This window comes from Pelecanus crispus, chromosome 1 (genome assembly GCF_030463565.1).
Source record: "Pelecanus crispus isolate bPelCri1 chromosome 1, bPelCri1.pri, whole genome shotgun sequence".
In the NCBI taxonomy this organism is placed as follows: Eukaryota; Metazoa; Chordata; class Aves; order Pelecaniformes; family Pelecanidae; genus Pelecanus; species Pelecanus crispus.
Window position 1 is genome coordinate 61,379,026 of NC_134643.1, and position 276,371 is coordinate 61,655,396.

General features: G+C 43.8%; 6 protein-coding genes across 10 annotated transcripts; 4 read left to right on the forward strand and 2 right to left on the reverse strand.

The window, feature by feature from the left end:
* The first annotated feature begins 6,597 nt into the window (after window positions 1-6,597).
* Window positions 6,598-186,677, forward strand: SYN3 (synapsin III). Of its 2 annotated transcripts, XM_075709943.1 has the most exons (14): window positions 6,601-6,917; window positions 20,061-20,118; window positions 32,158-32,249; window positions 35,707-35,709; window positions 43,861-44,017; window positions 50,441-50,530; window positions 153,207-153,269; window positions 162,833-162,975; window positions 167,812-167,886; window positions 171,290-171,392; window positions 176,964-177,098; window positions 182,994-183,078; window positions 184,562-184,859; window positions 186,405-186,677. In XM_075709943.1, exons 1-14 carry the CDS (start codon window positions 6,601-6,603, stop codon window positions 186,535-186,537), a joined length of 1,752 nt encoding a protein of 583 aa, XP_075566058.1. In that variant the 3' UTR covers window positions 186,538-186,677. The 2 variants fall into 2 exon arrangements, with proteins under 2 accessions (XP_075566068.1, XP_075566058.1); XM_075709953.1 differs by lacking the exon at window positions 35,707-35,709 and having other exon boundaries at window positions 6,598-6,917.
* TIMP3 (TIMP metallopeptidase inhibitor 3) lies at window positions 53,558-95,226 on the reverse strand. Its single transcript, XM_075709476.1, has 5 exons — window positions 95,026-95,226; window positions 66,153-66,235; window positions 59,592-59,703; window positions 58,772-58,893; window positions 53,558-58,129 (listed from the first exon to the last, which is right to left on the reverse strand). Exons 1-5 carry the CDS (start codon window positions 95,147-95,149, stop codon window positions 57,932-57,934), a joined length of 639 nt encoding a protein of 212 aa, XP_075565591.1. The 5' UTR covers window positions 95,150-95,226; the 3' UTR covers window positions 53,558-57,931.
* A 5,583-nt stretch (window positions 186,678-192,260) lies between the features above and the next one.
* FBXO7 (F-box protein 7) lies at window positions 192,261-203,195 on the reverse strand. 4 transcript variants are annotated; one of them, XM_075721739.1, is made up of 9 exons: window positions 203,074-203,195; window positions 201,178-201,475; window positions 199,344-199,571; window positions 197,821-197,962; window positions 196,499-196,582; window positions 195,328-195,420; window positions 194,202-194,378; window positions 193,476-193,513; window positions 192,261-193,097 (listed from the first exon to the last, which is right to left on the reverse strand). In XM_075721739.1, the coding sequence occupies exons 1-9, from the start codon at window positions 203,193-203,195 to the stop codon at window positions 192,693-192,695; spliced, it is 1,587 nt and encodes a 528-aa protein (XP_075577854.1). In that variant the 3' UTR covers window positions 192,261-192,692. The 4 variants fall into 4 exon arrangements, with proteins under 4 accessions (XP_075577854.1, XP_075577879.1, XP_075577861.1 ...); XM_075721764.1 differs by lacking the exon at window positions 199,344-199,571; XM_075721746.1 differs by lacking the exon at window positions 196,499-196,582.
* A 5,502-nt stretch (window positions 203,196-208,697) lies between these two features.
* Window positions 208,698-231,318, forward strand: LOC142592950 (BPI fold-containing family C protein-like). The gene is made up of 16 exons (XM_075705744.1): window positions 208,698-208,716; window positions 210,321-210,446; window positions 212,754-212,865; window positions 214,996-215,124; window positions 218,077-218,235; window positions 218,964-219,027; window positions 219,115-219,175; window positions 220,733-220,824; window positions 222,430-222,603; window positions 223,574-223,627; window positions 224,612-224,782; window positions 225,417-225,484; window positions 226,866-226,908; window positions 227,942-228,008; window positions 230,055-230,131; window positions 231,241-231,318. Exons 1-16 carry the CDS (start codon window positions 208,698-208,700, stop codon window positions 231,316-231,318), a joined length of 1,494 nt encoding a protein of 497 aa, XP_075561859.1.
* Window positions 231,319-238,933: 7,615 nt separating this feature from the next.
* LOC104026492 (BPI fold-containing family C protein) lies at window positions 238,934-253,433 on the forward strand. Its single transcript, XM_009481512.1, has 15 exons — window positions 238,934-239,039; window positions 239,428-239,539; window positions 239,666-239,794; window positions 241,225-241,380; window positions 242,179-242,242; window positions 243,052-243,112; window positions 244,046-244,137; window positions 246,031-246,204; window positions 246,929-246,982; window positions 248,292-248,462; window positions 249,014-249,081; window positions 250,402-250,444; window positions 251,282-251,345; window positions 252,129-252,205; window positions 253,392-253,433. Exons 1-15 carry the CDS (start codon window positions 238,934-238,936, stop codon window positions 253,431-253,433), a joined length of 1,413 nt encoding a protein of 470 aa, XP_009479787.1.
* Window positions 253,434-255,344: 1,911 nt separating this feature from the next.
* Window positions 255,345-266,166, forward strand: RTCB (RNA 2',3'-cyclic phosphate and 5'-OH ligase). The gene is made up of 12 exons (XM_075714872.1): window positions 255,345-255,462; window positions 255,591-255,669; window positions 256,388-256,455; window positions 257,824-257,923; window positions 259,195-259,351; window positions 259,971-260,127; window positions 261,241-261,400; window positions 261,720-261,895; window positions 263,070-263,258; window positions 263,744-263,854; window positions 264,537-264,656; window positions 265,706-266,166. The coding sequence occupies exons 1-12, from the start codon at window positions 255,370-255,372 to the stop codon at window positions 265,811-265,813; spliced, it is 1,518 nt and encodes a 505-aa protein (XP_075570987.1). The 5' UTR covers window positions 255,345-255,369; the 3' UTR covers window positions 265,814-266,166.
* The last annotated feature ends 10,205 nt before the right edge of the window (window positions 266,167-276,371 follow it).

Here is a 276,371-nt window from a genome sequence, read left to right on the forward strand (position 1 = left end):
AGGGGAAACAGACTAACTAATTTTCTGTGCTGAGTGTGGATCCTGGGAAATGGCCACATTTGCACTCAGTTTGGTATGCACACACCCATTATCTTCAGGACCAGATAAGGCAAACCCCCTATGGTGAAACCGCTATATAGAAAGCACTGACAGCTTTGCAAACTGAAAAAATAAACAAGATTTGTGGAGCCTAGACTTTTCCAGTTAGATAGCCACCCAAGAAAGTAGAGAGGATTTTTTTAAGGTCTACAAGAATGCAGCAATAAGAGTTGTTGCACCTTTATATCAGTGGCTTAATGAAGCATGTTGAACATTGTGAAGTGATCCATTTCTGACAAAGAGGCCTCCTAGCATCTCTGAGGATCTCTCTAAAAAGAGAAATTGGATGCACAAGACATTGGCTTCTTGCAAAAATCCTTAAAGATCACATTTCCAAAGGAAATCATTGCTGCTCTGAAAGGTAATACAGAATTCGGGAAGCAAGTGAAATTCTGGCGAGCAGCTGTCTAACACACAACAGAGAACTCAGACTCTGGGTAGCATCATTGTCCCGGCAGCGTGCTGTCTCCATTCCCCTGCCCCGCCACCCCCTCCAGCTGCAGGGTCCTGACTTCTTGCAGCTGCCTCAAAGAGACAACACAGCTCTGCTGGTGTCAGTCATAGCAGATACACAATTTCCAGAAGTGTCTCTGGGACCAGGATGCGCAAACCCCTCTGATTTTAAGTGGAATTTGTGCTGTAGTCTTTATATGCTTTGGAAAATTTCCACCAGTGTCTACATTAGAGCTGTATTGTGTTGGTGTTGCTTGGAAAAGCTCTCTGCAAGCTGAACACCAGCATGGCAACTCTGCTTTCCTCTGTTCTTTGGGGTGACATACAGCCTTTGCAATACTTATGCTTTTTGTACATGCTTCAGGTTTACAAAATGGGGGGGGGGGGGGGGGGGGCAGGTGTTGGGGGATCCTTTTCCTTTTCTTTCTCCAACCCCTATTGTTTTAATTTCCTGATTTATGGAATATCAGCTTGCACTGAAAAATACCAGCAAATGTTTGAACACGTGAGCCCCTTGAGTCCAAAACCGTGGCAAGAGAGGTAAAAACACAACAAAAGTTCTAATTAATTTCAAACTAATTGTTTTATTCTGCTTTCAGTTCTTCCCAAGGAATGCCAAGCTATGCCAAGCCTGCAAATGTTGAAGCCATTCAGGGTGAAACACTGAAAGCTTGACAATAATAAACAATCTCTTGCTTTCCTCTTTTTGAAAATATATGTGGAAAGCCGCCCAGCTTGATTTGGAGCTTCCTAACATGGCTGTCCCTCCACAGAAGTTCACTCCCACATTGTGTCAATATGCCTGAAGGCAGAAAAGGACCCATGGGAATATCTTAAAATTTGAAGGTATGCTGAAGGCTATTCACAAAATGGATGTGAGGGGTATCAGTGAGTGGCTGTTGCCAGGTGAGGAGCATCCCCTCATCTTTCCATCCACCATGGGGCAGAAGTAAGTGTGCAGTCCCTTATGGCAAGGTGGGAGGATAACCTCTCCACATTGGTTTTCTGTCTTTCCCCCCCAGCATTGCTCCATTGAGGCTGTCAAGGGCAGGAATCAGATGCAGGCTGGCGTGGTCATGTCAGTTCATTATCTGACGGCATAGATAACAAGCTCAGTGGAAATCTAAGCATGGTTAACAAATATCAGCCAATTGAGTTTGGTTCCCTCTGGATGCTACCACACATATAGAAAGTAACCTGACAAGAAATTTAAGTGAACGTTTTGTTCTTGTTTTCTAACACATGTCAACAGGTTTTCTGAGATAACTTGCATCTCTGCAGAGTATATCCTTGAGAAAAAGCAGGTAGGTGCCTGGCTGCTGTCAATGTGCTGAGGGAGCAGATTGCTTACCCTCCCTTGCCCTTCCGAAAATATCAGCCAGGAAATTTAACTGCATGTTAGCAAGGGGCTGACAGTGCCAGCCTCTTTGCTGTTGTTTTCAAGGTCAGCTCTAATTGACCTTCCTCTCGCTTCATTTAGTTGCTCACATAGTTTCCTTTTGATTCCCTGACTGTGCTCTCATTGTTGAGATTTCGGCGTGTTCCTGTGTTGTCGTTTGGTTAAGCCTATTCCTGCTTACTTCCTCCCTTTCTGCTTGTGCTTCTTTCTCCTCCCTCTATCCCCCTGTCTCCTGCCTGCTCTCTTTCCTCAGGACTCACTCGTTCTCCTGTGCCTCATTTACTATTTCCCCATCCTGAAATATAGCCCAGATCCCCAACCTGCAGCTCCACAGCCCAGATGCCCACTGTTTTCCCAGCTAGCTTTCAGGAGCAGCTGTTTCACACAGCAGCAGATTACTCCTGCGTGGTGAGAGGCAGCAGCTTGAGGAACTCAACAGGAGCTGCTGCCTCTCCTGGAAGCAGCCTGTGGGCTGTATCTCAGCTGTGCATGGGGCTACAGGCCTTCCTATGGGCAGGTTCATGTCTGGTACAGCATTAAGTAGGTGACTTGTCTCCGTGTAAGCCACAGGAAGACACTGGTGTACGCAGAGGTACAGTACAACTTGATGGCATAGAGCTGGCAGCTCTCCTAGCTGTGGCTCTGGAGTGACAAAATACCACTTAGCAGATTTGTCTTGCTTCTGTAGGAGGTGTTGGCTCCTGGCTTTGTTGAAGTTACAGCCCCACTTGCCTGCTAGGGTAGGATCTGTACATTCACTGGGTGGATGTCATGCTGCATGAGAGCTGCATGCCATGAGAGCTGCACAGAGCCAGATTTGGCCTGATGTGCTGAGCCCTCAGGATGTCCATGGGGAGTTTCAAGCAGTAGGAAAATGAGGTCCTAACATACTCGGCCTGAGCCTGTATGAAAACACCTACTGTTGAACGTTAAATAACAGCAAGTGTACATGATGGAGAAGCAGACCATGAGGTTTTCTAGTAAGCAAAGGAATCTGCTGTCAGTTTACACTGCTCCCATTGCAGAGAAGATCTCCTCTGTGGTGGCACTAATGGCAATCGATAAATTGATACAGCGAAACCACCAATAACTTCATTTTAAAAAGAAGAGAAAGTCTATTTTAATTACATCCCAGCTCATTAGAAAAATGTATGTAATGAGAGGAGGATAGTCTGTGCCATTGCTTTGACAGACCGAAAGTCAAAGTTCCTGGCAGGTTTGCCATCCCCCATCCCAGAGTGGAGCCCAGGCGTTACTCTCTGCTGCAGCAGTGTCATCCTGTTTGAATTTAGCCTCCGCGTGCTTTGCTGGAGGGAGATTTCCCCGTGACATCAGTTGCTTAGGTTTTCTCTCCTTCCTTCCTGAGCCAACGGCACGTAGCCTAGTCTTTGCAGCAAGTGGAGGCAGTGCCAGCCAGCAGAGGGGAAAGGCCAGCCTCAGTGCAGCATCCCAAACTCTGTGGACAAGTGAGTTCTGCCAGCTCCCAGTGTCTCCTGGGCAACATCTTCCAGTACCAAAATCCCTGGTGGAAAAAATGATGGGTCACTGTAAATATTGTTGTGTAAAAGGGTCCAGGAGGTGAGTGGTCACAGCCTTGCAATAAGTATGATAAATTGTTTATCGTAAACAGTTCACTGAAGGGTACAATTTGGGAAGCCCTGTTGTGGAGGAAACCTGCATGCCTTCCAGGTGCATCATGGGGTACTCTGGCCCTTCCCAGACTTGGGACACCCTACACCATGCGCTTCTGTGCCCTTCTTCCACAGTGCAGGGCAGAGCAGAATTTACCCATTGCTTTACTTGCTGATGCTTTGCAAGGAGCCTATGTTCTTTTGGAGAGTACAGATATCACAGAGGAGGAAGCAGCCATGCTTTCAAGAGCATGCAAGTCCTGCTGGACCCTGTCCCAAGGACACTGGTTTGTGAAAAGAGCCTTGTCCAGCCTGTATGGCTGGAGCCAGGTTCCCTCCCGTGGCTGAGAGCTGCCACAGCAGGAACTGGCAGCTCTGCGATGCTGAGCAAAGTATGCAAGGGGCAGGCATCTCGTGCTCAAACAGTTTGTCCTGAGACTGGTATTGAAATTACGCCCTACCTCTTGCCAGTTAACGCCAAGGTCCTCCAACAGAACACGCCTAATTGCTGTACACAGTAATGGGATAGTCACTTGGAGCCCTTCTGATAGCAGACAGATCTCTGGGATGCTCCTCTTAACCAGGACTGGACCTACTTGAGTGGACTGTCATTAAAGTGAGGGGATTTTTCTTATTTGTGTTATGCAAGGTACAAAACACAGGTTCCTGAGCAGAAGACAGTGCAGTGCATTTTTACCCAGCCTGTAGTATATAAATCCTCCAAAGCCTTTGTAGGCTCTACCACTCTGGTCATCCTGGACAGGTAACAGTGGATGGCTCTGTGCTGGCACTCACAGTTACTGCGGTAGGACACGAGTAGGCCAAGTGTTGTGTGGCTGTATATATGAGGTGAGTAGCTAGCTCATAATTCATGGATACTATATGTATCCATATATATACCTGCTTTTTGGAACAATTGCTGCATAAACAGTTGGTGCTACCGTTGCGCTTACGGGTGCGTGCCTCTGCTGATGCTGTGCAGTCACTGGGCGTGCCATGACCAGGCAGGAAGTCAGCACAATGCCTCAAGATACATTATCGACTGTAAATGTGGCAGGAAGTCATTAAAGATTTCCTGAGCTATTCCCTGGGAAAAGACTATCTCCAGCCTCTGGCAAAGTCGGAGGACTTGTACTGCCAGGGCTGAGAAATCAAAAGAAAAATTGCTCTAATAAGCTGATGTCAGCAGCTTCAGCAGGGAGCCCTCTGCTCCAGATGGAGCCTGTACCCACGGGGTTGGGGTGGTGATGGATGATGAGATTTGGGGGACATGTGCCAAGGGGGTCTTTGTCACTTGCTTACTCCAGCCAGGCTCATCCAAGCCTCCCTAAGACTCTGGGGGCTAAGGGAGGTACAGACATAGACAGGTCTAAACCCTTTGTCTCTAAAGCTTTGTAAATCCCTATAGGTGAAAATAAATGGCATCTTATTTTAAGAAAGCTGTTTGGTTGCTCCATGAGCTCTCAGCTACAGCTCCAGGAGGGAAATGCACAGATGCTGAGCTCTCTTGGACCAGCTGGGCAAAGACAATTTCCTGCCATCAGGAGGCAATCGGAGACTGGGACAAGAGCGTGAGCAGTGAGGGAGGCCAAACCAGGCAGGTCAGGGTAAGGAGCCCCAGTGTTTGTAGGGGGCTCATTCAAAAAACTTGAAGGGGGTTGGGGCATGATTTAATGATGACACCAGGAATTCATGTGACTCATCTCACTTGATGTATGGGATAACTCTCACTTTTGTTGCTTCAGTTATGTCTGTCTTGAAAAATATTTATGTTTTACGAGCAATATGTTTCTATCTTTTTTCCCCTATCCTAAATCTCATCAATCAACCTCTGGTCAAGGCTCAAAGGCTGTCTCAGCAGATAAAAGGTCTTGGGGAATTACTGTGGAAATCTCATTTCTGGGTTGTGCCTACAGGTGCAAAATTTTTTAAAAAGTAACTACTAACTCCATGAGATTATTTAACTGCTGAAAAACTTAGTGTTCTGGGTAAAAACAAAGTCGTCATACTATGGTCAAAGGAAAAGAGCCAGATAGTTATATTTTAGTGTTCATTTTCTCACTGGAAAAGATGAGCAGAGTAAGAGACCTTTCTTCTAAAACAAAACAAAACAAAAAACCTGAGAACAGAAAAAAAAAAAAGTATGCAAGGATTAGGCAGCTAAACTTCCAGTTTTGAGTACCTGCAAAAATCCTACAAGTGAACTTGTAAAATCAGGTAGTCTGCTATGTCTAGCAACCACCAGTATGCACCTGGCTCAAAGTCTAATTTGAGTGCCGAGAGCAGTAGGGACAGGAACGAGTGGTTTGAAGCTGCCACTGCCGCTGAACTTGAGCAAGATGTGTATGGGGATTTTTCCACTACTTATTTTCTACATGCTATTTCAGTTTATGACACTTGTTCCTTAAATGCAGATCCTTGCTTACAAGCCTGTCAAAGGTGATACAACTTTTTATCCTGTTGGGTCATTTGCTGGTTATTCTGTAACAAGCATGTGTTATTTCTAACACATGTAATATCAGAAATAAGCTGTCTCTTTTAAAAATTAACATTTAAGGTCAGAATAATTTTTCTTTCCCCTAAGCTTTTTGTTAGCCCCTAAGCTAGTGTAAGCTGGTCTGCCCCAACTTGAAAATGTTTTGGGATGAGAGAGCGCCATGAAATGTACTTTGTCCTAGCTGTTTGGCTGTACCAGTGTAGCATACTGCATAGAAGCCAGTAGTCCTTTTTCCTCTCATTGCTGATTAAGGTACCCATTTAAGTGGCCAAAAGAGTTTTTCTTATCTCAGACTCACAGTATGTATCTCACATATATGTCTTCGATTCTCTTCCCACAGGAGAGAAAGAAAACCTAACTGAAAAACAAAGGCACATTTTTCTAGCAGGATTTTAAGGGGGAAACCTGCCTGCTGGGACTGCAAGGAGGTTCCCTACACACACACGAGCATTCCCCAGGACTGGTGACACCACTGTTCAGCCTTGCTCTTGCCGAGAAGGTTTCCACACAACGCTTCAACAATGAATTTCCTCCGGAGGCGTCTCTCAGACAGTAGTTTCGTGGCGAATTTGCCCAATGGCTATATGATGGACTTGCAGCGCCCCGACAACTCCACAAGCTCCCCGGTTTCTCCTGCCATGGAAAGAAAGCACCCGCAGCCACCACAGCCCTCTCACTCTTCCTCTACTGGCACCAGCATCTTCAGCTCCATCTCCAGTGCCATGAAGCAAACCACGCAAGCAGCTGCAGGACTAATCGACCACTCGGCCAGCCCCACACCACCTGTGGCCCAGAAACCCAAGATCCTCCTGGTGATCGATGATGCGCACACAGACTGGTAAGTCATCACAGCCCTCCCTGCTGAATTCAGCTCCACAAAATTTGGGGGAAGAGAGGGATCTGGGAAGCATGGGGCATCTGCAGGGGGGTACACAGATACTTTCACATCTAGGTCACCAACTCTGGCCCCAGGTCAGTGTCTGCCCGGTGACTTGTGTAAATGGCAGAGTAGGCTTTTCTCATATCTTTCTTGAAAAAAATGTTCATTTGATACTCATTGGCAAACTCCTTCATAACCTCAGTGTATGAGCACACAGGGCATTCTTGGCTCAGCAGGCTTAGCTGAGCTGTCAGATCTAGCAATGGTCCCAAGAGGTCACAGCTGAAGGTGTGTTAGTGATGTGGTTCAGGACCTTTGCCTACTGTTTGTGCTGACTCTGAAAATGAAAAGGGACTCAATATCTCCAGCTCTCAATCTCTCTTGAGCTTTTCTCCATATGCAAATTTGTACATAAATTATGAAAAGGTAACCCAAGCTTACTACTACCAATAGTAATGACTGGAGTTCATTTGCTGGTCAAGGGCCCTTCACCTGCTAAGCATAGCAGCTGTTGGGAAAAGGCTCTCAGGCTCAGCTAAGCCTCAAATTTGTCTTGTTCATGCAGGTCTCTGTTTATGAACAAAAGTTTGGAAGTTTGTTTACTGTGATATTGGGCAGCAGAGGACATTTCCAAAGGGTAGGACAACTGAAGTTTTCTGAAATGTTAGAGAAACAACTTACTGCTTGCTTTGTGCTCCCTTCCAAAATCGACTGGTTTAGAAAGCTTTAGGCAAGCTGGCCAAGGGACTTATTTTGCGGGAAAATTGAGAGCATGTGATGAGGAGATGCTCTTCTTTCATCTGCCAGCTTGTCACAACACAGAAAAAGAGGAAAGAGTGGTACAAGCAAGGGGATCCTATTGAAGATGTCAACATGAAAGAAGTTGGGTTACCAGGTCTTGGCCAAGGGAGATTATTTTATTGTTCTTTTCATCCCACGCCACTCTTCAGTAGTTGTCACTTTTGGTCTTCTCTGCTTTCCCAGGAGAGTGGGGACAAGGTGGGATATGCCTCCCTGGGTATATCATCACAAAGCAAGAGCTTAGTTCTTAGCTTAAAAGGGACAATGACTGAGTACAACTAGATCAGGCTTCTTCAGCCAACTTGAAGTAAGAAAGGGAGAACTGTGGGATTTTTCTCAAAGGAAAAACAACTTTTTAACTGAGTTGGAAAGTCCCTGATAAGGTGGTTGTCATATCTAATGTTTCACTGACCTAGTGTCTTTTATCATAGCAGCAGCCTCTTAAAGCCAGATAGTTCAGTCGACAACACCAGTCTGACTCAACCCTGATCTCTCCTTCCTGGGTGCGCTTGCAAGTCTCGCAGAAGACTAAATGCTCACCAGCCTCAGTCTCTGCTTAGGGTTTTTGCAGTTCCTTGAAGATGCTGCCAGGTGGCAGTCCCTTAACATAGCATTCTCCAGCTGGGGATGGGAGTGCCTCTAATGCACAGCTTTAGCATCTGGGGCTTAGCCAGCACTGTTTAGTCCAAACACTGTAATCAGAGAGGAAAGCCCTAGCTCAAAGGCCAGTCTAACTTTTCCTTGAGATTAATGGTGCTGAAGGTAGTCTGGGCAGGGGAAAGGACGAGGAGGGGTTGGACTGTGTTGCAGTGTTTTCATGTTTTAAAATACACACTGCATTCAAATTCTTGCCTTTAAATCTCCCAGCTGCTGTTCTGTCATGCAGACTTCATGGTCTGTGAGCTGAGCTTGCCCAAGGAGCAGCAGCTGGGAGATATAAAGAGGAGGTATGGCTACCCGTGCTGTCTTCACTCCTCCACTCATGTGTAAGCACTCTGTGCATCCTGCTGTCTTGGCTATCCCTCTGCTGTCTATAACTTAGGAGTTCCTACACGTGATGGGGGACCCCTTTCATTCCTCCCAGCTCTCTGCTGCTATCCACAGGCTTGCAGATATCAAATAATGCTGCTTGCAAAGGCTCCCTGCCTTCACTGACTCTAAGGTTGTAGGGGCACTGAGATTAGTGTACTCATTCATGACCATGTCCTGACATATGTATGACATGAAAAGCAAGGAAACAACATTACTAACCCTTGCCTGCCACAAATTTCCACAGCTCTTTGTAGCATGGAGAAACACATAGCTAGAAACTTCCCCAGCCTAAAAGTGGTGTGGTCCTTTCTGAGAGAGCGTAGCAGTGCAAACACTCCAGCAGGCCAGGAGTGCTACTTGGCAGTTGATTTTTGTGTCTCCAGAAAACTCAGTGAGCCCTTGAGAGCAGCACTAGAGAGCAGTGGCTCCGTGGGTGTTTATTCTTGGTAAGGTACTTCTGAGCAATGCCAGTCATCTTCTTGGTCTCAGCCAGGATGTTATGTGAGCTCAAGTTGACCAGCCCAAGGCAGCAGCATTTGCCTTGTGAGAGCACAGCTAAAGAAGCTGGTTATCCAGGGATTCTGGCTGTTCACTCTGCACCACGTACAGACTTTGGATGGTGAACAACAACCTGTTGTTACTTTTGCGCTGGTGATTTTGCATTTGGAAGAAGCATCGTGTTTGCGATGTATTTCATCTCTGCCTGCTCTGGTTCTTGCTACTTGTGAAACCTTTGTACTTGGTTTTCGAGAAACCTTTCCTCTCCTTTTGAAATACTTTACTAGAAAAAATCCCCAAGAAATAACTACTGAAGTGCTACCTTTATTTTGGGGGGGGGGGGGGGGGGGGGGGGGCTTCCACAATGCCTCCTCCCCCATAGCAAGTTATATGGGGTTTACAACAAGGACTAGCTTGTTCACAGGCAGGAAGGGTGAGAGATGGTGGAATCTGCCATTTGATTTCTCTTTTCTAAATGAAAACATTTTCTCATAATTGGAGACTGTAGCAATATTGCCAAGCCAGACATTCATTTATCATCACTGTTTGTATTACAGCAGAGGCAAAGAACTGCAATTGTGGATTAGGACAAGGTGTTGCACAAGTGCACGACAAAATGCTCTAACAACCCAAATAGGCAAGTGCATGTTGAATGCGTTTTAAAGTGACAAACAGCAATCCTTTCTATTTTTAAGGAGCTACTATGTGTCTGATTGTACAGTATAGCACTCAACTTCTCTCAGAGGTCTGGAGGAAGCAAAGGGCATCCATGGGAACACATAGGCTGTCTTCCTCCATAAAATCCTTACCACTCTTGACATGCAATATGCTCTAGTTTATTCCAAAGACAAAGTACCTTAAAAATAATGCGAGCCCCACAGAATATGATCAGCTGCTTTCTGCATTAGCAGCAGTAAAAGAAAGGTACATTCTATTAAAAGCAAGGGAACTCACCCAGCTTTCTGTTAAAGTGGCAACGTTTTGACCAATTTTCCATCCTTCTCCAAGACCCTGCTCTAGCTCATTGCAGGGAAGCACACAGTGAATCTGCCACGTGCAGGATGTGCATGAGAGGAAAACACTATCTGTACTGCTCCCTCATGCAATTGGCTTTGACACCAGCCCTCAGAGGCACCCACAGAAGTGAATGTGTCTGTGCATCGGCACGCTAGGGAAAAACTCTGCTTCTTTTCAGTCATTAATGATAGGTATCTCAGCCAGGTAGCCTCCACCTGGAAAATGAGGCACCTTCTTCTGGGCTGGGAGTATCTGTGCCTTGGGAGACTTCCAAAAATGCATCCACAACTCACCTACAGCAGCTGCCAGAAAAAAAGGAGCTCAGACATGAATACGCACATGCACGCACGTGCAAGCGCACACAGCAAAAGGGAGCAGGACCATGAGGAAGGAGGATGGCAGGACTCCATGTAATGGCAGATGGGCCAGCTCCAGCAGCCCAACCTCAGCTGGGCGGAAAACATCCCACCTCTGGCAACTTCCTCGCCCAATGTGCTATTAAGTAAAATCATGCTCTTGCTAGATTGAATTTCTCAGCAGATCAAACAGGATTTAGTACTGTTAACCCTCATCCTCTGTGAAAGTGCTCAGCTTTCTAGCCTAATGCTTCGTGTTTCAACAGCTTATTTGGGAAGTGATCAAGCACAGTTAAGGCTCCTATTAACCACATATGCTAAAAGCATTGCTTTTTGGACCAGACAGCATAACAAAATTGTTCTTATTGCATTTGTTAGACATCTAGGTTGCATTTGTGAGATATCTCATGTCACTTTTCAAAGTCACTGGTGTGTTTTGTCCAAATTCCAGGCCATTTCCAGTGTTACATGCTGTCTTGCACAAAATACATGTGCCCTATGTGCAGCAGTTCTACACGTGAGGATCGTGCCATGTTTCACAGAAAAAAAAGCCACAGAGGATATTTTAGGAGATGCAAAATTGCATTGCTGTTTTCCCATTTACTTTACAGCCAAATCTGCCTGAACATACTGTCTCCAAAACTTTAAAGATGAAGGAAGAGAAAAACTGTGATTAATACTGAATGAAATCCTCTTAATACATCTGAAATTGTTCTTTGTATAACAGTAATATCATGATTCAGGTCTAGTTATGGACTGACCTGACAGATTACTGTTTTATACTGTTCAGAGGAAATTATCAACCCTTTTTTATTAAAATAAAACTGGTTTTACTTCTGATAGTACATGACAATATTGAGCCTTAAATGTGTCATTTGTCCAAAATTATAATTGGTCAAATAATAACAGTCTAATACTGAGTTTTAGTAACATGGGGCTTCCTAAATCATAATTTTTTTTCAAGGAATTCCTTTTCAAAAATATTCAGTGAATGTCATGAGTCACTTCATGCTTTCAGTAGGCTGAAGATGATATACTAAGGCTCACATTCAGAGGAATATTTCTGGATGCAACTGAAGTAAATAAAATGGGAAGTTTCAGACTAGCTTTTGGCTTTGGACTTCATTATCATTTATCTTTATTATTGTTATTCAGCATTGATACTTCAAGTTTGACCTTAGGAACTTGCAGGTTAAATTGCAGAGTTTTGTCTATATATCCTGATAAGAAGCCCAAAATCATCTAAGATGGTGGTAACTGACAATAAATGATTATTAATTAGCTTTTATTATACAGGGGTGACCTTTTAAGTTTTCACAAGTTCTGTGCAACTATGCAGCTATAATTTGAAAAAACGTACAAGTAAAATTCATGTTTTCACAAATCTGGCTAAAAAACTTACATTTTCATGATTTAGCCATGTCTATCCAGGACTGAATACTTCTGTTCCTATAATTCATGCCAAGTGTGACTTGAGGGCAAAAGGAATTTTAGGGAAAGAGGAGGCAAGTTTGTGTTAAATGTGTGTGTGTATGTGTGCGGGTGCTTGGAAGCAGCATGAAGAGTTTCTGTATTCCCTAGCATACAAGCATAGGGGTGAAAAGGAGGTAAGGCTGTCAAAGATATTCAATAAATTGCATTTATCACATCACTTTCCAATCTGTTTTAGGTATATCACCATCATGTCTGCCTGTATTTTTGTCCTGCATATATAAAGCAACTTGGGATCTAGTCCTCCTGAATGAAAGGTGATACAGAAATGTAAAGGATTAGTATCATTACAAAAATAGACACAAGGAATATGGAAAACATTCCCCACCAGGTTATAAATATGCTAATGCAAGTCAAATCTGGGACCTTAATTGCTTTACCAGAGTTCCTATAAATGCATAGAATTTAACCTCAGAATGTCCTGCCTAGTCCCGAACATATTAAAAAAAAAATCCCTCAGATGTATTTCTCAAGGCTTGTGAGCCAGATTTCTGCTTGAAAGCCAGCAGCCCTGCCTCAGCATTGGTTTGAGTTAGCCTGGTTCCCCTGCTCCTCAGGTTGAGGGAGGGCAGAAGTAGGCTGAAATAAAATATTGCACAATCCTCAACAAAATGATACCCCTCGCAAACAGCTCCAGGCCATACCATCTAGATTTAGCAATGTAGAAATGTTCCAGCAATGTACTATTTTGATAATACGCATAATAAAATTGCTGCCTCCTGTTGTACTTAAAGAACCCCCCCACCTCAACCATCCCCCCCGGCTTTTTGTGGCCAGGAGGAATGTGACTGCAATATAGCCTGGGTGGGGGATCAGACCTACAGCAAAGTGTCCTTCCTATCCTGACAGCTTGGAGAAACACAAAAAGCTGTGCCCAAAAGCAATAATGCTACACTAACTAGTGCTTCTTCTCTTGGCGGGGGATGGCTTTGATTACACCCATTTCATGAGCAGGAGGTGGCACAGGAAGATGCTGGGAGGCCGGTATTGTGTGGGACTCCGTAGTTCCTTGAATAGAAAGAGCAGCCTGAATGGTTGTGTCTGCGATTGTTAAAGTGCTGGTGGCTTGCCAACCCAGGTCTGCCCCAAAACCAGGCCTTCGGTTCCCTGAGAGAATGGGAGGACTCACAAAAGAAGATTTAAGAAACCCTTCTCTCTTCTTCCTGCCCCAAAGCCTCCCTTTCCCTTTCAAACCAAGAAAATCCTTTCAGCCCTACAGGGTGGGACCTCGGACTTCATCAAGGACCTCACCATGAGGATTTGCTTTATCCAGAAAAACCCAAAACCATACCAGCATCACAACCCAATACAAACCTCTTCAGGGGAGACATTTCTTTCCTTGGTGTGATCCCATAACTAATAATGCCTCGGGGGCTCTTTTATGGTAACCAGAGCAGGCTGGGTCTTGTGGTTCTTCCCAGAAGGCAACAAAGGCGGTCTATTCCCATGGCCAACAGAGGACCTACCTGCAGCACAGCTGAGCTGGCTCTCCATTCAGTGACTCCAGCAAGCCAGGTGGTGACAGCACCTTTTGCACCCCAGGGCTGGAGCTGAAACTTCTGTGGAGTTCCTGGCAAAGTATCAGTGTATTCAGGGCTACCTTTTGACCCAACCCAAAACCTAGATTTACCTCTTGGTCCCTCCCTGTCTCTCTATACAGCATGGGTACCCTTTCCTTCTTTCTGCACTTGCCTCTGGTCCATTTAATCTGTAATTCAGACCTTGTCTTCCAAGGTGTCAAAGCACACATCCATCATGCTTATCCGCCATCTTCAGCATCCTGACACCCCTTACCCCTGGCCCCAGGTACTCTTACAGAATAAATATTAACTACCAGCCAATCCATCCCACAGCTGAACAGTGCATAAATGTCTCTGGGCCAAAGCAGATGTGGACAAAAGCTCCAGTAGGTTGCAGACCTCAGCATTTGTGGAGTGATTTTTCTTTTCCCTGTGCCCTGGGCAGTCAGGAGTTGACCATCTCAAAAGTCCTTGCTATTTGCAGCTGGGAATTGCTAAGCTGGGGAGAAGTGATGAAGGGGTTGAAGGGCCCCTGAAAGGAAAACCTTCCTTGTTTTCACCCCTGAAGAAAAAAGGGCACAAATGCATCTCTCCTCCCCTCTCCCCTCCCCACTGCCTTTATAGTGTGTAGGGGCTGGGGGGGTCGAGGCATTCCAGCAGCTGCTGGCCAGTATCCTGGAAACTGCCTCCTTTTTCCCAGTCCCAGCCCCTTTTATGACGGAGACAATGCGGACATACAGTGAGTGCCTTGTGCATCACTTGGGCCCCCAGGCCCTTTGACATGGGGATTTCGTACAGTGGCTAGCCCCCTCCCTCCCTGAGGTCCCCCCCCCACCCAATCCAGGGGGCTTCAGACTTGTCTTTTCCAGGATGATCCAGAAAGAAATTAAATGCCTTATTTTCCCAAGGGGCTTGAGAGAAATATGTGTAATGTGATTCCAGGGAAATAATTCAGATAATTCCAGAATTTACCGGTGGATCCCTTTTGGTTTATTTACCCATGTCTCTTCTTTACCATTTGTCTCCCTCTTTCTTCTACCCACTCCCTTGCCCACCTCTCCCCAAGAGACCTGCACATTTCCCCTCTCCTCAGCATGTTTTGCTTTGGCCCCTCCACAGGGTGGGAAAGGCTCCTTCCTGCTGCAGATGAGAAGTGGTCTCCATCCAAAGTGTGGCTCGGCTTGCTTTGCTTGTTGTGTCTTGCTCCAGAGGCACACGCTCAGTCAGAGGATTTGGAGTAATTTGCTATTACAATATCACAGTGCCCCTCTTTGGCATGCTCTCAGTGATACTGAGCCATTTCTGGGGTGAAGGTACAAGCCTGCTCCTGAGTTTGTAGCTCAAGGCCTCTGTCAAACAGTGATGCCCCACAAAGTGCCTGGCTTCATTCACATCACAGGGGAATTGGGTTCAAGCTTATTTGTTTGTCTGAAGGATGGCTTCCCAGTTACTCCAAGACATACTATCAGCCATTGCAATGATATTTGCTACATCACCTCCACTGAGGTCTCTCACAGGAAGATTCGAGATATATTTCTTTGATCTCTTCCTCTTAGTAAATTGCTTCATACATGAGCCATTTTACAGGATACCCTGAAGATGTTCCATGAATTTAATACAAAATACGAGCCTGTGTTCAAAGCTGCATAATGTGTCATAACCTCTGCTTCACTCAGCTAATGGACCTGCAGGAACAGCTTTAAGCTTTGAATCACTGCACTCTACCAGTCCATCACAATCTTCTTCAGATCTCTTGTCCCTCCTGACTACTCCCTTCCCGATGCTGAAGCTGGTGTTCTGCATCTTTTCTTGCACGGGCTGCTGTCTAGTGGCACTGTATCTGGGGAAGAACTCTTTGGGCACTTTCTCTAGCTGATGCCTGATACCTGGGCATCTTTTCCTATTCCTCACCTGTGCAGAGCATTTCCCAGTCTGGCAGAAGTTGTGCAGTCTCCTGCTGCATCCCCAATGTCTCCACTTCCCACAGATCCAGAGGAAAACACTGAAGCAGTCCTCTGAAGCAGGTTGGACATGCTTCTTTGCACCAAGGGAAAAAAAGCAGAGCAAAAAGAGAAGAAAACTACAGGAGAGACAGTACAAGCTCTGCACAAACAGCTTCTCCTGAATGCCTGTGCTAAGCGTGTGTACTGGCTGATGGGTTGCACACTCATTGCACCTACTTTTGTTTTAAAGCAGAAAGAGGATAAGGCAGTTGTAACCAGTTATTTATTGTACAGAAAGACATTGCAGGATGATCTGTGCTCTCCTAACAGAAGTAGCTTGTGAGTTTTGGCCCTTTGCTACTGATCCTGGAAGCCCCTACTCCATGTGTGGGAGTTACTTCTCTTGTGCTGTGTTTCCCCATGATGCAGGAGCAGCACAGCCCCAGCTCCCATACCTGTAGCTCACTGGCCCAGCTCTACCTCCCCTGGACCTGGTGACACGCAAGGCTTTGATGGGAGACATGGCACCCCGTGAGGTCTGAATCCTTGTGTATGCAGTCTATGGGCATTAGTACAAAGGTGCAGGGGAGCACACCAATTTGGGCAGCTCTTGCATAGGTGCAGTACAAGCTGTCCCAGCTGTTGGTGGCACCACAGGGATAAACTCTGGTATTCGAGTGTCTTACAGGTGTGTTTGCAGTCTTGGATCAGTGCTGGCACCCCTTGCTCAGACAGATGCTTTGCAAACACCTAAGGGTACTAATGTGGTACATGGACTTTCTGTGAATTAGCTCTTACGTAGGTAATCAGGGGTGAATTGTTCATTTATTTTTCCCTGCTGCTATTAAGGCTACACTCCGTATCTGACAAAATTTTGTATATGCTTCCTCCAGCCACAGTCGCTGCGGCAGACTGGGACTGTTTCATGGCAGCTCTGGAAAATAAGCTTTTATTCTTTCCAAATTACTTCATAAGAAGAGGCATCAGGTTTCTTGTGGCCCTGTAATCATGTCAGGGCTGAGGCAAAAAGCAGAAGTTATGTTTGTCTGATGCCCCTGCACCCAGAAAATATGTCCTTTTCCAGAGCATGCAGCTTCTTCATCTCAAATAGAGAGGGGTTCAGGGCAAGCTTTCTCCCTGGAAGCCAGGGCAGACCTTTGGCTGGGTTTTCTGGTGCTTCCTCCCACCCAGCTGGTGCAGCCACATTTAAATGCATTGCCTAGCACTGTAAATCCCACCCAGGAACTGCTCTTGAGCATGGTCCTGCAGTTTTCTTCAGTCAAAACATGTTTACATGCTGATTTACTGAGATCACAGCAACCGCACTACCCCATCTGCACCCTGCCTAGCCAAATTATAATGCTGTGTTCTGGCGGGTTAAACATCTGATGTGTTTTAAAATAAAGGGATGGCCAGCCAAGCAGTGGTCAGTGCAGAAAGCTGCCTGGGACAGGGGGTGGGTTTGCATGGCCAGTGCCTTGCCTGGTGTCCCAAGCTAGGGCATGCCAAACAGCCCCCCTCCTGGGGCAATGAGCTGCTCCTCTGGTCACTGGCAGTTGGCTGTGCTGGAGGTGAATGGGGACAATTCTGAGGCTCCCCAGAAAGGCTTTTGACTGGTGTTCTGTGTGCCACTCCCCTGCTTCACTACAGGCTGTCTGGATAACCCTGCAGCATGTTGCTTCCTGGGCAGAAATCTGGAAGAGCCTTGCTCAGGTGGTTTTGGGGCAGAGAGCATCCACAAATGTCTTGCACAGTCTCACCTGCCAGAAACATCCATTGTTATTTCTCCTGCATCCCCACCAGAGCAGCGTGGTCTTCCTTTCATCCATCCCACATCCACTGTAGGGACCAGAAGCCTTTTCATACATTGCACAATACTGACCAAAAGACTCTCCCTCTTGCAGCAGAGGCATCATGATGTTTCTGCAGCATCAGCAATGATTCCAGCTAGCTCCAGGGTGAAGCTAAAGCCATTTTTCATTTTGACAAGATAGCCTCTACTGCCCAGGGGCTCCAAAACTCCAGGTGTGCATTCAAAACATCACTCTATCCACTTCAGTGATGTCTCAGTAAGAAGTGTTTCATTCTTACCCTGGGCTGTGTCAAAATGATGGGCTGACCAAAAGTTTTGGCTGCAAATTTCTTAGCACCTGTAGTCTTCACAGACACTCAGAGCAGCTTAACCCTCCTGGGAGGCTGTCCTTGAAAGAAAGTGATATATCGTGCTGTTAAAAGAAAGTTATCTGAGACACGGGATAAGACAACCTGTGTGAAAAGAGGGGTAAGAAAGAGAGGCCACCCCATGTCTAAGCCAAGGTCCTTTGCTCTACTCCAACGACTCCTCACGCTGGATGTGCCCTCTGTGGGACTATACATGAGCAGAGCCAGTATTGTAGAGATGGGAGAGAGGATTTTTTAACCATGTGAAGGCTTATTTCCTGGACTAGGCAGTAGAAGCTTCTTTGCTCCATCTGTACCGAGCTGAAGACTGTGGTTAATCACACTTCATTACAAGCTGAAGCAAAGCAGCACCAAACAGTTTGCAAGCAGCTGGTCGGCAAAGAGGAGAGGCCATAGAGGGAGGAAGTGTGTTTCATAAATGTGGGTAAGGACTATACATTATAAGCATGCTGGGAATAAAAACAAGCTTGTACCAGTGAATAGTGCGCCTCAAATTTCAGACCAGTTCCTGTGGGCCCACTTAAAGCTTATTCCAGTTTTTGAGAAGTCACTGGTTCCAGCAATATCCCCAATGTTTAGGAGCGAGGAATGTTTCCAGACCCTTTAGAGCCATGCCTCCAGAAATACAATGGAATTATTAAGTGCATTTAGCGTTCCTATTTATCGTTAAAGGCATGATGTCTCAGCTTGTCTGTTGAGTTGCTTTTTCTTGTGCAACACTCATAAATTCAAAAAAGGGAGAGAAAAAATGGCCAGAGCACTGCTTTTTATACTTAACAGGGGTTGTTCGAGCCACTTGGTCTTGGGCACACCTGGCTGCTACACTGTCCCTTACTGACATCTATGCAGAGGTCTTATTAGCACCATGCTGATGGATGGGCTGTCTGCGAAGGGAAGCATGATACAGCCTACAGATATCCTTGTTAGAACAAAGCAGAAAACTTTTGACATTGTTTATGTCTTTTTCTAATAAAATGAAAACATTTTACTTGTTTTTGAGCCAGAATGACAAAACAAAACAACTTTTTTATTTACATTTCATATTTCTAGGGGAGGGGAGCATTCAGCTGAAAACCGGTGTGTTTCAGCCATGGGGAAAATTGCCTTCCTACCGTCTCTCCTTTTTTTATTGGAACAAATAGACACATAGGAAAAATGTGAGCCAACTTCTTTTTTTGCTAATACTATAAAATAGGGAGCAAAGCCCGCTTCCCCTCATTTTCCTTTACTTCTTTATTCTGTCCTCTCTTTGCCAATTGGAAACAGAACGCAGAGAGTTACTTTGTCTCTGGAAACAGCTCTTGCAGGGCTTAACTGTGTTTTCAATGCTTTCCAAATAGAAGAGCTTTTTGGAACCTACATGGTCTTCCTGAAGGTTTAGGGGGGAGGTCTGAGAAAATAAATTCGTATCTTCTTCTGTCAAGCTTGTTTGGCGAGGGGAAGAATTGGGTCTCCCCAATATTCACAGGGGAAATTATATTGGCAATTTCCCTGCTGACTAATCAATATAATATGAATAAAAAAAGCTAAAACTGCCTGCCCTTCTCCTGTGTTTTCTTCTCCAACACTACTGTCAGCCTTCCTCTCTCATGAACAACCAATCCTTCTGAGAGTTTTTTGTTGTCTGCATAGCATAGGCAGCTAGGTGCAGAGGTGGTGGAAGGTGTATGTCCTTCTCATGACACTGTTAAACTCCAAAGCAAACAGAGTTTCTCAATTCAGGAGAAGACATCCTTCATTAGTGACACTGTAGATGCAGATATTGTTTCTCTAAATCAGTAGCAGAAAGACAAACAGAATTGAAAAGCAGGTCTGTAGCGAGAGAGCAAGAGAATAGGCTTCACGAGTACTTCAGCTGTAATGATAAAGATCCTTGCTCAACATCAGAAGAAATTTCCAATGCCATGCCATATGTTGCTCTCCTTCTTTTACAGAATAAAGATTGAGTATTAAATGAGATATAGCAAGGAATAATTGATTAGAGTTGTTGCTCTGGAAAAGATTAGGAGAGCATTTGGTTTTCAGTTTGAAAATAAAATTAAAAAGTCATAAGCCTTGAAGGAACTTTCCAATGTGGTTTTCATCTGGCTTGGCAGGTTTCTTCTGGAGAACAGAAAGCTGAAAGAAGATAGGAATTAGGAAAACATGCTGCGACCCGGATAGAAATTCTTCAGCAAAAAGGGAAATGCAGAAGAAAAACAATATGTAATGAAAGCCAAAAATATTCTTTAAACATGTCTGTCTGTCTCATTTCTTCTGCAGGGCCAAATATTTCCAGGGGAAGAAGGTGAATGGAGAATTTGATATCCGAGTGGAACAGGTCAGTGACAAATGAATTTAGCTCTAAGAAATGTGTGTGGACAGGGCTGAGGTTTTAATGACAGATAATATGTGGATATTTCTTCTTTTGTAGAAAGGAACTAATGAGGAGTTTTAAGACATGTCCATTTTATAGAATTGTGGAAGCTATAAACGAAAATGCCTTATTGGGCCATCCTTTCGTCCTCCCTACCTTTGCAGAATCAGTTGCTATTTCACCTTAAAATGAAATTTTCTGTTCTGGTGATGGGCTTACAATTTCTTCCATTGGAACACTAGATCACAGCTCTGTATATATGCCTGAAAAGGTGCAAAGCCCTTATGCCACAGTACATGTTGGTGATGTTATGTTCGACATGCGAGCCATACAAGTCTTCTGACTTACCCTGATTTAAGCCTAAAACCTTTGGTTTAAGTACGCAAAATAACTACATATGGCAAAATATTTTTATCTGTTGAAAGCCCATAGGAACAGTAAGGAGGTTCATGGCCTGTTTTCTGATCTGCTCTGCCAGGTATTGGACAATTTATCTGTTTCTCTGTTAGCCTTGGCACCAGCCATTCATTTCAGTTGAAAACTCTTCATGGTGGGGTCTGTCCCCTGCTCTCTGTGTTGGTGCAGTGCCTGTCAAACTGAAGTCCCAGTATTGATTGAGACTTTGAATGCAGTTGTCAAAGTAGAAATGATTATTAGTAATCATCTGCAGGCACCTAACCTGAAAGCAGGCGTAAGAAGAGAGAGATGTAGAAACGAGATGGTGATCCTGAAGAAAATGTTTTGCACTCACTAGGGCTATAAAACTGCTTGGATGGATAAAGCAAGCTGGTGAATGTTGTTTGAATGACCTGATATTTTCCGTCTTTATAAAGCTGTTGATTCTACATCGTGTGCACGTTTGCACACATATGTGTTTGTGTATAGAAATATTAACATAGTGGTTTTGAAGACTTTCTCAGGACCCCTTGCCCTTGATAAGGTGTTCCTTCTCTTTTAAAAGGGGTGCTGTCCAGTTGCCTAGGATTACACATGAACACACATGTTCTGATCAAAGGCTGTGCCTGGGACAGACAAGTTAGCACGTCATTTTTTGGCAACTATGATACTATGAATATTTCATTTTCCTCTTTTTACTAGTATTGCACTTGTCAGTACTGGGTGGTATTAGCAAGAACAATTGTCACTTACACTTCCTTATCAAAGTCTTTATTTTGCTGGCTGCCTCAGTAAATGTCCTAAAAGAGAATAGGAAAAAAAAATTTAAAATCACACTTCTCACATAGAAGCAAGAAATCAAATAATAATTCAGATTTTACATTCAAACCTCTGATCCAACCTGCTCTGCTGCTCAAAGCAGGGTCAGCTTCAAAGCTAGACCTGGTACTCTTCAAAATGACCTCTTAATTCTTTCCTAAAACTCCACCCTCTGCCTTTCCCCTCATAATCCTTCTCCTCAAATGTTACTGCACTTGAGATCCTTACAAAGGAACTATCTTCAAATGGTTGGTGAGTGGAGGAGGGCAGAAGTGGACTCTTGATCCCTGATGGGTTAAACCTGGTAACGACCCTCGTCATCATCCCTGGATAGCTTATCGCATTTCCCCAAGGACTCTTTCAGGGAGACTTTCCCAGTCTGTCTCTTGAAATCCTTCACATAGGCTGAATGTCCATGTTTGAGACGAGGCACCAAATTGCTCCAAGCAAAGACTGTAAGGCTGGTGTGACTCTGCTGGAGAGGACAACTGCCAGGCCCCTTGCAGCCTTCTTTAAATACCCAGCACAGTGACTGCAGCGTTGCCCAAGGGAACGAAGCATGCAGTGGGTAGGAGAGTTGAGGAACAATGAACAAGGGCCCCGGCTGCTTCCCCTCACCCCCTCCCTGCCCCTCAGATCAGGCAGCCAAGCCTCCACTTAGCGGGCAGGGAACTGCTCTTGACTCTCTCAGACCTCGGAAGCAAAAGGCATGATCACTTTCCCCAGCTGGATCACTGTCTGTCAAGGGTAACACAAGCTGCATTGTCACAGGCAGTCCCCGAATCTGACCTCAGGCCCCTCTGCATATCGTTGAGGCCAAGAGAGGGGCACTTCTTTCTTCAAACTCTGGCTTTTTGTCCCCTTCTTTTTTTGCCCATCCATCCTTGCTCAGTATTTTTTTATATTTAATTTTCATTCATTGCTCCTACCCTGATTATCTGGAGCCTTCCTCTTTTCTTCACCCTATTCCTCAAGCACAATCCAGGAGCTGAAACTGTTATGAAACAGGTCCCTTGAGGCTGAACGCAGTCCCTCTCAACCAGAAAAACAAATTTTCTTCCACAGTCTCCTTATGGGAGAAAAAAACACAGGGAATAACTGTGTTTACCAGCCTGGTCCACACCTTTCTCTTTTGAGTTCCCAGCTCACCAGTCTTCACTACTATAACTGTCCCATGAAAGGCACACAGACTGTGCCATGGTGCACAAGCCCTAACCTGGCTGTTCAGTTCTGAATAAACTCTGCATCAGATCATGGTTTGACTCTCGGGCACCTCTTGAGCCACTTCGTCTGCTCAGTAAGTTCATTTACTTTTTCAGTTTTCCATTTGATCCTGCTTCAGATAACCACACATTATTGACTCAGCCAGAAATACAGTTTGCCATAGGAAATTTTTTTATATTTTATAGGAAAAACACTTTTGATCTCAAAAGCTAAATAACAAAAAAGTTTGAATGGCAGAAAGCAGTGAAAGGAAATATCCAAATGTTAAATACTCTTGAAAAACCACATTGGGAAAAAGCAACTGCCCTATTTTTTTCTGACAGAGCTAATTTTTTTGCCATTCTTCCAGGATGCTCTGTAGTTGGTTTAAACTGAAGGATTTGCTTTTTCTCTTCCTTTTTCATCTCCATCTCCATTACATCTTAATTCTTTCTTGAAAGCCATTTCAGCAATCTGGGGGAAGCAGAGCAGGATAGTAGGTGATATTTTTTTTAAAGTCATGACATCACTTATTTGTAATGGAGCACGAGTGCTGAAAGCAGCACTGTCTCTCCCTCTCTCAGCAGCGGGAAGTCAGTTATCTAATCTGGTTATACACCCCTACCAGCTCTCTGAGCTGCCTCTCCCCCTTGGCTGTTGTCCGAGGAATGCAAGACGTATGTGATCATGCTGTCTCACTCCGTCTATGCCCCACACCCAACACTGTGGAAGGCATCGCCTGATTTCAGCTGAATTGGAGAAACAGGCAGAAGTTTCAAGATACTAAGTCTCTACAAGAGGTGAATTCAGTTTGTATTAGACACTGGATAATCTGCAGGGAAGGGACTGTTAAATGCCATCCTGCTGCTCAGGGAGCTGCTTCTGTAAGTCTCAGCTTATATGAAAATAGGCTTTATAGACTCTCAAAGAAGGTTTTCTGCTTCTTTAGCACAGAAATTATTTGCATGACCTCGATACCACCCCCAGGCCCTTGTTCTTCGTCTAGGTCCAATACAACTAGCAAGAGACAAGATGCTGTGGGCACATCCTGGTGCCAGTGAATAGGAGAGAGTTGTCAGGGACACTGCGGTGGGTACACCCTCTCCAGCCTCCGCTGTCTCCTGTCATTCACTAAAATGAACATGAGGCCTGACTTTGTTTCCACCTTTGTTTCTTCTCTTCAGCTTAACACCCAAAACATATCTCTTAATGTGCTTTAGAGGCTGTGGGATTTATTATCGCCCACCCTTGACTGAAATCCAGGCACACAGCACCATTGCCTTCTCCCTGCTGGCTGCAGGGGGAGAGGCACGGGGCTGAGTGAGGGCTGGGATGGTAGGAAGCAAGTGCAACTGCTCTCCTGAATCTGGGCCCCTTTTTCTCTGGAGGCAGTTTGGATTACATTTTGATTATTCCACTACAAGTCCTTCTGTGGCAATGATAGTCATTCATAAAACTGAATGAAACACTGATCAAAAAGTGAAAATCTGTTTGACCTATTCCCTTCAAAACCCTGATGGTTTAAGTTTTACTCAGTGTGGATAAACCCCTAAGCTTTAAGGAGCACCTGAGTCTAAAAATACTATCACTATTTTGTGCTAAAAATGTTCTTAGGTTTTGATCCATGTTGTTGCTTTTACTTGCCTTGTGATTTCTAGCTTTGAGAACTGCAGTGTATACGTCTCCAAGTCTTTTCTCTAGAAATACAAATGCCAGAGAAATTGTTTTAGAAATGAAAAGTATAAATTTGATTAAATGGCTCTAAGGCTAAGTTGAGCTTAAAGAAGAATCTTAAAGTGCCACAGGAGTTGACCACATTGCTTTTAGTCTCTCCCAAAATTGTGCTTTTATCTTCTCAGTCCTCCACTGACCAGAAGACAACAGGCATTAGGAAACACAGTATATTCAGGAAAAGGAGGAATGATACCATAGGCCTTATGCTCTGTCAAATATTTTCCATCACTGGAGGAAACTGGTAGTAATTCAGCACCTCCTTCCCCACCATCTCTGCCCTGTCCCAGAGAAAACTAAGCCTTGCATGCTCTAAGGATTTCATATGACTCTGGGGTTTCACATATGGATCATAACATACCCCAGATGGGGGTCTCCTTGGCTGTTAGGCATGCCCAATGTACAAGGGGGATGACACATGGCTGTGCATCCCCAGCACACCCAGGTACAAGCAGAAGAGGGCAGGAGACCCAGGGCTGAGGCACGGACAACCACAGACTCATTGGACAGACCGTGGCACCGTGGGCAGTGGCTAGCTGAGTGGGACACTTGCCACCTGTCTGGGAGAGAGATGCCCACAAAGCAGGAGGTGTGCAGAGTGGGGTCACTGGGATGACCATGGAGACCTGATTTATGAGAGGAGGCTGAAAGAGCTGAGTTTGTTTATCCTGCCAAAACAGAGGCTAAAGGAGACACGGCTGCTTTTCATAAATACACTGGTTTAAGAAAGGGGTTTGTGACATGGTACCTGCAGTAGCAAGAGGTTAGACCCTATGGCTCTGCTGGGCTTTTCCAGTCCTGTGCCCTGTGTTGACCGATGAGAGCCCAGGAGGGAGAGAGGAGAGCACAGACCTAGCAGGCAAGAGCAAGCAGCACTTCTTAGAGAGAGTCTGCCACTTTTAGGGTACCTTTCCTTCGGGTTAGCTCAGTTGGTTAGAGCATGGTGCTAATAATGGCAAGTTCACAGGTTCAATCCCTGCTTACTGCAGGGGGGTTGGGCTCGATGATCTCTCAAGGTCCCTTCCAACCCAAAGCATTCTATGATTCTATATTTCCCAAAGGCGTTTTAATATATTCAGAAACATCTTTCCTGGCATTGCCTAATTGATGGTAGAGGGGCGTGAAAAGGGTGAAGGGGAGTGATGAAGCCAAAAGGTTCATCTAAATTTTTATTCCTGTTGTTTGTCCACCCATCTCCTTCCCACCATTTCCTGCTGTGACGAGGTGGGTCCGTCTGTCCGTCTGACACACATTCCTCTCGCACAGCTCATTCACTTGTTCCCGCTGCCTGGTTTATTTTCAGGGGATGATTATTCAGTGGACTCCTATGTACACGCTTCTGGAAAAGTCTTGTGGTATAGATTATGAACTCCATTGGCAGCATTGTCAGGAAAAAAGTTGTACTTGGCACTCACAGAAGATAATTGTAATACAAATCATGAATTCCAGCTCCATTGTACTTCCCATCCTAAAGAGATATTTTCATGTGCAGCATAAAGTGGTCCTTTCAAAAGGTAGAGTCTGATAGGCCCATGTGTGATGAGAGGAAAATTATCCTCTCATCAAATAACTGTATAATTTTTATTCATTATATGCTTAGGGTTTTTTTTTTTTCTAACTGAAAGCCAGAAAGCAGTTCAAGAACAGCGACAGCAGTTCTCATAGCTTTGCCACATACAAGCATTCAGAAACCATGAATAAAGGGAATTGGAGAAATAGCAAGAATGACTCAAAAATCATGAATTTCTTAAATAAATAGTATCTTCAATTTTTTTGTTGTTTTGTTTTCCATTGGCTTTTGGAGGCTTGCAGAGTTCATGTTTGAGCTATTTCCTGGGATCAAAAGGTTTAGAAATGTGCTTTTGCTAGAGGTCCAATTTTTGGGCAGTCACACAACTTCTGAAAAGAAAATTTAAGAGACAATTACAAATGCCATCAGACCTGATGCACCAAAAGACACTCACACAGGTCAAGGCATGTGGACCTTCAGCATCAGTGTTGACTGTAGGCTAGGAGCATGCATCCTAGCTTCAGAACTTGTGAAGAGCAGTTGTGGAAGCTCCCTTGGAGCTGCACAGCAGCACAGCCCTCCGAGCTGGACCCTCTCCATCCTTTTTTCCCAGAGAGCAATCCCAGTACTGGAGGAAGGTGGGGAGCAGGGTGCCTCCCCAGGAGAAAATGTCTCAGGAAAGAGACATGGAGAATCAGGGTGTGTAATCTGTAATTCTGCATGTATGTGCACACCAAGCATGCACAGCCCCAGCCCTCCCCCTGTCACATCCATATGGTCTGTTCACCCTTCTGCCTGTGCAGGATTTAGGGAGTGCTTACTTCCCCCCCCAAAATGCTTGTAATGGTTTTAGTGAAATGTGCTGTTACAGGAATGCAGTCTGGTGTCTGCCAAAGTCTTTCTTTCCTTGGACATATTGGAAGATCCACCATAAACTAAAGCATAAAATCCACTGAGGAATGTATGTGATTTGATTAGACAGCAGTAATTCCTCATCCCAAGTGCCTAAACCATGACATGGACCAGCCTGTTATTCTGACTGCATTTTGTGTCGCGGGGCAGGGGGAGAAAACCAGACATGTAGTGATAATTGGTGAGGAGTTTCAGGAGCAAGACTGGAAAAGTTGAGAGTCTTGGTCAGAGCACAGTCAGTGGGTAGGGGAGAGCCAAAGGAGACATGGAGACTGGGGAGCTCCAGCCACACGAGAGACCCAGTGCCCTGCAAGCCACCTGTGGCTTCAGTGCCACAAGTCAACCCACCTTCCCCCATGCCCATGTGGGTGAGAGGGGCTGGTCACAGTAACTGCCAAACTCATGCTTAGGCTCCTGGTGTGAGTACTCTGCATCGCCTTATGGAAAGCTGCATACTGTAGTGGTAGCTCAGTGCTGTGATTTATGTGATGGAATACCCCCCCCCAGAATTCCAGTGCTTGTATTACAGTGCATGGTGCATTGCACTGAGAAAAGTGTAGATGTTCCCTGGCAGTGCTAAAACTCCCTCTGCTATATATGTGTATGTGTGGCATATATGCAAATGGGCGTATGTATGCAAATATTCACACAAAATGCTAATATAACTTTGTGTCTCCTTTTTAAGCAGTAGTCAACCCGAGTAGCTTTTAATTAGGTTATGTACAGATGAGGGCTTAGAAAGTTCAGTAGCTCAGAAAAACCCAATGTGCTTGTCACTGCATGGACATGCTAAGCCTGCTTGCTTTAAAAAAAAAAAAACAACCTGTCTTTCATCCCTATTCCTGCATTACAATGAAGATGAACTGACCCTCAGCATCTGCTCAAGGAGAAAACTGGGATGCTTTCCTGGGGTTCCCCCTTGACATGCAGGGAGAAGTTTAGTAAGGACATCTGCAGATACCAAACTTATCACAGGACAGTTGAGGCTGGAAGGCACATCTGGATATCTCATAGTCCAATAACCTGCTCTAAGCAAGTTCACCTAGAGCAGGATTCCCAAGACCATGGCCAGTAAAGGGTTTAGTATCACCAGGGATGGAAACTCCACAGGCTCTCTGGACAACCTGTTCCAGTGTTTGACCGTCATTACAACAAAAAGGGTGGGGTTTTGTGTTTACATGGAATTTAGTGTATTTCATTTTGTGCCCATTGCCCCCTGTCCTTTCCCTGGGCACCACTGAGAAGAGTATGGCCGCATCTTTTTTACTACTTCCCATCAGGTTTTTATAGATACTGACAAAGCTCCCCCTTATGTATTAATCATCAATGGCAGATGCACAAGACAGGGAACTGAAGACAAGTCAGTAGCCTGGACAAAGCAGTGCAAGGATTACAGTGGATCTCAACCAGAATATGAGTTAAAAAATAGTCATGTTGCTGCACATATGACAAATCCATACTAGAACATATGGACAGCAGTATTATATGTAAGGCAAGTGGCCTTACATCTTACGCAACAATGGTCAGGTCTCTGCTGAAGGATCGTGGTGAGTTTGGGCCATTACAACTCAAGAAAGTTGCGTCCCTGTCAGAGACAATCCCAGTGACAGCAACAATGTTGATCGCTGTGCTGAAAAGCATCACCTACAAGAAAATCTTACAAGAATAGGGTTGGTTTTGTCTAGGGAAAAAAGGAAGAAGGAGGGGTAAGTCTTCAAGTAGTAAGTCTTCAGGTTCTGCAGGAGGAAGTAATGGACAAAAAAATTACAGTCTTAAAAAGTAAGGTGAGAGATTTAGGTTGCACATTGGGAAAACTTTCCGAGGCTGTTAAGGCACAGATTGCCTGAGGAGGTTCCTCATCTGTGGAAGATACAAGAAGGTTATGTAGTATCTGCACACAATGGCAGAGGTAGAGCTGATCCTGCCTTAGGAAAAAGACAGACTATGTGATGTCTTGAAGCCCTTCCAACCCAGCTTTCTGTTGTTCTATGAAAAATGCTTAAAATCTACCTTGAACATGTGCCTCCCATGAAGCGTTAAAAGGTATGGCTACCAAGCCAGGCATTTCTACTTTTGCATGATTTGAAATGACAAAATCCTCCTTGTTTTATTATCAGCAAACAGAAACAGAAACTCTAAAGTATCTCACCAAAAAGATCTCCAGCATCTAGAGAACACTAATGGGAGAAACTGAGTAGCTTAAGATTTAGTCCAAGTGATCTGGAGACATTTCTGAATCTGAATACTTGAAATAGGCATTTTTAACATAACTATCCTCAAACTATTTGTGGGCATCTTCCCAAATCCGGGCCTCACAGAGGTACAAAATATTTCTACTCCCACAGTCTGTATTACGTTATTCTTCAAGATGGATTGTGTCACATTTGTCACACATGGTTCACTCTTGCCCTAAATGTTTTTGCAGCCACTGGCACCATTGCAAAGCAAGTATAAAACACCATCAGTCTAATGTATTGCCGCCTTTTATTCGATAAGTCCTAATGTAAATGACTCCGCAAGGCCACGGGGAGCTGGGCTCTCCTGTTTTATGCATAGTTACCTGTCACTCTATCTGCATGGGCTGCTTTCAAAGACCTCTTTGTCTGCAAGGTAAACTCAGGCTGGAGATGATCTCAGACTTTAAATCCCAGCCAAGGGAAGTCATCAGGCTACAAAACCCACAAAGTTAAAAATACAGGGAGCCCTGGAAAATCAACAGGAAACAATTTCTGCTGACTGAAGTTTTCAGCCTTCTTCCAAACGCCAGCTAGCAGCGGCCTGTCAGATGGGACAAAGCAGCTACATGAAAGCAGCAGAGGTCCTTAACTTAGTCCATTAAGGCAGGAGCAAATGCCAGGAAGCGATTAGGATTGTCCCTCAGCTGTGATTGTATATCTGGATGTTTTGGGGACGAGGTAGCTGAGTTCTGCAGACCCTCTTTCCACTCCTCCTTCCTTGCCAGGGTGCCCTAGACAATGGTTGCCAAAGGGGATTTCTCCCTTTCTTCTGGCTCTTGACATTAGCAGGCCTGAAATTGGTCCTGGCAGTTTGGTATGAAGTACTTACCAGCTTGGGGGATTCCCAGGCCTGTTTGGATGTCAGGTGTCTGAACGCAGCTTTGTTTGGTCTGCCTGTCTCAGGGCAATGCCTGTCAGACTGACTTAGTTAGATTGTAAGTGCCACCCATCAAATGAAGATTGTCCATTTTCACCCCCAGCAAAAAGTGTTAAGCTCTTTTGTACAAAACCATTATGGAAAAATTTACGGAAGAAAACATAAAAAACGTGAAAACACAGACCTAAAGCTTTCCTCTCTTGCTCTGGTATTCACATCAGATGATGCATCCCTCAGCTGCAGAAGCTGAAGGTCCAGCTCAGTAACATTCTGCTTTCAGAGTGGGACATCTCTGAGGCATATCCAGACACAGAGGTGGGAAAACCATCCTTTCATCTCCCCAGTCCATAGAACCTCTCACACCCACATGTAAGCTAACAAGCTTGCTTTGACCCACTGGGGAACTCACTGATGGTACCCAGAGCATCTGCCCTTGCTGAATTTGTTTAAGGCGGACTCCCCCATCCCTACATCTATTGAGATTTTTTTTAAATGTATAAAATGCAGGTGCCTTTTAGAGGTATATATTTTCTCATCTCTGATCCAACATGATCACTGAAGAAGCATGGCTGTGGCCAAGGCAGCACTGTGCAATCTCATAAGAAAAGCCCAGCCAGTTACCTGAACCACTGCCATTCCCTCTGTGTGTGTGCGTGCGTGCGTATGTTTTTGAAGTAGGATTTATTTCTTGGCAGCAGAAATTTTCCCCCTCCTTTCATTGTAATTGGGAGTTACAATGATGTAAGATCATGTAAAGGTGTTGCTTTAAAAAGTTTACACAGGGCCGCAGACATGAAATCTTATTACATCATTGGGTCACTAGTCCACAGTCATTGCTTTAAAATTATGTGGATTTTAAAAAAAGAAAGTTGGAAGTGATTTTTTCATTTGTCGTCTGGCCTCTGAGCCTTTACAGGTGCACTAGTTCTCCATTGACAAGTTTTTTCCATGTGTTCATGAGGACAAAACATGCTTTTTTTCATTTTGGGTTTGTTTTGGGTTTTTTTTTTTGTATAATAGTTGTTCCTGGCACTATCTTTTGGTTCCAGCTAGTAGAAGTATCAGAAAAACGTTAAATACTACAAGAATATCAATAAAATTACAAGCATTAGCAACAGCATCTGAGTGCTCTGATATTAGGTAGCCACTGGTTAAGAGATGATTTTATTGCTGCCCAGTCTCCATCATACTAAGTCTGAAAGAAATGCATTAGCAGGAAGGGGGAAAAAAAGATGTTCAAAGGGAGAAGACTAAATTTTCTGTCTCAAAAACTGACACCTGATTATTTATATACACAGGCACTAATTTAACATAGGATTCTGAATCCATACAGGTATGTTTGCAAAGTGCTGGAAAGGGAGGACTGGCGTGGCACAAGAGTAGGCTATTCTAGTCTGGGGTCTACTCATTTGCTTGTAAAGGAAAGAGTTATGATCTGGAGCCCAAGTTGAGCGCTGATCAGCTAATCCTGCCATCCTCCTCCTACTGAGAGTGGCCTGACACCACCGAGTCTCGCTGGCACTTCTATCTGAGGGGCAGCAGAGCCAGCGGCCCTCAGGAGGATTATCACACCTCTCTCCCAGTTAATTGCTCTGATTTGTGTCTTAACCTTCACTGACACTCACTGCAGTCGTAATCGCCCCTGTGCACATTGCCTTTTGCTCCCCATAGCTTAAATATTCTGTGCCAACCTTTCCAGCCTTGTAAGTCACACCTCTTTTAAAATATAAAGTGTTTTAATAATTGAACAGTACTGTTAATAGCCTACCCAGCTTTGCTAACCCTTTAATAGTTAAAATCTTAATAAGTAAACCACATCAGCTGGGTTTTTCTGCTTATCACCTTCCTGCAGCATAATGAGGCTTTTCAGCTATTTAGGGAGGTTTAAATCTTTTGTATTAGGTTTATAGCTGGCCAGTGGCACGACAGCCAACTCAGACATAATTTTAAATGGATGTTTCCAAGTGGAAACTTGGAATTTGAATTCAAATTACTTTAGCTCTTTTTATTATTATTATTCTTTCCTGTATGCGTTTTTTAGCTTGCTCATTCTTAATTCCTTCAGTACTTATTACTGCAATAAGCCTAATCTTGTATACTTGTACAACCCAAGTGTGGGAGCCGTAAATACTTCTGCAGTCTCTCCAGGGCAGATCAGCTGTAATTGGATCTCCCATTGCCTCATGGGAAAAAAGAAAAAAAAAAAAAAGAAGAAAAAGGAAAGGCACATTCCAGCCAAAGACAATTCTGTGTTTGTGTCCATGTGTTTGTGTCTCTGCTGCCCTTGAGTAACACTCTGTCCTTTTGCTCCGCTCCAGGCTGAGTTCTCCGAGCTGAACCTGGCTGCTTACGTCACGGGCGGTTGCATGGTGGACATGCAGGTCATGAGGAATGGCACCAAGGTGGTAAGGTGAGGAGCACCAGCTTGCCTTGAAAACTGGGCTTTCTGGAGCAATGTTGGGGCACGCAGGATGACCTCAGGGTCTGACCAGTATCTGAACAGCACAGTCCTGATGACTTCAAGGTTTCCTGGAAGCGGTGGAAAGACTGACCTGACTCTGGTGGTTTTGTATCAGGTCTCAATTGCACATTATGCCTTTCAGTCATTGTTTCCAGTCTAGACCCTTCAGGCAACCACAAATTCCTCCTTTTCAGGTTCTTTTTAGCCTCAGGCCTCCCAATAAAAGGGACAATGGATCTTCCTTTCCCTTGATTTTTCTCTCTTTCTTTGTAAACTAACCATTGCAAACAGTGGCTTGCATTCATTAGCCTACCTGTGTTGTTGGGTCCTGATCCTTGTGGACTACCCTCGCAATAGCCACAAAACCTTTCCATGATCCTGATCCTCACAGCCTGATTTGCTCCTGAAATAATCACCTTCTTTGCCAGAGATTCCCAATGCTCCAGCCTTGCCCTGTGGTATATCTCAGTTTGATGGGGTTTTCTGTCCCTACTAGCATCACTTCGTAATTGCAGTCATTGTAAGCAGACTCGTTTCCTGAGCAGTGCTTCCCCAATCATGCACCAAATTCACTTTCCAAAAGCATTGCTCCTCTTCTTTCTGACATCAGAGTGCCTGCAATTTGGAGTTAATGTTAGATGCATTCTTACTGGTGCTATACAAAGATCAGTGTAAGTTGTCACATCCGTGTATGATGGTAAAATGCCTCTGTTTACACAGCGCTGATTACACTTTTCACCCTTTTATTCCCAAGCCTACATCTTTATGAGTTTCTGTCATTACATCTTCTAACCCTAGATTTCATCTTTGATACAGTAGCTTTTCTTTGTTCATGCAGAAATCTCATTGCTATTCCCAATCCATTTTTCTAGCCTCTCTACTTCTTTTTATACAGTTCTTTTGCACTTTTTGGTGTATACAGCATCTCCAAGTTTAATGTTGTTCACACATTTAATCAACACTTTTGTCTGTTTGCTTCTAGCTCAGGAATAGAGACACATAATATAGCATGCAGAGATATTTTTGAAAGGGATTATTAGAACAGCTGAAAAACAGTGATTCTGAGCATGCTGGCCTCAATTTAATTTCTCAAGATGTCATTTCCAGTCCAAACAGTGCAAAGCAACACTTGTCACCGTCAATTAGCTATCACTGTGGTCCATCAATTCATTTCAGGACTTGACAGCTCTTAGTGCATCCACAAGTCTCCATTCGTTCTTTGGTACGATTTCACGAGCCTCTGCTAAAAACTTTTAAGGTTGAGTCTGTTACATCCATTTGCTTCCTCTCATCCCACAAACGTCTGTTTCTCAGTGAAACAAAGCGTATGACCCATGAACCAGCTGCTGGAGCATCCATCAGACAGTGTGCCGTGCTAATGCGTTCTTGTGTTTGCTTGCTCACGACGCTGGAAGGTTTCCCAAGAACCATTTCCTAGGTTGATCACATCTTCATTTTCCTTCCCATGCCTTTCCTCCCAAAGCCATTCATACATCTGGCAGAAAGATCTTGAGCTATTAAACTGAAACTGAAGACAAAATTTATTTCACAAGAGTGTCTGGGGCATGGTGTTCACGTTTCTGCTCGCAGTAAATACACAGGTATCACAGCTAGCCTTTTTGCGTGGATATTTATATATGAAAATGAATGTTTTTATGAATGGCATTAGTTCAGTTTTTTTGTTTTCATCTATGTGTGTTTAAGGACATATGCATTTGTGCGGTGGGAAGTGGATTTGGCAAATACATACTTGTCTGGATACCCAATTTATATGGCATGTGTTGTCCATGGTTTATTATAGTCCTTACAAGGACTAGCCATTTGTTTACAGCCTGTGATGATGTGCCCCTGTCCTGCCCAGCTCAGTAATTTTAAGAGCTCAGGCCAGCCAACTTCCACAGCCACATCTACCAACACTTTGAAGTTACAGAAGTAAAAACTCTTCTTCACTTTAGAAGGTGAATTATGGAGCATACTGCTACTGAGCTGTGTGGAGGCCCCTCAGCCCATCCACATGGGTGCAGCTTGCTTCCCACTCCCTCCAAGTCCCTCCATCCCACCCACAGGCACGTCCTGCCTGGCCAGACACCCCTCAGGGTGCCCAGCCACAGCGAGACGCCACGCGGGACACCTTTGATTCACATGTGCGCACCATCCTCCTTTCCAGTGCATTCACAACTTCCTTTTGCACAGGTCCACACACACACAGAGTGAACTGTCTGGAGTCTTATTTACCTTAAAAAGCTCTTGGGCTGTGTCACCTCTACTGGGCTTAGATGTAAGGAATGGGATTTTCATTTTCACTTGTCTTCATTTCTCTGAAGGATCCTTCATACCAATGTTTCCACAGTGCAAAGAGGCTGTCAGTGCTGGCTCTGCACCCACTCTGAGGTGCATTTATGCTTTCAGGATATTATAAAAGTGTCTTAGTGCAAATGAGAATTTGGGCTGTCTCTACTTCTGACAACATTTAGACTCCCAAACTATGATCTCAGCCTCTGCATTGGATTAAATGCATTCCTGTGTTTGTCTTTTGGGTTTTACAAGGCTTCAGCTATTAATTCCAGTAGATGTGGGAATAAGGCAGGGATATGTTGAAAATCTGGACAGCTTTCTTACATGGGGAATACTAATGTCTTTGGGAGCATTTCAGACTTTTAAGGATATAAATTAATCATGCACCAGACTGCTCTCATCTCCTGTCTCCCTGTGGAGCTGGCTCTTTTGCCATTGGGGCTGATCATCCAGGGGAGAAAGCACATTTTTGTATGTCTGCATGGGACCTACCACAGTGGTGGCCATACCACTTAGAGTGCGATGTGCACACTCACTGTAGTACCACAGCACAGAAAACAGCTGATGGACCAGAAGATGCCCAGGGTCTGAAATGGGGAGGACCCTGAGTGGAGTAATGGCGCTGGCAAGTGGGGGCAGGTGACAAAACTGACCACAAAGCAAAGAGGAGCTGAGCACCATGGTCAAAGCCATGCTGGGGGGAAGGATCTCTGCTGTGGAGTGGTGTTTAGTCCTACAGGCCTTGCCTGAATTTGGCTGGTCTGTCTAAGAAGGTGCACGTCTCACCTTGCTTGCCCTGGATGATACGCACCTGTCACTTGCAACTGTGGTGGGGTCAGTGAATGTTCTGATTCCTCCATACAAGCCCATTCATTCCTTTAATTAACACTGATTTTTCCACTGGTTGCAGCTGATTCAGTGCTTCTACTGTGTTCTGCGCTCTGATAACAGGACAGCAGCCTGTTGGATCACCATCCCATATAGACCAGGACCTGAAAGTGCTTTTTTCCCAAAGCATATTTTTGCACTGTAAGCTGCAGTGCAATCACAGCATGAGGAAGCAAATCCTTTTACATGGGAGGAACGGGGAAGAAACTGGCCAGCCCAGCAGCAGGTGTTTTCTCGCTATTCAGAGCTTGCAGACCCCAGGAGACATGTACTCTGGCTAAAAAATATGTGTCTGCTCCAGGATGCAAGACTCTTTAAAGTCCAGTGAGGACATTGTCCTCTGCCCACTGCACCTTTTCGAGTCCCAGTACGTTCACCCACCCCACAGGGCCATTGACAAGCTGCTCCCTGAAAGAGGCATATGGGTTTTCTAACCTACAGAGGCCATGCTTTCTCACCACACAGTAGCTGCACATTGCTAGAAGATGGATATTTTCTTGTCTCTCAAGGACAATTCATTCACAAGAGTTGGTGGTTTCCTGCAGTTCTACAGCGATAATATCCAGGGAGGTCATGGGAATAGCTACTATCCCTGGACACTGATGTAGGACATATTGGTAGGCATTAAGTCACTTTCCAGCTTCTCATGTTCTAGGAAGCTTTTGTCAAAGCGGAACCCTAGGCTCTGTCTAGTCCCTGTCTTTTTTAATTTAAGTCTTGATCTAATTGGAGTCTTTTTTAGAATGTCTTTTTCTGGGTTTTTTGTTGCTTCTAAAGCAAAATTCTGAAAATTTCTGCAAAGATGCAGATGGGAGAAAAAAATGGGAGAAACTGATTGGGAGAGTTTAGGTTTCAAGAAGCCAGATGGAAAAATATGTTAAGTGCGCGGTTTTCCCAAGATTCACAGAATGTGCCACATGGTATAGTACAATATGTGCTATATATTTAACACTGAGCAACATTTGGGCAATATTTTTGTATTGATGGCATGGCAATCTGTAAATGTAATGGAGAACTGTGTGTAACAGTGTGTAAGCTTTTGAAAGTGCACTTTAGGCAAAATATCAACGTGCCAAACGACCATTTCCCTTACCAAAATACCCTGCAGAGACAATGGGCTAGGACAAGGTGTCAAATAGGGTAGACCCTGCCAAGCAGCAGTTACACATGAAGCAATTTAACACCTCCAGTAAACATTTATAAACCAAGAAATTATTTCCACATGGGGGATGATTTACCATCATCTTTCACTAAATATCTCCCCCCTCTTCACCTGCCTGAGCAGGAGCTAAAAAAAAAGGAGAGATGTTGGGGTGTGCTTATTTATGTATTTATTCTCATTTACTTCCACCTTAGCTCCTGCTGCTAAACAGCTGCTTGGAGGCCTGCTTCTCCCTTTGGGGTTTACTGATCTCCCAGATGAAAAATGTCCCCCTTCACCTCCCCAGCAGCTGGCGCCCAGCCGACGTGCAGGCAGGATGCTGACAGTTATTGGGAAAACATTTGGCGTGCAGGCAGCTGCCAGAAAGCAAAAATCACTCTGAGCAGACTAGGGTGGGGAGCATCTCAGAGACTAAACTACTCCCTGGCCCTTTTCACATTTACAGTAATTCTTTCCAATGAGAAATGTGCTGCCAAGGCCTAGAGTACTCATTAATTAGTTAATCCTGGACTGAATGCAAGAATGATTAAAGACTGTTGTAGATTGTCTTGATTGGCTATTTTTTTTTTTTTTCCCCAATCCTGTCTTAATTTATCTCCTTTCTACATGGGTTTTTATTAAGGCTTCTTCCAGGAGACGGCAAACAGAGAAGTGAAGAGCCAAGTCCTGCTGCACCTGCCCTATACTGGTCAAGGTGGATCTTCATTAACGACCTGATATTGGGACAGAGTGCAGCCTCAACAAGCTCATGGGTGGCAACAAATTGGAGGGTGGGGAGTGATAGATATGCCAGAGAGCAGAGCTGCCATTCAGAGGGACCTCAACACCTGGGGAAATGGCCAACAGGAACCTCATGGAGTTCAATAAGGGCAATCGCAGTCTTGCGGTGAGGGAGGAATAACCCCAGTACTGCTGGGAGGCAGCTGGAGATAAAACAGCTCTGCACAAAAGGACCTGCAGGTCCTGTGTGCCCTTGTGGGAAAGTAGCCCTATGGCTCACTGGGCAGTATTAGCAAGCATGTAGCTAACAAGACACTATTCACATCTGGAGTACTGTGTCCAGCTGTGAGCTCCCCAGTACAAAAAAGACGTGGACAAGCTGGAACGAGTTGAGTGAAAGGCCACCAAGCTCATTGAACTGGACTAAAGACACCCAAGGAGAGACTGAGAGATGGCTTTGTTCAGGCTGTAAGAGGAGGCTGAGGGGGATCCACCTACAGCCATCAGGCAACTAAGAGGAAGCCAGACTCAGGCAACTAAATGAAGCCAGACTCTTGTTGAAGGTGTGCAGTGAAAGGAAAAGAAAAAAACAGACACAAGTTGCAGCAGGTAAAATTCTAATTAGATATAAAATTTTTAAAAATTTCCCCAGTGAGGGTAGTCAAATACTGGAAGAAGTGCCCAGAGAGGCTAGAGCATCTTCATCCTTGGGAATATTCAAGCTTTGGCTGGACAAGACCCTGATCAACTTAATGTCACTTTAAAGTTAGCCCTGCAATGAGCAGGGTGTTGGGCCAAATGATTTCCAAAGATCCTCTCTGACCTAAATTACTCTGTGACTTTATTCTGTGATGTTGGAATGTATTTGGATGACCTTCTGTAAAAGCTTTGGGTCACAAGCATTTGAAGACAAGCTGCTGTTGGCAGGCATGTTTGTGACTACTTTGAGGCATCTTCCACGTCCACATGTTTTTCCTTGTCAAGGTTGATCAGTTTACAAGTAAAATATATGGCAGACTTAGGAGACGGCCACAGTACAGTTCAGAGAGTGTGTGACGTGATTTTATGGCTCATTGACCACTGGTCTGTGGCTGAGAAGCAAATCAGAGCATCTTCCAGGGTGTCCTCATCTGCATATAGCAGTAGTGGTCCTACTGCAATCATGATTCCTGGTTCCTGCTGCTTTTGCTATACTGATCTCACCCACACCCCATGGTTTTTCCCCAGCCATTCTCCATTACAGTGTTGCAAAAGACCCCCTGCTCCTCTCCTCCAGCCTGGTAAAGAGAGGTCATTCTTTATTCTGTGTTGCTTTCTTGTTTCTCTAAAACCAGCTCTGTGTTACCGTATTCATATAAGTAATCACATTCATTCTTTCTTTGAATAACTTCAGCAGGTTTTGCTTCTTTCTGTGGAAAATATGACATGAGGTTTTGACTGAAATGGGATCTTTTTCTTAGTGAATTTCCCATTTTACTATGACAACCAAGTTAACATTGTCTAACATCATGATAGGTGAAAATGTCATAGATTTCATATTACTTTTCAGTAATGTAATAAGAATACTATTAACACCCAAGTAAAGCACAAAAAGAACTTGTTCCTATTTGTAAATGCCATTTTCTATTAGCTCTCAGACACCTGAGGCACTGCATAGCTGGAGGGATTATTGCACTTCTCAGGTAGTTGCAGCCATTTATGGCTTGGACTTGTGCCTCAGAAGCTTGCCTGAAGGCTCCATTAATTGCCAGTAATGCAAAGCTTGTTGTATCACATTGCTTAATTATGCATTTTTTTCCATCTCCATGTCATGCCAGATACCAAAGGCTTTGGAAGAGAACTTAGTCCAAATGTGTTGATCACAGGAAAGGGTCAGAAAATTGAATTAAGCCTCCTTGAATAATGGAGGGTAGACAGAACCCGAAGTGAGGATGTGCATCTTCATTGTCCAGGGAAGATCTTTTTCTATCGACATGAAGGGCAAAGTTCTCGAAAGACCACCACTCTTTAAGAAAAGGAGCAGGAGAGCCCATCCTTCTCCCATAGCATGGGCAAAAAGCTCTCTAAACCCATCATGGTGCTAAAGTATAAAGCAGGTCTACCCTTTGGCTGGAGGTGATTATTCACAGTGGAAGGGATCATTAAAAGGTATTTTGACAATATAATCTATTCTTGTGTGTTCTTTTCATACCCATGAAGCTCTTTGTGCTTCAGTGAGAAAAGCTGAAGGACCAGGGAGCAAGCCAAAGTTACAGCTATATGCAGAAATAAGAAATAGGAAATCTTTTTAAGGCATGAAAACTCCCAGCAGGATTTGCTGTCATCGTCTTCTCTACCCCAAAGCAGGATGGGGACCTGCTTTCTGCAGACAAATGTTATTGATGATCTTTTCAGAGCTGATCCTCTTCTCTTAATTAGAGAAGTTAGACATGTGGTCACCAGAACAGCTACCACTGCTCCTGAGATATTTAACTTCCATATTTAACATCAGGAATCTCTTAAATTGTTTTATATTCCCTCATTTCTGACAAAACTATTTCCAAGACAGCTTATGCTGTCATAGATATAAGGGTACATGGATTCAACCTAAGAAATTATATTCTGCAGTCAGATCTCTTCCTATTAGGTATTTTGGATCCAGGCTTTATACTTAGCTTTGTCTCTGAAGTGTAGTTTTACCACTAAGAAAGAAAGAAAGACATTGTTAAAATACATTGGAACAAGTTGAAAAAGAATTAGCTAAATGCAAATAAGCATCCTGCACTGCAGTATCAGAGTCCAGGCTCAGGACTGGCAGTACTAGCAGCTTCCTAGCCAGACACTCGTCATCACCCGGGGGTGATTGACTCTGGTAATCACTGGCTGACCTCAATTGCCAGGAGAGGTAGGCTGAGCAGCTGCCATGTGCTAGCATATGGTACAAGGAGGCAACTACTGCAAAGGGAGAAAAGCCACATAAACCTGTGGGGGACTGCTTCCCTTTGGGGATGGCCGGTTCAGTTGTGCACTACTTGGAGCCCTGGAAGGCTCCTGCCATGTGTGCCAGAGGCCACTGCCTGTGGCAACATGAGCTGAAAGGAAAGCACATTTCCATTCCAGAAGAAAATGAAATCTCACCAGCTATATCAATCTGAAAATGAAATTTTTCCAGTCCCCTGGATTTTTTTTTTAAAAAAACCAAAGGATTCTTGTATCTCTACACCACTCTGGGAACGTGTTACATGCATTTTAGTGGCCTTTATTTCGCCAGGCAGTGCTAGGAGCCAAACTCTAAATGAGAATTGAGCTCTTGGGGACTGAGAAAGGGCTTCTGTAAATGGGCTGTGGCCAAAGATGGGCTACAGCTTTCTCCTGGAAGCTTCATCCATCTGGCTATCATGTTAAGGATGAGTCACAATTTCAGGTAGGTGTCTGCCACACAGCCCAGGAAGGGCACCGCACTAACATGCAGAGCACAATTTATTAATGATATGTTTTAAATCTGTGGTTTACTGTTAGTTCCATTTACCTATCCCATCTCCCTGTCCATTAGATGTTTGAATGGGCTCTCCTGTATTCTTTCTGTGACCAAACCCATTCCCATGACCTGTCTTTAGCAGGGGTCTAGGTACAGTTTTATTTAAGACCACTCGTGGTCATCTAAACGCTGGCTGGATAGATCTAGTGGAGAGGAAAGGTACATGCTCCTGCTACAGCTCTCCTAGTTCTGCCAGACTTGAGTGCTTTAGGACCTCAGCACAGTAGGTGCTACTGAGTTTGGCTTACCCAAAGGTTTTGGCAGCATTGTTTCAAATGTGGGACTTCTGCCTAACCTGTCTGTCCGCCAAGGATTTCCACTTTCTGTCATGGGAGATGTTATTGGGTTGGGTTGAACTAGCAAAGAAAACAGTTATGCCACTAGCTATTCCAAATCCAAGGCTCGCTATGTTAGCTTAAGCTTTACACTCTGAGAATGAGCAGTAACTTGCAAAAGCAATCTTCTACCAAAAAAGCAAGAATCGCTGTGTGAAGCAATTACCAGATCACTGATACCCCAGTTATTCAGTTTTCACGCAGCCACTCCTACCATGACTATTCATTTCCCTTTCTACTGCCTGCTGTCCTTCCTAGCCCCTCGCCTCACATTTTGCCACTGGTCTCTGTTTCTCTCTTACAGACATCTCGCAGACTCCTGGGCTCTCCAGCTGATGTTTATTCGCAGCTAGTCCCAGGCCCTGCACTCCTCTGCCTTGTTCTCAGTATCCATGGGAACATCCTCATTGTCCCACGGCTCAAAACAGGGATTCAGTGTCCACCTTCGTTTTAGAGATTCACTCCTCATCTGCTGCATGAGAGAGTGCCCTGCCTTCCTACACGATGTAGAGTTTGAGAATAGGCTTTTCTACATTAATTCTGTATTCTTGTGTCCATCTTCTAAGTTGAGAAACTCTTCCTTTGCCAGGATCTGAAAAGACAAGAGCTTTTTTTCCTAAACTTTTGGCTGGCAGAAGCAAAGCCACTGAAGGCAGTTTCCCAGCTACTGTGTGTCCTCCCCTCCCTGAGCTGGCCATGCTCATTTGTATGCTTCCTCCCCACCACAGCACCACGTCCTCACTCTGGGGTGTTGGGGGAGATGTTCAAGGGTAAATACTGCCGCTTCCTCTGGGGAGACCAGAGCAATGGTCTGAACCACTACTGTGCAGCCCCAGTGAATGCTATTCCCTAAGTCAAGTCTGGGGAAAGACTTGAGCTGTAACAGGGACCATTTTCTTCTTCACACACTCAGAAAGCTGAATGAAAGAGGGACACGCCTGAAGCTCCTACCCCTCCAGGCACCACAACTATTTAGTAACTCAGTGCAGATATCGAGTCCTGGTCCTAGGAAGCTGATTAATCCTTCCTGAGGACCTGTGCCTGCCTCTGGAGTACTTTTGACATGGCAAGTCCAGCAGAATGGAGCAGCTCAAGCTTTCCAAGATTTATATTTACTTGCTGTTTCTCAGCAGGGGGTCACCACTTGCCTCACCCCCATTGACACCAGGGAGGTCCATAAATCAGCTGCACAGTGATAGTGCAGCCCTCCCGATGCTCATTATGCATCTCGCTGCTGGAGGAAAGCACCGCCTTTGGTGCCAAGCACATTAGGGAACACGCCTGGGTTTAAAAATACTCCATGGGAGGGAATCACAACATTTCCAAAGCTTGGCCTCTTGCATCACAAAAGCAGAGCATGCTCCTCACCATGTCTCGGGCGATAACAAAAGCCCAAGGCCAACAAACAAAATGAACAGCTTTAAAACAACAAAGCTGTACTGGGTTTTGTATACAGTGTTTGTTGCCACAATCTGGCCCAGAGTCACCATCTCGGATTTCCCTGCCAGAATGATGGAAATATAAATAGGGGCTATAAACCTAAAGTATTTCCAGCTCATACATCCAAAGGATAGAAATTATAGTCTCTTAGCAAGGAAAATGTTCAAGGGTAGTGAGGTAATGGGACCTGGTTACAGAGCTCATTTCTCTGAAAAACTTTAATACAGCATGGAAATTTTTCCAATGTCCTTGATGCAACCTCTGTTAAAGTACAGAATAATCCCCTGTTTCAGTGGAAAAGCCCCTTCCACCCCTTCGAGAATGAACTGCTGAGCTCCATTTTGGGAACACTTTCTTTCCAGCTGCTGTTTCCAGAGATTCCTGAATGGGTCTGAAGACACAGCGTCGGCAAGGAATGAAATCTCGCAGTTTGAAAGATAGTCCGTTGCCTGTTGGCTTACCTAGAAAGGGCCTCACTTTTCTGTGCATTTGCTGAGAGATGCTGCTGTTGAACCATAGGAGTCCCAGCTCCAGTCTTACTAAATAATATTCTGGAAGTCCACACCATGAGTCACAGCACTGGATGAGGGGCTCTGCTCATTTGATTAATTACATTACCATGCCTGCCCTTTACTTGTAGACTCATAGCCATAAGAGCCTGGGATGTGCTGCTTATGTAGTAAACTGATTAAAGGGGGAATGTATGTTAACGTAGGGATGTGTACAATAGCTTTTTGAAATCCCTTATGATCTTCCCACCCACTGGGCATTGCTTCAATATCGAGTTCAATCATCAGGAAACAAACTTGCTCCCTCATCTGCATCGCACATTGCAACGAGCTTGCCAAATATGGCCAAGCTTTTAGAAAGAAAAGAGAATCCCCCCACCAGTAAATTTATGACCCTTGGCTCCGCCTGGGGCTTGTTCCTGTGCATGCCTGAGTGACATGGAAACTGTAGCAAATCTGTTTGGCCCGTTTCTAAGCTCTCACACTTGTAGCTATGTTGGATTTTCCCTTTTTTTAATGACTAGGGCTTTTTGTTTGGTTTGTTACCTTCTAACGCAAGCAACCCCTGACGAGAGGCCCAAAGAAGAGCAATATGTGTTAATGAAAAGAAAGGGGAAGCATGGAAAAGAAATGAGAGGCTAGAAGTGTTGCTGAGCATTTGAAAGTAAAACGTCACTCCCCTCATCTCTTCCAGGTCCTTCAAGCCAGACTTTGTCCTTATCCGGCAGCATGCCTACAGCATGGCACTGGGAGAGGACTTCCGCAGCCTCATCATCGGCCTCCAGTACGGTGGCATCCACACAGTCAACTCTCTCTACTCCATCTACAACTTCTGCAGCAAGCCCTGGGTGGTAAGTGACTCTATTCCAGCTCTACTGCATGCCAACACTGCAAAGGAGATACCTGGTACCGATAAAGCACCAAACTCAGCTTCCAGTCTGTTTCATAGGAAGTCATCTCTTTAGGTGAAAACCACATCTAAACAACCTTAGGAATACAGCTGGGAATTCTTGGGGGAAAAAATTACCAGCACTGCTCCTTTATCAGCTTCTAGTCATATCAAGTTGTTACTTCCTCACCCTGACTAGGATGTTTCACCTGTCCCAGACTCTAATGTGTCACAAACAGCTAACAGTACAGTAACACCTGGATTTCTTGTAAGGCAGAACAGATTAACAGTAACAGATTAATAATACCAGATCAATAATAACATGTCTCTGTCCTGACCAAAACATGGTAAACTACCTTAAAAGAAACATTAATATTTACTGGTTTTCAAGGTATCTGAACTACACTATTTCTAGCATCTTTTATTAGATGCACACTTGTAGTATCCAGGTGCCCCAGCCTAAGTCTAAGATTATCCACTCCTTGCTGAAGTGCAACCTGCACTTGTCTTCTCTTCCTAATTTTTCTGAGTGGTGCTTTGTTGTGAGGAAATCAGCTGAAAAGAAAGGAAAGAAAGGTAGAGAGATGATTTCTTCAACAGTTAGGTCTAGGAAAAAAGGGAACATAGAATGTGAAAGACCTGGGAAAGAGGCAAAAGGAAAGGGGAAAACATGTAGAGTTTTTCAGCAGTTTCAGAAGGAAATACAAGATTATCATAAAGCGTTGGTTCATTGAACTTGAAAGACTGCACCTCAGAAACACTTTGGGCTGAGTCAGCTCCTGGGGAGAACAGGACAGTGTTTTGACATTTTGCACTGGGACCCCCCTTCACCTGCTCTTTAGATTTTGTCAAGTTCACCTAAAAATCTCAGATAACACTGAGATTATCATTATCCATTAACCATTATCATTGGTTTGTCGCAGCCCTAAATCAAAGTCTGTAATAATTCCCCAGACCTGTTTTATGACCAGCTCTAAGTCAGCAGGAACTGCAGGAGCCAGAGAGCCAGAGGAGTAAGGCTGGCCATCATGAGACACAGGAGCAAGGCTGGCCATCAAAGCACCTGCAGGAAGAAGTCAGATGCTGATACCATTTTGGAGTCCACATCTGGGTCTTCTAAGCAGTTTCATTCCAAAGTGTCCTCTCTGATCACTGATGCTCCCAGAATGGAAATTTCCCTGCATTGTTCTAGGTCCGAAGCAGGGGACTACAAGCTATATGGATGTGACAAGGAGATAGGACTTTCCAATATTCCCACCCCCCCCAACCCCCTGGGAAAACTTTTAGATGCGTTTTTAGGAATTCCCCTTACTTATTGCACAAATATAGCTTGGGGTGAGACGGAACATTTATAGCAAGTGGTAACTGTTGTCCTCATTACCTAATTAAGTCTTTCTTGTTGTTGTTTTTTCCTGGGAACAAATATCCTATTAGTCTTCAGTGGTACTTCAAATCCAGCTGAGGTCTGTAATGACTCAGACTTCTATTTCCATGACTATGCAGTGTTGGATTTAACTCATTTCATACCAAAAAGTTACCAGTGTAATAGACATGGTCTTCTCAGTTTTCACCTCTTTTATGACACTTGGGTGGTTTTGTTGAGACCAAAAGCATGGTCTACTTTTCCAAAAATGCTGCAGTGCAGTAATGAGAGTAGTGAGAAAAAACTCACTTTTACATCACTGTATAGGTAGATGATGCACATTTGGCCTCAGACCCTATTTGAATGACGAGGGTTGCTGGGATTGGAAAGGGCAGGAAGAGAGGGATCAAGTAACCCAGCTCAGCACAACACCTTTGCATTGCTTCCAACAGTTGGTCCTACACACATAAGCATGTTGACCCCAGTGACCAGACAAAAACCTTCTGCATTTACACTGGCTTTTGCTGAGGAAGACAGTCATGCGGTCTATTACATCTGATTTTGGGGTTGAGTCAGTCAAGGCTTAGTTGACATTTTTCAACTCATGCCTTGTAATTATGTTTCTGATGGTGTGCAAGGGCCTCAAGAAGTGACAGGCCTATTTTTAGGAATCTAAAATAAAAGAAAACAAACAAACTCAGCACATTGAAAAAAAAAAGTAAAAAAGAAAAAGCAAAAGCAGGACTGGCAAGGCAGTGTGGGAGAAATTGGCTGCATCAGTAACTTGGCTCCAGCTATTCTGGGTCTGGTTGTGCTATGCTTTCCTCACTGGGAATACAGCTGGCACAGACAACCTTCCCAGAGGAGTCAAGGAAACCACTTGTAAACACTTAAAACAGGTTTGCAGGATGCCTCCTTTCCCTACTGCCCCCCCACACACATCACCCCCCAAATGAGTGATTTTAATGCATTAAGAGCTCAGATGGGATCTGAGCTGGTATTTGGCAACACTGAAATTTTATCACGTTGAAGGTAGAGGTAGAGATTGCACTGGGGCATTTGAGGGCAGGAAGATTCACTGGCAGCAGAATCAGAAAATTTTGATTTTGTGATAACTGGGAAATGAGAGATAGGGACAGACCACTTTGGTGCATGTTCCACTCTGATTGCGAAACAGGCATCTTGAAATAAGGGATCTGCTTAACAAAGCTTACTGGAAACTTTTTGGACCTAGAAAACAGTTGAGATACATGAAGAAATGAAATTAAATACCCCTGGGAAATGTGATTTTCACCGTCCCATTTTATTTTTTCCAAAAATGGTTCCATTTCGTAGAAATGTTTATGATTTTGTGGAGGGGGATGGAAGTGAGACTGTTTTTCCTTGGCAATTTGCAACAATGTTTTTTCTCAGCAACTCTAATTACAATCAGCTGAGTTTGGGCTTGAGTTTACTCAAACGTGCAGCCCCATTTTTTAATTACATTTGCCAGGTTTCCAGTATGCAATACACAAGTTTCTTCAGAGGTTAAAATTTGCATTAAACACAGGCACAGTTTGAAATAGGCATTTCTGAAAGAGAAACAGACATATTCAGGGGGATATCACATGCAGAGAAACATCTAAGAAACCTAAGTTTTAAGATGATCCCAGAATTATTGAGAAATAATGCTACAAGCACCCTAAACACAATGCTTCAACCACTAATAATAATTTTTGTTTTATAAAAGTTACAATACAAAATACGGTGGGAACAATGCTCAGAGTAGTACTCATACTGCATGCAGTAATGCCCGTAATTGTAAGGCAACTTTTCCATCTGTAAGACTGCAGGAAATACAAAGTCTTGATGACAGTCATCTGCCAGCCAAACTGTTGTTGACTGTCAAGGGATCTAGGCCCCCTAATGACCTAGACACTTTAAAAATATGCAAAAGGCCTTGAGATCCTCTGAATGGATCTTTTTATTTCTCTGTAAAGACTCCCTACAAGTAACTCTGATGTCCAACCAGCCAGGCAAGGCATCTCACTTAAAACCCAGCCTGTGCCACGTTGCCTTGCCCCATGTCTGTCTTTCTGGTCTGGATGCAATCTCACTAAAACCAGTGGGATCACAGAAAGTAAGAACTGATACCAAAATGTGGAAGGGGCACTTCTATTTAGCTGAGCTGCTGACAGTAACATTCCTACACATATAAAATGCACTGGGAGGTGCTACTTGAGCTCTGCTATCAGGTATCTAAGAGGCTGCTGCACCATGTAACATGGGTGTCTCTTTGCCAATATCCTGTCGTAACAACTGCCAAAAAAAAGGAAAAAAAGGAGGTAATTGTCCCAATTGGGTCAATACCAAAGTCAGACCTTTTTGCAGGCTTGGCCCATTGAGGAGGCTCCCAGATGGCTGAGTCTCTCCTCTGTCCATCTGAAACACTTGTTATTTCAGCAACAGCCAAGAGCTGTATGCTTCAAAAGGAAGCCTAAGGAACAAGTCAGGGTGCTGTCTGTCAGCTGCACAGTTGTTCCAGTTATTTTGTTTGAGCTGTTTTCCTAGGATAAACGTATGTCACCTCAACAACATGGCATCCAGGTTTTGCCAGGGCTGCATGCACACGCAGTGAGGGGCATGTGCTGCTCTCATCCAGAGTGTTTTCCCTGTCTCTGTCTCATTCTGTTTAACTTTTAAGCCCTGTTTTCTCACTTTGCTAGTCAAAACAGGGCTTTATTTTTCTTCTCTAGGCTGTGCAGGGCTAGTGCAAGTAGTTAAGAGAGGCAGGCTGTCCTCCTTCCCCAACATCAACACTCTCCTTGCCAATGATAATTATTCTACACAGGGAGTTTTTCTCTTATCTGCTGATGCATGTGAGGTGGTGATGGTGTTAGTGATGGGATATGCTTCCCCTTGATGTTTCCTGGGTTTGCTTAAATGCCACATTTTGACCTACAAGATTAGAAAAGGATTCTTTGCATTTGTCTGCAAATCTGCTGGCAGCTGCCCCTTCAGCGTGTGTCCTGGGACTAGCACACACCTTGCAGCCCAATTTTTTTACACGCTGGCTGCATTTTTTTTTACACACATACCACCCTTCAACTCCCAAAGGGGTATTTCTTCACCACCAAGTGAAGTTTCAACTTCTTATACAGAAATGCTTTTGCTTAGACTAACCCAGTAACCAGGACAGGAGCCCTAACATAGCTACTCAGCAGAAAACATTCTCAGTAGCTCTCTCTTTATCTGCAACGTAACCTTGGGGCTGCAGTTTGGTACATATACTGGCTTCAGTCATTGCTCAGAAGTGCTCAGAACACGTAAGATTAGGCAGCCGATACCATTGGCAAGAAAGAGAGCTTTCTTTCCCTTCCCTTGCTCCCTAGATGTCTGTCTTCTTCCCTTAGTCTGTGTGTTCCCTCCGTGTTACCACCTGTCACACAGGTGACACAAAGATCTCCTTCGAGATGAATGCATCCCTAGCTTTGATGGGGAACTTGAAGGAACTTTTGTAAAGCACTTACAGCGAGATTTGGCCCAGACTGGAGGCCTTTATTAATTTACCTTGATTTTACCAAATTCCAGGGGGCTTGGAAATGAGATTCAGTTTCTAAATTACTTTGCAAATAGGACATCAATGGGGAATTCAGTCACATCTATCAGCTCAGCAGGAAACAAGATCCTTATCTGTGAAGCAATCCCCAACCATTTTATTCTCTTAATGTCCATGAAAATAATCGAGCTACCTCATTCAGCTTTACTCCCCATTCTGCAAGGCTGCAGGTCTAACCACTTCACCAACAGCACTGCCAGTTCAGAATTGTCCATGGTAATGGGGCTGCACCTCTTCAGAGAGAAAGCAGAGTGGCTAGAGGTGTGATTGTAAAGAATCTAAGTTTCTCCTGAGATCCAGAAGGTTTCTGGTATATATGTACACCACCTCTTATTCTCTTTGGTATACCAATCCTGCTTCAGCAACATTTGCTGTCATGGTTAAGTTTCTCTCTTATAGTTTTGGGGTTTTTAGCTGATCAATGACAGATTGAACAGGGAGGCTGCAGACAATGTACAGTCTGCTCGCTTCACAGATGGCCGAAGTGGAGCAGGAATTTGAACTGAAATCAAAACTCAGTCCTACCATGGGGACCTTTGTGTGTGGCTGGGCACAACCCTGAATGATAAACATCTTATAATAGTGGTGATAATGGTGAAGTTCATGCTGACAGGCTCGGACGACGCAAGTGTTCACCCTTGTACGTGAAATACCAGCACTGTTGCTTTCCCCATTGATGTAATATACTGCTTTCTCTAGATACCATCCTCACAGACTGGTCCTTCCCTCAGACCTCACCAGTAGATGGGACAGGGGTAGCAGATGATCTCCCCTTTCTCCTGGCATGCATGGGGGCCTGTTGGGAGACCCTTGATTCATAACAGACATCAGTTATGATTGCCGGTGGGCTCATGCTTCCTTGGTCTAACACTCAAACCAGGTAGCACGGGCAATGTCCTCTAGTCATCTGTGTTCCTTAGCAATTCTCCTTCCCTTCAGCACAACGAGTATATGTGCCTTGCTTTGATCTGGCTGTGGTGCAGAGATCCAAGGGAGATCTTTGATTTATTTTGTCTCTGCTCAGGCGTGGTAGCACTGATTTCCTGCCTGGTCACTCCTCTGAGCCCTTTCCTCTACCAAGAAGAGCCTCCCCACCCTATCCCCAGACACATTTGGAAAGCAAAGCTTGTACATAGCAGATCTGTAACTAAACCCAAACTGATCCCCTTCTGGCTCTTGAAACATGTCTCTGCTCTCTTAGTACAAGGTTTGTGTACACAGGCTGGCTTGGTCCTGGGTAAATACAGCCAGCAACATCATATTTTCTTGCTGCTCTTAGGTCAAGAAAGCAAGGTGGGAAAGGCGTAACATGTTTCTCCCACCTCCTTCACCAGTATCAGAACATTTTACAAGCACTTACCTGCTACACAGTAAGCCACTGACATCCACTGTGTCTGTTTTTCTGTTCCCACCCTCACCCCAAGTTCTCTCAGCTCATTAAAATCTTCAACTCGTTGGGTCCTGAGAAGTTTCCCCTCGTGGAGCAAACGTTCTTCCCAAGCCATAAGCAGATGGTGAGTACCTTTGCTTTCTTCTGACTATAGGGTGGATGGGGAGAAGCAATGAATGTGAGTTGGGCACAAGAGATGGCAGTGGGAATGCTGGGAAGAGTCTCAGTTTTACTTCTGGAGAATTACTAGCTAAAAGCAAGATGCAAAAAGCAGTGCTCTGGACCCTCTTTTCCTTCTTGCCCAGCCCTCCCCCAGATCCCATACAGACCCTGAAGAAGTGAAAAATTAGAACAGGCTCAGCACCAAAACAAAAATGCATTGTAAAATCTAATCAACAAAAGCTCATCCCTTAGAGTAAGCAATCACTTCATTCAGATAAAGTGGATTTTTTCCCCTTGTGGAATTGTTGAAAATACATTGATGATTTGGGACATGGGCCATAAGAGATGTTTTTTTCAAAGCGGCAGTTTGCTTGGTCCGTCACATGGTTGCCATCCATGAAACGTTTATCAGCCTGACTAGGTACTCAAAGCAAATTGGAGTTCTTGAAAAAGAGGTTGTTTCAGCTTGTAATGTTTCCTTTGCGCAGTGGCTCTGGGGTCTAGTCTTCCTGTCAACAACTAAACACTCAGTGCCCTGTGTGGCTACTGGGCACTGTACCAAACTCTTAGGGCACCTTCCAAAGAGATCTGCATAGGTGCCTTTAGTCCTGGAGAATATGGCAAAGCGAGTGGCTTCGTTTAAAACTGTTCATGTCTCTTGGTTTCCCTGGGTTAAAAGGGTGGCTAGTCCTTCATGAATTTTTGCTCCCAACTTACATCCATGAATTAGTGGCTCTTCTCACCTGGCTGAGGCTTTGATGAGACCCTGTGTGAGCCATGACCCCTCATGTGAGCCATTGGCTGTCTGAACTTATTTCCCATACTTGATTGTGAACTCGAGCAGCACCGGTAGCCTGGAGATTAGGGTTGTTGAAATGTCAAACTAGGGCTCAAAAACATTCACACACCCCCCACCCCCCTTTTCCCACACACTTGTTGCAACACTGTGGGCCAACCACAATGCATAATAGGGTGTAGGTACCTGATGGTGGATATAGGCACCTAGTGCGAGCTTCAAAAGTCAAAAAGAAGCCTCATTTAGATTCTTGTGAAAAATCCCACCGGTGCTTGCTAGGTACCTGAATACCTTGAAATGTCAGTCCTTCATTGTACTGTTCCAGTACTCTGTTTCTCAACCTGTGCTATGTGGATAACAGCACTTCCATACTTCACAGGCACGTCATGGAGGTAAGTACAGCCATGAGTGCTGTGAAGCACTCAAGTAATGCAGTGGTAAGAGTTGTATTATCATTTAAGACATAAAGAAATGGATGGTCCTTAAACACTATGTGACAGTTTGTTGCACACTTTTAAAACAAATTAGCTGACAGATCCTGTTGCATTTAATTCCCGCTGATTTATAAAGAGGGTTTGTGACATATGTAATGCTTCAGGACAGCTGTACTTTGTGTGACCATCACTTCAGAAATGGTATTTTTGGAAGACTTGATTAAGGTTGCCATTGCAAATATGTTAGCTAGCACTTTTAGCATTATTTTGTTGTCTGGAAATCTGCTTCTTGGTTTCTCAGCATGTAAATGCATTTGTTACCAGCACAGTAGTTTGGTTTAGCAAAGCACTGATCTTAATTTCACATATTTGTCATCTTTATAACTGACCACCTACTTGGAGATTCTATTGCTTCCTTGCAGGCGCTATTGCTTACTTCCAAAAGAATACAGGAACCTTTTTAAACTGTAGATAATCTCATGTGAACACAAACGCTATTGTTGATATGCAAGATTGACTAATCTGGTTTAAATCAGTCACTTTCCAAACATTTAGAGAAGCAACAAACCACTTGGGCAAATTCAGGCCAGCACTTCCCAGGTGGGGGAGTCTGCCTCACAGAATGAATCTACGTACTTCTCAAGATCTTTTCTAGCTGCATCTTCACATCCTGGGCTGTGAGAGGCTGAGAGGGCAAGTGCTTGGGCCAAGCAAGCTCCGTTGCAGTCATCACTCCACCAAATACCTGTGAAAGTTGCTTGCCCACTGTGCATCAGCTTCTCCATATGTCAGATAAGAATATAGAGATCCCTTTTCCCTGCTCTTTTCTTCCCTTTCCTGGAGGCATTTTCAAGCCGTACCAGCTAGCACTTGTAAAATACACTGTGGTCCTTTGATGGCTGACCCCCTGGAAGTGTTTATAACTAGTAATATGGTTTTACCTCCTTGCAATGTGATATACTTTAAGCAATGAAGTTCTCACATAAGAGATCCTCATCCTTCTATGTCCAAAACTTACTTTCTAAACCTCTGGATTAAACATAGAACAGATTGAAAAATCTGTTTCATTCGTTCATCCGTGAAGAGAACAGAGGTTTTCCTAAAGTAAAAGTGATATAAAGGAAATTTCTAACAGTAGGCCCATTTTTGTGAGCATCTTAATTTAGTTGAGAACTCTCTCTGAATCTTCCTTCTCATGACAACAGGGCGTTTTTAACCAGCCTTGAACAGTAAATATAAAGAGAGGACAGAAGGCTCAGACATTTCACAGCAGAAAAGATTCGAAAGATGAATCTCTCTTCCCTTTGCCACAGGCATGTACATTTCTACCCTCCCCACAGCGATCAGTTTACTGGAAATAAGAGCAATCTGGCAACTGTTCTTCTATAAGGCCCTACTGGTGCTGCATGACAGCCATAATGACTGCCTTGCTCTGTAGTGACCCCCTATGGCCAGTTAACAAGTGGGATACATTAGCTTCAAAAGGGATTTTTTTGCCTCTCCTGGACTTACAACCCCAATAACAATTCTTAGAGAGATCAACCTCTTAAAAAGAGGGAGGGACTGCTGGAGGGATCTCTGCCAAAGAGCAAGACTTGCCAGAGGTGGAATATCTGCTTTGGGCCCAATAAAACGGTATCAAGAAAGGGAAGGAAACGAATAAATCCACTTGCAAATCTATTTGTGTACATTTGAAGTGGACAGAAACTAATATAAGTGAAGCAGAGACAGGATGTCTGTGATAGAAATAAAACCACTTTACTGTTTAGAATAAAAGGACACTATAAAAAGTGAACATTATGCAACATTACCTTAAAAGACAATATACATTCACTGAATATAAAATTTATAAATAACATGGAGGAAAACTGTAAACAGTGCTAGAAAATTTAGCAACAAATACATTCCTTCTGGACAAGATTTTTCACACGGGTTTGGTTCCCTCCCCATGTTTCCATGACTATCAGGAACAGCAGAGTGGCTCTATGAAGGAAGGACAGTGTCAGAGAGAATGAGAAGCCAGTACAGGCAAAGCAGCAGCAAATGTTTAGTGGATTTTAAAGATTTTTCTCAAGACTGGGAGCCCCAAAAGACACTTATTCTAAAAAAAGACAAAAAATTTTTGCAGTTCCCTAAATTTGGTTCTACCCTTCTAAGGTATAAAATACCTTATAAGTAAGATATACTTTCAGAGACATCTGAAAGAATGGAAACTTGTTCCCATGGAGGCCTTTACTCCAAACAGTCTTGACTGTAAAAAACACAACAGCATGTTTCCCATCACCCTGAGGTAGCATTTCAGTCCGGCCAAGTATGACTGGGATATGGTGATATATTTCAGTTTTAGAATAGTCCTACCTAAAGGGCCATGTAACTCTTCAAAACATGGAAAAATTTAGACCTGAAATGGCAGTTTTGTCCCATATAGGGGAGGAGGAAGTCTCCCACAGGAGGATTTGAATAAGGTACTCCATGCACAGATCTCCTCCTGCTCTCTACCCCCTCCATTTTGGAAAAGGAAAATCAAATCGAATCTTTCCCAAACCTTCAGTTTATTTTTCGTATTTTTTATAATTCTAAAGGGGAAAATACTCTCAAGCAAATAAGGAAAAATATCTATAAATAACAAAGCGAACAGCAACAGTCTAGAAATGAGCTATGCATTTTAAAAGGTACTTGTAATAACGTTGGTGTATCTAAAGCATAGGGCGGTGGGGGGAAGCCCTCATCCTGTACTTGTCCAAAGGTCATGCTCACATCAGCTGTGCCATTGACAGCTCCTCTGACCTCAGGTTACGGGGTGAAGTGAGGAGCGTGTCAGAGGTGACAGGAAGATATTCATGCTGCTGCAGGCCATTGTATGCTCCATAGCCTAACATTTTGGGGAGAACTTCGCACCTGCCTCCTCACATCTCCATGCCTGGTGTTCCCACATATTGCACGGCCTGCTGTAATGACAGAGAGAGTTTTGTCCATTGGCAGGCAGAAGTGCCTTAGCAGGACAGAAGGAGAGCAGATAGAAAGGAAGCAGTCTTTGAGTCTGATTTAGAGCCTGTTCAATCCATTTAATGGCTCCCTCCCACTTCAAGGCAGCCTTCAGTCAGGTTCTTAATGCAAGCACAAGCTAAAGCTTAGCCCAAGAACTACATGTCCCTGATAGCATGCACAGAAACAAAATTAAGAAGCCTCCCAAAAGAAATGTATTTTTACTGGATTCTTCCCCCTCCTTTTGGCTCCACATTTTCAAAAAGCCTTAACAACTGCTTCTTTACACAGCAAGGGGAAAGATTTGCTACCAAACCCCCACCCCTGCCAGTCTAGCTGTCTGCATCTCAGAAATATTTTACTGTCTGCAATATAAAATGGGAATACGCTTCATTTTCTGGTACTGCATCTGCTGTTTTGTTGTTTACAAAGCACATAGCTACATTATATCCTACTTAGGGACACAAGTCCTCATAGCATTAGAATGCAAATGTTTTCACAATAATTTGAGTGCAATACTGTGATGTCTCAGCTAGCTAAATGAATCAGTGACAGGTAAAACATGCAGAGCTGCAGTTCAATGAAAACTGAAATCAACACTTCACTGCATCGAGGGGCATTTTCATTTAGCCTTCCAAAGCCATGAAAAGTGGCTGCAGCTCAAAGAGACGTCAGCTTTGCGGAGTCGCCTTGAGCATGAGGAGGGCCATCTCCAGCGATGCCAACTCTACACGATGCAAACAGTGAGGGTGGCGAGGCCGGCTCCACTCTGCCCTCAGTGACCTTCAGAGATTTTGTCAGCCGTGTACAGCTCAAACAGATTGCTCCACTGTGCCCAAAGCCCAACCCCGTACTCTGCCAAAAGAGGCAACATTCTGACCCACCACATGATCCTATGATGGGTGCTGTGAAGCACCCTATCCTCCCTCTCATCTCCAACCCATAATTTAGGAGTAGTCACAGGGAAGAGGACGTCTGAAAAGTTTTCCAAGCCTGAATCACAGGAAAATCCAACAGACTTTCAGTGTGTTTTCTGCTGCGCTGCCACTCAGAGCAGCTGAAAAAAAAATACACAGCAGACCTAGGCACCTCTTCATTAACTCTTTGAAAATGCCCTTTAAAGCTCATGTTAAGAATGAAGCTATGCGCTTTTTGCTGAAACAATTCATCTAGTAAATGGGGCATTTCAGGGGATGTACGTTTGACAGAGCTCTGGTAGCATGCAAGGAACGTAAAAATGCATCAGGGCCCATCTCAGACACCCTTTTCTTTCCATTTGGCAAAGAGGCCCCAAACAACTCTCCAGTAATTGAGGTCACTGACTGTAAAATGCTGTATTGCCCCTGGGCTGGAATCACTGCAACACTTTTTCCTGCTGGTGGCAGCTCTGCTAAGTGGAATGAACTGAAGATATATGGAAACTTAAGATAAATAATCATAATAATACAAAAATGAAGTTAAGTGTAATCTTCTCCCTGCCCAAGCCCTCCCCATCCAAAACTCAGTCACCCATTTTGTCAGCACCCCTTGTTCACCATCATTAAAACTTAAAATACTTTTATTTGATAAGAAAAATTATATTATAGTTTTCTTAATAAAAAACAAAATAGAACGAAAAACTTCTCCAGTCAACAGCAAAGCACAAGACAGTAAGGCTCCTCCTCCCACATCACTGCAGGATATGGTATGAGCACATGCACAGAGCTATGGTTAACAGTGCCTAGAGGGAAACACAGCACTTGACACAGAAGGAATCCTCTGGGCAGCTGAAATTTTATGATCCCAGCCAGCACTTTTTAGGAGACCACTTTTCCTTGCCTAGCCCCCCCCCCCCCCCACTTCCTTTCACTATATAAACATATGCAGCTAGTGTAGCTGCAGGGGAGGAACCGTGGTGCAAGGAGGTACAGAGGAAACAATGACTGTAGCCACTATTGCAGATACACTGGAGCCTCAATATCTTAAAAACAACTCACTGACTCGGAATGTCAATATTTCTGTCTTTAAAACACAATCAAATCATTCTTTTGTTTAGAACACCAAAAAAACCCCACATCCTGTCAAAAATAGCTTATGTCATTATGTGTATATACATCTTAGTTCAGCAAAACACTATTTTGGCAACAGATTTTTTTTTTTTTATAGTAAGAGCTCTAGTAAGTCTCCCCTTTTCCGCTTCCATGTGATTGATTTACAGTTGATATTTTTGCATGTTTGGTTTAAGGTGTTCACAAGCTAGTTTTGCTGGTGAAGCTAAGCTGCAAAAATTTCAGGGGCCAATGCTGCTCAAAACAGGATGGCACAGCACTTCATCTGCTCTGCTGTAGGTGGATTTACCTCCCTGAATATAGGGGATGGGGCTTTTGTTTTTTAAACAACAACAAAAATACAAAATACTCTCTGTTTTGTTCTGGGGAAAGCCAGAACTTCAAATGTGCTGTTGCATTCACACTGTGACTTAATTAGCTAGGACAATCAGTCAACAATGCTTTTACCAGATGATGTGGTCAGACACACCAGGTGAATTCTCCCACTGCTGGAGTCAATCACATTGCCAATCTCCCATAAAGGAGGATTTCTTTCGGATGTCATTTTTTCCAGAGTTTATGCTAGGTTTCTTTTCAGTTTGTTTCATTTGCCAATCTGATTAATAAAACCTGTTTTCTTTCAAATATTTTCAGCACTTAGTGCATGAAGAGGGGTGACAGGAAGCCAGCACATAGAATACAGTGCCTAATTGGCACAGTTTTTAGGTTTTTGTTTTCCTAAAAAAATAGAGATTGTATTGCTATAGCTAATGGTACATGTAAGAGAGCAAGAGCTCCATCTTTCTTCTTTTTTTTTTTTTTTCTCTTTTTTCCCCTCCCATTTTTCCCTCTGGTGTGCAAAAGTAAGCTCTCAAATGTTGTCTGATCAAAATGAGTGGTATCAAAACACGGAAAAGGTGATTACAAATTCAGTAAGGTAGCACAGACTATTTTTCTTTCCTTTTTTTTTTCCTTTTCTTTTTTAAGTGTTCGAAGTGCTAAAATTTGCATGAAAACAGGCACTAATTTCATTGTCATCATCATGATCTGGTAAGAGTTAGTGTCCAAAGGAAGATCAGCCACAAGTAAGGGAGAGGGGAGATAAGGAAGGGATAGCGTGCTCAGGGATCTGTGGCATTGATTATTGTTTTATCTGGAGGCGCCCATCCTCTGTACCAGCTGCAGTAACCTTCCACCCTCTGGATGCAGGCATAGTGCTTCGCTTGGTATCCTGAGTGGCCAAAGTTGGAGAGCATGTCCATCCAAATACACTCATTCTTGGAGGTGGCGAAGCAGGGCACATAGTAGCAGGGCCTAATCTGCAATTGCAAAGAGCAATCAGGTAAGGCTACATGGAAAAACAACATTACAGAACATGTCTTTTTACCAGAGACAAGGGATTCAAAATTCCGCTCCCTCAATCAAGCCTTGTTTACTAGCCCAAAATTGAGCCTCAGTTCAGTAAGCACATCAGCATGTGCTTAGCTTCACATACACAGCTAATTCCAGAGTCAAATGGGCTTTTCAGGTGCAGAAAAGTTGAGCTTGTGTCTATGTTTTTGCAGGCTTGAGGCCATGAGCAAAAATCTTAGTGCCAGTGCCAGGCTGTGAGGTTTTAAGCACTCAAAATGTTTACACAGGAAAAAAGCTGGACATATCTTGCCAAGCCTCTGGTACCTGATTTCATTCACCTGCAAATGATTCTGCATGGATTCTGAAAGCCTTCCCCAACCCCACTTAACTCCAACAGGGCACTAAAAAGGCATAGACTCTGCATTTTTATTTGATTGTCTCTTCTCTGGTCTCAACACTAAAGCTGAGCTTTACTTTTTCCCTGTAAAAATTGTTGTCCTCCATTTCTCTTCCTGGTTGTTCACCAGCATCATTAGTATTACCAGCCAAGGGAAACAGAATTCTAGGGTTTGAATGTCTTAACGCCACCTAATTAGAGACGCACATACCTTGCATCCACAGCCCAGATGATAACGATGATTCAGTCCTTTACGCTGGGACAGTGTCAGCCGGTCCCATTTCTCATACCAATTGCAAAGGCCAGTGTAAACCTTCCCTTCATACACACGGCCTTGAAAACAGAGACATGGTCACAAGTTAGCACTTCTCAGCTCAAGCACTTTTCTTGTTTCCTGAGATTGCTAATGCTCTCAATATGTTTGGCTTCAGTCACTGTTCAGCAACTGCTTTGTTTTTATTAACTGGTTCAGGAATCTCTGGCCAGCAAGATTACAGCACTTCTGTAAGTTAGGAGTGTTGTGCCAGCTGTAAGCACCAGCAACAACATGCAGGTGAGCAATGCTGTCAAGCTCCTCTCAACAACAGAGCAAAACTAAGTGAATTGACACCTTCACTAGAAACAAGACTTGGCAACTGCCACGTCTCTCTCTCCTTGCATCCCCCCACCTCAGCAGCCTGCATTTCTCCAGCTCATTCCAAATGGGATCTCCCATGTCTGGTGCAGCTGAGTAGCAACCAGCTCCCTGTGACAGACATGCCAGCTCAGGTATGAACTGACAGTTGTGGACTGTCATACAGCGTATTTGTCACAACATGGCTGGCTATAAGAGGTACTTGAGGAAAGAGAGGGAAATCTAGAGAGTGAAATGACTCTCAGCATTAAAGAATACTGAACACCAAAATACTGTTGGCCACCTCAACACTTGGGAAGCTGTGTACAGAGCTGCCTACACAGCTGCCCATGTCCTTAGCAGGTGTATGTATAGAACAGAAGAGGTTTTGATTACGAAGAAGTACACTGTCCTTTACCTGTAATCAGATATTGGTACTTGTTGACCTCCAGCTTGACTCCACAAAGACTCTCAGAGGCTTCTGTGTAGATGTACTGAACATGTGGCATTATCTGGAAGCCCCTGTACATCTAGAGAAACAAATAAAAATGCTTTAAGTCATCTTAAGATGATGACTTTTCACTCAGATTCTTTATAATCTATGTTCCTAGACTGTGGTGACAAGCAGTGAACTTCTAGTCCTTACAAGGGTGAAGGGCTAATGGCGCTAGCTGGACTCTGATGCAAGTCTCCCCACCACATTTGCTGGTAGAGAATACCCACCTGTTAACAAGCCATTGCAATTCCGCACAGGGACCACTTTTCCCCACTCGCATTAGTTCCAGTGGCACTGAGTGAGCAAAGCACCAACATTGGAAGCTCTGCCAACACCCTGAAGAATTTTTTTCTTTATATAGCTCATAATTAGGGAGAAATTAAATTAATTCAAGTTTCAAATCTTCCTCCTTCATGGGATTTAAACAATTTCTTCCGAACTAAGGCATTTTTCTTTTTAACAATGACCCTATTTTCCAGTGTTGCTGCTGCTGTAAGTTTCAAACCTTTGGCGCTTGATCTAAGTCATCAAGCCAGACACTTCCTTCTCAAACACCTAGCATACACAATGCCTGCTGACCTCAGCAAGGATTTAACATTTCTCTAACTAAATGAATGCAGAAATAGAATTCTACCCCATCTCCTAAAATTAGCCTGGTACTGACAGGCACCATAAAGAAAATACCATCTATACATAATTCCTCTATGCTCCTTCTTTTTCATAATCTTTCTTAAGTGGAAGCCCACATACAGTTCAGTTTAATTGAAATACAAACCCGCAGATATACTGGCAATTGGATTCAGTCAGAAATTAGCATGTGTCCCTATATGACCTGACCTTACCACTGCAATTTAGGGAAACTCATGCATGCCTGTTAGGAGGATAATGAAGTCTGTGCATAGCAATGAAACAACCACTGCATGCACACATTGGACCCAATAACACATATCCTAATTTTGAAACATTGAGGATGCTTTTCCTCTTTCAAATTTCATCTTTAAAATTTAGTTATCTTTTCAAAGTATTCAGTCTCTCTTTCTTCCCCACCAACTGCATGAATGGCCAGTGTGTAAAAGTTAAAGGAAAACAATAGGAGTCAGAGAGAATCACAGTTTCAAAGCATTTCCCAGCCTATCATTTTCTCCGTCAGCTTTATTGATAGACAGCACATTCACATTCAGTTTAACTGTAAATATTAAAGTGAGGCAGAAGAGAAAAAAAAAATCCCAAACAATCCCAGAGATATAGATCCTTGCTGCTGTGTCACCTGAGTGGTGGCATTCTCCTCCATGCTGTATTCTGTTTCTTGAAGTCCCCTATTATCCCAGGGTATGTGTCACCAGTTGTTCATCATTCACTATTCCCCCCATTCCTTTAAAAACAAACCTTTTTCTTCTACAGAATTAATCTGTGCTATTCTTTCTGGTGTTAGGGGCCTGATTCATACCTCTATGAAGTCAGTGAAAGGATGCCTGTTGACTTAATGGATTTTATGCTAGGCCCAGATACTGCATATAAAAAAACCAAAAAACTACTAATTCTGCTATGCTGAGGTCAAACTGTCTTCTGGGCATCCACGGAATGTCTGCCAGGGTTTTTTTTTCCTCCTTATATTACCCCAATCAGCATAATCTTGTAACAGTATCACAACTCAGTTAACAGCACTGCTGTGTACATAAAAGACATGCTAAAGGGTTTGAATTTTCCAGCCTGCCTTCTACACCCAGCAAATATGCAAGGAGAGCGTTTTTTTTAAATTAATGATGCTGTGTCAACAAAAGCTCACAGATCGTGTTTGGAATACACCATTGTGTTCATAAGTGAGCAAAGTCCTTCAATGAATATGGAAGAACCGAACCTTGCCTAATCTCTACTTTACCCCTGCAATTTTCTTGGTATGGGATGATCTACTCAGATTTTCCAATTATACTCAAGATAGTTGGAGATCTAGGTTCTGGAACAAGCATCCTCTCTGTCCTTGGATGAGTTATTTAGCCTTCAGTACACTTTTGTTCCTCCTCTGTAGAACAGCTCTGCCTTGTTTCACAAGGCTAGTGTGAGGAAAGGCACATAGTATAAAGATCACATGGTCAGACCCCATTCTAGTGGGCGTCACACCAAGAAGCCATGATAACAGTATCTAAGCAGATAAGACTAGCTAAGATAACAGCTGGGGCTGCCCAGTCTCTCCAGGCAATGCATTATCTACACTGCAGAGAGCTGTATGCTGTGCATGTGCAGTACAAGTGATCTGTCACTCGAGTGCTAACTAAGCTCCAAGTAGTGTTGGGTTAATTAAATATCTGTGCTATAAAGGCCACATGCACACAGGCACACTTTGAACCCACTCTCCCCCTTGCAAAAAGGGCTACAAGCTAGACTAATCATTCCTCTGAGAAGGTGCTCAGGCCCTTCCTACAGGACCCTTAACAGTCATCACTCCTCACATCTTCTGCATCACCAAGCTCAACATGACTGCCTATTAAGTAACTAGTGATGCTGAACTGGGGTTTGGTTTTTGACTCCTGGACCTAATTTCCTGTTCACATTACCATCAGGGACAGCACTGTCAGGGTTGCTGAAGGAAGCATGCTCAGCCTCTCAAAAAGCACTTCATACCACCCCACAGGGACCCTCATCAATGCTAGCAACTGTCATGCTAATTGACCCAGTGTTGGGGGCAGACAGGGCTTGCCTCATCCTCTGATGACTAAAGAAAATTCACCATGACCTTGGTTCTCAGGGGAAGAAAAAGAAAATTTGGCAAGGGGGAATCTTTTACAGGTGCCCCCTTTCAAAACAGATAAAACAATACCTTAAGCATTATTTTTGGATACACAAAATATCCTGAAGTGCTATTAGACCAGTCAGAAGAAAACCAACCATAAAGCTAACCTCTCTCGTAACTGCTACCCTCAGAGTCCTCCTGTCACCACAAATGTGTATTTTTGGAAGCATAATGACAGGGAACAAAGTATTAGCAAGCGTCACATGGTGGTGCCTGCTAGTGCTGCTCTATTTCCAGCTGTGTCAGCATTCCCCTTAGCAGCCCCCATACCGTCTCAGAAATGCACATGCAAATCTTGTGGTGGTTCCTGCTGCCTGATTAACTTCACCCTGTAATACAATGTTCCTCCCTCTATCCCTCCCATGTGAGGTCACGCTAGATACCAAGGCTTAGAGTCATCTTGCCTAACCTTCAGCTACCTAAAATTCAGGCACTTCATATGAGTTAGGCATCCTCTCTAGTCAAATGCCAAAGACAGGCACCTCCAGAACAACTCAGCCCATCCTAAAATAGCTGTCTACAACTGGTGGGCTGAATTACACTTTGATGGTTCCTGTCTCTCTCCATTGACAATCAAGAGAGCACGAAAGACTCAACACCTCATTTTAGTCTGTCTAAAATTAAACTAAATTAATCCCACCCCACTTCTTTCCTCTTGGGGACTATCAGGTTTCACCCCTTAGACTCATTTTACAGATTAGCAACAAACCAAGGAAAGCCTCCTTGCTTCTGGCAGCCTGTCCAGAGTGCTGCCATGGTCAACCAGGACTGTTTGTGTACATGGAGTAGAAATATCTTATCTCCTTGTTTCCTTTGTAGTTTCCTGAAATAGGTTTGGGCCATTCTCAGAATGCACTGCAGCATCACAGAACATGCAGGGGTTAGATCAGTCCTGTGCAGATTTCTGACACGTGATCTTGAAATATTCTTAAATTATTTGAGAAAGCAGTGGGGGAAGGCAGAGGGTGTTTGAAAAAGCACAAGGCCTTTTCAGACAACAAACCTGAATGCTAGAAAGCCTGGCACTGTTCTGTGCCTGTGGGCTGACCTTGTGCTCCAGTCCAGGCCCCAATCTGGTTTAGTGGTAAAATTCAGCAACGAGTTCAGGAGTGTTAGTGAGAGCAAGAATCAGCCACAGCAAACTCCAAGGAACCCATGAAAGAAATACAAACATTGTTTGTTGCCTTTTAAGGCTCTCAATGCTTTTCACAGGCAATTCAGTACACACTGATAGACTAAATGGCCTGTTTATTTTTCATCTGCAGGTGCAGATGGGTTTATAGGTGGCCAAAAAACACTGACATGTTAGTTTTATCTTCAGAGTTGTTCCCATGCAGCTGTGCAGAGCCATAGGCCTCCTTAGTTTTCTTTTCAGCAGGAGGACAGTCAGCTTTCATTGGGGTGAGCAAGGGAGAGATTTGCTGCGTCACTCTGAGCTCCCTCACTGCATGGAGCTGAATCCGTCTTTATACTGAAGTCTCTAAGCTCAGCAGAAAGACAGCAGGGTTTCAAAGACAACACTTGGTTTGTTTGTTTATCAAGAACTATGTCCTCCGGACATTCCAGTTCTATTGAGCACTTTGACTGCTTCAGGTTCCTTCCTGCCAAAGGTCACAGTTAAATGTGCAATGCAACATCTCACCAGCCCACCATCTATGTACTGGGCATAGAGGCAGTTTGACCAACACATGATCTCCCCTTTAAAATCACTCTTGCTTTTGTTGGACACATAGCTTCCTAACAAAACACTGTGGAACTGCTCCTGCAAAAAGGCAATTGTTCTCTTGTGGTCTCAGCATGAGGACACTGCAGATTACTGCAGTATCTGCTGTAAACACCCTGGCCCTGTGCTGCAGAATAAATCAATGAAAAGAGCCTGAACAGGCTCAGGCGTCTTATTTAAAGATTGACATGATGGTGTCAATCGTGATGGTACAGTGGCTGCTGCTCCACCCAACATGCTCACCTTCTCTGGGCTTATGCTCCTCCCCATGCCAGCAGACACATAGAAGCCTTTCCTATTCATAGCAGGGACACTACTGCAAACTCCCAGGTCAGAGGAGGAATACTTAATGCTGTTCCAGAGATCTCTGACACTGCAGCTAACTGGCTGACAACGGGGCAGGCTGTATCATTAGTTACAAGAGAGGCTAGCGTTATGGTTGGTAAAGGGCAATAACTCATTTTGGGGCCTACCGTTATTCTAGATCATCACTGGACCCTGTTCATGGTCATATGTTAGAAAGGAAGCACCAAACTCTTGGAACTGAGCAGGAGAAAAAGTAGGGGTCCTGGACCGACGGGGACAAAATCAGAGAAAAAAGAGTTGATGAAGCCACTGCAGCATGTGGACATTGAATAGTTTTGTGAAGTGGGATACACTGGCTGAGTTGGAGAATGACAAAGCTGGACAAGAACTGCACAGAGTGCTGCAAGACTGATGAGGCCAGGGACAGCCATCGGGGGGAAAAAAAAAAAAAAAAAGGAGTGGCAGCATTGTCTCACTGTTGCCAACATAGCCAGTTTTTTTGCAAATACAAGTTAATTAACAAATACATATATTTCTTTTTGAATCTTAAAAAAACATTTTTAAGATGAAGGAAATTAGTAAGCCCAACCTCACGCCCTTGTATTTAAAGTACAAGCATTCCACTCTAGTGGAAGGGCCATGCCAGGACCAGATTTGGCTACGTGTGTGGTTTTGCGACAGCTTATGAAACAGGCTTTGCGTCTCCTCCTCCCAGCTTTCGTGCTTAGCTATAAACTGCCTTATAAAGAGAGTTACTGTTACAAGGCAGGCAAGTGACTGTTTTTTTCTGAACCTTTACTTTGTCTAATATGTTTCAGATTTCTGCAGTCTCTGCCAAGCTTTTCCATTCCCTTTCCTTTTTTTTTTTTTTTTTTAAAGACATAAACCAGTCTTATGACTGGAATGGCACAGCCAAGAAAAACAATCTAGGTCTGATTTTTAGCATTACATAACAAGGGGTCAGTTTAAGAAAAAAATCTAGATCTAAAGCAGCAGGTTGAGTGCAGTTTGTGCAGCAAAAAATTAGAGCTTTGAAGAGAGGAACTAGAGAAACCAAGCAACTGGTGTAGGAGATCTACCTCTTTTCACCTTGGAGTCAGTAGTTTATAGCTCTTCTGAGCTGATATTTGAAAGCTACAGTGTTTGGTTTAGCTTTATATAAAGACTTCACTATACGAGTTTCATTTGTTCTGTACACGGAAAAAAATGCCATCATTCTAACTGGTGGTCACAAAGAATGCAAGGGAAGAAGAGATGAAGGACCACTCTCCCAAGGCTGGCAGACCCCCTACCACCACCACATCTTGAATTTAATGAAAGTGCTGCATGGAAAAGCTTGCATTTCCACAGTCTAACACAGCGTATCTTGAACACAAACAGGACTCCAGTATCTAGAGAAGCCCATCTGGCATCTTTTCCTACCAGAAGTTTTTAAAATAAAAGAAGAATTCAGGTATTCAGCACTGTATGTCAGGAATGACCTCTTCCTGCTCCTTTCTCCTCTCCAGGCAAATTTCTACCAATTGCTGGTTACCTTCCATTCTGGCTGACCAATATGAAAAGCTGAAGTGCTGTTATTTTAAGTATGCAAACTCTGTTAGCCATCACATGTTAATTAGAATCATTATCCTATCTACAAGCCTATGTGAAATGTCTGCAAACATACCTTTGTCTGCTTGACTGTGTATCGCATCGTTCCAAATGGTCCATCTTTCATGAGCTTCTTCCCCACAACTTTAGCTCGGATCACTGTCATAAGAGAGGAAAAATAAAACAAATTATAAAATAATTTACAAAACATTTAGGCTAGACCCTCCACTTCAAAAAAGCCACTTAGATAAATTATTCTGTAAAATAAAACAAAACTCCAGGCCAACCTTCCTCTCAATTTATTCTAAATCTCACACACAATGAAGGCATGTAAAATGGGATGCCAAAGCAAGTATTTATTTAGAGGAAATCCAGTTCTGTGTGAAGAATAAGAACAAGCATTATTTATGTTGAAATCTCAGTGAAATCTGCAAAGCAGACTATAGCTGGGACCAAGGCGGGTTAAAATCTTTGCACCAAGCCACTGGGTGAAGTTCGTATTTAATGTCTTAACTCTCAACATATGGCATGACGTTCAACAAGATACTACTTTTCAATTGTTCTTTGGGTGCCCAATGCAGCTTCAGGTTCCCAATAACCACAACAATACAGTACAGCACACTGGAATATCCCGTATCTAGGGACTTCACTATAGCTGCCACCTTTCAGATACCACAAAACTCCCAACAAATGGCTCCCTTGAACAAATAGCTACTGTGCAAAACCAGGTTGTTCAGCAACCATCAAGCCCACAGCGAAAGCTGCCAGGCCAGCCAGAAGCCACCTGGAAGACAAACTAAAGCTGACCCATCAGTCAGAGCTCACATACACTGCACTTCATTTCATCATGGATACTAAGGGGCAGTGTGTGTGAATGCGTGCACACAGCATCCAGCCTGACACAGATACCTCCATTGTACCACAGACACACCACAGCAATGTCAGCTGAGCCCAAGCCATCATAGATAAGGTTTTGAGGTCATTCAGATGGATCTAGTGGGTAGTTTACAGTGCTTAACGAAGAGTTCTCCTGCTCATCTATTTTTGGGGCACTCCACAAAAAACCCTACTGTTCCACTGATCCTCTTTGAAAAAGTTCTGCAGTCACCTCCTCATCTCAATAGAGGAGCAAAGCTTAGTGACAGGGCAGGCATTATTCACCTCAAGTCCACTCCCCTCAAACAATCGTATCACATTATATGAGCACGAGAAGTGGCTTAATTTTTACAAGGGCTGCAGATAATTAGACTGGAGAAGGCCAATCCTGGGAAGAATAAGGATCACTGCTAGAAAACCCTGTACCCCAAACGCCACTCATACAAACAACAGGACAAAAAAAATTAAACAAGGAACTCAAAATTCCATCAATCAAGAGAAACATCAAAACTACAATATAACTAAGCAAATCTTACCTAAAATCTTATTCATCAAGCTTCTCATTACAAGAGCTATGAAAATTATTCCAGTAGAATAATCCAAAGAATGCAACATACTCATAACACAACTGACAATGTAGTAGTTATATATAAATCCCCCAGAAACCCCTTTTTTGTGGAGATATCAGATATGTTTGTATAAAGCTTGTATCAGTACACTATTGCAAACAATGCACCTCTGCTGAATATATGGCCCAATGGTTCCAGACTACTGAAATCCAGCAACTAAAATGGACCACATGCATCATTTCCTCTGAGCCTACGAAGGTCCTATTCATAACTCCCTGCATAGGACAGAGGTACTGCTTTCACAGCAATCTTCTGCAGCATTTCATCTGTGTTTTGCTGAATGTATCATATTAATTCATCACAGAAAACAATTCAGTAAAAAGCAGGAAGGCATGGAAGGGAGACAAAGAGGTGAAGGTACTCCTTTGCAAGCAGGAAAGACCAATGAGTTATTGTTTGCATTACAGCACTATCTAAAAGCAGCAACAAGGTTCAGGGATCCATTTTGCTAGGTATATAGGACATTAAACAAGCACCTTGTTGCTTCTTAGCTCATTTAGTTTTCAAACAGCTGTGGAAGCCCACTGGAAGAAATGGGAAAAAGAGGAGGCTAAGTTTTTCTTCACTACCTAGACCAAATTAATGAGGCAAAAAGCTTTCTGAATAACCTGAAGAACAGATTTAAAGGAAGAGACAGGTCTGGTTATACACACCAGTTCCTGGAACTTGTTCCATGAGGATGGTGTAAAATGAAGACAAACTCACTCTGCTCTGAGTTATATCCTATGCTTCAGCCAGACTTGTCAAATAAATTTTAAACTAGGTAAGACAGTTCTGCTGTCTTTGATTCAAAGGACCAACAAAACCTTCATTCATTGAGCGGAAAACTTAATTCTTAATTTTTTTTTTCAAACTTCTATTATCCAATGGCTGTAAAAGACAGTACAATTTTATTGATTCTTCTATTTAACAAGTTGTTCAGACTTCGATTTAATCCCTTCTTCAAAATTTAGTAGCTATACTGAAGCATGTCCTTTAGGACTCCAAATATCCTTAAAGAACTAAGTTCTTCCATTTGTTGCCTCCAACCACCACTACCACCATCAGTGAAACCACAAAAAACAGACTGCCTAAGGGTCAATGAGAAAGAACGCAATTTCTTTATGGCTTTGTGAATTCTAGGGTGCTTCACTAATGCTGGAGTCTATAGCAAAGGGTGTCAGAAGTCTTATCTTCATCTACTGCATATCTGATAACACTATTGCAACACTGATAAGAGGTTGAAAAACCTGGTGTTTGCCCAACACATCTGAAATCAACAATGAAATCTAAAATCTTATTGACAATGATAAGATAGATACTAAAAGGCAATATTGCAGAACACTAGGGTTTCCAAACCAGAACATGGTTAGCATAAAAGATGACAGCCACATTCCCAATTGCTGACAAAATATCTAAAAACCCATTTTCTTCAGGTACTTCACTGCTAGCTTGGCAGCCCTTTAACTTCTAGTTAGAGTAGCACAGCCATTTCAGAAAGAAGCCAGCTTTGATTTATGGACTAATCAACAGCTTCACCACAGGACCAAAGATTCAAAATGCACATCTACTCCAGCACCTAACAGTATCTCAATTTCAACTAATGCTACCCTTGTAAGCAGGTGGAAGGATCTGTATTTTCGTATCATTGTTCCCCAGTAAAGTTAGCGAAGAACAACCATCCAAGCAAATTTACTTAGTAAAAACCATAAAAAACCTTCGTGTGGGCCATCACTTCAAGCCTTCTGTAAATGGGTCAAAGCCCTCTGTATCTCAGAGAAGTTGTCTTCATCACCCAAATGATAACTTTTCTAGGTAAGTTCCTTCCTTTATGAAACAGCTAGGAATGAACAAAGAATCCACCCTGCCTCACTTTTCCCATATTAAAGGAAAAGTCAAGCTGTTAGCCAAGGAGCAGAGGATACTCCAACTTAAGTCTACCCCCTGTATTTTGTGAGGCTAAATTCCCACCCCCTGAGGATTAGATACATCTGGATAACTGGAGAGAAATGCTGGATGGACAGAACTGCTCAGAGTTTGTTCTTGCATGTCCAGCTTCATCACCCTAAGCCTCCATGCATGAGAGCCACTTGTAAATCTGCCTGGAACAGAGTTCCAAGCTGCAGATCTGCAGCCACATGTTTCCCAGTTCCTGTCTTTGCTCCTTCAAACTGCTGCTCACCAGTTACACTGCTGGACCACTCTTCACACCTAGTCAGAAGATAAAAGAACAGTACTCCTAACTGAGCAGGGGCCATACACACTTGCCAGAGGAATTTTTCACCCTCTGCAAAGCATCAGGAATTTACAGTATTTCTGCTCCAAATTCAGTCCATGTTACATTAACAAAGTCAACTGTTTACTTCTGGGAGCTCCTACTGCTTGAGCAGAATAAGGCAAAAGGTACTGTGACTGCTCCCCTGAACTCCTTCCTTCTCCCTGAAGCTATATTACAGTCCTGCTATTACTGATGAGAAACTTTATCCCACACAAGTGGACACCAAAATAGCTGCATATTTTTAAACCACAATTCCTTTGAAGTACTGCCTATGAAAATACTCCAAGATGAATGTTTCTCAGTACTTTGGGGTTGCAGGTTGGGTCACTTTGTGGGACTGGAGTAGTTTGGAAGGTCTCACGAGTGATTTGTAATTATTTATGAAAAGTTAAATTAGATGAGGATATAAATCTTGATAAGAGAAGCATGGCAGCCATACCATGATTGAAAGGGGAGAAAACATATACACTGCTTCTCAAAATTTGACATGATTAAAAAAATGAGGGAAAGAGAAAGAAAAATGGATATTTAGTTGATATTCTAAAAAACAAAGTTTTTAAGAAAATAACAACCTGCTGTGTTTGAGGATTCAGGAAATACATCTAACAAGGTATCACAAACAATTAGTGTATTTATCTCTTTCCCTTTGCCTTGGTTTTCATTTTTGTTGGTGGGGTTTTTCTGGTGGTTTTTTTTTTATGTAAACTAGCTTAGTGCTTAGGAAAACAGAGATGGCTCAGATTTGCCACAAGACTAGTATAGTGCAAGCAGCTAATGGTTTGTATTTCACTGGCATCTCTAGTGTGGTACAAACCGTCTGCATGTGCATGTATACACACAAATACACACAGAAATCACATCTTTTTCCAAATGTCACAGGACGAGGTCTTATAAAAGGCAAACAAATCAGAATGGGCATAAGAGAAAAAGGCCCTACACGCACTTTTATTTGCCCAAATGCACACATATCCAACTCAAGTACTCTTTAACTTTATCCCTTACTCTATGGCCATTTTCTCAAGGATTCATAGGAAGAACAGGCCTAAAGGTAAGATATGAAGCAGAAGAGGACACCGGCTTTACAGCTGAGATAGCAGACGGCATTCTTTTGATGAGGCAAGAAGTAGACAAACAGCCAATGACCAATGTGAGGGAATTGGACACGTGAGATTAAGACAAGCATTTTCCAAGCTGAGGAAACAACATGGTGAAAAGACTTGTGATTACCAAGTCACTTCATCCAGGCACACACTAGTTTTCCCAACTGAAAAGCAAAGGCATCGACTGTCTTAGCTCAACCAAGCCTGTGTCCTCTATCGGGGCCAGCCACTAGATGGTGACACTATCACGAAGCTGACCTTACCTTAACGTGAGGGCAGCGCTACATGCACAACCTAACACCATGACTCCCAGTTGCGTGCCCAACTGCACCATGAGAACCAGATATGCTTTCATGCAAGTGGGCCGGCTGTCATCCATAAACAGCATTTTAAGTGGAGGCACACACCCTTTAGAGACCAGGATTTGCTCCAAACCCATTTCCCTTGTGACCAATTATCATGAACGGCTCAGGACAGTAACAAATGCTACATTTCTCATTATTGTTCCAAGGATTTATTTTATTGGTGTGCAATGTGAGTATTTTTAAGTGAGAGGTTTGGCTGAGATGCATGCTCACTGTATTTAAGTAAATGAAGGATGTGGAGGATTCATGTTGTTTGCTAATGGAGACACAGGAGACAAGTTATTCTCTCAGTCCATTCTTCGGCATCCAAATAGTGGCAAAATAAAATATATGGGTAGCAGCAACGTGACCAGGAGGCTGAAGGAAGGCCCCCTCTATCCTGAGGCCACTGACTACACCAGCAACCGGACAGCAAAAACAACCCCCAACAGAATTATGCACTTGGAAATGCTGCCTTAACACTAGACACAGGACATGCCAAGGAGGATGGCTGCCATTTTATTCATCCAAACACTATACAAGGGCTCACTTCCAAGAGCAATTTACTGAGAACTTTTTACCAACTTTACTAGCAGCGGTCTCATTCAGCCTGTCTCACAAAAACTCCTTACTGTGCTGGTACATGCTGGAGGGCTCACATCACACAGGGCTAAGGCAGCTGGTGTGTTTAAGACGCCTGAGCATACCTAGCACACTACTGAGGTATTAGTTTATTCTGGCATTTATGGAGGTGTCTCCTAACCTGGTCAAGGCAGGATGCTTTTACACATAGATTTTCTACCATTGGTGCTGCTGGTGCTGCTAGAAAGACACAATTGCTGTGTCTGTCTTGCTCACTCTCTCTCACGAGCTGCATTCCTTTTCCCATCCCCCTGGCTGATCTGTTAGCAATTATTACCAACACTCTTGGCTTCCCTAATAACAGAGGACTATAACTACAAGTGGATTGTGTCCTTCGGACTGGAAGTCTGGCCCAGCTACATGCAGCCTCTTGGGAAGCTCCATTAAATTGCCTGGTGGCTGTAGGCTTGTATGAGAAGCAAGTGTGTGGGGCCTGCTTTGGAAGGGGGACAAGAAAGCAGCTTCTCACCCATTCCCCCACTTCTGCAGCAAAGCAGAACAGAGAGGGAAGTGCTGATGACAGCAGGGGATTCATGAAGAGGGAAAAAAACAGATATAAGTCTCCAGTCTGTTTGATGATCTGTTTGTACTGAAAGTCACCTCCTCCTACATAACCAAAATAGAATTCCTTTACAAATTAAGAGTATTCAATTTGAAGACTTCTTGCAAAGCGTGAGAAGGATGAAAAAATACAGTAGAGGAGCTTTCTCCTGCCTCGTTCCATCATGACCTCCAGCCAAAGCTACAAGAGCAAAGCAAATGTCTTTTGCTTTGTCTTGGAAGAAGTCAAATCCAGCTGCGCTGCTACACAGCATCACCAGAGAACCTCATCAAGAGAAAAAGAAAAGATACTTCAGTTAGAGGTTCACTGCTGGCTGCTGCCTTCTCATACCCCTCACCAACAAACTAGCTCCCATTACTGGCAGTCCAAATCTTGAGCTCTTGCCTTTTCAAAGCACTCTGAAGAACACTGAGAAAAAGCACCACCTTCTTGACACCAATCACCTCTACCAGTCAGACATTTGCCACATAAATATCACATAGGAAAGGACTTGTGCTTACTTCAGCAAGCATGTTGGAACATTTTGACTAACAATAAAAGTCTAAATAAAAACAGGAAGGCAAGACACCCCATTAACTTTCCTCCTCATTTTCTAACCAGAACTATGACATTTACTTTTGACCTTTGTTTTACAGATCCAAAAAACTTTCCCTGTCTGTGGCATAGCAAGGCTGTTTGAAGGCCACCCAAAGAAGTGGAAGGCAATTAAATGGCTTCACCCAGGCCCAAGCTCTGTCTAAAACAACCGATTACAATTGCAGTTGCTAAATATTAACCCAGTTTCCCATCCCTGCAGATTTCCTTGCCACTGAGAATCTGTTTGCACAACATGCCGTACTGCTTGATTTCCAACACAGCAAAATAAGGAGTGATACAACTTTCATACAAGACTATGATTGCATCAGAGCTCCTGTCACTTCAAAAAGTATAAACTGCTCTAGAAGGGCTTTTCTTGGGAGAAAGCTCATCCTCCCAACAAGACCGCAAATTAAAGATGCAAGGTTGCAGAAAACAAGCAGAACTTGGTTTGTGCTTGGCATTTCACCTGTAGCTTATTAACTGGATACAGTTTTTCTGATGGCAGCAGTAGCAAGCATTTTGCTCCATGCCCATACAGTGCATCTCACCCTGTGGAAGCCCAAGCTCCCTTTGAAATACATTAGAATCGGAGAGAAAGGAGAGGTCTTTGTTAGATAAGAAACTGCAAATTCTCTTCTAGACATTTCTTTCAGGTTCCTATATGCAATTTGGTTGCAGACTCTTCAGCTGCCCAGCACTACCCCTGCATCTAACTCCTGATGTCAACTCCCTTACTTTCCCACCACACACAGTCTGTTTGGAAGATGGAGGAAAGACAGAAAGAAGAAGGAAGAAAGGAGGGATCTAAAATGCATTTATATCTGTTTACTAGTAGAATCTCTTACATCCATGTGCAGATGGTATGTTTCATGCCAAGGGAGACTAGCTTCAGGAAATACCTTGTGATAAACAGAGAAGCAAAAAGAAGAAAAAAAGAAAAAAAAAAAAAGTCTGTTGTTACTACCTATTACACCTGCTAAACTCAGAGAAGCCAGGTAGGCCCAAGAGATTAGCTAGAACACACACAGAGTGTAGCTAGTTGAGTCACAAGTTACACACATGGCTAAGTCTCACAGCCTGCATCAACAAAACATTCTAGGTCTGCTGCAGATATAAGCAGAGACACTGCAGACTACATAATGAGCATGCCTACAGTTTTGAGAAACCTCTGGTAAAATAAAAAGAGAAACCAATGTCATTCCTGCCAACTAGCCATTTCTCTGTCTCCTTTTTGGCAGGCTTTTTTTAACCTTCCACTTAAATATTTTTTTAACTAGTTACTGAAAGCTGAATTCAGGCTAGAGGCAAAAGGCAGTATGCAAGTATCAGAGTAAAGGAAGGAAAAGTGATGCAAGTGGAAGGGAGTGCCTCATGAACAGAGCGTAGCTGAGAGGCACCTTGCACCTCTCTCCAAGGGATGTTTTCAGCAGAGTGCATTTTGCCTCATTTTGTGCCACTGACAACTGCCAAAGAAAAAACTGCTTTCAGCCAAGGTTAGCAGTGTTGGAAAGATGGTTGTCAAAACCAACACACAAAAGCACTTCCAAAGCCAGCTTACAACAGTGTATAAAAATAACAAGTATATGACTCAAAGCTGGTCAGGCAATGTTTAGCTCAAAACACCTTTTCCATTTTCTTTTGGTCTACATAAGATTTGTGCAGTAAGACTTAACTCAGTCCTCACTTCCAGATCAAGTACTTCTAGACACAGTACATATAGGACAAGGGGAAGACAGGCTGAGACAGAGAAGACTGGTTTCCCATAGCTCTTTGGAATTGTTCAAAGGAGCCACACGTCTAAGCGTTCCACTCGGAGAATATGGCAGCGCTGAAGTGAGACCAATTAGGGGCAAATGGAAACCATATGTGATTTTAATGAAACAAGGAGCTGGTGCACATGGCTTACTGCTGCAGGAGCATTTACTGCCTGAAAGGAATGTGCATCTGGCATTGATCATTTCCCAACCCATCAAGTGAGCAGTAACATGGAAAGCAAATTGGAGCATATGATGAGAGATGAATTGCCCAAAGAAGTACAGCTAGGGGAGCAGCCCCTGCAAGGAGAAAACATGTCCTTCGCGGGTGATTTAGTGATACAGTTGCAAGTGAGGCTGATCTTCCATTTCCACAGATCATGATAACAAACTACAAGAACGAGTGCTAGAGTGACTGAAATGGATTGAGCAGTATTTTAAAAAACCTACTACAATCACAGAAATCCCATTCTGGTTCACATGGGGCAGACTTTTACTCCCTTGGGTCAAGGGCACTGCTTAAAGAATAAAGTACTGTTGATCCTAAACAAGGCTAATATACAGTCCAAATGAGATGTCTGTTGCTGCAAATATTCAGATGAGATTGCTTTTATGTATACATCAAAATGGGTACACAGTGAGGAGATCTGAGGCTGAAGAGGCAGTGTAGATGCACCCTTCTGTTCCATTTTTTTCTTTTTGACTGCAAGTTTCCCAGGAAGTTTCAGTTCTGCTGAGAAAGAAAAGGTCTTAGCCTGCAAAGCTGTAGATAAGTTGCTCTACTGGGATATGGTCATTCCTTCTGCAAGCTGCTGTGTTGCAGCTTGATATCTCATTCTCAGAACAAAACCACTATCTTCACCAAGCAGCCAAGAGACTGCTCACATACATTACAAGAGGAAGGGGGTAAAGATGCTCTCTCTGATCCACCACTCAACCATATATACAGTCAATGTCCAGGGCTTGAACCTGGTAACGCTACTTCGCATTTCATATAATAATAAGACATCTGCCAAGACAGATACATAGAACTGGCATGTCTTGCTCCTTAGTGCTAGATTTCCTCTGTGGGATATCTGGAGTTAACAAGCGTAGTAAATTCATCACTCTATTTTTCAAGGAGGCAATAGAAAATTCTTGAGCCAAATCTGCCTATTTATTAGTCTTCATTAACCCACCGTGCAATCCATGAGCACACTGGGAACTCACATCCAAATGGTCCAACAGGAGGAAGAGGAGGAGGAAGGAAAGCCCTGCTAAAGAAAATATCTGAAAACAGTTTTCTTCTGCACTTTAGAAATAGGGCAGCTCTGACAGCTCATGTAAACCTTTCAAAACAGGGAGTGTCAAAAGCCACAGGCCTGGACACTCCCTGCTTCAGTAACTTACTTCACAGGACTCTCCTTGCTTCAGCACCTCGCCCAGCTGGGATGGGTGCCAGCATTCTGTGAGGAGGCTGCACTCCACTGATCACATGGTTTACACTCAATTTCGCACGTAGGAGCTAGAGAGGAAGAACTGTTTGGGAACATGTATAGATTTCAAGGGTACTGGGTGGGCCTGCAAATTCCTTCCTGCATTAGAAAACTTGCATTAAACTGATAGGCTAAGCAGCTGTCCACACCAAAGAGGTATACATATTTAACCAGGTCAGGCCTATATGTGCTGCTCTGCTGTTCCTATTTGCACTGGACCTGACAGGACCCAGTATTAGGCCTGCCTGACCCTGGAATTAAACCTACATTCAATTTCTCCTGTGAGAAGCCAGTACCTTTGCCCACCATTCTAGAGCCATTATAAATTGTTCAGAAGCTGACCGCCCCAGCAGACTGTTCACATACACTGGACGTGTCCATGACACAGTTCCAGTTTATCATAATGCTTAAGGAATGTACTAATTGCCCATTTTATTAATGTCTATTATGTAACCACAGTAATTAATACTATGTAGATGAGCTTAGCTACATGAAGAATTTTACGCTGGAGTCTGAGCACCATGTAAAGACTTAGACATCGCACTTGGATCCTGATTCAGTGTTCATTAAAGCAAGTTGAAAACCCCCCTGAGCCCTGAATCAGCCTCACATACCACAATTCCCAGTCAGAATACAGGTCAAGGTCAGGACAATATCAGGGCAAACCTCACACTGACCAATTTGCCCACCTATCCAGAACTTCCCAGGATCCTGTGTAGTGCCCTGCCATAAACTGTGTTCCAAAACATCATCCTTCATTTTGGACCTTCAAAGGGAACTCGAAGGCCAGAAGAATTCAGTGTTGATGTGTTGTGGGAAAAGGTTAAAAAAAAAAAAAAAAAGAGAAGACATGGAAGTCTAAGAACATCTATAAGCAACAACTCTTTACATGAGTAACGTAAATACTGCACACTGTACATCCTCTGGCTCTGAAGACACAGGATTTTCCCTGTGCAATGACACAGAGCACAGACAGCAGAAAGGGTAGGCAGACACTGGCCAGTCACCTTTGTTCTTCAGTTTTCTCAGAAACTCCCTGACTGTCCTACTGAAAGACTAGCCAAAGTTGTTCCACAGAAACTGCAGTGGAGAAAGAAACAATATAACCATATTGTTCTTTTATTACCCAAACTTCCTTCATACAAACTTTTCATCAAAATTTCATGTTCATGAACAGCCCAATAGGCCATAATCAGAATAGATTTCCAGAAGTTGTGTGTCATTGCTTGGACGCTCATATGCATCCTGGTACTCCCAATGAAGTATTAATGAGATATGGATACAACACTTAGCTAGACTTCTGTAAGCACAGAGAACACACTGAATGGTTAACAGTGCCTGTCTACCACCAATTGTTGACTTTTTTTTTTTGCACAACAAATATTTATACAAATCCAAGACTAACCTATACTGTTTTGTAAGGGCTTGATGATCTGAAAGGTCTTTTCCAACCTAAACGCTTCTATGATTCTATGATTCCTAGTCAGTATTGCTAATTAGCGGTTTTTATATGGAAATTCTGAAGCCTGACCATATGAACCTGATGGAGACTTACTTCAAGTGAACCTACTAGTCAGCTCATCTGTGCTATTGGAGTCTGAGAGCTTCATAAAGTATTCTTACCAAAAACTTACCATAAAGTTCCAATTTGGGAGAGGTAAGCCTGCATTCTGGTATCACTTCTTAGGTGTCCTTGTAACTTTTTAGAAAAAAACTCAAAAGGTCACAAGACATGGTTGGATAGTCATTTCACAGCCACCCTGGCACAGTGATCACTATTTCTGAATGCTCTAAGGCCCATTAACTGTTTTGGGAGGCAGAAGTTCTCTGGACACCCCACTGCTGAATGTTTACAGATAAGGGTAATCATTTCCAGGGTATGCACCGAGCCTGACTGCTTCCTGCCTGTCTAGGTCTCCCGGGACATTGCTGTAAAAGGACTATTTTGGCAAAGTAATGAACCACCCTCCCAAGAGCCAGCTTTTTGGGGGTCCAGTTAAGCTTGCACCTGGAACACAGGTGTAAGCATGTTTAAACATTGACAGGGAGGGAACTAACAGAAACACAAGGGGAAATACCTCGTCTCAGTCCAGTGGCAGCAGCACAACCACAAACTTGTTTGTTCATTAATGCAGCAAACCCAAGGAGAACTGCCCATTGCCAAGGACTGGAGCAAGCGAAGGGTATGTAGATTTGTGTTTTAAAGGGAATTCTCAGCGTTCAGAAAAAGCTAACTATAAACCCCAGAGGACTAATGAACTGGAATCTCTCCCAGCTTGAGAGGCAGCATGTAACCTGATCAAAATCAGCACTTCCAGAAGGGGAGGCTGTTACTGTTAAACCATCAGGGATAGGACTGGTAGAAAAGTTTCTGGTAATGCTTTTTCCTGTCAGGAAACATGGTTTTACTGAAGCCAGAAATTTCTAACGCAAGCATCAACTTCAGCACAACCGGTTTTTATTTTTCTTCTCAGAAAAACTGAGACCTATTTTCATCCTGAATCAGCATTTCTCTTCAACTGCATTAGAAGTCTCAATGTTGATGTGAAATGACACCTTAGTTCAAAAGGGACATTTTGAATTAACCCTTTAAAACATTAGATTCAGTTGCATCAGAATCACTTCTTCCAGAAAATTCCATGCTGAAGACCCCAATATTTTAATTTTCCTTCATACTTCAGATTGAATAAATTTCTACCATTTCAAAATTCTCTATGGAACAGAAATTCGGACCCTCTCCAGCAAGTTTCTAGACTCCTCTTTCACTGTATAAATCAGAGGTGACAACAAGAAGCTCTAAGGACAGAAGCAAGAGTAAATTCCATTTTTCCCCTCATTTTTCAGAAGCAGCAAGTAAATTCATACCAATGAGAGCTGCAGGTGCTGAGAACTGGCATAATTTCAAAAAGTTAGCTATTATCCCCTATGATCTCAAAGAGTATCGAAACTAAAATAAGCATTCAATATCAGAGATCAGTCCTTTAAGTCACCGTGCCGATAAAAGTCTGTCAACACTGCAGATAGTAAATGAATATAGACATACTAGAGCTATCTTTAAAAAGCAACTTAGGATACCATGAACACACTAATTTAACCTGTTCCTCAAGTAAAACATTGGCCTGCTGAGTGCTTGTACTTTGAGACTGCAGGCAAGTCAGCAAGTCAATTCTGTGACAAATGCCTTCCTACTCTCTTTTTCCTTTCTAGCTGTTTCCAACATTTTGAAGCAGTATTGTTTGATTGCAGGCTGCTTCCTGAAGCTGCTTCCTTCAACTGCTTGTTGAACCCAGTGGGAATCTTTCCACTGATTTTAACTGGAGGGGGATCAGGCCCTAAATAAGTAGTGGTGGAATCCCTAGACTTAACGAATTGAACAGCTGTCTCTGCCTTTCTGAAAGAAAAGAGGGAAAGTTATTCCTGCAGCTGTTTTCCCCTAAGTGCCTTCACTCCAAACTGTACCAGGACTGGAGGGAGGGGGAGAAGGTGGAATTTTAATAACCCATTAAAAAGGAGTATGGGCCATTGCGCAGCAGCTCTTTCAGTTCTACTCAAGCAGGGTCATTGCTGCCAGGCTCAGACAGCCCTAAGGGCACGGGAAAAGTCGTCGTCTTGTTTTCACATCTCATTCACAGAATGGATAACGAGGGGGAGGGAGGAATCAGCTTTTGGGTTAATTAGCACCATGAACAGACAGCTGCATTGTCATTAAGAGTTCAAGAAGTCGTCAGGGTCATCACTGAACTGCAAGATGTACACACACGCACACGAGGCACACGCCTAAGCCTGGATTTTTAGCAGCCTTGCTCAGCTCTGATTTTCCACTACCCCAAGGGAAACACTTTGAGTCAAGAACACTGAACTGTTGTAGCTCTGAGAAGACGACAGAAGCACAAAGGCACTCCCTCTGAATAGCAGTTGGTCATCTCCTTGGAACTGCTTAATTTCACACTTAATATACAAACTAAGAATAGTTACACAGCTTTTTTCCCCCGAGAAAAATCAGAGGTGTGGCTTACCGATGTATAGTTTCATCTCCGCTTCTAATATTCCGTGGGATAAGCAGAACCCCAGCTAACAAAACCAGGCTATTGGTGCAAACTGTTCCTTCCACCGCTTCCTTCCACAAGCAAGGAAGCTGAGGAAGTGCAAGTGCATATTAGCAAATCCAGAAATGAGCATGTATGAATAATAAGGAAAAGATAAAACCTCTAAAATGACAAGGACTGCTATTAATAAGGTTTGGAGCAGCGCTAGCCTCAGAGAGTCACAAGTTGGCTTAAAACCAAAACCAACAAATTATCCAACTATGCAAAACAACCACAGATTACATTCTCATTGCCACAGTCTGCAGTAACATTTTCTGGTAAGGGATTTTAGTGAAAATGCACCAAGACAAGTAAGGATTCCCCTGCCACCTTCTAAACAGGGCAGGGAAGAAATATAACCTTGAACAGTCGAAGCATTACTGCTTCTATGGAAAGCAGACTGGCATCGCCTGGTCCTGTCAGCTGTAGCCTTGCTGCCAATACATTCTAAAACCAAAATGGGGCTGAAACTACTGTCATTATAGTGAAATCTCACCAAAATGTAGTTTTCCTTTTCTGGGTGAAAGGAACACAAATCCTGCTTGCTCTTGCTATTAAATTGGCAGGCAAACATGTAGCTAGCTCATGAGCGTATAGTTCCATCCAGTGCTTGGTCTTTGCCAAGGCAAATTACTCTGGGAATACAGGAACGAGGTCTTTTTTTTATTATTAGTTTAACCATTATAGCTCTGTTGATGCCTGTGTACACTGGTTGTCCACATTACTGAATTTCAGTATGTTTATGACAATACAGCTGTTGCAGCAACTGTAGTGGAGATGTCCTCATAAGGAAAAAAAATAGAATAAAGAGATATAGTCCAAAATTCAAAGGGGAAACAACATGCATCAGCATTTTTGTTCTAATTGCCCAAGTTATGATGGCTGCTGTGAGCTCTGATGGATTTCATCAGAGAAGGAAGTCCAAGTGGGCTAAGCAGCTCCTCTTGGAAAACGCCTTTGAATTCTTTCCCTCCCATTCAGGCCTCTGGCTACTTTTTGGAACAATATCTGACTTTTCCATATTTTTCTATGCTGCCTCAAAGCACCACCACAATAATCTTTCAATAACAACTTCAGTCGATCTTTCCTTGTTGGTCCCCATATATACTGAGGAATACATGCTGGAAGGAACCCTGCCATGTGCGGACCTCATGATGGCTTGATGAACAAATATACAGCCTGCACAAAAATGTGAACCCCCAGGTACGCTAAGACAACTATCGCCCTAGGACCCTCTTCTGTTCGCTCTCCTGTCCTTCTGTCAAAAAGGATGTGTGCAGTCAGGATGTGTGTAGGCAATGTTGTCAAATTCAGAATAGGGGAGCTTTGAACAGCACAAAGGACAAAGTTTACGTCAATGGCCCAAGCTGCCATACTGCATAAAAGACAAACAGGAAAACAGTTTCTGAGACAGGAGGGAAAAAAAAACCCAGTGCTTTCCTTTACCCTACCTCTTCCAACAGCCATTAGTACTGGCGGAAATTGGTATGAGAGAAGGGCATTCAGAAACAAACATGAGATCTTGCAGGACAGGAAGGAACCTATTGGCTTGAAAACTTTCCGGTACTAGTGAAAGCTTTGTTTCCCATCCAGCCAAATACACAGGTGCTGTCTGCTTTTTTCAATCCACGCTATTTCTTTAACCAATTTAAACTTGGCATGGGAATAAAGGCCAGTGAGGACCTGCTTCCCACTTTGCTTGCTGTTTTTTCAAGAGTCAGTTTGTTGGAAAGGACAACCCTCCTTGGGATCAAGCTGGCAGTGCTACTCCAGCAGGCTCCTGCTAAATCACACAAGACAGAGGGATGTAGGGCTCTGTAACACAAGGATTTATTAGTCCTAGCCTTATAGTCTCGTAATTATTTGGCATCAGGAGAATCCTCAGAACAAAGTATGAGTAAATACATGATTCTGATCCGGTTGGCCTTGCAGTCAAACAGAAAAAGAGCAAACCAGAATACACTGGGAAACTCAAGAGATAGCTGCAATTTAGAATGCATGTGGGAGGTAGATTACGCACGCATACCGATAACAAAAATAGACTCTCCAGAGTTAAAATAACAAATGCCTTTAAAAAGTTTTGGAAGGAACTCAAAACTGCAAGGCTTGAATCAATCTCTAACTACGAGGAATTAGGATGACAGCCACAGAAGGGGGCTATTGTAACGTCAGACTATCCCACATCAGGCTTCTGCGAGGCATATTTTATCAGCATTGGAACTCAGACCTAGCTGGATGATACATATCACTCACTATCACAGATTCTGCTGCAAGGTGATTGTGTCCAACGAAAAGGTGTTAAAGACAACATACTGATAAGGGTCATTGGCTGTTTGCCACCAGGTCTAGTCTAGCTTCTTTCTGAATGGATAACATTCTATTAAAACCTTCCTGTGATAATTTGGGGTCTCTTAAAAGTGCCACCTAGGCATTCTGTCTGATATTGTGGAATCCGCTATTTCTGTGCTTCTCTGTAAAGCTGCAAACTGTTACACAGTGGGTGAAAAGCAGGACAGATGCTTAATTCTATTGAAAATATACTGTCTGTAGAGAAGATGGAAACAGACTTATTGAAGTGTCCTTTTTATCTTGATCCTCTAAGGAAATAACCAACTAAATCCTTAATCCCCCCACCCCCTTGAGGAAAAAAAAAAAAAGGAAAAAAAAAAAGAAAAAAAGAAAAAAGGGACAGGTGCTGCTCTTCATATTTAGAGAAGTAAAACAAAGGGCCTAAGAACTCATCCTTCCACTACCCCCAGCACAATCCTTTGCAATACTGAGGCTCTTGCACAGGAACTGCTACTCTTGTCTTCCCACGCTTCTCCGCGTTTGTGATTTTTGCCCTGCGGGATGGTAAGGGAGGGCCCTGTATTTTGTGGCTACTGAAGTACTGTACATGATGGCTACTTAAGTGCCCCAGAGGTCATTTTGCTAGTTTATTTCCTCTTGGACTGATCCTCTTCACCAGTGCATTTAAGGTATTCATTACTGCCAGTGCTATACTTTTCCATGTAGTGTGGTCCCTCAGCTAGTGTCTCCTGTTCCTTCTTAAACCTCTTTTCCCCACCCTCCCTTCTCCCAAACACCAGAAATTTTTCAGCTTTTAGCTCTGCACTATATGTAGGATATTATTTTTTGGAGGAAATTGTTTACTCAGAAACAGGCCCGTGTATCCTAGTCCAGAGGTGAGTATGACAAACAGGAAGACTCTTTCACTCTTAAAGGACTCCCTCCATTAGGGGACCCAGCAACCTCACACTTCACAAGTTGAAGCAGGGGACCCAGCAATCACACACTTCACAAGAGTGGGTCTAACGGCTGTTTCATACTGTCACCTCAATCCGCTTTATTCTGCAACATGCATTTCTCTAGAACTATGAAAGTCAGGCAGGATATTTACAGCAGTATCAGAAGAGGCAGGAAGTAGGAAACAGGGGCGGGTGTTTGGAAAGTGTATAAAGGGCTTGGAACAGTGGGGCCAGCCTGGAACTCCTTCCCCCAAAAGAATCTGGAGCTGAAGGAGAAGGATCTGGGAAATAGCTGGTTTTCTACAGATATCCTCTGGCGCTCTCCTCTTCTACCTGCTGCCTTTCCAACACCAGCCTTTTCCTGTCTTTCAAAGTCAAGTGGAAGTTTTCCATTCTGTGGTTTTCCTGTCTTGGTACAAGCAGGCACATTTTTTTCCCCTTATATTTTAACTGTTTAGAGACCAACACCAAAACTGGCTCACTAGGAGGAAGAGCTTCCTGTTTACAGCTGATCCAAGAAATTTGAGAGGGCTGATTAAACGTCCGAGGAGCAAGATCTTCGCTTGCTCATGTATTCACTGAGCATGAGATTGAACTTGTTGTCTGAACAAATGCTCCAGTGCTCTTCTATAGAAAATTAACAGACTAACATAATGCCAGCAGGCCTCCCTGCAGGCTGCGCTGCAGTAACACCCAATACAGAGGGAAACATGGAGAAAAGGAAACAGATGTTGAAGTCCCCATGCTATAATTACAATACAGCATGAGGGAGTTAAAATTCATGTCCTTCAGCCTAGGCCAGCAGGAGCTTGGGTCATTTTGAACATGGCCCTGCGGAATAGAAGTACTCCTTTTTCCTATGTGCTGTTGTGTGATTTTTATTTTTTTAAATGAACCACCAGGGAGCAAGAAGTAATACTGTGTTACCTTCACGCTGTTGCACCTGGTGTAGCCATTACTATCTGTGCAAGCATTGTGCAAATTTCATGCAAGTTATATCCACTTTGCTGAAGTACCAGTGCAGGCCAGCAGAAACCCGGGCCTTTTCACATCAAAGTCAAGGAATTAAGAAAGGAAAAATCTATGGGGTCTCTTTTTCATTCTTGGGCCTTTCACATACCTTTCTTTACCTCCCCAGTAAACCAGTTCTAAGCTCTTAAGAACCAGCAGGATTACAATGCTCTGACACTTTAACAACAGATGGGCAACTAAGGAACATTGTGGATTTTTTATTAGAGCGTGTATTTTTGTCCAGAATCAATAACAAATAGGCGTTGAACAATGATGGCTCTGCTGTTTGCACGCTCTCCTTTTATCTCCTGACTGCAGTGGGTCAGGTTACTACATGTACATCAAAAGTACCTTTTGACAGTATGTTACATCTGGTTTAATTTAATTTGCTTCTCCTGCTGCACAATCTGCATCATTTTCCAGCTAAGCTGTATTTTCCTTCTAACTCACCTGGTGAAAATAAAAAGAGCCCAAGCCCTGCACACACACACACCCATGCACCTTGCACTTCTTGAAGGGCTGTCTGAAAGAACTTTGCATTCATCTGAATGGAGGAAGGCAATAGCTTGGCTAGCATCCAGATAAAGTGCGTGTGCTCTATCCATGGCCAGTCCACCCAGCCAGGCTTTTTCAAAGCCTAAGCCTTGATTGCAAGTCAGAAACAAACATGCTACATGCTGTTAGAGATCAATCAGTAGAGCACTGGATTGTTTCATATGGGTTCTCCTTCTTATGTGTTCCCTGAAGCTGCAGTACCCATTCACTCTCCTGGATGGATTAGATTCACCTTGGGCATGTCCCACATAGTTTCAGATGGGGTGGCCTGTCATGTGTCACAGCTAATGATTCTTCTTAGCTTGACCAGCCTGTATCTAGTTCATCAATGCTTCCAGACAACATCTCTCCCTTCTCCAGTAATCCTTCTCTCCTCCTTATACTTTGAGACTAGTCTTTGAAGGGCCTTTGCCACTCCTACAGCTCCTAAATATCTTCTCCCATTGCAAGTTTCCCATGGAGTCTATTGCTGTGATCATCCTCTTCCCCCACCTGTAACAAACACCGAAGTTTTCAGAGCTGAGTCCACTGGCACAGACCACTAGTTCCCCACTAGCACAACCCAAGACCTTATCCCCGAGTTGACAACAGCCTCCCCAACATTCTCCCCAATCATAGAATCATTTAGGTTGGAAAAGACCTTTAAGATCATCAAGTCCAACCGTTAACCTAACACTACCAAGTCGACCATTAAACCATATCCCTAAATGCCACATCTACACATCTTTTAAATACCTCCAGGGATGGGGACTCAACCACTTCCCTGGGCAGCCTGTTCCAATGCTTGACAACCCTTTCCATGAAGAATTTTTTCCTAATATCCAATCTAAACCTCCCATGGCACAATTTGAGGCCATTTCCCCCCGTCCTATCACTTGTTACTTGGGAGAAGAGGCCAACACCCACCTCGCTACAACCTCCTTTCAGGTAGTTGTAGAGGGGATAAGGTCTCCCCTGAGCCTCCTTTTCTCCAGACTAAACCCCAGTTCCCTCAGCCGCTCCTCATAGGACTTGTGCTCTAGACCCTTCACCAGCTTCATTGCCCTTCTTTGGACACCCTCCAGAACCTCAAGGTCTCTCTTGTAGTGAGGGGCCCAAAACTGGACACAGTATTCCAGGTGTGGCCTCATCAGTGCTGAGTACAGGAGGACGATCACTTCCCTCGTCCTGCTGGCCACACTATTCCTGATACAAGCCAGGATGCTGTTGGCCTTCTTGGCCACCTGGGCATACTGCTGGCTCATGTTCAGCCAGCTGTCAACCAACACCCCCAGGTCCTTTTCCACCGGGCAGCTTTCCAGCCACTCTTCCTCAAGCCTGTAGCGTTGCATGGGTTGTAACCCAAGTGCAGGACCCAGCACTTAGCCTTGTTGCATCTCATACAATTGGCCTTGGACCATCAATCCAGCCTGTCCAGATCCCTCTGTAGAGCCTTCCTACCCTCAAGCTGATCAACACTCCCACCCAACTTGGTGTCGTCTGCAAACTTACTGTGGGGTGACTTGATCCCCTCGTCCAGATCATTTATAAAGATATTAAACAGGACTGGCCCCAATACTGAGCGCTGGGGAACACCACTTGTGACCAGCCGCCAACTGGATTTAACTCCATTTACCACAACTCTTTAGGCCTGGCCATCCAGCCATTTTTTTTTACTGAGCAAAGAGTATACTTGTCCAAGCCATGAGCAGGCAGTTTCTCCAGGAGAATGCTCAGAATCGGTGTCCAAGGCTTTACTAAAGTCATCCGCAGACAACATCCACAGCCTTTCCCTCACCCACTAAGTGGGTCACCTTGTCACAAAAGGAGATCAGGTTACTGAAGCAGGACCTGCCTTTCATAAATCCATGCTGACTGGGCCTGATCACCTGGTTGTCCTGTACGTGCCACATGATGGCACTCAAGATGATCTGCTCCATAACCTTCCCTGGCACCGAGGTCAGACTGGCAGGCCTGTAGTTCCCCAAATCCTCCTTCCAGCCCTTCTTGTAGATGGGCATCACATTTGCCAACCTCCAGTCAACAGGGACCTCCCCGGTTAGCCAGGACTGCTGATAAATGATGGAAGGTGGCTTGGTGAGCACTTCTGCCAGCTCCCTCAGTACCCTTGCGTGGATCCCATTCAGCCCCATGGAATTCTGTGTGTCTAAGTGGTGCAGCAGGTCGCTAATCATTTCCCCTTGGATTATGGGGGCTTCATTCTGTTCCCCATCCCTGTCTTCCAGCTCAGGGAGCTGGGTATCTGGAGAACAACTGGTCTTACTAATAAAGACTGAGGCAAAGAAGGCATTAAGTACCTCAGCCTTTTCCTCATCTTTGTCACTATGTTTCCTCCAGCATCCAATAAAGGATGGAGATTCTCCTTAGTCCTCCTTTCATTGCTGATGTATTTATAGAAACATTTTTTGTCTTTTACAGCAGCAGCCAGATTAAGTTCTAGCTGGGCTCTGGCCCTTCTAATTTTCTCCATGCATAACCTCATGACATCCTTGTACCCCTTCTGAGTGCCTGCCCCTTCTTCCAAAGGTCATAAACTCTCCTTTTTTCCCCTGAGTTCCAGCCAAAGCTCTCCGTTCAGCCAGGCCAGTCTTCTTCCCCAAGCACTGCTCTCTGCTGGTTCCTGGCACATTTCAGTCCCAGGAGGGATACCCCAAATCACATCCTTTCCTCCTAAGATAAAAATGAGATTCAACATCTCAGGCAAGCTATTGCTGATATTTGATGAGGTTTGATGTTATTTTTCGCATACAAGTCTCTGCTATTTAACTTGGGTTTTATTGTCTGTATGCTGTTTCTAAGGGCTGAAATTGCCCTTTGGAAAGGTCTTACATAAACACTAGCAGGAATTTGGACTATTCATAGTCAACATTTATTTTACCAGCACAGAACTCAAAAGACTTCTATCTTGTTTCCTAAAGACTTACAGAATCTTTTTTAGCTGGCAGAAACATTGAATAAATAAAATAATCAGGGCTGTGTAAAACTCCTTGTATTTTTATGTTATTAGACATTGTCAGTTAAAGCACTAAATCTTCACTGTGTTCACTCAAGGGAACTACTTCACATTACAGTAGAAGGTTAACTTTTTTTAACAGCAGTTTTAAGCTCTCAAGTGTTCGTAACTTTTCTGTTAGAAACCTGAATCCATCAAGTCAAATCCAACTCTGATACAAGATGGTAAAATACCGCTGAGACCAGTTGCACTGCACCTGCTTTACACAAGTTATGAGGCTGGTCCAGTACTTCCTTTCCATACTGATAACTGGGTCAGATTTTAGATCTAGCGTAAGAGGGTATAAATCCATGTAAGCCACCTTGGTCTCATTTACCTCAGGCCCAGCACCAGCCTAATACTTTCGAATAGCAGAAATTTGAAATTCACTGGTTAACATTCTTTTCTCAAGTTATTCCAAAGCAAATCCAGTTTAACCCTGGTTTTAAAGAAGGACCTAGCTCACTATGAGCAAATAACACTGGTAGCAGAGTCACTGGTGGCCAGAGCACTGATAATTTTGGCATGCTCTTTCAGGTATCTGCTTTAGAGGAAGAGCTCTGGGTTTTAATAAAGCCCCAGCAGTGTGCCTCCCTCCTCTGTGCCCCAAGTGCTTAAACACAGAGGGTTACCAAAGAGGTAGACCTTCAGCTCTGCTATTTGCAACAAGTGTTCGGTGCCACAAAGCTGAGAAAAAGTTAAGACAGTCTTGCAACAGTTCCAAATATAGTCAGCTGCCCTGATCAACCTTGTCTCAGAGAAGTCTATGTAAGGTGTCGTTAGCTTAAAGAGCAGTAACAGTCCATTAAAGTTACATGAATGAAATTTCAAGTGTCACATGTGGAGGTTCTTCAGAAGTTTAGATGAGATACAGCAGGCCTTTAAGTTTAATGAACTCTGCATTTGCTTAACAAATTGGTGCTTGAAGGCCCAATTTTCCTCTCTTATCTTTTACACTACTATCACTTCACCAGTATCATTTATGTTGCTTCCAATTTATAACATCATGTGAAAGACAGACTCATACCCTGAAAGTCTAGAGCAATAAGAAGCACATCAGAGTAAAAGCCTCTTCATCTTGAACTGAAAAAAAAATCTCACCATTAAAAGGAAACTCAACCACATGCTCTCCAGACATTATTAGGACCGAAATTAGTCCTTCAGCTTAGTCTGGTTCAGAGCTGGCAAGCACAGCATGCCTAGCCTTGCCTGCTAACTCAAAGCAAGCTATCCTCTCGGGTTTACTAGCTCTTAAGAACTTCCAGAGCATCTGGTGGAAGTTTCATTTAATGACAAGACCTCCTGCCCAGACCAAACAGGCTCCTTTCTTCAGTGACGCATGCTTGGTTGGGCTACATAAGAGCACCACATGGCATTGGAGCTGTGAGGAAAAAGAAATATGACCTCAGACAATATTGTTACATCAAAAAACTAAGTTTTCAGCTATTAAGCTGAAAAGTTAAAGCTATTAAGCTTTAACACCCAGTTAAGGCCAAGGTGACTCACTGAGTGCTCCTACTAAAGATTCTTGGTCCCACCCACCATGGCTGTCAGTAGGATTATGCATGAATACAGAGAATCATTTCATCAGATGCCAATCCAGTTGCCATATCTAAGAGACTCTGAAAGGCCGGCACTAACTGCATTTAGTGTCTTAGAAAATGCAAAGTCCACTGATGAAGCTGGGAATGAATGTATCGCTTCTTTGTGCCACTTCTACGGCCAAACAACCAAATCTGCTCATCCTGAGTAACAAGCAGGAACAAAGCAGGCCCTTTCCCACCCCAGATGAAAACTTTTGCTAAGCTAAAAAACACTAATACTGCATATGGCAGTACATAACTATGTTCCCATCAGCCCACTTCTTCCTAGAAACAATAGAGGAGCAGTTGGCAGGTGGAGAGTTCTCAAGAACAGGTGGGAAATCAGTGGAAATAAGAATGAAAGAAACATCCACATAAAGCAAGGAGCTCTAAGTCTCAAGGTTAGAACATCTGGCTCTCCACTGGCTCAGAGGTCTTGGTGGAGTTACTTCCTGCAGGAAATCTGGAGTAAGCAGATGCAATAGTAACAAGGTACCAAAGGAGCTTTATATAACATTGTGCACTACATCTTCCAAATACTCATTTCCACTGTATTTTTTTTAATACATATATTTGGGGAAGTGACAAACTCCAGACTCCAAAAGGTGATCTCTCTACGCTGCTATGGACTTTAATTGCAAATAACCAACAAAACCAACGAACAAACAACTTCTATTTCCACTTCTATTAAATAGGACAATTCAGTTTAGAATGGTCATCTGTCAGAAGACATGACCAGGCACAAGGAACACCCACTTTCACCACATTTTTACCAGGGACATTAGAATTCCATAAAAGTTAAACAAATCTCCTCAATTTCTTCCCATGTAAAAGGGAATTCACAGTGCTTTTTTTTTTTTTCTTTTTAGCTTTACAGAGTACTTCTCAGATTTCCTGCTTATAAAATGCCTTGAAGGGAAGTCCAGTCTAAAAATGAAACCACATCATTACTTCCTCAACAAAAGTCTGATTCCAAAGTTGATGTAACACTTTTGCAACCATTACCATAACATGTAACCCATAAATTTGCTTGAAATTCATCTCAGTTCAAAAGATTGGTATAATACTAATTGGAGTTGGTTTATTTTAACTTTTTAATTACACGTCTGCCTTAAAGGATAGGACAGCACATGCGACCTCACTACAGAGTCTATGTCAAGGCAAAGAATGCACATTCAAAATGTCATGTATGATCAAGTTGTTCTGTGTGTCTGTTTTGGCTTATTAGTGAGAAGGTGGAATGATCAATTCAAGAAAACCAGTGAAAGAAAAAGGACAGGTTTTCAATTAGGTCCTTAGACTTTGGGCTAAAAACAAATTCATAAGCTTCCTCCTTTTCTGCTGTCTCTTGCTATTCCCATATCCCATTCTCAGTCCAAAGGAGGCTAGCCACTACAGGTGTTATGAACTTAGTGCTACAGGTATGGCAGGATAGAGGAATGGATGGCTTCCTTAACACCAAGGGACGCTAAGAGCTTACCTTCATCTCCCCAAAGCTCGCCAACTCCAACTCACCAAGAATGAGCTTATTTAGAACAGAGAGGGGCACTACCCACCGGCATCCTTGCTGAAACAGACATTTCTTCCCCCAACACAAACTATAGACAGGCATGTTATTTCAAGCTCCTTTGAACTTAGGTAAGAGACAGCTAGTAGTGCCACAGCTCTTTTCTGAAGTATATGCACGACATGAAAGAGAGGTAGGTGTGGAGTGGACAAAGTACTTTATCACTTGCAGACCGATTTGTCAAAATCCAGCCTGCAATTACACTTTTTTTTTTTTTTTAAGGGGAGGTGGGCCGGAGGGGCCAGGCAGGAGGTGTTTTTCCAAACCTGTGAATGCAACATTCAGCAGCCAAGCTCAAAAGTTCCTGCTGCTCCTGCAAAAAAAGGACAAACAAGCCCTTTTCATGTCAGCTATGTCCAGCTGGAAATGTCACAGCTTTGTCACAATGGAACAAAGCATGCCTGGTGTCTGTTCTTTCAAAAGGTCTCTTAATTCAAACAAAAGAAAAATATTCACATCTGGAAGGGGTCGTAGGCAGGGGGCAGGAGTGGAGGAAGCAAAGTTCAGATGGCAAGTCATAGCAGTTGCTGTTTGTCTAATTATTGTCCTGCCTGTTCTGGCACTTATCGATCCAGTTAAAGAAAGAAAGCAAGCCAAGAGTTAATACAGCAATTTTATTATTGAATGACCTCGGAAGGCCAGATGAGACACACCTCTTCACTTTTGCTCCATTCATCATGCTGGAACACTCAGGCTGAGCAAAAAGACCCTTGTGACCAGTCTGGCAGTAGTTCCTCTTCACACACACACCCCCCACTTTTTTTTTAATAAAGCAAAAAATTATTGTTGTGTATGGAGTCCAAGCTTCCTTTAGAAGACCACAGCCTTCTCTTTCAAAGGATGTACATACTGAAATCCAGCCCTTTCCAATGGGTTTATTTGAGCATCTGTTTCGGTAAAGATTAAAACCTTCTAATGACTGCAGAGTTGGGAGGCTGTATCAGAACTGAGCCACAGGAAGATCAAAAATCAAATGTCTAGTGAGATCAGATTAAAGGAGAAGAGAATAAACTTGAGAGTAGGACTTCACTGGCTAGGCATGAAAGACCAACGGTAAGATTTTGCATTACACTCCTAAACTAAAAGTTTTCTACTTCTTCAACATTCAGCGCTTCTGAAGATGAAAAGCCTCTCCTAGGCTGCCACCTAGCTAGTTAATTTCTTGTATTGTTTTAGGAGCTATTTTAAAAATCTCTTTTGCTCCAGCCCTTACTGCACTGACTCCTCCCTTTTGAGCTGGTATATTGTCAGGAGTTTCAAGAGCGATAAAAACTTGCTGCCAAGTCCTTTTCTTCCCCACAATGTGTTTTATAACCCAGCGTGTAGTTTAGTCTGTCTAAACACTGCTGGAGTACACTGCCATCAGTTTCCATGGAGATGATTAACTCCTCCAGAGCCAGAAAGCTTTAGTGTGCTTTTTGCCCTTTCAGCACACACAGAACATGACAGCATTTACCAAAATCAGCCTGCAGAAACATCAGATTTTCCAGACAGTTCTAGCAAATGTAAGGATTTACTTTTGCTTCAACCCATCACACAGAACTGCGGTCTTAACAAAACTTGCATTTAAGTCATCTACTAGAATGAGTTGCTCTTTCCCCTTCTGCTTCTCCTCCTTTCCATTGCTGCGATGTCTGAAGGCATGACAGCCCCACCAGCATCAACTTTTTGAACTACCTTGTCTCAGAGCAAAGCCAAGGCATGAGATGTCCAGACACAATGAAGAGTCCAGAACAGAGAAGGGAGAGATGAAGATTACTTTGAACACAACCAGAAATCAGAGTTGAAAACAGGAAAACTTTGTGCCCTAAAATTTGGGAGCACTGTTATATGAAACTTCGGAATTCACCATACTCCTAGTCACTTACATGCCTAGCAAAAATATACTGTGTGTATTCATAACAAAAAATTTATTTAACATCATTTTAAGAAGTTGAATTAAAGTGAAAACTACCCTTAATCAAGTTTAACGTGACCTAATCAGAGCAAGAAAGTAGACCTTCTCCCAAAATGCAACTAATGAAGGCCACATGCTGTCATCAGCTTTAGCTGTGGAAAAATGGTTTCCCAGTCTCACTTTCACAGAAAGGACAATCTCCCTTGGCAGTTGCCACTTAGGTGGCATGCTTGTTGCTCCGAACTATGAAAATGGCAACAGAACTTTGAATACTGCAGTTTCCTGGAAGAATTCCCCAGTATAAAACTATTTTATGAATATTTTCCAGGCTATCATCACTGAAGCAAGCTGTAACCTTCCCAGCACTTTTAACATGTAATGTTGGTTTTGGCATTCAAGAGCAGATACACTATATAAACTAGACATGAATAACCAGGCATAACTGCAGTTTCTGTAGAAGAGTTAAAGGCAAGGGAGATTTTTTTTTGCCAGGAAGCTTGGCTAACTTCAAAAAGCCACTGGCAGGGTTCATAGCAATGGGTGTTCTGCTGCAGTAAGAATTATTTTCTATTTGACTTCCATAGCAGTTGCCAAGTAGATTTCTTTGCAGACTCCGCTTGGAGTCAGTACTGTGCGGATACCAGCAGTGCAAAGTCCCCCAGCCCTTTTTATACTGTGCTACCAAGACAATCCACAGAGGTGCAAGACTTCACTCATGCACTCCACTCACGGCTGCTGAAGTGACAGCCCGTATTTACTGTTATGTGGACATGTGTCCACTCAAAGGACATCCCTAATGGATTTCATATACTTTGCCACAGGACAATTACCAAGCAGCAACCGTATTTGGTTAACTACCCTTGGCTACAAAGAAGCCAAAGAACTTGAGAGGAGAGCCTCCATTACCTCCTCCTCAGAGATTCTGGGTGTTCCCCTTGTCCCTCATCTAAAGTTAGTGTAGTGAAGACCCCTAGGGGTGCTAAAACCCATAGCTGCAAACATCAGCCAGGATCCAAGAAAAGTGTTTCAACTTTCCAAAAAGCATGCATGTTCACACACTTCCCACAGCTGCAAAGATCACAATGTAACATACAGAAAGCACAGACACTTGTTACCTGCTTCTCCAGCCCTTCCTGAAGTTCCCGGCGCAGCGCAAGCCAATGTTAGCTGCACCTTCCAAACCGCCACAGGCGGTTTCCTGGCTTGAGAGAACTCATCCTAATCCTGCCTCCTATTATTTGTCACCAGGTTATGGAGGAAATTTTGGCTGCCCACACCTCCACTTGTGTTTTTGTCTCGCTGTAGGAAACAAGCCGCTCTTACAATTACTGATTTCTTGAAAGTATTTCTTGGAAAGGCTGCCGCCGCTGCTGTGGGGCAGAGCCTGCTGCCACAGCACGCCTCACTCCCCGCCGCCCCTCAGGAGGGCTGGAGGGGGGTCCGCCACCACACGCCTCTGCTCTTACTAACCCAGGCGTATGGGGCAGCTCCAGAGCCATACCTATCTTGAAAGGCCAGGTCACCCCTCACCGCTTTAGCCTGCCCCACCTCTGGCTTCACCGGGCCACTCGGAGGACGAAGGCTTGCTCGCGGTGACAGCCCGGGTGCAGCTCGCACCCCCTCAGGGAACCACAGAACTTTCTAGAGGCGCAGGCTTCGCACCGGCGGGGCAGGGCCCTCGGCAGGGGAGCACCACCCAGGGAGCCCCCCCCCCAACCCCGCTTACCCCGGTGGGGCCGCTTCGCCCCGGGCGGCTGAGGGGCGAGGAGGCAGCGCCTGCCCGCGGCACTTACCGATGTCGGAGTTGCAGAAAGCGTCCTGCGGGTGGATGGGGACGCAAGTGCAAGCCTCCACCACCAAGTCCCGCAGGCTCCAGCTGCAGAGGAACACGACGAGGAAGCTCAGCCACGCCGTCATGTTGCCCCCTCGCCCGAGGTGCCTCCTCACTTCTGCGGAGCAGGAGGGCAGCCGCTGGTTTTGTTCGCCTGACTTTATTCGCGCTTCCTAACAGCCGGCGCGCCCCGACCGACCGACCGACCGCCTGCCTCCTCGCACTGCCCCCCTCTCTCCCTCTCTCTGGCCTCGGCAGCGCAGCCTTCGCTCGGCGGGACGGCGCAAGCCGGAGGGCACGGCCGGTCCGCGGCTCCCAGCAGCCGAGGGGTGCGCTGCGATGCCGGGCGGTGCGGAGCTGCGCTGCGCTGCGCCGCGGCGGGCCGGTGCGCGGAGTTATAGCCTCGATCGCGCCCTCTCGGGCTCCGGGGGCGCCGCCGGCCCCGGCCAATGGGAGCCCGGCATTACCTCATCGGCGGGAGCGGCCAGCGGGCCGGGGCGGGGCCGCGGCTTCAGCGCCTTATACGGAATAGTGCGGGCAGCGCCGCGCGCGGGCGGGCGGCGGTTGGGCGCCCCGCGGCCGGTGGCGCAGGTAACCGGCCGCTCTGAGGAACAGTCCCCGGCCCCAGCCTACGTCCCCTCCCGCCGCTGGGGCCACCGGGGCGGTGGCGGGGGTGTTGAAACTCCTAAAAAACTAGTTGTACCTCCGAAGTATCGGCGAGCGGCCGGCCCGCGGCCGTCAGTGCCCGGATGGGTCCCCCGCCACCCCAGTCAGGACCTGCCTCCCCTCGGCCGCCCCGCTCCGCACCTCAGGGTGCGAAGAGGCACCGGGAAAACAGGCGCGGGGTTTGTTGTTCGCTTGGAAAGCTTGGGGTGAATCCCTCAAAACCATCTCGGCTGTCTGCAAGCTGGTTTTAAAACTGGAGGAGGTGAGACAGTGTGCTGAGGGGCGTTCAGACAACGGTCGGAAAACGCGAGAGGAGTGCAGCGTGTTGCTGCTTTTCCTCTTTCAACAGGCAGTGAAAAGAGGATGGAGGGGAAAAAAAAGGACCTAGCTGAACTGTAAACCAGGATTTCATCCTGCGGTTTTTAATCCTGCTCAAATGCTCCTTCTTCTCCTGTCACCCCACCACCCCCCATCACTTCCCCTTCTCAGGGCTTTCCGTCAGAAAGGGGTCATCAACTGCTAAAACCGAGCCGGAAAAAGCAGTGTCCTATCTACCCAGGCACTCCCAACATTTAATCTCAAAGTATATTTCAGCAGAGCAGCTTTAGTGGAATTTATAGAAAAGTCCTGTTTGTTTTGTTTTCCCTTATCCCCTTTTGGAACTGTAAATTTCTATCAGCTGTAGAAATGTAAATGTTATAGAAGAGCTGCGACTGTAAGGAAGGAGATTGCCAGCTGCAAGATACAGACAGCCTTATTATCCTGCAAAGGGGACTGAGGAGTGATTAATCACAGTATCAAACCAGTGTATATAATGTCAGAGTACTTTCCACGGGGTTTACAAGACTTAAGCATGTCTAGTTATAAATTATGCTGGTATTAAAGGCCAGGGACCAGCTGTCCTAAATTTCTAAATAGTCAGCTAAGTCTTTAGATTTACAATTCTGCTCCATCTGGGTGAAGCACAGCCTGCCTACACCTTTTCTTTAATCTTACCGTCCATACAAAATTAAAACCTCCAGTCTTATGGAAACACGGGCTTTTATTTGGAGCATCAGTACTCAAAAGCTTCAAGATGGGTGTTGCTAGTAGAGATCAAGGTTACAATGCTAACAGTGGGAAATGCAGGTTCCTACCCTTGCTGTGACACAGACAACCTGTGTGACAGTTTTGCCTCACTGTGCTTCAACTCCCAATCTGTGTAACGGGGATAATAGTGATGGGAGCTTCTCAGGAATGTATATTAGTGAACACACTGAAAAAATCAGATGGTGCTGAGGTGCTAACGGGTCATATAGGTACGTCTGAGGCAGGGTATTAAACGGGACATTCGATTTAGACACATCAGTGTCTGAATTGTTGGGCTCCAAATTGCAATATGAGAACCCCTATGCAAAAAAAAGTTTTGGACTGTCTGCTCAAGGTACTACAGCTGAAGTTGAATCTGTCAGATTGGACTGTCATTTCTGTCTCACTGGGTGTAAACAAGAAACAACTCCACCAACCTCAGCAGAGTAACACTGAAGAAAAATGAGGTGTGTCTGGCACTTCCATTTTTTCTTTGTTGTTGTAAAAAGGTTGATATCACCAACATCATGATACACCTGGTCTATCAACATCTCAGATCAATATCAGAGAGAAGTGGAGTTATTCCATAACCTGACACTGGTGTAAATAAGAGAGAGTTTGGCCCACACACAACTAGATTATAATCACAGCTCCAGTACCACCTCCCTTCGCTGTCTGGCCAAATAACTCCTCTGAGTATGTTTCTTCATTTCTATAATAACACCTTTCCTGCATGTTCTGAGGACTAACAAGCTGAATGCTTTGTAATAAGCTTTAAAGATGTCGGGTGCTGTGTGAATGCTAAGAGTGACTATAATACACAGAGGCAGGACACATTCAGAGAAGACTGAAAAACAAACCCTTCAGTGACCTCCATTTCTGAAAAGGGAGAGAAAGAGGGCTGGAAGCTACTGAAGGTACACAGGGCCCCCTCCCAGGCATGAATTAGCTCGTTTACAGTGAGACTGACCAAGCTTGTTAAAGTAACATGGAGTTTGTGCTGATTATAAGATCTAGTTCACTTTTCAGACACAACCCAGAGAAGTAATCTGCAATTACTTTTCAGGATGGAGTGCCACAGCTTGATCCAGTGGCAGGGCACATCTGTTTGGAAGGGATGGTGTGCAGGCTGTCTGTGTGTCAAGGCTTACCACTGTCTTTTATACCAGTATTTCAGAGGTGATCCAGCAATTTTTTAATGCATGTATCAGCATTCCCTGGAGTAGTAGTACCTGCGTTCAATCAGTTAGGACTTAGCTGATTCACCTGCTTTTTTGACACCTAGATGTTCTTTTGAAAAAGAGATGAACTTCTCTATAGTAGTAGGGATGCAGGTTTTTCAACCAGGACTGGATACTGTACAATCATAACAATATTTATTTGCCACTTAAAGGGTACATTTCATACACAGAAACCAGAGTGCTTTATTTTTGTAAATCACTGCTAAATAATACTCAGGAAAGCTCAGTCTGGCCAGTGGCCTGCTGGGAGTCCTTGCGTAAATCATTTAACCTGCCTGCACATTCATTTTATCATCTTTAAATAGAGATACTGTGTATTATCCTCTGATAATATCTGTTAGATATTCGATATTAGCCTCGCTCCTTTGAGACCTACCAGTAAAGTGCACTCTGGCAGAACCGGGGGGGGGGGGGGGGGGGGGGGGGGGGGGGTCTGAGTGTTTATTTATATGCAAAAATATTGATAATGGGGTCAAAGTAACACAGAAAGTCAATGAAGGAACTGAAAGGAGAACTCTATCTGAATTCCCACTCTGTCCCCTGTCTGCCTGGGAGAAACTGCAAAGCGAAAAAATAAAATAAAAACTAGCATTCAGCTCCTTTGCCTAGATAAAACGTTAAGCCTTATATGACCATAAAAATGTATCAGAGAAAGAAGTAAAGACCTTGATCTTCATAAGAGAAAATTAAAGTTCACGTTTGGTTAATGTCACCAAATAAAGAAATCTATGTTCTTCCAGTCCTCCGCCAAGAACACACTGTTGAACACAATTAAGGATCTCTCTGCTTTACTGGGCAGCCACACCACTTCATGCTGTGATCTTGTCGGATCCCACAAGCTAAGCATGACTGGGCTGGGTCAATAGTTGGTGTGAAAATTCCCAGGGAAAGCCATGTCCTGCAGGTGTTGTTGACTGAGCAAAGTGGCCTTCTTCCCTCAGTCCTGCATGAATGTGTAGAGACAGTGCTAGGGGGCACTGCGCTGCAAGAGATGGTTGCATTTTTTGTGGATGAAGCTAGCTTGCTTGCGATATCTCAAGAACCCACTCTTTGGAAAAGGAAAGATGTTAAGCTGGGTGTCTTGGTTAATTTCAGGAGAGAGAACGGCCTTCTGCGTCCACAGATACTCCCTGCAGTTTACATCGGGAGCATATTAACAATATCATTTTCCTTCCGTAAGTCCTGCTTGTGACAGGAAAAGACCATCCCGGGGCTAGCTGCAGAGACTGAGATAAAAATGCTTTGGGATATTCCTTCAAGAGGCATAAGGTGTTGCTGAAAATGAACTAAAGGCGTATTCCCTTCTGATCACATTTCATTGTGAGGGATGCTGGGCACTGGCAGAAAGCTGCTTCTGAACTGACAAAAGCACCTGAATGTAAGCAGTACAGAAGGGCTTTGTCAAACTATGGGAACTTCTGGCCAAAAAACAGAGAGAGAGAGAGAGAGAGAAAGGAAAGAAAGGCAGGAAGAAAGGAACCGGGGCCAGGGGGGAGAGAAATACCCCCACTACCACTAGAGAAATAAAACCCTGACACATGTAGTAGCTGTAAACACTCCAGCTCATCACCAGACCTCAGCTGGCTTAAACTGAGCATGGCATGAATGAAGTCAGGAGACTTTGGCCTGCACTCCAAACAGTCCTGCCACCTCCATGAAAAATATATTAATTTTAAAAGCTTCTGAAGTATGGGCATTTTTCCATTTTAACTTTTCCACAGTAACTTGAATTGATTCATGAGCATGGAGTCCTGCCATTAGCATTCTAAATTGTCCAGCTGCCAAGTTGCTCAAAAGCCTCTTTTTGTCCTAAAAACTTTTCTTGAAGTTGACACTTCTCGTATCTTTTACACCAGCTCAGCATCACACCCTCTAGGAGATATGATTGTTTTTCTGCTTTTATGCAGCAGGTGGGAAAGGATAGGTTCTTTTTGGAGCCATCTGATGTTCTTTTTTACAGCACAGTCGTAGGGCAGTACAGTGTGGTCGTGCACTGCATTAGCAAAAGATTCTCGTATTTCCTGATTATCTGTTCCTTTTTCAGAATGTCTGGTTTTTTCTGACACCATCCTTTGAGAATACTGTTTTGTATAAAATGTTCATATTTGCTATGATTTATGAGTGTGAAAAAGGTTGGAAAAAACCTTCTCCTCTATTATTTCCTCTGTTGTATCAGTGGACTTCATATGCTACTTAAAATAAGCAGACTCTTTCTTCAAAAATGTCTTTGTTTCTATAAATACATGTGAAAAAAATTCATTTGATCTCTTTCTCTCAGGTTGCAAAGGAATTATGTCACCTTCCTGTCTGCAAGCCAGACGTAGGTAACACTCTATCCCATCCCAAGGTTTCAATTAGGGCTACACCATTAAACCTTCATCAGCTCTAACGGTTCTATACGGTACTCAGTCTTCAAGGATCCTTTACAGATTGTGCTTACAGAGAGCGCCCAGCCTGGGAGCAGACCATAGGCACCAAGTGTCACCAGGAGTATTACATTATAAAGGATTGTAGAATATGAAATCACCCTCTTGGTCGTGTGGGGATCCTCCAATCAGGCTGTGACGTGGCATCAGCTGCAGAAGGGCAAGCGGGAAATATCTTTTAACAGCCTTATCAAGCTGAAAATGTTTCCGGCACATGACTGTGCTCTTTGGCCCCAATCCAGCAAAACACTAAGGCACATGTTCAACTTTAAGCACACAAGATGCTCTACTGAAGTCAACGGGACCGTTTACATGCACAAAGTTAAATATAAGCTTAAGTGCGTTTCTGGATTAGGGCCAAAGGGCTCAGTACCATGCAGGGTTCAAGCCAGGAGGCTGTGATTAGATGGTCTGACAGAGTCCGGTGGGGAGGACACGACGTGATTTGCTTGGCTCTACCTGCCTGTGCCTCATTCCAAGCAATTAATTTTCTCTCATTTTTGTTTATAATAAGTTTTTCCATTTCTCTTGCTTTGCTTTCATGATGCTGTAGCCGTTTCCAAACTGAAGTTTTGTTTTTCTTTTTTAAACCCTTCTAAACTGCATCAATAGCTTTAAGTGACTGAACAAAGAGATTTCAAATAGATGAAGTGCTTCAAACGGTAATAAGAGCTGGTGTTCCCAGAGTTCTGGAGGCTGGCACTAAGCAGAGAAGAGAGTGAGAGCGATTGAAAATCACTTTTCTGTTGTTCCTTTGTATGAACTGGTTTCTGGCTTATGCAATGCAGAGTAATTAAAATGACTGGAATGCCTCACATTTTTAAGAGAGCTTTAAGGCAGCTCTGTGGCATTGTGGCCAGCAGAGCTCATGAGCAGATTCATGGCTGCAATCAAGATTTGACATTTCTATCAGCATAACTTGAAGAAGCCAGTATCTCTGTAGAGGACTTGGAGGCAAGTTTGAGGAAGGAGGAGTAGACACAGAAAAGCAGTGACATCTGTCCCCTGCATCAGCTCCATGAGCAACTATGGTGCAAGCCTTCCTTTCGGTGAGATGAGAGCCTGAAAGTTGGTGTGGTCATCAGAGATCTCATTGCTTTCTTTCACTGTAGCCTTAATGTCCTGTGTGGGACCGCACTTACACATTCTCTCTGTCTCACTGTAATATCAGTTACTCATAGTGCCTCCTCCTAGGTACTGTACAGGAAATGTCTCTTTCCATGAGAGAGGGTTGGCATTTGAGTATTGGCCACTGAGTATTTGGGTGTATTTGTGGGGGTCCAGACAGCTCCCTGATGTTCAGCAGGCAGAGAGCCTGGCAGACTGGCAAGTCTCTCTGCTCACAGTAGGTTGCTCTCCCTGTGGTGAGGTTTACTCTGCTTGGCGCTAGTAATGGAGTATCTTGCTGCTTTTCAGTCCTCCTGGTACAGTCCAGAATTTCATTTTCCTATTTTCCATTTTCGTCACTGAAGGTGGCTGGCCACTGCATCTCTGGTCTTCCCTCAAGAGTTGGCCTGGCTTCTCACAGTGATGAACGGCCACAGAGTAGCAGGAGAGCTGAATACAGCCTCTCTCAGGAGGGGAGCTGACAGGCCTGAGGGTATGACCTTTTTGGCATCCAGATCCTTCTCCCCTCACCTCTCTGCCTGTCACCAGCCTTCTGAGGACACAGACTGAGCCCGCTTCCTCATCTCCCAGCATAATCTTTCTCCCCTTCTCCTACCCATCAGAGGGCATTGTCAGGATACAGTGGTCTCCACAACCCTGTGTGAGTGTAGGGAGGTAGAGAAAGATCCCAGGCAGGAGACAATAATCCTGTATCTCTTAGACCGTCCTGAGGCGAGCAGAGCTGCAGTCCCTCCATATGCAGTGGGCCAGCCGGTCCCTAGGATGTGCCATTGGTTTTAAAGCTTGTTGGAATCTTCTGAAATCACCATACTTGTGAAAAGAAGAAAGAGCAGCACCGGGGGGCTGGCATTCCTCTTTTTGTTGCATTAATGAGCCTGGAGACAGTGTCAGGCTGTCAGGTCTGAAGGAAGGGTCTTCTCTTTACCTGCAGAACAGGTGCAGCTGCAGGAAAAGTTACTGTCCCTTCCCTCTCCCTGCACAACCTGCAAAAACTTCCTGCAAGAATAAGCCAGTCATTTCATCCCCATAGTCCAGCTGTTACTAGTTTCTCACCTGAAACTGCAAATAAAGGTGTTAGTTAAAAGAATGCGCTCTAATGATGAGGATGGTGTCCCAGCAGGGAATGAACTCAGCAATTCCTGTCATGCATGTCAGCACATGGGTGTCAAAAGTGAGAAGCAGTTCCTCTGTGTGGAGATCCCAACAGAGATCGATGCCTTGGCACAGGATTTTTTTAAAATCCAAGCTGACTTTTTCAATGCTTTTGTTCCTGTGTTCCCGAATCAATGCTGTATTCTAAACAGCAGCTGACTGCTCACTTACGGCAGGGCCTTCCCACACAGACTCAAGGTCCCAGCCAGTAGAAGCTGGGGGATTTGTGATGTGAGATTTCAAGGACAGATCTCTTTCTTCTCTGGAGCAAAAGGCAGTGTTTCTGTTTCCTCACTCTTTTGGAATTTTTCTCCATAAATCTTGGCGTACAGTGTGAGACAAAATATGAGGAGATAGTAGACCTGTGGCCTGGAGTGAGGACTCAGTCATTTGTTTATTGTCTTGCTCTTCCTGAGTGAAGAGCAATACATTCATCAAAGGACCTTTTCAGGTCAGCAGTGTGAGTTCCACACCTAATGTATTAATGTCAGGAGTGAAAAGAACGGTGTTTGATTTAGCACAGATGTGTGAAAATAGTATTCTTTCTCCACTGAAGACAGAGGGAACAATCTACAGCGCCTGTTCCCCTCTCCTTTAATCTGAAGGCCCTGAGCTATCCTTTAGTTGTGACTTTCTACGTGCTTCTGAGGGGTGTTTCAGTGAGGGACACAGAAGTATGGAAAGACATCACGGTGTAATTACAGAACCTTTCTGTTCATTTAGCAAAGTAACCCGGGTTTCCATTTCGTTGCAAGTGGTAACGGGCATTGTGCAGCAAGACTTAATGTGCAATCAGATACAGTGTGGCTGGAGGTGAAGCCAAGGAAGAGGAACAGAGCAAACTTCCTCCGTTTTTCCTTTGTGCTGAATGAAAGTATCTTTACCAGGGACTGTAGGGCTAGGATTATGATCACATGCTTTATTAGCCGAAGCTTAAAAAAGACAGTGTCCTATACTGACAGAGTTCAACGCCTTTTAACTCCATTTGTAGCAAGAGCAACACGGTAGCTTACAGTGGGGGTGCTTTTCTGAAGGGGAGGCACACTGTGCGGGTAAATGTACTTGCACCCCACTGGTACTACCCAGAAAGAAGGACTTCCAGTGCACAGCAGAGGCAGCAATGAGAACTACCCAGAGCCAGCAGGAACCAGGAAGGTGTTGAATGTATGTACAGATGACGTACCAGGAGTTGAGCTGTGAAGGTACCAAAGCTTGAACATGTGCCCTGAGCAAGAAAACACCTCTCTCTAGCTCTGCTAGAGTGCCACCAAATCTCGGACAGAGTATTGGCCAGGGGTTTGGCGTTAGCCTGAGTGCCCTGCTGTGGGAGCCTGGATTGCTCCAGTGCAGTGGTTCATCACAAGTGCTAAGAGGCTGGAGAGGTACTGAAAATTTTTGTGGCAGCAGGTGTCCAACACTAGCTTAGCACATCACATCTCTCCTCTCCTCTCCTCTCCTCTCCTCTCCTCTGCTCTCCTCTCCTCTCCTCTCCTCTCCTCTCCTCTCCTCTCCTCTCCTCTCCTCTCCTCTCCTCTCCTCTCCTCTCCTCTGGTGACTGTTGGCTGAGGGGCTGTTCCATGGCATAGCTCGCGTTCTTGCCATCTCCCAGTATCTGCAGCGGTGATTTTAAGCAATGCTTAAAGCTAACTGCAAGAAGAGATTGAGCTCTCACCACACAAGCCAGGGAGGCAGGAGGACTCTCCCTAGACAACTAGCTCAGGTCAGTGAGGAAAGTGCTCTCAGTGTAAAAGTTCTGCAATGCACAGATATACAGTTTTACTCAGTGGATAATTCATGGAAAACAACCAGCAAAGAATCTGAGCAACAGCAGTTTCTACCAACAGAGAAGTGGCTCTCCAGCAGATTTTCCCCAGCACCCAGCAGTATGAAAGATGGTAGGCAGACAAGCGTTTTATGTATTTTCATTTAAGACGTGTCTTCATGTTCTGTAGATTACAACCGAGCATTTTTTAACCAAAATCTCGCTTCCTGTTCTCTCAGTTCAAGTTCAGCAGAACCACCACAACCCCAGTGAGTGGAAAGGGAAGGGAGGGATGGAGGTCTGCTCAATGCAGGCAAACCCTTAGTGCAGCTAGAATAGGAGGCACTAATCTGGCCTCCCTTATCGCACAGGATAGCTATGGGTATACCTTCCAAAGGCATTGTAATTCTCTCTCCCACTGTTCAGATTAAATGATCTGTTGCTGGAGAAAATCTTCTCCCACTGATACTTACATAAAGTCACTTTTGTTTCAAGGAATTTATTGTGCCAAAGAAGCAAGATCATCAAAAAGAGCACAGCCTGCCTCATGGAAGGAGAAGGAGCAGGCTAGGAAGGGAATTTTTTACTTCATTTGAAATTGGTTTCCCCATCCGGAATAAATCTTCGCCTCTGAACATCATATATAATGGCAACTTAGCCTAGAGGGGCTAGTATAGCATTAGCTGTGCATGGCTGTAAGCAAATAGCACCACAGAGAGCTGGCTGGAGGAAGCAAAAATTTATTCCCAGTGAATGCAAGAGCATTTCCTTCTCCTCCTTGCAGAGACATTACCTAGGTCCTTAACTTAGACAATGCCTCCAACTCCCCTACGGTGTTTCCACAATGCGATTACTTTAAACAATCTTTTTTTTTTTTTTCCCCTGAAACTATAATCTGAAGGACAGGCAGACATAGCCATTCAGTTTTATTTTGAGAAAAGGCTTTTGAGAATAGGAAGGAGAAAAGAGAAGCTGGTGATGAAAAACTCCCTTATTCTGTCAGGCATTTCTGGGAAAGAGGAGGGAGGGCAGCTTTTAAAGCCATGCCTATGGCTGCATGTAAGGGATAGTTCTCAGAGGATTCCCTTAATCAGATTCTGCAGAAGATAGGCTGTGTCTCTGTAATTCACTCCATGTCTTATTCTAAGGCCATATGCTCTGGTCACGTGAAGATTTACAGTCTCAAATTTACTGGCCTCGGAGAATCTAAAAGAATTATGCAAGAAATCATGTTCCGTGGTAACTGAGGCCTCACACAGCCGTGCTTTCTAAAGACTGCTTCAAATTCAATATATGGCCCCTCTAGGGCTTTGTAAGCCCTTCTGGGGAAGAGGGAAGGGGAGAAAAAGGGGGAGCTGCTGATCATTGCCATATGTGAGAAGCATCCCTGTCCGCATGTGGGTGTGACGTCCATGTTGTCACAGAGGCTGAGCTCTGCATAGCCCCCATTTCCTGTTTCCAGTCAGCATCTTGCTGCTGGAGCAGGAATACCACATCATTCTGTACTGCACTTACAAAAGAGAAAAATGTTGGCCAGTGGAGGGGGATGGGGTGGGGGAAATCCTCTTAAATAACTATGTAGGATGTCTGGGCAGGGATGTGAGCCAGCAGTCCTCAGAGGCACTAGAATAAGTGGGAGTTTAGCAAATAACCATTTTCTTTCTTTGACTAGTGTTCCTCGGAGACCTCAGCACTCCAGTTCTCAGAGCTATTTTTAGCTACTTGTGGTCGGCCAGTTCCTAATGTCCCTTTCCTATCTCTCACACACACTGAAGCTTGGGATACTCTCTGTGGGCTGACAGATGACGTGAAAACCTCTAATCTGCAGGTCAAATACCAAAAATTAAGTGGGATCAGGAAACTGGAAGCACAATTTGCTTTTTGCCAAATAAGGGAGATATATTCATATTAGAAGTTCTTAGTATACCAAGTTTGTGGGGTTTTTTTAAAGTTACGAGGGGAATGACTTATTCTTGTAAATTTTATGGTAACCACCAAATGCGTTATCATCCTATGGACACTGCCTTCCATATGTACACTGTGACTGACATGCTTTCATTACTTATTGGCACTGCTCTTCTGTAGGAAAATCAAAACCACATTGTCCCAAACACTGTACTGATACTAACAGGCAGAGTGAGTCCCTGCCAAAGGGCATAGAGTACATGTTAGAAAGGGTTCAAAATGAACACAGTGGCAATAAAGCTGTGATGCCAGGAGTGAAGGAGCTTGCAGCATGTGGCATTCATACTGCCGATGCCGTGTTCATGGAAGTCTGAGTCTTACCTGCTTTACACTCCTGTGATGATTTGATGTCAATGCTTTATCTTCCACAAAATTTGCTATACAGTCTGTGATGAATCTGATGTCCAGAGGCACCACAGGGTACAAAAGGAAGGTAGAAGGTTTAGGATGACTCCTCCTATTTCAACCAAATTTTCCCAGAAACATGAGCAATAGGTGGCACTTTTTCTTCCCCTAAATTTCTTGTGGATTCCATCTCCTGATCTCCCTTCCTCTCCACATACAAATCTGTAGAGGATGCTCTGCAGGCCCAAAGTGTTTGCTCCAAGTGATGTATGTGTGGGACTGGGGACAGTAAAAGCACATATAGACCCTTAAGGGATCTGGAAGAGATGCTGGCTCCACTCTTAAGTCCAGGGCCTGGGAATCAGATCAGTAACCTTATTTTCAGTTGATAGATTTAAGAAGGCTTTGAGTCAGGTGAGGAATCATGGGAAGCTGTTTAGGAGGAGAAAAATGTAGTTATTATGTCCCTCAAGGACAGGAGAGCACTATTCCTTGAGCTGACAGAGGCCAGATTTATGTTACTAATTGGGCAGGCATGCCTGGTTTTGTCTTGGACTGGAAATAAAAGACTGACTAGGATATCTTGGATAAGGCTGCCTGTAGCACTCTGCTCTGGCTGACAGGAAGCAGTCAGTCTGCAAATAAAACAGACTTAGTGAGCTGCCCATTGCTCTTCTTCATGCAGGTATTTCCCAGGTGAGGCTGTGCTGTCGAAGGAGCTATTTTCCACTCTACAGAGACCCAGCCAGGACACTGTAGTCAGCATCACTGTTAGCAGAGGCATAGACAGGCTGCTTGCAGTACAAAGAAGCCCAGCAGTGAGCAGAGCACATATAGGGGCGCAGGGGCCATCTCATGTTGTCTCTGGCTTCCCACAGATTCCTGGGAGCTCTGCTGATTGCTGAAGATAGCCTTCATTTTTAAGAGCAGTGTTGGCAGCTTGTTTCACTTTCAGAGATAAATCCTGTCCAAACTGAAGGAATGGATGGGGTGAACCTCCCACACACACACACCATCTACAATTTTTCGTAATAATCCCTGGGCAGATGGACAGAGTCATGTGAGTCCTTGAAACTCTGTCCACTTTGGAGGAGCAGCGGGTGTGGTGCCGTGGACACAGCCAGATATATGTGTTGCCCTTCACAGAGAAGCTCACTGTCCTCCAAAGACTGAATATCAACAAAATCCTTCCTGTGGGGACTTCCAGCTCTGCCTGAGCCAGCTGTAAATTCCTTTGAGGCTGAGACTAAGAAAACTGGAATCCTGGGAGGACCTTGGTACAGTCCCAAAACCATTTCCACTGAACCTTCCCAAAAATATGGTTTCTCTGACCCAGGAATGTGAGCTCTGTAACAATGGCAAAGCTGAAGTCCTAGAACATTGGCATTAACTAGTATTAGCTTATTACCTCTTTACGCTCCATCTGTCTCATTTAACATGAAAATCTTTGTCTCTCTGGGAGACAGACTGTCTTTTTGTTCCATTTTTGTGTAGCACCTGGCTAGCATCTGAGTGGGGTGCTACCTCCATATAAACAAATTAAAAAATTAGTAGGACTCCTTCTGAGTTGATTATTTTGGAGTGAAGAATCATAAAGCCTCTGAGTTAGCACAGCAAAGCTAACGGCTGCTTCAGCCAGGAAATGGCTAAGAAGCGGGGAGAACAGGGACTGGCATTTAAATTGCCACAGTGCAGTGGAACAGAAGCCATGAACTGGTACAGGGTGGCTGAAAGCAGGAAATAGCAGAAAGGTAGCTACATATGCAGGGAGCTCCTCAGCTGGTCCCAACAAAGCTGGAAGAAAACTACGTTTGCTCTAAGGCAGGTGAAGGTACAGTCCTTCAAACCCAGGACAGCTGGCCACCCTGACCACAGGACGTACCAGCTGCCTCCTCGTTCGCCAGACCTTGTGTTTTTGTGCTCTGTCCCTCACCATCTGTTTGTCCTTTTTATGGGAGTGGTGCCTACCAGGTGTCAACCTCCGCATGAACCAGTTGAAAAGTTTGGCTCCCCTACTGTGGCAAGATTCCTGCACATTTTTGTGCTTCCTTGCATGATATAATTTCTTTTCTGAACATTTGCAGACTTCCCCTTTTAAATGCAGGGGTTCTGGAGGGACCTAACACCTCTTGGAGCGAATGCATTCCCCAAAAGCCTTCCCCATGGTGTTGTGGCCCCAATTGTCAACACTCTTCCCTCCCAAGGATGGAGAATGCAATCCAGGCCTCCCTCCCCTGCCTGTGGTGTCTCTGAAGCAGTAGCTTCAGAGCATCTCTCCAGCACGCAGCCAGCCAGAATAGCCACCAGCATGTTGGGAAGGGCATGTCAAGGGTGGGAAGGAAGAGTGGCTGCACCACGTTGTGTTCCAGGCACGTTTAGCTGGCAGATGGTCCCTAAGGGACTATCAGATGCTGATGTATGTTTAGGACAGCTTCTGGCCTACTTGCATTCACACTGGGGAAGAGTGGCTGGAAAGCTGCCTGGCGGAAAAGGACCTGGGGGTGTTGGTTGACAGCTGGCTGAATATGAGCCAGCAGTGTGCCAGGTTCTGGAGGGTGTCCAAAGAAGGGCAATGAAGCTGGTGAAGGGTCTAGAGCACAAGTCCTATGAGGAGCGGCTGAGGGAACTGGGGTTTAGTCTGGAGAAAAGGAGGCTCAGGGGAGACCTTATCCCCTCTACAACTACCTGAAAGGAGGCTGTAGCGAGGTGGTTGTCGGTCTCTTCTCCCAAGTAACAAGTGATAGGACGAGGGGAAATGGCCTCAAATTGTGCCATGGGAGGTTTAGATTGGATATTAGGAAAAAATTCTTCATGGAAAGGGTTGTCAAGCATTGGAACAGGCTGCCCAGGGAAGTGGTTGAGTCCCCATCCCTGGAGGTATTTAAAAGATGTGTAGATGTGGCATTTAGGGATATGGTTTAGTGGTGGATTTGGTAGTGTTAGGTTAACGGTTGGACTTGATGATCTTAAAGATCTTTTCCAACCTAAACGATTCTATGAATCTATGATTCTATGATAGAGGTAAGGCAAAATGATGCAGCTGCAGCTAGCTCCTAGGGGCTCTCTTCCTTCCCACCGCTTGTCAGCAAAGTCTGAGCAGAGCAGAGAACCTAGCTCCACATTGCACCGCTTATACTCATTGACTTCTCTGCCTCTTCCTACCTGCCAAAGTAGAAGGGCAGGTGTTTCAGTGAAATTTTCCCTCCAGGGTGAGGAAGCAGGCAGATAAGGAACAGCCAAGTGGTGTGCTGTGCTTACACTCTTCCTTGCATCCTAAACTAGAGTCACAGGCTGACATGAGTGATCTTATTCACTTGTGCTCACATGAAATACACGTAAGCACTGAAGGGGAGAAGTGTGTCAGGGCTGTTCCCAGCTCTAGAGCAGCTCTTTGACAGGACTGGACTTTTTTTTTTTTCTGGGTTTTTTTTTTTCTTTCCCCAGATGAGAGGCTGGTCAACACCACCCCTAAACTCACCTCCACCCCCAAACAGCTGTTTTGCCAAAGGGTGGAGAAGCAGACCTCCTGATTTAGGGTGGAGCAGTTTGAAGGGCAGGAAAGCAGTGACTTCACTTTTTATTAAGTAATAGCAGAGCAGGGTGTGCGTCACTCTGAAAAACAAGACTTTGGGTGGGGGCAAAGGCTCTCTGCAGCATCTTATGCATGGAGCCTTCCCCTTTGTGGGAAATAAGCAGAACACACCACTATGAACAGGGAATTCAGAAAGTCAAAGACGCAGTAGGTTAGACATCTTACAATGTCATTTAAGGGGATCCAAGAAGAGCACTAAGGTGAAAGGGCACATAATGGCGAAGGTGCTTTGGGCTAGACTTTAGGAAGCACTTTTTTCCAGGAGGGATGGGGGTGCGTGGGAATAGATCAAGTCCACGTGAATGGAATAGCATGGGAATAGATTCAAGTCCATGTGAATAAAATGGTAGTGAAAGAGTGGGCTGGACTCAGTGTTGCATCTGGCCCTTGGCCAGGGCAAGGCAGGGTAGGGCAGCATCAGGGAAGGGGTTGCTATCTGCTTACCCTGGAACCTGGTCAGCCTTGGCTGTAGCACCAGTACCACCACAGCTCAAAATGCCCTGCAGCCTTCTCTTACTCATGTCATTGGCCCAGTCTGTGTAAGGAATCTGAAAGTCTTGGTCTGTATCTGGCTTGTCCCTTCCATGGTGCCAACACACCATTTACTATGCAAACAGGGCAGCTCTGGCAATTTTTATACCAGGGAGGATCCTTGGCCTGGCAAGGGAATTCTTTGTAGACAGAATGGAGCTCCTCAAGCAGCACACAGGGGTCAGCTTCCATGGGAGCAGATGGCACTAGGGTCCGTGTACAAATACCATGGGGGATGATGGCAGAATAGACAAAGGTGTCTTTCACAGAGATTTAGCCGCAAGGGGACTGCTGTTCTTAGGTCAGCAACAGCCTCTTCTTTGTCCTGTGCTAGTGAACAAGTATCATAAGATCTGGATCTATCTCACCCAGTAATCCTTTCCCTGCAGCTGACTCCTGCAGGACTCTATGGGCAGCCTCAGGCCAGTCTGTAGCTGTATTCCCTAGGGCCTCCGAGAGTCAGTTGGCTTCTGCCAGTCCTGAGTACTACTGAAAGAGTCTCTCAGGCTCGAGAGCAGTCTGGTATGTTAGAGAAAATTCCAAGCTGTTCTCACCACCGTAAGAGTTAAAAGCAGTCTTAGACTCCAGCGGCTGCAAATGTAACAAACATTTTAATACTGCTTATACTGTTTATACTGCTCTCAAAGTGCAGTCTCCAGAGTGGCCATCAGAACAGAAGCTGTTCTACAGATGGCCGTGAGCTGGCTGTAAAAAGCCTTCCTGATGGCTCTGGGCAATGCTGATGGCATGATCACAGTGCACCTCTGGGCCCACCGCTTATGGTGGGGACATAACCAGAGCCACTTCTTTCCTCTCCTAGTCCTCCCAGGTGAAACTCAGAACACCTTGACACCATCCTCCAGAGACATGACAGTGTGGGGGCACACCTACCTAGCATTCTTCTAGCTAACACAGGTAGTGCAGCGGTGCTGGCATGTGCTTCACTTGTTGGATATTTACCCAGGATCTTGCCTGGGCATGTTTGACCTGTCTTGAAGTCCAGGCTGTTGCGTTTGGACTTGTGCTACCACTCAAATTAGTTATTTTATATCTGGTTCCTACACACCTTCACATACAGCAACCACACATGGTGAGCAGGTCTCAGATGCAGTCAAGAATTCAGGCTCTGCTTAGCAGAAATGTAAAAACTGCTAGGCTGTCAAGTGTTCAGGCTCTTTATCTATCTTTTTCTTAGATATAAACTGAAACCCCAGTTTTGTGGTACCAAGCTCTCAGTGGTTTCTCATGTAGACTTTCCCTAGAGACTCATCACAGTTGCAAAGAACTCAAGCAATAAGCTGCTTTCCTCACTTCTGCCTCAAGTCTATGAGAGAGGGAAAGATAAAAAATTAAGGAATCGATAAATGTACCCTTTCTGCCAGATGGATTGACAGCTGCAAGGGCAGAGTTCAATTTCTAAGGGTCACTAATAAACAGAATTTTGTGTTCCCACTCCCAACCTGAGTAAATTAAATCAACTGAGTGTTCAGAGAGCTCTATTTACTTGCTCAGAAATCATAAATGGCTTAGCAGAACAGCACTGTTTTGGAGATAAAGAAGAAAAGGACAAAGGAACATAAACAAAATAACAGGCATCCACCAGCTCCCCCAGCAATACTTGCCAAAGTCCTCTCTCATTACTTGCTGACGCAACCGCTACAGCAGGCCATTGCTTCCCCCTGCTCTAGAAACACTCCACTCACAGCTGACAGTTTTGGGGTACTGCCACTCACCTGCTGGGTAGCAAAGGCTTCTTCAGAACTGGAGCTGAGCCAGGGTGGGAACCCCTGTCCAGTCTGTCCAGTTTGCAGCTTCTTGTAGCCATTCTAACTCTGTTAGCAGCTCTTCTTAGCGGCTCCAGCTAAGCATCCCACATCACCTGCAGTTCCTGCTAGTCACTCCTAATCTTCAGTGAGTCCTGGCTTCTTGTTGCTCAAAGACAACTTCTTAAACAAACTTTCCTGGCCCTCTAGTTTGCTGTATTTTTACCTCCCAAGACTGCAAATGATTACATGAAGCTAAGGGTGGTCACCTACTATGGGCACAGCTAATCCCAGGTTTTCACACTTATTGAAATTCATATTGTCATCATTTTTATGATGAGATTATTGTTGTTTTCTTACACAAATCCTCCCACATGTGGTAGCATATAAAAATCAGAATGGATAGGTACTAGCTCTGCCTCTAGGCTTTTTCAGCTCCTTTTCTGTCCAACTGAGGCCAGCAGAGCAGTCCTGGCCTTCTAGCTCTCCATCCCTTTGGGCCTCCTTGCTGGCAGGCCAACAAAACATAAAGGAAAAGATGGCGTCCAAGTTAGTTCGTTGTGTCTTGCAATCAGCCTGAGCATCTCATCAGGATTCACCAAAAAATAATAGCTGTCCTATAAAAGCCTCAAGACAATCCTCTGTTTATAACAATTTAAGATCCTACTGTTATATCTGTGACGCAGATGAACGAACTCAGAAAGGCTAAGAGATGCTAATGAGTCTGTGACCAGTTCCAATGCTTTTCCACCCCTTCCTTGTTTTCTTAGAGTAGGCAAGACTCCCTTCTCAAACCAGGGAATTAGTAACACTAATGACTGGATGTATCTATCATCCCTGCATGCTGAGCATGATTCACAAAGTCAATATGGCCCTAGAAGCTGAGAGGAACAATGCGGTGTGTTCTCAGCTACTCCTTTTGGCTACACCATCGCTGGAGCCCAGAACAAGGGCAATGATGTCATGGCCATAGGCTTAATGTGTAAGTAACATATACAACACTACAAGCTCTCTGTGATCTATTACTTGCACATTAATGTAACTTAGGGCATATATACACAATTAGTTGCCAGAGCCAAGAATAAGTCATTTGGAACAGATTCTTTTATTTCAGGCTTTTAACAAGAATGCTTCTCAGTCCCAACAGGCTAGTTCTGGAGAAGTAGTACCTAGCTCAATGTTGAGCTATATAATTTAGTCAAGACCTCAGCTATAAAGACAAAAGTTTGGAATGTAGAAATGGGCAGACAAGAATCCCACTAAGAAATAGCTTACATTTTTCTGACAATTAACCATTGTTGCAAGTATTTACATAAAAAAAGAGTAAGAAAAAGCTCTGAGGCAAAGAAAGAAATTATTCCCAGCCATTTTCAAGAAAATTACTTCGAAGCCTTTCGTGCACTTGTATTTGAACAAGGCTTTTCTCCATTAGCTCTGAGTGGAGGTCGGGGGGGTTGTTCCTTCCTTTCAAAAATGTGTTATGTGTATTTAGTCGTTCCTCAAAGGAGCCAGCGCAGGAGGCGGTGTAGAGGCTAAGCATACAGCGACATTGTAATCAGAGGCCAGTCAGTGTGTCATGCAGACAAGCTCATACAAGCTTTAAACTATCTCGTGTGTGTGCTGATAACCATAGCCATGGAGTTCACGGCAAAGCTATTAGCAAGCATACTCCCCCAGGGAACTGCAGGTTTTGCAGCCTGCACTGAGCTCTGAGCTGCTACAGTTAATACTGCTCTTAGCTCTTAGCACCCAGCTCAGGTAGCCTGAACTTAGCATGGATGGGACTCCATGAGCTACTGTTGCTTTCTGCATGGATAGCTGTGCCAAGGGGGACAGTTCCCTGCTTTATAAAACTCTTCCCTATGTACTGCCAGGTGGCTTGCGGGTACCTCAGGTGACAAGGCCTGCCCATGTCCCATATTATGGGGCCCTTTCACCATTTGCTGGGTTAAGCCAGGATTCCTCTGGCCAGCAAAACAGGGGAAGCCCTGAGAATTCATAACACAAAATCTTATCTCAAGGGAGAAAAACAGAGGCTTGTGTGTAGAGGCTTGTTGAACTACGCATTCCTGTAATACTTTCCCAACGTTGAGTACCAATGGGACAGTCACACACTTTGCTGCATGTTCCCAACAGGCTGGAACCTTTATTTGCTGGGCAGGCTTGGGCTGGAGGGCTGCCAGTCTCCCTGGAGACCAGCTGTGGCCCCCTAGGTTCCTGTGCCTCTGCACTGGGCAGTAGATTGGCGGAAGCTGGTGCAAAGCTGCCTGTCCGATTAAATTTGTTATTTTGCAAAAGGATTTAGTTTTGTTTGCTGGTTATTACTAAAGAAAAATCCTAAGCTGCTGCTTTAACTGGTGTTAAACCTTTCACGGGGTGAAAGAATCTGGTTCCTTTTCTTCCAAGTTGTAAACAAGGAGCAGAAACCTAAGAGAAGGCACAGAAAACAAAAAAGTTTTAAAATGTTATTATTACATTCTTTTTACTTTCCAATCAAAAAACATTTTTAAATTTCCTGGGCTGCCACATCAGAAGGGTTACTGAACTGAGCTTCTAAAAAAAAATCTGACAATGGGTCATCAGCCACTATCTCAAGCGTACTCCAGCTCCCACACATACCTGCTGTCTTTTCAGGGATGTGCTAGTAAGCCCATCCAGAAAAGGTCTGTAGAATATAAAGTTGATGAGAGATGTTCACATATTTAATAATTTTTTCCTGTACAAACAAATCAAAGGAAGCCAAATCAAATAAACCACTTACTCCAAAACAAGCTTTCTATATACAAGATCTGCTCTGCTTTAATTGAGATTGTGGCTGACTATTAGTTAAAACAATAAAATGTTATCTGTCAAGAAAGTTTTAGGTCAGCAGAGACTGGTAGGCTGCAAAAGAAGATGACTGTAAATGTGTAGTTTGAGCACAAAAACTATGCTCACATACTATTACAGTTGCAAAGCCAGGAGGTGCCTACAGGAATTGTCCTTACAAGGGTTGCCACTGAAGTTTTAATTTCCCTTCTCTGAGCCCTGCAATGTAGAGAATTTCTTTCACAGGATTCCTGCCACAGAATTTCTGCAATTAAAAAAAAATGTATTTCATACTTAGCTTTATCCTTCTGCTCAGTGGATGGACCTGGATCTTCTCTAGTACACAGGATTTAAACCATGCTCTGAGAGCAGAATGACTAAACCCACTTTTGAGTTCATGGCATTCAGCAAGATATCATATCTGACTGCTTTAGAAACATCAACAAATTTGTTTTCACAGCACTACAGTGGATATTATGTATTTTGTAGATGAGAGGCTGCCTGCTGAAAGTGCAGAGTCAAAAGATTTTTTTGTACCTGATACAGAATGACAAGGACTTGGATTTTCACAGTTTGTAGCATGCTGCAGCACTTTATATTCAAACCAGAAAGCCCAGGTGCAGTTGCAAGTCTTCAGTCCCTTTTGCAAGTCGGCTGTGGTTCAATCACGCAGGGGCTCTGGCTGCAATGCCAGCTTCAATAGCTTGCACCCCTGTCACCAGAGCCCCTGCCTTCCCACCCTTGCCCTACAGCAAATCAACCCCCCACAACACACACAGGGCTGTTTGTGGGTCTGTTCTGCAAATAGGATCAGGGAATCAATTCATATTAAAAATAATCCTCTGGGCCTCAGAGAATAGTCTGGGACTGGAGGGTATGTCAGGCATCCAGAAAGCAAGGGATAGCCATGTCACAATCACCCGCGGGAAATCTGGCACAAAGTAACTTGCCCAGCATCACACTGGAGCTGTGTGGCAGTGCCAGGGACACCAGCCAGCTCGGCAGGGAAGCAGTCCATTGCTTCAGTCCTGTGATGACTCTTGCTCCTCCTCCAATGACCACTGCCATCGGCTTTCCACAACACATGAGGCAGGGGGTACTGCAGAGAACTGTTGCAAGGCTTTCACAGCCATGAGTAGCCCTCAGAGCAGTTCCCTCCTGCCCATGGAGCAAGGGAGTGTCGGGAGAAACAATAGTCTGTGCGCTTTGAAATGAAGACAGCATCATAACCCATCTGCACAAGTGTTGCCCAACTAACTTTAATCCTGGATTTCCTAACTTTTTAAGCACTTGACTCCATAACCATTACAAACCATTTTTATGCAGGCTTTTTGAGTGCAATATGCATCCTCATTCAAAGTAACCTAGAGTACAAGAAGAATGAGTAAGGGAGGAGATAGCTATCTGGGCAATGCCATGGATTGAAGCAAATGCTTTCTCCTTGCTCTTTATGCTAGGTTATTTGGAGATAAAGGAATTTGGAATGATTGCCAGCAAAGGCTCCCCACTCTCAGAATCTGATTGTTGTAAACTGTAGAGTTGAACTAGCCGTTGGTTACTGACAGAAAAGCTTCCCATGCAAAGTGCTATTTTCCATTGGGAGTGAGATGGTTGCTGTGATGTTCAGCACGGGCTCCTTCCTGACCCCTGACCACTGCAAATAAGGGAATCAGTGACTCTGTCGGACAAGCAAAGCATGTATGACAGGCTTTGTTCCGTATCACTGGCTAGCAAAATCCTTTTTTTCCTCTCTTGTAAGCAGAAATAAATAAAAGAGGTTACAGTTCCTCTTCAAGTATTGCCATTACTAGGATGGTCTGGGAGATGCCATTACTGCCCTCTACATAGGTCTGTCTAGCTCCCTCCAGTAGGACCCAGTCCCAGACATAAGCTAGAGAAGTCTCAAGGTCTTTCTGATAGCTGCACGATACATGGGATGTCCTCATGTCTCCTGTTTCTTTACCTGAGACCATTTCACCAGAGGATGGGACAGCAGTGTCATCCACTTTGCTGATATTCCTGTGCATTGAGATAACTCTTCACCAGCTCATTATATCAACTTCAGTGAAGATTCATGTAACTAGAGTGGCACAGAGCTAACTATTGGAGAGGCCAAAACCTGGCACAGAAAGACTAGCTGTTGTGAAGTTCCCTAAAATAACAGACTCAAACTCCAGCTGGGTCATCCTTAAAATCCTCTTTTCTGGCTTCCTTCTTTTATTGCATCAGATCCAAGCTCCTCATTCTCAATTTTTAGGCTCAGAATATATGTATCTTCCTGCTCCCAGTACTACCCCAGTCTACCTTTGTTTTCTTAGAAGTACCTTCTGAGGCTTACACTTTTCTCTTCGTGCTGTCCTGCTTCCCCTTCTCCCACTCCAGGATCCATGGGACACACTCAGCTGCGGCCAACTACCCTAAGGGTCTCATTCAGCAGAAAGTAATTGTGGGGCACACTATATTGAGGCAAACTGACAGAAACCCACTTTCTGGAAGATTATCTGCAGTTAGCAGAGAGGGTACACATCCAGGCTAATCCAGCAACATACCAATCCCACTTATTCTGAGCCATGCCACTTCTTGTCAAAAAAATCCTATTGGGTGGCAGCTGCATCATTAAAGATGTATTATCATACAAGGAAGATTTTTTCATACTTTTTCTACCTGAAACAGGCAGCTCTTATTTCCCATACAATATGCAGCCTTCTCATTCTCTTTCCAGATGCTCCTTAAAAGCATCTGACCAACAGTTTTCCACAGTTTGATGTGCCATGCCCTTAGCCTAGATTTTCTTGGTTTTATATCTGTTATTACAGTCTGCAAGATCCTGAAAGGCAAGCTTGATACTTGGGTTTTCTGTAATGACCTCTCCATAGATATTTCTGTGTTAGTGATAATAATAACCATAAAGATAATAATGCAAATAGCAGGAATAATGATAACTATAAGGTGAATTGTAGAATTACACTTGAAATCAGCCTTAAATTTGAACAAAATGTAGTAATATCCCTTCTGGAGAAGCCAGAAGCACTCTCCTCTTGCAGGATGAAAGGCGCTGAGGAATGTGCTGGCTGGCACTGAATCCCTGTCCTCCTGGGCCTTTAATGGGTTTCCTGCTCCTGTAGGTTCAAAGAGCAATTACAGTCTCCGGCAAAAGTACAGCAAATGGAAAACAGATTCTTTGGCTCTCACTAAAATGCCAAGAGAATAAGTAACCAAAAGATGGAGGGCTCGAAGTTACTTCATTGCAGCAGTTTACTGAGCTGAAGGGAAATTTCCCCCCCTTCACCCCCAAGGCCAGAGGAAGTCCCTAACATGGGACGTGGGTGGTGGTAACCCAGTAACAAAGCTGGGTTCACACCCATCTCCCTGGAGGGGCTTATATTGAGAGAGAGAGAGATGACACCAGGCTGCTAGAAACTGCCTCTGGGGTCCAGCTTCTTCACCCCGTTGTTGGGGGGGTTATTTTGTGCCTTTGAATTGGCCATCAGAGAGGAACAAAAGCAAGGTCTGGGGAGATGGGAGGGCGGCAAGGGCAGGGCAGCTTCCTTCACTACAGCAAGTCATCATAAGGGTATATGGAGCTATATATCCAGTACAAGGCAGCTGGGTAAACAGAGAGAGGGGCTAACTGAGCAACCAGCCTCGGCTATCACCAGCTTTACAGTGGCGACACTTGCTAGCTCATCCAGGGAAAACAGCCACGTGCCCTGTACATAAGAGGAAAGTTGTGAAGATGAGTGATGGAATATGGAGGAAAAAGGCCCTCAGACACAGGATAATCCTTCCAGAGGGCTGCTGGATATATGTAGCACAGGAGGTTAATACATCAAGAGAGACTAGTGGGCATGAGTGCTGTGAGCTGCATACTAATCCCTTGTGAAAGTCTGTGTAGGCCACACAAGATGGCCTCCAACAGGGCAGCACCGCCCACGCGTTTCCTCAGGGGTCTGCACAGTCAAGCGCTTAAGGTTAAAAATTAAATCCACAGGTACAGCAGGACTAGATTTAGGACCAGAAGAGTACATGTTTTTTTCAGGTCAGGGCTTTGATGTAATAAAAAATACATATATTCCAGGGTTAATTAACAGAAGGTAGTATAAGTACATTGTCTGTATAAAAGGCAGCCTTGCATAGTTCTTTTCTCTTATGCCTGGCTCTAGGAAATGCATTCCCATGATCAGTAACACCTGCAGTATTAACACACCACAGCACGGGTGTTTTGTAAGAAAGGCTTCTCTTCCCTCTATGAGAAGAGCTATTGCTTTACCAGTAGGTTTCTGATTTGGTATTCAGTAAACTATGCCATACAGGGGAAACTAAATAAGCCTGTCTGAAGTGAAAAGCCCTTCAAGTTGCTTTGCATCATGTTTCATTTCCACTTCAGATTACTTGAGATTAAATCCTATCATGGATGGCAGAGAGAAATAACTAATAAGTCTGGGCATCAGCGATAATACCAACTTTGTGCTCAAACAAGGATGTTCCGTATCCAGTGACGGTACAAGTAGGTCACCCAGCCAGCTTAGCAACCAGAGGAACTTCTCCGTTAGAACTTAATTCTGGCACTGTTCAGTCATACCGCACATGTATGGGATGTAGCTCAACCCTGCGGTTTCTCAGGTATAGAGAGGAAACTGTATCCTCATAATTGCACAGTTGTGATGTAATAATTGCTAAGGATTTCCTTGGTCATCTTATATTACAAATTGATGCTTCCTCTAGTTTTCCTTACTGTCTACATAGGAAGAAGGAATCCATTCTCTCCTCAGCATATGGATGTGTAATTCTCCTTAACCTAACAGGAACCAAAAATAAATTGAACCCTAAAGAGGAGAGGTGAGGAAGAGATGAATGAATAAAAGGCCCCCTTCACAGAAGCTCTGACCTGGATGTATGAGGTGGTTTTCATCTCTGACCTCCTGCTAACAGACATGGACTACAAGCATAGAGTTTGTATATGAAATATCTGAATCCAGAGCCATGCACATTTGGACAGAGAATGTTTTTGGTTTGGCCCCATCTTTTCACACCAGGAAGAAGGATTTGCAGCCAAAGCAATATTAAAGACTGATCGATTTAATTTGTTCACCTTTTGAAACTCTTCCAATCTATCTGGGGTGGGGGGAGAAGGCTGTTGTAATTAAATATTATGACAAAATGCCAAGTAATTTTTTCCTAGAAGAGAGTGTTTTGAGTTAACAGGTTTGGACAACATAAGGTGAAAGTGGCCTTTTCCCACTACAGTTTGTTTGGATCTGTAGACACTAGCTACCAGTATCAGCCTCACTGTTTCTCTACCCCAGGCCTCATCCCTTCTCCTTAAATTGCACAGTCAACCTAAATTTCAGTTTCTGTAGGTAAGGAAAGAAGCAAAGTCAGAATGGGAAGGGAAAAGTAACAGTTTTGGAGCTTCCAGTACAACAGAGCCACCCTGTCTTCCATGAAAGCCTAATTCTTGTTTGAACACGGTCTTTCCTTTATCAACCCCATACTGTTGCATACAGTGTTTTTGATGAATCAATATGAATGAATTTAGGAAAAAAATCCCCCAGTGCTGCTTTATAAATGTGTGGTAATGGTAAAGCTCTGCTACCTTCTGGGCTCTTCACTGCCAAGGTTGGAACAAAGGACTTCTAGGTGAGTTGAAAATCAGCTAGACACCAATACTGAAAGGGTAACAGTGATCAAAGGCTTAGTATCTGCTCGCAGCCCGTAACAAATGCTGTACTCCAGAGGTTGGTTCTGCAGTCCATATACTTCAATCTTCAACAACAATCTGGGTAACACAGAAGTGCACCCTCAGCATATCTGTGGAAGATGCCAAATTATGACAGCTGACTGACACAATGAATGACATCTTCAGCCAAGAGGGACCTCAAACACCTAAGGATTGTGCCAACAGAAACGTCATCAAGTCCAGTAGAGAGAAATGCAAAGTTCTGCACCTGAGGTGGAATGACTGCCTGCATCCCTACATGCTGGGAGCAAACTGGCTGAGTAACAGCAGCGCTGAAAAGTATCAGGAGGTTACAGTGGATGTCAGGCTGAATGAGCTGATAGTGCATTGTCACTGTAATGCAGCTGTGTTCTGCACTACATTAGGAAGAGCAATGGCTAGGAGATCTAGGAAAGTTATTTCCCCTGCTGCCTGACACTGGTGAGGCTGCATATGACATATTGTCCAGTCTGGAGCCTCTCCATTACAGAGGGGTGTGAAGAAATCGGAGAGCATCCAGCAGAAGGCTACTGCAGTGGTCAGAGGCCTGGAGCACATGATCAGCAAGGGTACGTTGAGGCATCTTGGCTTGTTTAGGCAGGTGAAGGGAAGGCTAATCTAATAGCCTACAATACCTGAAGGATAATTACAAACTTAACAGATCCACATTCTCCTTAGTAGCATCAGATGATACAACATGAAATAACAGCTACAAATTGTGACCTGGGACATTGAGCTGGACATTAAGAAAAAAAATTCCTATAAGGGTAGCGCAGCATTAGAACAGATAGCCCACAGAGGTCATAGAATATCCAATTTAGGCAGTTTTCAGGACTCAGCTATTCAAAGTTAGGGCTGACCTAATGATGTGCTGGCAACAGTACTTCCGTGAATAAGTGGGTGGACTAGATGGCTTCTACAGCTGTTTCAATCACAATATCTATTATTCTGTGATTCTTTATGGTCACTAGTCAGTGGATTTGATGAGGGGATTTCCCAGATTTCACTGCCCAGAAAGATTCATGTCCTAGCACAGACTTGCATCAGTGCATGCCTGACAGCCATTTTTGCTCTAAAATACAGTGAGCAGCATTATAGTTAGATTTCCTCATGTCAGCACCACGATTCTCATTTCTTTTGCTGGCTATAGATTGGCCATTGATCATGCTTAGGTAGAACTTGAGTTTGAGATGTGTGCTCACTGGGAGTAATATTGGGATCAGCTGCACAATCAACCTCTTTTCTCTAATTGGTCCTTAATCAGAGAGCGCCTCACCAGGCAGTAACACAGGATTTTAAAAGTTTACACTTAAACCAGGTCTTGAGAGCAAGCTCAGACTCATTCTTAATGGTCAGAGCCATCTTTTGGATTTTCTCCTTGGTCCTGAGAAGCTACAAAGACATTTTCAGAGGTATCCAGCCACAATGAAGAGATGTTGCCACAAAAAATCCTGAAGCAAAAGGCCAATTGGCTTCAAATAATATTTTGTCATCTAAAACATCTCTGGAAGCCCATGCCTATGTCCCAGATATATATACCACACCTATGAGGCAAAATACACTTATTCAGGTGACAGGAATACAAGAATCATTCCTTTGCTCTGACAGCTAACATGCTAATGCTATGTCCTCTTTTTACCAGTCTAGTCTCTTTATCACAGAGTAGTATCTTGCGAGAATCCTGGCTACGTACACAGAACAATGACAAACAGCCAACTATCTCTAAATCTGGTAACAGCCAGATCACAGCCCACATTTCACTCAATGATCCTTTAGCTGAAAAGGCTAAAACCCAAACCCAAAGTGTTGCATTTTTTATAAAGAATGCAATAGCTTAACTCCACTGTTTATGACCAATGAATCACAAGGACTCAGGGAACCACTAGTTAATTTGTAATAATATTTGTGAATCAGAAGAGGGACAGTCTTGTGGTTAAGGCTGGTCTGACATTCAGGATGTCTGGGTCCAATTCCTAGTCTAGCATAGATTTTCCTTTGTAAGCATTGGCAGGCTGCTTAATCTCTCATCCTTAGTTCCTTGCCTATAAATTTTTTCCTTTCTTTGGCTTTTTGGCTGTCTGATCTGTTTTAGTTCTGAAGTATTTCTGTAGTTTCTGACATCCAGGAAAGTACAGAATAACATGTATGATGTAACAAATTGTTCTTTGAGCTGCAGATAGCAGCAGCTGAAACAGCCCACAGGCTGGATGTGTTCACTTCAGCCAGCTAACAAACATATATTTGAAGAAACCAGCCTGGACAAGTGAATGGTTATCAAACACAGAGACTACACTCAAAAGTAATTGTTTATAATGAATTCTGTTAAATGCCTGTTGCTACTGTTACCATTGCAACTAGTACCAGCACAGACATCTTTACTACCATTTCATGCAAACCCATTTTAAGTGATGGTACAGGTTTCCATTGGTATTTATATCACCTGCACTGTAGCAAAAAACCCAAGTATTTGGTTTTTTTCTGACCACCAAAAGTGAAACAGGAATTTTATGTTTGACATTTTAAACTACTCTTTACAAATTGCAACATTGAAATGCTTATCAGTGATATCTCCCAGGGCTGATACGTCCAACTTTCAACATAGAACATAGCTTTAAAATTGAGCCTACTGCTGATTAGGTTGCTTTCAAGCCTGAAATTTTCGAATGTTGATTGAAATGTCAAGACGACATGAAAACAAATGTGGACCTAATTATCTCTATTTTACTGCCTAATTTCAGAACTCTCTTGGCACCAGTAGGTCTAGATTGAAAGAAATAAGATCATGTATAAGCAGGTAACATTTTATTCACTTGGCTCTTTGGACCCTAGACTGGAAATACTTGGATCTGAGGGTATTAGAACTAAAAAATTATTTTTTCTTCTACCAGCAGAGTCCTACATCCTTACAGACATGTTAAAAGCTGTCCCCAAAAAAATAAAATACAAATATAAATACACAAAGGGGATTTAATTCATAAATAATGCCAGACTCAGGCATGTGCCTGGAATCAAAGAGAGAAGGTGGGTCTCTACAGAAGAGGGTACAAAGACCCTGAGAGAAAAAGAACCTGGCATAGCTTTGCCCTGTACAGAAGATAATAATGACCAAGTGGAAAATAGCTGCATACACGTTAGCTCTGCCTGCAACACTGAGAACAACACTGTGCTGTGCACTTGTCATAACACTGGTCATTGTGCCGAGTAAATTGTGGCTCTTCATTATATTCAACTCTGAATGCAGTACTGCTACCAAATTCAGGAGTCTGCTTTTCACATAGCTCTGCCTGTGTCATTATAAACCACAAATCCTGAAGGACAAAAGAGCAAGCCCCTAGGGAAGTTTTGCAAAATTAGTGGTAGGAGGTGATGGACTCAGTGAGTTTCGAAAGACTTGCTGTAGGGGCAGGAGGAAGGCTTACGGAGCCTTTGGCGGAGCATGCTGAATTCTGAAAAAGCCTAGGGATAACAGGGCCTCTGCAATTTTCCAAAACTTATCAAAATCTGTGAGGCCCTATCAGTTGGCCAGTCTTCTACATCTTATGAGCTGGTGAGGACTTTTTCCCCTGAAGTCTCTGGAAGCCAGTAAGAAGGTAAATATTCCTTGAAAGTACCATTCTCCCCCTTGTTTAGTTACATTCAGAAATAAAGTGGATTCTCGGAGCAAAGAATCATTCTGAAATGAAGCTAAGGTTGTATAACCCTCCTGGCATGATTCTGGGCTGGCAACAAAATGGTACAGCTCCATTTCTAAGGCTCTAACAGACATCAGCTGAATCTTCCACCTCAAAACATGAGAAAACAAGAACTGATGGGCTCACTCTCCCTGCTACCATATGGTGAATCTAATGACTTACCAAAAGAGCGCATTGTTGAAGAAAGGGAAGACAGTAAAAATAAACAGAATAATGTACTGTAAGAACAACGTAGTGTAAGGGCTAGATTAATCAGTCAGCCCTTTCCTGTAATACAACTATTATTTCAAGCCCTCTCAGGTTTTGGTGAAGCAGCTGCTAGTGCTGCTTTAGAGACCCCTGCTTGCAGTTTCTGCTGGCCTGTGTCCGAGACTGTCACAGCTGGGTAGCCTGCCTTCAGCAGACTACACAGCATGTCCAAGCCACTTCTACCAGTCACTCAGTCCATTAACCATCCCGACAGGTTACTGCAGCTGGCCACCTGCGCCGACTTTGACAGCCACTTCTATTCTTCAGTAACACCTGTGCTTTAACAAGAACATCCACAGCTTAGAGACACATACATACTCCATTCTGTCCAAACAAAGTTTTTTTTAAACAACATATTCTAATCCATCTTTTAGACTGGATTTTCACTGCCCAAGAGTACCAGCTATTGCCTAAGATGAGGTGTTCCAACTCTTCCTGTGCATGTTTAGGTACCACTGGTTTGCCCAACTTATCACGCTAATTAAAAGGTATAATATCCCTCCCCTTTATATTAGAACCTTTTTTAAAAAAAACCAAAACTTAACTACTGTCATGATAAAACCTAACATGACAATTGAACACTCAAGCCTACCAATTAGTCCGTTTCAGTTGCTTCCCAAGATGGTGAGAGGGGACACTGCTCCCGCTAGACCACCCTCTCCTCAGCAGATGGTCACCGTTGCCTTCAAACTTCAGCTATTCAGCTCACAAATGAAAGCTTGCTTCAGTAGTTAAAAACTGGCAGTTATTGTCATTACCTACAATGTCTAGAAAACAAAGTAAACTCCTTCTTGTTAATCTCCATCGTGGAAGATAATGACAGCAGTTACATTACATGACACTTACTTGTTGGGAAACAGGCAGAGGACATGCACTGCTTTTCACAAAGCTTATACACAGCTTCTGTGCTTGTACCACCTTTCAGAATACACTCACCAAGGCTGGCTTCAAGCATGAGACCTTACTCCTGTTCTTCCTAGGCTGACCATTTTTGTTCCCCACTTGAAGTCTGATTCCTCAGATATCAGAACGTCACAGAAGATAAACAGATACAGTAGAGGACCAAGATGGGGAACAGCCTCACCCAGCTAATGACCAGCCATAAGAAATCAGCCTCTGTCAAAGCAGCATTGTTTTGACTCAGACTCTGAAGTACACTGTGGCAGTGTGGTCAGGGGCAGGCCCTCATCCTGCCTTGAATGTAAACATGCATGAGGCTTCTTTTACCACATGTTTTGGGAAGTGTCAACAGCTCTTGGCAAGCAAGAGGAAAGAGAAGACTGAGAGGCTGCTGGCATGCTCCTTGGGCTGATGTCATCTTACAGCCCGACTAGAGCTCTGGGTGCACACACTTAGTCACACATACACACAGCTACTAGTCACCAAACTTTTGTTATGGCTCAAAAATTAAATTAGTTATTTTTGGCTGGAGAGTTCTCCCTCCCTCTCAGACTTGCTACATTGCTTTCTAGCTCCAGCTGGCAAGGCAGCACTCCCTCCAGAGCACCCAACATCCAGACACCAGCATAAGTCTGTCAGGGAGCAGCAAGAGCAGGGCTGCTCCTTAAAAGGAGGTGAGCCAGGGGCCAAGGGGGAGCCTTGCCAGACAGGTCTCAGTCCCACAGTGCCAGAGATGTGAGCAGGACAGACCCAGAGGAGATGGCCAGGTTCAACCAAAAGTTCAGGTCAAAATGCAGTATAACAGTGATGAGACAGGTCTGAGGTCAAGCCAGGAAGTCAGTCAGTAAGTCAAGAATAGGATCAGGTCCAGTGATCATCAGGCAGGTCCATAGTGACAAAAAAAACCCAAATTAAACCAGGAAGCCAATCCACAGGTTGAGGTCCAGCTCAATAGGCTCCATAGCCAGGCAGGGTCATGGCTGCAGCTATACCAACACTCCTCCAGTATAGCTCAAACAAGGAGTGAATGCCCAGGGCTGAAGCTTAAATAGAGTTCCTGGGCCCATGGGTGTGGGCTCCAGGTGAGGCTCATCAGGATCATTAGGACCATTAATGAGCTCAGGGCTCTGACAAAAACAGAGGCTCCATGTAGTCTGGGATCATTTTGTATTTACATACTGCCTTCCAGGTGTTGACTCCTTAGACACATGGTAACTGACATCTCTTCTTTGACATGATCCACTCTTCTAATCATATCTCCTGCCCACCCCTCACTGGGATGATTTTTTTTCTTCAAATCTGGTCGTAGAGATCCCATCAGCTTCACTCCCCACCATTTTCCAGTCTTTCTTTGTGACTTACATTAGACTTGCAAATGCTCAGGAATAAGTTGCTGGTTTGTGTAACTGAGACAGGTTTCTCCCTAGTGTAGGCTCAAAGGAGATACACCTGAACTTATGTCATGCTGCAGTTACATATTTTACTATATTACATTTTCTTTTGTGTGTCCTGTGGAGGATGTATCAGCTAATAAACTGAGGAACATGATCAGGCTGAAAACTCTAGGTTTCTTTGGAAATGCCAGAATCAGGGTTAATTGTACAACTTTATTTGCTTCCTTTATGCTTATGCATCTACGTGCCAGTCCCTGATTATTGGATCGCATACTGGGGTTTTTTTCACAAGTTTTCTGCATCATTTAATACCCGGTTCTGATTGAATGAGCTGTTACCTCCTCATATTTTTTTGTCCACTATTCTCACACTATTCAAATGCTGTCCTGAGGTGAGAATTATTCTTTTACCCCTGGGTATTTCAGTGGTTCTCATCACTGAAGTTTCACAAACAATAATCAGTGCATATTCAAAACATCTCTTCCAGCTAAGGGAAGATTATCAGCCCCATTTTATAGATGTAAAACTGAGCTAGTAAGAGATTAAGTTCAAAAGTATGTACTATATTTGAGTGTCTTAAGTGAGATACCTTAGACCTTGTTTTTTCTGTCTGTGTAGCACTATTTAGTATTTTATATAATCACAGAGAAGTTTCCACTGACTTCAGCTGCAACCATGACTGCCTGGCACTTGGATTAGTAAAGATAAGGGCTGTTAGGTCACAGAGTCTGACTTCCTGTATTTTACAGATCTATATATACATTTCACTCAGTTATCCCTGTAATTAGTCCAATAATTCAGGATTATCCAAAGTATAGAACAAGTAGTCCAGGAAGGCAGCTAGTCTCGATTTGAAGACCTCAAGAGATAAAGAGCTGATGATTTTCTTGGGTTGATTTTTGAGGGGTGATTAATTACTCTCACTGTTAAAGCTTTATGCCAAATTCCTCATCTGAATCTGCCTAGCTTCAGCTCACAGATATAGGTTCTTACTTTACTTTTCTCCACTGAATTAAAGATTCTTTTTACAGCTGGTATTTACTCCTCAGGAACATATTTGTAACCTGTATTCAAGTCACATATCAAAAAGTTTGGTAAGTAACTCACTGTTATAGACATGTTCTTCAGCTCTTAAATAATTTCAGTTGCTCTTTTCCACACCAATTTTTAAGTCTGTCTTCTTTTTTTTATATGTAAATACCAGTCCAAGATGTCACTCTCAGGAGTTAATTGCTGCAAGATTGAAAAATTTTCAAGTGTTTCAAACTAAGAAGGCCAAAAATTGAGGGACACAACATTAATTCCTACAGAGAAATGTGATTTAAAGGATTGTCTCAGAATTTCATATGGACTTTTTAGCACAGTTAGGGACAGAATCCAATTCACTAAGAAGCCTTTCAGCTGTCTTAATCATCAAAATGCCCTTTCTTTTTCTACTACTGCCTGACTCATAATTTATGCATTTTCCAACTTTTGGAAGAAATGAAGCAGGGGTCCTACAAACAACCTCCTCCTTAAGTCCAGATTTAGCCTCAGAGCAGGTCCACCCGGTGGACCCTTCTGAAGGGGACCTGTGGAAAAAATAACTCACAGTCATGTAGTTAAAGACTGATTCATAATGCTTATGGACAAGGAAGGAAAATGAAGGTTGCATTTCCTAAAGTTCGTGTGCTTAACTTTTCGACCTTAATAAGGTTCTTTTCACATGATATATAGGCATGACGATTCCTAGGCTTACCACAAAGCAAATTGGAAAAAAAAATTCCCTCTGGCAGCCGTATTTTGGCACTCGTGTGACTCACCAAAGTTGGCACTTTGACCTGCACTTCATGAAGAGCAGGCATATGTTCACATTCACCACCTGTGGCCGTACGGACATCTTTGCAAGTATTTTTTATTAGGAGAGAACTGGTAACACTCAGGACATTTAAAATCCACTCTGGGCTCTGAAGGGAAAGGTCACAGTGGAGATAGGCTTTCCTTCCCCATTCCCTCCAGTTTGTCTGTACCTTCATGCTGGCTGTCCTATCTTGGCTCCTGAGGCAAGTCCCATTCTCCTCATACAGTTGGTTTTAATCTGTCCTATTCTTCCCTGTCCTAAACATCTTGCCCACTGAGTCCTGGTGTTTGGCACCAGTGCCACTGACCTTGGCTGACCCGTCCAGTGCCTTTATCCCTGGCTTTCCATCCATGCTCTCTCCCCTCCCTGGCAACACTCTGCATTCCTACTTATTTCCTTTCTCAGACTGCCTCCCCTGACACCTGGTTCATTCACAGTATACCCCTTGATTTCAGACTCTCTCTCGAGCCCATCACATTTCTCTGTTTGAACCTTGATCCCTGTGATATATCTGCCTTCCATAAGATACTTGTCCACACCCTGCTCTTCTTTGGTCCATAGTTCCTTGCTCAGCCACTCCTTGCCTTCCTCATTGCTGCACATCAGATCACATCTGTGCTGTCTCTCAACACAGACTCTTTGTCCCACTGCTCCCCATATATTCTGCTCTTGGCTCCCATCCTCATTCTTACCCAGCCAGATCTTCTAGTTACTCTCTTCCATAGCAGTCTTCAATCCCAGTGTCATCTCCTGACTTTCCATTGCTCCCTGTCCAAATCCAGTCCTTCTCCCCAGGGCTGGTTCTCATTTTTTCTACATTTGAACTGTGGCTTTCACATGCAATGCTACAGCTCTAACACTGCTCCAGCACAGGGAGTGTGGTAAACACATAGAAAGGGACAGATATGTAAAACCATCACTGTGCAGTAGCAACATCCCATCAGATTTTAATGACTATAAACAGGTATCTGTCTGCGTGACAACTCTTATCATGCTGTAAATGTAAGGTAGTTTATTTGCCTTTTATTGAAGGTTAGATTGCCATGAATTACCCCCCCCCCCCCCCCATTTATTCAGAGTAAGAATGAACAGGAATAATTGCTACATATCAGTTCACACAAAGTAATTTGCTTCCCTATATTTGTTTTTTCATGTTTCCACACTCACAGACTCCCTTGTTTCAGTTCAGTACCTATAGCACCTGAGACTTGCAATTGCAGGGAAGATTTCAGTGAGCCTCTGCACTTCAGCAATGTGCTCAGTGCAGACAGAAGCTTTCATAGGCTTGGGGTAGATCTTTGGCAAGACTGTGCTTAGCAGGTGCTAACTGCAGGTACCAGAAGTTAGAAACTTGACCAGATTTGGCCAAATTTTCATAAGGATGAAGAAGTCCAAGGACTGATACACTTCATTGGCTTTTTTCATAGCTGGAGTTGTCAGTTTCCCAAAGAAGTAGTCACAAGTATTCTTCACTATGGGCAAACCAACAACTCTTCCTTTGCTTGTGTGTGTGAGTGTATATGTGTAAGGGCATTTAGTCTCCTGGTTTACCTGCAATTCTCCATATATTCATCTTAAGGGGGGCACTTGGGGTGGAATATTCTAGCCTGAACGGTCACGAGAAGGCAAATTTTTCAAAAGATAAAACATCATCTTGTAATAAGTTACAGGCAGCCTGAGTATCACCACTCCTCTGACAATGCTGCAGTGTTACAGACCACTGTGATCGGCTGCAGAGACCTGATGGCGTGTCCACATGGAACCTGCTCATAGAATATATTTTTAAAAATATGTACCATTCAAAGGATACTTATTTATGTAGTGCAGTCTGCTGGAAGCAAAGAACAGATCGTAATTGCATCCATACAATCTCCAACAGAAACATTTGCAATCTAAATCATAATAACAATAATATGCCTGAGCACAAAACTTTCTACATATATGCAAGCCCAGGACTATTTTCAAACATGCACTTAGACAGACTAATATATGTTAGCCTAGCATAAAGCTGGGGCTGAGTGATAGGAAACACATGTTTCTTGGTACTTGTGGTTGCACAATGGTGTAAAGAGGGTCCTGACATTCTATAGGTCTCTGGACAATTCTGCTATTGATGTGTTGTGAGTCACTGCAAACAGACCATCGTATGTTTCTGAATCACTTCCTGCTCAAGGGGTTCCTCCACTTCTTCCAGAGATTGTATGCTGAGGAGGAATTCAGTGGGCTAAAGCCCTGGAGACCCATTCTAAATGCTTTCCCTTTCCCTTCCTTTCTGTGCAACTGAATGACTCAGAGAGGGGATGACACCTTGAACCGATGTCACTATCCCATGTTGGGATAGGACAACCCTATGGGGACCCCAGAAGGAAATTTAATGTTATGTTTTATTTTATGGAGATCCCTTTTGTTTTGCTTTGGGTTTTGGTCTTGGTTTTTTTTTTTTATTTGCTGTTGGCATTTTGAGGTTTATAGTGTTTCGCAGGGGAAGGGGTTTGGAAGTTAGAAGCTATGCTGTGATAAAATGATGTTTCAGCTATTTTCAATACAATCACAATACTTTGTCTCTCTGCCACAGAAGTATTAAGGCCCTGACCACAGAAATGGTCATTAGATACATAAGTACCTCTGAGGCCTAATTAACTTTACAATTATTAATGCTTGTAACTAGCTGCATTGAGATTGACACCCATAGGTGCTTCTCTTAGATCTGTGCTGTTGATTTGGTGGTATTCTGGTAACACAAGAGACTGCAATCCTAGCAGAAGATAGCAGGTAGACTATTATAAAATTAAAAGTCTTGTGTGATTTGGAATATCCCAACAGTACTGCTTTACCTAAAAAGTAATGTCAATAGACTGTTCTAATGTATTTTCATGGGGAAAAAATCTGCATTTAAGGGAAATTAAATCTCCTCTTACTATTTCAAATGCTCCTGCTTTCATTTGACATTTCCACTAGAAAATGCTATCATGGTGACATTTTTTCACAGAAAGATAAGCCATGGTGAATTGCAGAAACCTTGCATTTCAAGTACTTTCTGGTTTGTTTTTCCCAAGTTATCCTGGACTGATATATGATCTTTTGGCAAATCAGTATTGTGATGAAAGCACAATCGGTTTCTGAGTAATTGCAAAATTTTGGCTTCAAGAGATGCTTATCCTGAATGCCAGCTGATGCAGTACTTTCTCACTAAATGGCAGTAAACAGTATTCCTGAATGAGCTGTGCCTGTTGTTCAGAAATCATTTAGAGCAATCATATCTGAAGGAGGTGCACTTCACTGGGGCCTGATCTTCTCCTATCCACCAGTGCATAATGTGGGCCTGTGATCAAGGCAGTTGCTGCTGCCACTTGCTTTCAGAAAGCCTCTTAAAAGGCAACAGCCTTTGCTCTGTGCCAGCAAAAACATAACATAGAATGCCAGATACATGTATGCAGCATAGTAACTAATATTCAGTCAGTTTCTGAGGTACCCTGTAGAGTTGCATGGACCTTCCCAAAATCCCCGTCGGTGCAAAAACACCAGCACAGTTACTGATAAGCACCTCTGAGTTTGTTCATTCTTACTGTGCCATAATCTAGGTTGCAGCTGCCTCAGCCAGCTCCGATCATCCCCTGCTTGAGACCTGCCCAAGCAAAATAACTGACCTTGTGATCTTCATCTCTCTGTCCCTTCTAAAAATTGGAGGTCACGTATGTTTTTAGAGATCAAATGCCCATTTGTTAGAACAACATCATGAATTCAAGGCTACCATTTCAGATCTCACTACTGCTTGCAACTGGTCTTTGTGTGTGTGTGTGTGTGTGTGTGTGTAGATCATCTGCTTTGCTTTCATGTAGGAGTGGATGGTTCCAGGACCTCAGTTCTTAAAGGTTTGTTTTACCTCATCTATTTCTTTGTAGATGCGCCAGGCTTTGGTGTCATCAGTTTCTAACGCTGCAGGCATTCTTACTTCTTCAGATTTTTGCTGAAGGAAATCTTTGTAGCTGACAAACCACTCATCTTCTGTACAATCCTGTAATTTAACAATGCTAAATGCAGGTCACAGTTAACCTCCTTACTCTTTTCCAGTGGGTGGTTTCTTATTTTAATATTGCTTTCTACCAAGCTGTTGTACTAAGTATAAATTTGGACTAGCAGTAAAATGTCTCATACTGTGCTTCACCACAGACTGCTTAAACTCAGATCTCCTAAACGGCAGTGCTGTGTTAGCCATTAGCTATGCCAGGTGACTAGATCTAGCAAAAATGGATATGATCACCTTTATGACTGTCTAGTAAGGCTGTCTGTGAAATAAATACCTAATTTCTCTGACATAAAGAAATTTATGCCAGACTGCATCAGCTGACCAACTGTTCCCATGCCATGGGAGTTCTCACTTGACTGGCCTGTGCTTTCAGTATATGTGACAAGCCTTAACAGGTTCCCTTTCCCTTGGAAGATATCCTCAAACTCTTTTTCAATTGTTTTGATCTTCTGCCTCTTTGGTGAGTTACCTCTTTAATGAGATGAAGGGAGTGGCATGCTTTTATTCATGGATAATTTTTTTCCCTTGGTGTGATTATAAATTGTACTTCTTCCAATTTGCTAATTGCTCATAAGCTTAGTCACAAGTCTAATAGGAATTACCTCATGACAGTAAGTCCTGAGCTTCACCTGTTTCTGGTCAGTTGCCTATGGTCTTACTTTCCACGCTAACATGCCCATTCGTGGCAACACTTCAGCTTGCACCAACATCCACGTTCAAGACACAGGCATTTTGTTTGCTTTTGAGATGATAGTGCTTTAATCCTCTGCAGCGGTGCTCACCGGTCCCATGAAGAGTCATCTAGGGACGTGGTGCTATTGTCCTCTTTGTCCACACTGAGGAAGCTCTTGGAAAGTGATAGAAATTACTGTGGTTCTTGAAGGTTTTTCCAAATACCAGCCATTGTCCTGACTTGTGGTGTTTGTAGAACTGTGTGCTGCTTTATGAGGACAGCAGATCCGTGCTCAATGTACCATTCTGCTGCCAGTCTCCTTTCTTGTAACAGTCTACATCCTCTGTGGTGTGATAGCACTCTTGGTCTTATGTAGGTTTTAGTCTGAACTAGATAACTTCCTTTGGCTGGCAAATTTTAACTGTATTTCCAAAAAAATAACTCCAGTAGATTTTGACTGCTTTGTCTCAGGTTCCAGACATGTTTGCTTTCTTCCTAGAGACTCAGCTCCTCAAAATCAAGGAGCTTGGCTCTTCAATCCCCTGACAACCACAAACTCTGCTGCATTTTTGCTTAGTTATTGTACTGTTTAATGACATATGGTTCACATGTTTAATTTTTATGCGGAAGCCAGTATTCTTCAAATTCCTGTGATAAAGTGTCCTGGTGAGCCTCAGATGTCAGGCTTAATTCAAAACTATCAGAAGCGTCCAATACTTCAGCACCAGCTATTGTCAAAAATAAAGCCACCTCTGACTGTCATAGAAGCATTCAGCTGAAGGGTCACTTAGCATCATTTCCCACAGTCACTGAGGGCCACATACTAGCAGCGGAGGCCAGAAGGACACAGGGTATCCACACACCCACACACAATCACTGCAGACCACTCCCCTGCACCTTAGAGCAAACCAGGCTCATCCTTTTCCTTGGCGCCCAATATCTGCTGACAGACAACAAAGCCCTGTTTAGACTTTCTCCAATTATCCTCCATACTCCCAGGGAACACCAGCTCCTGTAAAGTAAGGCTCTCAGTGACTCCACTCTTCAGTCAGAGCATTTTCTTAGTTTTTTTTTTAACCTAAAGGCACCAGGGTGTTGCTCAAAATCAATTTCATTCAAGGGCTAGGATTCACCTAACCAAATGCAGCTGTGTATCCTCTAGATGCATATTATGCAGGTGTGTGTATTTGACCTGGTCATGAGCACTGTCTGTGTCATCAGTGGGGAGAAATACAGACATTACTGGGGAGCAGCTATTCTCAGCCTGAGGTACGTGTCTCAAATAGTTTGGACAAATCAGGCTCTGAAACACCCAATTTCTCTCCATGGATTGTAAAGTTTGCCGAGACTGGCTGCTGCAGATGTAAAAATGAGATTCGTAGGTGTCTAAGGTTAGGTGAGAAGTATCTCATTGAAGGAGTGTGACAGAGGCCTGCTTTATTCAGTCTCTCATTCCCAACTCTTCAGCAGCAAGTAACATAAACCTGGGTGCAGGAGTGGGATCTATCCTGGCATGCCGTGTGCAGGACACAGCCTTTCTGAAAGTCACTGCTCCCCTCCTTCTGAATGGCCCTACTCCCTGGAATGAGATGCTAACATGGAAGCCTATAGGCACAATGAAAATGTTAAAATGGGGCACCAGCCTTCATTTTATAAGGTCTTCAAGCTTTGATCATGGAAGAAAAGCAGAGTGGAACACAAGCAATTTCTCAGGAGCAGCCGCTGGAAGGATGCAGCCACCTGTTCCTGTTTGCCAAGTTTCTGCCTCAAAGTGCATTCTTAGACATAAGGCTGGGTGCATCAAATATTACTGACATTTTCCTGACAATCCTCACAGACAAAAAAGTGCATAAAATCACCCCAGTGAAAATCAAAGGCAGGGTTTGTGTTGTACTGGTAGCAATGTCACAGAAAGGGAGTGTTGTGCCTTTTCAGCTTTGTAGACAAAAGCCAGGGGTCTGCCAAATTTTCTAGTTTCACTTTAACTGTGGGAAAAGAGTTGCAGAAGAGACCCCAAGATAGTAAAGGCTGATCTACATACAGAACATGCACCGGGCAGACTTGCAGTTGTTCAGCATGTGCTCTAGGCTGACCAGGAGATACATAAGCCTTCGAGCACAGCACTGAGCTCCAGGTGATATATTCTCATCAGCAGGGGCAGTTGCCTCAGGCTCAGTACTCGGTTGTCAGGGGTGGTGATGTTACTGTGATCTGGGAGGGGTGTAGTGCACAGACATGCGGCTGTGCTTGCATCACGTGTTGCAAGAGTGGTTACCACAAAAGCCTTTTGACCTTCCCCATGAATCTGTGCTGACCAGGGCTACGTGGTCCTCGGTTGATATGCAGCCCCTGCTAAATAATCTCTTGTTTTCTTGTGAACACCATCCCCATTGATCAGTTTCCAGCTGGCTTATATTGATTTAGCTTAATTCAATGCAAGTGTTTTGCATGTAGAAAAGGCTCCATGAATGTTCCCATGAGGTCTAAATCAGTTCCTCTCTCTCTCTTGCTCTTTAAATCCTATTGTCACTCATGTGTAGCTTTCCTACACTCAGTACATGCCTATTCCTGGGGGGAACAATTGCCAGGGGCTTAACTTTAGAGAGGAATGCTCACCCTGCTGTCTGGGAATGAAGCCTGGTGTAGCCAACTTCAAAGCCTAGACAGATTTGTTGTTGAGCTTAAAAGACATCTTCCCCTTGACTGGGATTTGCTATTGTATCTCTTATGCCCTCATCTTCCCTTTCAGTGCATGGGAGGGCTCAGGTGCTTTCCAGACTCCTTCCCTCTGTGGACCCTTTCAAATGCACATATTAGGTGCTAGCAAATTCTCAGCTCTGCCTCTTGCCCACTGAACATCACTGAGCTGACTGAGGATGTGGCAGATTTGGCAGGATCTGTGCTTAAAGAATCCATCATTTGGCTCTGCTGTTTACACAGAGCCCTGGCGCTCAGACAGCACACTCCTAAAAGAAGGGTTATTTTTATTCTAATAAACTAGTGCAGAAGGAGAGAGTTCTTTGCCTTCTTCCTTCACATCACAATTTTCGTCCTAACGAAGGACTTCACACCAAATATAATAAAGGGCTGAACTATTTTTCCTGTATGCCTGTTGTTTTTCTGACAGGCATATGTGTTTGTTTATTTTTAGATTATAAAATGCAATTATCATGTTCTCTGAAGTACACATGTAAAATTAAAAACATGTTGAGTCAACTTGCTGCTTAATTTATGTTAATTAAACTATTCAATAGGAAGGATGTTCCTGGTTAGGTTGCTTCAGTGGGATCTGGATTTTATTCTTGGCTCTGCTACAGATTGCCTGTTTGATTCACGGCAAGTCACTTAATCTCCCAGTGTTTCAGTTCTTCATTCCCAAAATGAAGATAATTCTCCTTCCTCTTGTCTGTTTTGACTGGAAATGCTTGAAGCACATTTATTTTGCATAGCATTCAGCATAGTATATCCTAAATTTCATTTTTAATTGTATATATTGATAATAGGTCATCTTGTCTCCAAGAAAACACCTCTGCAAGTCCTTCCCAATGCACAAATTTGCAAACAAATATACTTTCCACCACACCCAGACAGGCAATAAGTCAGAGCTCTGTCAGATCATGCTCAAAACTGAGTTTTCATCAGTGGAAATATGCTGATGTCAGGTTTCCAAACCCTGGACTTTTATTCTGGAAGTCAAGAACTCCTCTTCAAGAAGAGCTTAGTTCTTTCATTGCATCCTTAAACTTCATCTAAGCTAGGGAGTTTGTGAAATGTCACAGGGTTTTACTACAGATCAGGTCCAGGCCTGCGGGTTAGGTAAGACAGAGACTCTGGCTTGAGCACACTTGGCCGGCACGCCTGGGAAAATTCAGTGTCATGTGAATGGCTGAAGGACCTGCTGCGCTGTGACAGTTTCTCACATTTCTGTCAAATAATTAGTCTCAGAATAGGCTCCACCAGGCTAGTAGGATCTACCCCTGATTAGCCTGGTAACTACTTAGGAGCAGGGATGATTTTCTATCACAACTTGATGTATGCTCATTTGTGCTGACCATCTGCCCACTACACCTGCGCATGTCTGCTTTCACAGCAGCATGTCTGTGTATTCACCGGTCATGTTTTGCCTGGATGTTTGCCTTATGATTTTAAAGAGGGTGAACAGGAGCTAATGCATGATGGGATTATGCTGTTACTTTATTTCCTGACAGCACTCAGACAAAGTGCTTTTCAATGTCATCTACAGTCAGTATAAGCCCCTCATTATAAAAGGCCAGGGTATCTGTGGGGCTTCCTCCCTTCCTGCTGCCTGTGTCCTCCCCAGAGCAGTGTAAAGACCAGGTCAGCCCTACAATTTTTCTACCTGCACGAAGTCCCAATGTAGGCACACTTCTATCAGCCTAAAACTCCTTTCTTCACTTGACACACATCGCACCATCCTTTGCAAATGTAACTGAGACACATCTAACATGAGGTTCACTATGTGGGCTCAGGGTACCAACCCCTTGCCTTGCCAGCTGGGCCTGGGCTGTCATGTCACAGAAGAGGAAGATTCCCAGCCTTGCACTGCTGCCAACACACATGCCAGTTTTGGGCCCCATACTCCAAATGGACTTCCACTAAATGTCACACTTCTCATAGCCAACCTGGCAGCGAGGCCTATGCCCCAAGCATGACCCAAAGCGCTGAAGTACTTGTTCCCCACTGGCTTGTCTGATCGTGTTCACAGAGAGGAACTGGCGAGGATAGTAGTAGCACTAAGCTTTCTTAATGTCATCTGGAGTCAGTATAAACCCCACTCATTATAAAAATTTTGTGCACAGTTTAAATCTGCCCTGCTCATTGCTGGATACATTTGCCCAACAGCATTGTAAGCTGCATGATGCAACTCACCCTGCTCATGAATAACGTGGTCATGCAGTAGACCTCTCTTGCTGGCTGTCCCTTGAGAGCAAAGTTCTGGCTACCAGCTGACACTCCTAAGACACATCAGACTAATGAGCCTGAAACAGAGGTCACTGAAGTTCAGAGCTGGTTCAGTTTGCACCTGGGTATTTAATTCTTCATGTCTCTGGTTCCTGTCAATAAGCTGTAAGCAAAGGAGAGCAGTCAGGAAATGGGAGCAGTAGGAACCAAGGATCAGGGTGTCCATGGGCATCTGCCTCCAGTGACATTCATGCTGAATTAAAGCAAATAGCCTCTGCTTCACCCCATTTAGCCAGCTCACCTACAATTCACACCTATCCCATACAGCCATTTCCGTTTTCATTTCTTCCTCCCGATTCACTGAAAAATTCTCCTTCACTCTTTCCATAAACTCAGCAGCCTGTCTTCTGTTGAAGGTACAAGTCAGATGTTAGCTTAGCCAGTGATTAATACAGCTTTTGAAAAGGTCAGCTTTGAATCTCACTGCCAAGTTCACCCACCTTTCTGGGCAACTCCTTATATCTCCTCTCTTCCATTCATAACATATTTACAGTTGAAAAGAATTAAAACCAATATGCTACTTTATATCTTGAAAGCAGATTAATTGTAATCTTGCTTTTGGGTGTTGGGAAATGTTTTGAGGCTGTGCTTGAAGAAGAAGGACCTGTTTAATCCACCTCTCGCATGGATTGTTTGCAGCTCTGAAAATCTGATCTCTAGCTGCGTATCTAGTCCTGTGTACCACCTCTCAAAACAGCCCAGTGGATCTGCGGAAGTGAATTCAATATAATTATTGTCATCTATTGGTGGGGACACAGAAGGATCACATCAAACTTTATACCCAAACTAAAGGATCCTCATTCTCCCCCACTCCCAAGCCAGGGCAGTCTTTGTAAGCTTGGACAAGTAGTCTCACCACATTGAAGATTAAAGCTGGGTTTGTCACATACTGCACAGCTTAGGTTGTCCCAGTTCCGTCTGGGCTTCTATGTGTGCAGTGTCACCAAGGAAGAAGCTCTGCTCTGCATCAACAAATGCAAAGTAACCCTTTTGATAGGTAATATTTTAGGGAATTTGACCTTGAAGCCTCTCACATGGAGAAATACAGTTAGGAGCAAGCAGATTTTGGCCATGAGTGTTTTTGTTTTCTTGTTCCTTTTGAAGTAAAAGAGGAAATGTGGGAACCATTTCTAAATTACCCATGCACCAGAGTGACGGAAGAAACCCAGAAACAGATAAAGACCAACAGCTGGAACATATTGTGGTACAAGGAAGCAATTAGCTTATGGCATAAAAGAATGAAATCACATATAGAAATGATTTGTGTCTCCTAGAGTTACCTTGGCAACCCGGAAACTTTGGGACAAACGAAAGCCCATGGTCCTAGACCAGTGTTGGTGTGGTAGAGAGATGTGCCAGCCTAGAGGGAAGAGTCACAACATTTCCTTAATGGTCTTGGCTGAGACCTTGCAGACATTTGGGAAGAGACAAGAGGGAAGGAGGGGTCAGCCGCTTCCCCTCTCTCTGAGCTTTGCTAGCACTGCTCCAAATTCCTGGAAGAGCTTGCTTCTTCCTGCTGCAGGGATGCCTCAAGGCAGCTTCGGTCCATGACCCCCCTGGGAGGGAGGCAGGCTCTCAGCTGTCCTCCTACTCTCGGTCAGCCTCAACTTTGGGCACGAAAGGCCATCGTCACAGGATTGCTTAAAAGTTGCATCATCAAGTAATAAACCAGTGAAAATACCTCAGGGTGGGAGAGGAATTTGAGATAAACATTCTTTACCAGACATTTCAAAAGAAACCAGGGCCTCATTGAACTGAATGAGCTAACTGCCATTGCCTTCCATGTGGTCAGGGCTTTAGTCTTTATATGTGAGATGCCATGCTGCCATAGTGATGTGTTCAGGATAGCATTAGCCACATGAAGTCAAACAGCTGGATTGATGGATGTAATCAAATTTCCTGCCCCGGTTACAGTTTTACCATCCAAAGCCTCAATTTAATCAGCATTCATACTCATAGTGGGATTTGTTTCAGGAGGGACCCCATTTACCACTCCCAGTTTCAGAGAGCTGGTTAATCCTTTCATGGGGCAGGGTTTGCATATCATGCCTCATAAACTCCCTACGTGAGGGTTGAGGAAGAAAGGACGGGATTTGTCATAAGTGCTCCGCGAGCGTGTTTTCATGGCAGACACAGAGATACCCAACCAGATGGCTTCACCCCATTAACTTCTCACGGGTGGAGACCAAGGTCCAAAAATACACAGCGGCCAGATCCATGTATGCTAACCCCCCCCCCCCCTGCCCCCCTCCCTAGAAAGGCCTGGGAACAGAAACACCCAAGCTGTCCCTGCATAAGCCATCTATATGTGGCTTTTTTGCCACATTCATCCAGCTCTACATTTCCCAGCTCCAAACTGGTGAGCCTGCATCATGATGTGCTTCATGAGCCTATCGGCCCAGAGGATCTCCATGCAGTGTCCCACAGTGTGAAGCGGACGTGCCAGCTCCAGTCCCACTGAGGTTACGGAAAAATTCACTGCGTACAAAGGGTCACAGCAGCATTCGTGCTTTTGGGAACCCCTCCCACCAAGGACTATCGCTAGCCCTGTGTGGTGCAGGATCAGTTTAAAATAACTTCACTTGAGCGCTCCATGGAAATCCCCTGCCAGTCACCCTCCTCACGTGCTTTTTGTTCTGAGAATCAACAGGCCTCAAAGAGCGGTCTCAGAAGAGGCCACATCTGTACAGAGTTTGCTTTCATCCCCACAAGGGTTCCCAAACAATGCCAGTGCCAGCCGGAGGTTTGCTGAATGGTATGAGAACCAAAGGCTTTCTTTGCTTTCTGTTCATCCATTAAAACCTTGTGAGTCAAAATTAAGAGGACAGGAGTGGGAGCTTTTGGAGGCTGTGGTTTCTCACAAATGCCTAAAGCTAAGTACTAATGAGAAAGTTAAAAAAAAAAGTCTGCAACCCATCACCACAGCAATGCCACAATTAGAGACAAATCCAGTGTGTGCTGCTTTACATTTATGATGCAGACAAACTAATTTAGCTAATTAGGGCTGTCTACAAAATGTATATGAAATAGTACTCTGTCCTCAAAGTCCAGTATCAGAGATTCTTGCTACTGAAGTCCAAAAGTGCACAGACACACAGCCTGGACACCTGCTACTGTCTGAGCATGGAATTCACTGAACCACCTCTGCACAGGAAGTTCTGAACATTTTCTTCATTGTCTAACCCTGCAAGGAAAAGTGTATACAAAACTCTCTTTGATTTCAGAATTTAAGAAACAAACCCAAGAAAAAGTGAAAAGCCCAGTTGGCTTCTCCCACTTGAAACTAAGCTTTATCTTATAGATTTTGAGTAGTCCTAAACAGACTGAGGTATGATTTAGCTTCTTTGAGAGAGCAAACATTTTTTCTTTGTCAGTGTAAAGATTTTTGTTCTTGTTGTTTAAAAGGAGCTCCCACTCCCCTGAAGTTTGGTCTATATATTTTCCTGACAGCAACTGTTTGTGCAGCACAAAATAGAAGTTCAGCTGCTGCACTTCTGAGGTGCTGGCACTACCTCCATGAGAAATAAAGCCAGGACCCCTCTAAAAGACTTCAGCAACCAGTTTTGGAAAATAATTTAATGGCATGAAGTCTAATGGGAAGAAAAGAGGTAGAATTGTAATAAGGAAACAAGTACCCATCTTCCAGTCTCCTTTCAGACTTCGCCTGTGAGTGAGCACAATGCTTGTGCAGCGATGGAAGGAAGTGCATTTGGTGACAACAGGTAGCGTAGGCGAGTGGTGCCTCTGCTCCTCTTGCCTCACCCCCTGTGCCTGGCACTGCCTCCAGCCAGAGTGCCAGGCATGAGCTCCCCTCGTGAGCCCAATGCCCTTCTTTCAGGCACATGTCCATTTACCTCCATGCGGGTTTCTGCCCACATTCCGAATTCCTACCTGGATCCCATGACAGCCTCAGTAATGTGCCTGGGAAAGAAACAAATACCTTTCTGTACTGGGCGTGGGCCATCTCACTCATATTTGTCTCATTTATCCCAGAGAAGAGAAGATATTGCCTCACAGATGAAATCAGCTCAGGTCTCCACCTCTTTTTCCAGTAAAGGGCGAACCCTTTCTCTCTAGACAAAACAGAAGAAGTGGGCTTACGGAGACCACAGCATCCTTTGCTGCTCCAGGCTTGCCCAAGCTAAAGAAGAGGGTCTATGTGTTACTCCAAAAGGAATTTCTCTGCTTCCTGCTGCTTGCCATTCCTGGCTGCTGCAGCCTGCGGTACATCAATGTGTGTGCTCAGCAGGGGAAAAATGCCGCTGACCGAGGTGGTGGTTGCGAGATGAAAAAGGCTGATCCACACAGTGGTTTCTTCTGTCTTCCTCTGAATGCCTTCACTTCAGGAGCCCCTTTCTCCTTACAGCTGGGAAAGATGTAAACAGAAGCCAGGCCCAGCTGAAAATAACTCTGCCTATGTCCTGTGTGGAGCCTGCTTGACTCCCCTACTGGTTTTGACGCTTAATGGCAAACTAGGTTGTCCCTCAGCACTGAGGTGGCAGGCAGAGTTGGCACATAGGATAGTCGCACAGGACACCCACGGAATACATTTCTTCCACTTCACTGGAAGCTCTAATGGCTTTAGCAAACAGGTGGAGCAGGATCGTCTCTTACCTCGTGGAATGAGCCACAGGGGGGAGACAAACACCCACGCGGTGCCACTGTGGGCTCGTGCCCTTAAGGCCTAGGTAGGAAAAGGTTTTCTCAGCTCGAGAGGTTTCAAGGTTTCAGATTATTTCCCTAACCCAAAGTCAAAATCTCAAAAAGCTTCAAGAATGAAACATGGAGAAATAAAACTAATGTCAGAAAAAATTCCCTTTTACAGTTTGGAAGCATTTCATTTCCCCTTTGGATTAAAAAAAAAAAAAAAGAAGTGAATTAGTGCTCATTCACAGAATCATTGAAACATGACACTTTCAGCTTTGAAAACATGAAGCTTGCACTTTGGGACCTCATTTTCTCCCCCCAGCCACTGCTGAAATTTGGAGAGATGGTGAAATAGAGCCCTTCCTACAGTTTTTGGCTTTTACCAAAAACATGTAATTTGAAAGTTCCTAAGAAATCTCAAGAGACACAGGGCTAATTCAATCATAGGATACAAAGGCTGCCTTTCATGTCCTCAGTGTCTCTGACATGAGGCAAAAATTAGTCTGGATAAACACAGAAGATTTTTATCTGGAGAAAGAAACTTGAAACTGTGAAGCACAAGAACAAGGATGTAGGAAGAACAAGGCTCATACTTGGTCCCCACCCGCTCTAGGTGCCTACGAAAGATGCCACAACAACTTCAGGGTTCAGAAGAGCTGCTGCCAGTGTTCAACTCCATGTGCAACCCATGGAGGAGGTAGGTCCATGGAACAGGGCTTTGGAAACACTTACTCCACACATTTATGTCCCAGAGCACAAAAAACAGGGGATGTGTATCTCATTGCCAGGCCACATTAGTGAAATATTGGCATTCTTGCATGAGCCTAAGGGCTCAAAATGCTGAAAATAAGATCTGGCTGTAAAATGGGACAAACTGGGCCCATAGCATAAACATTTCTCATGTAAGGTAATACCTGACTTTCCAGGTCAGTGGACAAAAGAAATGTGGTGTAAATATCTGTGGCTGTAGGTGAAAAATGCACCCACTATGAATTTTGTCTGAACAAGGTAGTCAGTGGAAATTATCATATGGGAGTGATATGACATATAGCTGTATGTGATAGACCATTCACCTGTACAACCAAAATAAAACACTAATGTGAGAGCGTACAAAGATAGTGCATAATGTGAGATAAAAACTACTCTCCTGCTCAACCCTGTGAGACAGACTGAGGCTACATTAACAGTAGCAAACCATATAGTGCCATGCCCATTGCCTGGCAACTCTGGCATGGGCAACCCCAGCTGTGCCATCAAACTCTCTTAGACACCAAAGTATCCTGTGGGATATGGCTGCAGACATATGCTGGTCTCCCTGTTGTGCTTGGGAATTGTTTGGGAGAAGGCTATTTGGCTTGAGCCAGAGATCAGTCTAACAATTTAACAGTATAGGCAACTCAGGGCCGTCGTCCTTGCAATGGCATTGCTCTATTTACTAGTATAGACGTAGCCCGAGATGCCAGCTGCAGGGTGACACTTACCATGTTCCTCGTTCTTCTTCATGTCCAAAGTCCCTTATGCTCTGGAGCATTAATCAAGATTACCAGCTGTGCTTTTAAAAAAGAATACAAATAAAACAGGGATCTTTCAAAAAAGTCCAGCTGTGACTGCCTGGTTCTCTCTGCTGCTATTTCTACAGCTCTGAGTGCTGAAGAATGGCAAGAAGGAAGGAAGCGGTGATCCATTGCCCAACAGCTTTCAGGAGCCCAGAGGGTATTTTAAATGTTCCAATGGACCATGGTATCCCATTCCCTGTACCAGGCAGTGTCCATGGCTCACTGCTTGTGGCCCTCTTCCTGCCAGTGTCTGACATGGCAATGTCAGCCAAGGCCGCATGGGGTCATTGGCACAGTTACAACAGCATGAGATTTACAATACAGCATCAGAGCCATTTCTGTGTCAGGCAGAGTATTTATCGAAGAATGTACTAATAAGCCCAGGGCCCACTTCTCATCTTACACTGACATAACTGCACCACTCTCAAATGTGCTACAGAAGGTTGTGAAATCACGACCAAGCCCTTGGAGTTGTGTGTGATTCTCCCGGGCTTTGCAGTCAGGGCATGCAGCTTCACTTTTGTAAAAGCTGGGATGAGAACTGTATTCACTTTGCCCTTTGGAGACAGGAAAGCACCTGCAGCAGACTGCATGGTGAGGTTAGAGACCAGCAGTAACCGGGGTATGATCGGCTCCAGTGACACCTAATAACTCCTGCGGTGTCTGTTGCTGAAGGTTGTTTTCCACTGTGAAGTTCAGGGAAGTTTTGTTCTCTCCAAAGAAACCCCATGCTGCCCATTTTGAAATCAGTGAGAATTCAGAGTTTGCCCCAAAAAAGGGGCAGTCAAGCCTTCCAAGTGAAGAGAGCTCTGTCGGCCAATGTCTTGTGAGCCTTAGGGGTTCTTGGAAGAGAAATGGCTTTGAAGACTCCAGCATAACTTCATAAAGCATTTTTTCCCTCTGTCTCCTTCCTGTATCTTCTATCACAGCCTAGGCACTACAGTTTTTCCAACAGTAACCCATTAAAAGAAAATTCTTAGAGAGTTCACCACCCTGTCAACAACGGGTGTTCACCATCTCTCCTTCTGCAATGTGTTTACATGGGGAATGGAATTTTCTCATTAGGGAAAAACACAGCAAAAGGTACCCAATTCAGGTCAGCAGGGAGAGGAAACTCAAGAGTTTCTTCTTCTCTTCCACTGCATCCCACAAAAAATATTTAAACAGTTTTTCAGCATCAGGAGCTGGGGGAATATATTCACTCTCCTAGCAAGCAAGGAAAGACAAGAGGCTTCCCTAAAGGCAACACCGCAAAATACTGGCTAAGCGAACACCATGCATTAAGAAACTAAACTTTTCTATGCACTCATAACAACCCTTAAAAAACTTACCTGTATTTTAAGATGTGGTAATGGGGATTTATTGACCAGGACTGCTAAATATGTGTGTGAATACAAGCACACACACACGCATACACACACATACTATATTATTTTTTTGCTGAGCATCTGCTTGTCTGGATATGTTCATATAATTTTCACACTTGAAGCTCCAAGGGAATGAGAATAATATCAAATGCTCACACTCTTTTCCTCCAAATGCTGAGGGGGACCACTGGGAACCCAAAAGCATCCTGTCTCAAATAAAGGATAAGTTAAGTAACATTAGAGGTGGAATTAATGACAAAAAGCTCCGTTTTTTACTTAACCCTTTCCACTTGCTTCCGTGACCAGTTCTAACCACAGCAAGTGTTAGGAGCCCTGAAACATTGATTTGTGGTTTGTTTACTCAAGGATGTGGGGACTAAATCATGTTGCTGTTGGGTTTTCTCCCTTCGTGTGTGTGTGTTGTGCTTTTTAAAAGCAATGATAGAATCAAAGGATAATTTTTTCACCACCCTGAAGGATCTTCACACCCTAAGGCACTGCTGACTTCGGTTAGTAGCACAAATTAATTTATGCTTTATCTCCATTTAGTTACCTGCTATGTTCATTCCTATCTGAAGCTGGAGGTCTCAGTTCCAGTGCTAAATGAAAAGTCCATCCATCTAAAGTATCTTAAATCTAACCCTTTGCTTTGCACTCATTCCTGGTCCTCCCATTGCTCTCACAGATGTCCAGGCCTACAGCAGTGAGGTCCCCTTCAGAGTATTGAATGTTTCTTCACCCACAAAACCTTGTAATCAGCAGCCTCATTCTTGCCTCTTCTTTATGCCACCTCCAAAACTTGCTTGCTTGCTGTCGTGGTTTAGCCCCAGCCAGCAACTAAGCACCACGCAGCCGCTCACTCACTCCCCCTACCCTGACAGGATGGGGGAGAGAATCGTAGTAGTAAGAGTGAGAAACACTCCTGGGTTGAGATAAGAACAGTTATGGAATAGCCCTTTGGTCAGTTTGGATCAACTATTCTGGCTGTGCCCCCTCCCAAGTTCTTGTGCACCTGGCAGAGCATGGGAAGCTGAAAAGTCCTTGACTAGCATAAGCAGTACTCAGCAACAAGTAAAAACATCAGCGTGTTATCAACATTCTTCTCCTACTAAATCCAAAACACAGCACTATGCCTGCTACTAGGAAGAAAATTAACTCTATCCCAGCCGAAACCAGGACACTTGCTAAAACTTTGGCTGCTGCTCTCACAGTGCTTTGCATCATGTGTGGTAGTTTATTCCCATTTGATTTTACAAGCCTCCCTTACAGACTACTAATACTACTGTGGCCTAAATCATCCACCTCATCCACAGCACTGATTTCATCACCCCAGCTCAGTAAAGCTCTGTAAAACTTAACCCATCCTGAAATGATATGCTGTCTCCTCTTTTGCTAGAAGGAGCACTGTTGTATTCCACCTGCCATCACATCTATCAATCACCATACTGCTTCACGTCCTACCTTGTACAATGGTGTCTTGATCCAGCTGTTATTGAACTCCTCCTGTCACAAGTATCTCATCACTTTCCTCATCATAACCCCTACCTCCTCCTTCCTCCAGAGACCCTTGAGGATACCTACTCCTCCTCAGAATTTACTTCAGCTGACTTGGAAGCATAGGCCCTCTTTCCCCAGCTAATGATTTTTTCTTCATTGTGCTATAATTATAATACAGTAATGAATACACACATGTGTGTTTTAAAGGAATGCGTATCATGTGTCTTTAATAGAGCACTGATGTTAATGCTGGCAACTCTTATTGTTCAACAAGTTCTCCCATCATTGCTTGCTGTTTTTTACACTATTTCTGATCTGGTAAACAGCAGAGGGGAAGGACTTGTCTGTCATAGTTATTGGCCACCACAAACCTCCATGGGGCCACAGCATTAATCCACTGAGTGAACCATGCTGTATGCAGTTGGTGATTACATTGACTCATGAGTGTGTAAGTGAATAATAGGAAGCACTACTGCTTCTCCCCTGTATTTCACTATACAGCCCTGACTTTGCCATGCCTGACAAGGCTGGCATGCAACCGGTGCTGATCTTCAGCTCAGATTTTCAGTAAGATAGTTCTATAAACCCAATGACATCATGTCATGACATCATTACTTTCCTGTAGGTTTGAAAAAAGCTTGCTTGCTTTTACAGGAAATCATATATATTCACTGCTCCTCCAACTTAATTAACACCAGAGAAGTGCCACACACATTACTTTCAACATTTAGCTCTCAAGTGCATGAACAACATTCCCATAATCCATTAGGTACCCACCCAGAACAGACTTTGTCATCATGCAAGTAAAGGCAGCTAAATAAACAGAAAGGTCAGTCTTAGAGTATAAAAGCTTGAAAATTTCACAATATTACTTCTGTGGGAAGGATGAAGCAAAAATTACAGTACCTTGTGCTATGGGGGCTTCTGGCCTGACTGAAAACACTAGATGCTATGGTAATACAATACTGGTGCCAAGAGACCAAAGTTTTGATGTCTTCATCTCCCATCTCCCCAGATCCTTCCTAATATTATCCATGATGTCATTGCACCCTGGACTATTCATTTTAGCATTGACTGGAAAGGCTTTGCAGAAGAAAGAATAATACTGGAAAGTGGAAGTGCATCGTATGAGATGAGATGGATAATGTGAACTAATGCACAAAACTAAACATGGCAGAAGGAAATCAAAAGAGACATTCTGCATTGTTTATGGACTACAGGACAGTACACAAAATCACAGACCTAAGATCAGCATCTCCCTTGAGGGCCTCAGTGAAACAAAAGAGTGGAAAGCATTGTATTTATGGGATAGATCAGGTTTCATCTAAGAATCCTCCCTTCAGATCAACTTATATCCAACTCTGTTCTATTGCTCCAGCAGCAGTAAATACAAAAAACATGCACATATTTACAAGAAGCATTGAAAACCTCATTATTTGTTGGACAGGAGGGACAGATGGTAAAGGGGAAAGTGTTATAGTTTACAGCCATGTGTTTTCAAATAGAGGCTAATGTATGCATACCGGCACTCACTTTTACACACCAGTGTCAAAATACTGATTAACTGCAAAGTGATCTTTGCAGTGGCACTACACACACAGCAGAGCCCTTAAAATGAGGGGCTAAAATTATACACTTTGGGCCACCAGTGTTGTAAGTTGGAAATAACTTGATGACTCTCCCTTCACTCCTACCAAAGATGGCTTTGCTGAGTTCCTAATTCAGGGTTCAAACTCCTGCTTAACTCTAAACAAGCATCTTCATACACCAAGTTCTAGACACATATGTAAACCTTGTCAAGGCTTTTGTGTGACAACATCTGGGAATACATTTATAGGATTTTAATTCAAACGGTTGAGTTATGCATATGAACTAACACCCTGCCTCTGATCACTGAGCTAGCTGCAGTGCTACAGTCCCATCCCAAAACCCGCAGACATCATCTATACCAGCCTGTCAACAGTTCGTGTACATTTTAAAAGCATCAAAGTGGTTTTCCTCATTTTTTCAAGAAAAAAGAGCCCTTACAACACATAAACAAACACATAGAAAGATAGGGACATATTTCTTTGCATGATTTCAGTAAAAACATGCTTTTCTTATTAAACTCTGGTGCTATCCTTTGATTATAAGCATCTTCTTTCCAGGAAATCTGTGACTATGTATGTGTAAATACTCATCTCAGGAGTCCACCCTTGTGGTGGCTGTGGCCACCCCCAGAATTTCTCACCACCTATGTCTGTGAATTGCCTCATAGTGTCATGCATAATACATTCTCCCTTCCTTCAGCTTCCCTATCCATCTTGGTGCTTGCCACGTATGCTAGCTGGCCACCTTATTAGCAACAGAAATGGGACTTGGGTCCCAACAAGACTCAGGTGGAAGCTGGCAATATCTCCCTTGACGGTGGTGGAGTTCAGCCCACTTCCACCACTTCAGCAAGGGCTTCCTAGCTCCATTATTGGGTGGTTGTGGACTCTGGTTGCTTTAGCCCTGTGGACTATGGAGAGCTTTTGATTCCACTTCAGCACAGACTAAGGGCATTCCATTGTCACTAGATAAACCCATTATAAAATGCAGCTAAATGTATGTGCTGTTCTCTCTCATTGGTTCCTCCATAACGCAAGTTCCTGTACATGGAAATTTGGTGGGGTTTCAGTGGCGGAAGCAAGACTCCTGGCAAACAGTGCGCCAGCATTTCCCCAGAGCTGCAGCTTTCCCAGCGAGGCTGCCGCATAGTCAGAGTCTAGATCTGTTTCACCCCAAGCCCCAGGCACTACGGCCAACCCAAGTGGCTTGTGACTCCAGCGTGCCCTGGCAGCAGCTGGTCACCCCTATGCGGGATGAGGCCAAGCCTTACCAAGAAAGCTGAGCTCGTGTTTCCAAGAAGCGAAGAGAAAGGGAGAGGTTTGAGCAGAGCATTGTCATTGATGGTGGTTTCTTCCAGGCTAGCAGTAAACTTGGGTTGTTTATTGGATTCCAAACTTTCTTTGCATGTACACAGGAAAACAGATGCTTCCCACTCCTGGGCCCCATGCTCGAGCTATGCTCCCTCAGCAAAACCCGCAGGTAGGGTACACAAACAGGGCAGCAGAGGCATCGCTTCCTGCCTCTGGCTGCTCTGAGCTGGTGATACAACATTATCTATCCCACACACTTCTCTGGCCTCCTTGCCAGAGTATCAGGCCGGCTCGCAGCACGCAGCTTGCTTTTCCTGTGCGGTAGGAACAGCTGCCGCCTCTGCTCACAAAAAGGGAACAGAGGCCGGGGCTTGCAAGTACTTTGGCTCAAACAGTGTGCATGGGGCATAGATGACAGAACTGGGAAGCGAGCCAGGTCTCCCAGAGCCTGAGCAGGTGGGTGCCCTAACTACTAGGTTACTTTTCATCTTCCAGCATTAAAGGCCTGGCACGGTCCATCTGTAGCCCTATCTTCAGTAAGCCTCAGGTGCAGTCCTCCATTTGATTCATTTATGCCAGCAGCAAATTAAGTTTCAGGCTCTTACAATGAATTAGAGAGGTGAAGGGGAAATAGAGCACAAACTCATGTGCCTGGGCATATGCTTAACTACGGGGCTTCAGGATGGCCACCTATCACAATCTCTTGCTGCTGCTTCTGAAACAGCGGATGCTGGTCCCTGCCTGTGCCAGGACTGTGATTTATTGCAGCTGTGTGCCCTTCTGTGGTTCGAAGAGGATCCTTCAGCTTTCTGTCTAAAGAAGGTCCTCACAAATGACACAGGTTTTTTGAGAACATGGTGCACTCACTGTTCCCCTCTCCTGTGACATTTCTTTACATAAGCAGCTGAATAGCAAAAGATATCAGTGTTCATTACTAATTTTGTTATTTATAGTGAGCTGCCACAGATGGAGACTGCAGCACTATTCTATCTTTAGGGCGTAGTGCCTGCCTGTCCATACAGACAATTGGTAATTAGCACAAGAACAATTTGTTTATCTATTCTCAAACTTAAATAAATAGGAAAGCCATTTATCTGTCAAAATTCAGCTCCCCCCCATTGCCAGATCTCCAGGTTAACTGCTTGATGAATAGAGCTCAACACTTCAGGCATTTAGGTAAAGACAAAAGTGTCTTTTAAAAGAATGCCTATTAAAGAAAATAAAACATGCAATAAAAAATAACAGGTTATATACCGAATGGATAGTGTTTAGATCACAAGAATCAGGAGCACAGGCCAAGATGAAGATCACAGGGATGTCAAGCAGAGGCGTAGAAATGGACCAACCAGTATTTAGGGGAGGTGTGGTGTGTATATCCTGGTTACTCCTGGCATGTGCACTTCCTACCAGTCCAGCCACCCAGCTCTCAGCTGATCACTCCAAGTGAATCCTTGCACGAGCATGAAACTGGGGAATAGAAGGATACTTGCAGTTCTCCAAGTAAAATCCCACATACGCGTTAAGATGCACTTGCATGGCTTGGATGGCAGGACTCTGCCCAATGTAAACACCACACAAGCCAGGGAGAAGACATGACATAATTTTTTCTATTTTTATTGCTGATCCCAACCCTTCTTTGTTCTCTTTTATTCCCTATACCCACCCCTGAAGTTAGAGAAGAGAGGAAGAGGCTTTATGAATAGATGGACTTTGTGAGTTGTACCCAAAGGTTGGCCCCTGTTCCCTCTCTCCTTTCCCCCACCACTGCTGATGGGAGGGGAATCGGAACTGCTGAGGGACTGCTCACACTCACTTTAAAGGCCAAGCAGCCTGCATGGAAAAAAACAAACCACCCTTGTCTTTCTCACAATTCAGATGTTTTCGGCATCTGAAAGTGTTCACTTGCTCAAGCTTGCAGGTGCAGCTTTTTTACATGCATATGAGTGTACACACATCCATACATACAGGGTGAGCAATGAAAAAAAATAAGAAGGTTTCAGAGGTTACTGCTATCAGGCAGGAAAAGTGGGTCAGATCTGAGGAATTCTGCCTGGCCTCCATTTCCGATCATATGGGTTCCAGGGAAGAGCTGTTTGCTTATTGTCCTACCACCTGGACAATCTTTATTTGATCTTTTTATCCTCCCATCAGCATCCAGGAAGGGCATAAAAGCTACTAAATAGAAGTACACTATTTCAAATTCAATGGCTGGAAAGAAATACTAATGAGGCGCTCCTTCTTATGTCTTTCAGCTCACAACTCCGAATTTCCCTGTAGTGGTCAAGCTGGGACATGCACATGCTGGAATGGGGAAGGTAAGTAAAAGAAAAAATACATGTAGCTCAGGAAACAGATATATATGTGGCACAGCATTCCTGTGATTGTACACGGTGTGTGGCCAGCCACTGAAGGGGTTAAACCTCCCCTCAGCCTATCTGGGTTGCACTGGCTGCTCCTGTGGGAGAAAAGGCCTTTTTCCGCTGTCACGCACTCGTGGTATTGGGTTGGAGGCTGTCTGGGATTTGGGAAGGGGGGTTGTGAAGAGTGGGGGGAAAAGCTGGCTGGGCTGAAGAAATTAGGCTCGTCTTTTATATATTTTCTCCTCTCCTGAAAGTGGTAATGTTGTTTATTCAAGCACCTGTAATGTGCAGCTACATGCCATAGTTCTCACAGTGAGGAGCAGCAGCACTGGTCTTTTTGAGCACATTATGATGACCTTATTCAATAAAATGGGAGCCCTTCAGTTATTTTTTTCCTCCTTGCAAGGAAGAACAAGACCTTACAAAGCAGAGTGGCTGGTTGCCTGCCAAGGAATCCTGAAAAACAGTTCACTCCCCAGAAGGACCTGTTTGTTTTTCCCAGGCTCTCTGGGATCTTTATTCCCCCAGTGAATTAGCAGCCCCTGTTTCTTGGGGTGACTGGGCTCCCCTTTCAGTGAGGCATCGCCAGCACATTCCTGCTGCACTTTAGCCTCCTCTTTCTTACATACACCTTTTAAAAAAGCATCCCTTATCTGTCTAAAACTTGATTTGTTCAGAGGAAATTCTAATGTAGAATCTCTGAATCTACATGGGTGGTACGTGAACTTCATAACTGATACCCCTGCCATGGTGCTTCCCTAGAGCAGACAGACCTTCTCCCAGGCTCACACTTTGCCTGAAAATTGTATGTAAGTACGCCAAACTTCAACTTGGTACAGTCTCTTTGCTTGCGCTGTGGAAACAGAAGTCCTTTCTGGCTTCTTGGGTTGCACATGGAAGCTCTCATAATCTTTCTTGCTTTGGTTGCAATGTTCCCCTGTCTGGATGGTAGCTGCCAGAGAGGAAGTGGGCTCAGATCCCTGGGCCAGTGGTGGAGTTGGCTTTCAGCATCAAAGAACAAACATTTAAATAAGCAGGAAATGTTTGTTAAAATATTGGTGCTGCATATGTTAAACAGGCAGAGGTGTCATTGAATTAGAGTACATGTGGACAGCCTACTGCAAGCCACTGAACATGTCCCTAGGAAGGATTTCATTAGCAAAATCCAACCAGGACAAACCCGGAGGAAGAAACCTCTCCTTGAGGAAAGGTTTCAAGTTCCTTGAGACCCTGCAATCCTGGATCTCTCTGACTGCTCTGCAATTTCATCTGTAATGTACGAAGGGCTTCATGTGTCTCTGCTGTGCACAAAGGACCCTCGGTGGCTACAGAAAGGAGGGCAGAATCAGAGAAAAGTACCCTGACCTTAGCAGTGTTTCCAGACAAAACTCTCAGCAGAATATTGAGCTGTTATTTTCTGCACCAGCCACCAGATCTTCTTCCACCTCTCACTTTCCCTCCCATTTTATTCTTTAATGGTGTTGATTTTTGCTGTCACAAGTTATAGGGGAAGAGAGTTTCAAACTCCAAGCGCAATTGTACGCAGTGGTACAAGGGGGTTACGTAGGAAGTCATTCCAGAAGAAGATACTGACAGCCAGCATCTTAGAAGAAAGAGTTGGTCTGAGGCCAAGTTTACTTTAGTCCATTATGAAATTAGGGACTACTAGCAAAGTCTGGATGTGGATTTGGGCACAGAGTTTTCAACACTGCTCTGTTCAGTAGATGGGGAAGGTACAGGAAGGAAGGGTTGTTGACCTTATGGTTTTAGTTTAGGCCCTTCTCCAGCCACAAGCAGCCTGAAGGAAAGCTGAGACTGATTAAATTAGTCTTCTTGAAGTCCCACTGCATTTCATTGCATAGAGCAGGAAGAGAAGAGAGAAAGTGAAAATAAAATAAAGGACAAGTCAGTTGGTTTCAAAGACAAGTAATAGGTATTTGTTTCATGTTGTTTGTCAGACAATAGGGTTCAAGCCCAGGTGGGGCTGACAGAAAGAAACCACAGAAAATGTCAGGAGAAATACAGAGAAGTAGAATTATGGGCATACTAGAAAAGTAACACCTATAGGTAAAAAAAAAATCAAGCCTCCAATTAAGTAATTCAGAAGAGAAAAGTGTCCAGGAGACATAATGGTGGTTTTAACCATCATAATGTAAAAGTAATAATCAGTGATGACAAGGAGATTACAGAGAGCGAAAGGATTTCTTTGCATTGGTCTTCAGAAGTAGAGATGATAGCAGGAAATAGCAGGTCTTTAGCTGTAAAATACACGTAATATGAAAAGAGAGAGGTTTGCTTTTGGTTTAGATGAGAGTAGGAAAGTAAATGTTAATAAAGCACCTGCATCGGGTCATGTTTTATATAAAAGCAGTGACTGAAGAAACAAAGGATAAAATAACCAACCCATTAGCCAAAGTACACATGTGAGTATTAAAAATAGTACTTACTACAACAAATGATGCCAAGATAGTGAGCCATGTACTTGTACCTGTAATGGGTGCTTCAAAGGTTGTGAACATTCAGATTACAATCTCATTACCAGCAGAAATTGTCAAGGAAGTACTTACATTTTTCTTGTTATTAACGATAAAATCACATATAATGGGAGGCACCAAGACTTAGAAGAATGAGCAAAGATGGGAAGTCCAGACACTGTTATTCTTTATTTGTACCGATGCTGTGGCCAGGAGCCAGAAAAACTCCGGACACAGAAAAGGCCTCTTCCCCAAAGAGCTCTACCATTGACTTGCAGGGAGATTTCTGTCATTTCACAGTTCTTCCTCAGTTTCCCTGTGTTACAGACCAGAGGGATTATAATGATTACCTGATACTTATTGCTAATTCATGTTCATAATGCTTTTGGCACCATAAGAAGTGCTGAGTGTTTAATTATTTTGCAATAATGGCTAGAAAGAGCATAATTATAATAGACTTTCGTTTTCACATATCCTTTGTTTTCACAATGTTTTCACACATTTTCACAAAATTCACTCACCACATTTTTTAATCAGAGGGCTGAACAGAGAATCCTCAAAGCTAAAATGAAAAATAACTGTGTTAGGACTTGTAAGAAAGAGGCTCTATTGACTGTCTTTAGTTTGGAAGACGAACAGTTAGTATTCAAGGTCAGAACAAAAAGGGGTGGCAGTATACGATTAGTGATAGAAGTGCTCTTGACAAGTGATGCGTGCATGTAAGGTGCAGGTGGAGATGAAGGAAACAAATTTGCAATAAAAGGCATCTTTTGAAATTTCCATTGAGAAATCCAGAAACAACAGCCTCTCTGTTGACTTGAGCAGAGACACCAGGAATAGCCTCCACCCAGAGAGACAAAGGGGCCCCAGATAATCTCCTCATCTAAAAACAGGATATACGCCCCTCAGCCCCTCCCATGACCATCATTATCCCCCTTCCAAAATCTGGAGTCACTCTATATCTCACTGACACTGGAAGATCATAACAAGTGCTCTGTGTGCTGCTGGTCCAATACAGTATCGACACACATACAATATCTGTAAAAATATTGTTTAGACAATGGTTTACAATGGAGTCAGCAAAAGAAGGACCTTTCTCATATTGTATTTAAGTTGCCCAGGCTCATGGGGTCAACAGTACTCAAGGACTCTTCGAGGGAAACCATGGATGGACACTAAGAGGAGATGTCCTTCCCTGTGCAGAACTGAACTATTATTTGCCCAGCAGTTCCTAAAGGTCAAGGCATTTTTAAGCATTGTGCAGTTTGAGCCTACCTACCCCAGACATGGTTAGGAGTCTCTGTTGAATAGGGTGAGCACTACAGTGAGAAAGGAATAACACTCCTTCCTGACTCCGGATCTCATAATGCCAGAGCCCGTGGAAAAGAATAAAGCTCTGAGTGTGTTAATATCTGCCATTTGTGTGCTAACATGACCCTGAAGTGCCCTAGGAACAGAGCCCAGCACTGCAAATTCACTCAAAGAACCTCTTCACCTCTTCCTGATCAGATCATGAGAAGGAAACAACTGCCAGATCTGCAAAGAGAGGAAAAACAGTATCTGTGCATGTGGCTTTATATATATTTATATGAATTTAATAAATACATATATTTTGCTACTTTTACTTTATTTTTAGACCTCTGTAATTAGGCCAGTTTAAGAGTCACCTCCTGTCCCCTCCTGCCCCATAATTATGAAAACACCTCCCTGGTACAAATCCTGGCTCAGATGAATTTATTACATTCTAGAAGAAAAACTTGTTGTTCATAATAATGTGGTCAGAGTTATTTTCTCTGTTACTGGATGGGAAAGACTTCTCTTTTTTTTTTTTCCCTCTGGTATAAATATAGCACAAACTAAACAGAGCCACTCTGTAATGTAAAAATACTGCAAGCTTTTTATCAGGAAGGACAGCTCGTCACCTTGTCTCTCTCGGGACTGGAAATAGAATGTTCCGAAAGTGAGAGCTTTGAAAATCCAGTGTGCTAAAGAGGAAAGGAAGGGGAAAGGGCTGCCTCGGTTTGTCAAGGAACAAATATTTTCTTTTACAGCGGACAAATAATGACTTGACATGTAACATTCACAACAGAGCAGCCCATTCGCTGCATTCCCATTGACTCATGAGCAAGGAGGTACCACTTGTCTTGAAAATAGCAAAATCATCCCCATTTTTTGCACATCAGTCTGGAACTTTTTGCTGGACACAGAAAACAGTGACTGGTCCAGGGCATCGGGCACCAAAGCTGCCAAGACCTAGGGCTGAGAGCTGCTCTTCCTTAGAAAGTTAGTAGGGATTATAAGGCTTAATGCCTTAAAGGCAGCAGAACAGCTGGATAACTTCAATGTGATGATAATAAGGAAATGCAGACTTTGCTGTGTCTTTATTATTTTGAGGTGGGTCAAAGTTAGGCCTAAACTGAATGTGTGCCAGTTGGGTCAGGTATTTTCTGACAAGGGGAGTATAATTTGGGGTAGAGGAAAGGAGACACTCAGGAAACCCTCTGTGCAGAGCCATTCCTGAAGACCCACTGTCCCAAAATGGCAAAGTCACTACAGAAAGGCTAAGCACAGGTCAAGATGGACAAAAAAAATCACAAGCTTTGTGTGGCCACACCAGTTCCTCTGGAGGAAAACACTCAGACATTTTCGCAAACCTACCAAGACTCAGTTAAACACCACGTTGCCAAGCCTGGCCCTGGCTCAGCCTTGGATGCTTACCTTCCAGCTGAACCTGCCTCTAACCCCAGTTTGGACACAGAAACTGCTTCTGCAAGCCATCTCCAAAGTGGTGTGGGTTTAAACTGTGAGGCAGAGTTAACTCTGGATGACACTCAGAGAGGCAAGGCTGGGGCAGCCCTAGCAGGCTGCTATAATTACACCACTTAGGCTGACTGACTATTTTTTCATGTGGCCACACAACTAACGAAAGCAAAAGGGGACTGTGGGGTAATACCTTGCAGTGCTTAGGCTAAGGATGAGAGAGAAGTGCTGTAGCCCTGGGAACCTGGTGTCCAGAAACATCTGGGATATACAAGAGGCAGTAGATTCAGGAACTACGAGACGGAGGAAGCAGAAATTTCTGCCCAGGTCCCTCACTGCAGGAACCTGTGCTCACACAGGTCTCAAGGGTGGCTCAGACTGCCTGGGAAATATCCACGGTAGGTTTTTAACAATGCCAGGACCCACTCTCCAAAATCCTGTCTTGCAGAAAGGCCTCAAAAGAAGGTCCACAGCAGGGACGGGGCAGAAGTGTTTGTTCCTGATCTGTCCCTTGGACTGCTCTCCAGCCAAGGGCAGCAAGTTCAGTGCCTCTTGGGCAGGCTGAGGATGGGAACAGGCACCAGCTGCAGGTCACGTAGGATCAGCCTCTGAGATGCCACCACTGGGCAAAGGGACGGTCACATCTGTGTGAGCATGTCCCCAGGGGTCCAGCCAGACTCCCCTCTCCACTGCAGCGACAGGGAGCGTGCTAGGGCATGGCCAGTGCCTGAGCTAGACAAGAGAGCCAGGAGGGAAGCAGGGACTCTCCCGGGGAGCTTTCTTACTCAGAAAAGGCATTTGTCAACACACTGGCCCAAACTCTTCTCAACAGGTCACTAAAACACTACAGCAAACAGCAGCTGATGGCTCCAGAATGAGTCTATTGCTGCTCAAACAGCCAGCACAGCTAAGCAAACAGGCCACCAGGGCAGGGGCTGTGTTTGCACTTGCTGTTTGCACTATTTTATGCAGCTAATGGGATATTGCATTTATCCTAAGAAGGCAGAAAAAAAAAAAAAAAGAAAAAAAAAGAGAGAGAAAAACGGAAAACGGCTTCCTGTTGATCTCTTTCCAACTTCTTTTCTCAGTTTCATGCATTGGCCAACCTGCCATTTTAGAAGACAGATTTATTCCTTATTAGGTAAATTGGTAACTGTTTGCTCTAGAATGATTTTTAATAGTCTGTTCTTAAATAATGCCCTCTGGCATCACACTACATCCACCCTGGCTTTGGTTCTCTCTAGGGTTTTTTCTCTTGTTAGGAGAATGGATATTTTATTGACATGTAAAAGGGTTACAAGGCAGGAGGAAATGAATTATACAAAATTTAAAAGTAGAAAGCTAATAAAATGGTGGACTTGATAGATAAGGCAGGAAAATAAATCTAATTTGACTGTAACTCGAGTGCTTCCTGTTTATGAAGTAATAACCATACGCAGGACTAAACCAGCGTTAACCCAGGACACAGCTTTTATTTTGTCAAGTTTGGCCGGCTCTAATGATTAACAAACGCTGGCTCAGATTTCAGCTTTGGCGTGGTAATGATTTTGATGCCTGGTGGGAAATAAGGCCGTGATCTCCTAAACAGGGACCTTTGTGAGATGCTTTCTCTGAAAAGTCCATGGGAAGGGCTTTGGCACAGGCCAGGGAAGATGGCAGAGCTCTCTCCTGAGGACTGTGCAGTGGTGTAGCACTGCAGGAGTCATCTTCTTTGTTTTTCATTTCTTACTTTATGTCCTCATTGAGTCCCTGCCTCTTTAACTATTTACCCAGCCAAAAATCCTCAGCCCCATTGGAGAAAACACCTTCAAGTACTTTCCCTCTCTCCCCATAAGAGAGGAGGAAGAAATGGACACTTCCTCTCCATAGCATGCTGTATTTTTGAGGAAAAATCCCATTTAACAAGATGAGTGTACAGCTCCTTTCTAGCAATAACAATACGGTCTAATTCCAATCTGGAGAGGGAAGCAGCATCCCTTCCTCTGCCTCTGGGACAAATGTTCCTGGGCTGGGAATGCAAACGTTTCACTCGGGGCCCAAAGACATCTGTTGCAAAAGCACAGCATTTTGTTTCAGATCCCACAAATGTCCTTGTTCCAAGCAGGTCATTATATAATGGCTTTTGTCTTTTCCCATTGCCAAAAGGGTCCAGGAGAATATGTCGTAACACTGTGCGTCGCCTGCCCATGCATTCCCTCCTGCGATCACCTCATCTGGGTGGGACTCTCTCGCTTGATGTCGTTCAGCCCAGTGCTGTGCTGCTCTTATCAGTGCAACAAAGATACCCGGCCCCACCGCAGCAAACCCCCCCGGGATTTTGTGAGCCATGCCCAGGCTGGGAGCTCCCCCCGTGCGTGGTGCTCCCCTTTCCTGCTCCCCCCCCGCTGCCTCCAGGGCTTTCCTACCGCCTCACCCTGCCCTGCCATGCCAGGAGCAGCCGGCACTGCACGCAACACCACTCAGACATAGAGGGGAACAATACAGCCCAGAGCAAGGCTGCTCCTCCTGGATGACGTGCAATGGTTGCCTTTACATTTCCCCTTTGTGTTTGTTATTTCCTTTTTTTTTTCCCTACCCTCCCACCCCACAGATGACTGTCATCTTCCTCTGCTCCTTTTCTCAGCAGTCCCTGAATAGTGAGAGCACAACCCTCACCATAGCAAAAGGGAGGACTAGGGGTATTTGGCGTTCAGCAAAAGGAGAAGCAAAGACCAGACCTTTTTACTTCTTATTCAGGCATCAAGAAATGGTCATGGGTCAAACCACTTGCACTTTTTACCTTCCCCACAACCTGTCCAGTTCTCAAGAGCTTTTCTGCACCAGGATGTGGCTGTATCTTTGGCTTCTGTTACAGCTAGTGCTTATAGAAAACCATCTAAACAGAATAAAACAGGTCAGAAACAAGCTTGTCCTCTGTTCTCAAGTGAAGATGGCTCCTGCCCTCTCACGGTTGAAGGCAGATATGTAAAGCCACTTGTTTGTTCTTTGCAAAGAAACACCAAATACCATCACACGCATTTCCTTCAGCCGGCTCCACATAGTCTGGCATCACCCTCCTTTAACACACACACTGACGCAACTGGGAAACTCTTCTGGGGCAGAGACAGACCGGTTGTCACGAGTAAGTAGACACTTAGCAAAGCGGGGTTGCAATCCCCAGCTGTGGTCTCGAAGTGTTACTAAAATACAAAGTGTAGGTAATATGTAAAGAAAGTTACTCACTTGCTCACCCTTTTCACACAATGTTGGTCTTTCTTCCACCAATTAACTCACCCTCCCTGCATCCATCCCACTCTAAGGAACAAGAATTGCATGGGTTTCTCTGATGCACCAAGCAGGTTTTTGCCAATAGACTGAAGGCCGGCGTTGATAGTATGAATGAGGTGAAGTTGTCCACTATGTTCTTGCTACCTGCTTGTTCAGTTTTCCTCTCCCAAATGAATTAGCTTTTGCAGAGATTTGATCATATCATTAGAGCTTCCACTGTTTTGGTCCTTCTTTCTTTTTTTTTTTTTTTTTTTTTTTGGATAAGATACAGAGCATTTCTCATAACCGAATACAAATCTGTGAAAAGCCACCTTCTCAGAAAATCTCCAGCTCATCCACTGCCCTCTCACTTCCAAGGGCGACTCAAGTCTAACACCCAACCAGCTGTCCCACATATGCGCCCATGACATCACGCTCACACGAATCTTCCCGAGAATCACAGGCTCCCCCAGAGACCTCCTTTTCCTTCCAAGCTTGCTTCCAGCCAGGAGACCTGCACCACTCCTCAAAGAAAGTCTGGAGGGGGTGGTAATGTGAAATGCTAGGGAACTGAAGCCTAGAGGTGGCAAACAACCAGCTCTCTTGTTCATTTCCTGGCATTGGTTTCTATTTCCTGACCACCCAAAATACTCTGTTTTCATCCATCCCAACATGGGAAATAGCAGTTCCAATGTTTGACTGCAGTAATGCCCCTTAAGAGATCAAATATTTTTCTGAAGCATCATAAAAGCAAAGAGCATTAGCAAGAGCCATTAGGCCAAAGGTCTAGCTGTCTCCTTGCTGCCAGGTTTATCAGGGCTTGTGCATGAGGAAGGAGAAAGGGGTCGATTTGCTCTGGGCTGGGTTGGTCTGGGGAACTTCTCTCTTTAAATCACACAATCCCTGCTCTGTCCTCAGCTCTGTCTGTGTGGTTTTTAACTGACATCCTGCTATTCAGGCGCAGAGATGACTTCTGCTCACAAAGTATTCCTGTTCTTTTTGCTCTTGTCACTTTTTCACTGGATTTTGGCAATCAAGGTCAAAGTTGAGAACCAGCCTGACTTCCGGGACATGGCCAGCATAGTAGCCATGGCAAAAACCTACGCCACCGCCGAGCCATTCATTGACTCCAAGTACGACATCCGAATCCAGAAAATCGGCAGCAACTACAAGGCTTACATGTGAGTGCATGGCTATGCTGGAGTGAGACGGGGGGAGACAGTGCTGTGGATGTGATTCAGTCAGTGTCTGCTCTGGGCAGGAGTGGGAAGCTGACTTAATTTCCTTGAAGAATAGCCCTGCTGTTCTCCTCCCACCTCTGAACCCAGATCCTTCATCCACCGATCATCTTCTCCATTACTCACCATCAGCTCATTGTTTCTGGAAGGTAAATCTCTACCTGTTTTTGAGATTTGGTTAGTTCCCACTATAACAACTGTGCTCTGCCATCAGCTATCACCTCTCCCTCCTGTTGTTGAAGGGTTCATCTTTCCCAGCAAAATCCTCCAGCTGCCAGTACCCTCTAGTGGCAACTGAACCCACCCCCTTCCCACCTGGGGGAAACAATGAAAAAGATTGAGCCAGCTGCAACTCATGGAGCCCTACAGTGTCCAACCCATAGCAACACCCCATCCTCTCCCCAACTGGAGAACACGGCACCGCAATCACACAAGGGCATGAGGAGCACACAGCATCGGGTATGAATGCCCTCAGCCTGACCAGCATGCAGGGTTTCCGTGGGCATTTTGCATGTGTGCTTCTTGAAGCATACAAAGGAGGCAAAGGAGAAGGAGAGACATTTCTGTGGGTGCCGCAAAGCTCCTCCCTGCCCCGTGGGGTAATGAGGGAGGTGGCATGAAGGCAACCCTCAACACTGGTATGTTTAAAAATATTAAAAAGCTTTCAGCCAAACTTCAGTAGTCGTCAAGCTCAATTAAAGATGTAACCACATGAGTCAGTAAGACACCTGTTTCTTCTTACTGCAAACCAGTAGATGAGAAAAGCCAAATAGCACAGCTTCTCCAGAAGCTCCTTATCCAGCCACAAAATACTGGACAAGTAGACAGCTCCAGCAGTACATTCTTCAGGTCACCAGATAAATTTCATTTGTTACCTAACACCCACAATACTGTGAGTTTTGGGTCCACACTTACAAATGCCCAGGTCATAGTTCTGGTGAAACATAGTTAAATAAGATTATCAAATGTACACGATAATGTATTTTTCAGCTATAGCTGCCTAAGATTCCCAGTTGGACTCCTAGCACAGAGGTATTTAAGTAAACTAGATAATGACTGAGCCATATTCTTCATGGGAAGAACTTGTGGGACACTCGGCTACTTCATGTGAACTCAATGAGAGAAAATTTGTTTTGAATCTGATAAGGCCAACAATAGCACAGTTGCCTAATATTACATTAACATCTCAGGGAGTCTGGCTCAAATTGGCCAAAGGAAGGAAGGTTTAAAATATCAATTAAAATTCCCTATTCCTGCCAACCTACCCAGGCTTGGCTCCAGAGCCCGCTCCCAGCCTGCCTCTAAGTGAAACAAAGGCCCAGTTAGCCTGAACATATCCTCTCCCTGTTTATTATTTGCACTCACCACACATTCATCCAGACAGGGATCAGAAATAATACCAGATGATTGAGGAAAGAAAGCAGTCATGCTAAGAGCTAACCCCACTTGGGAATATAGCTGCGCAAACAATTGTTTGCTGAATGAAAAATGTTTTCACATTAAAACAGCCATGAATGGGAAACACCTTAACGAGAAATGAAGCTTATTAGCAAAGAAAGCAAACAGCAAAATCCACCCAGCAACTTGCTAACCCAGAAGGCTGACTTATATTGAGAGCGACATTTATGGACGTGAGCTTGGGAGAGCGGTATAGTCAGTCACATCAGGGGGCTGTTCCTTCTGTCCCAGTATCAGACAGAAAAGGAGGTTATTTCTATGGTATAAGTAAGTCCCTACTATATCCAAGGACAGAGGTAAAAGCACTCTAAATATCAGAGCTCTCACTGGTGTCTCAATAGACAAAGACGACTCAAAACTAGAAGACTCAAAATCATTAGTCATGCTGGCAAATCTCAGCCTTAAAGGCAATTACAGTATCTGAAGTAGCGTCATACTGTGAATTGCTTTGATCTGTGAGCCATGGAATCTACCCAATATTTTTATACCTTCACCCACACATATAGACTTTAAAGCACCCTTCCTTCTGAGAAAAGACTGTACCGAAATTCTCCAGAATATGTTTACTTTGCACCAAGCATCTGCCAGAGGGAGGATGCTGCAGGGTGACTCATGCATTCCTCCCCGCCCCAGATGTTCAGTGCACTTCCTTCCAGCCCATGACCCAAGGCTCGAGTTCAGTTTCCCATTGACTTCAGTGCAGTGACTCCAGATTTACACTACTAACACCTACTTAGCCCATGCCTTGGGCCAGTCTCAAAACAGCAGATAAGCAGCATGTGATACATGCCTAAAATTCCACCTAATGTATTTGGTTGTCATTGTAATACTGGTGAAGAGAAAACACAAATAATGCTCATGTGGCAGGGGAAATTGGGGCAGAAACTGTACTTACACCCTCGCCCCAACTGCGGACAAACAGAGGAATCATTTCTATAAAATGTTCACTTTGCATGAAGCCAGCAGCCGCTGACTTTCAGGGGTGGGATAGTCCTTGCCATCAGCTCTTAGTAAGAGGCTAATATCCTTTCCTTTCTAGTTGCATGAGTGTGACTTCTGATTTTGTCACCTCAAATGCAGTTCAGTATGCTCTGCAGCAGCTACAACTTCAACTGTGTGTAAACTACAGCTACTTTTAGACTGAAATGGCCCAGCTGGGAGATGGTGAATATAGGATGCCAACAGCCTGTGATCTGCTAGTCTTATCCTAAGCAATGCCGAAGGTGTCTTGGACACAAATCTGCTTGATCTACTGATCTCTAAAACCTTGGGTCCTTTCCTTTAAGGTGCTGACCATACACTGATGCAGTCCCCTGATGTTTACGATGATTGGAAGCACTTTGAGTCCCTGAGAGAAATGGGGTTTGAGGCAGTGCATCCTTAGGGAAAGATCTTTGTTTTCAGTCTCCTTTTCCACCTCAGGTTGAACACAAAAAGGGAAAGAAAAAAAAAAATAATTTGGTGGCACACTTGACACCTGAACTGCTCAGACATGCTTGGAAAACAGTGATCTTGACAGAGGCTGTGGTGTAGGAATTCAGTGACTGGTACAGAGGGCTTCAAAGGAAGCTTTTCCATTTCAAAACAGGAAAGTCCCTTAACAGGAAAGTTGGGGATACAGCTGAGAGAAATATTTTACATCTTATGCCCAACATTGGCTGGAGATGGGTAGGTATAAACAAGTCAAACCAATCAGCCGAACAGCCAGAGCAGAGTTTTTATTTTGGGAGCTTTCCTACATCAAGTTTTCTTGCAAAACTATATAGCTGTTTGGTTTTCTTAGGCATGACACAGCTGCTTACATTTGGTATGCCAGGTACATTTTCTAAACATCCAATCATCTTGTCACTAATCAGACTCCAGGAGTTCTCATCAGTACTAATGGGATTTTGGATGCCATCTGCTACTGCAGGGCAATTTTCTGAACCTAAATGTTAATAAAGAATGGTTCTTCCCATTGCAGAACTGAAAAACATAATCCTAAGAATCCCATGTCAAAAGAAAAAGAGAGGCTGAGGGTTGAATGACCTTACAGGCCGTCAAAGGGCTTATAGCAATCAAAGCTTGAGGAGGAATCCATACCTTTGCTTAGAAAGTAGAGCAGGAAGATGGACGTTGGGTGAAGGGAACAAAGGACAAGAGTCAATTATATGGAAACACAGTTATTCAACACAGTAATCATATTCCTTTGGCTCCCCTCCCACTCCTTTAAATATGAGCTGTAAAGACCATTTAAATTTCACAGCAACTATACATACCACTTTAGAAGAGAAATAGAAAAAGGACACCAGGCTGTCCCTCACCAGAGTGAAGGGGAACCTTAGGTAGTCAGCTATGATGATCCAGGTTTACAGTCTAGAAGGACACCAGTATTACCACTGTTCCACGTAGTTTTGCAAGTTCACAGTCTCTTTTCCATGTCATGTTGAAAAGGTGAGGGAACTGGCATGGAGGGTTCCCACAACCTCATGTTGAAGCGCAGGGTCACACCTCCTACTCCCCTCCTAAATCTCTACCTAAATCTTCAATGTGGAGATGCTCCCTGGATGTATGCTGTCAGCTTGTTGACTTGTCTTAGCTTGTACACTATGCCAGGGTTATCTGTGCAATGTTGTCGCAGCAGGCTGTCCAATGTCTGCCCTGTGCCTAAGGTCAAGAAAAGGAAATTTCTTCACCCCTTGATGGATGATGATGAAACCCAGGATTTGCTAGCAACAGTACCTTTTCTGGAAATTAACCACCTAATGAGACGGCAGCTAACGAGACTCCAACCATTTTGAAATTATAAATTCTCCAAGTCCAGATACAGTGAGCCACAGAGGTCAATGAAAAGTCAGTGAAAAGAGGGTATAATCGTATTTTCTATGACACCAGTACAATTGAAGTCAAAGTTAGGGAGACTCACAATGTCATAGCTGACATTTGTGAAGATGCTCAGGCAGATGTTTACCTGGAGAGTAGCTCTTCCACGGACAGAGGATGCAGAACACAAGGGTGATTATCCCAGAGATCTTCTACAGACATTTCAGCTCTCCTGGACTTAAATATAAAGAAAGAAAGTACTCACAGAGCTTGATGTGTGCTCAAGATGCCTTGGAGATTTCCCTGTCTAAATCCTCATTCAGTCTTTCATGAGTCTGAACAACATATCCTGTATGGAGTGTTGTTGAGGCAGGATTTGGAAAGGCTTCTGTGAGGAAGAACCTCACCTCATCCCCTCCTGTACAAGTACAAAGTCAAGAATAAGGACTACAGTACAAGGGAGGATGGGGCAGGAGTGTATTTTCATGTTCAGGTTATGTTTTTGGTTTGTTTTCCTAGGAGGACGTCCATCTCTGGAAACTGGAAGGCAAACACAGGTTCCGCGATGCTAGAACAGATTGCAATGACAGAGAGGTAAGGAAGAGGGTTTCAAGACAGTATTAGCTATTCTTGGGATAGAAGGGAGGAATTGTATTTCAGACTTTGGTTAATTGAGAGAACTGGTAAGTGAGGTCTCCCGGGAGGCTGGATAAAGAAGTTTAAAAGACCGAGTGTTTCCTTAAACAAATACTAAGGGCACAAAGGCAAACTGTCCTATTTTGGAGAACAGACTGGACGTACAGCTAGAGACCAACATTGCTAAATCATTAGATCTTTAGTGAATGTAGCCACAGGAAACAAGACGAGCATACTAAGGTCAAGCACACAAGCACAAACATGTAGGGATAAAATCAGAACGGTCACAGCACAAAACAAGAAGTAACAAGAAGTTATTCTAAGTACATTACTAATGAGATGAAGGCACAGAAAAGTGTTTTTCTTCTGCTCAACAGAGGGAAAAATCTGTCAGCTGAAGTGTTGAAAGTGTCTCCCAAAAGTGGACAGTGTTTTAGTGAAGGTCTTCTTACTGTTGAACAGAGCAGAAGGAATTGCTTCCTGCATCTTACAAACTAAAATTTACAGATGGTACTTCCATATATTCAAATCACTGTGATATTTGCTAATATTCCCAATGCATGACATTGTTGACTCATGGTAACTTACACTTTGCTGTAACTCCCAAACCCTATTCTGCAGAACTGCTGTCAAGTCACTTGTTCTCCATCCTATTTCTTTAAGTAGATTATTCATAGATTTATAGAAACCCTAGATTATGTATAGGTACTCATCCCTAGTGAATCTAACATTTTTTTCAGATTATACCTCCAATTTGTCAGGATCATGTTTAATTCTGACTCTGCCCAGGTTTGGGCACCACATTTGAAGAAAGATAGCAATGAGCTGGAGAGAGCCCGAAGGACAATAAAGGGAATGCTTAGGGGAGAAAACATAATCAGCCTATGAGAAAAGAATGCAACAATTGCTTATGTAGTTTTCCTTCTTTTTCAGTTAGCAGACCACTGATATTTTTCCAGTAGAGGTGTAGAATCATGCATAATGAATCTATGCATGCAGTGCAGAAGTTCGCTTTCCTTCATTAGCTGTCACAGAGCTGGAAGAAGTTGTCCACAAGCTGAATACCACTTCATCCTAAAGATGGAAACACTTAAAGGGCACAAGCTCTTCAAATATATAAAAGGCTGGTAAAAGGGCATGACTCATTCTTCGTATTACTAGTACAATACTGTAAGAAATAATGGGCTTAAATTATAGCAGTCAAGGTTCATTTGAACATTTCCTATATATCTTAACAGTGAGGATAGCATAGCACAAAAATAGATTGCCTGAAGGAGATGGAGAATCTCTGTCCTCTTGCAGACCAGATTAGTATCTCCTCTTTGGGGTACAAGAGTTGTGCAGGTGATCATCTAAGGTCCCTTCTGCACCTTTAGTTCTGTGAAACAGGGAAACCAAGCCAAGCCACAAATCACATGCTGAAGGTGACTCTGCAAGACCCTAATAGGACTGTGGGAACTGGACATTGTTATGTACCCTGTTTTTTTATAACACAGCTCAAGCTAGAGAGACAAAAGTTAGACATTCCCTCATTGCAGTGTTGTAGGACTAAAACCCAGATGCCTGCCAGCCTTCCATACTGTATTTTGAAGGTTCATTTTATAGATATAGGACCACAGTTCACCACTCTAGCCTTATCCAGCCATAAATGCAATAAATCTCGTTGAAATCTGTGAGTCATCAGTGCATGCAACAAGGCAGGAGTGTGCTGAAATGCTCTGATGAGCAGGAGCAACCTGAAGTACCTACTGTACTGAACAGCAGCCCAAAGGATTGACATGTTCAGGTAACACTAGGCAAAATGGCAGTAAATCCTCTGCAAATGCTACCCCTGATGCATATGCATAAATACGCTTTTCTGTCCCATAGCACTTCTGTCCCATTCCACCCTAGCAGCCCTGATGCCTCCCAATGCTCACCTAGGGCCAGCAACGTTGAAGACATGTAGCTATCGTGGTCTCTGACAGGGGCAACAATTCCCTGCGCCTGGCTGCTGAACCCAGACACGGAGAGATGTCCCCCAGGAAGAGAGGTGGTTCCCATGATGGTGCCCCTCTGTGTGGGGCCACAGCAGTGCAGGAGAGGGGCTGGGAGTGCCTCCTGCCTAGCTCACAGGGTCCATAGTTCTCCTCCTCCTTACGCTACTGACTCCTCCTCTGGCATTCTCTTCCTCAGGGGGGCTGGAGTGAACGTGCTTGGTGTCCTCATTAGGGATAAGAAAGCACTGGTAGTCATATAAGCCATACTCTTGCTTCTTCCTGCAGACATTGTGTTTGCACAAGTTGATCATTATATTGTCAAGCTATGGGGACTCTGGCTGGCTTCAAGGACGTAAACTTGTCCTTTGGCCAGAACAGCTCTTTTTCCAGTCCCTGTAGGGTCTGCAAAATGTCAGTGTTTTCATGAGACTGTGGCCTTCCCTCCCCTCCCCGCATCTTGTCATAGTCCTGCTTACAGATATGCTGTTCTGAGATTATTATTTTTATTGAAATGGTCAGGACTGCGGTGCAGCTGCACAGGAAATAAAACCAGGCCCCCTCATTCCCTCCTTATTTCCACAGCAGGGGGATGTGGTCCCCCCATAATACGCCTCTTGTCATTCTCTCTCCTCCTCTGACACCAGGATAGCTTAGGGCGCACCCGCCAGGCCTGGCCCCTATTCATACCAGCTCACGTTCTTGTTCTGAGACGGCTAGAGAAAAGAGATACAGCCTGTAGCCCTCCCTCTGACAAAGCAGTGTCTGGTCCGTGTGATCGGACTGCCTCCCTAGGAGCAACGCCCAGGGGATAGAAGGGAGGCAGGAGACTGTAAAAGGATGAAATTGAAAGAGTAAATTGTAAAAAGCAGGAGTCGCTGGGTTACAGATCAGGGACAGGATGGCAACTCCCTGTTAAATTCTGCACTCACTTTCCGATCCTGTTCCAGACCCAACGTGCAGGACATCTTATCAGGAGAAAGCTGCCTGCATAATGGAGGGCTTTCAGGCAAAGCCAATACAAACGTGAAGGGGCCAACACTACTGAGAGATTAAAAGAGCTAAATATTTATAGCTTGGCTAAAGGACAACCAACTGGTGATCTGATGTACATACCAAGGAGGGAAAGAAACATTTTAAGGTGGCTTTGAGGGCAGGATTGAAATAAGCTGAAATGAAGGGAAACTTTAGGCAAGATTCTTTTTTTTGCTCCATCTGCTGTGCAGGAGAGGGAGGCAATGACCCAGCAAAGCATGTGAAGTATGCCTTGTGATAAAAAGGGCTCCAGAATTGTCTTGTGCTCCTATGGGCAGCGGGATGGGTGGCTCTATTTGGTGTACTCCAATGACAGCTAATCCTAGGCCATGCCTCTGTGGTTTCTGCAGGTACAGACTCTGGGCAGACGCCTGTGCAGAAATGTTTGGAGGTCTTGACATCTGTGCTGTCAAAGCTGTCCACAGCAAAGATGGAAAAGACTATATCATTGAGGTGAGAGCATGGGGAACCTGAATGCAAGTCTCCTTTGGGAAGTGTATCTGCAAACACGCTCCCTTGGAATTCACATGCACCAGTGTGCTCACTTATCCCTGTGTGCGTGGTCCAGCAGTTGGTGCTCACCTGTTTCCTCCAAGCTGATATGGTCCACTGATATGCAAGAAACTGATTTAGAGTCCCAGCTAAACTGGCAGATATGCAGCAAGGTGTCAGGGTTGAAGTGCCTTCATTTCTCAATGTGGACTGTGAAAGGAAGTGCAGAGCCACAGACTGCTTGGCCACCCCAGCTTTCCAGCTGACAAATCCCCACAGTGCAGAACCTTACCAGCATGGGACAGATGTGAAGCTGCCTTCTTATAGAGCACATAACAGCCTGCAAGTGTTGCTGGCAGCAGCCAAAGTTTGGTGTGTCTCAGTGCCCCAGTATCATTATTCCTAGGCTAAGCATTTGCAAAGCCAGGGCATATCTCATACCTGCTAGTAGGGATCAACAGCATCATGAACAAGCATGCCCATATTCAGCCCAACCCGAATTCAGGTGCCAGATGATGGTAGCATATTAGTCACATTAACCTCCTCCCATTACCCACACGGAGGTCCAGCAGGTGATTCAGCCCATTAAAAATCTCAGTTTCTCTCTGATGAACCTGTCTTTCTCCAATCACTTTAAAGGGAACCTCAATAACAAAAATCCTAGCTGCATCTCATTTAAAAGAGTAAAATAAATGGTAAGAGTGTAGCCAAAGAGTGTAGTCCATAAGTAGCAGGAACAATTTAATTAAAAACATAGGTGTATTTCCTAAAATCTTTTGCCTGGACAGCATTCACTACAATAACAGACCAGCAAGACAAAGCACCACAGAGTTACTACGGGCAGTGTGGACTACAAACTTCTGTGTTCAGAGCTGGACAGACTGTGGCTCTGAGAGCTAAATTTCAATGCGCTCCTTGCCAGGCCAGGAGGCAGATGTGGGAGCAGGGTAGATAGCACATCAGGTCACCCTAACAGGGCAGAGAAGGAAAAGCTGGCCAGAAAATCAAAGTAGAAACTTAAGAGATGCTCTGGGGGAGAGAAAATCTGGCAAGTAAGCCAGTGCCTCTGTCACTCATGAGACTCAAGGAGGCACAGCATCTGACCTGTTGTAAACTCCCCCAACACAGGCCAGCTGAGGAAGACGAGCAGAGCCAGCCTACAGCTTCATGCAGGGGTGCTGACACACTGGAAAGCTATGTGTGGGAGAGCAGTCCCACCCGCTGAGGGTTGGGATGCTGATGAGAACCACATGAGCCCTCCAGCGACTGTGCATTCCTGCATTATGTATCTGCTCTCCGGGGAGCAGTGACCTGTCAAAGGCCATGTGATATAAGCAGGCTGCCAGCAACAAAATGCTGGCAAGCGTCCGTCTTTCCTGAAGTGATGGGGCCACGGTTGATGGGTCTGCTCCTGTATGCAATTTACCGGCACCTAGAGGAGCATCCCCCAGAGCAGACTGTCTCCCTGCCACGCACTTTTATATCTTTATGCACACATAGCTGAGAAAAGAAGGGCAAGAAAGCAGTCTTGCTAGAGATGACTGTAAGGACATTTAGACTGTGTCCATACATGGTTAGACGTGAGATGTGGATTTCATCTCCCTGCATCTATTCTTGCACATAAGCCTACGTACGTGCGCACATGGCTAATTCTGTGCTTGAGGATTATAGACCTCTCTCTGGGTATACTTCTGGGTTTTCACATCTGCCTCTGCCTGTGACTGACTGGAGGAAAAGCACATCCATACGCTAACAGCCATCATCAGCTTGCTCACAGAAGGAAATGCACACTAACACCCCTCTCTCTGAGACCAAGGTAAAAAGCAATGGATCTAATATGATACAAATCAGAAGAAACACATCAGCTTCAGATGGGTCATGCTGAATTATCCCCACAGAGAACCTGATTGAGCAGGCCTGATATACCAACATCTAGCAGGCATTTAGATGCCAGGCTGATGGACATTGTCGGGGCAGGAGTAGAGTAGTACAATACAAAGAGCAGAACAAAGCCAAACAGGCACCTTTTCTACTTTATGCAGATCTGAGGGAGATGCTGACAAGTAATTAATTGCCTCCAGCCTACTTCCTGGGGTACTTTTCTTGGTCTGAAACTGATCCTTTATTTTGCTTTTTTCTTTTGACAGTGGGAGAAAAAAGTTATTTGACAGTGCAACAGTTGTATTTTTCTTGGTGAGAAGGAACAGTGTGCTGTGACATTTTACAAGAAAGCACGCCTAAATGGGCTGAACAAATAAGGAATTTGCACAATGCAATTGCAGGCACTAATTAATTTTCACAGTGCAGAGCAGTTCTCTAGGAAAGATTCGCAGAGGTAGTGATGGGCAGTTCTATGAACTGAGATTTATCACAGTGGTTTGTTGCAAACAGAATCAGATTAAGACAGATGAGTGATCAGCACAGCACAAAACAAGAGTCTTGCACCCATGGTATTTGCTGTTACTTGAACTTCACCTTCTTTTCTTTTCCCATGGCAAACAGCAGAATCTAGTATGTTTCTGCCCTTCAAAGCACTAGCACACTTAAGCACCATTTTCATGGCTCATATTGAAAGCTTTGAAGAAATCGGTGGATTTCTTCAAAGTTTCGTTCTATTACAACAGCTGTGAATTTAATGGTAAATGCTGGTACTTCTTTTTCCTCTGCTTTAAAGAACTTTGTCACTCTAAGGGAATATTCAGCATGAATAGTCAGCACTTGATCAGAAGGCCAGATCCTCAAAATAGTTCAAGTTCAGTACCACTGGTAGCAGACAGATTCTCAAAGAACTCAGCAGCGTGTATGGTTTAATAATCTCCTTTCCCTTTTTTTGGTAATCTAACTCTTTTCCACATCTCTGCTATGCTGACAAATATGGAGCGAGTGGAGGGCAAGTAAAATGATCCATGGGATTTATTCTTCCTCCTGGATCAGCTAAGCCCTACCTGCCATACAGCTAAGCTGTGTTACCAGACATGCTCCCTGCTGTCCTACAAGAAGCCCTGCCCATCCCTTCAGCACTGCCGTATCATTTCTTTTGATATGTCTAATCATCTGTTTCCTTCCTTCCCTAAAATCACCTAACACCCCACTCTTGCACGTCAGAGCATAGAATAACAGGTCCAGCCTTCAGGCCAGATAGGCGCAGGGGGAGGAGTGGGATGGGGTTTCCCTGAGCCTCTTCTCTGCCCGGCCGCTTTCCGCTCTCCTCTTGTACACCTTATCAGGCAACAGCAGCTGCATCAGGAGCAGCCACTGACCTTGGGCAGCTACAAAGGCCGGGTCCATATGTGCCAACATCTTCTTGTCTTGCCCAGCTGTTCTGTGATCTCCCCAGGAAGAGATGAGTGCAAGCTGTCTGTGATTCACATATTCCTTCCAGCCGTTTGATTTATTTCAGCATTAGCATTCATATCTGCCCAGTTCCAGAGCAATTCCCCTTTCCCAGAGGACAAGCAAGGTGACATCTCATGCTCCTTTTCAGTTCAATGGCAACCAGCGGTGTTGTTTTGCCCACAGAAATCACTGCCATTTTCAAAGGCCTCTTGCCTTATGCATGTGATCGTTCATTCCCGTACTTGCAATCTCCCACAGCTCATGTTCCCCTGCCAAACACCACACAGCAGGACAACAGACACCCTCATCGCTGGTGCACCTTCACTGGTTCAGGTGGGACCTGCTCCAGGGTTCATTCCCCCTGGTGCCTTTGTTTCATAAAACAGCATCTTCCCCTTCCTCTCCATCCACTGCTGCCACAGAAGGAGTGAAAAGCAGTTCTTAAGATGGGGAAATGAGGGGCTTGGGGAGTTTGGACTAGAGCTGTATCCCAGTTACTCACAGGGAGTGTTGGGGAGCGGGGAGGGAGGCTTCGCTGGCCAGGCTGTTAGCAGAGTAATGGCATCATCTAGCGGTCAGACAGGTCCCTCGCATTGCAGGGAGCTGGGACCTCTTCTCTGACGCATGAATTGGAATTAGCCAAATGAAATGGGAATGCTTTTAAGGTGGGAGTGGAGGGGAGGGAAACCTGCACAGGAACCTGCTGGAGGGCCCCCAGGAGCCCCTGGCTAGTGAGACGCAGATGGGAACTGGCCGTTCCCTGACGCTGCCAGGAAACATCTCCTTTCCCCACCTCATTTTTTAACCGAGAAACAGCAAAGTGGACAGTGGAATGAAAAGCCACTTTGTGTATTTAGCTGAGCACTGCCATCTAATTTTCTGACCTCCTCCTTTCACCCCCTGGGTCAAGCAGGCCACGGATATAAACACCAACTCACTCTTCATGCAAACCCCGTTAAAACTTCCTAGGCAGCTTCTCTAGTGTTCATATGAGACACCTATAGAAATGAATCTAAATTAATAGTTATTCTACAAGAAAAGACTAGAATACAAACTCAATGAACTCTCCTCACTGATTTCCCCTACTTTAAATCTAAAAAAAAAAGGGTACAAAACTTTCCATACTCCAAGTGTGGACTCGTGCAGCCTTGCCAGGGTGGAGTGCACTTCCGATTGTTATCTGAGCATGACTCAGTGCCTTTCTTGAGCAATGCAACCTTTAACTCTGCATTTCCAGGGCTTTTAATGTTTGGTTTAAAAATAAAAGCAAAATAAAATAAACCCTTCCAACCCTGATATTTTGGTACAATTTTATTTATTCCAGCTGAATCTTAACTTCATCATAGTGCAGTTCTTCCTGTGGGATTTAGCTAATGTTTGCAAAGCACTTGATTTATGATGAACTGTTGAAAATGATGTTTAGGGCTGCTATGCAGCTGAGGGTCTGCTGTGGTTTCATTATTATTGTTGTTGTCAGACCATTTCTTACCTCAAAGACCCTTTGACAGTTCTCCTTCCCCCATCCCCACAGTCTTGCTTCTCAGCTTTCCCCAGCACAGTTGTTGTACTTGCTCGGGAAGCAGTGGTATCGCAACAATATCAAGAAGACACGCAGAGCATAAGTTTACTTGCCTGCATTGGGTGCTGTTGCTTTGGTGACATTCTATTCATTACACATCTGTGGTGTTTAATTCCCCTCTCAGGGTGCAGTGCTTTGCACTGATTAATCCCAAATGTCTCCTGGTTTCCTCCAGTCCCTGTTGCTTTCATCTCCTCAGGCATCAGTACATGTTGTTTCCCTTCTCCTGTGGCCCTTTCTGCTGCAACATCACCCCCCAAATGCTGTGGGACAATGCCAGAGAGACCTCATCCATCAGAGGCATCTCCTCAGGACATGTGAAGAAGCAAGTTTGTGTTTAGTTGATTTAGAAAGCCTCCAGCCACCAGAAAGCTTGGCTTGGCTTCCAAGTTGTGAAGGGAAGAAAGATGGGGGGTGGGGGAAGTACATGCCATTTCCAAAAAAGCCTAAGCGAAATCCCACACCTAGAAAAGTCAAGCATGTTTCAGCATGGAGGGGAGCGGTGACTAGAGGTGTTGGCAAGGATGTGAAGACACGAAGCAAGTTAGTGTGAGAGGTAAGCTGAAACAGGCATCTGCCACCTCCTTACTAACTGTTGTTTCTCCGTCCTGTGGCAGGTGATGGACAGCTCGATGCCCCTGATTGGGGAGCATGTGGAAGAGGACAGACAGCTAATAGCCGATCTGGTTGTTTCCAAAATGACTCAGCTTGTCATCACTGCTGGATCTACACCGTCACCGCTGAGGCCTTGGGTATGAGCGAATAGAGACCTTATGGACAAGTTGTTTTCCTGAACTTTTTTCCTCTCTCTCCTTCCTGTGCATGTCAGGCAGTCAGACATGTCATAGAGCTGAACAGTCCCATATGTGAGTGTATTGGATAGATTGACTCCTGCTCTTCCCAAGAAGTCTTTCATAGACTCTTTGCAGTGGGTCCCCCTAAGAAATGCCTCTCTCTCCCTTCCTCTCCTTCCATGTAACTGTGGCATCACACCAGTAGTGTGGTTCATGCATCTAGACATTCTGGCTTGCTAAATTCATAGATTCATATCAAAGACAGCAGTTTTTAGAGGTGCTTGTAACTCCTGACTTCATCTCCATCTAACACCATCCCTCAGGATAGGTTTCATTCCAGTTTTTGCATCCCTGATGAAAATCTGTGCTTCCCAGAACAGAAAGTGGGAATCTCCACCAAGAGTTGTTCCATTCCTTATTGCAGCCTTTCTTCTTTGGAGATGTCCTTCACCCCATTCACCAGGAGGAAGCTTGACTAATGCTGAATTCATATCAGAACCTGTAATTTTTGCATTTAAACTGACCCCTTAGTGCTTCTTGTGTACATCATTTTGAGTGTCAAATGCATCTAATCTTAGTGCCACATTTCCCAGTGGCAGTTCTGTATAAATGAAACACACCAGAACATAATCTGTGTCTCCAGGTATATGGGCTACATCTCTTTCAGTATCTAGCAGGGAGACAAGCATGAAGGTTTGAGGACAACAAATCTGTACAAAAGGAAGGACAGGAAGGAGAGTAAACAGATTGAGGGATGATACTGACTGCAACGGACTGGAACAGTTCCCATTTCCACTTGAGCCAAAAAATGGGAGAAAGGACTTTATGGCTCTCTGCCTTTGTCATATGACAGTCCAATCCTGCTAAACCAGGTCTCCAGCATGAAGGGTATTCAGGGTAACTCCAAACCAAGTTTTAGCCAGAGTGAGGGGGTGAACATTTAACAGACACTAAACATGCTTTGAGGCAGGGAAAGTGATACAGAAGGGATAGGATTTACTCTGGCCAAAGTGAAATCAACAACTGCCATCTGAAATAACCAAGATATAGAGTGTATAAACTAAGAGCAAAGGGGAAGCCAACAGAAACTGAGAACATGGACAGATACATCTGTTGCGTACGTAATACACTGGTATAGGATTGGATTGGATTACAGCAGACCTAAAATAGGGCCAAAATAAGAACAAAATAAGTTGTCTTGGAATGATAGGGTGTCAAATAGAAGAGTTAAATAAGAAAAAGGTCTTCATCAAGAATACAACCTACAGATATCTATATACAAAATCAAGAAAATTAAAACCACAAACATGTTAACTGTAGTGTTTTTCTATAGAGAAAGATCTTGGTACAACAAACCTTGCAGAAACAGCACAAGCTACAATTACTAACATAATGCTGTACCACCGAGTTACAATTGTGCAGAGAGAAGTAATTACATGTGAGGTTGGAGAGATGCACAACTAGAGCTACAGGTGAAGACTTCACAGAACAAAGAAAAATAACAATTCTGAATAGAAGGACGGCAGTACTGAATAGATACTAATATGAATCCTTAGATATCCTATGGGTATGCGTGGAATATCTATACATATTATTGGACCTGTCTATACTAGTCTCTGGATCAAGAAAAACTGAGGAATTATGAAACTGAGTGCACAACATTGACAGAGGCAGAAGAAGCAGTAAGTCATAACAATGTGAGACTACAGCTATCAAGAAGCAAGTCAAATACCACAGTGGGACAGCAATTCAGAGAGAGTTCCCCATCTCTGTAGACGTCTGCTTCCTGGAACGGCAAAATCCAAGTGCAATAGGAAAAAACACCTTGACCTAGCCCCTTAAGAAACACCCAGGTACAAATTCAGAAAGTGAATATATACTATTAGGTTTGATGTCTAAGGGACAGATGTGATATCAAAAAGTAAGGGTATGAGTGGTTGGGAGTGTCGATCTGCTGGAGGGTAGGATGGCCTTGCAGAGGGACCTAGACAGGCTGGACTGATGGGCCGAGGCCAACTGTATGAGGTTCAACAAGGCCAAGTGCCGGGTCCTGCACTTGGGTCACAACAACCCCATGCAACGCTACAGGCTTGGGGAAGAGTGGCTGGAAAGCTGCCTGGCCGAAAAGGACCTGGGGGTGTTGGTAGACAGCTGGCTGAACATGAGCCAGCAGTGTGCCCAGGTGGCCAAGAAGGCCAACAGCATCCTGGCTTGTATCAGGAATGGTGTGGCCAGCAGGAGCAGGGAGGTGATTGTTCCCCTGTACTCGGTGCTGGTGAGACCGCACCTGGAATACTGTGTCCAATTTTGGGCCCCTCAATACAAGAAAGACATTGAGGTGCTGGAACATGTTCAGAAAAGGGCAACAAGGCTGGTGAAGGGTCTAGAGAACAGGCCTTATGAGGAGTGGCTGAGGGAACTGGGGTTGTTTAGCTTAGAGAAGAGGAGGCTGAGGGGAGACCTTATTGCTCTCTACAACTACCTGAAAGGAGGATGTAGTGAGGTGGGTGTTGGTCTCTTCTCCCACGTAGTTAGCGATAGGATGAGAGGAAATGGGCTCAAGCTGCGCCAGGGGAGGTTTAGGTTGGAAATTAGGAAAAATTTCTTTACAGAAAGGGTGGTCAAGAATTGGAACAGGCTGCCCAGAGAGGTGGTGGAGTCACCATCCCTGGAAGTGTTCAAAAAACATGTAGATGTAGCACTTCGGGACATGGTTTAGTCCAGTCTACCCTTGATTGGCTTAGAGTAGACTTGGTAGTGTAGGTTAATGGTTGGACTGGATGATCTTAAAGGTCTTTTCCAACCTAAACAATTCTATGATTCTATGATTTTATGATACAAACAGTTAGAAAAGATTATTTTAATAAAATGAGAAAATTAATCAACTCCCTACCATTAAAAGTAAAGCTGTATGGACATTATTTGAGAGAACATTGTTTTCCAGAATGCATATATGCATTTCTGATCTGCTCCTGAACCAGGAATGCAAGAAATAAACTTCTAGAGTTAAGTGGTAAAGAGAGAGAGGACATTCAAGACATACAGAAAAAAAATCTTCCAAATTTGGAAATCTGACATTAACACTTTATGCACCACCATGCAAGTAATAAAAGGAAACGTAAAAAGGATAGAAATTGATTTTGAAGAACAGATAGACGGAAGAACGAAGCAAATTCTTTGAGTTCATCAGAAGATGGAACGCTACCAAACAATTGGTGGGCTCTATCATTCATCCAAAGTTAAGGGAGAAAAGGAAGACAACAGGGACAGTGTTGTAACTCTAGTAAATTTAATTGCTGAAAGCGGGAAACTTTTTAAACTAGATATAGTTTTTCCTGATAAGAAAGACAGCAGTGAGAGCAAAACCAGTGATTATATCAGTGATGACTGATATATTAAAAAATTATTAAGCCCCCAGACCCAGGTGGCTACATCCAATGAACGGAATTTAGGAAGTGACTAAGCTGCCAAGAAAAAATGTGCAATTTCATTAGAAACAGTTTTTGCTCCAGAGGATTGGTGTACAACAAATACAAAATATGTGTTTAAAAAGTTGTAAGAGTCATGGACCTTACGAATTATCTCAGACAATAATTTAAAGAATAATACAGAAGACTAATAAACCAATGGAACCATGGCTTAAGATCATCTACCATATTTTTTTTCAAAGAAAAATATCCCATTAATTTCCTTTTTGATTCTTTTCCCATCAATTCTTTGAGAATTCTTTCATAAAGTGGTAGATAACAGGCAATCAGTCAAAATAACGTAGCTAGACTGTCAAAAAGCCTCAGGCAAGGTAACAGACGAGTACTATTAAAGAAAGCAAGCAGGGAGGAGCTAAAGGCAAAGTTTCATTTTGGAGCAGAAGCTGGCCTCAGATAAAGACATAGATATGAGAGATTTTAATTCTTGCAAACAGTTAACAGATGGGATATGTAAAGAATGGTAAGCCTGGTCATGTTGATAATTGGGTTAGCTGAGCCCAGGACAGGGTAAGATGTTAATGACAGCCTTTTTTTCATGGCTATAACATGAAACCTCCTCACCTCTCTGCCCCACCTCCATCCCTTCCCATCACTGTTTCCCTTCCAAAGGCAGAAGACCTTGGGATGGCCCTCACCCCTTCATCTCTGAGCCTCAAGATCCTGTTTTGCCTTCATCGCTGAGAAGCCTTGGGTTGGCTGTAGGCAAAGGCCATAGAAGTGAATATGAGACCTGATTCCATTTCTTTGCCCAGTCTAACCAGGATGTCTCACAGCATTAAGATAGTAGATTTCCACCAACACCAAGGGAAGGTTTGGTGTCCCAAGCTCTGTAGGACTGGAAGCCATGAATAGAAAATTCCCAGATTTTCCTCCCTGTCCATTTGGGAAGTCCCAGAAAAACAGTGTAAAAGATGGGCTGGCAATCTCATCACATTTATGTTAGTCAGCTGAAATTTGTTTCAATGCTTCCAACTATGAAACATTTCTTCCCATTTCCAGAATCACTTAGCTCATTCTCCTGACCTTCCAGGAGCCTTGAAGATCCTTTTATCGCTGTGTTCTCCATATAAATAATCCAGCATGTACTGGCCTATCTGTCTCTAGCTTCCCCTGCTTTCATAAACAATTTTGTGCAATAGGCTTACTCAGACTTTTGTTAACCTTGGACCGGCCCTTTGTGCAACAGTTCTGTGTTGCTTAATCTGTTTATTAAAATATCTGTCAAAAAGAGTAAACAGTGAGAGAGAAGAAAGTGCAGATGGCACCAACTTATTTGCATTAGTCAGGACCAGGGATGGCAGTGAAGAACATGTGACAGAGCTATGTATGTTAAGCCACCACAACAGCAAATGAAACTCCATATGGAAGATTGAAAGGTAAGCTACGCTGGGGGTAGAGAGAGGGAGAACATAAACAATCTGTAGACCTTGCAAGTGGCGCTAGCCATGTCCCTTGAGAAAGACACTGTCACATACAAGCTAATGAAAACCATCGCTCAGCCTATGGTTGTGTTGACAAGGGAGAAGCAGGAAATTAGGATGCAGAAGAAATGAGCTGGTGACGTATACAGAGAACCCAGATACTGCTGCATCTGGAATAATGTAAGCAGACCTGCCTCTGGCATCTGCAGAAGGAATCACAAAGCTGGGAAAGAGAAGTGGGTGATGAAAACAATTAGGGGCCTGGAAACATTCCCATGGAGGGACCGAAGGGATTCAGTCTCTTGGCTTTAGAAAGGAGGTGAATGAGAGAGAGGGCAGTAAAGGTTTGCAAAATAATGGTCTAACAAGGGCAGGTTGTGAGAACTATTCTCAAAAGTCACAACAAAGCAATGGAGTCAAGAAATGGGAAAAGCAGTGAGGCTGAGAGCTGAGCAAGACTCAAAGGGTCTGGGTGTAAATATCAAAACAAACTATCTGGAACTGTTGGAAAGATTTTGTGGAGCAGATAGTAAGCTTCATGTTTCACAGTTTAAGCTGGGTCTTGCTTATTAGCAATCAAGAGGAGACCCCTTAGGGTAAAGAGATGATTACTCCATAGATGTTTCCATGGTTCATCCCTCCTTCTTTTGGAACATCTGGTGCTGGCAACTGTCCAAAATGGGAGATGGGACTAAGAGACATTTAGTAATTCCTGATTGCCTAAAAAACATTCTAAATTGTAACTTCATTGTTATTCCCTGTGAGCAAACAACTTCTGTGCTCTTTATTACTGAGCTCTCCATCTTAGCATCTGGTGGTAAAATCTCATGGGACTGTCTGTGTGTGTATTTAAGGAACACTTCATGACTCTGCAGTTCCTATATCACCTCAGGGCTTCTCTTTGGGGACTCTGTATTAACTGGAATGGCTTTTTTCTCCTCTAGCCTCCACAAGTTCAACCTGCATCAATGAAATCTCAGACTGGACCTCAGCTTGGACAACTGTCCCAACCGCGACCTCCTCCCCAAGGTACAGTTCTTCAGGCCCCATGACAGTGTGGACTGAGACATACCAGTTTTCCTTCTAAATAAAAGCTACTGGGATGAAAGTTTCACTCATTGTTCCAATTCACTGACAAGCAGGCAGCAAATTCAGTGTGCTGTTAAAGCAGCTGCTATCATATTCCACAGCAGCTCAGAAAGCGGGGTGAAACTTTGATACATATCCAGTTGACACTGTTGGTAGGACTTGGCTCAGCAAAGTGAGGCCACTTGAACTGGCATGGGAGCAGGATTCTGGGCACAGAGTGTATTTGTGTTTGCACAACGCAGTAGTGGCTACAAGTGTTGAGAAGTGATGGGAAGATGCTGATGCTATCAGGCTTGGAACAGACACCAACATGGTGATGCCAGGATCCTTGATCCATCTGGCCAGGTGTTCCTCTGTCAGCAAGAGCACACCCCCAACTCCTCCTGACAGCAGAAGCAGATTTGACTTATGTGGTTGGTCAGAACAACAGATTTGGTTTATTGTCCTGATTTACGCTGAGGTGATGAAGCACAGGGCTGCCCTGTGGGTACCCAGACCACACCAACCACTCAATTTACACAACCAATTAGACCCTCCCTTTGTCACCTCTGTCCTTTCATTTCTCCACCATAATCTCCTACCAAATTAACACCCACCTCTAATTACCTTTTCCTCATCAGTCACAGTTTTGCTGTATCTAAAATTTGGTATTTCCGATACCAAAGGCACCTATGTAATCTTGGCGTTATATGCTATTACTGACAAGACCTAGGAATTGCTAGCCTTGCAGGATACTACTGTCTCCAGTACTCTCCTTCAATTCTCTGTGAAGGTTTTTCCTCACATAACTCCCCCTTGACCACCTGCAAAATCCAGCCAGCCCTCACAACACTATCTAACTTTTGTCAGCTTCTCACACTGTTATCTGTTATGTCCAGCAATTTCTCATGTCACATCCAATTATTTTCCACATCCTCTTCAGTTTTCAGAGTCTGCTACCAATACGGCTGAAGCCACCTGCTGATAATACTGGAACAGATATACAGATAGCGATAGGGTGCACAGTCTCACGTCAGACTGCTGGGCCCATGAAGGGACTGCTGACCCAAACCAGCACATTCAGCTCTCATTTCCTGCAGAGAATTGGTTCTCCAGTGACTCTTCCTTCCTAACACATGAAGTTCTTGCCAAGGATAAGAAATATTAGTTACATGGAAGAGTACAGCACATTGAAGTGACCTCCTTTGGGGAGAGTGGCAGAGCTCCTTTAGTGCTGAATGAGGTAGAGAAATGGACCACAACTCTACAGACGTGGGCATGACACCAGTGTCAGGCCTATAAAAGAGGTTTTCCCTTATCCTTCTGCATGAAGCTGCTCTGAATAGCCTCTCCCCTTAGCAAGACCCATTCTTCCATACAGATGCTCCTTGCTTGTTGTCCCCACACGCGCTTCCTCATGTTTATGTCTACATGTCCCTTTCAGGTGGACCACGCCAGCCTCAGGGATCTCAGCCTCCGCGGACAAACGCACCTCCACAGCAGCGGCTCTCTCCTCAAGGACAGCAGCCCCAGAGTCCCCAGTCCACTTCACCTCAGCAGCAAAGGTCACCTGGATCTCCACAGCAAGTCCGATCAGCAACTGGGTCCTCTCCAGTCCAGGCTTCCAAGGCAGGCGTGTTTCCTCCACAGCAGCCTAGACCTCCTGCTCAAGGCCGGGCTCCTAGCCAGCCAAGCCCCACTGAAACGTCCAAGCAGCAAGCCACCCCACACCCGCATCTGAAGTAGGTACTCTGTTAAACTGCTAATATCTGTAAATATTAGAATAAGGCTGTCAAAAAAGTACCCTGAGCTGGCATAAAGAACATATCACCTGTTGTCAGGTAGCAGTCCCCAAGGACAAAGGCCTGGACAACTATAAGTGACTTCAGAGGTATATATGCCAGGGCATAACAGGCCACCATTGAACTGTTGTCAGGAAGAACAAGTTGTACTTGACATCCCTCAGATTTCACATTCTTCCTCTTGCTCATGCACCCATAGTTAACAGTGAGCTCTATCCCAGCCATATCAACACAGCCAGTACCTTCCCAGCAGGGTGTATACTCCTTACAGGCTGTAATCCACACATTATCAGCCAGAAAGCTCAACAAGTCATTCCTTCACTATTCCCTGAATGCAGGAGCCACACAAGATTCTTCACCAAGCAATTTTTTGCAATTGGTAGCAAAAAAAAAGGGGGGGGGGGGGGGGGCGGTGGGGCGGTGGGGAGTGGAAGCAGCACTACTCATATATATAAAACTCCAGATGGTGACTGTATGTTTAAGCACTCTTCTGGAGCAGAGCACACCACTGAATTACTGTGGGTCTTTGGCAGCAGCCTTTGCTGCCACACTTCATGGAGCATATCTGGCTGGCACCATGGCAGCAAAGATTGGCAAAAAAAATGTTTGGTGTTGACAAAAAGTTGACACAAGAGCAAACTGGTATGAACAGACCATGACAAAATATAGGCTAGGAATGAGAAGCCAGTTTCTAGACAGCAGAGGAGTGATGTTCTGGAACAAGCTTTCAGTGATGATGTCTACATTAGCAAGGCAAACCAGGATCAGTGGGCTTAAGGATCAAAATGTTGGTGCTAAGGATGCAGTCTCCACACTATACATATTTCAGGTACTTTAATTCAGAGTCTGGTCTTGTGCTGAATGCCTATTACTGACCAGGAGACCACACAGTGACAAAGCATGGTAAATGGGGAAAATTGGGAGATTTACTTCAAAAGCACAGTCCTGATCTGAACAGTAGCAGGTACACACCCAGCAGGAGCAATGTGGCCAACCAAAAGACCTGCATAACACAGCTGACAGTCAGAGCAGACATGCCAGGGAGGGCAGGCAACAGCACACATTGCAGGGGACATGGCTACCAATTTGCCCAACCCCTCGTGCTCTCACATTTGAACAGACAGGACTACCATTCATGGTGCAGCTGATAAGAGACAGGTGGTCCTCAGTATGAATCCATTCTTCTGTATTAGCAGCAAAATTACTTAACTGTTCCTCACAACAGTTGCACCAAATGGCAATTGCATGTTTTTAGTCAGATGTTTTCGTGAACACTTACTAGCCTGGACTGTGATATTGGTGCCACTTGCCTGTGCCCCGTCCTCTTCCCTCCCCTTATTCCAGGATGTCTTAGCATATGGAGATTCTCCCTGCTTACCTCTCCTTCTATTCTTGAATTTGTCTGTGTGATGGAACACAAAGCATCAGTAACCAGCTTTGAACTACCACCTTCTCCTGCTGAGTCTGAACTGCTTTCCATTTCAGCAAATCGCAGTCCCTGACAAACACCTTCAGCATATCTGAATCATCTCAGCGGGGAAATGCCAATGAAGATGAAGCAAAAGCTGAGACCATCCGCAACCTGAGGAAATCATTTGCTAGCCTGTTTTCCGATTAACAGCCCTGCAGCTGGATCTGTGCTGTTCTCAGCGCTCACTCTTCATATCAGCACACCTGATGTCATCCTGGAATACACTCAATGGTGCCCAGTGATTTACAACCAACACCTGGGTAAAGGGAATTTAGAAAACTATAGTTGTTTTAATACAAAGAAAATATTATAATAAGGGTCTGAAAAGTGACTGTATAAAAGTGGCACTACTGCATTGGTTTTGTGCATAATCAGAATCACATCTGTTCAAATGACTGAGTTGTAAAGCAAATTTTACTCTTGCTAACCCCTGTGGAGTGAACACAGTTATGACAGTGCAAACTAGATTTTATTTTGATTTGTATATAGTCAATACAGTTGCTAACTTCCACTTACTGCATCCTTGTTGAGGTCAAGCTAAAAAAATATATAGGCTTATTTCAGAAACAGATGTGCAAAGACGGAGTCAAGAGTAAGTATTCATTGACTGACAAAGTGAGAGTGCTTGAGCATGGAAACACAGTGAACTGTGGAACTTCATGATACCAACTTTATAAAAAGTCACTTTTCAGAGCAAAACTACTTTAAAATTAAATATGGTACCAGACATCAGTAAGTGCCAAAGATCACATGAGCAGGTCATCCAGATGGACTGCTGGTTTGTTCCAGATCACTCTGCTCATAGCAGATAAAATGTCTGTTTCATGCCTTGCATTTATGTCCTATGCACGTGATTCCTGAGTTCTGAGAGAAAAATGTCATGTTCTAACCCTGTAGCCTTAGCTCAAAAATAACCTGAGAAATGGCCCTTCTATGGAAACACCAGAGTTCATGTTCACAGTTCACACAAATTCCAGACAAAACCCAGCTAAACTCCAAGCACTTTGGTGACTTGGTCACATCTGGCTAAGTCTGTCCCCCAGGAACATGCTTAATTAATAGCAGAGATGATGAAGTGCACATACTTGTGTGCTGAGTGTTCCATAATACCGAATGGACAGACAGATGGAGTGAAATCCTGTCTCCCGCCTTGAACTCCCACTGACTTCACTGGGGTGAGTCAAAATGAATGCAAGGTGACAAACCTGCAACAGAACAGGAAAATGATCCTTTACAAATAAGATGAGCTGGGATCCATCCAGAGACACCAAGCCATGGGAGGGCATGTACAGGATTGCCCCAAGCAGGTAATGATCAGTATTAGTCCTCCCCCAACCGCCCCCAAGAATTATTCTTCCAGAAGAGAGATGGATCTTTGCCAGGTATGCTTTTCCTCTAAGCCTGCAACACAGAATGAAGCTGTGTATGAGTACATACACTAGAACCGGGACATGGCAAAAACCAGGAATGACACAAGCTACATTCACAACTGAAAAAAAAAACAAAACAAAAACCCAATGTAAATCAATGTATCTATGGCTATTTTCACCATCTGCGGACCTACCCCTTGCACTGTGCTAGTTCTGTTTATAACACACCTAATGCAGGTGCCAGTCCCCATCCCACCTCCTCAACTTTTCTTCAAGTTTTGTCAAGCACCTTAGTCACAAACCATGCATACAGCTTCAAGGGTAGGCTTTCAGCTTTGTGCTTCCCTTAGCAACTTCACTTTGATGACACTTGGAAAAGCCCAGGGAGGCAGGGAAGTCAGCAAGTGAAAAACATTTGAGCCAATGGCATAGATCTTTGCTGTCACTTAAAGAGGGAGATCCCCAAAGCAGCAAAAGCAACAGCAGCATTTGCCATTTTGGATCTTATGATTCACTGGTGGGAATAAAGCTAAACAAGCAACTCCTCCCTGCATAGCACCTGTAATGAACATCTACACCCAGTGCAGTCATTTGGACCTTGTATGACCTACCCCTGAGCAGGCCTTTACACATACAATGGCTTTTGTGACCTGTGCACTTTTAGGCAAGTAACAGCATAGCTTTTTCATGTTGGAAGGCTCTCAAGAGACTCATCTGGATCAATGATTTATACCTCAAGTTCAGTATTATAGAACCACCCTATTCCCTGATGATTTATCTCCCCCCGCCCCCCCCGCCAAGTTCTGTATTGTCCTTCCAGGTTTGCTAAGCAGTTTACAATGTAGCATCATAAATATATGTCATTATCTGAGAAAAAAAACAGACCCTGCTGTTTTGCAGTCTCCAGGAGCAATAAAAGAGTGACAAATGGCCTTGAGCAAGCACTGTCCCGCTGGTAAGAACAATAGCAGATTAACAGGCTCCACTATATGGAGAGGAGGTAATACAACCCTGGTGGGAGAGGATTTCCTTCTGTAACACTTCCCTCAGCATGGTTTATGCCTTTCCCTACTAAATGGACACCAGAGATGCAAAGACAAAAATAGAAGTTTACTGCCAGAATCCTCAATTGCTCTATCCCCCGAATCTTTTTATGTCTCTCTTAGCAACACATCCTATACAAAAAATAAGTTAACTAGTGACTAGTATGGCATGGCCCCATAATCACTGAATCATTCATCACTGAAACCATGATTGGACCATTTTCTGATGCTGCATTTGAACACAGCAGGGCTGTCCTCCAACGGACCACAGTAACAGGAGAGCACTGCTGACTTGATATCCAGCAGCGCCTCAGATCTCTTCATTTGCCTGCAGCTCCCAGCTGTCATCTTTCAAAGGACAAGCAAACAGAATGGCATCTCCCCTCCTCCTAGCTCCAGCTTGCAAAACCAAGCAAAAGCAACAGGTACTCTCAGTTTAACTTGGTTAGTCCTAGAGTTCCTGAAAAGCATCTTCAGTTTTATCCACAGAGGTGCTTTAATGAAAACACTGATTTGATTTGCTAAGTTAAAATGATGAAACTCTATACTGTGTCCTATAAAAAGTTCCAACAATACACTTCAATCTCCAACTATGATGCTCACATACTAGATGTCGTGGCTAGCAGGAGATTCACAAATGCAACATCTTATATGCAGGTTATCCCCTTTGATGCAGGGCTTCTATTCCAAAATCCCTAGTCTAACAAAGCAAGAGAGAGGGGGAACACAAGAGGTATATTCTCCATTTTACAAATGGGGAACTAAGGTATAGCCAAGAGGTATTTAGGCACCTAAATATAACAGCTGGAGTTAGGGGCAGTAAGAAGGCAACAGAAAAGTTGGTGACTAGAAGTTACATTTAAATCACAGGGCAGACATGCCCCACAGCATGCCTTGGGATCTTTCTCACACAGTTATGAAAACTGAGCACCTGGTCAGAGCTTTCCTTTTGTCCTGCATGCTTTTATTTTCTTCATATGGAAGCCAGGAAACATGAATAGATTTGCCTGTTTGGATCCAGCCCAAGAAGGAGCTGGGACAAAGTTAAGACACCCACTCATATCCACCACCTGGAAAATTAATTTACATTTTGCTGTTTAGATACAGACTGAGAAACATCTTGACTTCCCTGTAATATCTAGGTGTGGTATTTCAAGAGGAATGTCACTTACATTCCCATGCAACTAAGAGTCTTGTATAAAGCTAAGGTTCAGAAGAACAGCAGTCCTGCTCCAGTAACTGCAGCGTTATTTTCTTTTTCACTAATCACAGGCAGGTACAGAAGACCTTACACCCTGCATATGACCCAGTTACTTCATCTGGTTGGCTTAAGTTTCATGAATAAGATAAAACAATAAATAGAAAAGTGAAGGGCAATAGTTCCTTATTTCCAAGTGACTGTTAGCAGCAACCCTAACAGTGCTGGATACAGATGAACAGTACAGGTAAGAAATGCCCATCTTCAGGCATCTTGTCTTTTGTGATTTCTCTTCTATAGAGTTTGCAAACTGCAAGGACACTCATACCTGGCTTAGGAGATGGCAAATAAACAAAATAAGCAGCTAGTTTTCAAATATTTCCTCTGTTGTCTTCTGATTTTATACTGTTGGTCCCAAGATAGTCGCTTTACATTTCCTATTCTGCTTTATGAATACGGGAAACTCCTCTTTAGGGAACTTGACAGTTCAGGAGAAGTCAGGTTCCTTTATCTTTGGTTCACAATACTTTCACTACAATGTGAAGGAACAATGAAGAAACTGAGGAGTATCTTCAGGTCACTTAGTGGTGTATCTGTAAAAAGGGTGCATTCATTTCTTCAAAAACAAACGTTCAAATGACAAAATCCAGGATAAACAGAACCTGTGGCATCAGCCTGGCAGAAGTATGACAAGGTTGTCTTCATTGCAGAGAGGGCCCAACTCCAGAGCAGCATGAGGCATGCCCGCAAACAATGTGATTGTCATCAAGGCACTGGTAATGTGAGCACCACCGGTGTCACAAAATTAACATATCTCACACACACAGAGATCACTGTTCCCAGAAATAGCTTGAAAAAAGCGAGAAGAGTAAGTTACAAATTATCATTTAAAGCTGTACAACCTTATCTGAATATTATGTATGCATTTTTGAAGCACTCATGACAAAGACAAAATGGTACAAGACCAACACAGCGTAGATCTCCCTTTTCCTTTTTATAGTCAGTGGAATATAAAGAATTACTGAGCTCTAAGAGGCCTGACTATACACTGAAGTGAAAACTCTGTTGGAACAAGGCAATTCAACCACTGCAGGCAAATGTTAAAAATTAAGGCTAATCTTGGTATTGAAGGGAAACCACTGTCCCCCAACTCTATAAATACATACTCTTAGATGTTTAAGCATGCCAGGATTTGCACTGGTATGCCGTTGCTGTGAAGCAGAAAAGGGAAGAAAGAAGAATACAACTTTTGACAGCAAAATAAAGTATTATATTTTACTTCCACCGGAGTTAATGGCAAAATTTCCTGACCCTACTGAAGTCAACTCATTTTATACAAAACAAGAAGATGAATCACTGAAATATCACCTGAAAAAGCACGTAAGTATTACTGATTAAATAGCCTGTATTTAATAGGAAATGTCATTCCATATCCACTGTTGGAATTTCAAAAAGATTTTAGAAAAATAGTATCAGCTGTCACAACAGTCATCAGTACCATTTACATTTACAGAAACACTGAGATCAATCCATCTTAAAAAAATATGTAAGAAATGAAAAGTTCTAGCAAAGTTTAGTCATTCCAGTCTTCCTTTAATTGAGCTCCAGCATCAGCCTGCAGATCTCATCAGGAGACTTTAACAGTGGTCTTGTTAGTTGCTCATTAGTTAATAAGACAACACTTGAAAGGTGCTCATAACATGCTACAACACATTTCCTCTTGGCAAGATGTATTTTGATACTAAAGTCATGGAATTAAATGAAATTTACTGCAGTAAAGTGAGAATTTGTTCTGCTTCTGCTGTGATCCCATTTCCACTGCAACCAGGTCAACCTATTTAATTCCTTAAGTTAGACAAAAGGAAAGATTTATTTTTGCACCAGTTTTAGTTCACACAGAGTAAATGCAGCCATGTACTACAGCTCCTTATTTGTAAAGTCAAGGAGAAAGACAAAAGTTTTGCTGCTGGTTCCTTGTAAAATTGCTCTGCTTCTGTTCAGACTTCTGAGTTGCACTGTAGCATGACTTTACTCAGTTGTTCGTAAAACAAATTGATTTGTGTTCTAATATTTCCATTGTAAAGAAAATCCCTTCCCTGTATTCTTTGTGTATTAAGTAACAATACAAAAATGCTTTTTACCTAATAAAACATTAAAGGAAAAAGGAGATGTCATCTTTGAAGATTTCTACAAACTCACATCTACCATAACAGTGGCAGCATCCTGTTCTACGTGGAACATGGTAGATTTTTTTGTTAATAAAGATTATTAGCCAGGTAGATTTGAAACAACATCATTTTTCCTGGTAATTTAATAGAACTCTTCAAATAAGACAGACAAGTATCAGGTTTGTATTTAAAGTGCAAGATCTTTATCTGATGCAGCAAATATTTGGCCGGTATCCTTTTGGTCTCTTAAGTAGCACTTCACAGATGATTAAGGGTAAGGCAGGGGGAAGCAGAACAAACTGCTCTAAGCTGTAGCTCTTCGTGAAATAGACCTTAATGCCAGGTGGTACGGTACTACCAGAGCATAAAACAAACCCAGCCTTTGTGGTTGAAACGTTACCATGCACACACATTCTTGCACAATCTGAAGAGAAGGCGGATGTTAGTGCCTGGGATTTGCAATCTCCTGCAGTTAGAAAGCAAGCTCAGGGACTAGAAAACTCACTGAAGGAAAAAGCATCACTCAAATGAACGCACGGCGAATGTCCATAGGGCGGCCCCGGCTGGGTCTAGGTGGAAACCTGTCATTGGGACCAGCTCGTCCTGGAAGTGTAGGGTTTGCTCCAGGCAAGGAACCAATTGGGTCAAAATGTGGTCTGAATGGAGGAAACTGGCCTGGTGCTTCTCCTGGGCCAGGAATGAGTGAGTTAATTGGGTCTCCAACATACGGAAGTGTTGGTCTCTCATCATATTCTCCACCAATCATCATTGGGGGATAGATTGGGTTTGATGGAAATGGGTTGGGAGGAAAAGGATTGGGATAGAATGGGTTGGGATGAAAGGGGATTGGATGAGGTGTAGGGGGTAGAAACATCATGTGCCTCCATCTCAGGGCCTCCTTCTTCTGTTTCAACTTTTTCTTGTATAGCTGCAGACAGAAACAAAGGCATTTCAAAGCTCCACGAATGTTTTGTGTTCCAGCTTCAGCAGTTACATTCAGTTCTGCAGCACTTCCTAGAAAAGCAGTCCTCACCAGTCTTAAAACCCAGAACAGCAATTGCCCTGCCTGCCAAAGACCAAACACAGCATCCCTGAAGACCCCTAACCCACAACCTGGGCACGCATCATGTAATTTGTTGATGCTGTTTTCTCCTACTCTGACCAAATTCCAACACGTGTACACAGAACACCAGACTTCTACACTCAAATTTAACTCAAAGGTTACCGCCTCCCAAAGTCTATGTTTTATCCTCAACGTAGCCCATGGAGACTAATCTCAGAGAGATTATATAAAAAAGCCACCTACTTCTTTCCAGTCTGTGTCACGAGGCCTTGCAATAGGATCTACAAAGAGAAGCAAAAAATTAAGAGCAATCTATTTTATTTTTAAGTAGCATTCATGCCACAGATGCCCATAGTTTTGTCAGAACTTGCAGAATAATCAAGAGATGAGAAAAAACACTTTTGGTCAATACATTTTTCATAAAGATAATGCATCTTAAAAAATACAAAACTCCGGGACCATTCAATCAGTAATCTACTTGCACACTCATTCTACATAAAGCATCATCTCCAGAAGTTACTGAATTAAGAGAAATCCCAGAAACACTGTCCCCATCTTTGACTTCTAACAGCACTTCCCTTGATCACCTTATTTCTTCAATCTCTTGTGAGAAATTATAGCACGAATATCTCTTCCCTCCACTTCCTAATATCTGCAATAGCCAGTACAGCATGGTATCCAGAAAAACAGATGAAAACAAGGAAAGTCTGCACCACACAATGGGAAGAACTATGTGGTCCATCAGCAATGGCTCAGCAGTTTGTCATTAGTTTTTGTGGCACAAATCTGTGTACCCACCTGAATTACACCTGACCAACTGTACTGGTTAGCATCACAAATGACTGCATTTACTTGCAGTGTTTAAAAATCAGAAGTGGTTACCTGAGGAGCCTCTTATCAAAACCTTTCAGACCTAATCCCTCTGTTCACATGAGAATGCAATTAGAAAAACATGCGTCTCAACATTACCTCGGAAATCTCGCAGATACATAAACCTCCATAGAAGCTGGTCATTTGAAGCTGTGTAAAGATCACGGCAAACAGCAGAAAGAGAGATGAGTGAACGGACATCCAGAAGTCTGAAAATCCGAAGCTTGAGCTCAAGAGGAAGGACCACTAACCCAAACGCATCTGGCAAGTTCAGAGCTACAGAGTGAAGAAAATAGAAGCATTACCTAAGTGGTGCAGAGTTTACTCTATCTCTAAAGACCCTAAAAGAAAGAAAGGACATTAAATCATTTCCTTTTGATGCCTGAGTTACATCACTTTTCTCAGAACGTACTGTGACATGACTTCTTATAAAACAGATCTCTTGCAACTCTAAGTACATTTACGGAGCACACAAAATAGGGCAAATGGCACTTTATACTGACCGCTATTGGCTACTGTGTCTGAGAAACATTCCACACACCTAACTATGTTTATAGGCTACAGAACAAAGGAATAGGTAAAGAAAAAAAGAACTGCCCAATTTCATAAGCCCACAAAAACCACATTAAATATAGAGCACATGCTTCACATAAAACCTTCCTGCACTGAAGTCTAGAGGGAATTCCATTGAATAGCCTTCAAAATACAAAGCTGAGACCTTCTATGGCAATACCTATGCAGAGAAAGCCTGGCTTCCTACTGCTCCACAAACACCAGCTTGGGTTACTTCCTACCATCCTTTCCAAGCCTTCAATGACCAGTTACCAAGAAGATCATTCCTGGGGTTAGACTTCCAAATATGATGCTATATAAATTTTTCTCCTTTGACAAAGAAATGGATCAAAACTACAGAACTACTGCCACAAAATTATTGTGGTATGATTTTTCTCACCAGTAAGTGTGGAAAACAGCCACTCCAGTCTCTTAAGTGAGACTAGAGCAATCAAAAATTAAAGCCAGGAAATTATCATTATATTAACATTTTCTGAGATACAAAGATTAATATAATTTCTTTAGAATGTGTAACTTACATTATACTTACTCTTTACATACCCATCACTGAACAGCTGTTTCTAACACTTTTCCTTCAAGGCTTTTGATAGACCCCCTTCCTTCAATCCTCAAAAATTAAGTACCATCTCTAACTGTAAGTGTTTTCTCTCACCTTGTCGGGCAGCAGCCAGAAGAGAGTAGACCAGCTGGTCTTTAAAGAGACGGGATAATTTCTGAAGGTCTTTGTAAACACCTGCAACGTTTTCTATCAAAGAAGAGAGGTAAAAACCTTAACTTCAGGAGGTTATAATGCAAAAATTATGTAAGAGCAGAAGAATTACGGTTTTCTTATAAGCAGAACTGTAATCTGCTTGTAATCTTGATGGAAGCAGCTCTGCAGCTAGAGCATGACAATCATGCAATAAGTAATTCATCAACAAACTACACACCAGTTCCATGGTCAAGCTAGGTTTTCCTTTGGCCTTAAAAAGCACCACTAAGATAAGGACTTGAGTTCATCAGAAACAAACTGACTCTCAAGCTGCCAGAACTTCCTTTGTCAGATTTCAAAGCTCATGTGTAACATGAGCCTATCTTGTAAATGCTTGCAATATTCATTTTTCTGACAGGAATGTTTTTCCATGCTGTTCTCTGAAGAAACAGGAGCCAGAAGACTATCGTTACATCAGACACATTTCAATGCTCAGTGATTCTTTTAAAGCCTTTCAACTAGACTTATCAGCGACTGGGGCTACCCAGGACACAGTGTAGGACACTGAGTCAGCCTCAACTGCCAACAAATACTTCAGAGAGCAAAAGGCTAGTCAGGTCTGTGCTCACAAGGATCCATATCTATCTGCCCTTCTCTCCTCCCCCACCTTAGTTTTCCCTCTGATTTTGACATTCTGGAGAGAGCTATGTGGTCAGCATGTGTTTTCTGACAAAAAGAATATAACAGTTACAGTGCCACAACAAGAGCGTAGGTACCATCATCCTCTGAAGTCCTGAACTGCCAGGCAGAAAGGAGCTATAATCCAGTATTGCTGCCCCAGAGATTCACATGTATGTTTAGGACCTCATAAATAACAGGCATATGGGCCAAAGGATGACTCAAGCTTTGCAAGATTGATCCAATAAATTCAAATTGTTTCAACAGCAAAATGCGAGTAAATGGCTACATCCTGAATTCCTTTCACCAGAGCTATGACTCACCTAAACGGTAACCACATTTTTATTCTTTTTTGCTATTCTTTACCTATTTGTTCCTCTACTGAAGTACATCCTTGCTCACCATGCAACTTACTTTTCAGTTCACTACTATGAGTATCATAGCTCAATCATACCTGGCTCCTGAAAGCAAATGAAGGATGCTGGCAATAGCTGTATTCTCTTAACACCTTTAATCTCTTTGTTGATTTTTAATGTTGCTGCAAATATAAGGGAGAAGGGGAAAAAAAAAAAAAAAAAGACATTTCAAAGTTTAAAACACATTGAGAGATGACACAGATCACTTCATTACTGCCTTACCCTTCAGATGTGTTCTAGTTTCCTCCCTTACCAGATTCCCCCAAGGAAAATACCCAATCATAGCAACCAGCTAGACAAATAAAAATTTCAGAAAAATAAAACGGAACTTAAAATAGCAGGGAATAAGCAAAGATCTTGGTGACAGAAACGAAGCATTGCCTTCAACAATTCTATCATGTGGAAAGAGACATAAACACAGCTAAAAGAGGTACACAGCGAGCCATTATTATAGCCCAGTCATTAAAGAAATATTAACTAGAGAAAGACTCAACAAGCTTACTATATGAACACTATATGCATGGTAGTTATAACACTGTCCTAAATCTAACCTTAATCTGATTTGGTTAAAACATTTGATCAAAATGTGTACATGTTCTGAGAAAACATATGTGCTTATACAAATTGGCATAATCAGCTACAAGTTTTACAAATAAATATAAAAATTTTAATCAAAGGTATCTTGAAATTAGAATCAAGTCCCAATTTAATATTGGTTCTGCAAAAATGTGCAATTGCTCAAATGCTAAATAAAATATGAAAAAGAAGGGGAAAAAAACCACCCACAAAAGACAAACCAAAAAATCTCAAAAAAACCCACCAAGTGATAGGCAAGTTGCTTCAAAAAATTAGACTTCCCAAAGTTTTTTGGACTGAATAGCTTAAACTAAATATAATTTTTGAGACCACAGTTAAACTGTTAGCGTGCTACAGGAAAGATTGTACATTAAAGCTAAAGAATACATAGTCTGGAAGTTGTTTGTAAGTCTTGCAAAGAACATGAGACAAGACAAAATACTGTAGCTGGAGCAAATCTACCTGTTTTAATGTTTGGCAATGTGTACCAAAATTCCTATGAAATGAGACAAGAAACAGATTTCTGCAACATTGCAATGAAAAGGCCAGCTGAATCCCCTAAGGATTGATCTGTTATGATTAGAGGGAGAGAAACAGTTAACATGGAGACAGGAAATGCTAACAATATTCAGCATCAGGAGGTAGCATCTCTTGCATCTCAGCAACCTGGATAATCAAGGTACAGTTCTAAACAGAGTGCACAAAGGCACATTTAAGTTTTCTCTTGCTAAACAATGGTGGTACTTAGCAAAGTGCATCCAGGAGAAAAACTTGACTAACTTACCATTAATAGCAACGAGATCTCCCAAAGGCACACAAGTCAAACCAGCAGAACCTTCTTCACAAAGTGGATGTGTGTATTGTAGCTTATAAACACCATTCCCCCTCCATTTCTCTGGCATAGACACTGCCTTGGCTTCCGTCCCCTAAAAATACACAGAGATAACACTGCCATACTTTAGCAATGTACCAAGACTAAGGGGTGAAAAAGAGAATTAAAAGTTAGGAACTGCCAGAATGCTGCTTGCAATTCAAATCTTAGTTTAGTCCCAATGTGCATGACGACACAGACTATAATTGCATGATTCTATACTATTTTCCCCAAGACTAACAGCAAATCTAAGGAAAAGTTTAGTAATTTTTTGTCCTGTCCCAGTTTCTGACAGTGAAGGTTGTTCAGTGAGCAGACTCACACCTATTTCTTTGAGACTTGTATTTCATTCTGTTGTTTATTCCAGCATTCTGACAACTCCTGCACATATGTCAATTTACTGCATGAAAAACATGTACTGCACCTTTTCTGTGAACTTCAGAGGTCTGACAGGGCTTGAAGGATAATAGCTTGAAATCCATTCAAAAATCTGAGTGGACTAACAGTTCTTCCTTTCAATTTCAGCATGAAAAGGCTCAGATGGAATCCCAGAGGGGGACACAACATAATCACAAGTACAAGTAGACTCTCTTTCCTCTTAAATCTGCACAGCAATCATCTTCCCTACTTCCAAGCCTACCAACTGACATAAACAAACTTTCTTCCCAGTGGCAAATGTATGCTTCAGACAGTATTTCAGGCTACAGGAATGCAATTAACTTAGCAGATTTATTATACTGGTACTGGTCAACCGGACACCTGAACTGACCCCCTACATGTGCTCAGTCAGCCTCACTGCAAGAAAAAACATGAGAATTTAAACACCTTCCCTGAAAGCAAATCTTTTTTCGCATGTTTAGCCACATGTTAGTAAACATACAAGGCAAATCTGAAAATCTAAAGGGAAAAGGTGAATTCAAACATTGTACATAGGTGCTCGACTACGAGTTAGATACCTCTGTAGGTTAGTGGAACCAAAGCCTAACTGAACTCAGTTGCAGTTAATACGGAATTGGAGACGACATTTTGTCAGACCTAGGCCTTGTCAACCAACATTTGAACAGGATACCATTGAGATGATACCGATGCTTAAGGCAGCGCTTCAAAGAAGTGCTACAATCTAAGCACATCTACACAAACTCAACAGTATAAAGCAGAAACAGGAGGTTATCAGCTGGGTCCCAGTGAGGCTGAGGACTGAAAGAAACACGGGGACAGGCCTCTTCTCTCACACCTAAAAGCTGTTCTAGTCTTTAGCCTTAAGGCTTACTGGTCAGGCAAATTAGGGAAGCTGATACTTCAGCAGCCCCTGCTGCTGACTGATGTATACAAATCCAGAACTGGATCTTCAGATGCATCTTGTATCACACGTTCCCACAATATTCCGCAGCTTTCTCATACTGACCAAGAAAGTTCCTGATTGGTTGCGCACCCACCTGAGGTACGTAGCCTGTCTCCATCATGAGAAGATGTACTATAACAATCAAGGCATCAGTGGCACTGGTACACTCAGCAGAAAGGTAGAGCATCTCTAAGGAATGTGGTATTTCACCATCAGCAGCTTCACTGCACAGCATGGGTTCAGAGGGATAGGAACCTGTACCTTCTTCCAGGTCAACATCTTCTGGGACTAATCCAGAAGGAAATTCTAGGCTGGATCCTGCCTTCAAGGGAAAGCAAAACATACCTTCATTCAGAAAATTACACCTCTATATACATCAATATTATTCATCTTATTCCAGTCCTCACAGGCACCAAGTCTACTCTGCTGATTTCTCATGCAAGTTTTACAGATTCGTTACATCTCCTTTTCTAGCGTCCCAGCTGGACACTGGGATTATACACATAGTCTCTGTATTTTTTGATATTTATAATGCAAGCCTTTCACAAAAGGGTCTGTCATTTGATTGCATATACTACTTGAAGACAATGTGATTAAACCCTCATCAGAATTTTCGCAACATACACAGGGATAATTTACTCACTGTAGTACCACCATTTATTTAAATATAGCCAACATGCATGGCAAGTAACCAAAATGACAACTTGGACTGCTTAGAAACTCAACAGGCCTAAATAGCTGGGGGAGGCGGGGGGGAATCATCAATGGAGTATATCTGCTGACACTTGAGGAGCACTGTGGTTTTATTGTGGCTTCCTTTCTTCTACCAAAAATCACACCATGTTATTATGTTAACTGATAAAACTACCCCCAGACACATTAAAAAAAAGTAGTGAATGAAAATTATAGCAGATTTACCTAAGGGAAGGGTCAGGAAAGGGAAGGGGCGCAGGGGGGAAAAGAAGAGTCTAAAGGAGCTGTAGCTACTTCTCCCCCACATCCATGTGCAAGACACCCTTACGTTTGTGCAAGGCTGGCATGGCCATCCACCCATGGAACTTCCCTTCTCTCATTAACATCAATGGACGTAGCCCCAGTTAAACACAGATTTTCAGACTTCTAGAGCTCTTCTGCGACGACACTTAGTTGCTTAGAATTTTTCCTGCCATCTTTCACCACTATTTTGGAGGATGTGAGAATCCTTCCATCTTGCCTTTGAATATTAAATAAATATGAAACAGATACTTCTGCACAGCTTACTATGGTCTGACTGACAGACATAAGGAGCTTGCATGCCCACAGCACCATGTCAGGATTATTGCTCCTGACAAGAATCAGTGGAAACAAACTACTGAGTAATATGAAAAAACGTGCCTATTAGCTGCATGAAGCATATGGGGTCATACAGATGTACACCTACAAAGCATGAGGCAGAAGCTCTCTCAGCAACACAACCTCCATGCGCAAGAGACAGGTCTTGCTCTATGGCAGGCCGCCTGAATCTCAGGGAACTGTTATAACCCATTAGAAAGGAATCGTGCACTCATCTTGCGAGTGGCGTTTCCAACAAGCAGTGCCTGTTGCCTTTATTCAGTACCGAGAATCAGTTTCCTTGAGAAGACAGCACTGAGGCAGTTAAGAAACATACTCCTAACTTCCTTATGGAAAGTGCATGTTCCAGCAAAAACATTAAATCCTGTAAAAATGTCAGACCTGAAACATCTCAGGGTCTCTGAACTAGCTTCTGTGTCACAGCTAATATACAGTGACTAGAGAGAAATTTCCATCCAAATAACTGGCTATATATGAGACAACTATAAGGAGCCAAATGTTCTGAAGAGATTCTTTACTATATAGCACAGCAACCGACACAACAAGATACCTTCTTTTTTGCCTTGTGTTGTATAGGGCAATTGTCATGTACTCACCCTCTCATCACTCTTCTGAACTTCCACCTGAGCTTTCTGATTGTCTGATTGGTCATTCTGCCCTTCTTCTTTTGGACTCTTGGCCTGACTTTTGCTGGGGATCAAGGTGGATGGCTCATGACCATTCTCAAGTCGGGGAGGAGTAGAAGGAGGAGGAGGTAGGTTGGGTTGTCCATCTGCTTCTTCTAGTAATAAGCATATCAAATCACCAGAAACAATCCCATATGAAGCTAACGTCTTCTGATCTTCTGTGAGAGCATCTTTTCTGTTCAATGTTATTGAAAACTCAGTATCAGAACTGCAAAATAGAAAACAAAGAAAGGAAACATGGTTGGCTGCATTTGGGTAACTGCACACAGAGGTATAGTTAGAAATGTATACTGCATACTACAACAGTACTATGCTGTGGGGTTTAATCCATTAATAATTAGCTATACATTAAAGGAAGAGTGAGAAAAAAATATGGTATGGAATTATTTCCCCCATTTTTCTCTCCAAGTATGTTTTAAGTAGCCGTAGCTGCCTGGTATAGCTTCATTTACAGTAATTGCTCATAAAACAGTTATGAAGGAAAGTAAACAAGTACCCTCCAAGTTAGAAGACATCACACCTAGAAAAACAAGCTTTAAATAAACTACTGGCTAAGATTATTTAAAAACAAGATAGTATAAACTACTGGCTGAGATTATTTAAAAACAAGATAGTGTTGCAGACTCAGCCATTTCGCTCTCCGATTAAGCAAAACATTCATTTCAAAAGGTCAGCAGCTGCCCTGCAGCATGCTAGTCACAAATGAGGGTAATAAGAACAGATGCTTCAGGACAAGCACTTACAAAAAAAAAAAAACAAAAAAACAAATAGAAATGCAACTGGTTAGCACAGAAGCAGCTATCCAGTATCAGCTATAAAACACACACACTGTGGCAAGACAAGCAGTAACTTCAGATTTCTCCTGCCCACACTGCTATGCAGCACAGTGCAGTGCTATCAAATGTACGCACCACCAGTGAAACATTAGCGCACTGTACCTAATTAAAGCTTTGTGAATACAAAGCCTTCAGCCACCATCCAAAAATGAGCCCCTTCTGTAGGCGTTTCTTAAATGGATTTTGCAGGCTTTGCTCTCCTATAAAGGCTGCCGTGAGTTCCTCATAGACAAAGCGTTTATGAAATGTAAAGCCAGAGATTCTCCAAGAAGCCCGCAAAACTGTGAAACCGACACCCTACGGCCAGCAGGGTCAAGGCCCCGCGGAAATTTAAGTCAGCTCTGACCGAGCCGCAATCCGTATTTCACAGCCGAGCATTCCCCAAAGCAGGTTTTACTTTCCTGCTCTGGAGCGAACAGGCGGGAAACAAAACTGGTGAGACGCTGCAGCGACCTGGCCCCTACACCCCGCGGGCAGGGGCGCAGCCGCGGGCCTCACCAGGCCTCGCGCCAGTTTTGGCAAAAGCGCCTTCGCCAACCGGGTAAAAACCGCGGGCCGGCAACCTTTTACCTGAGGTGTTACCCAGGTCCCGGGCCAAGCACCGGCGCCCCCCAGCCCCGCCGGGCCTAGCAACCACCGCGCCTTCACACCGCGGCCCCCCGCCCCCGGCGGCTCTGCCCTCTCCCCTCCCGCCCTTGGCGCCCCGACGCTCGGCCAGAGGAGCTGCGCACCCCGCCGCCCCTTCCTCCGCCCGCGGCACCCGCGGCACCGCTGCCGCCCGCCCCGCAGGGGGCAGCAGAGCCGCCGCCGGGGGGGGGGGGGGGGCGGAGATGGGCCGGGCCGCCCCGCCCCTCCCCCCGCACGGCGTGGTACAGCCCCGCCGGCCAAAGCCCCGCGTGCGCGCGGACGCCCCCCTCCCTTTCTTCCCTCCCCCCCCCCCCCCGCCACGATGGTTCGCTCCGCACGCTACCTGTACCCCCAGGCGGGCAGCAGGGCCCGGCGCAGCTGCGCGCGCAGCTCCCCCAGCGTTGGCTCCGCCCCCTGCAGCTCCAGCGCCGCCGTTCGCTTCTGCACCCGCACGCGAAGCTTCATGGCGGCGGCGGGTCTCCGCGCCCGCCTCACGCCCCGAGCGGGCCCCGCCGGCTGGCGGCGATGGCGGCGGCGGCAGCGCTCGTGGTGGCGGCGGCAGCGAGCGGGCGCAAGGGCTGCCGGGGTGTGTCGTTGTTTTGGTTGGCGCGGCACCGCCTCAGCCCGCCCGGCCCCGCCCCCGGGGCCCGAGGCCTTCCCCCAGCGCGCTGCCGGCTGCGCGCCCGAGCGGTGCCTCGGCGTGCCACGTCGTGGCCTGCGCTGCGGCCCTGCCCGGCCGCGATCGATGATTGGGCGCTCGGACTGTACCTGCGCATGCGCAGGGAGGAGCCTCACTCCCCGCCCACCCCCGCAGTTGTCGGTTGGCGGCAGTTGCACCTGTTGGCCTCCGTTATTGGGGTTGCTTTGCTGCTGTTGTGTAACAGTGGCTTAGCTTCTTCAACGCTTTATACCCGCCGGGCCTGGAAGGGGATAAGCCGCTGGCGGGAGTGATTTCTGCGCACTGGCTGCCTGCCGCCGTGCGGAGTGGCTGGGCTGGGCTCCTTTTCTCTCTTCCCTCCTCTTCAGTGGCCTGAACACCGGTTCAGGTGTTATTCTAACAACAAAAACGCCAGGGAGGCCCTGTTGCTGACTGGGCGTTAAACTGTTGGCGAAGCTCATGGAAACGAGCGCTAGGGGAAGGGCTGAAGGAGGGTGCTGCCCCCAAGAGCACTTCGGTTTATAAAGGAGCGTGGTTTTTTTAAGGCAGACTTGTCATCTCTGAGGTAATGTTTTAATGCCTCCAGTCAAATAATCTCACCAAAAATGCAGAGTGTCACAAACTTCAGTTTACTGGCTTTAGTTCCCCTGTATCTGTCATACTTGAGAAAAGGTTCCTCCCCACACTTTAAATCTTCTCAAGTGTACTTGACTTCGTCTAGAAATGCACACTTTGCAGAAGTGTAATGTCAGGGGGTGAAAAAATAAAAGGCAATTTACTCATGTTTTTACTTTGTTTAACAAGTTACATTAGGGAACAGTGAATTCAGAGGCGACTTTTGAACAATGCTTATTCTCAGATTATCTTAATTTTCCTTCTAATGATACAATTTACTTGCATCACATTTCTCCACACGAGGAACAACATGAGAAATATGAGGTGCAGGAAAATTGGACTTTCCAGGAATATAATGCTAAAATAACAATAGGTAAAGAACTTGAAAGACCTAGGTCGCACAGCTACCACCAAGTACAACTGTTTATTATGGTGCTATTCACATCAGTTAACCCTGTATTTATAGGAATGGCCCTGTCTGTACCCTTTCAGCGCTTACGGGGTCGGTCAGAAAGACTGAAACTTCAAAAATTCTGTTCTGGGCTATGGGTGAAATCTCCTTTATGCCATCTGAACATGGTCATCCAACCCAGGTAAATGTGGTTGCTATTAGAGTTTGCTGTCAGATCTAAGTCTAAAGCTCAAGGGCAACCGTCATCTGGTTTCAACATGTCAATAAATTTCTCAGTGGGAAGGAGAGGCTTGTATTGAAGGTGATAAAAGGAAAGGCAAAGAGACTACTGAAATGGAGAATACCACTCACTGAACAATCAAAGAGCTGATGCTTGTGACAATCAGCTTGGTGTTACACACTGGGCCCTCAACTGTGAGCGTTAAAACAAGTGATTTCCTGAGAAGCTTGCTGCGCCCTTTGCCACTACCCCAGTTTGAGAAGTGCTTATGCAGTCATCGTCAAATGGAGCCACATCCTGAACAAATCCAGAAGGGTAGGTTGCTGCGGCAGCAGGGAATGAGAGCGAAAGGGACACGTGAGGAGGGATCAAGAGCACCATGCCTGTCAGAAACTTTGCTTTCCTCTCTCTTGAAGAGGGTTGAATCCAAAGTAAGTCATGCTGCTGCCTCACCATCATCACCATTTTCCATAGGCCATGGACATCCCGCTCTGTTTTGTCCTTCAGTTTTGTCCATGTCCCAGCTACCTCCTGTGTTCCCACTGGCCCCAGGGCAGCTTAGCCTGCACTCTTCAGAAAGACAGGAGAAGGCTTCCCTAGTATGAGAAATGTTTGTAGGTACAGTTGTGATGCCTCCAGCAGAAGCACAATTTCAGTAGCTTGCACAAGCTAAAGTAATTGTGTGAAGTAAGACGGTTCAGTTTCTCAGGAGCTGGCTGTAGTACTCATTAGGTAACCAGCTACACCAGTTATGTGAACATTTCTGATGGCATTCTGCTAAATTTTCCTTTGAATTTTATGAGTCATGCCACAATATAAGGCTTAGACACATTTTCCACACAGCAGTAAATATTAAACAGGAAAAGTTCCTAAGAAAAAAACATGATGAAAGGTTAAAACATTTTCCACAGCTTTCAAGTTTGTCTGTGTAACTTTCAAATGACCCAACACCACAATCATTTTTCCCTCACGCATCATATCTTTCTAAAAGAGCTGTTATTTGATAAGTAATATTTTTCTCCACCATTTTAATTTTGTCTCAGTCTGCAGGCAGGAGACTTCCAATGGCCATGCATGAAGTTGATGTCAGGCTGGGAAAGGCACTGTGTGAAAATAGTACAGGAAACCTGTGTGCTTATGAGCTTGAAGAAATGGTTGTGTACAGAACAATTTTGACTTTCAGAATAGTTCACCCTTTTCAGAAATGGTGGGTTTTTTAACTCTAATTCATTGAAATAATATACAATATGGTAACAAAAGTAAGCTCTTTATCAGTAGCTCAGAATGGTTATTAAAGACAATGCGGTTTCTCAACTCAGAGTACTTTATTCAGGGTTTTTCTCCCCCACATGGTCAGTGTAAAACACAAGCAATAGAACCCATTCCACCAAAGAAGTAAAACCCTGTTGATAGCTCTAGTGGTTTCTCTTGAGAAATTTGAAACTTAATATAGCTGTAGTCCCATTGACCTGCAGACAACTTCCCATGGCAGAGGAGAACTATAAAAAGTAAAGGTCTCTTTGGTTCAGTTACATACCTCATGGATTTTTTTTTTTTCTTGTAAACCAAGTGTAGTAAAAAAGCTGTGAGCCAGTGGACCTTTGCCATTATTTTTCCTTCTATATTTGCCACTACAAAGAGTGTATTTTATGATATGTATAAATAAATATATATGTATATACTAACCATTATGATATTTTGAATTACTAGGGTCACACTGAAAGATGTGAGAGATGGTGGGATGAGAAGGAGAAGGGTATGAAGGTTGGAGTATCATCAGGAGATCTGTGAAAGTCTGAAGTACCATTTTCAGTGTGCCACTAGGGGAGGAGGTTCAGAACAAAGCCAGTGGAAAGGACCTCCTAACTTCTTGCAGTTTGATGGGGGTCAACTTTACCCCTAAAAGGTATTTGAAAGCCCTTTATGCTAGTACTCTATAGCTAATACATTTAGTGGAGCTCTGCTTTACACCATCTCAGGTTGGCTGTCTATAGATGACCCTTAAGTAGTGTCTGAAGTTTGCTGACATGGCTCTTAGCTTCTCTGTTTCTGATGAGAATTTTGGTCATGTGGAGCAGAGGACCTTTCAGTGGGTTTTCTGGGGTTTGCCAGATTGCTTCAGACCTTTTTAGCTACCACCACGTTTTCTTGGATTTATATATTTCTTTACAGTATTGAATTGCTGAGAGTTGGGTGCAGAGCAAATGTCTTTGAAGTGGCACGTCAAAGACAGAGTTTGGTATCTTTGCATTAGCAGACCAAAATCACATTTCTCTGGATAGTAAAAAGAGGCTCCACCCATGGAAGAAGGTTCTCAGAGGAAGATTTCCTATGTCTTGTGATGAATCAAAGGGGTCAGGTTTTTCTTAGTGAGATTACTGCATCCATCTTCTAGGAATCTATGGTGGCTTCTTACAGGATTGCAATTTATACAAAACCAGGGTAGGGGCTGCATATGTTGAGGGGGTGCCTCATGCTGCTGTCAGCTCCGTGAAAGTAACTGAATGGTTGTACAACAGACTAATGAGTGAGCCAAACAACTGGAAGAAAAGCAGAGAAGAAAGCTTAGAACAGACCTACGCAAATGAGGGACTCGGGTCTGAATCGGGACAAATCCCACACAAATAATGCCTGCAGCATTCCTGTTCAAGGTCTCAATATTTCTTACTCTTCCCCTGTCTCTTGGGGACCAGCTTAAGAGTACCCTTACAATTCTTAGCTGTGAGGGCAGTGTGCAGCGAAGAGCTAGAACAAGAACACTGAGCTTTTTGCTAAATGGACTTTGGTAAAAACAAACCTAGTAATCCTGGCTCGGGTTCTAGGATAGGGCAGTTACAGAGGTCAGCAACATGAACTCAATGGATCCAAACAGTGGAAAATGTTTTTTTCCATCAGTTCATCAGACAACTGCCTCCCAACACAGTTATCCATTGTTAACGGATTCTATGTAGGCATTGCAGCTGTGTTATTCATTTTGCAGCCTGGCACAGATTATTAGTTGTCTGGCAACTCTGCTCCAAGGCTTTGAAAGCCTTTATGAAGGGCATCAGTAGGCAAGCTGTGCTCAGGAAAAGCTGTGGTAACACAGTGCCTTTGCAAAGCCTCCGAAAGATTGGGGGGGTCCCAGACCTACTCACAAATATAACCTGTGGGGGCGGGGGTGGCCATTGCCTCTTACAGATTCTGTTTGAAGATTTCATTGAGCTAGATCACCTGCTGCCTCATGAGTTGGGAAGTGGATAGCATTACTTTCCACACTGAATGGAGGAAACCACGAACAGGAACTTACTGGAGTTTTCTTTTTTCCATGGGTATTTCCAGTGGTTGTGGAGAGGTGGAGATCACCTGCTTTTATGTCATTTAGTAAACTCCTGTCTGTATCATTTGTTGGCTTCTTTAAGCATTCCTGCCAATATATCTCTCCTATCAACCATATAAATTTTGTATTCCTTTTCCCTCAGAGGTAACTTTCCATATGGAATATCAATGTATAGGAAGGGTTAAAATCTTGAAGCTATTGAGTCCTTTTTGATTTGACATTGTTGAGTGAGCTGCAGAAAGCCTACCTGTTCTTGAGCATACTGCAGAGTAACTAGAAGCAACGGAGCAAGGGAGAAACTGAGAAATCCAGTCCCAGTTCTGTGGTAACAGCAGAGATATTTGTGAAACTAAAGTGCTCTTTCTGGACTTCAGGTTAGGTAGACACTGTATTTGCTATCATGTCTGACAACTTTTTGTCTTGTGTTTTTTAACTATTGAAGTTTCTTTTCTGAATTTTTGGAAGTGAAAGAAATTATTCTGTGGGCTGCAAGTGGAGAGCTTCGTGCAGGACCAAGGCAAGACAAGGACAAAATTCTTTTTCAGAGATATTCTATTCTATTTTGGAGATTGGTTAGTTTAAGATAGTGTGGTTTTATGGCTGTGTTAAACCTGTACAAGACAATGATAGTGACTTTTTTTTTGCATTGGAAGCTTTCTTAGTTCTTAGGCAGATTTCAGCCGTAATCTTTATTGCAAGTTTTATTTAAAGTTTTTGCAGGCTGTTCACAAAAGAGAATCCAAATGTGGTATCTACAGACTGGTAAGTGGAGTACTTCATTAGGGTGAGACAGGTACACAGACTGAAACAAAGGAGTTTTTCATCTTTCAGCTTAACTTAACTTGAATACACTATCTCTGAGAAGACAAAAGAATTAAGAGAATGATTTACATCAAGGAATTGCTTGGTGCATGCTCAGTTGCTGAAGATAAAAATCAGAGCAATTTGTCTGCCATCTATTGTCATCAACAATGCAATTGGCAGCTCTGATTTAGACTATCAGGCAGCTGACAATTTCAATCTCCTTAGCTCTGTCTCAGTCATCTGACTAACCCTGTACAATCAATCCTAGCATCTGACAGAGGCTTGGGGCTTTGGTGAAACCAAGAATATCAGCCCTGTTGGTTTGAGAAAGCAATATGAAATGATTCTGTCTTTTACTGCCGTGGCAGTTCAGTTGTTGTTTGTTTTTTCTACTTCTCACCTGGCATACATTTAAGATCCAAACAAGAACATATTAGCTACAAAGCACAGTAGTGACTAAGATTGTCGTTTTCTGTTCCTCAATGGGAATGAAATTCAATGAGAATGAGGTACCTCACCTGCATCAATGCTTCTAGCAATCCTGCTAAATAAATATGTAGTAAATATCTGTGTACTTTAATGACAGAAAAATCTGTCTGTCTGGTTTTATATTGATTTTTAATTGACCCTTAATAATCAGGATAGAAAGTGGTATGTTTGCAGGAAAAGCTAGGACACTTCCTGGAAAAGGCTTAAGATTTGTGACTCTAACTGCCTCTTCTGCATAATATAGCATTGCTACCTTAAAGGAATTACTTGTTTTGAGTTGCTTAAAATAGAGAAAACCAAAAAGGCATAAGAACTAGAGATGGAACGACCAATTAAAAGTGTGATTTTCAAAATTTGTCACAATATGGATTGTTTTCAGAATGTTTTTTCCCTGAAACCACTTTTTCTTGCATAGTGTCTTGGGGTAACTTTGTAAGGATTCGTCAGAAAACTGGTATCAGGGCAATATTGATAATGCATTTTGTCTGTCTTACAGTTCAGAAAGCCACCAAAGAGCAGTATTTTATGAGGTACTACTATGTAGATCTTGGATTTGCAACCATTTAAGTCAGAGGTTTGTGTGTAACAGGGAGGCAAGTTTTGTAGGGAGGCCTACTGTATTTTATTGGGCCAGCTGATTTAGTTGAAAATCTTTTGGACTCCCAAATCCAATATATCCTAGGGGGTGTGTATATAGGAAGAGTGGTGGTCTATAGGCAGACAGACCAGCTCCTCCTTGGCTGGGATTGCCCTGTCATATTCACTCTGGAGGAGATAGGACAGAAAGTAAAATAAACCAGCCAAGACATGGGTGTGGGGAAAGCCTAGAGTAGTGGAGCAGAACCATTCAGTCTCACCAACAGCTAATGCCTACCGAAGTGCTATCCAAGTAATCAGAAATCTGTGTCTGCTACCACACTGACTGCTTTGTGCAGTAAAATCACTGGCTAAACCTCTCTTGACCATCCACCCTTGTCCCTGTTTGATTGAGGGAAGCGATGGATACAGATTTTTTGGCAACTCATGGTATGCATCATTTATGATCATGTTTGCATCATAACTGTTGTTAACAGGTCCCTGTGGCAAAGGTGAGAAGATGCTAAAGACATGGTATTCCTTCCTGCTGTGTTGGCTGTCCTTGCGGCTTGAGGCTAATCCTGGTCTTAAAGTGAGAATTACTCAGAAGGGGCTGGACTACGGTATGTCTAACATTGCCAGAAGTTAATTTATGGTAAATACTTCTATGCACAGAATATAGTTCCTTAGTAAAGGTGCAGTGTAGAAACAAGCTCCTTAAATACTGAAATAGAATAAACTCCTTTTGTCACCTCACACCGGGAACATCCTTCGTTTCTTCTCTCACTTATTTCCTTCCTTTTTGTGCACCCCAGGTGTGAATTTATCCTTGCATTGCTGATTGCATTCTGCTACAGTCCAACAGTGTTTCTACTACATTCCTCGTATTGATTTACTTTCTTAGAACCAGAATGAGATTGTCATATAATTGCTCCTTTTTTAAAAGTTTCAAAAACCTGATGGAACATACATTTAATTGAAGATAATAAGACATAATTGGGGAAAAAAGCTTACAACTTTGGAACAGCCATGTAGCTGCACACCTTCACTCTCATTCCTCCGTTTGACATGGGATAGCATCTGCATGTGCCATTCTTTCAAAAAAAACCTAGTAACTGTCTGCCATAATTCTGCCCCTTAACAGAATATCAACAATTTCCACAATGTATTTTCCTTACTCTTTCTATTCATACTAACTTTCACTGTCTCTTACCTAAGACTTACTCCATGGGTGTGGAGGGCACACAATATAATTTCAATTGTTTACAGAATTAATATTAATAATAAAGGTTAACAAGGCACAAATTCAACAAAGGCTGGGTCATGCTAAGGATTAATCGTCATTTATGTACTGAACATGCTGACAGGTAAACAATGGACTTGCGAGATGAAAAGTAGAAGCTCAGAGTTTATGCCTTCGAGATGAAAGCAAGGATCAGGTCCACTTATTTCTCTGTATGACCATTGTTTTAAAGGCTTTTGAGGAGTTGAGAAGTGCAGGGCAAACATCAGTCACCCAAACCAGAACTGATCTCCATATCTTTTTACGACACACAGGAGAAATCGCTCCCTAGGGATCTCTCACGCCTTTAGAAATGAGAATTCAACCTGGTATTTCTTAGTGTGAGCCCAGCGGTTTTTGTGACATTCAGCATGGCCTTCAAGTGCTGAACAAACAGACTAAGTTTATACACCTCTGCATAAGAATAGACATTAACCCAAAGGTATTTCTTGTATTTGAAGAGCATGGTGCCTGTCATGTCTTTCCCCTTAATATGAGATTTGAAGGCTGAGGCAATAGATCCTGCCTGAATGCTGCCTGCCTGCTGCAAGCACTTCAGGGAAATTACACCTGGGATCACTGGCTGCCTTCACTGACAGTTGTAAGACAGCTTTAAGTTATTTCAGTCAGAGCCTGTATTTTACTTTGGAAGCAGGAATTCCCAGGGAATCGTAACTTACCTCTCCTTCATAAAAGATGCATTTTATAGAAAGGTATTCTAGTGTTGAATTATCATTGATTTCAATTCTTCACTTTTCTAATACACTGAAGTCTGGGGGAGAAAAAAATAGATATTTTGTATTCAGCAACTGTGAGGCCAAAAGCTAAAAAAACTCATGGTAAAAATATCTGAAAGCAGGACATCATTCAGTATTAAAGTTGTAGCAATGTATTCATCAAAGATGAGCAAAAAGAAGGAAGACACAAGGAATTTGGGATTTAAAGATGTTCTGTTTGTTGATGATAGGGCCTGTGTGTATTATCAATGCACAAGTACCATTGAAGCATTCAAGAACTAGGGATTCCTTATAGCAAGGAGAGAAGGTAAGGAAATAAGTCAGAGATCTGCAGCAGCCTGTAGGTGCAGTGGCAAAATGTACGTACTCTGGAAGAAATGGGAAGAAACCATTTAAAAGGATTGTCTTTAAACCTCAAACAACTTCCTGTACACAAGCAACAATCCAGATAGTTCCGCATTTGACATACCAGCACTTCAGATGCATATATCACACTTTTTCCATAAGTAAACACTACATATAGAAGTCATCTTGCTACTTCTTATCTGGCTTTTTCATTCAACAGGTATGAGACAATCCGAGGTAATGGTGATGACCAAGCATTTCCCAAGGCTTTCCACATTGTCAGTGAAGTGAAGGAAGAATAACAGTTTCAGAAACCTGACAAGAGTTCTAGAATATAAAGCACAACTCAGGGACGAGATGATCTTGGTTAAACGATTCGTATGTGAGACTAATAGAAGTTATAAATGGGTGTATAAGTGGTTGGAAGGAGGTCTAGGTAAGGATTTAAGAATCAGAGGTTTTTATGAACTATGTTGAAAGTGTGTAAATTATTTGGCAGTATATCTGGACCTTTGGGTGCCTGAATCCAATCTGCAAGCCATGTGCTTTCCTCTGTCCCCTTGTAGGCAGGAGGATTGGGATGGAGCTCCTGAAGCAAGCAATATTGAAAGAGACCTTCCCAAGCTGGAGCGGGCAGGAGAGCTTCTCAGTTATTAAGGTCAACTATGTAATTTCAAGGTAAGTAAAGGAAATACATTTCAGAGTTTTAGGTTGAAGCATCTTATTGTAGTTACTGCATAGTAATAATTATGCAGCCTTTTTTTGTTGTTGTTGTTCAGTGTAAAGTTTTAATGGTTCATCTAACTCTGCTCCCACTGCCCAAACACTGATTTGTTTTAGATGTACTTCCTTCTACCACACTCAGAGATGAGCTTTAGAAAGCTTCTGAAGGAGCACCTTGGCTTTTTTTAGTTGGTTTGTCTCAGAGTTGGGGGCAAGGCAGGCATCAGCATAGCTATGACACAGCAGGGGAAATGGGTAGGAAAGAGGGAAGAACCAGTGTTATTAACAGTCTGCTACTATGAAGGACCTGTAGCAGTGAAAGTAATTTGTTTGTGTTTGATGAGAAAAAGCAGACAAAGGGATAAGATGAAAATGTGTGCAGGGGGACGGTGTATCTGGGCTGATATGGCAGGAAGATGACTTTTACAGAATCTTTTTGAATGGATTTACAATGGTAAATCAGCATTTTGATTGCATAGGGCTCAATACCTCTTTCCTGCTGAGGAAAATCATTGTACCAGGAGCAGCCAGTAGAAAAACAGGTTTATAGAGTTCAATTTCTCCAAATAAGGAGACTAATATAAAAGGTTTTTCTACAGCCTTCAATCCCATTTTCCAGTTAAAGCTTTTCCAATAGGCAATAAACAGAAAAACAGAAACTTCTGGTCTTTTAATATTGCTATCAAGCCAAGCTCTGCTACTCAGTAGCATTTTACTTCCTTTTCCTTACAAATTACCCATAGCAAGAAATACCAATCTGGGAGATTTCATGTACTTTCTGCTGGGCCTGCATCCTTTATCTATAACTAATATTTTCCTAATAGCCTGCTTTCCAGCAGGCTTCATTGTGTTATACCATCCTGGCAACTTTAATCCCTGCACATCTGAGAGAGCTGTGTTTGGACAGTCTGGAGAAGAAGAGACTATGGGGGTGGAGGTGTGTGTGTCTTGCTGTATGTCTTCCACTCTCTGCTGGGTGGTGATTATAGAGAATATGGAGTCACATTCTTCCTGGAGGTACACAGTGAAAGGATCACAGGCAACAGGCATAAGTTACATCAAGAAAAGTTCCGATTAGAAGTTAGGAAAAAATGTGAGGGAGCACCAGAACAAGGGCCTGAAGAGGCTGGGGAGTCTCCGTCCTTAGATGTGTTCAAGACTCAAGCAGGCAGGGCCCCTGAGTTGGCCCAGCTTTGAGAAGGGGGTTGAACGAGAAAATCTCCTGAGGTCCCATTCCAACCTAAATTATTATATGATCTTCAAAACCCCGATTCATTTTCCCAACCATAGTTCTTGAAATTGGCCATCTTCCCAGTGGATAATCTGATTTTAGCTCACTGCAAACAAGGTTACTAAAGGCAGCTTTACTGCTGCCCAAAATGTTATTGGAAAATTATGGTCATTTTAACAAAAAGTAGCTGGTGCCTTCTGCCCTGGGGAAAGTAGATTAAAGGCAGTTGTTTCAGAGATCTCTAACAGATATCAGGAAACAATGGAATGTGTACTACATGATAAGATTACAGCTGATATCTTTACAATGTTCAGCTCAATTCAATACACCCATTTGCAAGACAATATCCTTGAGTATCAGAAACATTTGTTTTGGCAGAGAAATCTTCAAGTAAGCTTTATTTAGAAAAAGGGATCCTCTCCAGAGCCCTTTGCTAAGGCAAGGGAGGGGATACAGAATGGGAGAAGAGAAACTTTGATGTTCATCAGCAAATGCTAGCATTCAGACAACCTGGATTTGTTTATAGATGTAGCATCTGGGTTTAACACACAGACTTATTTGCCCCCAGCAAGCACATTTCACTTTAAGGAGTTTGTTTTTCTCCCAAGGGGAGGTTTCTCTTTTGGCCAAGCATCCTTTTTTCCCTGGGCAGGTATCAAGGATTCTTTTTCCAAGGATGCTACTAAGTGTAATGGTACAGGTGTCTTTCCTTCCTAAAATATACAAGGGTCAGTAATTTCTGAGAAATTCTTTTACCGAAGCATAGACTTTGCCTTTTATAGCAGAAGGGTTTTCAGTGATCCTTTTTACTCTTTTGACATGCAGTCTAATATCACCCTTTCTGTATTCTGTAGGCTCAGAATTAATGCTGTAGATTTCCCAGAAACTTCTGCTTCCTTTATTCCTGGCACTGGCATTAGTCTGTCAGTGGCACATGCTTCTGCTATGATCAGTGCAGACTGGAGAATGAACACATGGCTGCTGTAAGTATTGTACAGTGCAATGCAGGTCCAGGGGACAGTACTGGGAGAAGGATTGCAAACGAAATTCAGAAATCTAGTTGGTAATTATTATTTTTCAGGTCAGATATGCTTTATCATTTAACAACAATCTATTTGACTAAACTTCTTAAGATGGAAACATGCTTTTTTTTCCTTTTTTCTTCTTTTTAATTATTCTACCCCACAGGTTGTCTCTTTGGGAAGTATCAGGTCAGACACCTGTTAGCATGCTTAATTTGTCCAGACTGTATATTACGTGATATTACATGAATATTCAGGACCACAGAGTTTGCAGTGGCCACATTTGTTGCTTTCTTTGTACAGTATAACTGGAAGGTTGACTCTATAGCTAATTGTCTATTTGCTGGTACAGTGTATATTGTCTTCCAAAGCACTCCTATTAAAAGAAGGGCGCTGTCACAATGCCAAACATTCAGAACTTCGGAAACTCCAGAATTTGGGTCACCATGGAAAGCTGACAGCTTCATGAGTCTGTGCAGTATGAGATTGTCTTTAACGACATGATTGCATACTGATTTTTCCACTTTTTTAGCTCAGCATTTTTGCTATAGAATTTTAATATGATATTCTAGATTTTCTTGGGGGCAAGGGGAGGGCTAAAACTTCTGGGATATCAGAAAAGTTTGCAAGGTGCTAATGTCTACAATTTGGGTAAATGGAGTAACTGGTAACAGCAGTAGGCATTGCTCTATTTGTGCACCAGATCGTACAGCGAGATGGATCAGCAGGCTGCAAGTTTCACAGCATGTCATGAGCTCAAAGGAGCACGGACATGCAGTTCTGCATTCAGTCTCAGTACTGGTGGCTGGAAACTGCTGTCACTGTGCCCTCCACCTGTCTGTTGTTCCTTCTGTCATACCAGTATTGTGAGGAAAAGGATACTGTGTTCAGCAGAGCAAATCAGCTGTTCCCAAACACGAAGCCACCTGTCCCTCTTGCTGAAGGATAAGGACCTGGGCATAATCTGGAGCAACTCCAGATGTATAAAACTCCAAAGACTTCACAGACAGCAAGGGAGGCAGGGAGCTGGTATGCGGGATTTGGTGGAGCAGATCATGGTGGAGGTGGTCAAAGCCAGCTTTGGTGGACTTTAGGGGGTGAAGGGATTTTCTGGCCTTTTTGAGGGGCAGAAGGAACAATCTGTACTGCTCTGTTCAATATGACCTTTTGTGAATGGCTGTAGGTTTAGACAGATGCAGAATATGTCTTTTCATCTCCTCCGTTCCCTAGTCCTACATGTTGCTTTCAGCATAGCAGACTAAGAGGGGCTAGCTGAAAATAAGCTTTCCAAGGGAGACCATTGACAACCCACCCCTCCTGGGCTGTTTCCAGGGTCAGTAAGATGGGTCTTATCACAGCTTTTTAGTTGTGATAATGTTATCCTTGTGTTTCCAGCTCTCACTGTAGCCTTCCTCTCCACTGTGTCCCAGACCACTCTGCCAGTCACAAAATCTCCTGGCAGGCCCTTTGCTTCTGGAGGCCTGGAGCTGAGACCCTGCATCAGTGAATCAGGATTCCTCCTGAAGAAGAACATATATAAGGATGCAGGAACAGAGGACCTAAGTAGCTGGGCTTCTCCCTATCTCCCGGGCAGCCCAAAAAGGCAGGGGGAGGGCTGAGATCCTTTTGCGATGGTCCCTGTCACTGAAGTATGGGTAAACCTAGGTTGGAAGGATCTCTGGAAGTCATTTTGTCGGGCCTCCTGCTCAAAACAGAGCAGTCACTAGACTAGATCAGGTCAGCTGTCTAGTGGTGTTGGTTAGCCAAGGATGGGGATGCCACAACCTCTGCAAGTAACCTGTCCCAGTGTTACACAACCCTCCTTGGGAAAATGTTTTTCCTAATGGCTTGTGGGATGGGAGTTTGGTTAGGGACTGGAAGATGAGGGTCCGAAGAGTGGTGCTTCCTCCAAATAGCCATTTAATGCACATAAACGGACTGAAAGGTGGGGTTGAAAATGGTAGTTGTGGCAGGAGGGACTTTGTGACTGGCAATACTACTCACTGGTTTGGTCAGGGGTAGTCTATGTTTTGGGGCTGGGTTAAGATTTATCTTTCAGGATTACAACCTCTTTCCCCAGGATTTTTGCTTAGCCTGAAAGATAAAGAGGAAAGCTGAGAGACTCATGGTTTGAGCTTCATACTGGGCTGGGCTCTTTCTCCGTAGCATGGTACACGTACTACGCAGCCACTATAGTAATGCCTGGGAAAAGAAAACCTGAGTAATCAGGATGAAGGGGTGAAAAGTGATGCTTTTGGTGCCAGTTCTGTTATGGTAAATGAGGTTTTTATAAGGCTATTCTAACATCTATTCAGCTCTCTGTATACTGCTTGGTTGGTGTACGGCTTCTACAACTCCTAACTGTAGTCCTAATACCTAAATTGGCTGGAATTTAGATATAAGGATATTTTTGTTGGGGTCTTAGAAAGGATTTTTATAGAAAGGAGACTGAATGGGTTTGGGGCAGGACAAAGAATGGAGGAATGCATACATTTTAAAGGGTTATTGAAAATTGTTACAGGAAAGAGGAAAGTGGAACAATTGCGAAGTTGAGAGCCACTGGGTTATATATTTATTAGCTAACTGGCTTCTGCTGCTGCAGTCCCAGAGGCCTTTGGGGTGATCTGTCATGAAGGACTGGAATGTCTTGTGTTGCTGTGGAATTGTCACATTTTTGCAAACTTGTCAAATCCTGCACAACACTGGAAAAATCATGTCCTGGAAACTCATGCATTTAATCTGTTTTTGAATACCATGCATGTCCCTAATCTACTTTAATCCCTAGAAAACCCATTCTTCATTCTAGATAATAGAAGCAAAAAGTCCTTTCAAACTTGATTTACAGGTAGTTTCTTAAATTGTTCCCTCAAAGCAGATGTTTCCTTGACTGAGTTTGATTTTTTTTTCTCTGAGCAGCAAAAACCAAGGAGGAATTACTGTATCCATCTCAGGACTGTTTATTGCAGTTATCTTCAAAGTGTCAAGGGATAGCACAGGCCACTTGTCCATGTTGCTACACAATTGCCAGCTGAGCATTAATAGTGTAAAAGTCAACTTAAATGGAGGATCTAGGTATGTACAGTAGATTTTCTAATTACTCTCTGGGAAGCAGTAGGGTTTGTAGCATAAGGGCCGCTTTTCAAATTTTGAGTTTTAGGGATCCAGTTACAGGATACGACTAACTACTGAAGTCTATGAAAATAGATTGTTAAAGGTCTGTTTTCAAAATCAGGATCCTTTGCTGAGTGTGTGAAGCGGGGTTAATCCATGCTTCTTTGTGCATGTGCCAACAAATGAGCTGACTAAACATACTGCATATGAAAAAAATGCCATTTGGGCATATTGAAGAATACAGGATTGCAAATGGAGGTTTGTAGATATGAAGGTGGTCTAGACTGATTATGCCTTTTGACAAGCTGACCTACAATTTCAGAATAAAACTTTCAAAAGATAATATGAAACAATGCTTGTAGTTTTCCTCATTTTGATTTTCTAGAAAATTTTTTTGTCTTACTCAAAGACAAAATGTGGCTTAATTGAGTATTGTTTATCAACACATTAACATGCACACTCACTACTTTGCATATTACCTTCTAAATAGCTCTTATAAGCCTGAGACCCCCTCGCATTTGTCTGAGACTCACAAATTAATAAAAACAGTCAACTGCACAGTCTACCTATATCGCTGTAATTGCATCTCATTAATATAAATGACATTGACATCCCCATCTGCCAGATTTTATATTTCAAAGATTTCAATCCATGGTAAAAAGTCATTGTGTTCATTTCCTTTCCTCCAGCTGGATCCACAGCTTTCTGTCTGGTTATCTTGAGAAGCCCATTCACACCAAATTGGATAAAAATGTAAGTTTGCAAAGATGGTTTCAGCTAGTGAAGGGAGGAGTTGAAATACAGCCCTTACATTACTGACTTGTCTCTCTTTTCATATAGCTATGCCTATATATCAAATACAAAATCCAAATGATGGATGCAGAGCTAAGAAAGCATAAGGGTGAGTTGTTGATAACAGCTTTTTTTTAAGTAATTTTCATAGTGATCAAATTGTAGCCTTTTTTATTAGACACCAAACCATTCCTGTGTTCACAGTACAAAAAAAGTAAAGGAAATAAAATACAGCTATTGTTCTGTACCTTAACCTATTCCAGACTCCACCCTAGAAATCTCTTGCATACACCTTATATACAATATTCAGATTTCTTCTGTGTCCATAGCAGGTCACCTGTAATCTTTCAGTCTGTTGTAGCTGACCTGTGTTATTTCCTTAGATTTTTGAGATGAACATTTTCATGCTGATCCTTTATGCTCTTGGTACTGTGGACATAAGAAAACCTGAGTTAGCAGTAATCCACTGAAGAGCTAGCAAACATTCCTGTAAGATCTCGTAAACTTAGCACATCTTGTTCTGAACTTGAGTTCAGTGAGATAACAAGCTGCTGCAGGAAGACAGTGTCACAGTAAGCATTGCTTCTTCTCACACCAGTAACAATTCCTGTGTCACTTTTGTGGAGACATGAAGACAATAGATATCGTTGTCCAAAAAGCATATATATATGATTTGCACTTCTATAATAAATCCCACAGCTTTTCTTTTTTTTTTTCTTTTTTGTTGTTGTTGTTGTTTTTTCCCAAGACTACGAATACTTGTAGTTTTCACCAATTCAAATTCGTTTAATTTACCTAAGTTATATAATTCAGGTCAGAGAGTTTGTTCCCCTTCTTCACTTTGCATTGTCATGTTTCTATTATCTGCTCTGCTATTCAGAAGCAGGGTAAGTAGACTTTTATTTTTCTTAAAATGGCCTATACCTGCTATGTGCCAAGTAGTGGCAAATATTACTGAAAGTCATGGTCATCAAGAACATTTCCTTATGCAGCACATACCTAAACACTTCAGGCTCAAGGGCACTCCAAGCTGTGCTGTCATATTGAGGAGTTCATAATCGCTGTGTGAATTCACCATTTCTCTTTAAACCATCTGATTTTTATACAGTCATTATATGAACAGACATTACAGTCCAATCAAAAATAACAATCAGACTCAAGTTGCATGCAAGTGCCTTTCAGAAAAAGTCTTCATATTGTCTGCTAAAGTGCCCACTATTGTTGTGAACAAACATCCCTTGTCTCCAACACTGATATGCGTAAAAATGTGCTAATGTCATCTTCCAAAGTATTTAGTAGTATTTACCAGTATTTCACTAACCATATAGGAGAGTTTAGTTCTCTTGTGCAAATGCATAACAAAAAAGGGGACTCTGCCCTAGATACTCCTTCTTTCACTGCATGGGAGAGATTTCTGAGGAGTGTATTCAGTTGTGAATAACTGGAGAACAGTGCCTAAACCAGGAGGAATCGGTGACTTTTCCAGAGGGAATACTCCCACTTTTTCCCATATAACAATTTTTTTTATTTTCTTCTTCCTTCTCCCACCATTCTTCTTCTTCAGATTCATCACTTCTATAATGCCTTTGCCTTTAACTAAACAATAACTGTTTGTGATGTGTTTTTGTAATAACGGCTGTTTTGTTTTTGTCCATCGTTCTTCTAGTCTTAAGCCAGATTGATGCCTTTGCACAAATAGACTATTCCCTAGTTAGTTCTCCAGCAGTCTTCAAATCACACATTAACTTGGATTTGAAGGTAATTTGTCTTTAATATCAGTGTGCTTTCTAAGGCTTTTCTGATTCTCTTTTATGTTGATTCATTTTCTTTCACTACAGTCTTACTCAGCCTCTCCAATATTTAATTAGAAAAGCAATAACACATTTGGACATTTTGGTCAAGAGCTATTTTGGAAACCAGATATGATTATTTATTTAATAAATTAACTGCATTTGTTAATTAACCAAAGCTATTATTTAGAATTAAATTATTTCAGAGTTGAAACCCTTCAGAGGTGCTTTATAAACAGCATAGAAGTGTTCTTTAGATACACAGCTCTTCCACTGCTGCTTGGTCTTCCCCTGTTACTGGTGATACATAATCCATGATGGCCACCAATGTGATTGCAATCCAAAGCATTTGTTTTGAGATGACTCAGCATCTTGTATATGTACAGGTCACACACAAAAAAAAGACTTCTCACAGACAGTCCTTGAGCAGCACACAGCAGTTCCTTTCTTATTTATTTTTCACCTTTGTTGGCAAAAGATAGCTCAGCAACACCCAGCTTCTCCAGCAGCTTCAACAGTCCTTGTAATTCAGAGCATCCCCATGGCTCTCAGAACTGACTTCAGTTAAGAAAGATGTGCTAGAGCTGTGGCTGAAACTCTCCCTCTTGGTTATTTTGTTCAAGCAACTTTTACCACCCACAAAAAACACTCTGCAAGCAGGATATTCATAGCTTAAAAGTACTAAGCAATTATTTATTAGCTACTATAGGTAACCAGAACTTACAGGCTAAGGTTTAACATGCTGACACCCCGATAGGATAACGGCTGAGTCTTTGTAAGTCAGTTATTAATCAGTTCAGGAAATTACTCATCTTCAGTGGTCCTTGGAACAGGCTGATTATTGATGGTTATGAGTTGCCATCTTTCAACTGTCAACTTTTTTCATAGGGTTTTATACCTTTCCATGTCAGTATTTTTCCTGTTGAATCTTTTGGCTACTAACCATTACAGTGTCAGTAGTTATGCTACTTACTGTCTGTTCTTACTTTTCTTGTCTTACATGGCCTGAGCTCACATAACTTCTCACATTTTAAAAATTATTTTCTGAGTATAACTGAACCAAGGTCCCACACCTGTGCAGCACCCAAACAAGGTCTTGGAGGACTGGCAGCTGGACCAGGGCTAAGAGTTAGGTGGTATAAAAGGCTCCTTTGTGTCCCTGTCCTAAGCAACTTCCAGTGCTTTGGGGTGTGCCTGAAGATTTTCTTGAAATGTCACCCTTAGAATTAAATTAACAAATGTGTCTTTGCCACAAGAGAAAGAAAACTGTGATCAAGAGGATTTTTTTTTTTTTGTGTGTCTCATAGCTGCAGTTCCGAACACTCGAATGCTCAAATTCAAACTTTGGAAGGATGGAGGCCAGATTTTCCCTGTGATTCCTGTATTTTGCCAAAAGAGCCTGAATTTGCTGATTTTCAGGGCATATCACAAACTTATTTGCTTACTTCAGGTTTTCTGTAATGTCAAGTTTTTCTTCAGATTAGGAAGAATTCTTTCTGTTCAACCACTGCCAATGCACTGTGACAGATACAAATGTTTACAACTAGAAATACTTGATAATGACTCTTTGCAGGGCACAGTCTATCCAGTAGGAAATCACACAGACCCTCCCTTTGTGCCAGCTCTGTTTGCGCTCCCAAACCAGGGTGATTCCATGCTATACCTGGGAGTCTCCAGTTATTTTCTTAAGTCTGCTTCACTAGCTTACTACAGAGCAGGTGCCTTTAACATCACCATCTCCAAAGAGGTGAGTATAATTTGCATGTAATAGAATTACAAATATCAGCAGCACGGATAGTCAGGAAAGACAACTAGCACATTATGTTTGCCATTTCACACAGATTTGGGTCACAGTTCTGCCACTGGTGGGTGGGATTAATGACATTCATTCTGTATGTCATCATTTGAAATAGTCTCCTTCAGACCTAAGTCTGAACTTCTTGGCAGTTCTAGGCAAGGAATGATAGATATGAACATCACAGAGTTTGTGCGCAAGGAGTGGCAGAAAGAAACAAAAAAAGCTTTTCTCTGCATGGATTCCACATGGGAAAGGAACGGGCAAGACAGGAAAAAGTGTACTGAAGCCACAGTCTGGTGCATAGAGGCCCAAAACAAACGTATTGGCTGTGTTGAGAGCTAGAATAAACCCTCAGACTTAACAGAGCAGCAAAATGAGGCAAGGAGCAGGTACAAGGAAACTAAGCTTTCAGCTATGGGTGAAGAACACACAAGACTTCTCTCAGAAATGCTGTTTCCACACTGGCATTAGTAGTTAGAGTTTCCAAGAAGTTTTGCTAACTGAAACAGTGCTAAGAGGGTCTTTATAAAAATTGGTGACACAAATGGCACTGACGAACATCATCACAGTGGTCAGCAGCAAAAGGGCAAATGAGATTTTTGAGTCCTGCCTCTGACAGATTCATGTATGTCATCTAAGACAGTCCCAAAGGCAGGAAGTAAGCAGGATGCCATGTCTGTTCTTTCAAAGAATAATGCTTGTTCACTGGTACATGCTTCTGAAACATGTCCATGAGAAATCTGTCTCTCTTCTGTCCCACAGAGCACTGTGGGTTCCCTAGGAATCATTCTGGGGCAAGGAAATACTAAATCAAAACATGGATTATCTGAAACTAAAGTAAACAGGATATGTTCTTTTCCCAAGGAAAATCTCATTTTCAAGCTGATATAATGATCTAATTTATTTCATTTGTTTACAGCTTGCTACTACTTTTAACCTAAATACCGCCTTATTCAAAGATTTTGTTCCTGAGGTGGGTACTTTTACTTGTGCAGACCTTTTAAGAAAGAGCAGTAGCTAATGTTTCTTATGGATATTATCTGTGTACTAGCTCATTTGAAGAAGTTTGGGGGAGACAAGGAAACTGAGCTGGTTTATGATTAGTGTGAGATTCAAACATACATGTCTACCCCACCATAACTCTATGTTCTTCCTAACTATATCACACTACTCTTTCGTCGTTCTCTACCCCTCTTAAGTGCTGGATTTGTTCTCAGTCTCTAAACAGTTATAAAGACTAAATGGTAGACATCTGTGAGATCAGTCTCCTTTTATTTCTGTTCAAAGTCATGGCATCTCTGCTGTTGGTAGCCTGCCTTCTCTGCGCAAAGATACCTGATTTATGACTACTGGAGATTATATAGAGTGGGAAGTAATAGTCACGAGTAGCTAAGTTTATAAATGTGATGCAAGAAATTAAGATACTATGAGATGCTTTAAAAATCCCTAAAATGGCAACATTTACTATAAAATTATGAAATTTGGAATCTGTGGCATTGTAAACTGAAGTTTTATCCTCTAGGAGTTTCTCTATTTTTCAAAAGATTGGCTCTTTTGGAAGGCTGCCTCTTTTCCAAATTCTTTGTATCGTCAGCATCATTAATTTTTTTTTTTTACTGGAATCACTCATTTTCCTCATTTCTTTAACATGCAGTGCTAATCCTGTCCTCTTGAAATACATTTTTCAGAAACAGCCTTTAAAGTATTTCTCTATATATGTTCAATATCGGTAGCTCTAAAACTTCATCATTTGTTTTGTGGTCTCTGAAACTCAGAGTATATGCGATGCTAATTTTGTCATTTCAGTTGGTGTAATTAAAATGAAGTATTTTTAATATAGGTTAATTAACAAGAGGATTGGTATATAGGACCTGATTATGATGCAGCCACAGAAACTGTAGCTTAAGAAAAGCTTAACTCTGCATTCAATGTTTTTTTCCTCTTTGAAATTCCACAGATTGCTCTGAGTTACGTAACAGCGTGCCCAGTGCTGCTGAAGCTGATGGCTACATCACCACCTGCGGTCAGTCTAAATGCAGACGGATGCATCCTACAGATCACTAGCTGTGTAGAAGTGTTTGCTGTTCTGCCAAATTCAACCACCCAGTACATCTTTACAGGGAATCTAGTAAGTAACATGAGCTAGAAGATAAGATTCAGTGCTGGGGCTGAACAAATCACACAGTAACCTTCCAGATCCTTTGAAAATCATAGAGATCAGCATAAAATAGCATATACTGGTCTGCTACAAATATGCACACTGTTCTGTTGCATTTCACAGGGAGGAAACATGCACCACACATTGTAGAATTTAATAGGCAGGTGCAGAGCGCTACTTATGAGAGCCCTTTTTTCCATGTGGGAGGTTGAGTGATTATTCAAGAATAAATTGTAATATATAAAAATGTGATTATCTGATACCAGTCTTCCTAACTTGTTTGTTATAAAATAGTTCAGTGTGTCCCCAGACGCCTTCTCTTTAGGTTGAAAGTGAAGCAATTATGTCAGCTGTGCAAGGACTTAAATGATCCTAATGATAAGGGGCAATCAGGGCAGTATTATCACTTCGCTCACGCAATCTCAGTTGCTGGCAGAAAGCAGCAAATTCACAAATTATTTCACTATCTACATGTATTGACTGAATAAAAAGTTTAGACATTGTGTTACCAATCACAAAAGCAATTGCATTTGTGCCTGTATCTAAGACAGTATCTATCTGTGTATACAGTCACAGAAGACTGTTTTGTTTTTTTTCCCTGCAGACAGCCAGTACCAGAGCCAATCTGACAATAACCAAACAGAAGTTGATTATCTCATTACTTCTGAAGAGGTAACCAGGGAAAATTCGGAAAGCAATATTAATGATCTCAACATTAGGACACAACAGAACTTCATTGTGTCAGCCTGACAGTGCCTGTTTCACCATGAGAAAAAGAAAATTAGTTATCTTCTTTCTCACAGGGGCTCTAAGATACTTTTGACCAGTTGGTCTAAATCTTGCAGGTGAAATATAATAATATTGTGGAATAGCCATGTCTCTTGTGCAACGTGATACTACCCCTTTCTGTAGGTTAAATACCTTTCCAGATGACAATGTTCAAATTATTGATTATCTTAAAGGCATCTGTTTCAGCCTGTGCTGGTGTTGGAGAATGAAGTTCCGTAGTTTATTTGAAACCCTCTAAATGTTGCTGCCATGCCATGTCCAAGCATCATAAATAGAACTGCCAGAGTGCAAACACTGCACTAGACCACTGTAACTAGCTCTCTGTATGCCTTCACATGAGGGGAAGGGAAAAGCGAGACTACATGGCACATGCTACAACAGCAGACACCATGCCATCAAACAGATGAGACTAGAAAGGTGTCTGTGGTTTGAAGCAAAGCTCAGAGCGTTTTAGATTTTGCTTAGATCTTGCTGGTTTTATGGTTACCTACAGTTACAGGTGTTCTCAGCTGTCTTACAACATATTTTATTCACACTTGAAGTTGAGCTGGGTTTACAGCCCCTTTCTCCCTAAATGCACCAGGTGGGTAGAAGCACAGACTTTCAGGCAAGTAGCCCACATCGGTGTTTCTTCTTGTTAGCTCTATATCCCAAGTTGGGGCAGAATTCCAGAATATATGATGTTTTTTAACCTATTGCATTTTCATTAAAGAAAAATGTGAGCAGCCTTTTCTTAGTTTTGGTCACTGGACCTAACAGGAAAAGAGGACTTAGAGTGATCAGAGCCTGTCAGTGTAAGTTTAAGAAGTAATGGTGCCACTCGCTTAGAGCTTTTGACACAAGAATATTTACAGTGATCTGAGGATGCATTACAGGCATCAGTGGAAAAAGTTAGGAAATCATAATGGTTAGGAATGGATATGAATTTATTCAAATCATAATGAACAAAGTGTAGTTCAGCCATTGCAGGAAATGGCAATTCCAGAAAAAATTCATTTCCCAAGTCTTATAGTCACAGCCCAAGACTACACATGACTGTAGGAGGAGGTTAGTATCAGGAAGATCCCAGTGATTCTAGAACTCATTTGTAGTTGTGCTAGTTTTGATTAAAAGCTGTTGGGAATCAAAGAGTCTTTGGCAAAGTTAAATGTGTGAATCAGCATGAAATCAGTATGACATTCCACAAATGAATCTAAAAGCAGTGTGCACAATTTGTGCCTTCATCCTTTCTAGTGAATCCTCTTCTTTTACTTCTTTTCCTCAGGCTCCAGTTCTCCCTGCTGCACTCCACTCCTGGCTTCTCTGAGGTATGTTGATGGTTTCAGTGCCTAGGAAAAGTAGCTAAGCCCTTCAGAGATAAAATAAATTAATCTGAACTTGTTGCTGGACAATTCTTCGTCTGTCTTGGGGATATCATTTGCTGCTGTTCTTTCTGCTTTGAAATAGTGTATTGTCTGCTTTTCTTTTTCTTTCCAGTCAGAGGAAATACCTCTTGGAGTGTTGGGGTTTTTTTTCCTCATCAGAGGTTCTGAATGTTATGGAGTTATTACTGTGTAACATTAATTGAAACAAAGAGTAATGTCTGCCTGGGTCTGCATGAGCTAGCAAGCCATCATAGTTGATTCTGCTCACTTCTGTATCCAGCAGCACAAAGGCAGGCATGGGGCTAGCACCTCTTCTAGCTGTTTCTGATGGCCAGCCTGAATTCACAGCTGGTTTGAGTAGGCATAGCAGTTGGAGTGAATACAAAGTCAGGCTTAAGCTCAGTTTCAGGAATTATCTTGAATTACTTCAAACAAATATCATAGAAAGGGGGATCAAAAATAGGGAATAAAAGAAACACCATGCCACTGCTTAGATCATTCACTGTAGACTGAGAAATGGTCAGTGCGACTCTGTAGCAGCTCAGCCCAACTACATCTTTAAATGAAGGGAGGAGGACACTAATCACAGTGGCATAAGACAGAGCCCCAGGACAAGGCAGTTCTTGCCACCCAGAGAACAGTTCACTTCTGAGAACTGATTCCTAGCAGCTGAAATGGGGTTGAACAGATTTAATTCCTGAAGTTAGGGTTCAACCCAGGTGCTTAACATACAGAAAAAAAAAAAGACTTCAATTTAACTTACTGCGAGAAAAATTGACACCTCTTTGCCATGTATATTTTACTTTGTTCAGCTGCAACTTAAACCAAAAAAGATCTTTTTTACCTGAGATTTTATCTGCCAGGCTCTGTTCTGCTATTTTTGCATCAGTCCAGTTCTAACCCTCCATCTCTCCTGTCAAGCTGCAATGCCATAGGCATCAGGCAATAATCACCAAATGTGTTTTCCTCCTCACAGCAGATGTCACTGGTGAAGAACTTTCTGTCTTATGCTTTACGGACTGCAGTGATCCCAGTAATCAATGGTAAGGATTGTGGCCGGTTCCTGAGCACAGTTGATGTGAAGACAAGACTGAAACCATAAAAGGGAGAGCCCATCATTAAAGACTGCATTATGGGAGGTTTTCTGTCCATTTGGCTACACCTGGACAGGTCTACTCTGTGCTGGACTTCAGTCCTGGTCCCTCAGTCACCTGGATCAGGGGCTGGGACAGAGCAAGTCTTGGCTCCCTTTCAAACACTGGGCTTGGGTTTCCTTTTCACTGGATGCAGTGTGGCAGCAGAGCTGAGAGAGACATGGCTGAGTCTTGTCCTGACCACAGGGTCAAGCCATGACCAGAGAATGGCCCAGACTGGGGAAGCGCAGAAGCATGCTTGCATTCTGGGGCATCGGGGTAGCATCTCTAACTTTATCACCTCCCTCTGCCTTTGTGCTTCACCTGCTGCCACAGGCAGGACAAAGTAGAAAATCACCTCAGTGGGATGCAGAGAGTGAGGTATGATGAAGAAAGAGGTGAAGGTGGAAAGAAGCAGGTGGAAGAGTACAGAAGGTACCTATGAGGTAAACAGAGGTGAGGCAACTGCTGAGGAAAGAAGTGAGCTATTGATGAGGAGAAAGGAAAGAGAATCATAGAATCATAGAATGTTTTGGGTTGGAAGGGACCTTTAGAGATCTTCTAGCCCAACCCCCCTGCAGTGAGCAGGGACCAGCTTTAACTAGATCAGGTTGCTCAGAGCCCCGTCCAACCTGACCTTGAATGTTTCTAGGGATGGGGCCTCCACTACCTCTCTGGGCAACTTGTTCCAGTGCCTCACCACCCTCATTGTAAAAAATCTCTTCCTTATATCCAGTCTAAATCTATCCTCCTTTAGTTTAAAATCATTACTCCTTGTCCTGTCACAACAGGCCTTGCTAAGAAGATTGTCCCCATCTTTCCTATAGGCCCCCTTTAAGTACTGAAAGGCTGTAATAAGGTCTTCTTGCAGCCTCTCTTCTCCAGGCTGAACAACCCCAACTCTCTCAGCCTGGCCTCAGAGGAGAGGTGCTCCAGCCCTCGGATCATTTTGGTGGCCCTCCTCTGGACCCGCTCCAACAGGTCCATGTCCTTCATGTGCTGAGGGCCCCAGAGCTGGACGCAGTACTCCAGGTGAGGTCTCACCAGAGCAGAGGGGCAGAATCACCTCCCTCGACATGCTGGCCACGCTTCTTTTGATGCAGCCCAGGATGTGGTTGGCTTTTTGGGCTGCAAGTGCATATTGCCGGCTCATGTCCAGCTTTCCATCCACCAGTACCCCCAAGTCCTTCTCCGCAGGGCTGCTCTCAATCCCTTCATCCCCCAGCCTGTATTGATATCGGGGGTTGCCCCATCCTAGGTGCAGGACCTTGCAATTGGCCTTGTTGAACCTCACGAGGTTCACACAGGCCCACCTCTCCAGCTTGTCCAGGTCCGTTTGGATGACATCTCATCCTTCTGGCGTGTCAACTGCACCACTCAGCTTGGTGCTGTCTGCAAACTTGCTGAGGGTGCACTCAATCCCATTGTCTGTGTCATTGATGAAGATATTAAACAGTACGGATCCCTGAGAGACACCACTTGTCACCAGTCTCCATGTGAATGAATGGGAGAATGAAAGGGAGGGATGCAAAAGTCAGATGTTTGGAAAAGCAAATAGGAATAGAGCTAGGGCTTGACCCAGGGAAGTAGGGATAGATGAGAATAAAAGGGACCAGCAGGATTAGAGGATCAGGTAAAGAAGAAAATGAAAGGAAGATGGAGAATAAATCAGAGTGGGAAACAGCAAAAACTAGATCTTGTGGAGCAGATATCTGGAGAGGAGCAAAGGCAGTCAGATCCCAGTGTCAGACAGCTGAGAGACTCTAAAAGGTTTGTATGCAACTTTTTCACAGGATTTTTTGCTTTTTAGCAATTATGAATAATAGCTCTGTTGAGAGGCACAAGGACATCTGATTAAAGGGAAATTGCAAACCAAATTGAGTTCCTTGAGAAAGGTGCTTCTCAAGTGCATTTTATTATTACATTCAAATGTATTTATATTTGTCCTTTCCAAAGATAAACTAGGAAAAGGATTTCCTCTTCTTAACTTGGCCCACACTACCCTGACTGGACCTGTAATAAAAATGAATCAGGTGAGAAGCCCAATTTCTTGTTAAAGAATATTGTTTCTTTTTCAGGCCTGCACATTTGTGTGTGTTCCTGTGTTGGGTAGATCTAAACGTTGCTAATAGTAAGGCTTTAACTATACACTAGCTATCCCAACTCTGGATCAAAAATGAGCCCTCCACCCCACCACCCCTAGCAGTTGTAAATTATGAAGGGTCCACTAGCCCTCTGGGGTATGCCAGCACAGGGACACCACAAGGACAGCTCTGCTATCCCCAGCAGGGCTTAGGAGCATTGAGTGCATGAGTCTTCACTACTATGACCATTCTTTAGGAAGGCTTATAGGCAACCTGAGTGTCTCTGTGGTGTTACTCAGCCTTTTGGAGAGTTGTGTAAACTTACATCAGAGCCCATTCATACTTGTCGTGGTTTAGCCCCAGCCAGCAACTAAGCACCACACAGCCGCTCGTTCACTCCCCCTAGAGTAAGGGAGAGAATCAGAGGAGTAAGAGTGAGACACACTCCTGAGTTGAGATAAGAACAGTTTAATAATTGAAATAAAGTAAAATAGTAATGATAATAATAACAATATAATAATGATAATAATAATAATATACAAAGCAAGTGATGCACAATGCAATTGCTCACCACCCACTGACCCATACCCAGACAGTTTCCCAAGCAGCGATCGCTGCTCCCCAGCCCACCACCCCCCCAGTTTATATACTGAGCATGGCATCATATGGTATGGAATAGCCCTTTGGTCAGTTTGGATCAACTATTCTGGCTGTGCCCCCTCCCAGTTTCTTGTGCCCCTGGCAGAGCATGGGAAGCTGAAAAGTCCTTGACTAGCATAAGCAGTACTCAGCAACAACTAAACCATCAGTGTGTTATCAACATTCTTCTCATACTAAATCCAAAATACAGCACTATGTCTGCTACTAGGAAGAAAATTAACTCTATTCCAGCCGAAACCAGGACAGTACTCTAAATTTAACTTAAGTTCAGGAAGCATAAAGCCACTCTTGTCTCCTGCCCTGCTGAGGGGCTTACCATGGGATCTAGTCCCAGAGTACTGACCCTGAATATGTCCATCTGAAATTTAAGGTAATTTTATATGTTCTTCTTTCCTTAGGGTCATCTGGTGATTTCCACTGATGTTCACTACAAACATGAGGAAGGAGGAGATGAGGACCTTCACAGTCACTCCTAATGTCCCTTTACTTTTAAACAATAATGAGAGAAAAATGTAGTCTTCCATCTGTTGCCTTGTAGGGAGTAGATGCTATAACATTAGAAGCATGGCTTTTTGTCACTATTTTTAATATTTTAGTAAAACTTCTTAATCACTTTTCACAAACTGAATCTGTTGGGTTTTAGTACAGTGAGTGTAGCTGACATTGATGCTTTAGAAAACTTGTTGCAGCCTGATGAGAAGGAGTGACTGGTTCTTTTCACTAGAGTTATAGACACCGCATTTTATTAATTTTAGGAATCAGTTTTTGCATTATTCAATTTATCTCCATTAGTGTTAGCAAAACTTTGTGTATGGAGTGAGACCTTATTCTTCACAAGAATTTCACAGTTTGTCCCTTTGTAACTGGATACCAAGAGTGGGAACAGATTTATAAAATCCAATGAATTATCATAGACTTATAGAATCACATCATCTAGTCCAGACCCTGGCTCAAAACAGGACTAATTAGATCTGGTTGCTGAGGGCTGTGTCCAGTTGAGTCTTGAACCCCTTCAAGGATAGAGGTTCCACAGTCTCTCTGGGCAACCTGTTCCACTATTTAACTAACTTCAGAGTAATTTTTTTTTCCTAATATCTAATCAGTATTTCCCATGTTCCAACTTGTTCTGTTGCCTTTTGTCTTACCACCACACACTTCCAAGAAGAGTCTGGCTCCATTTTCTCTGTATTCTCCGATCAAAAAGACTCTCAGAATCTCCTTTTAGGTCATGTTCTCCAGCCCCCTTGGTGGCACCTGTTGGACTTGATCTAGGATATCCTTCTTGTACTGGGGAGCCCAAACTGGACACACTACTCTAAATGCAAATGTCAGACAGAGGTGAAGGATCACTTACCTGGACCTGCAGACTTATGTTCAACTTGTTGTCTACTAGAACTCCCAGATCCTTTTCTGCAGAGCTGCTTTCTAAACAGCCACCAGCCTGTACTGCTGCAGGGAGTTACTCCCTCCCAAATTCAAGACTTCACACTTGCTCTTGTTAACTTTATGTGGTTCCTGTCAGCTCACTTCTCCAGCTTGTCCAGGTTTCTCTGAATAGAAGCCCTGCCCTCCAGCATGTTTACTGCTCCCCCCAATTTGGTGTTGTTCACAAACTTGCCAAGAGTGCACCCTGTCCCATCATCCAGGTGACATTAAACAGTATTGGTCACAGTACTGATCCCTGTGGGACCTCCAGTAATTACTGGTCAACAGCTGGACTTTGCTGATCACAGCTCTTTGATTCTGGCAGTCCAGCCAATTTTCCACCTACCTTCTCCAGCCCATATGTCACCAAACTGGTGATGAGACTAAGGGACACTGTGTCAAAGCGTGACTGAAATCAAGGTATAGAATATCCACTGCCCTCCCCTTGTCCCCGGTACCAATCAGCGCAACACAGAAAGCAATGAGGTTGGTCAGGAATGGTCTGCCCTTGGAAAACCCATGCTGGCTGCTCCCAGTCACCTTCTTATCCTTCATGTGCTTTCAAAATGGCTTCTGAGACATTTTTCTCCATAACCTTTCCAGGGACTGAGGTGAGATTGACTTCTCTGGATCATTCTCCTTGTCCTTCTTGAAGACAGGTGTGATGTCTGCTTTTTTCCAGTCATGAGGAACCTCTCTCAAGTGCCATGACTTTTGGAGGGTGATAGACAGGAGCTTCACAATGAGATCAGCCAGGCAGAACCTTCAGCACGTCCAGATGCATCCTGTCCGATCCCATGGGTTTGTGTATGTCCAAGTGGGTTAAGTGATCCTGAACTCTGTCTTCCTGTGCTGTGGGTGCTCCCTCACTCCCACATTCACTCCCACAGACTCTGCTAGGAGCTCAGCAACCTGGGAGGACAGAGGACAAGTCTTTCTAGTAAAAACAGCCTATGTCTCTTGTCACTAGTCCCCCGGCCCACTGAGCAATAAGCCCATATTCTCCTTAGCCTGCCTTATGCTATCAACGTACTTACAGAAACCTTTCCTGTTGCCCTTCACCTCCCAAACTAATTTCAGCTCCAACTGAACTTTGGCTTTCCTGACTTCATTCCTACATGTGCAAGCAATATCTTTGTGTTCCTTCCAAGTAGCTGGTCTCAGTTTCCATCTTCTTTATGCTTCTTTTTGTGTTTGAGTTCACGCAGGAGCTCCATGTTCATCCATGCTGGCCTTCTGCCACAGTTGCTCAACTGTCTGAACGTTGTAATGGACTGTTCTTACGCTCTGAGGCGGCTGCCCTTGAAGATTAGCCAGCTCTTCTGGGCCTCTGCTCTCCAGGGCAATTTCCCACAGATCCTGCCAAGCAGGTCCCTGAAATCTGCTCATCTGAAGTCTGTGGCTCTAATTCTGTTTTTTGTCTTGCTCGCTCCTCCCAGGATCTGAAACTCCACAGTCAGCCAAGGCTGCCCTTGGCCTTTACATCATCCGGCAGTTCTTCCTTGTTTGTAAGTAGCTGCAGCTCTTCGAGGGTAAGAATATCCAAATAATTCTGTACCTCTCATATTTGTAAAATGGAGCCAGAAGCTTTCTTTTGTCTTATGTCAGTGTCACGAGATATTCAACCAGGAGATATTGAAAGTGTATGGAAAGGAAAACTAGTCTACAAATGTCACACTACAGAATGTTCATTTCCAACTTGGAACAGAAATGTGGCTTGCATTTGATTTTTGGCTGAATCAGTTTACTTATCTAGCTGGCTGCTACAGGTTTTTTACTAAAAAAAGCATCCCAAAACCACACAGCAGTAAATCACAGCAGGACTTCCAATTCATTGTATTTTGTGGTTGGTGAAGAGTGACTAGAAAAAGAATGGAAGAACTCAAAAGAAATGGAGATTTTTAAATAGTTTGGTGCCCCTTATCGATAATGCTTCAGGCACTTTCTTCTGCCTATTCGGGTGAGAATTCATGAGACGGGGGAAAGAGAGAACTAAAGCCCTGGTGCCCATCTCTTCTCTCTTCCAGTGGGACACGTGCTTCAGGACCAACCAACGAGTGCCATGGCTAGATGGGCCTTTTCAAACCAGAGCCATGGCTTAGCACAACACTGCCCCTTAAGCTCTAGTCCTCTGGCTGTTGTTCACAAACAAAGCAATTGTTTCTCCTAGGACTAAAGAGGATGCTGTATACACCAACAGTTCCCCTGTATCGTCCTATACTTACCTACTGGTCAGTATACCATTTTTGATCTGGTATTGTTTCCCAATTGACAGAACAATGGAAAGGATGCATGTCCCTCAGTGTGTCACAGACTGGAGTGCATGGAGAAAGGGAAAAATTGGGGAGACAGAGAAGTGGGGAGGTGGGGAAAGGGGACCACTAGACCACTGAGCCAGAGGCAACAGCTGGAAGCACACAAACCCAAAGTGATCTGCAGAGGTGCAGCAACAAGTCTCCATTGATTGCCATGCTGATGACCTCATTGGGTTTCTTGTATATGGGGTAAAAAGGATCACTATCTATATCTCCTTTAGCATATAGATTGAAGCAAATGCTTGGTGGCTCAACAGCGAAAATTGAAATAAAACATTCCCTTTAAAGGCTCTTTGTAACACCCTGAAAGGTGAAAAGTTTGGGTGTAGAAACTATAGCATATTTGAATGTGCTATCTGAATGTGTCTGCAGCAGGTATTTGGATTTTACTGCTATATTTGTAGAAAGAAATGATGAAACTGTTCTGGAAGCCTCAGTCTGTCTTTGTTAACTTTTGCTGAAAGTTTTATCTAAACTGGGTGGTGCTCCATTAGAAGAACCATAAAATGCTAAAAGGATATGATGAGGATAAGCTGAGATAGTTTTCAGACAATTCAGTTGTTTGTAGATCTTGGAGATCTATATGAATGGAAACAGTGGAGCAGTTTGAAGGAACTGCAGAACTTGTGCAAAAAATTTAAAGGAGAGGTTTATGTAACTGAGGGTGTGATTTTTATTCATCCTCAGTTGCCAGGATATAAATAATGAAATTATTATGCATGTGACTCCCTGCAGTGAATGCTAAATCTGTGTAAACTATGAGTATTTGTTGACTGACTGACAAATGTCTCTACCCTTTTCTATTCATGGATTGCACAACGAGGTGACTCAGATTGTCCAGCAAAGTGCTCCGTGCCTGAGGGAATTTGTTTGGCTTACATGCAAGCTAATTGATTAAATCACCTCTTTGACAAGCCAGGTAGTATTGGTTAGCTAAAGTACTGGTTAACTGAATAAGCAAGCAGAAGAAATAGAAAATATTGACTGCAAGGACTTGATATTATATATTTGCACAATATATATACACTAAAGTATATATACTGTAATATAAATATTATATCATTTATGGTTTTCTGTATCCTGAGCAATTTCAGAGCAGATGTGCCTAGACAGTTGTTTTCTATCTGTTCTTCCTAGCAATGGCACATTGGTTTATGTCTTTCATAATACAGACCTGACTTGAGTATCAGTCCTGTGGAACTACTGGAATAGAGTCTCCACTGGGGTTTCCTCTCAGGTCCATCTGAAAAGTCAGTGCCGAAACGGTATGCCACAAAGGCAGCCTGTCACCCCGAGCTCAGTGTCCTGGCGCCTGAGCAGCACTACCCAACAGTTTACATTGTCCTTTGCTTAGTCCCTAAATGAAATTAGAGTGATAGATTTAACCTGGGACACCCAAAATAGTTTGGGACATGATTACCGGAGAGGCCACTCCCTGCATGATACTGCTGAAGATGGCAGCAATTGGCTCTCTTCAAGCTTACAGCTCTTTCCCTTAAAAGACAAGGTCGTGGCTGCAGAGGGTTTTCCCTGCAGCATCCTCAGCCCTGTGGTCTGGTACAAGGGTCTTCTCTTCATCCTTTGGAGGAGAGGTATGGTGACAAATGATTACTCTTTGTTGCGGAGGGGCTTTGTGGGGAAGAGATACATGTAGCAAAATCTGGCTAAATTTTGAGATTTTAAGTTATGAGAACTATGCCTATGTCAAAGACACATTTCCTTCTTTGTTTTTGTTTTTGTTCTATGTATGAAGTACATTTCTTTCCCCTCTCAATTTGTTAGTTAAAACCAAAATATTAGTCTTACTAAAAGGTAAAGGTGTTCTGTGGGATTACTTGAAACTGTTACACAAAAATTAAGTCAATGTTATAATTTTGTAGTTTGCTTAAATTGTGATCATGACTGAAAATATTTTAGAGGTTTGAGGTATATTGTTACCTCTGGTAATGAAACAGCTAATGAAAGATGCAACAACATCAAAACGTTTTTTCAGGTATTAGGAGAGAGGCAATTGTCTGTTTCTAGATGTTTTCATTCCAGCTCTCCAACAGCCCTGTGGTAACTAAAGAAATTTTTTACATAAACGTAATGCTAGAAAAGACACTCTCATATATTTTCAACTGTCCATAATGCAGTGTAGTAACTGGGAATAGGAAAAACATAATAATGAGACCTGTTTGCCATTCACACTGTCAACATCAGATGACAGATAACTCCACAGAGGACTGTTCCCAGCTCTGGGGGAAAAAAAACCCAAAACCGTTCTCTGATTCTGTCCAGTTTGGTTTTAAAATTCTCCATCAAGGTGGCTTCTCCCACTCTCCCTGGGAGACCTTGCTGGCAGCAACAGCTTCTGACTTTCACACTACATGCAGCCCGTGGTTCATACAGCATAGCTCCATCTCAATTTGAATCCAGTCACAGAAACCCCTGGGAAGGGAATTTGTTTCACTCATTCACTACTCCTATGGTAAATCCTGTAGAGCCACCAAGGACTGCTGTGTGATATGTATGAGAAGGTAGGGAGAGCCAAGTGATCATCCACTGTATAGCTGGTCAGTGGTGCCACCCATACCTTTTCTTTATTGTGGGTTTCTGCTTTTTTTTTGGGGGGGTGGAGGGGTGGAGGGGCAGGGAGGTTGCATGTTGTTGGGTTTTTCATGCCATCAAAGGGAGTGACAGGTTTCACTCACAGTATTACAGAAAAGCTGCCATTAGCAGAACTTACTGTCAGAAAGTAAATTGTCTCTGGTTATTGACAAGTTACTTGTTGGCATCACCCAGAAGATGGGTGTTGTTCAGAAGGCATCTGTGTCTTTAGAAGCAGGTTCTCTATGTGAAGAATGACCAGGTGGTGTGGGGGCTCCCCATTAATTGAAGGATCATAGAATCATAGAATGCTTTGGGTTGGAAGGGACCCTTAGACATCATCTAGCCCAACCCCCCTGTAGTGAGCAGGGACAGCTTTAACTAGATCAGGTTGCTCAGAGCCCCGTCCAATGGGCTTGAATGCACCAAACCTTGAATGTTTCCAGGGATGGGGCCTCCACTACCTCTCTGGGCAACCTGTTCCAGCTTAACCCCACAACCATACAGTGATTGGTCACCACTGGCATATTATATATGTATATATAACTGGTATAGGTTCATCTTCCCTACTTTGACCCACCTCAGAGGTAGACATTGAATCATGTAGTTACAGGAGGAAGATGAGCACTCCCCACAGGGCAATTTGTTTTAAGATAGGTGGGATGTATCCCTCTCCACTATAAAGATGACTGTCTTAGATGAGAGACCTAACTTTTGAATGAGTCTAATTAAACAAAAACAGTCCCACCCAAGTATGTTGGGGAAGGGCAACCTTCTGTGAATGATAACTGATTTTTTTTTTTTTTTTCTCCTGGACATTAAGTCACTGTCCCAGGCTATGAGTATCCCCTTAAAATGTTCTGAGAGGAGAAGATAAAAGAGTGGAGTCCATTGCTGATGAGCCCAAACAAGTTAAGGGAAACAAGAGACTAGCAATAATATGCAAATTATTAGTAAAGGCACTTACGTTGCCTTTATTAATTTGTTCTTATGAAATACTTTGAACGCTGAAGTTCCTATCTGTGAATGGAGAATGAGGCTACAGTTCTCCATGGGCAAAAAAGTGGTTTAATGGATATGAAAAAAGCAAAAATAAACATCCATTTAACCATGAAGTTTACAAGAAGAGTTTTTGGATAAAACTTAATGCATTTATTAACATGCAGACTAGAGGATACAAAAACACTGTCTGCTGGCACAAAATTATTTTCTTTTGTTGACTGTTGGGAGTGAACTTAAAGGGCTTCTCAAAGTTGTGGCTAAGATCTTAATAAGTGGTTCCCAAAGTGCGGGTATCTATATCTACAAATAAATGAGCTGATCAGGTTTTCCAAAGTGCTAAGACCCAGTGACGACTGTTGAATGATCAGGAGGTACTGTGAGCTCCAGACATTTTGGGAAACTTATTATTTCACTAACTAGAGGGAAAAAAAATTACAGCCTCAAAATTCAGGGCCTCTTCCCTTTCAACAGGATTTTTCCAGGAGGATGTATCCCAAGTGTTTTCTCCACTCCCTATGACAGTGAATAAGCTGACTTTTCTCCTCTACCCCAAGGACCTCTATTTCTCTAACAGTCTGTGCAGAACAGGTCTTTTCCACAGTCGCTGGGCTTTCCACTTAATCCATTCTGGAGAGAAAGCTGGTGTCAGAACAGCTCACTGCAGGGAGGGAAAACTAAGTACAGCCAGCACGTGGCATAGCATGTACTTCTACTATCATTATAAATATTTATTAACAGGTCCTGTAAAAAAACAAGGAAGATGGTGAAGATTTGCTGTTCTCTCCTCCTCTTAAGTTTGCTCAGCGGGCAACTCAATGCCAACCCTGGACTCAAAGTGAGGATCACCCAGAAGGGGTTGGAATATGGTATGTGTGATGTTTTCAGGATCTGGTGGTGGTATTGCATTGAATCCTAGTATGACAGACATCTTGGAGAGCAACAGCAGTGGAATGAAATGACCTGATCACAGGCTATAAAGAAAAGAAAAGTTTAAGAGCACAATACAGCAGATGCAGTAAGCTGCTTAACAGCATTGTACATCATATTGAGGTTCATTTGATTTCAGATATTGACTCAGTAAGTTCAACTCTTGCCATGACTAGGAGTGAGATCTGAAATAGCACTGCTGGGTCTCAAATGAGATACCCTCTTCTTTCTGACCCTGTGTCCATCACATCTCCTAAGCCAGAAGTGCATAACTATAAACTCCCAGCCAGTATCAAGGCAACTGAACTGATCACTGTTTTCCTGTAGCCAAGGAGGTTGGGCTGGAAATCCTGAAGCAGAATATGGAGAAGGAACATTTCCCTGATTTGAGTGGCTATGAGAAATTCGGGCTTGGTAATGTCAAATACAACATCTCAAGGTAAGTATTCTCTCTAGGGGCAATTTGTGTTTGACTGAAATTTGAATCTTGTTTTGTGTTCAGTCTGACTTGTAAAACTCAAACTTTTCCTTTTCTTTTCTCCCTCTTATCTCCCTCATGCACTAGAATACACGTCACTGCTGTTGAATTCCCCAGTGCTTCCATCTCCCTCATACCTGGGACTGGGATAAAACTGGTGATTGGAAATGCTTCTCTAACCATCAATATGTACTGGAATATAAGGACCTGGATGTTGTACGTACAGCCTCATGTGTCCTGGGATTTTTCTTGACGGAGAATATAAAGATAAAAATGCAAAGCTTAGTTTTTCTTGTGACCTCTTCATGGCAAAGGTGCTCTTTAACAGCTAGGAACAGTAACCCAGGAGTACAGACTGGTCTTTGTCAACAGGTCTGCTGGTGGGAGACAGCCCCTGCCCCCTCAGACATGAGCACTGATAAAGAGCCCATGGCTGAGAAGTACCTCTGCAAATAGTAAAGGATTGATGCTCTAGCTGAATGCTGTCAAATTGTCCAGCCTGCCAGCTAATGACACATTTAGAAAAACTGTAGTACGGTGGATCACAGTCCAGTATAATAAACCCTCCCAGTGCAGCTACACTGTTAGAAACCGTGTGCTATGCCTCCAAGAGATACAGTTCAAAAGCTGATAGAAAATGGACAAGCTAGTGGCAATATCCTTAGGGCAGTCTCCACACCTTCCTGGTCCCAGGCTGTTTCAGAGGAAAGAAGTCCCTCTTCTGCACAACTCACATATTTTATATTATATAATACCTATATTGCTAAACTGACTGAATTACAGCAGTCTCTGATCTGCGATTCTGGGCTTCTGCTATCAGGGACAGCAGGGCAGGCTGCTTGCAAGGGAGGGGACCCGGGAGCTGGGGGTGATGGCATGGCAGGAGGGGCAGTGCCCTCACTGGCAAGTACCCAAGACAGGCAAGCAGAGCAGGTTAGTGGCAGTGAAGAGGCAGGTCTGAGGCAAAGCCAGGAAGTCAAGCCAGCAAAGCACCGTCAAGATAACTAAGTACAATGTCGCACACAGGTGTACCTACAACATAGCTCGAGCAAAGCCCGGAGCTCCAATGCAGCTCATAAACCAAGGGTAGAGACCCCCAATGAGGCTTTTCACAGCTCTTTCTCACAACCAAGTTATGAACAACTTGATCCAAAATAACACCGCTTCACCATACTGGAGCTGGTCTTGAGCATGGGCTGCCAAAGCCCTGGGAGGGGTGGGGAAGAGGGCACAGGGCCCATTGGGGCACTCCAGGCCCTAACATGTGTTTGCATTGACCATCCTCAGACACCAATAGATTAGATCCCAGTACAGCTGTCTTGCCCTATCTCATATCAAGCATATCCCAGTTCCCTCTGCTGTGGGCACAGGTCTGGTAACTGAAACAAATTACTTTACAATAGTGAATTATCTATTTTCCCAAATCCATCATTTTCCAAAACTCCTAGCTGGAAATCTGTGTGGAATACTTGATTCTTTGCAGACATATTAGAACCTATTTTTGTTATGAGCAATGTAATAAAAAGCATTCAGATAAACAGCTTCATCTTCAGTGAACAGAAAAGAGTCCATTTAAGAATTAATTGAGTCTTGAATGTTCACTAAAAATATTTTTTCAGTTATTTATTTATTTTTACTTTATGCAGCAAAGACAGCGGAAGAAGCACAGTGTACATTTCAAAGGTGTTTGTTACTGCAATCTTTTCAACACCCCTGGATAATACAGGTCATATACCAATATCACTTACCAGCTGCCGGACAACTTCTGGTGATATAGACATCAAGTTGAATGGAAAAAGTGGGTAAGTGGAAGAGATCTGTATATACTCTGGGAGAAAATAACTGTCAATGAATGGCACAAAGACAACTTCACAAAACAGGGTACCTATTTTGGCGTCTATAGGCACCACAAGTGAGAATCAGGCCCCTAATCCAGTGTTATAATGCCAAATTTGACCATCATCCTTGTATTTGTGCACACTGTCCTTTGAGTAGAGGATAAATACAGCAGCTCTGGTCAGATTGAACAATCCCTTGTGCTTCTTCAGCACCCACTTCGTTCCAAATACTGCTCCACTCTTCAACTCTAGGTAGCAGTTGCATGCTTGTACTATGCTTTAAGTACTCCTAGTCACGGTGCTATCAAGACTGAACAGAACCAGATTGCTGTGTGTTGTGCCTCTGATTACAACCCTGTGCAACATTATTTCATTGTTTTCTTGTACTTCTCTCACTGTCTGAGTACAACTCTTGTCACGTGGGTTTAGGTTTGTTTGTTTGCCTGTTTTTACTTGTATTGGAAGTTCCTAGTGCAGAGACTACTTATTTATTCTGTGTTTGTACATACATGATGGTGGTAATATGAAGAATTCCTTATTCATAAAGATGAATCTACACAGGCTCATTGCTGAGATGCCTAGTGGTGAAATTATCTCCTTTTAAATGGTGGCTCTCTGATAGTTGTTACATTTCAGAAAGCTGCCTTGTGTACTAGAATATCACACTCAGAGGCCATTAAATTAATGTTCTGCAGAGATATCTGATTTCCTGTCAATGACTGTAGTACTTGACCCATGAATTGCTTTCTTCCTTTCCTCTAGCTTTCTGCATAACTTCTTTATCAAGTATCTGAAGAAACCCATTCACAGGAGCTTGGTCACTAACGTAAGCCTTTCAAATTGTGTAGGGGAGGGTTTAAGCAATATGACTTTCACAAGTCAGTGCTGTGAATCTGGCAAAGGAAGAATTAGAAAAATAAGATAGTCCTATTCTGGTCTGATCAGCACAGTCACCATTTTGCCAGACAGAAATGCTTCCAGATACAGTGCCAAGTTCAGGGCCAAGATATTGACTAGTCCACAGCTAGGTTCAACCAAGGCAGCAGTAGGGCCAGAAAATGTAGTTATTTTGCCATTCCAATGCAGAATAAGTCTCTGCCTGTGTACCTACAGGCATCCTGGGTTTGGGGTAATATTTATACTCAGCAGATAAAACATATATTGGGAGATGCACAGAGAAGTTGTAGTACATTACCTGATAGTATCACATATTTAAACTTCATCGTATCAAGGATGTGAGTAGTTCTGAGACAACCTGCCCAGGGCCTCCGAGAGAAGACGGAGCTTGAGATGGCTGTGATTCTGCCTCAGGACAGGGATGTTTCCTGTGAGACCAATGTGAGATCTGTCTCCTTCTTGCGCTATTTAAGGCTGTGGTTTTGTCACCCCCACCAGGCTGCCTTTGGCAATGTCCCACTTCGTTGCCTAAAGGCAACTCTGACATAGGAGATGCCTACATTGCACCAAGTAGAAACCTCGGAGAACCAGTTAGCTGAAGAAAAGCTAGTTTAGGTGTTTTGACAAACAAATGCTGCAATGTGTGTCACATAAGCAGATAGACTTGCTAGCACAGCGGGAAGAGGTGCTTACAGCTCCAAGCTAATCAGGCCATAACTTGAGTGTGCTTTTATACAGTCATGTCCCAACATCAGATCTGGGATCCAGTTAATAGATGAAGACCTCCGATCACTGAATGGTGAGTCACTAGTGGTACCTTTTATTTTTGCTTTCTCCCCCCTGTTAGTGAAATTCTGCAGTTTCCTTAACAGCAGCTGGTCAGCAAAGCCTCCAGGAGAGGTATCAGATCCCACATTCTGTCTGCTCCCTTGCTTACAGGACCACAGTTAAATAAAAAGAGTGGTACTTGGACAAGCAAAGGATATTTCCGAGAAGCCAAGGACTTGGGCACGATTCTCAACTTGTGAATGTGGTAGCATGCACCCCTGTTGTCAGAAATGCCACTTAGAGGCCACAGAGCACCGATGCAAAGGCAGTTTCCCCTTCCCTCCTATGCTCTGAGTCCTCCTGCACATAAGCACTCTACAAGCTGAAGCCTGCACCCCTAGCCTGCCTGGAAATTTAAGTCTTACTTGCAATTTTTCAGACTTGCCAAAGGCAAAATGAAAAAGCTCCTTTGTAAAAAAGCTTCTCACTTTAACCATTTTGGACTAGATTTGCAAGACTTTAAGACACCTAAAGTATAGGGCAGATACCATGTGCAAAACACAAGTACCTAAGCAGATCAGGCACCCACCTTTTCTGGGAAAGTATTTGCAAGTTAAAGGCACTTTGGATGCTCTCAGAACTGCTTGACAAGAAATCCCAATACCTCCTTATGCCCTGAAGCACCATCATGGACATTTCCTTTTTTTGGTCATACCAAATTTATTTTTCCACAATGAGAAAAGATCAGACAAACTAAAGAAGGTGCATTAAAGAAGGTGCCAGTAGAAACATCAAGCCTTAGGTCAGAATGTGTGTTAGGAGGTCCCTGGCTGTGTTTTTCCCTACCCTTTGGAACAACTTGTGTCATTCTCCTTCAGGAACTGACTTCATTTTAAGTGTACATAAAATTCTTTCTGTGCTTTTTGTAATATTTGGTATTTTGCTTTATCTACCACCCTTACAGTCCTAATGCCAATTGATGATTTGGCTAAAGTAGACTACTCCTTAAATACCTTGCCAGCAGTATTCCAACCATTCATTGACCTGGACTTAAAGGTAATTGCCTGTAGTGCTATATGCCAAGATTGCTGTGGGTTTTGTTATTGTGTGAGCCACTAAGATGAACATGATTGCTGTTCTGAACATTAGGACTCAGTATCTGAGAAGACAGACATTTCAAAGCACTATTGCGTTTGTTACTGTAATCATTTTTTAACAATCCTGTTGTCAAATGAATTATTTAAAAGCCACATCTTTTTTTTTTAATTGCTTTTGAGTTGGTTATAGCAAATACAGAGCAGTAAGTGAGTTAGAAGAAAAAAGAGAAAGGGAAAGGAGAGAAAGGGAAAGATATTCAACTTCATCCTTCTCTCGCTGTTGATTAACATCTGGGACTTCTTTGTTCAGTCAGTCAGGGGAAGATTTCTACACATTGCACTAACTAGATGCATCTGCTGTCAGATGAGAGAGGAAAAGAAAGAGCAGGACTATAGGAGCAAGAATTAAGCCTCTGGCACCTTGAATGGGAAGACAGATGACCCTTGAAAAAGCATGGGAGCCCAAGGAGTGCCGCTGAGTTTGAAGGCCTGAAGGTTTCTTTCAAATAAAGGAAAAAAATCTCCTTATGTATTGAAACTAAAATCAGACTACTTCCTAATTCTAAAATTACTTGATTGTTGTTCTGCGTAAGGTGATTTGGTTGAGGGTAGTTATCATCATCATTGTATCTAAGATCCTTAATTAAGTTTAAGATGCCTTGTGCTAGGTGCTCTACAAAGGGAGAATGCAAAGACAGTCTTGTCACAAAAATCCTAGAAATTAAGTATAAACAAGAGACAACAAGGAAATAAGAGGGGCAGGAACACAAAGGAACAATAAGCCAATATCGGTATGGTACACACTGGTCTTGGCACACCAGCTCTACAGCTGCTGTCAAGCTCTTCTGGGTATTGTGGCAACTAGATTTTAAGGAGGGACTTGAGACAGACTAAAGAGGTAATGTCATGGCTGTTTATGTGAGCCACTCTCCCACATAAGATGCAACATGGGGGAAAAATACAAAGCAAGTGACTGTTAAATCCAGCAAGTGAGGATTGAATGGGGAGGTCATCAGCAAAGTGACTCAGCACTTTGTAAGTGTCCTGATAGTCCTTAAAAGGCAGCACAAAATTTAGGGGTAGATGGTAGAGTTGAGAAAATATAGACACACAGAATACATTTGAAATGAAAAATAAAGGGGAAACTAATAAAAGGGATAAAAAAAAAATCTTAACCTCTCATTACCTTCCTCACTTTAAATCAGTTTTACCTTTTTGTTTAATCTGGAGGCATTTGGAAGCATTAGATTTGCAAGCCTTCGCTAGTATCATGGGTAGTGCAAAAGACAACATAGCTGTTTTTAGGATTGTTTGACATAACTTTCCTTTCTCTCATAGGCATTCTTTTGTCTGCACAAGTTACCAACTTGCTTCTGGGTAGAATGAGGTGCTGATTTTGACCTAGAAAGACCTCTGGTTTTAGAGATCCATTTTGTAACTGAAACCATTGAATAGCTCTAGGCAGCAGTTCTCAGATTTAAATTCCTGGAGATGGGGAAAGGAGAAAGTAAGGCTTTTCAACATGGACCCTTAGCCATACTCTTCATGTAATATGTAGACCCTTAATTTAGAGGCTTTGTTTTCTGAGGTGGTAGACTGGCTTCAGTAGGTGATCAGCATCTCAAAAGATAGATCCCAGGTGTCATCTGTGAAGGTGTCCAATCTCTGGAACTTGTCTCCACCACTGCTTGAAAGCACCAAGGCTTCAGAGTGTACTACAAAGCTACATACTCATTTATACACCAAATGAATAGCCTGAGCAAGGGAAAGGAAAGTAGCATTAATTGTCTGTGGTCACATTAAAGTCGTATTTTGACTCTGATTTTTTTTTATCTCTGCCAATATGTTTCAGGGGATAGTCTATCCAGCTGGAAACTATTCTGGCCCTCCCTATGTGGCAGCTCCCTTCACTATCCCAGACCAAAGTGACTCCATGCTCTACCTTGCCCTCTCTGAGTACTTCTTTCAGACCTTCTCATTTGCTTACTACACTGCAGGGGCCTTCAACATCACCATTGCAGAGGAGGTGAGTAGGACACAGAGGAATGGGGTCAGAATGGCTCAGGTCATCCAAGATGGGGCTTTGACCTGCCAGTTGTCAGTATGTGGCTGTATAAAGCTTCTAATTGGCCTGCGAAGTCCTGAGACAGTAGATCATAAATACAAGGCTATTGTTAAGCTCTTTTATTTATGCTGTATATAGATGCCTCAGGTCACAGCCAGGGATGCCAAGTTCCACTGAGAAAGGTACCAAATACTGGCAACTTTGCTACAAAAAAGGTTTTTTGTAGACCTGAGGCATTGACTTTTCTGACATGGACAAAGGATCTACTCTGGAGAATTTAGCAGCCTCAGTGGCTGTTTTCTGAGGGGTCTTCACAGACTGAAAGTACTACAGGGACCATGGAAGCAAAGCATAAGTCAAAGTACAGTAGCTGTGGCTTGGAGGTTGGCAGACTTGGCTAGCCTGTCTCCAGGTGGTCCAGTAAGTCCCAAAATCTATAGATTGCAGCCTAAACTATAATGATATTAAGCATTTGCTTTCCCAGGAAGTATTTTGGCATATATTATTGGGAATCAGCTTTAAGTATACTTAGTCCCTTAAGAATATTTCTGAGAACACAAGGTACAGAATCAAAAATTCATTGAAATTACAGTAATCATACAATCATAATAATGCATTTAAACAAAAGCCGACCATAAAGGCCAAATTTGGTAAACTCCTTTATCTTTTTTTCTTTTTTCTCCAGACTTGCAGCTATTTTAATATAAGCACAGAGGTATTTGGCAGTATCATCCCTGAGGTGAGTATCATTACTTCCACAAACTCTTAGGAAACCACCCAGTGTGGGTGTCAGACACCTCACTGCTGGTGTATCCCAAAGGCTTGTAGGGCCTGCAGGGCTACTGTGCTGGAGAAGCGGGCACACGTATGCCTCGTAACAGCAGAGCAGATGGGCCTTGTCACCTCCAACCCACCCAATGAGTTGAATGACTTGCACTGTTACCAAACTTGGCCCGTAATCTTGCACATCAATCTTTATTCTGGGCACTGTGCCCAAGCCACAGCTGTTCCCACCTAAAACCAGCTCTAGGCAGGAAAAAGCTTCCAGTCATGAGTCCTGCTTTGAGAGACTTCTGAGGGGGCCTCAGGTCATAAATAATGCCTTTCTCCTGCCCAAACCTGCGTAATTGTCTTTGCTTCACTGCTAGCCTGTGACTGACTAGCAGAAAGGAATCCAGTAAAGACCTGGGAAGGTACTGTAGTGGCCACATGCAGGAAACTGAGCTAACAGATGGGCAGGAAACATTACATCTATGGAACAGACAAGGCAGATCCACAGGGTTTCCATATATTTTAGGTGGAGGAGATGAATATAACAGGACAGAGAATATGAGTATGCATGGCTTCCACCAGCCTTCTCAGACAGAATGAGAAACCAAAAATGAGCATAAGAGACCCTGGGCCGTGAATGAGTTGGATGAAATCGGACTTGTGGTTCGAAGAACTTCACATCCTTGTTTGCTTCCCAGATGATACTAAGTTCCTCCCTCAAAAATCTAAGAATGCTCCAAGGGCAGTCATCATATGGTCTTCTCTGTAAAATGCCATAAGCATTGATGCTAATATCCCACCCTTTCTGTTCTAAGTAATGAACTTGGTGAGCCTACTCGCTCTTCAGGCAGTGGAGTGAGGCTCCTCTGAGGACAGTCCAGAGCAGGAACCTGTCTCATGAGATGGGTGAATCTCAAAGTGAATAACTCCTGAGCTCTTTTATTGTGTGACTTAAATATCACGTTCATGTTCTGTTCCTTTCCTATGTTCACAAACAAGTATTTAATTTATCTCAAAGTGATATAGAAAAAATCGTATTCCTAGAGTGGAAGGAACCTTTCACTGCATTCCTGATGTGGACAATACTGATAATTTATCATGACAGAAAACTTCTACAGCCTGCTTGCTTGAAAGAATCCTATGTTAGCAGCTGTCCTTAACCTCAACTTAAGGAACTACTTCACAATGTTTGCTTTGAGAATGAGAAAATGCAGTATTCTGATCTGTTCTACAAGAAAAGCATTCTTCTGTCTTTTTTTTGTCTTGGAACCTTACAGGTATCCAAATACTCAGTTACACCCTACCCAGTGATGTTGAAGCTAATGGCTACTGAAATACCTATCATCAGCTTAGAGCAGGATTCCTTCACGGTAGACATTCAGGGCTCCATGGAGGTCTTTGCTGTTCTGCCAGACTCAACCACCCAGTCGTTGTTCACAATGAACATAGTAAGTACAATGAACAAGGTGATGCTTAACTCAGTGTTAAATATGTTTGTTCATTCCTTCTGTTAAAACTCTGTACAAGAAACAAAGTGCCAGATTTCTAGTACTTAAACATGCAAATTCCTCTTAGTCACAGGTAGTGCCTGTGTGGCCTCACTTAATCTATATGACATTTCTATGGAGAAGAACATTTTCCTATAGATGGACAAAAAGCCAAACATATAGTGACCCTGATTAACCAATGTTTTGTTCTCTGGAATGACAGTTCTGCAGGCATGAGTCATGCCTCTTGGCAACCTGTTCGTTTAACTGAAAATGTCTTTGATTACTGAAATCTCATTACCCACATTTCAGCTCTTGTCAGTACCATTTCAGATAAGCAGACATTTACTGTGTGCAGCCTTGCATGGGCCATAGGCTAGGGAGAAAGTTGCATCTCCATGAAACAGCTTCCGTACATAACTGGGTAGATGGTATTTCTGTATTTGTGACTAATTCACAGCAAGGGTCCTGTTTTTTTGTGTCTGATAATCCGTGGTTTCTTTCTTCTGCAGGCAGCCAACACCAGCATTGCTCTGAATATATTTGACCACAAATTGATGGGCTCACTATGTTTGAACAGGTAATTCAACCTGAGATTGAAAAGATTTCCAGCCATTTGGAAGTGTTAGCAATCCCAACATTAGCAGTTTAGGCACATGATCAGATAACTGTAAGTTAATGAATGTGTTTCCCTGGTGAGTTCATCTGCATTAGATTCTCTAATTCTCTATGTGGCTGTACTTGTACAGTTTAGAGGAGTCAGGAAGCTTCTCTGTGACAACTGCCATAGTCCCCAAGGGACTGCCCACCAGCTGTGGATTGCTGCAGGGTAGTGGTCTCCTTGGACTTCTCTACTCCTGACATCTACTCTCCCCTCTAAGCTAGATAAATGAAGTGTAGAGGGCAGTTATGTTGACCATGAATCATCTGAGAGCTTCCCTCATCCCTTTCCAACTGGCAAGACGCAACTGCTTTCTAGCCCACCTGTGCCACTAGGAAAGTGCAGAGGGGTCCAGGACACCATAAAGAATCTGGAACCCTACAGTTCTCCTATGCTGATGTTCTTATCACAGCAATTCTCCAGCTAACACACTGCAACTCCCAAGGGTCAGAAAGCTGGACACCAGAGGCTTGGGCATTTAGACATCTAACATGTCACATTTTATAGAGAGAAGCTCTGTATACCAGGACCTCACAGCTGGGAATTTGGACCCTGACTTCACAAAAGTCCCTTGGGAAGATAGTGATAGGGTTAAGAATACGCAGAGTTCGTCAGTGCACAGAGATGTTAGGAATTTAAGGATAGGGCTGTTAGCATTTTTTGGAGCAACATTCAGAAAGAAAAACCTAGAGTGTGCTGAGAGCTGGGATGCTGGTTCTGTGCAAACTCAGAAAATATGTTTTGAATACGTTTGGATACTTGAATATGTACTGAATAAGTATTTGAATTTGGAAACAGAAACATTAGCAACACAGCCATCAGCAGCAGTACCATAGGATGAACAGAATTTTTCTTCCTACCCTAGTAAGACTCACATCATAGCATTATGTAGATGTACCAAAATCGTTGCAAAATATCTGAGAGTGTGCAAGTCCTTGATGCTAGCCCTGGTAAAACCGATTGTCAGTAGGATTTCCAAAATACAGCACAGAGGGAGAAGCGCACTTACATTGCTGGCTACAGCCCTTCTAGCGTACTCTTTTGCATGCATGCTCAGCAATGCCCTAAGAAAACCACCTCTTTCTCTATGAGGCATATGCACTGTGTAAAATATATTGCTTCCAAAGTCTCTTTACAGATGTTTCTTAAGGCCTGGAGCTCTACAGCAGTGACTGCACATGACTAGAATAATGTGTGTTTATCCTTTCTAGTGACTTTTGTTTCACTTCTTTCCCTCAGGCTCCAGTTCTCCCTAGCCCACTCCAATGTTGGCTTTTTCGAGGTAAGCGGATAGTTTAAGCACATAGGAAATGGAAACCAGGATTATCATTGATATCAAGGCTAAAGAGTAAGCAGCTAAATTTTATTTGTATTTCTAAATCATTTGGCTTCATTCCTCGGTGGCTCCTTTCCTGTCTTCTGGCAGCCACCTCTCTGCTGTAGACTTAAAAATATATTCTTTGGGGCAAGTTAGTGCTCTGAAAATGAGATATTCTGTAGTTCCCCTGCTTGGTGAATCATATTTTATCAGTAAGCAGAGAGATCTCTCAAATCACAACGGTGAAATGCATAGTGGTAATCTGAACTGTAGCAGCAGACGGAGCAGTGTGCTGTCTAAGCGATCATATGCATGACTGAGGCAGAGGCACTCCACGTAATGGTGCTCATCACAGATGCTCAGAATTACAGCAGGGAATGGGAGCCAAAATACTCATCTCAGATGCCTGAAATAGTGCAGTTGTAGGATTACAGGGGAAAACCCTGCCTCCGCAGAGAGTCATTTAATTCTGAGTACAATCAATCAATTCTGAGTAGCTGAAGAGAAAGGATTAAAACTGTTCTGGTCCTGCTTTGCTATTGGCAATAAATAAAGGAAATAGACTGTTTTAAATGAAAATGTTGTCCAAGCCTGATGAAAGCCATTTGCATTTTGCATCTCACTTCCTTTGCATGATTCCAAAGACTTAAGATCCAACGTTCACTTGAGCTTATGACTCTTTTGGGCCAAATGAGAGCTGAAAGTTGAACATGAGCCTACTAACTCCATCCAGGATTAGGGCATGACAGTTCTACCGCTATCAGGAAGAGATGTCTAACTCAATTTTCTTGTCTGTGGCAGATCTCGCTTCTTGAGAACATCCTGTCTTACATTTTACAGACTGAAGTAATTCCATCAGCTAATGGTAAGGCCGTATTTCAAAGCATCAGCTAAAAGCTTCCAGTGGAGTGGGTGATTCTAGGAACTTCTACTGACTTTCTACTTAAGTTTCCAGTTTGCATCAACTTGAGTGGAAAATTACCATCAGTCAGGAAGCAGTGGAAGAGGAAGATTGATCTGTAGGGGTGTAAGTGTGCCCTCTCACTGGCACTGTTCTGCAAAAAGGGCTTGGAAACTCATAATTCATCTGCCTTCGCCTCACTCAAGGTGGCCCTGATGCATCAGTGAGAAGCATGTCTCCCTAGCCTGCACACCTGCCTGAGGCCACTGTGTGTGAAATGTATTCCTCTTTATTAGACCAGCACAGGGCTTTTGCCTCTCATAAGTCTTATTTAAGGCCCTGGAGGGAGACATAGCTTTGCGCCAGCCCTCTGTACCGGGGTGAACTTCACCTTCCTTAATTAATGGAGACAAATGGGAACAGGTTCTAATGATGCTAGAGCTGTATTGACAATCCCTCAGGTCATTAGGGACAAATCACTGAGTATGTAATGTGTTGAACATGAAATGCCTTGGTTTGGCTGCAACACTCTGCCAAGAGAAAATCATCTGTAATTCTTTTTCCTCATTGGTAAATGAGCATCGTATCTACCTCCCAGGGTTGCTTGTGAAGACTAAGAGGTTAATTGTTGTAAATGACCTAGAAATCTCTGGATAAACAGGGTTGTTGAAGGACAGGTTATTTATTATCTTTCCAATGCACACCTAAGTCATTGTGTTTGTCTCCTTTTTTTTTTTTTTTTTAAAGCTAAACTGTCAAAAGGATTCCCTCTTCCCAATCTGGCCAATGTTACCTTGACGAGACCTCACATTACAATTGTACAGGTGAGATCTTGACACTCTTATGAAAGGTTATCCCTTATGAAAGGTTATCCCTGGGTTGCTTTGGGTTTTTTTTCTGCTAGGCATTTATTCACCTTCTGTTTGAACACGAAACTTGCTGGATTTGAGCTAGTTAGGCAGTAAAAAGCCCTGGCATTAAAATGATATCTGTAATAATGGTAAAATCCTATTAGAAACAAATTTATCTTTCTTTGAGAGGAAAAGTTAGAACTGAGTACATAACCACAGAGTGATCAAATGCATAGCTTGCTCAGCCTTGCAAGTTGCAATTCAGTGTGAAAACAGGTTTACCTTTAAGATTTTGTTCAAGTTTGGCCAATCAAATCAAATTAGAGTTACTGTGATCCACACAGTCCTGCTGGATTTAACAGGAATAGTTGAAATCCAAGAGGGAGGTGAATTCAATTTTGTACACCTAGGATGACTGGATTTTGTTAATAATTGATGATAATGACTGAGGCCAGTAGTCAAAAGTAGCTAGTGAGCTCTCAGAAAATTAAAACTAGGAGTGAGAGAGGACACAGGAGAATTGCTATGCCCTATCAACATGAATGGGATTCCTATTTAAAAGCTAGTTCTGTAGTCTCCACTTCCAGCCCCAGTCTATTGGCTATGGTCAATAGGAAGAAAGACAATTCTTCCCTTCTTCCCACTTTTCACATATAACCATATTAAGACTGTGATGGGCTGCTCTCTGCAGGTTCATTGCTCTGTATGCACTGACAATGGGGGAGGCTTTAAGGACAAGTTTAGGTTAGATGGCTAATTCTTAAGTGGCTCAAATCAGGTAAAAAATAATCCTACCTTGTGATAATTGCCTAGTTGCCTCAAGGCTCAGATGAACTTTCCTGGGTAGGCTGTATGATCTTTAGATATCCCTTCTGTTGCTAGCGTGGTGCAGAAGGATAGCACCCAGTGAAAGATGGGGCTCTTTTGCAAAGTTCAAGGGAAAGATGGGGCTCTTTTGCAAAGTTTAAGGGACAGAGTTTAATAAAACTTGTTACTTCCAAGGCTCAGCTGTTCTCAGTAGATTTTCTGACCATAAACACCAGGATCAAGTTGAAATTTAAAAAAAAAAACAAACCAACCCACAACAAAACCAACCAACCAAAACAACACCTTCATTTTGTAATTCATTGCACTTCAGTGACTGTTCTTCTTCCCACAGGGATACGTGTTGATTTCTACTGATGTCCACTACAAACACTAAGGGAGAAGAGAGACCATTTGTTAAGCACGAACTTCAAATCAATAATGTGACTCTGAAGGCTAAACACTGTCCAGTTCTGCTGAAATGTGTAACTTGAGCTCTGACAGGGGCAATGTCATCCTGGTTGGGGGCGAGGGGGGGTGCAGGGAGGCAAAGAAAGCTGATGGAATGGTTAGGCTGTACAGTGGTGGTAACAAGCCGACCCAGAGGAGAACATATGACACATGCTTGACGTTATTTATTCTGGAGTTTAATTGATGCAAAAATGTTTTTAAGATTAATGCCTCTCTTGAAATACAGTCTTGTCTATACAATACCACAAAGGTGCTGCAGTCTCTCAAAAGAAGGAAAAGTACATTGTCAAAATGCTGCTAGGGCAGATATGCCTGCTAATCTGTTTCTACTGTAATGATCTTAAATATCTTCTTTCTGAACATGATGCATTAACTATGAAGTGAGACAGCAGACTGGGAACCCTCTCAATTACAATGGGAACTAAAATCTTTGCAGTGTCGTAACTGAACTCTTAACATAAATCTTAAGAAAAATGCAGAAGCAGTTCAGGAAGAGACACAAAGTGGTACTACTACTGCCTTTTACAGTCCCTCTCTCCCTGTGACTCCTCAAATCCTTGTGTCGGTCATGTCCCCTGTTTAGCATTGCTTGGCCAGGTTAGATACATTTAACTCCTTGAATGTTTCTGTGTAAGTCTTATAGGTCTAATTGTCCCACATCTTTCTCAATGTTTCTCTGGATTGAAATAGTTACAGATAATTTACTTCTTACTTCATTTTGGTATGTTGTCTTACGCTCTTTCTTTCTCTTACTTCTTTTTCAAAACTTTCTCATTAGTGTGCAAATCTGAACACAGTTCTGTGGAGGGATATGCCTGCCCTGCAATGCTTAGGTCGTTGTGCTTGGCCAAACCTGGACGGGAAGCTGGCTCAGGCGTCCCAAAGTAGCACCAACAGGGGAGAAACAAAGGCTGGGACATCACGGCCCACTCTGTTCTGCTGCTTTTTGAGCCCCAAACAACTCCCATGCAAAGCTCCCTTCTCCTGCCGTGGTGCCCAGACCCTAGCCATCCCCACGCCTCTCGCTCCTCAACAGAAGCCCTTTTCAAGCCAAGACCGAACAACAAAAAGCTGTTTCCCTCATGCTGAGAAACACAATTGATGATGGGGTGCAGGCAGCTTTTGCCTGACTGTAGTTGAGCAAACTCTACCCATCCACCTGCAGCAGAGCAGTAGCTAAATACCCCACAGGCAGAAACTCCCCTGCCCCGGGACGACAGCACGGACAGACACGCAGCTTTCATTAGCCGCAGGCACGTGAAAAACCACTTGTTCCTTCCACAAAGCCAGCCCAAAAGTCGTATGCGGTGTGAGGGAGGTGGCAGCCAGCTACAAACCCGACTTCCTTCACCCCAACAGGGCCCGGGCCTGCACTCCCTTTCACACCCTCACCCCACGGGTACCGGGTGCCTCGCCCAGGCTGCCCCAGCCGCTCCGGTGCTGTGGGAGATGGCCCTGGCATGGGGCTAACTGGGGCCGGTCAGGGGGCTCGGCCCCGCATCTCTGCCAGGCTGGAGGGCCTGAGGGTCTCTGGGCCTCGCAGCATCACGCCCTGCCCGGCCTGAGGCAGGAGTAGAGAGAGTGCGTAAGCAAGCCGGGCGGCCAGAGAGGGCCGCTGAGCTGCCTCGGAGGTGAAGGGGGCGAGGGGCCTCCCCTGAACCGCCCCAGCCAGGGACGGCAGGGGGCGCCGGCAGCCGCCAGCTCCGCGCTCTCCCGCAGGAAGTTTGAGCCTCGGCGGCTCCTGTCCGCTGCCTGCCGCGGCCGGGCCGGCGTGACCCTCGGCGGCCGCCGTCGGTTCCTGCCGTGGGCTGGGTGCTGGTGGCCGCGCTGACGCGGAGCCGCCGAGCGGGAGCGCCGCCGCCATGAGCCGCAGCTACAACGATGAGCTGCAGTACCTGGACAAGATCGACAAGAACTGCTGGCGGATCAAGAAGGGCTTCGTGCCGAACATGCATGTGCGTGGGAGGGGGGCTGGGCTCTACCAGGAGCCCTTGGGTGGCCGGGCCGGGGTGGGGGGGTGGCCCGGCCCGGTGCGGCCGCAGCCCCGGCCCAGTGCCGGCCGCCCTAACTGGTCTCCCCGCAGGTGGAAGGCGTTTTCTACGTGAACGACCCGCTGGAGAAGCTGATGTTCGAGGAGCTGCGCAATGCCTGCCGCGGTGGAGGTGCGTCCGGCGCGGGGGAGCGGGTTGGGGGCCCTCTGACGTGGGGGTGTCCTCACACGCTCCTTGCCGTGGCTTCGAAGCCATCACCGAGCGGCTGGGCTCACCCCGCGCTGTCCGTGGGCCCTGAAGGGACCAGGGTGTAGCAGAGGCAGCGGGGGCAGGCCCTCTGCGTGTCCCAGCTGGCGCGTCTGGAGAGGCAGCGAACAGGAATGAGTTTTCACGCCTTGCCAGCCACTGCGGCCTGGTGAGCAGCACAGGGGTGTCACCTGCAGCTGCAGCACGTGCTGTGCCCAAATTGGATGGGTGGGCACAACCTTGCCGGCTGCTCTCTGTGCTCCGGAGCATTCTCTGAATACCTGCTCTCAGAGTTTGCTTTGGTGGGGGCTGCAGCCCAGGCCTGGCTGTTCTGTGTGGGACTGGATCCCAGGGCTGGATCCAGATCTGACAGCTGGGCTGGTGGTGGTACACTTCTGTTGTTAGCACAGATCGGTCTGCATTGGCACTAACACAGCAGAAGGAAGGCATTAGCATAATACCTCATTTAATGAAACTGCAGGTCGTGCATAATGCTAGGTGTTTTGTACCAGGTTAGAATACTTGCTGGTGGCTGACTTCTGTTTTGCCAGTGTTTCAAGCAACCTCTTTATAAAGTACTTCATTGTGATTGGCATAGTAAATTATCAGGTTACTTACTTTTTTTTTTTTTTTTTTTTTCCAGGTGCAGGTGGCTTTCTGCCTGCTATGAAACAGATTGGGAATGTGGCTGCATTACCTGGCATTGTTCATGTGAGTAACTGCTCTGAAAATGCTCTTTTTCTGTTCCTCTTTGCCAGGGATTTTTGCCTTCTAAATGGAAACTCTGGTGTGAGAAGGGGCGTGGACCCAAGTTCTTTTCAAGACAGTCTGTGTGTGTTAGGAACCTGTCTATGAGTAAAGAGTGCTTGCAAGGGCAGGCTGTAAAGCTAAGTTGTCAGAAAGGGAAGTATCTGCTTACTTCATTGACTGTCTTTTGACGTGAAGCTTTTTTAGCATTGTTTTATGCTGTTTCAGTTCACTTCAGCCACCTTTCCCTCACTGCTCATATTGTCTGTTTGTTGGTTTTGAGTTGCCTCTGCTGACCTGGAATGCATGGAGAAGTGAGGAGAGAGCAGGAAGCTATATGGTTGTCTGTGGTGTTGTTGCTGCCTTAATGTTGGTAGTGAGCCTTCCTGTGCACTCAACAGCGTGGTAACAGTTTAACATAGGTTGAAAATTTCCAATTTCTGACAGCGTTCTGGGTATTTGGGGCTTTTTTTTTTTGTTTGCTTAAATAGATTGCAGACTGCTGTTTGTGGTGTCCTAATCTAAACTTGCCAGGCTAGATATACTTTGGACTTGTGGAGCTGTGTAGAAGCATGCTCTTACTTTCTTTAATTAGTAGTAATATGAAAAGGTTCAATAAAAAGAATTCTTTTATAAATTATAATGACACAGCTCCTATCTTGTCCTATCTGGTCCTATCCTATCAGGATATCATCCTAAAAGGATGACTTTTTCCTGCCTACAGGGTGCAGTCTTCAGTCAGTGTTTGATGACACAGCTAAGAAAAGAAAATGCTGATGGTTTTATGATTCCATTCCATAGCATTGAACTTTTGCCTTGTTACATTTACAGTATTTAAATATTGCAGATGTCTCTAGGTGGAACTTGGTAAAGACAAACTTATCTTCACTCTTACGTCTCTGCGTTATGCTAGTCATAAGCCTTTGCCTGCATAAGTTTTGAATGCAAGGACTCTTGAGTCCAAGAAAAAGCTAGGTTAGAATTCAGTTTGAGATCACAATTCCTACCTTTAGGTGCTTAAGCTCTTGCTAAGTTTTCCTGAGATCTGGTCAAAAGAGCTAAGAGAGCTTCTCAGCTGACTAGCCACTGGGTGTTTGCTTCAGAGTGATATCTGCTCTCTGCTTTCTTTGACTGTCTGTCCTGTAACTGCAGGAGTTTAGATGCTTACCTGAATTGATGTGTTTACTCCATCTACGTCTGAACATCCATTCTCTCTTTGGTATATTTGTTTGCAAATGTGACAACCACTGCCACACGGCAAAGCATAACCAGGGTGACTCTGTGCAGCACAGGGTTTCATAAAACTTTAAAATTTCCTTCATTCTCTTTCAGAGATCGATAGGTCTTCCAGATGTCCATTCTGGCTATGGGTTTGCCATTGGCAACATGGCTGCCTTTGATATGAATGATCCTGAAGCAGTGGTTTCACCAGGTAAGGATGACTGACTTAACCTGCACTGAGAAATATTTGGGATGGTGTAAAAATAGTTTTTGAAATGGCAGGTCTTTACAGTACTTTATATACAGAAATGAAGCAAAAAATATGTGAATTATAGGGAGTTAAAAGGTGCTTAATTCTTGCACTCAGAATCTTTATTCTTTATGGAGCAGGTGGTTACACTGAAAACATCTAAACAGTACAGAGGGAATTGCCCTTGTGTTTTTTGGCATGGGATTGTGATATCTCTCAGTTTTGAAGGGAGAGCACAAGACTTTGAACTTGGGTTTTACCAGGCTGATAAAGAACTGACTGTTTTCTTTGAGCAATGTTTGAAAACATCTTTTGAGAATATTTCTACACTTTATTAAAAATGTGATCTTAAAATATGTCTGTCTTTTTAATAAACACCTGGGTCTTTAATTACTGATGGTCTGGAGATGCTTTTGTGGTTGTCATGAAACATGATATTCATGTTTCAGGTTTGTTTTGAGGCAGTTCCAGTGCTTGTGATTGACTCAAACCCAAGATCTCTTAGTCTGTTACCCCCCTCTGACACTAGTTAATACCAGAACCTTCATACTAAAGGTGGCGTGATTGATCTTTCACATTAGGCCTTGCCCTGCAGTATTTATTTTTATTAAATAGTAAGAGTTAAGCGAAACACTAAGCAGTGAAGTTTAATATTCTCTGTAAATATTTATTACTTATTATAACTAGTTATTATTTATTCCAGTGAAGATTCAAAACAGACTTGCTTTCAGGGACTTGCTTTTGAGAACATCTTACATCAGGGAGCCATGCTAAGATCTGTCACTTTTCTTCTGACTTTAGGCAGAAGACCAGGAACATCCTCTCTGCTTTCGGTGGACAGTATATTTTATAGTTGTGTCTACTTCTCTTTGTCTACTTGTTGGAGCAACTTTGTAAACAGAGAGCTCTGTAGGCCATTGTACAGCTATGTCTGTAGAGCATATGCTCGAGACTGAAAAACTGTTTGGGTTTTTTTAAGACTGTTCAAGTTTTTCTCTGCAAGACTACATTTTTGGCTGTCTTGAAGTCTGAGACTTCATGTAAATCTATTAAAATGAAGCTTAATGCAGTTCTGCCTTTTTGACAGTATTGTGTCAGAAAGAAGGTTTAAGATGACAGCATTCAGTACATACTCCCTGTCAGCAGGTCACTGATTTAATGCAAGTATTCAGCAAGTACTTGCCATCAGCACACTTTGTTTATTAACTCCATGGCTTTTTCTACACTTCTAGGTGGTGTCGGATTTGACATCAACTGTGGTGTCCGCTTACTGCGTACAAATTTGGATGAAAGTGATGTGCAGCCTGTGAAGGAGCAGCTTGCCCAGGCTATGTTTGACCACATTCCTGTTGGTGTCGGCTCCAAAGGTGTCATCCCCATGAACGCCAAGTAAGAGAATGACTTTGTGCATGCGTCACTAGAGGGGACATTTCTGGTGTTTATTTTGATGAAAGATTCATCAGTGGGAGACTTTAAGAAAGAAAAATTATTTCTAAAACTCTTTCCATTCTTTCTGCATATGTGCTTCACCAGGAGGACTGGCATAATCCTCACTGCACAAAGTCAGCTGTTTCTTCCCCCATTTAAAACCCTGAAATAACTAAAAGTTCTTGAAAGGTTCTCATTCCTTCTGACAGAAGACCTCCATGAACGTAAAGGTATTTTTTTTGAAAGGGATGAGAGAGAAAATAGGATATTGCCCATGCAACAAAGAGGAAAAAGTAATGACCTACCTAAAGTTAATATATTTGTAGAGCTTGATTTTAATGAAGTATTAAGAAGTTGGACTTGTTGTTAGAGGAGTTGGGGGCTGATCATAAAATCATACAATAATTTAGGTTGGATGGGATCTCTTGAGGTCATCTCGTCCAACTCCTTGCATGAAGGAGGGCTAACTCTGAAGGTAGGTCTAACAGCAAAGTTGTATCAGGTTGCTCAGGGCCATATTCAGTGGAGTTTTGAGTATTTCCAAGGATAACCACTTTATGTAGGTGTTTGATAATTGCAGGGATTTGGAAGAGGCGCTAGAGATGGGTGTGGACTGGTCTCTCCGGGAAGGCTATGCCTGGGCAGAGGACAAGGAGCACTGTGAGGAATATGGAAGAATGCTGCAGGCTGACCCCAACAAGGTCTCCTCAAGAGCAAAGAAGAGGGGCCTGCCTCAGGTAATGTTATGTTTCAGGAGGGCTGTGAGCACTCCCAGGGTTCAAATGTAAAGGTTAGCGGGTAGTTCTCTAATTTTGTGTCTTTTCTTGAAACTCTGCCTGGCATTTCTGGGCAGAGGGAAAGGTGAGATGGTGGGGCCGTTTCCGAATAATTCGTGACAGAACTGTAACAGAGGGAAACGATACTGGGCATACCCAAGGTCCCTGGGGCCATCAGGTTTTCATCAGTTAACACCTGGTGCTGGAAGTCATGTCCGATAGCACTTCCCCATCCAGATACAGTTTTGTTTTAAAGAGACAGGCAAATTATTCTGTAGCTTTTCTCCTTGTTTGTTCAGCAAGTTCATAGCAGGGCAGGGAAGGATATCATGATAAATGGAACTAGCTCATAATTTTGAATTGCAGTTCAAGGGTTAGATTATATTTCTATACATAGCATCTCATTGCTCTGGGCGAAACACTTTTGAGATGGCTATACTAACGCTACCATTTGTAAAGCTTTCTTTTATATGATTTCTCGAGTTTTACGAATTGTGGCACTGCAAGATTATAGCATTTTAACCTCAAAATAATCTTACGCCCTCAATTTTCACATCTGCCTTGCAAATAAGTGATCATCTGTTACAGAGTTGAAAAAAATTGGGCTTGGAAATGGAATATCTTGCTTTAATCTAAAATGTTGTAAGTACCTAATCAACAGGGTGTTGTAACTTCCTTGTGGAATTATAACCAAGTATAAGACTATATGTCTGCCTTGCCTATACAAATTGAAGATGAATTCTCAATACTCTACTTTTCTCATCTTTCAACTAGGCCTAAGTAAGTTGGAAAAAAGTGGCAGCACAGTCTGTAGATCCTGGCCCTTCTGTTTAATCGCAGTCTTGTTCCAACAGTAAAAATAGTTATAAATCTGAACAAAGAGGACAGTGATAATGCTACCGTGTTCTACTTCCTTTCAGTTTATATGGGGATTTTAGTGTTCATGGAAAAACTTTTCTAAAACCGAAACCTTGCTGTAGCAATTTGTCCCGTTACACATATTCCTGTAGCTCTCCCCTGTGCTCCCAGAGGTGCTTTACTAGCACTGTCTGATCAGTGTGTTGTGATTGACAGCTGGGGACCCTGGGAGCCGGAAACCATTACGCCGAGATCCAGGTTGTGGATGATATTTACAACGAATATGCTGCCAGGAAGATGGGCATTGACCACAAAGGGCAGGTGTGCGTGATGATCCACAGTGGCAGCAGAGGCCTGGGCCACCAAGTTGCCACAGGTATGGTCTGACTGGCATGGGTACCTGGAGTGAAGCAAACTTCTCGGTATAGTCTTGTTATTGACAGTAAACTCCAGCACCAAAGAGCATTTCTTGCAGTGTAATCGCTGAGTCTGTTCTGAGTTGCCTTGACAGGGGTTGTCTGTTTGCAAACAATTGATAGTGTTCTGGCACAGGTTTGCTTTTGCATTTAAGAAGAAGCTGTAGGTTTGACCATCGGACAGACAAATTCAGAATAGAAATTGTAGACACCCATGTTAATCTCAGAGATTGAAATAAAATTAAGAAGTCACTTAGACTTACTGGTTTTATTCCCCAGATGCATTGGTGGCTATGGAAAAAGCTATGAAACGGGACAAAATCATAGTGAATGATCGCCAGCTGGCATGTGCCAGGATTGCCTCTGCAGAGGGACAGGACTACTTGAAGGGAATGGCAGCTGCTGGAAACTATGCATGGGTCAACCGCTCTTCTATGACTTTTCTAACAAGACAGGTAGGAGCAGAGTCTCTGATGCAAATATTTTGATACACATCTCCCGCTTTATGCCAGACATAAGGAACACAGAGTAGCTGCAGTATTTTAACATCATTTTAATTTTTGTGCTTGTCGTGGTTTAGCCCCAGCCAGCAACTAAGCACCACGCAGCCGCTCGCTCACTCCCCCTACCCTGATGGGATGGGGGAGAGAATCAGAGGAGTAAGAGTGAGAAACACTCCTGGGTTGAGATAAGAACAGTTTAATAATTGAAATAAAGTAAAATAGTAATGCTAATAGTAATAGTATAATAATGATAATAATAATAATGATATACAAAGCAAGTGATGCACAATGCAATTGCTCACCACCCGCCGACCGATACCCAGACAGTTCCCGAGCAGCGATCGCTGCTCTTCGGCCAACCCCCCCCAGTTTCTATACTGAGCATGACGTCATATGGCATGGAATAGCCCTCTGGGCAGTCTGGATCAACTGTCTTGGCTGTGCCCCCTTCCAGTTTCTTGTGTACCTGGCAGAGCATGGGAAGCTGAAAAGTCCTTGACTAGCATAAGCAGTACTCAGCAACAACTAAAAACATCAGTGTGTTATCAACATTCTTCTCATACTAAATCCAAAACACAGCACTATGCCTGCTACTAGGAAGAAAATTAACTCTATCCCAGCCGAAACCAGGACAGTGCTTCTTAAACTGTGTTTTCTGGAGAGACTTACGCAAAGCTGCAGTCATGGGCAAGCCATCTAAAACCTCTCAACATCACTGGATTGTACTTGCAGAATCCACTTTGGCAATATTTTTGAAAATGCCTTGAAATGGAAGAAGTGGATACAAGAAAATTGTTTTTACACTGCTGAAGCCATCTTTTCAGAATTGCAAGAACTTATCTAGCTGATATCTGACTGAATTCCAGCATTAAAGCTGCCAATGGGCAGATAAACAATCTAGGCAGTCCAATTCTGTCACACTCAGCGTTGTTATTTAATTCCGTTGTAGCTGAATTTGACTGAAGTTTCTTACCTGCCATGCCAAATGTTTAGGTCAGTGACTTATCAGTAAGAAACACTTTCAAGCAAATTTGTTCCTTTTAATTCCTAAAAAGATTGTAAATCTTCCACATGTACACAGCAGTTACCATCTTGTACTTCACATCCCGATTTGCTCTCTTTTTAGGCCTTTGCCAAAGTCTTTAACACAACCCCAGATGACCTTGATATGCATGTTATCTATGATGTGTCTCACAACATTGCCAAAGTGGAGCAACATGTAGTGGATGGAAAGGAGCGGACTCTGCTGGTGCACAGAAAGGGATCAACCAGGGCCTTCCCTCCTCACCATCCTCTTATCGCTGTTGATTATCAAGTAAGTTCAGCTGTGGGAGAAGGAAATCAGAAGAGAATTCTGGATGAATCTGACAATTTAGGGTCCCTAACACAGATCTAAATGCTGTGAGTTCCTTTTTTGAGGTAACAGCGCTGGAACCGTAATGGGGTGGCAACGTTCTGCTTGTCTTGTGTGTTAGATCTTTGGGACACTGAGCTCCCTCTTCTGCTCCACACCCACAATGGTTGGAAGATCATGAAGGGAAAGAAGTGTTTCATACCTAGGGCAGGCTTCAGTGATTTGCCTTGTCTGTCTGTGGACACAAGTCTTTTAATCTGCTGGTCTGCATCTTTCAGTGCAGTTATTTCTCCAGAATCCTTGATATCAGGCACCCGAGGCAAGCAGGGATGCTCTGAGGGAATGTGAACCTGACCTCCTTTTCTGGAGATACAGCTCCTCTCAGGCTTTTATTAAGAATGAGTTTTTTAGGCTTTTTCTTGTGAATTAATACTTTGCATCCACAGCTGACTGGACAGCCTGTTTTGATCGGCGGCACTATGGGCACCTGTAGCTATGTTCTTACTGGCACAGAGCAAGGCATGACTGAGACCTTCGGAACTACTTGCCATGGAGCTGTAAGTCAAAAAGTTATTTCAGGAAGGGATTGGAATGAGACGGTCAGCCAGAGAACAAGGTTTTTCAAGGGTCATCCAGTGTGTGATTCATCTGTTAGTCATACAAGTAGAGAGTAGCCTTGCCACAGTAATCCCAGCCCAGGAGGACTGCAGCTAAAAGTCCCCTTTGTCCCATACTGAGTAGTTTTGACGACTACTGCCAAAGATGTAGAGGGTGCTGCTTTATACAAGGCAAATGTTAGGATGAAGATGTGGAGAATGAGCTCCTCTTACCAAATTCTGGTATCTCTGAAATAACAAGAAGGATTAACTGTGATGAGGCTGTCCATATAAAACTCCTCAGTAGTTAGAAGAAGGTTTTTTTCTCTCCTGTTATTTACAGTGTGAGACAGGATGATTGAGGAAGATAAATAGCTTCCAGTAAAACCCTGACGCCTGAACACTGTCTGACAAGTGGTTTGGGTAAAAAGACACTTGCAGACTAGTATGTTATACACATGGAACTTTTCCTAGCAATCATATGTGTGATTTTTGCAGGAGCCCACCACCTAAAGTCTAAATTAATTTCCTGTTTTGTGGTTTACTGTGGTCTGTGCTCTCAGCCATTCTGTGTTTACTTATAATGTAATAATGTTTTTCCAAACTGCTGCAAAAAAATAGAACTAACAAAACTGCTGTCTAGGGTCGTGCACTGTCTCGAGCCAAATCTCGACGTAACTTGGACTTCCAGGATGTATTGGACAAGCTGGCTGACATGGGCATTGCCATCCGTGTTGCTTCTCCCAAACTGGTCATGGAAGAAGTGAGTTTAATACTTCATTATCTGAGAGGGAAAAAGGAGTCTTGCTCCTTGGCTGAATGACCCTCCCTGACTTGCTCTTTTGCATTGCTAAGTGATCGCTAGTACTCTAAACAGCTTGTGCAATTTTCGATAGAGCTGTTTTTTGGAAAATAATGTGAAGTATTCCCTGTCCCTAAAATTCTGCTGAAATGGGAGATGACTCTTTGACAGGTTTTGGGGGGTATGCTTTTTTCTTCTGCCTGGCGATAGGGATAATTACTATTGACCCTGAGAAGTCTTTGTGTGAGCATCACAGTAGTTATGTTTTATGGATTCTGTTCTTGAATGATGTTCTCCCAACTTTAAACTTAGTTTACACTGCAGCTGTCGTGTAGATTATTAGCAGTGTATGAAAGATCCACCTCTTTTAAGATGAATTCCTGTATGTGCTCAAGAAGAAGAGAATTCTGAGTGGCTAGAAAACTGAATATCGTGACTTCCAATTCCTCTGCACTAACATGATAGAATGTCTTCTGTTCACAACCTCACTTATAGAAGCGTGTTAATCATTTGGAACTATGCTGTTATGGGTGTTGGTGTTGTACAAACATGTTGATTGCATTAAAATCTCTATTTAAGGGCAGCTTCCTTGTCAGAATGCTGGAGGGGGAAGCTCTAGACTTCAACCCTGATTCCTGTCACTAAGGGGCAGTGCAGATAAATCTTAAAGGCTATCTGTAAGGAGAAAGTTGGAGTGACTTCCTGTCAGATAATGAGGCTTGACATTCTCACATGCTGGTGGACTGGATTATCTGAGAATATAGGGAAAACTGAACCAAAATAGCTAGTATTTTATCTGAAATACAGTGAAGCTTATTTGGAAAGTTAAATGTCTCATAGATTTCTTAGATATGTAAGGTGGCCAGATGCTCAGTATGTTCACCTACTTCTATACCCTCAATTCATATGATTCTATTTTTGCGAAGAGGGGATATCAAAAGCCTACATCTAACTTCCTGTGACTTTGGCTTGTTTATAGTTTTGTCTTTTTTTCTCTCTTCCCCCTGCAGGCACCAGAGTCTTATAAGAACGTGACAGATGTGGTTAACACCTGCCATGCAGCTGGCATCAGCAAGAAAGCCATTAAACTGAGGCCTATTGCTGTTATAAAAGGCTAGGAACTGACAAGGCAGCAGAAACGCACCCACATCTCCAGGCCTTACAGAAAACTGACTAGAACCATCATCTTCCCACACCTCTTGGACTCTATAGGATGCTCAGATATCACATCCCTGTTCTGGAAACACAACAGATGAGGATACCCCTATTTTAAACCACTCCTAGGCATAATTAATGCCTCCCTACCCCCCTCCTTGTCATATGGTGTTCTTTTCTTGTGATGAAAGGGCAAAAAAATAAGTAAGTCTTGGTTTTTGTATGCAGTCCCTCCCCCATTTGCCTGATGATTCCACAGGCAGGACCTCAGACTTGCCTGAGTTGTCACTAATTGCTGTGCTGCAAGACCACCTCCATCAGCTGGAGGCGTATGGAGATGGCGTAGGAACCAGACGTGCTGTCTCCACACTGAGTGCCTGGAGCTCTTCCTGCATATAGAAGTACTCTGATAGGCAGGGCATAGCGCTTCTGGGCAGGGAGAAGTTACTCTGTTTGCAGATACCCTTATGCATAGTCTATATTGTCGCATGTTTGTGGCAATTGGGTAAGAAATACAGAGTTGGGAGTCTCCCACTTGGGTTGAGCGAGACTAGCTAGGCTTGAGGCACAGTCCTCCCCTCTTCCCCCACCCTCTCCCATTTAACGCAGCACCTGGGGTACTTGGCACAGTACAAGTAGGTGTTCCACAGTCTTGTGGAAATGCTAGTGGACTGAGTATGTTGCTTTGAAAGGTTTTGTTTGCCTAGTAAAAGTTGTGACTTAACAACTTACAGATGTGCTAATCCAACATTTTGCAAAGTCCTAAGCATGTAAAAGTTGGATTGGACAATATTGCTCACTGTGTCCTGCAGCTCTGATTCAAGTGAGTCCAGTTGCAGGGTCAGGCCCAGTACGATGTGATTTGTGATGTTTCTTTTACATTCATTAACTAAGACTGGAGAGGAAGCTGACCATCCCCACTAGATCATTTTGTTGATTACAAATAAAATGGGAAGATGGATACTGCAGTGTGTCTGTGTCATGTTTATTCTGTGGCTAAAATGTCTGTTGTCTACTCTAAAGTACATATATGAGCTTGAAACCCACCACTTTTTGTCTTCGGCTGATGGATCTTGCAAAGAAACGTGCAGACGGCAGAATTTCTTGCAGGATACAAGAGACGGGCAATGTAGTGCTGTTTTCTCAACTTGGTTATGACAAGAGTGCGATACCTACGATTTGTCTTTCTCAGGGCCTCCGGGGTCCACCTCCCTGGGTAGGGGATGGAGCTTGCCTGTAAGCCTGTATGCAGACACAAGAGGGCGGCTGGAGGAAAACAAAACCTCAAAGCAGGAGTGGAGCCCTGCCAGGGGCTCGTAAAAGGAGCAGATAGTGATTGATGGACAGGAGTGCCTTTTGATGAAACAGTCCTTTAAGTTCAGGATCTTAGCTGAAACCTGTTGATTTCAGGAGGCATAATGGCGTTTTGCTGTCTTAATCACTTTGTGGTTATTGGTTTCTTAAGTTCAAATACTGTATTTGCTGCAGGTTCAGAAGCAGTGCATGCAGTGATCGTCACTGCCGTAAGTCCTTGTGAGTTTGACTTTAAAGACAGTTTCTTGTTTTCCCCGGCTTTCTCCTGTGTAATTGTTCCAGGTTGCCATCTCTGAGGTCTGAGACAGACTTGCTGAATTTCAAACAAAAATCATTTCACTTAGAAATGTGAGTTAGCCTCCAGTGACTGAAAGACAAATTGTTCATATCAAATCTGCAGAAGTGCATGTTCCATGCAGAAGTTTCTGCCTAAAAATATTTCAGACTCAGTGATGTGGAATGCAAGGGAACCCTTAAAACATTCATATTTAAAAATAAAGAAGCATTTCTCAAACACAGTTCTTTCAACTGTTACCTGCCATTGCTGTAGAAGACAAATTTCAGTTTTTTACAAGCAGCAATGGAGGTGTTCTCATATGTATGCCTTAAGCCTCTCCTGATTATCAGTGTTTATGTATTAGCATTCAAAAATGCAAGAAGTGCTGTCAGTTTTGGTTTCCTGTTGCAAAGCTTGTAATAGTTTTGGTTATATGTTGTGCTGTATGGAGGAGAGTGCTAGTTTCCTAACCACCTAAAAAAGTAAGAGTAAAAATGTAAGATGTCTCCCAGTCTTTGTTTAAACCTGGATGGTTTTCTACTTCAAGTCTGTCTTTTCTCCAAATAGGGTTGTCCAATAGCTTTTTTTAATCTGCATGTTAAAAAATAAATTTAAAAAATTGGTAGGTAGGGAAGGCACGCAGTATTAAAATTCATATGCTGAAATACAGGGGGATCTGCAGAAGCATCTTGGCAACACCAAAGAGCCAATGTGCTATTCAACCATCTCTGCTTCCATGGAAGGTTACTGAGAACTCGGAAATATCTGTTAATGTATGATGTGCTTCCCTCCCTTCCCCAAAAGACTGAAAAAGCTTTGGTGAATGATTGTTAGGGTCTTTTTTTTCTTCTTTTTTTTTTTGGTAGAAAACCGCAGGTAGGAGATCCACATCTACAGCACACCCCTGGAGCTGTTGCACACCTCTGTCCAACTGCAGGCACTCGTCCGTTCCCTCCCTAAGTGCAGCTGATTCAGTCATCTGGATGGTGACCTGCAGCAGAAGGCTTGGTGGCCGTGGGGCTTGCACAGGGTGTCTGCATTAAGTCTGCCTTCAGCCAGTGCAATAAAACCAGTCCTTGGATGCAGGCTTCTTTTTAGTGAGAACAAATAGCTCACTGCAGTTATCTTACTCTCTGCTTGAGAACAAGATGTTTTAACTTACAAATTGGACCTGCCAAAACGGAGCTACCGCCTCTGGGAAGTAGAAGGTATCATCTCTGGTGGTGGCTTCAATGGCACCTTCCTTCTCTCTGTGCTCACAGGGCTCGCTGCAGGGCAGGGACCGGTGCTGTGCAGCGACAGCGAGCATGGGCGCTTCCTCTCTTGCCAGGAACCGACTGCAGTGCACTCAGAGGCTTGTGCAGGTGCCCTTCCCGTTAGCATAGCATTAAATAGCGAGCAGAAAAGCACTTCAGGTTTTTGGTGGTGGTGGATGACGCCGAAAGAGCATCCCCCGTGCTGGGGGGTGCCATTTGCCGGGGTGCAGCGCGAGGCAGAAGGGGCAGCACTCAGCCCCTGGGCTGTGTGAGCCCCCCGGGAAGGCAGTTCCTCCCCGCAGTGCTGCGACTGGGGGGACCCGTGCTTCACTTGCCAGAACAGATGGCAGAGCTGGGGTGCAGCTGATGGCCTCCTTCCCTTCGACTTGGTTAAACTTTGTGTACACCAGGGCTTCCGAACTTCCCTAACTCAGCCTCCCCCAAGTGAAACCAGGACCCAGCAAGGTACACGCTTGCAGTGTTACCTGCTGTGGCGTATTTGTGCTGTATCGCACATCCCACTGGTTGTGAGCCCAGTGTCTAACCTGTGTCACGTTTATCACTATCCTAAGTCTCTTGAGAGGTTTTTTTTTTTCTTTTTCTCTGCTCTCTCTTTCCTCTCCCTGCTTTAAACCCGGCTCTGCGCACACCGCTTCCTCCTCCGCTGGTGGTCCCGGGCTGGTGTTCTGGCCCAGGAGGAACAAGTGATCTCTGACACATCTCTGGCGCAGGCACCCCCGGCCTCTCCTCCGCTCTCCTTTGTTCCTCTCAAACATAAACACACTTAACTGGCCTCTTCAATTCTCCCTCCGCCTCCCAGTCTTCAAAGTGATCAGACAAAGCAATATCCCTCCTGCAGCATGTGCCAACACGCTCCCCTGCTTGCAGAAGGAAGGCTTCAATTAAACAGAGGGCCCTGCCTGTACCTGGCATTTGCTTTGCTCTCTTGAGCCCTGTCCTAGCGCCAGGGGTTTTGATTGCCAGCGCCTCTGGTTTTCTGCTCGGAGAAGTGGCAGTGGGAGGTGTACGGCGGAAAAGCGGGAGCTCTGCAGGTCCCCAGCCAGGGCGATACCGGGCACAGGTGCCTTGTCCCCTACGGTGTGGGAGGGAGAGGAAGATGATAACCTCCTGGCACCCACAAACCACCAATAATTATGTGGTTTCTGGTGGGTTTTTTGGGTTTGTTTTTTAATTGCAGTATGTAACAGGAGGGTGGGAGTCATTCCCTGCAGTGGGGGGAGTACCGAGCGGTGTGTGAGCGGAGGGAGGCGGGGAGCTGAGGGCACAGAAAAGCCCCTGAACCCCCCGGGCAGATGTGCAACCCAGCCTCCTCAGGCACCGACCAAGCAATCCCCAGCCCGAGCTGCTGCTGCTGGTGGCTTTTGTGGTGCTGAGCACATCCCCATCTTACTGCCCCCTCATTCCCAAAACCCAGGAGTCTGCTTCAGTTCACATTGTATATAAAGTTCAGAAACCAAAATAATCACTAATCTTAATTGCAGACATTAGGACCAGGAAAGGGAAATGGAGTCATCTGCCAGCACTTAATTTAACATTTACTAGCTTAGCAGAAGACACGTAGGGGCTGGGCTGCCCTCCCTTCGACACTGAGGCGTTTGAGTCAGCCTTGTGATGGAGCCTGTTCTTAAAAAGAGGTGCCAGGGGCAGCCTGGATTGCTATTCCCCCCAATTCCCCCACCCCAGCTGACCTACACCAGCACCCTGCTTTCTGCTAAGCCTCAGCTTTGCCCAGCAGGCGGTTGGAAGCGGGGGAAGCGTTTTCCTCCTTTCTCTTCTCCCTTGGTGCCTCAGGAAACTGAGGCATCGACCCCTTTTTTCCCTTGCGTAGGTTGTGCCTTGTGTTGGGCAGGCAAGGTGGGAGCCCAGGCTCTTCCCCTCTCTGTTCTCAGACCCAGCGAGCTGGCGTGGGGTGGGAAGTCGGGTAGGTCAGGCTTTCTGCTCTTCCCTGCGAAGTGCAAACCCGGGGAACCTGTTCCCCTGTCATGTGTCAGGAGGGGAAGAAGAAATAGATGGGAAGGAGGCCGCTGCGGGCACCCACGGGGAGGGAGGGGGTGCAGCTCCCGCAGGGGAAGATGAGGCGGTGGGTGTGTGCGCAATAAGGTCCAAGCCCTGATGCTTAGAGCAGCAGCTTATTACCCGAGTCAATTAAGCGGTAGGAGATTACCAAACCTGAGCATGCTCGTAGGGAAGAGCCGCCCAGGGAGAAAAGCTGGCTGCCGGCGGTTGTGAATACACACACCCGAGAACAAGACATTAGGGTTTTATGACAAAATTTGAGGGGGAAGGGAAGGAAATGAAAAGCACTCAAATACAGTACTTGGAATAATGGAGGAGGATCTGGATCGCTGAACCCTGCCTAGCCTGCAGTGTACAAAGGATTGCATAAAGCTTGGCCTTAGCTCTTCTATGTCAGCGTGAGCACCCAAGCGCACTTCTGCCCCAAATGGTTGGTCTTCACCCTTCAGGGCAGAGGGAAGACGTAGAATAGCCATCAAAACCTCCCCTGGGCCCTGTGGGCAGCAGCATCCCTGTGCAGCAAGCAACCACGAGCCCTTCGGGTTACAGCAGTCGGGTCTCACGGTACCAGCGCCGTGCTTTGTTTCTGTTTCAGTCCTCAGGTAGCAGGCTCCAGGTTGTACTGTCAAAGAGAAATAAAATCCCCTAGGTTTTTATTACCCTTTTTGCAGTTCCAGGCAGAAGGAAAAGGTGGGTTTCCTGGCTGGAGGAGCACCTTGCCAATAAATCACCTGGTTACCCAGCTCTTCGCTTTTAAGAGTTGTAACCTGTTTGCACTTTTAATCTTTTTTTAAAAAAAAAAAAAGGCAATATGGTTGTTTTATTTTTGGCTAACGCTTATTATTGTTGGGCTATAAATTTGTGGCATTCACAGACAAGTAATTAAACTTTAAAATCATAGGTAGGCTGATCAGTTCTTCTACTGTTTCTCTGCCAAATCCTTAACCACTTCTTGGATGAGGAAGAAAAAAGTATCACTGTAAATTATTTTTCCCCTGGAGAGTATTTATACTGTAGCTGTTGCTAAAGGGATTTTCTCCATTCACTTCTCATAGGAGCTTTTTTATCAGGCAGATACAGAAAGGACCATGACAAGCACTTTTGTCTCCATCTTTTGAGTATTTTTTTGTATTTTCTTCTCCATTTTGAGTATTTTGAGTATCTGTGTATTTTGAGTCTAGCCCAGAAAGGACTTTGCCTCCTTCTCGACATAAGCCTGTGTGTGTCTGCAGGGCCAGAGCTCCTTCATGGTGGGGAGACTGAGCCCTGGGGTGGAGTGGAAACCTCTCCACCCACGGAAACCTCTTTGCCCAGCCTGGGACACGGGGCTGTGCTGGCAGGAGGGCGCCTTTGGGTGCAGGCAGCGCTGTGCCTGGTGCTTTCCTTCCCCAGGAGCCTGCAAAGCCAGTGGGCACCTCCACAGAGCAAAATCCCCCCCCAGTGAAGGGGTCTTGGGGAGGGCTGCAGCACCCGTAGGGCAGCCGGCCAGGCCACGGAGGGGTGAGCAGGGAAGGAGACCCTTGCTCACAGGCGTGTGGCGTTCTGGGGGCTGCACGCTGCTCTGGAGAGGGGTTGACCCTCCTGTTCCCCCCATCCCTCCCCGCCTCAGTCCCAGGGCTGCAGGCAGCCTGGGCAAGGCCTCCACAAATCCCATGAGTTCAGGAGACAGGCAGGCTTCTGGCTGCTCTTCCTGCCGGACCCCATGAGCTCTTCCATTAATGGTCAGTGGATGAGACAGAAGTTTTATCTTGATCGAGAAACATGAAGCCTTGTTTGCAAGATAAATATTCGTTTCCTTGTCTCTCGGGCAGGAACTCAAACTATTTGATGATTATCAATAGCAGCCAAGAGCACCATTGCTGTCTCCTTTCCTCCCTGTTCCTCTGGCAGAAAGTGAATGCTCCATCACAGACTGGTTCCTGGAGAGAAAAGTTCGGCGTAAGGCTGAGGCATTCGGTTACATCTTCAGAGAGCAGCTTTCAGCACTCTGATCCACCACAGACTTGTCCAGCCTGTACCAGGTCATTTCACCTTCCTATGTCTTGGTGCCCTAACAGGGATAAAAATCACTTCCCTTAATCTCAGTTTTTATCAGTCTTTCCTATTTAAATGCCAAGCTCTGATTCAGGGACCAACACCTTCTGCACCTACGAGTGCTGCTGAGCAAGGCAGCGCCTCTCTGGTGCTCAGCACCAGCCCTGCGGGCATGCCGCAGCCCTGCGTGCCCATCTTCTCCTGCGGCTTCTGGCACTGCTGCAGGGATGAGTTCATTCCTGTCACGGTCTACAGTGAAAGCAGAAGACCCTGTAAACTGTTCGGAGTTTCAAGCAGTCGCTGCAAAACTTAGACAAGTTTTTCGTAGTCCTCTGGCTACGAAGCAGAGCCTCTGAGCTAGAGGCTCACCTTGAGTTCAGTGCTAGCGATGTGCCTAAATTCCTCTGTGCTTTGCGGATGCAGGACCTAGATTTGTGTGAAGTGCTAAACGTGCCAGCTCGCTTTTGCCACCTGCATGTGTTCATGTGCTAAGGGACAGAAGCTGAGAGCGCATCAGGTTGCTCGTGGGGATGTTTGAGTCCCGCTGTCTCCATCACAAGGAGGATGAAGACACAACCTCTCGCTCCCAGCATACAGAACCCCACTGAGCGGCTCTGTCTAGGCGCAGCCTTGACTTCTCTTTGCAAGAGGAGATGATAGGGGTTTTTTTTCTGATAAAGCATATTTGAGTCATCTAGACTTCACATCAAATTCATCAGGGGGTTTAGTCAGGAAGGTGGGAAAGGAGGGTGGACCGGGAAAAAGGACAGCGTAGGACTGACATTTCTGGCAGCAAACATTTCAGCAATGCGTGTCAGCACGCGGGGTTTCATTTCGCTTTACTTCGTGAAGGACTTCAAAACATCCAGAGATCAAACCAAAACGCTCACTTCGGGGAAGAAAACATTCAAGGGAGGCCTTTGGTTCCAGTGGGAAAACAAAACAAAACCCAAACCCTCGTGGATCAACCGGAAATGATTTTCTTCTTCAGCTACTTGTGTTTGCCAGGGACATGAGAAATTAATATTGCGCCATAAGGGGTGAGAGGAGCCCCGAGGCCTCCCCAGCCCTGAGTCAGCCGCCATGCGAGGACAAGATGCCACCTCCGCCATCTCCGCAGCACGCAGGGCCCCTCGCGATGGTGTCCCCTTCGCTCTGCCCTCGTCGCCCGCTGCCCGCGTCCGCCTTCCTCCCGGCACCGGGGAAGGCCCGGCCTCCGTGGCACCGCCGGGGATGGAAGGCTGGATTCAGTTTGTTTTGCGTTCAACCTGCCTTTCACAACGCCCGGCAGACCCGCCTCCCCCCTGCCCGTCTTTGGTGACTCATCCAAAGAATTTTAATCTCCGTGGTCTGTCTGTAGTTGTAAAATATAATACCAGTGGAGCTGGGCTTGTTTATCCTGAAGCCATGAAACTGTGTCAGAAGAAATTGATACACACTACTGAGGGGAAAAAAGTGCTGCTGCTGGGGAGGACTTGACTCGAAGACGGCACTTCAAATGGAAATTTCCCCGTTTGAAGTGGATACGTTTTTCATCTCTACGCCTTTCTTTTCTTTTACGCTGCGGGAGCGAGGACTCGCAGGGTCTGTTTGCTGGAGGATTAGCTCCTCTTGTCTGAAGAAGGTTTCCACCACCGGGCCGCAGGTGCCCTCACCGCTCACGGGAGCCCGGGAGAAGGGGAGGTTTGGGGTGAAGGGGCTCACGACGCCCGGCTTGGGAAGCACCCCAGCCTCTGCCCTCCCACCCCACGTCTGCGAGCCAGGAGCCCTCCACACCTGAGCAGCACCGGGCACAGGGGATCTGCCCACCTAAACACCCAGCGTATCCTAGGCACTCCACAACAAATCGCAACGTCTTCCCCTTCCTTCCAAGACACCTGAAGCTTAAAAGAAGCAGATCAAACATGTAAATTTGAACTGAGATTAATTATACATTTGCAACTGGGGGGGAGGTGGGGTGGGGAGAAAGCCATTAAGGTTTGTCTGCATTAGCTATGCCCGTGGGGGTGTTTCTTTGTCTTTGCATGCGATGATACTTCACGAGATACCAGGTCTGGTTCCACCAGATCTCTGGAAAAGCCTTAGAGGCTTCAGGAAACTCTGCAAATGCGTTTCGGCAGGAGGCAGACAAGGAGAAGGGAAGTGTCGGCACCGCTTCCTCGGAGCGCTGGAGCAGCCTTTGTTGAGTGGCTGGAGGCTACTTCTCGGCTCCCGGATTTCAAACAGGTATAATTATCACTTGGATAGGGTTCAGGACTCGGAGGGAGCTGCCAGATCTTTCATGAGGGGGTGAGTTTGTCCCACTGAATCTAGGATAAAATAAACAAGAAAGAAAGGAGGGATATGATTTAACCATGTAGGTGTCTCACATCCATAATATGCCAGGTACAATATACATCTAGTACTGTCCCATAGCCTGTCTTATATACGCCTTCCCTTTGGAGCATCTGTGTTGTAATATTTTTATATGTATGACCTGGCTGAAACAAAGAGGCCCTGGAAATTTCTCTATAAAACCTATTATCCAAAAACCTCCCTCCCAAAGAGTCTCAGAAAAAAATAGCATCTGATCTTCCAGGGATCTCACTGACTCTCCAAAGCTTTTGAGCTGTTTTACTCTGTCTTACCAACTGCCCTTCCTTAAATCTCTCCAAGTAAATTCTAAGTCCAACGGATTTCCAGTCATGCTTTTTGTGGTGTGAATGCCTTAAACCTTCAGATCAGCCAAGTCACTTTCCTAATTGTTGCAATCAAGTCACTGTCAATATCTGAGCATAAGCTTATGGACTTTGCTGTCAGTATTAAAAGTTAAGGCTAGCTGAAAAGAGGGTTTCAGGAAAAAAATAAAATCAAAGCTGCCTCCATTTTGTAGGCACGGTTCAATACAAATACATTTTTACAGTATTTTCAACTTTATTCTTTCAAACTGAAAATGGCCTTCAGAATTATTTACAGAATAAACATTGTCTTATCTGTAAAACTTATTTCAGGCATAAAATAAAAGACATCATCTGATGATTCCTGGAGACAGGTTGCTGCTGCCATTGTCACGCTGGGGTGACATGTTATACCGGACACTTATACCAGATGCCCCTCTGCCCTGTCCCATGCTCCCAGCCCCCGGTCCCCAAACCTTGGCGCCTGCTGTAGTAGGTGCTCTGTCACATTTGCCCCATGCATGTCTGTGCTCACAGTTGCATGCCAGACTTGATTACTAAACTCTTACTTTATCTCTTGCAATTAAGAACGGTGAAGAAAACTCACTAGTGACTTTCCTAGAGGTGCTCTTCTTACCCCGTGCTTCAGCCACGGTAAGTCTGGCCAGAGACCCCACATTAGACTTCCTTCTTGGGGAAAAAATATCCCTGAGACTGTGAATGTGCTCTTAGTCCCACCTTCCTAGCAGGCCCACGTGGATGAAGCCTTGAGATCCTTTCCCAACACGTCAACAGGCATCTCCTTCAACTCAGTATAAACTCTTTTTTTCCAACTGTTCCTCTCTGCAAATGCCTGGTCTGCATGATGCCATGCTAGCCACGTTGCTCTCACCTAATCCTCAGTCTGCATGACCATCACCTGCCCAGCCACAGCTTCTGATACTCC

What these genes read in the sequence shown, in the direction of transcription:
- TIMP3 (XM_075709476.1), bottom strand. Translation starts at nt 95,149, where the DNA reads ATGACGGCGTGGCTGAGCTTCCTCGTCGTGTTCCTCTGCAGCTGGAGC. An exon ending in ACACAGTCAAGCAGACAAAG is followed by an intron (nt 59,704 to 66,152) that starts GTATGTTTGCAG and finishes TTGTTTCTCTAG; the next exon opens with ATGTACAGGGGCTTCCAGAT. An exon ending in GTACCAATATCTGATTACAG is followed by an intron (nt 58,894 to 59,591) that starts GTAAAGGACAGT and finishes TCTGTTTTCAAG; the next exon opens with GCCGTGTGTATGAAGGGAAG.
- SYN3 (XM_075709943.1), top strand. Translation starts at nt 6,601, where the DNA reads ATGAATTTCCTCCGGAGGCGTCTCTCAGACAGTAGTTTCGTGGCGAAT. An exon ending in GATGATGCGCACACAGACTG is followed by an intron (nt 6,918 to 20,060) that starts GTAAGTCATCAC and finishes TTTCTTCTGCAG; the next exon opens with GGCCAAATATTTCCAGGGGA. An exon ending in CAGATTGCAATGACAGAGAG is followed by an intron (nt 167,887 to 171,289) that starts GTAAGGAAGAGG and finishes TGGTTTCTGCAG; the next exon opens with GTACAGACTCTGGGCAGACG.
- RTCB (XM_075714872.1), top strand. Translation starts at nt 255,370, where the DNA reads ATGAGCCGCAGCTACAACGATGAGCTGCAGTACCTGGACAAGATCGAC. An exon ending in CATTACCTGGCATTGTTCAT is followed by an intron (nt 256,456 to 257,823) that starts GTGAGTAACTGC and finishes ATTCTCTTTCAG; the next exon opens with AGATCGATAGGTCTTCCAGA. An exon ending in TTATCGCTGTTGATTATCAA is followed by an intron (nt 263,259 to 263,743) that starts GTAAGTTCAGCT and finishes TTGCATCCACAG; the next exon opens with CTGACTGGACAGCCTGTTTT.
- LOC104026492 (XM_009481512.1), top strand. Translation starts at nt 238,934, where the DNA reads ATGGTGAAGATTTGCTGTTCTCTCCTCCTCTTAAGTTTGCTCAGCGGG. An exon ending in TTGGCAGTATCATCCCTGAG is followed by an intron (nt 246,983 to 248,291) that starts GTGAGTATCATT and finishes GGAACCTTACAG; the next exon opens with GTATCCAAATACTCAGTTAC. An exon ending in CGTTGTTCACAATGAACATA is followed by an intron (nt 248,463 to 249,013) that starts GTAAGTACAATG and finishes TTTCTTCTGCAG; the next exon opens with GCAGCCAACACCAGCATTGC.
- FBXO7 (XM_075721739.1), bottom strand. Translation starts at nt 203,195, where the DNA reads ATGAAGCTTCGCGTGCGGGTGCAGAAGCGAACGGCGGCGCTGGAGCTG. An exon ending in CTGCCCGCCTGGGGGTACAG is followed by an intron (nt 201,476 to 203,073) that starts GTAGCGTGCGGA and finishes TCTATTTTGCAG; the next exon opens with TTCTGATACTGAGTTTTCAA. An exon ending in GTATCTGCGAGATTTCCGAG is followed by an intron (nt 193,514 to 194,201) that starts GTAATGTTGAGA and finishes TTCTCTTTGTAG; the next exon opens with ATCCTATTGCAAGGCCTCGT.
- LOC142592950 (XM_075705744.1), top strand. An exon ending in TCAGAAGGGGCTGGACTACG is followed by an intron (nt 210,447 to 212,753) that starts GTATGTCTAACA and finishes GTCCCCTTGTAG; the next exon opens with GCAGGAGGATTGGGATGGAG. An exon ending in ATCTCATTACTTCTGAAGAG is followed by an intron (nt 225,485 to 226,865) that starts GTAACCAGGGAA and finishes TCTTTTCCTCAG; the next exon opens with GCTCCAGTTCTCCCTGCTGC.